This window comes from Lathamus discolor, chromosome 6 (genome assembly GCF_037157495.1).
Source record: "Lathamus discolor isolate bLatDis1 chromosome 6, bLatDis1.hap1, whole genome shotgun sequence".
Taxonomy (NCBI): Eukaryota; Metazoa; Chordata; class Aves; order Psittaciformes; family Psittacidae; genus Lathamus; species Lathamus discolor.
Genome location: NC_088889.1, coordinates 86,239,862 through 86,456,636, shown reverse-complemented (window position 1 = coordinate 86,456,636; position 216,775 = coordinate 86,239,862). Strand labels below are relative to the sequence as shown.

Sequence of the window (216,775 nt, the reverse complement as noted above, 5' to 3'; positions counted from 1 at the left end):
TTAAACAGCACCGGGCTGCATTGTACGCGCTCGGAGCGCAGGCAGCGCCTGCTAGGGGCTGCCCGCAGCCCTGCAGCCCCGGAGCCCAGCTTGGAGGGGTTGGAGTCCCCCCGGGAGCCCAGTTTGGGGGGGTGTTGGAGCCCCTCCCGGGGCAGCAGAGAAAGCCTCCTGGGGGGCCCGGTCAGAGGCTCCCCCCGGCTTGAGCACCCGAGGGTCCATTTCTTACAAGATCAAAGGATGCTGGGATGTAGCCGGGAGGGGAGGGGGGCGTGCGGGATGAGGGGACACCAAGTGGGATAGAGGGGGCCTGCGTGGAAAGGGAAACAGCAGGATAGGGGGGAAGCCCTCAGAGATTGGACCCCCCCACTCATCCACTCCCGCTTCTTCGCGTAGCCTCTTCCCTCCCCGTGTCCCCCCCTCGCCCCCCCCGCTGCTTCCTCCCCTGTCCCCATCTGTCTCCCTCGGAGCTCGTGTGTTTTGGCCTTTGTGTCCCAGCCCCGCTCCCATCTCCTTCTGCCCCATTAACCCCCGGCACGAGTCCCGGCGACAAAAGGTCTGCAATCTGATCCGGGCTTTATTGAATCCCTATTGTTCTCCCAGCTAATTCCCCCTTGTCCTCCCTTCCCCGCCACGGGCAGGGGAGGCCCGGGGGGGACACCAGGACGTACGTCTCTTAATTGCTTAAAAACTAACTGCCCCACCACCCGAGCGCAGAGAAACCCGCAGCAGGTTGGGAAGGGGTTGCTGTTCCTTGGGAAATAAATGCCTTTCCAAGTTTGGCCCTGGGAAAACGCTGCCCACCCTCGTCCGAGGCATGTCAGGAGGAATCGCAGGGCTTTTAAATGGGGGATTAAAGAAAGTGGTCACTTTTGACTCAGTAGGAAAAATCCCTCCGTGACGGTAATGAAAGCCTGGATGATATAAGTATCTTCTGGTTCACAATAGCAATTAATATGGTAATATTCTACTATTAAAGATGCTAACATTAAGATGGAGCTTGTATGCGGTTAAAACGTTTAATAGAGGGGAAAATGCATTCCTTGAGCATCAGGTAACAAAGTCAAATGGAGAAGGAGGAGTGAAAGTCTCTTAAAATAACAAAGGCCTCTGTATAATTTGGGAAGTCTTTTAATACTCCCTTCCTCCTTGAGAAAAACTTGAGGTGCTTTGAGAAGTGGGTGTCAGTGACTGCTAGAGGAGGGAGCTTGTGCTGGGTGGGGAGAGCTGCTCTGATGGGAGCCCAGCCCTGTTTGGAGACCAAACACCATGGGGTGGGGACCACCTGCATCTGCAGTGATCCACTGGTGGCCCATGAAAAGCCTGTGCTGGGAAAAAGGCATTGAAGCATCACAATATCCCAGAAACAAAGGAGTTGGAAGGAGCATCTGAGGGGCTCTGGTCAAAGCTCTGATCAAGGAAAGGCCAAGTTCAGCATCATGTTCATGGCCTTGTGCAGAGGATTTGAGCATCCCTCAAGGGTGGAGGTACAAGACTTCTCTGAGCTCTGTCCCAGTGCTGCACTTCCCTCATCCTGGATTGTCTTCCCAAATGTTGTGAGTCTCTTGCACCACCTAGGTCTACCCATGAACTTCCTGGTTTGCCCTGGGGTGCCTAGTCCCATGTAAACACCCCAAATCATGGTTGTATCATAGGGCAGAGCAAAGTCTTTGGTTTCTGCTGGAGAAGAAGGCAGGGTTAAGAGCTGCTCACCTCCGCCCTGTGAATCCACTTGGTATGATCACTTTGCCAAGACACAGTTACACAGACATATTCTCAGCAGAGTTTTTAAAGTATCAAACTATTTGGGAGAAAGTGAGAAAGTCCTTATTTAAACCGCAGCCCAGACTTTCATTATTGTAAAAGCATTCGCCTTTTTTTTCCTTTGTTTTCAATTAAAACCAGTGAGGATTTAGGTTTTGCTTTTCACTAGAATAAAAGCAATTTGCAAAGATAATAGTATTGTGGGAATGGAGGAACCTTTCAGCTGATCACCAGAAGAAGCAAATATTTACCAGCTGGCTCTGATGATGGATTGGAGACTGACGTGGAGAGCATGGTCCTTCTCCTGCCTACAGCTCTGCTGACTTCATCAAATCAGACCATCTTCGTTTTATAGTTGTTTTTTTTTCTCTAAAATGTAGCATTTATGGGAAACAACAAATTGCCTTTTGAAGCTTCTGCTTTTGCATAGTTTATTTAAAGGAAATTCTGCCTGGCCGATCCCAAGGATTCATGTAGGTCTTTCAGTCTCCAGCCTGACCAGCTAGCTCAGGTTCCCTGCTCCAGGTGCCTCAGCCTTGTCTCTTCCTACACAAGGCTGCACACACAAAGCTGTTCCCTGGGTAAGCCCGCTGCTAAGTTCACAGCTGAATCAAAGCCATGCATCACAGGGAGATGTGAATTGTTCCCGTTTCACCAAAGCTGGAGAAGACAGAAAGGAAAATGGATGGAGAATAGGTCAATGAGGTGCCAATGCCAGCTGAAGCATTATTGACCACTGCCATGCCATGCAGTGCTGGAGGTTCCACCCCTGTGTGTGTGCTGCTAAGGCCACTCCATAACCTCCACCAAACGGATCAAGTCAGATTACCAAGAGCTTCATGTTAAACTTCAGCTCATTCTGATGAAGCCCATTAGGGAGCAACCAAACAAGCCAACAGTGACCCTGGGCAGCAAGGGTGAGGTTGTAGACATGCAACCTCTTCAGCTGGGTGATGTGTGATGGTAGCAGCCCCTTGACTTATGTCTTTATTGCCTTTCCCACAAACCTTGTCTCAAAACCCATTTGCTTGTGACATGCTCAGAATTGGCTCTGTTGCAAGTAATAATAATGCAGTGATAGTGTGATACAGAGCAGTGAGTCTAAATAGAAGAATACTAATGACCAAGAAAAAAGCGTAACAAACCCCACTGTTTAATTTTCCTTTTTCTTCACTGTCTGTAGTTATTTTGACAGCAGTTAGAGTTGAAGCCATCAAGCAAAATGGGCTGCAGCCAGTGTGATGGGAGCTGAGAAGTAACCTGCCCCATAACTGTTTCCAGCTCTGATGCTGGAGGTTGACGTGGGTAAAAGTGACCCTTTGGGTCATCTGCCCTTGTCACCTTGTCTAGTCCATGCACAACGTCTCCTGGTGGAGCCCATCTCACCAGGCGCAGAAGGGCTTCACTGGTAAGGGTGCTTCATCAGCGAGCGCCATGGAAGCAACTGTAATCCATGCGAAAAAGCAAGACTGGGAAAAGAAAGCTACTGAAATTGAGCAGTGGATGAGGCCGTGAGAGGAAGAAAAAGCCTCAAACTTTAAAGGCAGTGTTAAAACAGGGCATGCAGAAAGTGAAGTCAATTAGGCAAAGGAATCGTTTGCTGACGGAGGTCGCTGGGCCAAATTCCTAAAAGGATTCATGAATCGACTAAAAATACCCTTGGGATAGTTTGAGTACGGACTGAGTTACTGAAGGGCAATGCCCCACATGACCCAAGAGACCCTTTCCAATCCTACAGTATAAACAATGACGCTATTAACATTCGTACTAAGTACCTGCTCAGGCTCCTCAGCCCCCATCCAGAGCAGGAGCAGAGGCTACAAGATGTGCTTTGCTCCCTACCTTAGCCCAGAGAACATCCTTTAGGTACCCAGCAACTGCTCTGGTCTTCTTATCCCTAAAACCACCCTCGTAGACAGGGAATTATGGAAAACCCTCTTGACAATGGTAGGAGCAGCAAGAGGCCAAAAAGATCAGTGGAAAAGCCTGAAGGAAATCCTGCGGTGTTGAAAAGAACAACAGAAAGGCTGGAGAAAATCACTGGTGAGCAGAGAGACTCAGGGCACAGAGACCTTAATGGCCAAGTAATGCTGAGGAAGCACTTGCAGGGCACAGGAGGAATGGAGACAGTGTGGGGAGTTTGCAGGCATCTGTTCTAATTGTAGAAACAAAGACAACTACATCTGAGGGGACTGAAAAAAGCCAGGTGGAGTTTGGGTACCATGTTAGGAAATGAAGCAGGATCCTGGTGCCATGAAGGTGATCCTGGTGCCACGAAGGTGCTCCAGGTGACCTTTGCTGTTGGGATGTGCCATCCCACTGGGGAGCATTTATCAGCGTTCAGACCAGGGACTGTGTGTTGTATTGGCTGCAGCAGGAGAAAAGCCATTTTGTTATTAACTATTTCTCTTTCCTTTAACATCCCTGATGACTAGACCTGACTGAAATGACACCCCATGCTGTGTCACTGTCGGGTGCTGTCCTGGGAGATGGCAGAGCACTGTTGCGCCTTGTGTAGGTGTACAGGTCTGGGTTTAACATGAAGGCAAACCTGCTGCCCTAAATCCCTAACCTGTAATTCAAGAAGATAAAACCAAAGCCAAGGTTAGATAGAAACCTTCACTATCAAAACTTAATTATGCATCCACAGGCTGAGGCTCGTTATTTGTCCTTCAACCTGGAAACAAATTAGCCTAATGAAACCACGAGTTAAAATGGAGAAAGGATAGAGAGGCTGAAGAACATTTGCGTCTGTGCTCAAGTGTCAAAGTCAGCACTGAGCTCTGGATACGACATTTGCCACCACAATCAGGTGCTTCCTACATACGGTGGCATATCCAGGATGTGTATTTTGCTCAGAGCAGGTTACAGTTGCTCAGAAGCAGGAATCTGAAGCTGTTAGAGACTGGTGAGATGTAGGAGCTTAGTGCAGGCATGGGGGCCCATCAAAACCAGAGGCGGTCAGAGGCCATGGGTCTAGTGTGTCAGCTGCCACTCAGTCAACCCAACTTGAGAGACAGATTTAGCTCTGGCACAAGCTCCCCAGTGACAGTCAGCATAGCCCCACAGAGAGTTTGGCTCCAATGACCTCTAATAAATATGGAATCAAATCCCAGGGGCTGGGAAGAAAAGAAGCTGGTAACTACAGTAGGATGGCAGCTCTCCGTGGGCTTATTGCGCAAGAGTTTAAGAAGCTGAAGACTATAATTAAACTGCCTGGGAATGTATAATCACAGTAAGGAAGGCCTTTTGTCCTGCTCCTTCCCTGCAGAATGTGGGGAGAAATGAAATTACATCATAGGAAAGGGAATTGGTAGTCATTTAATCCCGTGCTCTCTGCTGCATCAGCCAGCACCCCCTTGGTTTTTGACCAGTTGCTTTGGCCACCTATGAAAGTTACCCATAAACTGGAAGTCCTGGCACAAGTGGGACAATCCTGGGTTTGGGGATAGCTAGGGACTTACCAACGGCATGCTATGGCAAATCTGGTGATATATAGCCCAGGTCTGAGCTCTACAGCAGAGTGTAAAAGGTTCAAGTGACCTAGTAAAGACCATGCCAGTACCACAGAACAAGTCCCCACAGGCCCCTGGCTGAGCCATTCTCGTCGCTTTATTCTCTCACTTCCATCCTAATGTGCTTAACTATAAATGACCCCTTTATTTTTTATATCTCCATTTCATTTTTTCCCTTTCTTCCAAGGAAGCAGTAAAACAGGGAAGCTGAGAAGCAGAGCTCTTATTGTAAAGTGAGTGCTGACACAGAGCAATTCTGGGGACCTCTCCGCTCATGTTGAACATTTGTATCATCACAAGGAGGCTCTGGGCTTTTCCTCGGAGCCCAAACCCTAATCCTGCTCCCAGGTTCCCAGAAGAAGCCTGTTGGGATTGCAGAGCAGTATCTGGTATGGGGGCCCTGACATTCACTGGGTGAGCTTGGCACTATTTTATTCCAGTTTTGCTGGGTGTTTTATTCCATGCTGTCCTGGGGTTCATCACAAGGATAGCAGACTGGGGGGGGGGAAGACAACCCGGGTGAGCAGAGCCCCCCAAACACAGCCCCTCTGCTGTGCTCTTTGTCTCTGATATGCAGAAGATGCTCAGCCGCCCTGGGCAGAAGGACAACAGCTAGCTGTTTATTAGTATAATTTTTAAAGGTGCCTCATTGTATTTATTTGCTGTGTGGTTAAACATTTATTATTTATATTTAATTTTCCCACATTCAAAGGGGCATCACTAGTGGCTGAGCGCCTGCAGATTCCGTGCGGCTCCTTCACACACTTATTTATGTAACCTTGGCCTCCCCTGAGGGGCTCCCATTTCACTATGTGCCATCGGCCCCTTAATTGGCCTCACAGATCACACCTTCGGCTCTCCCAGGTCCCCGTGACTCGTAATTTCTAGGATATTAAATGTGGTCGAAACAAAAGAGTTCAGTGAATTAAAGTCGGGAAGTTTCCTATCCCTCCTAAACCTTTGCTTTCAATTCCCTCTCCAGTGTGATGGCCAGCCTGGGGTCATTGCAGTTGGTCTGGAGGTCTCAGAGAAGGATCAGGCTTCCCTGGGCAGGAGATGGACATGCTGGCTGGTGTGTCTGGCCATTGGCTTTGCACTCAGCTGTGTCTTTTTGATAACAGTTTCTGGCACTAATTAGACTCCAAGCAGCTGATTAACCTGCAGGGATGTATGGAAGCTCTTTTATGCCACAAAAGAGGCAGGACTCTCTCCTTGGGACCCTTTTGCACAGCCCCCTTGGATGGACAGTGGGTGGTGGATGGGGGAGAGTCATCCTCTGCCTCTAAGCCACGCCAAAGCCACCTCTTCCTACTCCTTAGCACTGTAGCACTCACCCAGCTAATAGTTTGGGTACCAAGCTTGCAGGGCAGCCAGGATGGGACCCCTACCAGGGTATAGACTCTGGGGTCTAAAAATGCAGTTTTCAGGGCCAAGAAGACCAGGAACTCCTACTGACATTTCCTGAGAAGTAAAACCAAGTCAACGCAACAGCTTTGGATATTCCTTTTGTGATACATCCTCCTGACAATCCACCCCAAGCACCTTGGGGATACATCTGACCCAACGATGCTGCATTTCGCTTCCAGCCACCAGCTATGGTGCTTCGTAAGTAAATAATCCAGAGGTTTAATCCAAACACAGACCAGAAAATGCACTTACAGCTGTTAAACTTTATCTTAGACAATATAGATGCAGTAGCAAGGAGTTCCACGTGTCAGCAATAAGGCAAAGGCATCCGGACAACTCGAACATGAGAGGTTTCCACAGGGGTAACTAAATCTCCAGATGAAAGGTGTTGATATCCCTGGTATATTTTAACCCAGTTGCCGGCTGCTTGGGCTTAAAGAGAAACCTCACTGCCATAGCTAGAGCTATTCTGACATTAATGGTTTTATACCTTCTCCTTAAATATATCACAAGCTACACTTGGAGATAGAGTTTGAGAGTAAACATTGTTATGCTGGAGCTGTCATCTGTGAGTAATCACAGACCTAATTGAAGCTGGCCGGCCTATTAAATAAACATTCAGCGTAAACGAGGGAGCAAAGAAATACCCTTTAGTTTGGTAATAGTTGAAATGATGGAAGCCAGTACCTGAGTTAGGGATCAGGGTGATGAGGTTAGAGTAGCAGGAGGGCTAGGGAGAGAGAGAGAGGTTTCCCCCAAGCAACTCATAGCAGCATGCTGCAAAGCAGCAAGAACCAGAAAGCATCAGCAACCAGCTTTTGGAGGGAGAACAAAGAGGGAGCTTTGTGGGACAGGCTGCTGACCATGGCAAGCCTGGATTTTGGGGTAAAGAGGCTGTGGTCTCAAGAAGTCTGGCTTTATTGCATCCTGGAAATCATGACTTCCCAACACCTACTGTTAATAGATTGGCTAACGCCCACAAAATAGCCTAACAGAAATCATTCTCCCAGCATCAAATACTGCCTAATCACCCCACTGAAATGGGCAACAATACAGTCTTGCAGTGCTTCTTGTGTTCCTTGGGGAACCACCTAATCCTCTGTGTTGTCTGCCAGTTTTCCCTTGTCCTTGGGAATTCCATGTATAGAAAAGGCTGGAGATTTCCAGAGCCGGGCACTTGCTGCTGGAGGCTCTCTCAGCTTGCTGCAGTGCCACAGGCAGCACCGAGGCACACGGGCATCAGAGGCTCCTCTCCAGGGAACGCAATGCAGGATTGGCATATTTTCACCCCAGCAAACCTTGCAGCATCCTGCCTCTCTGCCTCCCCTCGCCAGATGTTGCACGGATGTGTGTGAGCGGCGCTGCCTCTTTGGGAGGTGATGAGAAGAGGGTGATGCACCGAAGTGACATGCTCAATTTCCCTCAAAGATGGTGCAGCCACAATAACGTTTTCCCTGCTGATGGCGTCCATGTGTCTCTCCCTTCTCACTGGAGCTCTGTTAAACACCGGGATGTGGTACGAGCGTGTGTGCACCTTCTGTTCCCTGAGCCATCCCTGCCTTTCTGGGGAGGATGAGGTGCCTGGCCTTCCGTGGTTAGTTTAAGAAAAACACTCTCCCAGTGATCAGTGCCCGTATGAAGTAGATGTATGGTTTCAATTCTGTCCTTGAGCCATGGATCATTTAATGTTGTCAACACATATACATCCTTCTCAAACATCCCACTGAGAATTTCTAGGGACTGTAGACAGCTTAAAGCTAGCGTTACAGCAGCAGCTTCATATTTGCTTCCAGATCCACGTGCATTTTTTAATACTAAAGCTTGCATAATTGCTGCTGAATTTCTAAGCAACTTCTTCAAAGGGGCAACGGCATACGAGCAGCAGGAGTACTGGTGGTGGAGCAGGAACAAGGCCTGTTGTTGGCTTACGGCTTCCCAGCAGCTGCTCAGAGGTGGTGTTTGAGGAGCCCTGAAGAAGGGCTGGGTTGGGACCTCCCAGCTCGGCGTGGGTTTGAGCACGTTTTCTTCCTGACCTGGGATGTGCTTGCCAAACAGCCACTGATGCTAGGTGCCTGCATCAAAAGCATTTTAGTGCAGCATGTATCTTGCCAAGGAAGCTTGCACTGACATCCTGCTTTGAAAAGTGGGATAGGGCACTGTCAGCCTTATTTTTTCTGGGGGGGGGGGGGGGAGGTGGAAGTCTGGAAATGCCGAGAAGCAGAGGGACATGCTACATGCAATAGCAGCTAAAGGGTCCATCACAACGCTGATTGAAGCAGGGCTATGAAAGAGGAGACAAGGTTGTTCCTCAGTATAATAGAATGATGTCCTGATCTCTCCCAGCTAGTGGAAATAGAGTTGCAGCTAGATGGGGGCTAGTACCTTCTGGTTTTGAATGCTGCAGTCGCTCTGAGGAGTGAGGTGTGCTGCTGTTTCACGGCAGTGCCGTATCAAGCTGTGGTAGGGATGCCCATCCCCACAGGGGTCAGTCTCCCCTGGGTAAAGGGCAGTGACCACCGCAGGGAGCAGGTCTCTCTCCTCTTTGTTAGCTGACAGCTGCTCTCAGATGCTGGGGAAGAGACTGATGTAAGGTGATAATGTCTGCTGGCTGCAGCCTGAGAACAGGAGGCTGTGGCTTTGCTGGACAGCCTGCCCTGGCTGGTCACTGCTGAGAGGTATGGATGGAGCTGGGTACCCAACGGCTCCATGTGCCTTTGGAAATGTAGAAGGGCTGTGGGTGATGATGGCTCCCTGGCTGCACACCCAGCTGCAGGGCTCTGCTGCAGGCATCAGAGACAGCTTCTTCCTCTTGCTGAGGAAGGGCATTTCCGGGGTGATACCAACCTGAGGTGTCCCCCTGTACCAAAGGCAATGTCCCCTCTCCATCCCCCTGGCTGCCATGGGGCCCTACACAGCAGCACATCAAAAGCACCTGGTCAGCCAAACTCCATTTACTGTGCCTATGAATTTATTCTCTTTGGAGCCCAGGGTAATTACTTTACAACTCTGAACATTAAATATCATTTGTCTTATTCCAGGAGCTCCAGATCTTTATGAATTTTATCTGATGCTCACTCCCTTCAATTATCTGCCATCAGGAGAAGTTTACCGTTGCTGCAAAAATATCAATTTGCCAGAGGTTGCAATACATTCACTCTCCACCTCTGTAATTTACAAACTTACATTCTTATGATTAGAAAGAAAAATGGCTAATAGGAGAAATAGTCATGCAAAATCGATACTGAATAAGATGCTGCCACCTTTTGGCTTAACCTAATTCTACATCCGGGGCCAAATTCATCCCTGGTGTAACTCCTTTGCTGCGAGAGGAGCTGCAGTGGCCCTGGGGCTGCCTGTGAGGGGTGGAGCAGGATGGGGAGATGGGGCATGATCTGGGGGGGCTCCCCCCATGACTGTGAATGGGGCATGTGGAGCTGATGCTGTGGGGGTTGCAGGCTATTAAGTAAGGAAATTTCCCATAGCTGTGCTTCTGCAGCGCATTTTCTTCTGGCACATTCGGAGCCAAAGTGGAGGCTCCCGGCAGGTTTTTCTTCTCCCACTCCAGCCAGCCTGGAGGCTGTTCTTGGAGCTGTGTCCTGAGCACAGGGACCAGCACTGGGCTGCAGGCTTGTGTCCTTGTTGATACGCTGGGAAAGAGGGTCTGGGATCTGAGGAGACTCAGCACATGGCTGAAGGTACTGGTTAGACAGTTCATCTAAGCTTGTAGGCAGCCTCCACCATGCTGTGCGTCTGCAGCACAGTTAGACAGGATGCAACACCGCGGGACTTGCAACACGGTCAGTCTCGGCAGCTATTGAATGTACTTATTCTTCAATTAAATGCCACTGCAATGGGCTGTGGAGCCCAAATGCTGCTGCGCTTTCAAAAGGAAACAACAAAAAAGGCATTTATTTTTTGTAGCGGAGGTATTCCAAATTGTTAAGTGCTGCAGCAGAGCAATCCCAGTGTTGCTCTGTCTCCTTGCCCAATGACACAGGGGTTTTTCAGCTGAATACCAACAGGCATGTGATTAAAGGCTCTTTGGATTCTGCTGCTGTGGGATTTCCAGCAGAACTTGCTATTTCTCTCATATCTCGCCCCTTTGTTTCCCCGAGTCCAGGGCAGAGTCTGAATTCGGTAATTGCCACCTGGATTTGCTTTGCTGTCTTCCCAAGGAACTTGTTTGAATAAATTGAATTGGCAAATGTATTGTTCAGCTGCAAAGCGTTGTGTCAGGAATAATACAGGTATTACCAGTCTCTCTATTACAGCACTGAGCACACCGCCAGGGACAGTGAACCGAGGCATGAGAGCTCCCTTTGAGCAGCTCTCTCTGCTTCCTCTTCAGAGAGAAGTCCCTGCTCTTTTGGACAGTTGCTCCATGCTCTAAATCAAGAGCAGAAGCAGCTACTTGGAGCTTCCCCAGCATGTGCAGAAACTCTCCTCTGCTGGGAAATTTTCTGCTCATAGGTTCCTATGGTTTGTATTTATGCTTCCTTCACTAGGCGAGACTTGGGTGCAGCAGTCACCTTGTTTTCCATGGTCCCGTCAGTCCCACTGACTCCAGCAGTAGGGCTGCATCAGTAGAGCTCAGGGCAGTGTGGTGGGACAGGCAGGTCTTGGGGCTGTATCCTGCCTGGGCAGAGCAGGGCATTAAGCTGCAGGGCTTTGCTGAAGGACCCAAAGGACTGGGTTAGGTTGTGGAAACTCAACAGTTAGAAGCCTAGGAACATAAACAAGGCACTAACTGGGTGCTAGGCAAGTTCTTTGGGTTGGGGACTGTCGCTCATGCATTTCTTGAGGTGCTCCCAAGATGGAGGTTATCTGAATATGACAAGGCACGAAGTTTGAAGTTCTTCAGGGATATAGGCTCACCTGCATCCTCCGTACCTTGACATGATCAAGTGGGAGAAATAAGCTCTCCTGCCTGCAGGTCCACGGAGGCTGGGGGCACAGCCAGCGCACACCAGCAAGTCAACAACTACCACCATGGTGGAGATCTCTCCTAGTACCCACAAATGACTGTGACAGCAGGGGCAGGAGCCCATGACCTTGAGGAGAGCTGTAACCGGTGGAAGATGGCAGCGCAGCTCTGCAACCCCTGTGCCCTGGGCCATAGAGTGACCAGGTTTCTGCAGGAGATGCAGAGGGCTCTCCAGGCAAGTGGTCCTCCTGGGAGGATGCTCCATGGCTCAGGGCAGTGGCATCACCTCCTCCCTCAGCAGGGGCTTACAGAAGGGAGGCCTGCCCGGCTATTAATAAAGGCTCAGTGGGGGTATTTTAACGATGGGGCTGCCTGGAAGCCCGACGCCTGCCAGGTTGAGCAGTGTCCTGCAGAAGCTGCTGGCCACTGAGGTGACCCCATGTGCAGGTTAGCAGGGACATGGTGCCACCTCGTGGCACACAGCTCCGGGTGTCACACGTCCTTGTCCCTGACATCTTTCCATGGGGAGCACCACCATGTGGGTGTTCCACTGCTTCCCAGGGCTGCCTGGTGCCTCCAAGGACGTGGCTGCACCAGGCCACCAGTAAACGGGTGGTTGGGACTGATGGGTGAGGGTTTACTCTCTGGAAAACAGCAGAAATGGCTAAAACTGTTGTCCTACCCCCTAGTCTGAGTAGTGGCTGCAAGCTGGGTCTGAACCAAGCTCAGGCTGTCCAGCTCAGCCATTGATTTTGGAGAGGATTTCTTTAGGTCTGTCTGCCCACTATAGGATCCATACATTAACAGGGTCTCCTCCCTTGCTCAGCTATTCCCCATGGATCTATCCTTTTGTTTCACAAACTCTACCAGGATTCCCCTGACCACCCTCCCCTGCTAACCCACATCCACACCCCCATCCTCATCCACACTAGAAATGGGCTTGGTTCCCTTCTGCACCTACAGCATAAACCAAACCCTGCTTATGAGAAATTAGGCTTATTTCTTAGTGCTATAAAATGAGAGAAAAAAAAAAAAAAAGATGGCTCTGTTTGTCTATGTAAATAAAGGAAAAATAAAGACAATGCTGAGGTATGGCACTGCTGTTAAATCATCAGTTGAAGTGCTTAAGGATAGAGTCTCAGTTTTCAGTGAAATGCTTTAATTCAAAACCAGCAATGCAACGAATAAGGAGGCTCTAGTGTCTAACTTCCCTTGCTGATTGATGGCATTGTGGTAGTGCCTAGGAAATCTGGGGCTTGGTGGTTGTGGATTGGATCCTATTGTGCCATTTGCAGTAGGGACTCAACAAAAAGCCAGTTGTTATCCCAGGGGAGTCTGCCACAGAGACCTTTAATCTGTTTTCTGCTACGTGTTGGCAACTGACATTGTAAGACATTAGTGTTTGATCTGTGACCACAACTCACCTGATAAGGGACTTATTTTTCCACTACTATTAGAAAGGCTGTTGCAACACTTCCCACTCTTTGAGACAGCTTTTTTGGAGTTACGGGCCCTTTCTACCTGTCCCACTGCCAGCTTGGCTGCCATCTGTGCTCTTTCCTTTTGGGCTGGGACATTCCCAAACAGCAAAGTAAATGGCTTGATTCTGCTGAATTTTTGTTCTTCCTATACAGTACAAAGTGATACTGAAGAAGGAAAAACCTTTTGTTTTTAAAATTATGCTCCTTTTAGAGCATCCTATCTGGATGCTCTAAAAGGGGGTTGGAGACATAGTGGGTATCAGAGGCAGAGGGAAATACGATGGGGTTTACATCTAAAACACTAAATCTGAGGTTTCCTGTGGAGGGCCAGGAGCTGGGCATTAGGAGCACTTGGTCTCTAATTGAAGTTCAATCTACCATGCAAACCTTTGTTTTAGTATAACCCAAGGAAATAATTTAACATCCTTGTACAGGTCTATACCATCCTTTCCAGTTTACTTCATCATTTAGGAAGGGGGGTTTAAAGAAGAAACTCTTCTGTCGAAGAAGTGAGCTCATGCTGGTATAGTGGTATCTGTGTAAATCCGGCAGTGTATCCGTGGTTGCAGCAATGAGCCTTTAGGCACTTAGCAAGGATTTGCCAAGGAGCCTAAGGGCTGATACACACTTGAAACTCAATGGGATTTAGGTGCCTAAATGCGTTAGGCTGCTTGGAAAATCCCAGCCTTTGAAGTTAAAATAGGCACTAACAAAAAATGGCTAAAAAATAATTGAAATTATAAAATTCAGGCTCAACCTTCCATGAAGGCAGTGGGTGCTCTGAGTTTCGCACCCAAAACAAGGCAGTGGGAGGTGGCCACCAAAGGCAACTGAGGGGCTCCACCAGCATGAGGGTTCAGAAGAGCTCCATCCTCCATGTCTCCTGCCCCATCAGGAATTGCAGAATAGCCCCTCTGAACTATTTCCACATCTGATGGATGTCTGCATGCATGGGAACGATCCAGGACATTTGTCTGGGGATATCCACCTTGTGAGAGTGTGTGAGGAAAAGATTAACAATGCCTTTTTTTTGTTGTGGTTGAGAAGAATCTTAGGAAATTAAAAGTTGGAGAACTCATCTTCGTTATTTCTCTTTAAAGTTACTTATGAATTGAGAATGGCTCTGCTCATATTTCTCTTTTATTTGCTATCTCCCCAGGCTAAAGTGTTGTCTATTTATCTTGCATATTAGGTTACTTTTTATGGGGTCCCTGCTATTATATTTCACCTCTAACTTTGTTAGCTTGTGTTTGATATTAAATTATGTTGAATAAAATGGGAAGCTCAAGGACATTTTTCAGCTCCATCCTGAAATGAGGTTCTTAATCCTGTTTCTGGGTCTGCCCCTGTAGCCCAGCCTGCGGGGACAGGATTGGGTGGGTAAGAAGGGCAGCAGAGGAGTGTGTGTATCAACTACGTGCTTTGCTGGGTGAAGTTGCAGGAGAATTGTGCCTGTAAATCCAGTCGGTTCATGTACAGTGATTTTGGAAGCATCTCTTTAGAAATGGGTTCTAATAATAGTGACACCATCACAAGATAAGATCCAGGACTAGTTAAACCACAGCTTCGCAACTCAGTGCTCCTTTGGGAATTAGAAGAAGTCACAGAGCTGTCACTCTAAAGCTGATCATGGGCTCGTTTAACTATGTCATCCCCTAAGACAGCCCTTTCAATTATGTCAACCTGTCTGCTCTCCCTAGACTCTAATTTTAGAGCAGCAGTAGCTAATATTCTTGGAAAACTGATCCGCCTCCACAGATCTCTCCTCTCTGTCTGCTGCTGTTAACGGAGTATCCTGTGGGGAGATCGGACTGCTTTACTTCCCCTCCTGTAATAAACCTAATAAAAATAGGTACCATTAGGTTCCTTTGTGTGTGGTCTCTTTAAGACACTTATCTGAGCTATGTAATGGAGATGTCACGTCTCATCCACAGAGGGATATGGCAGCACCACAGGGTCATTGCAATAAAAATAAAACTCACTTTTAAGAGCCTGGTATGAGATTATGAGCTGAAAAGCAGGTTGATGGGATTGGAGTTCAGAGACCTGCAAGAGGCAAATGTGAGCTGGAGTCACCCAAACGTTAATGCTGCAGTGGTGGCTCTGCAGCTGGAGCGGCAAGCAGGATGCTCCTGGCTGGTGTAGGAATATGGTGGGAGATGGGGTGGCCCTGGGGACCCCAAAGACAGGGGACATATTTGTGTCTTCTGGATGGTGCTGGGAGGAGTCTGGGGCACACAAGATAGAGACAAGATGGATGGACCCACGTGTCTTGGCCACGGGCACCTCTGTGGTGTGCTGTCCATCATAACACACCTCTATGGTAAGGGGACTGGAGAGATAGGACGGAGCCAGCCACATCCCTGCCTCCCCATCCATGCTGTGTCTATAGCTGGCAGTCATGCCCCTGCCCTCACAGGCTGGCAGCACAGGAGGAAACACAACCATGCTTGGGCTGTCCCATTTGGGGTTTCTATCATGTCAGCATTGAAAAGCAACAAGGACTTTCTCCAGCTAAGCAATTAAAGCTGCCATGAAAGAGAGGACAGGGAAAGCCTTTGAAGACTCTCTTTCTTCTGGCCAGTGTGACAGTCTGCTCAGCTGGGTCAAGTCTCCTTTGGTCATTGCTCCTCCATGCCTGGCCTCCACCAGGCTGGAGGATAGTGGTGTGTAGGTCTGAGGCTGTCAGAAACGTCTGTTTTCTGCAGACCCTTTTCCAAAATCATTACTTTTGGGGGAACTGTTTGAAGGAAAAAACATCTGTGAGGTTGAAGAAGGATGTCATCCTCTTCAGAGGTGTTTTATTCCCCCTTTAGAATGCAGTGTGTGTCCTAAAGCAAACCATGCTGGTGAGGTGGGGTGGACCGTGGTGTTTAGGCCCCTGCAGAGCCACCGAGAGGCAATCACAGGGATTGGAGGGAGAGAAAGGGAAGGAAAAAGGAAAAAGCAATAGCCCTCCTCCCCTAAAAAACCAGAAAAGGAGTAAAGGGGAGGAAGGGGAAAAGAAGAGGCAGAGAGACCCTGCAGAGACAAGGGAGGGAGATGATCCCCATCCATCCCACCCAGTGTCACCATCCTGGTGGCAAAGTCCAGGCCTTGCAGACTGGGTTATACAAAATCAATACACTACAGGCTGCTGGGGAGCGGTACCTCCCGCAGACTCCAGCAAGTTAGTTACACGTAGCTTTCCTTTCATAAATCCATGTTGGCTGCCCCTAATCAAATTCTGCTTCTCAAGCAATTTCCCTTGCTAATTCCTCCTGAATCAGTTCTAACCCACCTATCCCCCTTGTCGCTAAGCTAGCCAGCCTCTAATCACACGCTGCACTGTGTGATCCTTTCCCGAGTAATACAGGGTTTGGCACTTTCCTCCGGTTCTCAGCAGCCTAACCTGTCAGGAGCAACCTTCTAAAAATATCACTAAAGACCTCGGCTAATTTCTAATCCTCGTTTCTATTAAGATGGCTGCCTGTACTATGTGGGTTTCTAGACTTGGGATTTACAGTCTTCCTTAAGAGCATCTAATCTGTGCAGAGCCATTTCTGTTGTTATCCTTACACAAACTCCTCCCTTTCCTACCATAAAACATGATCCCTTTGGCAGCAGCTCTCCAGCGCAGGGCAGCATCAGCCAGCCAATGAAGACACCAGCCTCTTTCTGCCTCACTTTTTGGTAAGCCTTCCTGGAGAGATCACTGGGGTCCCACTCCTCTTGGACGCTGGGTAGGTGCTTTGTATGAAACGCATCAGCCTACAAGCTCAGCATGGGATTTTCTTTGCACTTCCCAAGTTCTTGAGTGTTGTGTAAATAGTGTAACAGAGCTGATGCATAGATGTGTAATGGAGCAAAGGTCTTGAAGTACCTCGTATAGCTGGCCTTCCTGTTTGGCTATTTTATGCTGTTTCCTCCTTCTTAATACTCCCCTGTCCCTAGCTCTGAAAATCATCCAGGTCAACAAGAACAAGCAAAGTGGGGGAGAGCCATATTGCCTGCCACCGCCCTGGCAGACACCAGGCAGCTGGCTCAGCTCAGTCAGGGGAAATCCCTTTAACCATAGAATCATGGAATGGTTTGGGTTGGAAGGGACCTTAAAGCCCATCCAGCTCCAACCCATGGCCATGGGCAGGGACATCTTCCACTAGACCAGGTTGCTCCAAGCCCCATTCAACCTGGCCTTGAACACTGCCAGGGATGGGACAGCCACAGCTTCTCCCAGCAACCTCTGTCAGCACCCCACCACCGGCATAGGGAAGAACTTCTTCCTTACATCTAAGCTAAATTTCCCCTCTGTCAGCTTAAAGCCATTTCTCCTTGTCCTGTCACTACCTGCCCTTGTAAAAAGTCCCTCTCCAGCTTTTTTGCAGGTCCTTTTAGGTACTGGAAGGCTGCTCTAAGGTCTCCCCAGCACCTGGCCAAAGGAACCTGGTGGAAGATGCTGCATGGCTGTATTGTCACCAGGCACATCTGTGTGCAAAAAGGAGCACTGACTGCTAAAGCTCTCCCTGGGCTTGAGACCACCAGGGCTTGTATCAAATGTGACTCGAGACGCAGGTTCTGCTTTCGGGGTCAAGGGCAGCTGCAGCCCAGGGGTGGGACCCTCAGCAGACGAACAGCATGATGTCCCATGGGAACACCTACCGCCACTGCAGAATGCTCTTCTAGGACACAGCTGAACAATGAGGGCTTCTTTTTGCTCTCATAGCTCCACTCTGCATCTGAGTCATCTGCTACAGGAGAAAGGCAGGTGTTTTCCAGGGAGAGCAGGGGCAAAACAACATACTGTAATTTCTCAATCCTGTAACAAATGTCATTACACCAATAGTCCTCACCTCCTCTGTGCGAAACTAGTGCTGTTACACACATTCAAAGATCAGCATTTCTAACCTACACCTTGATCTCAAGGTGCCTCGTTTAAGCGAGGTAAGCATTTAACACCACAGACCTACTGGGAAACTTTTTATTCAGATGATTTGTGCAAACCCACAGCTGCAGCTGGGGCTTGTCCATCCAAACCACTCCATACACGACAAAGTCCTGCAGCGGGATCCCGACCACCACCCTGCTGCGATGAGCAGACCCTCTCCCACCCAGGCGCATGGATTTGTTCGAAGTTTGACAGTGACCTGAATTAAGCGTCACAACCCACACGGATGCTGTCTGAGCCCTGATGAAAAGATGAAATCAAAATGAGAAGAGGCAAAGGGCTGAGTATTCTCTGGAGCAAACCAGCCCGACAAGGGCTCTCCGGGCACTCTCACATGTCTCCTTATTCGATACACGTGTCCCTGCTTGAGACAGGGCACCCCTGCGCTGCCTCCCCTGTCACCGCCTGCATAACGGGAGTTCACAGCCGTGGGGCTGGCCGGATCAAGCCGGGTCCGGGTCCTTGTCCCTGCCAACACCGCTGTCACCCATGACCCACATCCCTTCCCTGCGCTCCGGTCCCGGATCTGCCCCGTCACAGTCCCGGTCACGGCCCCGGCACATGACTCAGCACCCCTCCCCGCCCGCCGATTGGCCGCCCGCCTATAACGCGCAGCTGACGGCGACGGAGGGCGAGGGGCGCCATTGGCTCGGCCCGTCTTGATGTCATCCGTGGTGGCCGGGAGCATGACTCAGCACGTGGGTACGGAGCCGGGCTGAGTCAGCGGGGGGTACATAAAGGCGACGCCATGCCCCGTGCCCTGTGTCCGGTCCGGACTCCGCGGGTGCCGCTGCTATGGAGTTCCCGGGGCTGGGTGAGCACTGCTCGGAACGCACCTGCAAGCAGCTGGGTGAGGAGCGGCCTCGGGGCGCGGTTAAGGGCTCCCTGCGCTGCCCGAAGGGAGCCGTGAGGGGGGGATCCTCTGGGCAGCACTCGTGGGATGGTGCTTAAGGGGTGGGTAGCTTGTGCACTGGGGGGGTGGGGGTGTCCGGGTTTTGCACCCTGAGTCTGTGAGGCGCTCTGGTTGCTCGCAGATATCAGTACTGGTTCAGTGATTCCCTCTAAGTGAGTGGGGGGAAGGAGTAACAGCTGAGCCTCAGCGGTTTGTTCTCCTGCCTTGTTAAGGGATGCTTTCTGAAGAATAAAACTCCTTTGGAGTCTGAGCTTCGGCTTTGTACTTCAATTCCGAGGTCCTGATTGGTGCATTGCTAAAGTTTCTGTGTTTGGGGTGCTGTCAGGGTATTTATGGCTTTTGTGGGTTGAATGCTGTGGATAGAAAGAGGGAAAATGCCTCACTCTTTCTTCTTTAGTTCCAATATTTGTGTTGATGCTTCCTGTAGAGGTAACTGTACTTGTGACTAGACAAAATGATTTGCTTTTGAATTTATGTAGCCTTCTGTGAGTGCTCTTGCAGCTGCTAGCTCTGCTTCATGAGAATGTTTTCTTTTTTACTCTTCTCATAGACTTCCTTCCTCTGAAATGCGATGCATGTGGGGAGGTCTTCTGTAAAGACCACATCCGTTATGATGACCACCAGTGTAGCTCTGCCTACAAGAAAGTAAGTTCGTAGACATGAGTCAGCAATTCGCACTGCTCCATTGTCAAGTCATACACGTATACAGGCTGCTCTGAAACTTGATGTGGTTACAGTAAAGGTAGATGGGGGAACCACAAGAGTTAATGATACAGCTGAAGTTTGAGTATACAGAAATACAGTGTTTCAGAGGTCAGTACCTCTGTGTCTTTCACTTACACCACATTGTCCCAGATAGAAGTGCTTTATATTTTAAGTAATGTGTTGTGGCTTAAAGCTTCCTGCAGCCCCAGTCCTTTAAGTTGGAGGAAAGTTAACATGGAACTACAGAAGAAATAACTAGAGTAAGTGAGGCCAGACTTTGACTTAGATTTCTGGCATCTACTTGGGCTTTGCAGAGTTGAAAGGCTGCAGTTCCAGAAAGCCTAGAAACATACTTAAAGTCAACCTACCCAGTATGTTGCTATAAATTTATACTTATATTTATATATTGATACAGCAAAGTGTGCATGTCTATTTTTTGGATAATGATTTGCAGTTACTTTTGAGGAAGTTGCCTTTAAAAGCATTAGTAAATGAGTAGAACATAAAATGCTTGTGAGTAGGCTCCTATCACCCATGGGTAAGGGAGGGAAAGGATAGAAAAATAAAGTTGCACTTCTAACATTGGATGCTATTTTAAAGGTTTTTTCCAGCCTGAATGATTCCATAATTCTAATCTGTGCTGTATGTGCTTAGAATGTGCAGGTTCCAGTGTGTCCACTCTGTAATGCACCCATTCCTGTACAGAAGGGGGAGATACCGGATATTGTGGTTGGAGCCCACATGGATAAGGACTGCAAATACAACCCAGCACAGCAAAAGCAGAAGGTAATGAAACTGCTGGTAAAGTCCAGACTGCCTGCCTAATGCTTGTGAAGTTAAGTCTTCTGACAGCAAAGTGTGTAGAAGCTTGCTCTGTTTCATCTTAAGCCTAAGGCCAGCTTTGTGTCCTCTATGTAGATCTTCACAAACAAGTGCTTAAAGCCAGGCTGCAAAAGGAAAGAGATGATGAAGGTTGTTTGTGAGCAGTGCGGTGGCAACTTCTGCATAAAACATCGCCATCCTCTGGATCATGACTGCAAAGGGAGCAGCCACCCCATCTCCAAGGCAGGGTAAGCTGTATTTAGGGTACTTTGAGCTCATTCCAAAATTTCTAGTATCAGGGGCTGGTGGGGAGCTCAGACAATAGGGAATTCCATAAACTACTGGTCAGATCAATAAAGTATCCACTATTTCCTCCTTGTATCTCAAGCTTAGTTTCTGCAAGTCTGTGAGCCAGGATAAAAGCTTGTCAAATGCTTTCTTAATTCTTCCAAGCTTATCTGTGTCAGTCTCTGCTAATTGAGAGAGGTGCTGGCTAACTCAAGTACCCTTTGGGGTCTGGATCTAAATAGTAAATCCTGATGTTCTGCCCAGCACCTTGAAGTAACCAAGAACAATAAAAAATATCTTTCAGGCAGATGTACCTTCGTTGTTCTGTGCAATAGGACTTTAAGACTTGTGTGACAGATGGAGATAATTAAACTGGATGGAAGAGTGAAACTTCACTGGTGTGTACATAAGAGGTGCTGAGCCTGGTTGTATTTCTTTGTAGATATGCTGCTCTGATGAGAGCTTCTCAAGCTGCTTTCAAGTCAATAGGAGCAATTGGAGTGCCATCTGATGGGAGTCTGCAGCACAACAGGTACAAGCTGTAGAAGGGAAAAAGACAAACATTTAAAAATAGTCTTGTGTCAACATGATGTAGGAGTGCTGCTGTCCTACCTCTAGCTGTTCTAGAGTTGGTCACCTTTGCTTGGTGTTGGGAATGTAGTAGAGGTGTCTTGGCAACACAACTACATCTTTACTTGTCCATCCTGTACTGCTTAAAGTTGCTATATAGACAGAAGCATCAGGGCATCAAATTGTTTTAATGGCAGATTGGTCTTCCACTTCCTCTGTGTGAGGCTTAGTCAAGTTCTGGAAAAATGGTGTGTCAGCACAATGCTGAGGAGAGCATGGCAAGCATTGGAATTATGGTGAATGGCCCAAGTCCTTCCCTGCTGGGCTGGATCTGCTTGTGACTGAAAGTTTTAAGCTCTTACAGTAGCTCTTACAGTGTATTCTTATGTCTTTCAGATGCAGATAGTAGAGGCTTTTCACATCTGGATCAAACCTCTGTCTACTTAATCTTGTCTACAGATCTCTACATTTTTCTGTGCAATTAACTTTATTTTTGTATGAGTGTTTTGTGCATTCAATAAACTGTTGCCCTTTCTAAGGTAACTTTGTTCTTGTATTTGAAATAAGATCTTAATATTCTGGAAAGTACTCGGTGGAGGAAAATGGGCAGTGGCGGTAGGAAGGTGACTGAAATTAGTGAGAAAGATGGCCAACTTAGCTTAGGTAATGTCAAGTCTCCCATGCTAACTACAAGTCTCCCGAGATGGAAGTCTGAAATACAAGTTGCTGTCATACATCTCGATCCTTTTGGAAGTGACCTGGCACACAATGCAGCATTCTGCTTGACAAATGACATACATCAACATGAAGCAAATTTTTATATGAACTGCCTTTTGGTTTCTGATCATCACTGGAAGTACATGATTTATAAAAGCTGTACCTAGCTTTCCTAGGCCCTCCCTAAGCAATTCATTGAAGGCTAGCGCTCGCAGAGGCATGTGCAGTGCAATTCTTCATAATTTATTGCCCCTTAGAAGCCTGGAATTGTATGGGTATTTTTTACAGTTTGGAAGGGAAAAAGGAAGCCAGATAAAGCAGCATTAACTATTTGCCTCATGTAATGAGAATGAAGCCAAAAGAGTGTCGTCCAGGGAGGCTGTTCTTGCTGTCTTCCTGAAAAGCTTAAACAAATGAAGACACAACAGATATGCTCCATCTATTATCCTGATCAGCTGTCTTGGCTCTTTAAAACTGCATGAATATCCAGCTGCTTAGCTTGAGGCTTGAAATATTGTAGGTTGATGAAATGGAAATGTGCTGTTAATGAACAATGCTAATTCCCCAGCTGGGATCTAAGTAGACCTCTCATCCAGCTAATTGTGAGGAAAAATGCCAAGGCTTACTGATGGTGTCAGGAGGTCAAGACCTCAATTTCATGTGTCATTGGAGCTGTTCCTCTGCACACTGGGGCTGGTGGGCTGGAATGTTGGTTTAGGACTAACTGGAGGGTAATTGCAGTCCCTTGAATCACCTGCAGCTATGAGTGCCCACTGCTGTTCTGCTGTGGTGGGAAGATGAGCAGTTTGCATAGCAGAAAATGCTGTGTTCCTTGACGTGGGAAAAATGATCTTTGATAAATACTGTAGGGGATGTGAGCGTAAGTGCTATAATGCCTATGCTTTATACAGCCTTGAGGTTGTACTGCAGCTGTGCGAAGATTGCCATGTGCCTCTGAAGAGGCTTAATCCTTAGAGTACAAATGCTGCCTGAAATGGAAATGTGGATTTATGGTCTTTGACAGGGGTAGTGTGTAAACAACCACCCTAGTGAGTTGTAGGCCTTTCAGCTGAAGGGGCAGATTCAATGTAATTTCTGGCCAACACGGAACCAAATACCTGTGCTATCATATCCCATCGGGCCAAACATTATGATCTTACACAGTAGAAGTTTTTGAAGAAGGCTGAAGCTACATGGAAGACTGTAGTTTGCCAAACTACATATGTAGTGTAGGTGTGAGTTACTGCTGCTAATTCTGTGTAGTCTATTCTTACGCAACCGCAGTCAAATTTGTGATGTGACAGTATCTGTAATACTGTGTTTAACCACAGGATGTCACAAGAGGATATGTAATTAAAAAACCTGCTCGTTATTTTAGGAAGTCTAAACACAGAAAACATGCCTTCCCTATTCACACTGGAACAAAAGCTTAAATTAAACCTCTAATTTTAGATATCACCACCTGCTCTTTATCCTCTGTGCTCTAATGCCATAACACATCCCTAGCATCTTGCTACAGTATTGGGACTTTTATAATCTTTCTAACTAGCCATGCATTCCCAAACAATGCTGTGCACCCTACTGGTGGTGTCGGAAGGGGTTTTTAGTGGAGACCCTGTCCTAGAGGCTCTGGCTGGGACAGCAGGATTGGCACCCCACGATGAGGGGAGGAGGTGGAAAAGAGAGGAATGGCAGAAAGTGTGATGCTGCCTCGGACAGGAGTAGGAGCAGGTTTACCTCTTCCCATCAGCGCATGTACAGCACCTACTGGGATCAAACTTAATGAAGACAAAAGCCCTGTTTCCGGTTGTCGCAAAAAAAAAGAAGCTCCATGTATGCGTGTGCTTGTGGTAAATGTTTTTGCCCTCAAATTACCGAGGGGATATGGGAGTGTTTGCGCACATGGTATTTATAGAAAACGGAAACCAATTTGTTCCCTAGAGGCCTAGTCCTAGGAGCTGTTTTCTTGCCACCTCAAACCGCAGCGTTCACCTTTCCCCATCGCGTTCCCTCAGCCCCGATGGGACAGCAGGTACCGCTGCCTCAGACACACAGCCTTTAGGATTTGCTGGCTGGAACGCATCCCCGTTGTCCAGGAAGCAGCAGCCCACTGCCTCAGCCGCTGGCACGGGCTGACAGAAGCCTCCTGCGGCCGGCAGCGCTCCGGCTTGTGTGTGGGGGAACCGGGTGTCCCGCACGGACCGCGCAAGGGTGCGTGCTGCCAGATCCGCATCCCGGTAGGGGCACCGGGCCTGGCGCCCGTCACCCAGGCAACGGAAGGGCGGGGCGGCCCCGCCCCTTCACGGGGGAGGAGGCGGAGACCTCTTCCGCGGCCGATCTCGTCGCGGAAAGGTGACGTCACTCACACCCCCTAGAAGCCGGCCGAGCACTCCTCACAACGCGTGTTCCAGGTGGGCGTTTCAAGTCTGAGCGAGGCTTCCTATTGGCCGGCCCTTAGATTGGCATGGCGAGGACCAATCAGACGCCTCTGTTCTGTCCTTGTAGCCAGTGAGAAAGAGGGGGCGGGCCGCGGCGCCAAGCGTGGGGCTCAGTTAAATGCGCGAAGGAGGCGGGATCGTGAGGTGCGTGAGGGGAGCGGGCGAGGGACCCGGAGGGCGCCCGGTGTCCCGCAGTCCGCGGGGCCGCAGTGGGGCGGGGGCTGTCCCTGTCCCGCATCGGAGGGTCTCTTCTCGGCAAAGGAAACGCAGCCCCGGGGTCCTGGGGTGGGAAGGCACCGGGTCGGAGCCTCCTCAGCGCCGCCCGGGGCCTGCTCCCGCCGGGCCTTGCCGCATGTCGTGCCTGAAGTGTCCCTGTGGTGGAGGTGCCGCCGGGGGGCGAGCTCTATGAGGTGGTACAGGCTCTTGCCACCTCCTGCTGTGAGGGTTAGGCTGCATGGGTGCCTGGGTTTTGGGCCGGTGTATCTTTCAGAGTGTGCTCCAAGCTAAATACTTGTGATGGAGACAGCTGTTGTGTTTATGCTCTTACACAGACAGCGACTGTGTTGGGGCAGCTGTTGGAAGCCCCTGAAATCTGATTTTTCTCTCAGAGGAATAATATGCCATTACGACTAGACCCGATTTTACAACCAGGTTCTCTGCAGTTCCTGTTTGCCTTTGCCCTGAAGTCATTGTAAAGTGAAAGATAACTCATAAGACATAATGATTTCAGCATGTTTTCCCCCATTAATCTACATAAAACCAGGAAAACTTAAAGTTTCAAAGGGAACTTACGGTTTAAAACTATCTGTTTAATAATCAGGTAGGCTTACTTTTTGCTTGTGGGCATGTGTATGCACACATGTATTAATGAGGTGACTAACAGTCACATGTATTAATTTTGAGGAGAGGTCTGACTGGTGTTACCTGGGGTGGACAACTGACCAAACAGTTCAGTGTGATGTGCTGTAACCTGCAGCAAGCACAGCATCCGTTATGGGGGATTACTGCCACGAGGGTCAGTGAAGCGTTTCACAGAGTGGGGCCTGAGAGGACAGTATGTGTTGAGTTTCCTACAGGAGAATGACATTCTAGTTCTACAGTAGCCTAACTATGCTGTATTCCTAAAGGAAACAGGGTGGAAGTTCTCCAGAATGGATAAAAATTCAGTGCAGATGTGTGTTTTGTAGTTAAGTAGCCACAAATCATTCTCGCACCAGTGTAGTTATGATATAACTCTATATACAAGATTGATGTTTAATATAAAAAAAGCTTTTAATTCCAGTTTGGTGGTTTCTGTTACAGAATAGTTCTGGTTGAGAATGTTGAAAACAAATGTGGAAAAAAAGAAAAAGAAAGCAGAAAAAAGAAAACAGCTAAAGCAGTGTGTGGCCCAAAAGGGAGAGACGGAATCAGAAACTGAACCAAAGAAAAAGAAACAAAGCCTGCAGGTAAGTTCTCCTGTTTTTGACTGTTTAATTCAATAAAATGTAGATATATTGTTACCTGTGATGTGAGGGGTTCAGGATTCAGCACTGAGGCTGAATGTACTATTTGATTCAGTTGCAGTGGTTCCTTGGTGCAATATACCCAGTGCGAAAGCTAAAAAAGTGAAGATAAATTAAGCCAAATCTAGATATGGTTGTATCAGTTGTATCAGGTTGTACATATTTGCTTTGGATGCTTCTGTGAAAGAATGAGTGAGAGAATGTGGGTGAAAGGTGGACTAAATGACATGAAGCAACTGTCATATGGCACTACAGGCATAGCATAGGTCTTCATGTGATCCTGAGTGGCTGGAAAAACATGAAAGATATTTTCTTGGAAATCCTCTTGATTTTTGGGCAGAATGTCAAGTGGCCAGAAGGTGTCAGCAGTCTCTTTGTGTTATTGAACATTTTATGAATTAACTTTATAAGCGTGAAATTAGCAATATTGAGTTGTTATTTAAGTGGAAACTTACAGCTCTAAGTTTTTTGCGATGGAAATGGTACATAAACAGGGTAATTAAGTTCTGCTGCTCTGAGTGGTTACTCTGGAATGTGAATCAAAGAAATACAGAGTGGTTTGATAATGTCAAGAAGCAGAGAAGAGAAGGCAAAGGACTTCCAAAGGACTTTTTCTCAAGACTTCTCAAGGTGATGTTAAACCATAGTCTTAAAAACTCTCTTAGGTTTCCTGACCTAACATAAAATAGATGTGAAAAGCTGATTGTTCATTTATCAGGAGATGTATAGGTCAATGGAGATCATATAACTAAAAGGTAGTACTTCTTATTTCGTTATTAGACTAATAAAGTTCATTGGCAAGAATATTTTTTGAGAGGTTTTTCATACATAAGCATCTCTGGCTATATTTAGAGTTTGTGAAGCATAGTATGCTAAAAGCCAGCCTATTGGCAGTAGCTAGTCAGAGCTCTATAAATTCATGCAGTTATGAACTCAGCAGAAATGTTCTTAAGTAGGAAAAGATTACACCTGTGTCTATATCAGAGCAAAAATAGGAAATCTGGTATTTACAGCTTAATAAAAGGGAATGTTTCTCATTTTCTATGTAGGGTGTGTATTATAGACTTTAGGTTCACAGTACTATAATTCAATTTGCATGAGAATAATTTTCTAGCATAAACCAGTGTGAATTTGAAATGTCAAAATTAAAAATATATTGTGTCAATTTCATGTAGAAATAGAAAAAGTCCCTGTTGGGCTTCAAACCCTTTGCAAGTGGGACCTTTTTGGACCATCTGATGTCAACTGGTAAATTCTTGGAACCCCCCCGTTTTTTGTTGGCCATGCAGACTGTAGGACTGTGAAAAAAAAAAGCAAGTGTGAAATGCAAAGAAGAATCCTTAATACTGTTGGGGAACACTACTAGGCACAACAGTTCCTGGAATTATAAAAGTTGGTGTCAGTGGGTGGCTTAAACATGTATATAGTGTTAGTTTTAGGGAGTACCATATAAGGTCTATGACAAGCCATTTTTGGCATCAGCTTTATAAGCTGTAGTTGTTGATAGTAGGAAAGTGTAAGTTAGTAGGCCACTTTTTTCTTTTTTGTTTGAAATGGCTGTAGAGAATAAAAAATGTTTAGGCAGATCTTAAAACAATTTTACTTCAGAAACAATTAATGGAAGTTACCTCTTTGCCAGTTTATGATGGCTGTTCAGGATGTATGCTCCCAGCTTTGGGTGATGTACTCAGTTAAGTCACAATGGCAGTTATGCTTCAAAATGCTTTTGGTCACCAAACCTTGACAGCATGGAAAATGTAGTAGAAAACAAGGTAAAATTGTTTTGTGTGTACAGGAAGATCAGGAGGCACTCTGAGGCTGCAGTGATATGCTCAGTTAGTTGGGATGGTTCCAAAGAAGAAATTTGGAACAAAAATTAAGGCAACTGCTGAGAATGTTTATTTTGCAGCCTTACTTTAATTTTATTTCTGTTACTTTAAAATAAACTGGAACCTTGATATATTTACAGAAATTCCTGAATCATGATGACTGGACTCTGATGAGCTGTGATTGACTTTTAATGCAGCAGCTGAATTAAAGAAAACTTGTTTTTGGCATTCTTAAAGTAAGGATGGGTAGACTCCAGTTTCTCCTAAGGAGTCTCATATGTGATGGAAAGAACTCAAAGATAGATATATGACACATTGCTTTTGGTGGGAGAGAGTTTTCACTGGTTCATTGTCACTTTCCTGTGATTTACTTTTTTTTTCCTATTCTAGTACAGCACTTTTAGTCTCCAAAGTGGAAAATGTAAATCTCTAATTGATTTTGTTATAGAGCTGCAGGCAGGCAAGTTGAAATGTATTTGAAGTGACTGGATTTAGTGTACATTGGTCATTCCTTCCTGAAATTTGTTTCAAAAACTCTTACCAGCCTAAGACCAAAGCATTTTTCCTTGGAACAGCTTGACCTTTCAGAGTAATCTTGATGTTTTATCGATTTTCATCTATTCAATTTCTTCTGTTTATGTTAAATAGCAATGAGCAATTCAAGACCAATCTAAATGTTTTCATGAATGATCTTACAACCACATAGTTTTAAATGACACGTGTCTAGTGGAGCTGAGCAATGCAAGTTTTAAAACTTAATTCAGACCTGTGTTTATTCTGACAGATTTTCATAATGTTACTGTTTTATTAAGCTACTTGGCAATAAACCTTGGATTTTAAACATTGATTTTTATTGTTTGTTTTGTTTAAATGCCTGGACATCAGTTTTACTTTCTTCCTTTCATTGATTTTGTAGTTTACTAACATACTTGTATGTTAATCCTTCTGACAGTTTGCATTTATTCTTTTGACTTGTCAAGTGACACAGGCATAAAGAAGATCTAAAATGTGCTGTCTTTACTGGTGGTTTGAAGTTAAATACTGGCTTCTGAAAGAAAAACTTTCTGAAGGACCTTGTCTGAGACAAATCAATGTTTCAGTTCTCTGAAAAAAAAATCTTTATGATGTTGTTAACATGTCATCTTGAAATAACAGAAGCATTAGAAGTGCTTGTTTGCAATTCCCTTGTCTGGCTTCTGTTTATGGATTTCCTCACTTTTCGAAATTTCAGCTGCCATAGTGCCACAAAACTTACTGAAACAGCAGTACTGACACAACACTGTAGATAGGGAACAACATGTTGTGGTTGCTTTGTTTATGAAGGCTATTCGAGTTATACCCAGAATGACCTCACTGTATCAAAGGATCCTTTAACCTTATAATTTTAAGGGGAAATCTTGTTTCTCCAGTTGTTTTCAGAGCTGCAGGGTTTCCACAGAACAGTAACAAATTCTTCCAGAGCTGAACATCTATTAGCCAATATATAATCCATAGAAAGCAATATTAATTTCCTGGTTTTCCCAGTTTAGTCTGGTAAACATTGTAACTTCAAGGAAAGTTACAGTAATTAGAGGCAGTCAGTCTTTATGAATCAAATCCTGGTTGAAGGGTACTTTAGATAAGGCTCATACAGTCAGTGGGTTCCCTTGTATGTTCCTTGCTATCAGCATTGCAAATGGTTGGAGGAGGAGGAATCAACGTTTTCCCCAGATAAAGGCATAATCAGTGGGAAAGGAATTTAATTTTTGAGATTCCATAGGGATAGTACAAACAATGGCAAATAAACAAGTGGCTCATGGTCTTTCTTTACTCAGAGGGCTTGTGTGCAGGTGCCCAAACAGGAAGATCTGTTTGCTAAATGGAAAATGGCAAAATTTGTAGTGAAAAGGTTTTTCTGTTCAGCTTTTTGGAGGTTATCAGAAAGACCAAAGAGTTATTAAGCTAGTACTACAGCAGAGCAAACCACAGAAAAATGATTATTTAAAATCATTATTTGTAGTGGTGGAGAAGCCCATAAGATTATGTTTAAGCTGTGGACATGAATGTTTTGGCATGAGCTTGGTGGAATAGCTGGGGATATTACTCTGATATGATCTCTAATGCTGCTTGTCATGAGGTAACTGGGGTAGTAATTTGAATGTTTAATAAATGCAAACCAGACATTCGTGCTACAAACCCCATCAAGCAGATACTATAAAGCTGTCATCAGAAAGTGTATTTATTTATTTGACAACCCACTAATTCATATCAAAGCCTGTTGTTGAAATATTGAGCTGTGGATGATTTGTAAACAAACTCACTAATCCCTTATTGTTCCATTAATTATTTTTCTTTAGTTAATGGGAAGTTTATCTTGTAAGCATCAAAATAACTTGCTATGTATTTTCCCATCCTGAAAAATACCATAAAGTTACAACATAATGTGATGTTGCAAGATTTTCTTCTGATTACCAGACTACCAATATTAGCTGTATCTTATATGCATTAAAAATGTATTTTGGAAACTGTTCGCATTGCAATTCCACTATCAACACTTCCTGCATTTGTTTTGTTTTGCTTTACTGGCTTAATCCTCTGTTGTATGCATTAGTGTTATCACAGAATCACACAATGGTTTGGTTTGGAAAGGACCTTAAAGCTCTCTAGTTCCAACCGCCTGCCATGGGCAGGGACACCTTCCACTAGAGCAGGTTGCTTCAAGCCCTGTCCAGCCTGGCCGTGAATGCTGCCAGGGATGGGGCAGCCACAGCTTCTCAGGCACCCTGTGCCAGCACCTCAGCACCCTCACAGTAAAGAACATTATGCAGGGTTATTATTTTCGTTTAAGACATATGTAGAAAAAAAGATATTAAATATTGAAAAAAGGAAAGTAAATTCCAAAAAGTTAATTTTATTTTGCATAACCCCATAAAATAAGTATCTTGTTCTGTCTTTTTGACAATCTTTGAAGTATTTCTAACATGCAGATAGAATTTTGTCCATGTTATGACGAGAAGGTGACATAATCTTTCATATTTTTTCCCCGTCTCCGATGCCTGATGTAAGGGTGCATCAGCAGTTAGCAGTGGTCCGGTGGTAAAGGGGGGTGGGTGGGTGATAGCTATTTCTCAAAATAGCAAAGTTAAATGTCAGTATGGATATTAGTATGCTCTTGTTAGTCTGCTGGTTTTGGTCAGTCTGTAATTGAAATGTTGGGCCTATTTCTCTTTTCTTTGGGCTGTCTTTCAGTTGAATGCTTGTTCTTGGTTTATTTGTGGGGTTTTTTTCACTTGCACAGACAAATTTACTGTTTGCTGTCCCATTGGCTTCTTATTGCCCTACTATATGATGGCCTTCATGGTAGTTGAAAAACAGTCATGAAGCTATAAATCAATTTGGCGTTTCTGACTCACTGTATGACACATTACTTGGTGGTTTGTCTGCTTTCTTATCTATGCAATATTTCTCAAATTAGGAAAAAGAAAATTATAAAAGCCCACCCAAACTTTGAGGGTAGCTGCTTATGGGACTGAAACATTTGTTTCCTGTGAAGACTTTTCCATCAGAATATTGATAGAGTTGCTGTAAATAGTCTTATTAATTTAGCCATACATTTATTTATTTATTAAAAGAGGTAAATTTGATTGTGACACAGTATAGTGTTAATAGTGAATAGGAGGCCTTTTGTAAACAGACAGGCCTAAGGAGGTACAAACTAGTGTCTGAAATATGGATATGCATAGATTAGGCTGAATAATTTTACATTCCTTTGAAAATTATTTTTGTAACGGTAGGAACAGATTTCCCAGGAAAGAGTATTCACAGCTGGGAAAACAGTTGCTACTTTGAAGATGGTTTTCCCAGGCGAAAGGCTCACGTCCCCAACTGTGTTTGGTATAAACAATATGTGGTGTATTTCTTACTTTTGTTTAAAGGAATTGTGCATTCTTTATTACATATTAGCCAGTGAGAGTTTCATGCTAATTCTGGGGTTTTGCCTTAATCTGTAGACATTCAAAGTTAATTCTTCACTTTTATTAATATAACCAAGGTACTAAAGTGAGTTTGATGGTGAAACACAACCGTCCCTCCTTTGCTATTAAGAAGGGAAATTCTTCATTCTCTTCTTGGACCACATACTTGATGTTTCCTCTCAGCCCCTATTTTTTACTTAGTGGTGAGACCTTCCTTGATGGTTCTTGTTAGGTTTCCAGTATAAATCTTTGCTTTCATGACTTAGCTGCAAATACTTTCACAAAATGGAAATTCAGCATAGGATTCCCACCTGTGGGCTGAATTTGGTGAGTAGCAGTCATCAAGCAGTTGTGGGAGTAAGGAGCAGAGGGTAGGTATGCTTGACTGCGGGTCGCTCAGCTCCAGTCCAATGACAGCACTATTTTCTGCCTCTTGTCAGTTATGATTTTTTTGAGGGTTCTGTGTTAATAACTTCCAACTCATCATAGATAGAGATCATAAATGAAAATGGCTGGAAAAGACCCAAATTGCTGAATGTAGAAAATTTGGCACAAAACCTCAAAATATTTATAAGTTCAGTTAAAAAAATAAAGCCCTGTTACATGTTTGAATTCAGAAAATATATTCCATTTGGCAAGAAATTAAGTTGTAAGCTTGAAAGGATAAATGTTTGCTATACTCTGATAGAGGATAAAGAACAGAGAAATAGGCATTCAGAGGCAGGTTCTTGACAGGGCTTGAAACTTGGAAGTGTGCACAGTATAACAGATTAATGCAAGCCTGATTCTTGTGTATTTGTTACTTCCTTTTTATTGCTCTTGGTACTATATTTTTTTATGTTAATTTATAAAAAAAAGCCTCAAATAGGACAGACTTGAATATTTAAAATATGCTTAGTCTAAAAAGCAGCTGTTTTTTCCTCATCTTTGACAGAATGATACCTTTTTCTTTTTTAAACAATATGGGAGTCTGGTGTAAGGATTTTAATGAAGTACAAATCACTGTGTGTTGATGGAACAGGTTTAAAACAACCATCACATTTTGGATCAGGTAAAGGGGGGATGATGGCTGCTTCCATAGTATGAATGAGAAATTACATTTATTTCACCAGAAGTTTCCTCCTCTAAAATATCTTTTCTGTTTTGATCTAATATTGTGAACCACAGGAAAGATTAGTGTATATTTATGTATGTTAATAAATTACAGCATAGATAAAGTGGCTCTTGGGTATTAGATCAAAGCCACAGACATTAATTCATAATTGGAAAGTGCTTGTCTGCTACATCCAACAGGTAATTAGAACAGAAAATTCATCTTTAGACTTTTAGAAGCTGCCTGAAATAATGACAGTATAAGCACGAAGGTATTTGACAGGGGAATCTCTTGCTTAAAGAACCACACTCTGTCTTTTGAATGCATTTACCTGTTTCTAATTGAATCCCACAAGAGTTCTGCAGGACATTGAACAGAAGATAATTAATCAATGTTTTATTAAATTTCTCAGCATTATCTTAATAATTTGCATCTGTAAACCAGGCTTTTGCAAACAGCATGTATACCCAAGGGAAGACAAAACTCTGCTCCTACCATCATACAGTCTGAAATGTTGAAGCTGTTCAGAGAATGTACTGAAGACTTAGAGCTGCATCGCTTAAAAAGGGAGCAGGGAGGGTTATATAAAAGGGGATAGTGAATCTTAAGTATGCATGCTTAGGCTGCATCAAAAGGAGCGTGACTAGCAGGTTGAAGGAGGTGATCCTGCCCCTCTACTCTGCTCTCCTGAGACCTCACCTGGAGTATTGTGTGCAGTTCTGGTGTCCTCAACATAAAAAGGACATGGAACTGTTGGAACAAGTCCAGAGGAGGCCACGAGGATGATCAGGGGACTGGAGCACCTCCTGTATGAAGACAGGCTGAGAAAGTTGGGGCTGTTCAGCCTGGAGAAGAGAAGGCTGCGTGGAGACCTCATAGCAGCCTTCCATATCTGAAGGGGGCCTATAGGGATGCTGGGGATGGACTGTTCATTAGGGACTGTAGTGATAGGACAAGGGGTGAAGGTTTAGAACTTAAACAGGGGAAGTTTAAATTGGATATAAGGAAGAAATTCTTTCCTGTTAGGGTGGTGAGGCACTGGAATGGGCTGCCCAGGGAAGTTGTGAATGCTCCATCCCTGGCAGTGTTCAAGGCCAGGTTGGACAGTGCCTTGGGTGACATAGGTTAGTGTGAGGTGTCCCTGCCCATCGTAGGGGGGGTTGGAACTAGATAATCTTAAGGTCCTTTCCAACCCTAACTATTCTGTGGTTCTCAGAGTCTATGCTGCTAATAACTGCCATTCTAGCCTACCTTTACATACTGAATCATAAATGGGAGTTATTTACCCACCTGCAAAATAACTAGGTGGTTACAGAACTGTTACACTGAGCTGTAATATAAAACTCACTGAAATCAGTCATGGCCTTTTGGGGGACTCACTGTTGACTTTGGAGCCTTCATGTACCTCATTGGCTGGTTCTTTTTTTCTAGTTACCTTTGGAATAGGCAAGGTTTTCCTATTTTATTATGAAATGCTTATCTTCCATTGTCCAAGTCTGTAGCTCCATGACTTCCTAAAGGCATTTTTAACAAACCTGTGGGGTTTGGGGTTTTTTTTGCTTGTTTGTTTTCATAGCTCTTGTAATAAAATCTTCTGGGCAAGACCCAATAGGTCTTAAGCTGTATCAGAGAGAGTCAAGAAGAACACACATCTAGCAGGGGATCCTCTTGGACCCCTTGTTATGGACAGAGTGTGCCATGAGGTCTCTGTGATCTGATGTCAACTTTAGCAGCACATCTGCCAGCAAGTGTCTGCTTCTGATCACACGACATTCAACAGGGCCATGCAGCATCAGGCATCTTACGTTACAGTACAAAAGTAACATCGCATTTCTCACTGTTTTAAGAATTGTAAGCATTTAATATCAGAAGTGACACTTCTTGACTGTACGTATTTGAAAATCATGCGTGTTTATAAATATGTTCTCACAGGTGTCACTATCTGTATTATCTTCTTGTCTTGCTACTCGGTCATCAGATGTTTGGAATATAATCACCTTGTTTAAGTGAGCTCTTGCCTTGATTTCTTTCTCCATTTGCTGTGTGCACTTCACTCATAACTAAGTACTGGAACACAAGAGTTAGCAGGTTACTGCAGTCAGGTAAAGGCTGTTTCTCTTTTGTAGTTCTGAATGGGGAGAGAATGAAAGGAAGAAAATCTATTTGTCATTATATTATAATTTCTATTGAGAGAATGCCCAGGAAAGGAAATGTTTTTGCTGCTGAGGCAGAAAGCCAATTTATCTCCTCCACTATTAGGCAATTCTACCACCGAGCTCTTTCTGTAGAAATAGTTTTAACTTCAATTTCTAAGGATAATGTAGTACTATTCCAATAATTTTCCTGTTTCTTTAATTTGTCTTTTTTTCACGGTTTTTCTGAAGTCTTTAAAGAAAATACATTCCATGCAGTTTGAAAAGATTTTTAAACCTTTTTCAGTCATTTTGCTTGCAGGTTGAGAGAGCTGGGTCTTGTAAGCAAAGTTGCTGCTTTGGAAAGGCTTACCCTGCTGCATTAAAGGCTTATTTAGAGTAGGTATATTAAAAAAGTTAGGTTTTGCTTTTTGGTAATGCATATTTAGAACTTTAAAACTTCTGTATATATCTGTAGCAGACTGTTTGAACAATCTGAGATCATAGGCTGGAAACTTGAATGTGGTTTTGTCATCGGGGTTGAACAACTTCAAAAGCCATTCTAAATGGTCTCGCACAGGTTTTATGAGACTCAGAAAATCATCTCTGAATTTTGTAGTGGAATTCACTGGACGTAAGTAAAAGAACTGAAGTAACATGTAAGAGGCTGAGCTGAAAGTAATAAGCAGATCTGGAGTATCTGAAGTCCTGAGGAGCCATTGCTCTTTTGTTGTCATCCTGGGTGGCTGGCTCAGTGTGCAGCTGTTTATTCTTAGCTCCTGGCTGTGTCATGCTGCCATAAAATGGAATGGAACTAAAAGGAAGCCAAAAGCTGAGGCTGAAAGTTTGGTGTATCATATGTCAATGTGGAATAAATAGTTTGGACAATGCTGTTGAAGAAAGGACACCTAAATTATAAATATGAATGGAGGGTGTTCAAGTTTTCCAGTCTAGCATCTTTAAAACATAGCTGAGGGCACGCACCACAGTATACCTCCATGGCAGCAGGGCTTAAGAGTGTACAGAAAAGATGGTCTGTATGCATGTCTAAAAAATCGCTTGTTCCCTATCCTCTGTCATTGCAGACTTAATATAAGTAAGATAAAGTGCAATTCCAAGGTGGAAATGGTTTATTAGTGACATAATTATTAAGCAGAAGGTAATAATAATAATTTCTTAACATGAGCAGTCTCTGAAGGAGGACTGACTGGGTCTCACTGTGTACTGCTGGGCTGCTGGAGATGTCTGGTAATGTAAGACTAAATTTACATGTCCGATGTAAGATTACATTGCAAAGATTCAATCAATTGAATTAAGGAATTTGTCCCTATGCTCTTCTCGGATGACAGTTTTAAATATTTGTCTGATGGTCTGAATGGGTAAGATGAGATTTTTGGAGTGGAACGGAAGGATACTGTCCTTTAAATTAAAATCAAACCCCAATCTTTGTTGTTTTCAATCAAAATCAAATTAGTTCATTGGTTCACCTGCATGAATAGCTATTAAAATTTAAACCTGCCTTCTTCATACACAAACTTCTTTTTCCTGCTTAATGCAGAAACAAGTTCAAATGGAATTAAATGATAATCAGGGTTGAACTTAACATGCTTTTACTTACGGTAAACCACTTTTTAATGCATTTTTTAATGTGATGATCCTAACCATTTAAAATTGTCCAGACAACCTTTTCCCTTCTGCAATCTTAATAAACAGCTGAAAGAATACAGCAAAATCCTTACACAGGAAAAAATTCCATTAGTTTCTGACATGACTTGATGCTTGGAAGAAGGATTAGAGCCTGCACTGTACAGGCAGTGAATTCTGTTTAAAACACAGATATTTAGTCTGAAATTCTAAAAGCATTTCCTTGTTAAAACTTTGTGCTCAATGTTTTTTTTATGAGCTTGCTTCTGCAAATTTAGAATGGATTTTCTATGCCAGATAAGCCATTTTTGATTAATAATAGAAATGTCAGATTACGTTGGGGAAATAGAAGATGAATCTGTATCTTTTTCATTTACTAGGAACAGTATTGAAGAAAACAATGTTTTAAGAATTCTGGTTTTTTTTTAAACTTTGTTATTTATTTTATAGCGTATCTTGTCTTTCGGAATTGGTGGATTGGCTGTTCTGAATGCCCGTGTTCTCATTTTCTGCGGAGGAGTGACTTCTCTCACGTGTTGCCTGTATTATGTCAAAATCTTGCAGAGAATTTGGGATTGCCTGACTCATTGATTCAAATTCCGTTTCACATGCCCTCACATCATGGAGCACTTCTCACACATGGATCAAGCTTTAACTTCAGGCAGACTGTGGGGTTTTTTTTTAGATGTGGTTGTGTTGTGTCTGCACAGTCAGTACTTAGTGTGTCTCCCCAATATTGTTACAAGGATACAGAGTCACAGCATCTCTGAGACATGTTTAAATGGTCTCAGATGAGTATTTTTCTCATACATTTTGACACAGCTGAATGAAGACCATTGCTTTCAATCACATCAGGTTCAGACTGGTGCTAGTTTGTGCAGCTTGAATTTATTTTGTTTCTAGATACTCAGTAATACTTTGTGCATTCAAGACCTTTTTATGTTAAGGTGTTATTTGCAAAAGCAGTTAGTGGTTTGAGGGATTCTTTAATTTTATTTCTTCATTTTTTCTTTTTCTCTGTGTGCTTTCCTTAGTATTAGTCTTTTCTTGTCTGGAGACTTGACATAGACTATTACAGCAAAGACTGTAAGCATCTGTGAGAAACAGGTTTTTAAACTTCAGAGTTTTTATCACTGTAGCATTTTAGGGAGGCATATGGAATTCTTTCCTTAAACAATTTGTGAGAGACCAGAGAGAAAAGTGAAGAAGTTATATCGAAATTCTAACTCCAATTCCCTCTTTCCCTACACTTCGGAAAAGGTTTTCTTAAATGTTCATCACGCTTTTTAATTTTAAAGAAAACTACATAAAGCACAGGTCTTTTTGGTTCATGGGTAAGCCATAGTAATGAGTTAGTGCAAGGTGATAAGCTGCAGAAAGCATGTTCTATATACAAATACATGAAAGTTGTATGGCATTTCTGTAAATGCTACTTTGTACATAGTTGCTGTTAAGAAAACCCTAAACTTTTGGGAAGAAGTGTGCAATTTCTTTCCACTTGGGAGAGTACTTTTTATTTAAAGGAAGCAATCTGTTTAAATTTTGTTATTTCAGGCACAGTTCATAAGCCTGTACCAAAATACTGATATCGGGAAACTCATCAGGTAGCTTAGATTTGTAAATTGGTTTTAGATATGCAATAGGTCATTTCAACTTGAGTAAATACTAATTTCTTGATACTATAGTAATCTGTTCTTTACTAGATTTCACTGTGATAGCAGGACATTATTGCATATGATCATGTAGAAACAAACTATTTCATAGTATGCATGAGCAGGTATTTGATATTATTGTCTGTTTATTATCATAGGTGTCTGAGCAAAACCGCTTTCTTGGTTTATTACCTACAGTAGTGATGAAAGGGCTTCTACTGTAGCCTTTATCAAAACCCAGATTCCTTTATTGGAAGGAAGGAGGAGGGGAAAGAAGTTTACTCCTATAAAAATAAAATAAGCAACAACTACAACAGGGAAAGTGTATTTCTGTAACCCCAAGTACGTTATTTATTTGTGGCAAGTGTCAAGATGACCCAAACCTCGTACATCTGTTATCTCTGAAGATGTGTCTGACTTCACAGAATTGTATTGCCAAGAGAATTATCCATTCCTTCAGTTCTGTGTTGTCTAAAATAGCCATCTTCCAAGGTGTGATTAATGTACATTGGCAGTCACTAGGACATGAGTAACTGTGTCTAATTCTAAAGTGAACATAATGAGGAAGAAGGGCAGCGTGTGATGAAGCAAGGTGCCGTGAATTTCTTGCTAAGTGTTTGGTTATTCGTTCTGTGCAGAGAAGGCATGACATTGCTTGCACCTTTCTTGGGAGAAGATCTGTTTGGTGTTCTACAGGGAAGATGTGACTAAATGACATTTTTTCTTAGACTGTGATTAGCAGTCACTTGAAAATAATCAGGAGTTGCCACAAACTCCACCCTGCAGTTCCTGTTTCACTTGCAGGAATATCTTAGCTGTCTATTTCAAATTCAGTCATCGTCTTGTGGCCTTTCTGTTTTTAGGTCAGGTCTTTTGTGGCCGAAGCTTCCACTAGGAAGCTCTAAATATTTCGTGAGAAATATGAGTGGAATCATTGTTTTCACTGTTGTTTTTTTTTTATTATTTTTATTTTTATTGCTTAGTAACTTTAGTTATTGTTTTGTGTGTATCTTTAAAAATCCTTTAAAATCCATTAATGTGCTAATTAATTCATATATGACATTTGAAAATAGAACAGAGCATCTTATTCTGCAGAGTTCTGGTGCTTAACTCAATGAGCACAGAGGTGAAATGAGTTTGTTCGCTTCAGAGATGCAGCAGGTGATGTTTTAATGATCTTGCACACTAATCTCTAGCAACTTTATAGCTTCCTCTGAACAAGTTCAGCAGTAATTTGTGCTAAACATCAATCAGATTGAAACCCAAGTTATTTTCTAGCAGAAATTGAAACCTATCATTTTCAAGTACATGGTTCTAACCTTTGTTTTCTTAGTATAATTAATCTTCAGATGAACAAAGCAACCAACATGCATCTTAAAATCTTGAAAGGTCAGTAGTTTCTGGAGATGGGATGAAGGGTGCACAGAATCCAGATCTGATAATAACTAATCACGCTCCCAATTGCATAAATTCTCCCTTTCTAAAAACTTGGGTTTCTGTCATTTTCATAAGCATTTTTTATACTCTTTTGCAAGAACGAAACTTTAAAGCCACAGCAGTTTGTCCTGGCAATCAAAACAGGCTGCTAAATGTAAAGAGATCTTGTGAAACTTGCATTTAAATCTGAAGGCAGATATGAATGTGGGTATATGCGCACTGGTCTTTTTGGTGAAAGGCCCAATTATGTCTGTCCTGGGAAAGATTGACTTGGGCAATCTTTAAAAGGTAGAATGAAGCATTACATTTTGCTTCTGTGAAATTCTTTGAGATGAGCAATATAGTTACGGATGATTTCAGTTTTGATCAAGTGCTGATGTAAACAGTAGATTACGTTTATGAGACGAAAACTAACCACCATGCTAGATTATATTAAGATTTAGAGAAAGCTCATCATGGAAGACATGCTAGAATACCATGACAATAGTACTCCGTAGTTCTTCTAAGCAAAGTAATTTATCTTAACATACTTGGATAAAAAAATCAATGTTTTCTGCATCTCCATGTCAATAAGTTGTAATGATTTTTTTTCCCCACTGCTATGGCAGCTTCATTATTTTGGTGGAAGTACTTTATATACACCAGCAAAGTAGCATCTCTGATCAGTGGGTTACATCTGGAGTCTTTGTAGCTTGATAAAATTTTCCTCTATATTGTTGTTCATACATATGTAATATAAAATAAAGCTCCTTCAGTGCTCAGCATTTAATAATCCTGTTCATAATTAAATCTGACTAAAACATATGCTTCTACATTTAAGTCATCATAAAAACATTTTGAATATAAACCTTCAGTACTCAGTAGAGTGATACTAATATATATATATATACACACACACACACAAATGCACTTTTTTCTGTTAGTAGCAAGCCTTTTGTTCACTGTTTGCACAACTTCACAGTCATATGCTTTATACAGCTACTCCTAAATCAGACTTCTGATTGCTCATTACTGTCAGGAATGACAGACGTGAAGGCAGCCTGACAAAAGCGATGCAGTGTTGACATTTTTGTTTTCTGTTCAATGTACAGTCTCAGTTTGTCTCTGAAGGTTTCTCCTAGAAAACTGTAAATTAAAGGGTTCAAACAGCTATTAGAAAAAGCTGCTAGGTTCACAATATGTCCTGTTAAAGGATAATCATGTCTGAAGGATGGGCTGCTTGAAGACACAGGCTCGCTTTTCTTTTGAAGAAGTTGAACACTAATGAAGACGTTTTCAGGTAGCCAGCAGATAAAGAAAACCAAGACAACAACAAAAATCATTCGAAGAGCCTTCTGTCGCCGCAGACGAAGACTCCTGTGCTTGTGGGCTTTTATAAGAACTCGAACAATTAGTGAGTAACAAAGACCGATGATCACAAAGGGGATAATAAACCCCAAGGTTATTTCTAGCCATTGGATTTCTTTTACATCTGCAAAACAAAAATAGACCTCTCCGGTGTGTTGTAAATGTACAGCTGTAAATGGAACTAGTGCTGCAGAAATAGATGCCATCCATATGAGACCACAGCTTATTCTAGCGTGTTGCATAGTGCGAAATATGTTGGACCTCATTACTTTTGCCAGTGCTATGTATCTGTCAAAACTCATCCATGTCAGAAAGAAAATGCTGCTATACATGTTGATCTGAAGGAACAAAGACATAAAGGTACAAATAATAGTGATATCATAATACTTTTCATCAAGATTAAAAACCTCAATAAGAGAATCAGCAACTAAAATGAGATCAGCTACTGCAAGGTTTATGAAGTAAAGGTCTGGAATAGTCATTTTTTCACGAAAGCTTATGTTGACAACCAGTATCAGAATGTTTCCTACAAAACCAATGGGAAAAAGAAATATTGTGTAAAGACATGATAAGAAAAGACCAATAACATATTGTTGGTGTTCTGATTTATCAGCTAATCTAGAAGATAAGCTTTCATTACACAAATGTGATCCATTCAGGTTAAAAGTTGTGCCATTACATATAATGGGTGATAATGAGGCAGAGTAAGTTTCCATGGTTGAAGTATCTGCGGAAAAGATACTAGTACTCACAGTTTGGTGGTAATGCCAAAAAAATCAAGTTTTTTGTTGTTTTCAGCCAAGTTCAAGGTAAGCTTTTTGATTGGATTGAAAAAGAATGTACACTTTCATATAGGAAATTAAAATTCTTTAGAAGTCAAATTAGTTAACATTGACTGAAATATAACAGTACATATAGTACATTTCTTAAGGTTTTTTTTTTTTTTACAGGACACTATATACATTGCAAATGAGAGAATTTGCAGTTCCTGTATGCCTTAAAATCATGTAGGAATCTTTTTACCATTATGGTACTTGGGTCTCTTTAACAAAAGCTTTTCATCAACGGTGTTTCTTCATGCACGCTGGAAGGCAGACTTTTAGCTCCATTTGTTTACTTTTAATAATCGATGAACATCCTTGGACCTGCAATTAGTAAATGGAAAATGATTAATCTCGTAATCCAGCATTGTACCATGTGCCATAGGCTTCTGCTAACTTTACATCCACAGATGAGGTTGTAGAAAACATAATGTTTGAATGTATATACAAAGGTTTAGTTAAAATAATTTCATTTTGCTCTAGATTATAGTATGTCATGAGGGCAGATCTGTAAAAATTTTGTATGCTGTCAGTACTGGAAAATGTAAAAATAGAGAAAATCAGATGAGTGAATTTAGTCAACAGAGAAAAAAGCCTTATCTGTGTTTATATATGTGTGTGTATATGTATATATGATGTATATATTTATTTCACCATCATCTTGTAAGGCTGTTAAGTAGCAGTCTGTGTCTTCAGAAGGCAACAGATAAAAAGCAGTTGGTTCCTCCTGCTTTCAGTAGGAAGGAAAGTCAAGTCTTAGAAATGAAGGTAATACAAGCAGCATATTGATTTACACCAACACTATTATACTCAATTTGCTTTTCTTTGGGATTAATTGTGTTGCACTGACTTCCGGATAGGAATGGAAAATACCAGTTATCTGATTTGTTTACTTATATGCGGTGAATGGTATGGGCTTAAAGGATTGCTGGAAGTTTATTTAAAAGGAATAAAACAAACAAAAAGACACCCCAAACAAATAAAACAGCGATAAAATTGTAACTCAGGGTACTGTGTGTGAAATTTTAAATATTGTGAATTGCTTTAATCTTCATCTTCTTCCCAAACCCTTGATTTTAATTACACTAAAACATAATAAAAAAAGTTAAATTGTTTGCTAGTAAAATTCATGCATATTTCCACATTTTAATGACTCAGTTCCTGCTAATTTACAATCTGGGGGAGAAAAAGGAGCAGACCACTAATGGAGTAGGAGTGTAGAATATTTTCAGTTAGAAATACAGCTCTGAGTTTGCTTAAATATATTCATATTAACAGAAGTAGCTAGCAGACTCTTAAAGAAATAAAGGTTATCAGTTCCAAAGCTTTTATTTCTTAATGAAACAGGCATAAGTACACAGTAGCTGTTGCTGTGTTTTAAATCATCATCATAATGTCAGTCTTTACGTTAAAATATCCATATGGAATTACACTTATTTGAAGAAAGCTTGGTGTTTGTTTCAAGCAGCGATGGGAGCCAGACGTGAGCTGTTGGTTTTTATGTAACATCCTTTTATTTTTGAATAAGGCAGTAAAACTGCTTTAAATACAAGACAAGTTAACAGTCTAAGCAGTTGATTTTAAAAGGTTGGTCTGTGGTCAGATTTTAATTACACCTGAAAGGCCACCAAAAGCCAAGCAATTACAAGCATTACAGGTAACCCTGTACTGTGAAATGCTTTATTTTACCTTAATTCCATTTCTGCAGAGCTGATTTTCCTCCGGTCAACAGAAGGCTGTTTCTTGCTCGGGTACACGCTTAATGGATGTGCCAACTTCAACGGTCGTGTCGGGGAGAACTTGCATTTAGGTGTGTAAAGCTGTAGTGAATGCCACCTGTTGATGATGCAGCAGTAAAAAACATCATATAAAAGTCTGTTCTGGTTTAAAATGTCTTAAATAAAGGATAGTTTACAGCAGCAAAATGCAGATCTTGCTGCATGTCCTTGGCAATAAAACAAGCTTTATAGATTCCCAGGGTTGTTCTAATTTGTGTGCAGTTGAAGTGCTGCTGAACAGCCTTATAAGGCTAGAATTAACCCTGTTTCTGCTGGTTTCTTTTTTACTAGGGCTAGTCAAGCATCTTTTCTCTCATATTTGCCCATTTTATTGTACCTAATGTTCATTTCATCCTCCTTTCTGCCCCTAGCACTTTTAAAGGTTATGTAGTTCATTCAAACCTACAGCTCAGCTGATCAATAATGAAGAGATTTATTTGCCGATCGTAACTAAGCGTGTTTTACATAGATATAAAGCAATAATTACTGTTATATGCAGTATGATTTTAAAAGCCCCTGGACTGTCCAAAGAGGAATATTCTATTGAGAGTAATCTAGCAGCTGTGAAGGGTTGTTTGCTAAACTGACAATATAAATTCTAGTTTTCCTACCTTCAAGTTGATCCCATTTTGCCTATTTGTATTTAATTTTTCGGGTATACATCATCATCCTCATGCTTCTTAGGATTGCTCAGCTGAAAAATCACATGGATAAAACAAGCCTATTTTGCAGAGAATGTGGAGCCTCAGCCTTGCTTAAACCCACCAGCATTGCAGGTGGAGTTTTGCATTTCATCTGTAGGGGGGAAAAACTACTTGAGATTTCCAGAAACACCACCTGCTGGTGGCCAGGATTCTTAGAACAGGAAGAAAGTTAAACCTTTCTCATAAAAGAAATAATTTCTGTAAATTGCTTTTTAGGATGACACTGATCCGATTCTTGATTGTTAAGTGCCATAAATGGATATGCTGAAATGGATATGCTGTACATTGATGCATTGTTCTGCTGCTACAGGAGTTAGACAAATTGGATTTCAGCATTTAGGATTTCAAGAAGACAATGTTAACATTGCAGAAGTGTGGAGTAACCAAGTAACAGATCAGTGTAATGGATGTGTTACATCTATTACACTGGCCAAATATCTTTAGATTACAAAAGATCTCATGTATAGGAAGGTGAGGCAAAAGTTCCTTACACAAGTGGCTTGGGAGTAGAAGGCACTTAGCCTTCTAGTGCCATTGGGGCAAATACGTGATTTGCTGGCTTCTTGTGGAACACAGGATTTTTGCTGTGTTACTAAACATGTTTTTTAAGATGCTCTTACATGATGGCTGTTTACAAGTAGGTTTGGGATAAATTAATCATTTAGCCGAAAGAAACCTTGCACAAATTAGTGCTGGTAAAGTGCTGAGCAGATGACTTTCCCTGTGTATGGAATGGTTTTCTGGAGTGTCTTTCTGCAGGGTTATAAGGATGGGAGCCTCAAGTGTTTTGCTTTCAGAAGTGTACATATATGTTTGCGTTGTATACTGGAAAAATTGTGATGTTAGAAAAATCTTGTGATGCCAGCTTTGAAGATCTTGATTTTTTTTTTTTTTGCGGTCCTAAAGAACCCTAAAGGGTTATAAAAAGCTTTTGTTGTTTGCTGGTCATGTGGTTTTGCTGTACTTAATTCCATCCTTCAGAGCTTTTACTGATCTTGTAAGGGCCAGAAGGACTTTTTACTTTCCTTTATGCGTAGTGTTAGCTTCTGGGTGTTAGTTGTTTGTAATTTTGGCGGCCTGGATTTGATAATCAGCTGGTCTCTCTGTCTTTGGTTTTCTACCTGTGAGTATCAGCTGATTTGCTATTAAAATGTAATATTCTGAGTGCTATTTTTCTGGTTTGAATTCGTGATAACAAATATGTCACTGCCATATTTCCAGAATTGTTAGGAAATTCTCTTCTGAGAGACCCACGAAGCAGCTGCTTTTCCTGCTAGGAGAATTGTGAAGCGTAAGAGGCCAAGTCTAGTACTACTATATTATAACTAGTGTTTTTCAGTAAATGTGAGATGATCATGTGAATCCTTTGAATCCTGTTTCCTAAACCAGATGACAACATATTCAGGGTCCTGTTTATGCAGTCAAATGATTGTTACTGATGATTTTAATCTCACTGTTCATCACTTCCATATTCCATAAAATGCTTAAAAGTCATTGCAGCAGCTGCTGAACATTGAACTCTTCTTCTTTCCCTGTCAATTGCTGATATTCCATGGGACTTAATAGGGAATGCCTTAATGATCCATTCTGATTCACAGTTGTGACAGTATGAAGCATTACGGGTCTGCCTGTCATACCTTACCTTGTTTGTTGCTAAAACATGTAAAATGGACTGATGTGATAGCATTTGTATAATGTCAGGCCTCAGTAATCCAGCATTTAAGGTTTTCCTTAAATAAAGGAAATTAAGGTTTGTTTTTAAATCTGTAGTAGTCAACTTTTGTATATATCTCAACATGTGGAGTCTTTAAGGAACACTAATTGTCTGTGATGCACTTAGATGCACCAAGAGGCTAAAAGTGGGTATAGCAAAAGATGTTCTCTATAATTTAGCAGACTTCAACATATGGGCCTGCTGTTGTGTTGCAAAAAGGTGATAGCTGAGGGGAAGAAAGTGTGAGGTGTGAGTATAGAGAAAATAGAGATGCTGTTGTAATGTTCACGAAGTTTTATGAGTAGGTGGATCTCATCCTCCAAATTCTCTCTCATCTTTGTGTTACATGGATACCGACTGTGACCTTTCTCAGCCACTGATGACATCTGGTTGCGTCCATTACCCTGTTCTAGAGCAGTCTCGCACTTTATCCTGCCCGTTCTCAGTAATTTTCCCTTTCTTGCAAATAATCAAACTTGGTTTGACTTGGAATTGTGTTCTATGCCCACAGAAAACCTTGGCTGTGGATTTTGTGTTTAGGCATTTCAGTTGCCAGCAACTCCGAGAATGCATTTTTCTTACTAAAAATAAGTTTTAGAAGTTCAGGCTTTTCTTTGGCAGGGACAACGCCCTGTAAACTATTTTGGTAAAAAGTTTTTATTTTTCTTAAAGTGTATATTGCAAGTCTCTTGGGGATAATATAAGAATTTTACAAAACTGGACCACAAAATGTTATCGAGTGAAAGGTGATTCATCACAGGACCTCAGGCTCTATCCAGATAAGATGAAGAAATTCAATCTGCAAAGCATCAATGGTTTTCACTTTAATTGTGCAGTCTGGCAGCCCTTTGCAGGGCACTTGTACCCACATGGAGGTGAAATGCGTTCTTTGATTCTAGTCAGTTAGTGACAATTTGTCACACAACGTGTAGTGTAAACATTATATAGAGTACTTATTTTGGCTGAATTGCTTTAGCTTTCGCCCTACCCCAAAACTTCTGCAACTACCTCAAAATCAAGATAAATAATGCTGTAGCCCTTTCAGGGTTTGTACATTTGAAATGAGCGTGTAACTAGGGCTTAGTAATACATGAGCGTAGCAGCTCAAGTTTTGATTCAAGTGTGCAAATCCAATCTCTCTTTAGCTCAGATGTTGTTTTGCAGTGGGATAAGAGCAGATTTGAGTCAGCTGGTTTAGCAAGATGAGTCTCTACATGTTCTTTTTCCAAATGTTACCAACTCAGAAATTCATGCTTAAACTTCAGCAGCCAGCTCATTTCTTTTACTGAATGGAAAGGTTCATTCAAAAGCAGACCAAAGTCTTACAAAGAAAGGAATATTACCGGTGCAGAAGTAAAATATTCTGCTTTGAATTTTCCAGTGTATTCCTTCAGTTAATTTTGACATCATGCCTATAAAAATATATGCTCTTTTTCTTCTGGAACATACTGTTCACAATTAGGGGAAGCCTGGAAGTAGTAAGCATTCAGCAAAGCTGTTGCTGGTGTAGGGGAAAGAAATCTCTCAGAGCAGGGAAATTTTATTTTGTTCTTAAAAATACAATTAAAATTATTAGTAATTTAAAATTATTACTTTTAATCTTAGTCAAAGCTGCTCTTTTCTCCCTCCTGTCAGGTTGTTTTAGAATGCTTTTTGGGGGACTGTTTCTGTTCCTTCCTCTATTGCACATAGGGGTATTAGTGCTCATCTAGTTGGGTACAAGTAGGTTTTCGCTAGGACTGTACTTTCATTGTCCTGAATTTTAATGTAAGCTCTGTGTACCTTTATCAAGAATGATTTAGCAAAACATTTATGCACTGCTGTCAGTTAATTTATAGCTATTTGAATTATTTTAATGCGTTTTTCCACCTCTTCTCTGCTGTTTACTTTGTTTTCTCCTATTCAAAGTCTTTTCATTGCTCATAGAGATTTCCTTATGACAATATAACTGACCATCCAGAAAATACCCTTTTCCCCATGACAGTAGACATGGACAGGGAAGAGGCCAGAATACATTCACTCGCATCTCACATACTTCAGCCAGGAGCCATATCCAGGATTACACAGTCTTGGTCATTCTTGACAAGATATACTTGTTCCCAGGTACTAGATCTGACAGTAGGGCCCTACTGGTTTTATTACTTTGAGACATTTGGTTATGGTTCTGCTTCAGCTGTGTTCCTTGCTGACAGTATCATGAAGCATCATCATAGAATCATAGAATAGTTAGGGTTGGAAAGGACCTCAAGATCATCTAGTTCTAACCCCCCTGCCATGGACAGGGACACCTCACACTAAACCATCCCACACAAGGCTTCATCCAACCTGGCCTTGAACACCTTCCACCTTCCACCTGTGTTGAACCTTCAGGTTCCTTACAGATTCACTCATCATTAGACCAGTTTCCAGGTCCCAGCCAACATTAACTAAAGCCAGCATTTACTAGGTTTTCTTTTAGGCACCTTTAACAGTAACTCAGGACTCAGAAACAACACAATATTTATTCTTTCATCCTCAAATATAAAATATATAGAAGCAGTGAGTAAAGTAGAATCCTTTGAGCATAATTGCGGCACTGGAAAATAACCTACTTATCCATGGTGCAGCTGAAACTATGATGTTCACCTGAATTGTGATAAACAGCTTGCATCTTCTGACATAGTCTTTCACTCAGTCTGTCAGCTTTTTCACTGATCTACAGCTCTCGGAACTCATCTCTTCAAACTTCTTTCTGCAGGGCTGGTATTTGGTGCATGTTGTTTAATCTCCTCCTCAGGTGCAAAACAGTATCTCTGATGCCAGCTGAGAAATCCTTTCACAAGTATGAAATTGGGTCTTGTATTCAAAGAGATGATTATCTACATACTTCCTTTCTGACCAGGTTCTATAACGGTCTGTTTATATGTAGTGGCCTTTAATTAGCCATCTGTTCATGCTGGCAGCAGAACAAAATTGAACAGGAAAACAGGCTGACATAATACAGTGCAGACATCTTACCAGCTGATTTTTGCATCTCACAGAAACATTGGTTCTTACGGTCATAGCTGACTGAAGACTACGTATTGCCCTTTATTTGCATGTGATGCAGTCATGGTCCATACATTTCAGGACTTGGATGTCTAAGACTAGATCCATGTATCTAAATACTGGGTCTAGAAACTATGACTGTTGAGCAAATATAATTCTTCCATTTATGCACATAGTTGTTGTTTTACAGAAGATGTTCCTCTTGACTGATAAGTGCTTGCTTTCTCTCTGTCTCAGGCAGCTTGTGCTAATTTGCACCAACTCTACAAAAATCTGGACCCTGTCAGGAAGACCTTTCAAAGCATACAACTCCAAAACCAAATCTGTCACTTCCATTAGCATCCGGGTGTCATGCAAAGGCACATATTTAAGGATAAAAGTGACTTTTCTCAGAACCCTTCAGGTCACTTGAGCTTTCCTCATCACACCACTGTATTTTTATGACTTTGCAATGTAAGTCTTCATCTTTATAGAATTACAGAATCACAGACTGGTTTTGGTTGGAAGGGACCTTAAAGATCATCTAGTTCCAACCCCCTGCCACTGACAGGGACACCTTCCACTGCTGCCCAGAAAAGGGTTGTCCTGGAAGGCAGGGCATCCACAGCTTCTCTGGGCAATCTGTTCTATTGTCTTATCACCCTGATAGTGAAGAATTGTTTCCTAATGTCTAATGTTAATCTCCCCTCTGTCAGTTTAAAGCCATTCCCCCTTTCCCGTCACTACATGCCCTAGTACAATTTTTGAACTTCCCTGTTGTTTCAGTTCCCTCCAGCTCCATGAGAGGAAAAGCTGAAACTAAAACTGAATGTCTAAGACGCTCCTGATCAAATTCAGTTACAGTAACAATGTGCTCAAAGCAAGCGTTTAAAACTTTGCACTGTTTAAAACTTTGCACCTACACCTCGGTATGCATTGGCTGCTGGTTCTGCAGGGCTACAACTGAACTCCTATACCACAGCTGTTTTATTTGCTGATTCAGATTTTCTTCCCCATTTCGCACCATTTACCCAGGAATTCTAAACTAAATGTGTTATGCTCCTGGCTTGTCTCTAGCAGAGCCCTCATTTCAGTTTGAAACTTGGGTTCTGCCCAGCTTCAAACATGCCTCACTTCTACTGTTCTGGGCTGGCTTTTCTCCTGTTCTTTTAGTTAGTATATTATTGTGTGACTCTTCCAAGGCATCTTCATACTTCTGAATGAACTCATCAAGAATGGCTTAAATCAATAATTGCTCTAAGTCTTAATGCAGAGTTGAAGCTTAGAGTACATTAACAAAAAGCTTTCATTCTTGTGCAGATTTTTAATTAGCCATCCTGTTGATCTTTCCAGTTCAGTGCCTCACAAAGGAGCTGAAGCTTTCCTTTATGGACCAGCCTTTCCATTAATTTGAAATTTATTTCTTTTTTTGGCACACGAATTCAGACAAAACCCTTAAGGGCTCCAATAAAAGTATAAGAGGAAAATGGAAGAAGGGAAGAAATGCTTAGTTTGTGTGTGTGTATATAAGCAAGTGCTACAGCAGACATATAGTATTACATACTCTTTCAGGGTTATAATGGATTCTTAAGTCATACTTCACTGCTGCTGCTACTTGAATTTACCAGTGTTATAAAAATAAGTAGTTTGTAGGCTAAGAAATCAGAAGCAGCAGCACACCTGAGAAAATGCTTTGGCTGAAGATTTTTACCTTTGTTCAAAGTTGCTTTCCGCTATGTTTTTGCTTGCAACTTTGCCAGGGCAGTGGTGATATTACAAAAGCACACTTCTATAGCAGCAGTACTTTTCTTACTACTTGGCTTTGAACTAACACTGTAGGCGATTTAAATAGATATATCTATATGCAAAAAAACTTCAGACCTTACATGTTTTCTCATAGATCACTGCTAATACTAGCACTAAGAATCTTTTTTTTTAGTTCAGAACTGCTAGCTGTAAGACAGTCCAAGTTTGGTTTCTAAAGAAGGAACAATTACCCTTTTTTGAAGAAGTGAAAAAATGAACCAAAACCCACAAACAAACTCAAAAGTAAAATGGATTGACAGTTCCTCAGAACAACAGGGTATTACTGAGACCCACTTTCATGGATTGTAGCTGTTACTGGTATTTCCAGGTGATTGTTGGCAGTGTTTTTCCTTCGGCAGTTCTGGATGACTTTAAGTATTTCATCCTTGCATGGTTTGTGAAAACAAAGTATAAGTACCAAACTAGCACAGCTCTCACAGAACAAAACTATTTCTGCAATATTCATCACAAGCTCATTCTTTGGAGTTCCAATGCTCTTCTGTAATTTGAATGTTGTCCTGAAGAGAAGCATAAGGTTGTAAAAGAGACGGCATATAAATATCGTTATGCTTATAATATACGCAGCAGGGTAAGTACGAATGTGCTGTTGTAAAGCTGGAGCTTCAGCAGGTGCTTCTTTTGCAAAAAGAACAGTAAAACAGAGTATCTGAAGAAATGATGGGATTGCAAATCCAAAAGTGAATTTAATGATCTCATATTCAGGCCATGCAAATAATGGATCTAACTGGCAGTCTGTTTCCAAGCGGTAGTTATCTGTGCCAACCAGTACTGCCTCAGTCAGTGACAAGCAGAAGGCGTATGTAAGTACAAATCCAACACACAATATGGGTCTTTGAGTTGCTTTGCTGAGGGCAGTCCTTGGTGGAAATCTCTTCAGTAACAGTATGAGAAGTGTCAGCGAGAAAACATACTGAGAATTGAAATAACTGAAGTTGAAAAAAAATGACAGTACGTTACACGCGAGGTGAGTTGCTTTTAAATAGTCAGGTCTCGTGATAACAGAAAATGATAAAAGAATCATTATAATATTGCTGATGGTGAAGTCTACAAGAAGCAAATCTGAGTTTTCTATGACTTTCTGCTGCACATAATTCTTTATGAAAATGATCAAAATACATATGCCGGCTATTAATCCTGTTGGTACAAAAAAAGCGATGTAGCAGTGCATAAGTCTTGATATGATGTTTTGAGAAGCTATGAAGGCTTCGATTTCCTCTGGGGAGTTGAAAGCCAAGTTCTTGCTTGGGTAGCTGATCCATGTCATGTTGTGAGAAGCCATCCTTCCCTCCACACCGTGCTTATTTCCCGTTCAGTGGAGTTTGAATCTGAAATGGAAAAGGAAGGTGAAACGGGTTTTAAAGTACAGTTTGTAATTTCTGTATTAAATATTATGTGCAGTCAGGAGTATGAACCATTTGTTCAGAATAGCTGTAGTATCTTTTTGGTGGGTTTTAAGTTCCTATGTTAATTTTAGGCCAACTTGCATAATATTTTTAGCCAGAGAAATCTGCCCTTTTATTTTTCTATCTGGTTCCTGCTCTCACCACTGCTCCCTTTTCCTCCCCTCATGCAAACTGGACTTCACTGTGGCTCAGCCCTGTAGACAGCAGCCAGGATTCAACGCACTCATGTTGCCTGTAGAATAGATGGGGGAGTTGGCTGTTTGGTGGCTTGGAAGCAGTTGGCTCTGGGATTAGGTGGAGCCACTTTTCCTCACTCTCCTGCCAAAAAAGGGTAAGGACAGCTCCAGTGTGTGGGTTGCAGCTACAGCCACAAAATAACTTCTCTGTGCTGTTGAGCGGGTGGGATTTTTGTCTGAACCCAGCTCACAGTCTCAGGGCTCACACTGAACACTGAGGAAAGTGCAAAGATAATCACAATATGAGGCAAGAGCCACATTCCTTCTTTGTTTTTAGTTTTGCTTCCTTTTTGGTATGAAAAAAAGCCTTTTGTAACAGCAGTCTGTACTGAGCAGCTCATATAGAATCAATGTGAATGCTTAAAAACTGTTATGAACAAACTGCTTTCATGCTAAAGCATCTTTATACATTAATAACACTGTCATTTTTAGATATAACTGTTGCATAAAACTGTGAAAAATAATGGGTTTCTGCATGCTTAAATTTTTGAAAATTATTACCAGTGCATTATAAACCTATTGATAAAGTTTTAGCAAGGAATATTTTTTACAGCTGAGTTATAAATTCCTGAAAATAGGGACTTTTAAGAGTAATATGCATAGGCTGTTAGTTGTAATGACTCTATGATATGTTGATACAATAATTCTGCTACCATATAAATGTTTGGAGGATCCTTTTTTAAGCCAAAAACCTTTGTAAGAGACTATAATATGTACTAAAGAAGATCAAGATAATGGACTCGCTATTCCTAATGAGTTTTGAATTTCTGATTAAGTATAGTCCTTAATACTGGAAAAAGTTAAACATACAGGCAGTTTTACAACAGTGTAGAATGTTGTTTTCTGAGAAAAAAGAACCTTTTTTACTCACAAGGCTTTCAATTTTGTGTTAGGTTAGAGTTTGGTGGTTTGACTTTGTTCCGTTGTATGCAAAGCTAGTCTGTACAAGCAGTGTATGGTAGACGGCACATCAGGCAAAGACAGGACAGCAGAGTTCTCCCGTACAGAAGTTTCTGTACAGTCATACTGGTAACAAGAGTGATATATTTAGTTGTACATAATGCATTTCCCATAAAAGGATTGTAGTGATGTTAACTCTTAAAGTGAACGTAACTTTAAATTGGTAAAAGTTCATAAAGTTGCATTAATGTTTTTAAGCAGTGTTCATTATAGATAAGTCAGTGTCTTAATACTGTTTGACAATTCATTTATGGTTGTTACCTCTGACACTACTTCATATTTCTGATATTTCTAATCTCTCCTCAAAATTGGAATTCTAATACTGGTTTTAATTAGAAAAGTTGACTTATCAAAGTGGCTTTGATTAAGTGTGTATATAATCTTATGTAATTATAATTTCATTTATATAAACCCGTGGAGTTATGTTTTGATTCAGTGGTGTTCTTTGTCCCCTTTTAAAGACAGAGCTTCTTGCTTCCTAGAAAAGGTTATTTTTTGAGAGATTTCACTACAGGAAGGCCTCATGCACCCAGGGAAGTTGTTTTTTGTTACAGGTACGCTTGGAAGGAGGGGAAAAGTTGGCTGGTCAGAACTCTGGCTGTGTTCTAACCTCTGAGCTGAAGTTTACCATATAGGAAAGCATTGATGGGCAGAACTGGTGGAAGCCTCTGAAGCAAGTGAAGAATCAATATAATTTTGAAGCCTAAAAATAGATTGTTAAATGTGAACAATCTTAAGGAAAATGGTGTGAAAAATCTCAGAAATGATAGTTGTTGGGAGGAAATATTGTTGTCTTCTTAATTGTGGAAATGTATGCTAAATGCTTGCAGTAGAGTGTTTGTTTCTGTTCACCTGATTTTTAGTATGAACCGCTAAGAAGGACTGAAGTTTGTATGAAGGTGCTCAAACTAAAGGGTGAGAATAATTAAAAAGAAAAAGCGCAAACTTAAACCACGCATGCAAAACCTCACAACTGTAGTTAACTGGTTGGCCTTTTGTATTTCTTCATACCAGTGATTTCCCCATCTCTTTCCAAATATAGCTGATCTGATTTCTAAATTATATTCCATGTGTAATACTCAAGCACTGGGGGGAGGAATCTAGAAAATTTCTCAGTAATCAAGTAGCAGCAGTGCTCTCCACTTTGCTTTGGTTCTATGCCTGAAAGTGATGTACTGTGCTATTCTGTTCAGACAGCTGCAGCCATGGAGCTTGACAGACTTGCTTCTTCTGACTTCCTTCTGCTGCTTTAATTTCTCTGTATTATTTCCTGGAAATCTGAAGACCATGAAATTCTAACTTCAACAGTTTATCTCTTCTTAAATACTTGGGAGAAATTTCAAGAATAAAGGAAAGTGAAAGTCAAATTTTGACGTTGTATTACAAGAGAGATTTGAAGCTTAATCTGCTGCAGGATAGGTACTTTGTGACTGTTAGAGAAAGTGGAACCACTTGAGCATCTGCAGAAAGCCCACTCCGTAGTTCCAGGAGGTTAAGAAATAATTACATTTTGAGCTCTTCCACCAGAATGTCCAGTGTTACCTTCTAGTCCCATCAGGCCTTTTGCAGAGCTGAATATTTGAATTTAGTTCTGGCACTCTAAAGGTCTTAATTATCTTCTCAATAACTTTTACACCATGAGCCAACTAACCGTGCTTACTGTCCTTGCAGAGACTCTCAGAATAATTTAGCAACATTCAGCTTTTATGGTAGCATAATTGCAAAGGAAACAAAGGACGTAGTTTTGGGTTTCACAAGAAATCAATCTGCAGGAAAAACTGCGAGGCCAAAACTCGAATGAAGTTGCTCAGGATCTGGCCTTGGTACTGACATGGCTTCATTTTTGACCACAGGAAAGCATTTTCATTTTAGTTAGCTAATCTTTGGGCATTTAAGACAAAGTAAGGAACGTTAGACTTCATGCGGCATATTCCAGTAGTTGCGACTTCCTGTGTAAAAGTGCATCATCTTGTTTTCTCTTTCTGTACCTATCAGTTTGCATGTTGTGATATTATTATGACAGACCATCACCACATTACATAGAGGCTATTGATGTGTTTAGGTTTCATTTGTCATAGGTATCAAAATGAGTGCCTGAAATAGTTTCGAGTTGTAATGCTCATAACCACAGACCATTGTTTAACATTACTGTCAAATCGTAACAGTGATGTCAATACTAAGCTGATTTTCCACCTAAACATTGTTATTCTAATATAAGTGTGTGTCTTTTAAATTTCCTCATCTGGTAAGGGATTTAAACTAAAGAAAAGCCATGTATTCAACCTAGAATTAACATACTCAGTTGGGAAATAACACTGCAACTGTATGTGTATAATTATAATTGGGGTATTAAAATTGTGACTTAAGGAAAGATTTCCAGGTGTGTTGTTTTAAAGGGAACTTCCATAAAATTACCTTAGGACTCCCAGGCAAACAAAATTTTACCAAAACAACAAGCTGTTTGCAGATTTGCTGTGCTTAGTCCATATGAGCACAATGCTTGCTTCAATTCAGTAGTGTGTTCATCACAGTAGAAGAAATATCTGCTAGCAGTTATTAGCTTATTCTGACATATTTTTGTTTTGGCAAATAAGGTTAAAGTTAATGCAGATATTATTTCTACTCCCCCTTAAATTATTCCTAGAATGTTTTATTCTGCTTTAAAAATAATAAATCACAATGATAATGGCAGACTACTGTCTTATTTGGCTCTGGTGCCTCACTAATTATTTCAAAGAGAGGAAGTGCAATTTTGAGTTCAGATTGTGGTAGGAAAGGCTCGTGTGCAGGTGTCTGCAATCAAATACGCCTAACACTTCATACAAGATAAATAGGTTCTTCTCTCTAACGTGCTCACACTTAGATACGTATTTCTAATTTATGACATTATCCTACAGTCTACTTCTTTTCAGTATTTGTCTCTTCATAATTATTTCAGTGAAGCTTAAGGATATATATATATATATATATATATATATCACTTTACAAGATGTATTGCTTATCACCTCATGAAGTTGCTGCATTAGGGTTTTCCAGGTGAGATTATAAATTGGACCTTATCAGAAAAATCTGACTCCTTTGCACCCTCTGCAGCTGATGGCTTGAGTATAGTCACAGATGGCATAACCTCTCTCTATATTTGCTTACACTGGAATGGATGGCTTTAGAGACTTTTATGACTGTAAGGTGCACATCTGCCATGGAAAGCCATTCTTACAATTTATAAGCATATACAGTTTTAAAACATTCCCAAAGTGTCAGTTTCTTGTGCTGAAGTAAATGTATGCTTAGAATAATAATGGGATGGAGGAGCTTGCAACTTCTGCTGTAGTAAGATGAACATATTTGCAAATGTTAATACTTTTTTGGGTAATACTTGTTTCATTTAAAATAAAAGGATAAGTTCCATGGGAGCAGGAGAGCACCAGAAGGGTGTTTTATTTCTCACATCTTTTATTTCAAAATCCCCATGCAGCTGACCACGTTTTTCATTCAAATGCTTTCAGTTTCCATCATAAAAAAGAAAGGAATTTGTCATTTTTCATCTACTGTGAGAAAATCTGGTATCCCCTCAGTTCTTGTCTGGGTCTTAGATTTACTGCAGGAGCATACGTTTTATTTCAGAATGCATGTAATGTTTATGCTCTGCTTGGTGGGGGGCCGTGAGTCTTTTACTCTTTTAGAGGCATCTGTCAGCTTTGAGTGCAAACACCTTGAGACCTGAATGTGGGTTTTTTGTTTCCTCAGAACATACTATGCGGTAAACTGGCTGTTATTTCTGTTTACTCACTGGTAACTGAGGGTAAGATGTAGCATGTCAAAGCTCACATATATAGAAGCTATGGCAGAAGCCAGGCCCATTCCTGTTGCTCCTAAGATTGATTAATAAGGGTAATTTGCAATCTGCCACTTGCATTATCTGTCCCTGTATTGTCATGCTCCAATATTTTGTCTTTTCTTTAACTCTGTTTCCTCTCACTTTAATTGACCATCATTAGTATACTGTGAATTCTTACTTAACTTCACATGCCCTCGCTTTTTTCTTGTTCGCCCCCTTCCCTTTTTCTGGCCCTGTTTCCCCACTATCATATGCATTGCCTCTTGTGTCAGCAGTTAAAGCAAAAATGTTTGATTCTTACTCTCTGGAGCATGGTGCATACGTTATTCCTCACTTCCAACAGATGGAGCTGAGCAAATGAGCACAGTGTTCAGAAGACAGCTTAAAAATAACAAGCTCTGAAAAGCCTACTTTCAGTATTGAGGGAACCTAATTTCTAAGATTTCATTGTTTTTGGTCCCTCATCCCCACTTTGATGGTTAACTTGTGCAAATGAAGAGCTTGGTTTCAAGGAAACTTTTGTTTATTTGAAGTCTAGAAAGAAGAGCTCCTAAAATGGGGAGTTTCTCCCTGGCAGCTAGAACTCTATAAAAAATCTGGCAGGGCAGTCTTTCTGCATTCTGTCACCAGCCTTTTGAAGGAAAATATTCTTTCATCTAGTTATAAAAAATACACGTGATATTCCTTATGAAACTCAGCTTTTGGGGGGCATGTCCTATATTAACCGCTGAAACCATTGTACATACTTCGGGGGTGAATTTGTCCTTTCTGTTTGTATTACATCTGCCAAGTTAAAAGAAGGGGGCAGCTCACAGCATATGAAAGACTGAAATATAAAATACTATATTCATCTTGCTTGTAATGTCAGAATTCCTGCAGAGGTGGTAAAGGTTTACAAAATCCTACCCATAACTTCTGAGAAATTAACCGTTTCCTGAGAATCCAAAAGCTTCCATTTTTACTTTTCCAGAATATGAATGAATCAGCAGTAACTGAACATAATCTCCAAGCAGCATTGCTGACGTGTTTCCTGTCCTATACAATTCCCGCTCTGTAGTCCGGATTATCCAACAATGTCTATCCTTTAAAATACTGCTTTTAGGCAATGGTTGGAGTCTTTTCTCCAGACCGTGGAAGAGTGTTTCATCATCCGGCTATCATCAGTTCAAAAGGAGTTAGGTACTTACCGGGAAACAGTCTCTTTTACTCTATTTAGTGCTCAGCTTTATTGTAAATTTCAGCTTTAAGTTTCAGCTTTCTGAGGATATTTTCCAGATACAGTATTTTACTTTGTGTAGCTCAAATGTTGTCAAAGAAGGGAAAACTAAACCCTTTAAATTATAACTTCACAATCTGAGCCTCTTGTGATGAATAAAACATTGCATATTCAAAGTAATATAAAGCACTTACCTTCTCAAGAAAATGCTCCACAGATACAAACAGGCTGAGACTTTCACTACGAATAGTCAGATGAAATATAATTATTGTTTGGAGCATATAGCCCTTTTTATTTATGCCGAAAGCAGAGTGTATATATTACAGTAACTTCTTTAGCTGCTGTACATCACGATGAAAAATCCAGACGCTCGCTGACTACAAAAACATACAGTTCTGTAAAGGAAACAGGAACTTGGTTTAAGTCATTCAAACCATACACGTTGCCTGTTCAGCAAACCTATGATTTCATCATGTGACTTTAAAGTTCAAATTATCCTCTGCAGAGAGATATTTTAGAACAGAAAAGTAGTGTTTGTCCCTGCCATTTCTAAGTATGTGAGGCCATTCAGTGGATTTTTTTTCCTCTGTTCATGAAGTCATCCAACATGCATTGGCCAGCCTTTGCATTTACATTTTTTTCTAGTGTGCTGTTTTAAGTCCTACAGGTCTAGAAAAGGAAAAGCCTGTTGAATAAATACCAAGCAAGGCCTGTTGCTTAACAAGGCAAAAACTCAGCGCAAGTAGTGCATGTGAAAAATACTAAGATCCCTTCTTAAAGATAGAGTGTATTTCTATTTTTCTGTGTGTTCTGACCCCTGGAACATTCCCAGTATTGTATACGTGCAATAAATTATTTTTCCAGATGCTCTGCAATGACCATGAGGTGTTAAAAGATAGGATTTTGAGTCTGTGGTATGTTTCGGGTCTGGCTCAACATCAGTCTTCTTAGTGTCTGTGTTGAATACTGTTCTTAAAACCTCAGAAAAGGTTGGCACAAGATTTATATTTTCTGTGGTGCATGCAGCCTTTCTGTCTGGATGCATCAGTGGCATCGTGTTTTCTTAGTCCAGCACACGAGGAAGAACATTTTTATTGTAATCTTTTAATAATCTGCAGTGGCTTTCGTAAGATTGAGAAGATGATTTGTGACCAGTGTTTGAACAGTGCTCTCTCTCTTTTCACAGCGTCTTACTTGTTGCACTTTTATTGAAAACATGTGGAAAGGGCTAAAAAACTTCAAGAAAATGAAAAGAGACAAATATGAATGAGTCTAGATTTCAAAACTGGAGTTGTGGGTTACCTGGAGAAAATATTTCAGCACTGGGTCTACATCTTCACCTGAAGGTTAGCACCACTGCCCCAAATGCTTCTTTGAAACTAAAGATGCATATAGAGGGTCTTGGGTTGCAGCAGTGGCCCAGATTTCAGGTTGAAGGTTTATGTTCTTTGTGAAGTAGGTGTACTCCAAAACAGCTCTTCAGTAGTTAAGTGCCTCTGTGAAATGTGGTTTCCTATGAGCTTACGCATGTTATTCAGAATGCTGTAATTCCTATATTTGGTTTGGGTCATCTTAGCATAGTAGTTAGTTGGACTGGGTAGGAATATTCAAACTACTCTTTACAGGTTTAAATTATTTAAATTTATTTAAATTAATTTACAGGTTTAAATTATTCCCAGTTAATTAGCAGTCAGTGAGTAAGGAGTAACTCAAGTGAAGATAAGCGTTAACACAGCAGTGTTAGAGCCACATTCCTGTTACTCAGTAACTGTTTTTCTGACAGTGCAAGGTGTAATACAGCAGAGCTCTAAGGGAACTTACCCTCTGCTGAGGAAAAATTGTATAAATAGGACCAGAAAAGCAGAAAGTGAAAAGCTATTTCTTATGTCTCTCATCTTTAAGAAGAAAAATAGCTTAAGAGAAAGCTCTCATCTTCAAAATCACGTTCACATTTACAAACATTATTTCATACTTCAGCTGAAACCTGTATTAAGCCTCGTTACTCAGTGGCATTTAGAGGGGAAGAGAACTTATCTTACTTTGAATCAGTGTCGAGTACCATCTTACAATTTCAGAGCATGTAGAGAGATTCAGAAGACCACATCGGACAGTACCCCCTTTTTACAGGTGGAGCTGAGAAATGTATTCTCCCAAGTTGATGGAATAAATTAAAAGTGAGAGGAGAAAAAGAGGTTAGAAAATCAAGGTTATCCTACCCCGTATTCTTTATTCTCTTAAGATGGTACTCGTTCCCATCTTGGTAGCTGCAGTTCTGTCTCATCTAAGGAAGCAGACAAAACTGAGTCTGAAGTCTTGTAAGAGATGCATCGTGTGGTTCAGGCAGCAGCTAACCATGCTGTTACTGTCACAGTTAATGTGTTACTAAAAGAAAACCAAGATATTGCTGTTGTGTGGCCAGCTGTGTCTTTCCTTAAACAATTAAATAGTTTATTAATTTGCTTAAATGATCACAGCGTACAAAGTCATATGAGAACAGCGGCAAACAGACTGTTTTGTTGTTTCATAAAACAGCAAAAAATGGTGGTTAAGTGGCTGTTTGGGATGATCCATAATTTCACTGTTATTTTTATTAGTAATTTGTGGATTTATGAATCCTTGGCAGTTAGTATCTCAGTGGAAAAGGCTGACGTATGATAATGATGTTCCAGATAGGGCAGAGGCAGGAAAGGTAGAAGTTGCAGAAGGTAAAGTCTCATGAGATGCTGTGACTTTATTTAAGGACAGGCTGGTAGCACAAACAGTTCCAGGAGCCACCTACAGTGTGCTGTGGTGGGCAAACCTTGGGGTTTTTTTTTAACACATCTTATTATTCCTATGGCAAAGTAAATACACCCAGTACTGAGTGACAGCTGTTATTATAAAGAAGGCACATGAGAGCCCCTTTTATTTTGACCAAAACCAGTAATTTCTCTTAATTGACCCTGGTGGTATTACTGATGTGTTTATCAGAGTACAGACCCCTGACAGTAGGTTTAATTTGAAGTGAAGTCTCTTTCTCTCATATACATGTAAGCCAGATGAGAGAAACTTCTCTGTCTTCTCTACCAAACACCATTAAATGCTTCTGGCTTGCTGAAACCATGGAGATTTCAGTCTTTTTATTCTCTGGCTTAAAGCAGATCGATCCAGTAGAGTATTATGGAGGTGGTGATTCTGTCTGGCTTACCTACCTTCTGTATCATCATGGTCAGTTGTTCAGCAGTCATCACAGCCAGAGACCAAAGGCTGCAGTGACCTTGCAGTTACTCAAAGGATTGGACTGGATTGCTTGAGGGTAATGATTATTGTCTGGGAGCTAATCCTGCATGAGAAGCCTGAAGTGTCTTTTTAGAATATGTTGTTGTCGTCTTCTGTTCTCAACTAACATATCTATTTTATTTTTTGCCTTTTTAATATAGTGTTATTAAGTGTCCCTGTGTAGAACGATCAGATTGTTTTGGGATATTAACAGGCTTGTTAATGCCCATTCCCCAGTGTATTGTGATGAAAAGCGATTGCCGTGCTACTGGAGTTTTGAATTGTGAAATATTCGACACTTTTTTCAGATATTTTTCATCAATTACCATGTATTTATGTCTTATTTTTTCCTCTAGCGTTGTTATGTAACAAAAACAACCACAAAACTCGAGTGCGGGATGTTAGCCACCCTTAGTCATAGATTGCTTTGACTCTATTCAAGGCCTGAGCTGACATACGGGAAGCTTCTCTTTGTGGGGTTTTAAGGATACTTGTGACCTTAAGGACACTTGTATTAATGCAGTACCTTAGGATTCCTGGAAAAAGAATTATTTCTTGAGAAGAGCATCTATTCAAAGGCTTTTGTTACATTGACACACATTCACCAGTCACTCTGTGAAATAGTTCTTGTGAAAGGCCTTGACATAAAAAAAGGGGAAAAACCCCCTAAGAAACCAAAATCCCCATAAACCAGGAAGGAAGTTGTGTGGAGAACCAAGAATTGCTAGCTTGAATAAAGTTGAAGGAATTTTGGTTATGGATAAATTTTAGAGTACAAAGATATGCAAGATTTTTTTATTATATTCCCTGCATGTTTGGTTTGGGGAGGGCTTTTTGAGTGTGGGCTTCTTAAAATGTAATTCAGTCACGCTGATTTCTTAGGTACATGGAGCTGTGTGTATTTGTAAAATCTGACAGTCTTAACTGCCACTGCTTGGAACTCTGTGCTTGGAAAGGGTTAAAAAGGCACAAGTTGGAGATGTGTATACATAAGCACTGGTATTAATAATTACCCATGCCTCAGAGGCTGGTTGTGAGTAACATTTCTTCCTTTTATTCTAGAACAGCCATGCTCTGTGCTGTTCAATTGCTGCCTTTAAATCTCAGGATTGCTTGCCCATTATTCATTATTAGTGATTTTATATTGGCTTATTTGGCCATTGTTTGTAATGTAAGTTGTTTTATAAAGAGTACTTTATTATTATTACTATTCAGTAATGTTTCTATCAATCACAAAATAAATCCCTCAGTGCGGGTAGATCATCTACATAACTCAGCTATGAGAGCTCAGAATTGCCTGTATTTCTAAGTAATACTTTTACTTCTGTTAAAGCATGGAACAAAGCTTTTTCTAATGGCAGGTTTTATAAGAGAGCTGGTCTCTGCATAGCACTGCAGGTGCTAGAATGATTACAGAATTGCACATAGGCTGACCTGAAAAATTTTGGTAACTTCGGTATTAATTATGTATGAAATCAATTTCATTGTGAACCAGTGAGACCATAACTTAATTAGAAAGAATTACAATGCTCTGCAGCTGAATGGGAATGGAACTTTCTTTGATCTTTGAGCATCCTGTAAACCGCAATGACTAGTACCAGATGTTTCATGAAACAATACAAGAAACATGTGCTTTTTTAATAAATATTTCTTTCTTGTGAATAATCAGGCCTAATGGCCGGCTTAAATGTCCTTCTGCTGGGTTCAAAACCAAATTAACTGTTGTAGAGATTTGTTTCTTGCAACAGAATATTCTGTTACATGCCTCATCCTCCCAGCCAGTCTGTTGCAGCAGTCATGGTTAATTTTATTCCTTCTTAGAAATACTTGCAGCAATGCCCTCAGGGCCTGCAGGCAGGACCATCCAGTACAAATCTGTGTCTCGCCAGAGACTGGGACTGATTTCTTTTTCCTAATGACTAACTTAAATCCTTTAATTCGTTTTACTGATCTTATTGCTTTGGGGAACTGCAAGAGTATTCTGCTAGTGACCACCAGATGGAGTTTCTAAAACATCTTTGACAACAACTTTGAGAATTAAGTTCAAAATGACCCTTTAAAGGTTTTAGAGATGAGCTGAGAAACAGTTGTGGAAATTCTAACTGTTTCAAGTTAAAATTTAGCTTCGATTTGCAAATGTTGCTAAAAATGAAGCTTTTCAATTAATTTTGTAATTGGTGACTGTATTGGGCTTGAACAGCAAGGGTTTGGTAGCAGGTCACAGGGGTGGCTTCTGTGAGAAGCTGCCAGAAGCTTCCCCATGTCCAATGCCAGCCAGCTACAAGATAGACCTGCCAAAGCTGAGCCCATCAGTGGCAGTTCTCTGTCCATGCCTCCAAGTTGGAAGTATTTATGCTGCTGCTTATCTGTCTTTTCATATAATGCATTGTCAAGTACTTTTGAGCTATGACAAAATGGGTTCTCTTTCTGGTTATAAATTTTGTTTGCTTTAAAGAGCTTTTGGTACTGTTTTGTTTTTGTTTGCTTCTTTTCTTTGTTTTTTATATCTATATATATGTATATTTAATTCATAAATACTTTGATAAAAATTTGGTGCTTAAAAAAACATTTTACTGTCTTGATTTGTAACATTGCAGTAATTCTGCCTGCTGTAGACTGAATGGTTTTGACCATGCTTGTGAATGTAATTGAAAGTCCTAATTCTGTAGAAGGAAGGAATATAAGGAAATCACATAGACTTCCAAGGTAAGGAAAGGACTCAGTGGGAAGAAAGTGGAGTGACAAAGAAGGTAATAAATCTTCTCTCCTGATGGGAAAAGAATGTATTCAGCATATGTCGAAGTGTTTTGATATATAATGGAAAACTAAAGGAAATACAACAGAGGAAACATTTCACACTTCAGACCTGTTGTCATGGCAGTCCCTGCAGCTGGTTTGGTTCCGTTAGATTGCCTTCACTTGGAAAACGTGTTGCATGAGATATTTAAGAAATAGATACAGTTTTGCTTACCAAGAAACTGCAACAATTAATCTTGGAGCATATTGTTCAGATTCATCAGTGCACTGAGCACTTTACAGCTGCAGAAACTTAGGTGATAGACAGTGCTTCTCCAAGTGCTCAGCTAACAGCAGAACCGAGAGCAGCACTTGCCCGAACTCCGTGTTTGTTTTCTCTTGCCAGTCCTGCCCTGCTGCAGTTAAGCTCATGAGAAGGTCTCCAGCCTGAGCCCTGTACTGCTTTCATTTTTACTGAGCGATGATAAATGGGGTTTTGGCTTTGTATGTATCAGGAGCACAAAATCAATTTAATTGAATCTTAGGGTGTTTTTTAAAAAGTGTATCTACCCTTGAGTTTTCTGGTAGCGGTGTCGTAATTTCTTCGCAGCTTTGGGGCCTATTTTGGGGCCTCTTCCTATTCTAGGACAGTTAAATGCCTGTTTTCTGTGACTGCTCCGAAATGTGGTTGTGTTCAGCGAAATCTCTTATTGACAGGAAAGGGCGGGTTCTGATGATGTGCTGGCCTGGTTTGTACTAGTGTAAACCTATTGACCTGGTTGTGCCTCAACAACTCTTTTTACTTGCGTTTATGGAGAAGTTCCCCCTTTGCAAACCTGTAGGTTTGTTGACTTGCTGCTTAATTAACTAACTGCTCTCATTTAATATTCTTCAAGCCTATGCTGTATAAAAGGGGGTTTACTAACCCAGATGAGAAATAGCCTTTTTATGTATGACAGTTATACCTTAAAGCTCTTAGGAATGAAGCAAAAGAAAAATCACCACTCTGTTTCTTGAGAGATGCTGGTTTCTTAATTAGAGTAACTACTATAATACTCTAAATACTCTTTAAGTACTCGCTAAACCCTTGTATGGAAGTAAGGGCACCTTGTCAGATACTAGGGTTTGACTAAATGATATAATATTGCAAATTCCATTTTCACAGTTGGTTTTTAAATAGAGTTTGATTTCAGTTACTGTCTTCCTACACTTTACGGAAACATTTAAAGGGAACAAATTAATAATTTTGGAAGCATAGCCAGAAAATATTTTTATATATGTGGGGTAAACAAACTGATCCATGATGAGTGATCTTTTTGGTTATCCACAGTGGGTACTGCAATAAATGTGTCATGAGCTACATTATATTCTTAAAGCTGAATTTTCTTTGGGATGCCAAAGGTATGCCGTATTATATTGTGTTGTTCTGGGAACCAAGATAATTCCTGCAGGGAGCTGATTTCCGAGATCTCTTTTGTGGCAGTACAAAGGAGAGGAAGTGACAAGGACATGGCCAACGTGTGCATTAATCACCAGCCTTGTATTCCTGTGGTACAATGTTACTCTGTCTTATTAGTTGCAGGACTCCATGCTGAAAAAAGGTATGTTGTGTGCCCTTTAACTTTCATTCCCAGGTAAATTCCTGCTGATGGACAATGAGATCTTAATGATGTCAAAATTACATCCTGGAAAATCTGTTAACGTGTGTGATTTGACATTCAAGTCATGCAATTTGTTATGTTTTACTTCAGTGAAGCAACACAGGTTTAACCTTATCTACAATAGGTTTTTATCAAGAAGGCCGAAAAAACAAATGACACATCTTACTGACTGGATACACTTGAACACTTTTTATTGAGAATGTATTAGAGTCAATAGCTCCTTTGTGAAGCTTTGCAGAAAGTCCATTTGTAGAGTATTTTGACATCATTTTGGAGGCCACATCTCTTCATTTTAATAGAAACAGAAATTTTCTAGTGACTGATCACTTTCTTCCATTAACTGAAATTATGTCTTCAGAGACCAGCTCAGTTGGATTCTCCAATGGAAGCTTTCAAAAGTAGGGCCTCTACTCACATAGCCAACAAGGACCTGTCTTGAGCCTGCTACATTAATAATTCAAGCAGAAGCAGAGCACAACATTTTTGTTAGTTCATTGAATTGACTTGATTGGCAGCTCGACAAGAGGGCTGTAAGCCACAGATCAATTCAAATATCAAGTTTAATTTTGTGAGAAAATAACACTGTTAATAATGGCACTTAACTAGTGCTTAATTTCTAGTATACAGTATATACATAAAGAAACATACAGTACACCTTCCTGCTCAGAGGTTTACATTCCAATAATGTGCTTTAAGAAATAATTTAATAAAGTCTTTGCAAATTCCTTATACATCAGTAGGCTGATTTTTTTTTCTTGCATATATACAGTATTTTATTCATATTTGAATGCAGACTAGATAAGCCCCTATTTACAGTCATCAGAAACCTTCAGGCATTTGAAATGGAAAGGCCCCGTTCTGGAGAACTTTGTGTCTTAAAGATTTTCCATAAATGTTCTTTCATATGTATGATACAGGTGTTTCCTGAAGTATTTTACTGCACTTGCTCTTCTGCTGTTCTTATATAGATACTGCAAAGTTCTCACTTTTTGGGATACTGCTTTTTCAAGAAATACCATGTGAGGGTGCTGCAATTAAGTTCAAAATCTCCTTATGAGAATAGCAGCCAGGCAGCTCCATGGCACAGTTTCTTTGAGGCAAGTAATATATCAAACTAACTCTTAGAAAAGTTGAGTGGATATCAGAGTTGCTTATTAAACTGTGAAAGTTGTTTGTCTCTATGATTGCCATCACATTTAGTATATGTGTATCTATACATATATATGTATATACTTAACTGCTGCGATAAAAAAAATTAGGAAAAGAATTCAAACTGAGTTTTCAAGGGTAAATAATATAAAACTTGTTCTTTCTCCATCTCTCAAATAGCAGCTTCCATTTTACTACATAAATCCATTTGTAATGTCAAATCATTGAATAAGATTTGGGTCATCGTAGAAGAGTCAGTCTAACGAAGTAAATGTGAGTGGTGAGCAGTACCAAGTGTACAAGGCCAAGCATGGGTGGAAACAGAGGAGCAAAGTGAAAATAAAACAGACAGTGCAGAGAAGTGCAAAAGATGAGAGAAAAAGAGAAATGATAAAAGATCCACGATGTGAAACTGTGAATTTAACACGGAGAGAAAGGAACAGAAATAAACGCGACAGGCCCGTGAAAGACAGGAAGATGTCTTAATAGAAGGGTGAAATAGAAGTAAGGGAGCAAGTGCAAGTTAAAATTGCACTTAATGCTGCCTGTTCAGCCACACAGTTCTGGCAGTGTCCCAGTTCTGGAAGCCTCTATTCACACCAGATAAGCCAGTTCCTCCCTGCTGGAATTTTCCTGCATAATGGGATAAAATTTCTTTAACAGATTTTTACATGAGAGTTTTAATGTCGTGCATTAGGAAACCTAATTTTCTTCAGATGGGAAGAAGAGGAACCTAACTGCTTGACAGTTGTAAGGAAAGATTTCTTTCTTAAGCATTTCTGTGCGGAAGTGAGTTTGAATGTTCAAGATGTGTAGAAATGCACAGAAAACCTCTCAAGGGAAAAAAAAACCCAACCAGAGCAGCCAGGATCATGTCAGCATAGAGGCACAATAAATTAATATGTGAATGGGATACAATGATAAAGGCTTCACTCCTTAACATGGTTTTCATCAATGGGCTAAAACTATGAAGTAAATTGTTGTAGTTGTGCTGGACAGTTTTTGTGTGGAGAAAACACCACAGAAGTAGATGATGAATAGTATAGGCTTTAAGGGTTAAAAAACCCCAAATTAGTAAGTGAAAAGCTACTTTAAAAGTAAAGAATAAATGGAAAATCTTTTCCGCTAGGATGCTGACAACTTAGATATGTTTGTATATGACGCAGACAAGCAAAGATGGCTATGAGAAGAAATTACTTGAGTAACATTGATGGAAAGGGAAAAGATCTGACAAGGCTGTTCCTCACCTGCTTTCCACTTAGAATTTAAGAGGACCCTTTACCAGATGAGATTGTGCTATAAGCAAGGGAAAAGGTTAAACTCGGGATTTGCTCCATGTTTTTTCTATACCAGAGGCTTGAAAAGGCATGATTTTTTGAATAAAGTCACGTGGAATTTGAGTTGTATTGCGACAGATTAAGCAATGAAATGATTCTGCTGGGTTGCAGAGTGAGTGACAAAGATGTCTTGCTGCCCCCAAACCAGTGGGAGAGTATAAGTTCAACTTCTGTCCCCCTCTGTATAGCATTATTAATGATATAGCAGCTTAGGAGCACGGAGTTCTTGGGTCAGTGTTTCATTGTTTGGTGTTGCAGGTAACTTAATTTGTTTCCTGCAGCATGTTGGTGTTTCTTACATATTTCATGCACTCAGTAAAATTTGGCAATCTCGACTGGATTTCTTCATCCCCCTGTGAAATACAGAAACTATACCTTCACTGTGCATTCAAGAATCACACTGGGAGGCACTCTGTTTCTGAGAGGTCAGCAAAAAGCTGGTGCCGACTGGGATTCCTAGATACTATTCCCATTTTTAAACCTTGTATGTGTTCAGGGATTTGGTATGGTTTCCAAACCCCCAGTGATACCCTAGATTAAAGAGATGTTAATTTATTTGTTGCAAACATATCCCTTGAAAATACAAAATGTTAATCATAAACATATTTATTATTAAGATAATTGTTACATGAACATATGTGGACCATAACACTTAGCCAGACAGTCTTTACTAGTTAAACTTTGATTTAACTTTGTAAACCACTGTGTCCTTCATTTTAATATGTGGAGCAAGCATCTCTCAGTTCCCTTAGAATTAGTCAATAAATATTTCTGAATTCTTGAAATGTTTAGGATGCAAACAAAGCACTGGAAAACTAAAACACATTTCTGTTGTACCTAAAAAAAAAAAAATCAATTTACCATAAATGTTAAAACCTAGGTTAGTTTGTGTGAGAAAATAATTTCTGAACATGGTAACTCAGGTTTCTTTCAGAGGGGATTCAGTGATAGAGAAAGAAATTAAATAATTTAACTTATAATTCACATTTACTATTTTGACATGTATAATTGGATAACATGATCTTTAGTAAAGATCACCTATATCGTCTTCATTGAAAAACGCTATTTACTTCATCAAGGATAGCACTATTACTTCTTTGTACAGAAAGTAAGGTAATACCTTTTCCTATACAAGATACAAGGTGCTGTGTCTTCAGTCAATAAACTGCTTGGTGATTTCTTCAGACAGGAATATTAGAGCGATGAAGACAGAGTTTTTGCTTTGTAACCTATTCAGTGCACTGAAAGTATTAGATGTCACAGGTATTACAGCACATAGGCCAGAGTCTCTCAAGATTTCAGCAAACAGTTAACTATTTGAAAATTAAGACTGTTTCATTGAACTGTAATGGAAAGCTCCTTCTAGCCCATTGCTTGGGACTCTCACATTAATGGCTCCGAGTACCAACAAGCGAAATCACAGTCCCAGTACTGGTACAGCAAGTACTGCAGTAACAGAGCAGCAGAGGGTTTTTCCATACCTACGTCATGACCTGCTGTACTACTGTGTGCTCATGAGAACACCCTTGATTCCCACAGTGTATCTTCTTAAGCAGACGTCGTAATTTGTTGGGAAAGTTTTTGTTAATGTATCTGTAGAGCAGAGGCATTACAAAGCTGCTTGAGAAAGCCAAGAATTTTGACAAAATCTTGGTAAAATGTAGTATTCGATTGTAATTCTCATCTGCAATTCTTCCTTGTGCATTTGTAAATGTGCTTACCAAGAGAATAACATAATAGGGCGTCCATAAGGTAAACTGTGTACAGACTGTGGCAATCAAAAGCCTGTGCACTGATGGATCTAATCGTCCAGTGTCTTGATCCAGTGGTGTCGCCTCTTTGCGTATTCGCAAGATTAATACAAGTGCATACAGTACAGCGATAGCTGGTACAACATACCCGATAAAGACCATAATGGCATCTGCTGCTTCTTTGTTCTGCATCTTGGAACATTCAATTATTTTAGTGGATACATGATTGCAGACATAGAACAGGAGAGATGAAAAACTTGTAAGCATGGCACCACCCCATATGAATCCACAGACGTGTTTGGTGTTGTACACGCTTGACATGTAAGTTCTAGGTAGAGCACGCTCAATGTAGTAGTCCAGACTGAGTAATGTAGTTGAGTACATGGTAACTAAAGATGAGACGTTGAATAAAATAAGTAAGGTAATATAAACTTCATTGTTAGAATTCCAGATGGCCCATTTTGTATTGGCAAGACCTAGAAGATACATTGGTGCCAGGGCGTTTATGATGAGGCCAGCAATGGCAATGTTGACAAAGTAAACATCTGGCATAGTCATAGTAGCTTTGTTGTAGAGGTTAACTAGGACCAGCAAGCCATTGTAACAAAGGCCAACTGGGAAACATATAATGAGGTAGAGTAGGGAAAAGATGGAAAGCACAAGGTGGAAGTCATGGCAGAGATGCTGGTGCTCGCTGCTCTCGGTGCTGTTGATCAGGGCTTCACAGCTCCACATAGTGATTTTAGCTTTTGTATCTTCTCTGCTGGTTACCAGCTTTTCTGTAGAGAGAGAAATAGTAAAAGTATTGTTGAAATATTATATTGTAAGTGAAATGCAATGTAGTATGAAGAAAACATTCTAAAGATAGACATTATACGCTTCATGTAACTGTTCAGTTTAAGGTCAGTGACTGAAATGCCTTTTGATCATGTCAGACTGGAAGAAAGTCACCTGTGATTCAGAATTTCATGAGACTAGTACATGTTCTGAAGTTCTACTTTAAATGAAATTAATGGCAAATGAGTTGATACAGGACACTCAACAGAAGTAAATAAACTATACCTTTAAAGTAAGTACAGATATACCTGAAGTACAATGTTTTTAAAAAATATTAAAAAGTACCTTTAATATAGTGAATAATATAGAAGAGTGCCTGCTGAAGAACTGAAGGCTATAAGCTGAAGAACAAATCTTAGCAATAAGATCAAGAATAGAGTTCTCTAAGGTGTTAAATAAGCTTTATGTTGAAAGGATACTTTCTTAGGAGGCATTTGCAAGGCAGTACAGTGGATGCATACAGTATCACTGATAAAACTGACAAAGACTAGAGGGAACTGGGAAATGAGGTGAAGGGGTTTTTTATAGGTCAGTTTGTAGTCAGACTTCCGACCTATAACCATTTACGTGGAAAAAAAACAATGGACCTCTGTAGTCTAGGGAACCTAATATCAGGGCAGCCTGACTTTCCGAAAAGGCAAGAATCAGCTATCATTTCCTCTCAAAATAGCTTGAATTCTTTGAAAAGTATGCTAGTATCAGTAGTTGTTGTCCACCTATCTTTGCTTTTGTAAAGAGATAACATTTTAACTGAAAGCAGTGAACTTCAAAGCAGTCATCAGCAGTCTCTTTCCAAAATGCAGAAATAAGAAATAATCTTTCAAATACAATTCAAAACATCCACAGCCTTAAAACCGTGGTTCTTATTCCCATATCTGGGACAGCATTGAATTTATGCAGCAGGTGATTGCCCATGTCACGTGTACTCTGATACTGTCAGATAAGATACTCAGCACTGCGTTGTGTGTCTCTCTTTCAGCACGTAAAGTACAAATACACGTACCTGCATTCTTTCCAGAGAGAGAACAAGATTTAATCAAATCCACAATAAACATTGTGCAATTAAAATGAATGTTACTAGACAACATGCTATACTCCATGAACCACATGGCTAAATTATATGGTACAGGTTTTGTAAGCATACGGATACGTGGTTGCATCTCTCTAGTGCTAATCCTTTGACACTTCAACCATAGTACAGAATGTATTCCAGACTCATGTCAACTTCCATTTTTTATTTTCCACTGCAGTTGTTTTGTGTGCATTTTTCTTCTAAATACCACAGCCCGTGCCAGAAATCAGGCTAAAAATACAGTAAGTTTAACTGGGCAAAGGAATTTTTATTCCACTGTCATATATTGGATTTCCTTACAGAAGTGGCAGCAGCACAAGATGCAGTTCTATTGTTTTTAAAGCTTGCTTTCTCACCTTAGAGGAAACACTTTGTTTTCTCAAATCAATTCTTTAGCTATAGTATTGACATGAGTAGAAAGTACAGTATCTTTATGTTGTCTTTCAGTCGTCACACTGCTTGAGCACTGAAAACCACCCAGTTTATTTTCAGGAAGCATCTGTTGTTTTAAGTTTTTAAGAAAGAAAAGCTGTTCTGCACAGTTGAAGGCAACCAGAGTTACATCCCATTGAACTGTTATGACCTGATCCAACCAAAGCAGCAGACTGGAACTCGATATTGCAAATATATGCACTATGGTGAGTGCAAGGGTGACTAAGCAAAGGCATGGATACAATCACGTAATTCCATTATGTAGGTTATCCTTAAGCATGTAGCTTTGATTAGTCCAGAGTGAATTACATCAGCCACAGAATACCTGCCTGTATATTGTCGCAGAAGATCAACAGTCTTTGCTACCATGCTCTATATTTTATAGAGCAGGAGAATGTCTGGTTTCACAAGTGTTTTAGTAATTACCATATTTTTCTTTACGTCCTTTAACTGCAGTTAAACAAGACAATTCTATATTAATGGTAGAAATGGTTGGCAATTCATTGTGTTAAATAGTAACCATACCAAATTGCACAACTTAACTGTGAAATTACAAAACTTACCTCCAGAATGCCTAGGAATAAATTCCAAAGTCAAAATATTTTCAGAGGAAATTTTGTTGATGACTTCTAAATTACCAGATGAGGTATTCTGGCCACTAATGCAGCAATCACCCATTTTAAACTGTCACTTACCTCTGAAGGCACTGAACCTGTTTGCTCTGCTGCCTGGGCCCAACTCAGCATTTCTTACCCAGCTGTGTCTCTTGTCATTTTAAAGGCAGTTGTGTCTCCATAGACCACGGCTGGGTAAGTCCTTGCGATGCTTCAGGCACAGTTGTTTTACCCGGTCAATCACTACTAAACCCTTTCTCCAGTCAGAAGTACATTTGCAGTCCCAGGTTGATTCTGTTGCATAAGTGACTGCTGCAGTCCTCTTGTTTACTGTGGCCTGACTCAGCCTTCCCTAATGCTTCCCCAGGTCTTGTTTGATTTTATACTTCTGTCACGCTGAAAATTAAAGTCAGAACTCCAAGCGTGGAAGGCAAGAGCGCCCTGGCAGCCGCCGCTCGCTCGCAGCCTGCCTTTCCCACGGCCCCAGCCTCGGCAGCGCTGCTGTAAAGCCTCTTACCTTTAATTCACGTTTCACATTCCTCCGCGTTACCGGATCCGCACGCCTTTGATAAGCAGCGTTTCCGAGGAAGGAAGCTGGCTGCACAGCCCTGTCGTGTTTCGCTCAGAGAACATGGTGATCGCCTCCCACCAGCGCCTGGGCAGCGTGCGGCTCTGCGTGCCTGCCTGCGCTGCACTTGTTTTTCCTCTATAACTTACTCACAAGTTTCTGCTTGGCTTGGCAGGCGGCAGGCCCCTCCCTTTCCCTGTTTACAGCCAGTTTGAAGAAGTGAGAGGCTGTGCTGCGAGGGGAGGGAGCTGCTGAATCCAGCTCAGTTTGCTCTCTGTGTTTCCGATCTACTAGTTAAAATATACGGGCTAGCCGGAGCCCACAGGCTTGTTATGGTATTGTCATCTGCGCTGGGGTTCTCCGGGGACATTGGAGGGGCTGCTCCATTCCCTTCAAGTGCAATCAACAGCTCTCAGTCAAGAAGAGTGTGGGGTTTATTTAACCTGGGATGAGAATATATAGCTTTGAGGTTTCAATTTTATAGGCCATACATTCTAAACAATCAGTATTTGAGAATCAGTGTACAGGTGCTGCTTGCAAAGGTGAGCTTGCTTGTAACAGAAGCTAGTAGAAAAGGTTTCTGAGCATTATTTTGAATTTGGAGGTTCTGGCATTCTGAAAAGGCTTTACAGTGTGAGCCTCATTTTGTGATGGGGTTACGGATTCCATTCTGCCTCCTTTTTGAAAAGTTGAAAAGACGATTGTTCTCAACAGCATTTGCATGTCACTCGCAATTAATGGGTGCATTTATTCTGTGTATATTCTCTACATGTTTAAAATGAATCATTTCTTGAAAGAGTTTTTGAACTGTCGGTTGGTAATTCATCTAATTCATCCCATGCTGAATTCTGTTCTGTGGTTGTTGATTTATTTGTATGGAACCTTCTCAGATTAATGAACTAAAGTTACTATCTTCAAAGTATGTTTTTAACTGACATTGTCAACTAAAGCTGAGAGCTGCCTTTTTCAAAGTAATTAGTCCTATATTTAAAGATTCTGAGGCTTTATTCCGTAGCAAATAGACACCCATGAAAACTCCCTTAATTAAAAAGCAGGTGTTTATGGGATAAATGCCAGAGAAACACTAAATGTGGTTATTCAGTTTGTGTTAAGTTACTGTATCTGATTGCATTTGGGTTGTGTTTTTGTTTTTAGGCAAGGTCTGTACTTCTTGGTTTGTATTTAATAATTCATTATGAATATTGTAAAACCAATGCAACTCCCACATGGCAGGAAGTTCCTACACTCCTGTTTGATAAATAGTCCACAGACAGAATTGTGTATGTACTATGGATAACTCCCTTACAAACTGGCATCAAGCCTTTGCTGCCTCGAAACTTTAGGAGGACTTGAATCATCCCAAATTCACTGGGGAAACAATAAGGTAGGAAAGGTATTAGTGTAGAAGTACTTCTAGAGTTCTGATACTTGGCCAAGCGCCCATTTCTTTACATGCCATAGAAGTTGAAGGTGGTTTTATACAGATACAAATTTGCACAAGGTACTTCAGAAAAATTCTTAGAATACTGCACAAAAAGTTAAAAGCACTTGGTTGCAGAGATTGTTTTAGAAAAAAAATACATAAAATGAACTTTTAATTAGAAAAATTAATGAAGTGCTGCTTCCTTATGTTACAGAGTTCCTAGCTACAGCCTATTTTTTCAGACATTTTCATTCATACTGCAGCGCCGAGTTGCAGAGCAGGTTGGTTAACAGTTTCAAGCATGACCATTCCACGCTCTGATTATTTTATTTGACTTAAAAAGCCCCAAACCTTTATCCAGCTGTAGCAGTATGTCTTGCTTTGCAGATTTTTTTTATTTAGACAATGAACGATTTGTCTGCTTGTTCTGTTACCGTCTGCATGCGATATAGCTCTTATCTAGATTATCTAACCTCTAAATATGTGTTTTCACAAGCTGTAATACCTTTATAAGCCATACATATCTGTTGCCAGTGAGGTAAGTCTCTAGATGGGCCTAAGACTCCTACTTTCATCAGGTCTTCTGGAGTTCTCACAGGATCTGTTAGTTCCTACAGAGACTGAAATACCATAGGGGAAGGCTGAGCACGGTGCGGAGCATTGCTGCATGGCACGGGTTTGCTTCAGATCAAGACTGAGGAAACTGAAAAGCTTGGCCAGTAGTGTTGTATATAAGCATAAACCATTGTTAGCTACTCATGAGCATTTGAAAACTGCTTATTGAAAGCGTTACGCTAAATATTACTTACGGATTATTTATTAATATTTTAAATAAGGGGTGATTGGTATTTCTGGAAAACGGCATACCTGCAATTAGGTGTACCTCAAGGGGAACACACTGAACTCTCAAGCGTGAGAGAATGAAGTGTCACACTGTTGTTACCTCTCAGTCTGGGTACATGACATATTTTTAGGCTTACTAGCTTATATACATACCATAGGGATTAACAGAAGACTTGTTGGCTGGATATACAGAAAAGTGAAACTAGATTGCCCAGGTTAGATGTGAGGGGAAAAACAATGCAGCAGTGCAGGCAAGTAGGTTCCAGCATATACTTTGCTTATGCAGTTGATGAGTTGCTGCTGTTGACGATACAATGATACAGCTCAGATAAAATGATTTTAACATTAGAGGGGAAGAAACTCCTGCTTGATTCTGGGTGCTGGGCTGAAAACCAGGCCCCTTCAAACCCTATCGTTTATGTCTTTGTGGTGCAGTCATTGACCAGTTTGGCAGGTGCAGTGTTTATAATCAGTAACTGTTCTGTTTTACAATGTAGTTAATCCAGTGCAGTATAATGTGAAAGAAGTCATGACTAAAAAACAAGAATGCCTCATATAAAGTAGCATTGCGAATAACTCAGATTTCCCTTTGCAGCAGGAACTTGCTTTAGTAACAGCATAACAATAACTAAAATTTCTTTAAGAAGTCCTTTGCCTATTGCCTATTCGTGCTAAATTCTGCACAATTTGAGTGCTGGGAGCCCATTTCCAGCTTTATAGCTTAGTGTCTTCCCCTGATCCAGTATAATTCCTTAAGTGTTCATTCTGTCCAGACACAAATGGTTATGCGCATTTCCCCCTGTTTTGCTATTTTTTAAAATCCCTTGTTTTTCACATTTGGCTTGCCCTTGTTTTTATCTCTCCCTGATGACTCGGTTACAGTTAATGCTGCACCTCCCATCATTTGCTCATATGACACATATACGGTATCATAGCAGACTTATCACAGGATTTCTAAGTATGATGCTGTTTCACCTCTTAATTCTTCGTTACCTTTCCATTGGGGTGTCAAGTCAACAATAAAAATTGAATTCCCAAGAACTGTAAGCGTGTATTTCTGTCACATGTTGAATGAGTACAGAGATACTCATGCTTCTGGTCATTGCATTTTGCTTTGGTCATCCTTTGAGGATGCTCACTCTGCTTTCCCAGAAATTCTGACTATGTCTTTCATATATTTCATCTATGTCTCCTTCCTGTGGCCCTCCCTCTCACTTGCCAGGTGACTTTTTTATTGTTACACAGATATTGGCAACCACTGGCACTTGTTTGTTCCTTTCATTCTGTAAGCACCGTCTTTGTAGTAAATCACCTGCATAGCAGCTATCTGACCATCCAGATCTCACTTGTGCCATGATAAACTGCTTACTGCCCTGGCCTTCTTTCTTCTGTGTTAACCTTTCGTTTACATTATTATTATTTATCATTATTATTAAACTCCATATAATATAAAACTATTAACAATGTCAGTTGCACATTTTGTTTCGATTTACATTGTTCATCTCTTTGGGAATCTGTATAAGGCCATGGTCAGAAGCAAGTCTCTGTAAATTGTTGGCTGGTAAGCATCAAGTGAGTTCAGATGCTCCTTTGGTTTGGAAGAAAGAGAAGACTTGATTTTAGGATACGGCCACTGTTTCCCAAGATGCACATCTTCTACATATTAGGTTAGAACTGAACAATTTGTGTCTTCAGAGTTCATAGACAATTGCTCACAACAACATGTGTAGCCATCAGCAATGGGTAACTGTATTTGCTTTCTTTTCTCTTTCCTCACTCCCCCTCAATTTTTAAGCAGCTTAAAGCTTATGAGAACAGATAATACCCACCAATAAAGAAAGACAAAAAAGATCAACTACTCTGGAAACCATAATAAAAACTGCCCAAGGGTGTTTTTAAGAGCCTGTTATATGTTGGAGAATGGCATTGTGGTAGTGTTGTTTAAGGTTGTAATAACAAAGTGCTACAGGGTAGAAGAGGCAAATGAAATTCCTGCAGAATGGGCAGACTTTTAAGTTCTGTGGAGAGGAGATAGTCCAGCATTAAGGCCTCTAAAGAGTTGCATGGGAGGAGTCCTGTGTTCAGACACAGATGCTATCTGCCAGGCACATCTGCCACTCCAGATAAATCCTCCTGTTACTCCTTTGTAATGGAGCCTCTGCAGGAGTTAGGCTGTCGGTGGCTGTGCCCTCCTCGCAGCTGCTCAGTGCACTTTGTGCACTGGGGTTCTGCATGGGTTAAGTTGATAAACCCCATCATGTTTTGCTAACATCTCGCAGTATCCCAGTATCAGATGAGTGTGAATGGTCTCCTGCTCCACCTCTTCCTGACTTAGCTTTATCACTGAATTCCGAATGAGCCTTCTATATGGAAAACCTGACAAACCTTTTATAACACTTATGTGCTGCGAGAAAGGATTCACCATAGAGTGAACAGTGTGGCTTTTCATACATCACAGATGTGTTGTGGGTTAAGATTTCATTACTGCAAAAAGTGACATGCCTTATGTTTGTGCAGTTCTAAAGATAAGGTATTCCTTTAGGCAGCATGAATTTATGCAGCAGTTACCTGTATTCATCTACAAGCCTTAGCTGCCTTGGTTTCGGAAATGAGATACATTTCTGAGATGCCCGGCTATCACTAGGTAATGCTTTCCTTAAAAACTGAGTCATATGAAAACCGAACCCCCTGCAGTTTTCCTGGTGTTCATACTGGCTTCCAGTAACTTACAGTGTGTTAAATAACAGGAATAATTAAAATGAATGTAATATTAGAAAATAGGCATCATTAGATGCTCTGAGTTCTGGATTTTATAAAGGTGACTACTTGGAATTCTTTCCTGTTAGGGTGGTGAGACACTGGAATCGGTTGCCCAGGGAGGTTGTGAGTGCTCCATCCCTGGCGGTGTTCAAGACCAGGTTGGATGAGGCCTTGTGTGGGATGGTTTAGTGTGAGGTGTCCCTGCCCATGGCAGGGGGGTTGGAACTGGATGATCTTAAGGTCCTTTCCAACCATAACTATTCTATGATTCTGTGATTCTAAGTGGCAGCTTTTAAGCATCGGCAGAGTAGATGGTGCCTTTCAGTGATGGAATGCAAACAGCCAGTTAGCACCACTGTAGTGCCTGGTCCATGTTTTCAGGGTGCTTGGAAGCTGATTTTCATGCAACTGTCCTACTTTCAAACTAAGTGGCAACAAACCTGAATAAAATTCAGTATCAAGATAATTGGAAGTTGCTACAAAAATTTAACCTGTGGCAGAATTTGCACTATGCTTGTAACTGGTGAGCAGCAGAAACCAAAGGACATAATTAAAACATACAGTTTTGTTTTCTTGGAGAGCACACAGGCCCATTAACTGTAGCAAATAATTTCAGTTTAAAACTGAAGGTAAGTGGAGGTTTCTTGCCATATGAAATACTTCAGCTCAGTGGATCTTCAGCTCAGTGGATCTATCAAAGATTACATGCACCTTCAGAAAGCATCTTGCTGTCATGGGGGTGATGTTCAGAGTAGCTGGGACTTAGTAGATTTACACTGTTTTTAATGAAGGTATTTAGTTCGTTTTTCATGACTTAAGGAATTCAGTACACAAGGTGGATGATTTCATCAAAGGATCTTTCTTATATGGTAATCATCAATATTTAACTGTAAGGTTTACCCCTTTGCCAGTAGCTACAGACACTTAAACTGTGGAACAGCAAGTCAGTTAAGGCTGGCTTTGGGGAAAAAGTGTTTATGAAACTGATCATGTTCCTTTCTTTTATGTAAAGTTCATCAGATCATAGAGATTAAACGAGAATTTTCTGCTAAAGCTTTTTTAATGTTTGAGAAAATATAAAATGATAGGATAGTTTTATGGTACATTTTTTTTGTTTAGCAAATTTCTCTGTTTAGATTTCTTATGAGATAGCAAGTGGCTAGATCCGTGCATGCATTTCTAGCCTTTTGGAGTTGCTGAGGTTCCAGGTAAGGAAACTTTATGAACTGAAGTTTCTGCCTCTGGTCCCTGCAAATCAGCGTCACTCTAGTAAAGCAGACAGATTCTTGCCAATCAAAATTAATGCAAATTATCCCTGTTCTAGATAGCGCAGACTGAATTTATCCAGGGACTGAACGTCAAAGGCGCACCGACGTTGCGAATTACTCAGTAAATGAGTTGGCAGGGTGGAAACAGCAGCTCTTATCTTAACCCGCTGTTCGTTAGCTTCAGCCGCACTTAGGGCTTCTGACAGGGAACACTGCTGAAATTTGGCAGCAAGAAAACATTCCCCACAGATACTTTGCTGCCAGTTGCAAAGACTGACAGGAGGCACAGATGGTAGTTTTCCTGGAAACTATAATATAATGCCATTTCCTATTAGAAACACCAGTGAAAGCTGACCCTGTGACTTATCAACAAGGCATCACGTTGCCCATGTAGGAAACTCTTGCGAAACAAACGTGGACTGCAGGGACCAGGTTTCCAGTAAATGCAAAAATATTGACATAGTTCTTTCTCAGATAACATTTATGAGTATGAAACTGCTTGGAGTTTAGAGTTCGAAGGGAAAATCGGCGCTCAGCAGAGCTGCTGAAATGACTTCAAAATGTGTCACATCCATTGGAGATAAACAGAAATCTTTCTGATAGTTGTCAGGAAGTCTAAAACCTCTCGTTCTTGCAACTCCTGTGGCTTTTAATTTCCCTTGCTTGGTGAAGGGCGTATTTTCTAGCTGCCTCTTGGATGAATATTTGCTGATTGCGTCTTATTCCATTTATAATGTCTGAGTAAAATATTTTGCATTCTAGGTGAGCTACTGTAATACTGTTCCTGATATAAGGGTGGCTAGTATTAGACTGCAAGATTTGGAGTAGGGATTTTAGTTTACCAGGGGCTTGAAATTAGTTAAGAAGCGTCTTACTGACATGAATGGGGTCTGACTTTTCCATCTACTGCATGTCATGTGCCAATCCCCGATCCCCTTTGTCAGTAACAGCGTTTTTTACCCCTTATTCATCAGTATTTTCTGCCAATAATCTTGATTTCTTACAAGGCTCCCCATTGCTTCTCTATGTATGGAATGACCCTTCCATGAAACTTGAAAAAGTCAGTGATAACCTTTAGCACTTTCTGTTCTAGGATGCTGGCAAAGGCTTTGACCGGTTTAAGTATCTGATGATTTCGCTTTAGTCCTTGGCCTTACTTTTCACAGGTGTATGAGCGGGGATGCTTCCCTAAATATTCTTTATGGGTGTTGTTCTTCCAGCCTAATATGAGGCTGGGCAAATGCTTTTCAAGGGGGAAAAAAACCTCCAGAAGTAATTTTGGGGGGAAGAAATGTTCAAAGGGACCTCTGCAAACCAGGGCTCTCTAAACCGAAACCAGGACTCTTTAAACCTAAGGTCTGTCATTACAAAAAAGATCTGTGAAGTTACACCTTGAGTATACTACTTCTGTAGCAGATTGTGTTACTTCAGGAGCTGTACAGAGCCTTGATATGTAAAATTGCATTGGGTTTGCATGGCAAGGTTTTGGTAGCAGGGGCTACAGGGGGTGGCTTCAGTGGGAAGCTGCCAGATGCTTCCCCCATGTCTGACAGAGGCAATGCCAGCCAGCTCTAAGACACACTGACAGGGCTGAGCCCATCAGCCGCAGTTGGTAGCGCCTCTGGGGTAATGCATTTAAGAAGGGGGAAAAGTTGCTGCACAATGGCAACTGCAACTGGAGAGAGGAGTTGAGAGCATGTGAGAGGAGCATCACGTTGGAAAAGTGTGTGGAGAACTGTCTCTAAAGGGAGGAAAGAGTGTGAGGGGAGTCCTTGCCTGAAGAGGAAGGAGCAGCAGAAAAAGCGTGTGATGAACTGACCACAACCCCCGTTCCTGCCCCTCTGACCACTGGGAGGGGAGGAGGCGGAGAAATTAGGAGTGAAGTTGAGCTTGGGAAGAAGGGAGGAGTGAGGGGAAGGTATTCTGAGATTTAGTTTTATTCCTTATCCTACTCTGATTTGATTAGCAATAAATTAAGCTAGTTTCCCCAAGTCGAATCTGCTTTGCCTGTGGCTGTAACTGGTGAGTGATCTCTCTCTGTGCTTCTTTTGGCCCATGCCTCTTCTATTACATTTTCTCTCCCCTGTCCAGTTGAGGAGGGCAGTGATAGAGCAGCTTTGGTGGGCACCTGGTATCCAGCCTGGGTCAGTTCGCCAGAGAATTAAATTTATAATCTGCTTCCTCCTGTGCTAATGGGTGTAGGTTTGAGGAGTAATTAGTTTGTCACAGAGCCAGTTTCTTAGTAATGATTGATAAATGGTTGTTTTTACATAGCTCACACAGGCACAGGGTGCGTATGAACAGTAAACCGCGGTTTGTAGGGAGCTCACTGGAGCCTACTCACCTCTCTTCACTTAAATAAGCCCTACGTGTTTTAGCTGTTGTGGAAAATATGCAGAGTATTCTGATAACCTCCTATCTGATGTTCAGGCCCTGCATGCAGAGGTTGACATGGATCATTCCGATGTGCAGATCACAACCATAGACATTCACCTAAATCACTTTGTGCAGACATTTGATTAACTGTCTTTCATCCTTTCAGAATCAGTCCACGTTCTGTTGGAATCCATGGGACACTGATGGGGCCAATCAGATACGTGAAGGACGTGATTCTGGCATGAGAAAAAGGTTGCTGCCTTTTTGTGCTGCTTTAGCTTTTCTATAAGAAGGACATAAAGTTCAGCTGACAAAGCCCTAAGGGAAAGTAGGTCTTCTGCTAAGTACAGTAGAAAACAGATTTGCAAATATCATGGTGATTAGCATAGTTAAAAATGCTTATGGAGGCTAAAAAGGACAGCAGTCATTCTGCTTATTCAAAGCTTCTCCTGAAAGCAGTTAGGAAATTTTTTGCTGCTTCCAAGTTTGCCTTTGGCTTACCGTCTTTTAGAATATAAATGAAAATGAAGCTTAATTGTGATTAATTAGTTAATTACTTACTGCTGTGTCTCTTAGCGGCTCTGCAGTAATATTTCACAGTATGGTTTGCTGTGTGTTTTATTATGCTATGAATAGAAGATTCATAAGTATCTCACTTCGAGAACTTTTTTGCTTTACTAAAGACTAATCAGATTAACTTTTGATCAATTCCCTTGCTCTACTTGTGCTATAGTGTTTTACTCCTAGATTTAATATACAGAAAGATTGAAATCTCATATTCAGAGCAATTAATAATAAACTTAAAAGCACATGCCCAGTACATAAAGAAGCAGTAAATGAGAAATCCAGCTAATGTGCAAGAACGTGAAAGTTGATACAAATAAGAAAAAGCCTAATGCAGCTTTCTTTCAGACGACTAGATAAAAGTAGGAGCATGACAAACTTAAACAAGGACATTGTCCCTAAAGAACTGTTATCTAAAACCTGAGCATTGGTTTCTAACAATGGCGCTATTCATTTTCACTGATCCAAGGTTTATATGCATTAATGCAAATTGATTTTAGGCTCTTAAAAACAGAAAGCAATCCAAAAGGTGAACTTAAAATCTCACCTGGGAGGCAGTGCCTTCTTGTTTGTTGGTGGCTGGCAGAAACATTTTGCCCATCAAGTGAGACCCTTTTCAAAGTGAGCTCAGCAGAAACTCCAATATCTCATGTCTCTTGTAGGGGTAAACAACGAGAGAGCTTAGGAAAAGACCGCTGACGCCGCTGCACTGCTCGGGGTAGTGGCACCGGGCTCTGTGTATACATGTGACTTCCCCTGCACATACATACACATAATCCTTTAAGCTTCAGCTGCATGCTCGTATTGGCGCAAAGGGCCGTTGCAAAAGCAGGGGGCCTGATCCTGCCATAAGGACTATCCTGCATACCGTGTTCATAATGGTGAAAGGGGCTTTCAGGGGTGTTTTTTTGGAAAGGACAAACTGAAAGGGCATTACTGTGGTCTGAGAGCAGTTCAGCCTTCGGTGTAGGTACATAATGGGAGACAAATAGCGGCTGCATTGAACTGGGGGAGCTGCTTGGTACAAGAAAATTTTACCATAGGAGCAGCTATTTTGCAAAGCTGTGCATGTTAATAGTAATAAATCCAGAGCAAGATAAGCCAAACTGGCAAAAATAATATGTTAGTAACATTTTATTTTCTTTAGAGGGACTCATCACAGCTGTGTTTGTCGGGAGTCATACCCCTTCCCAGCTTCGAAAAACAATGCTATTTAGCAAAAGCCTGTAACATCCACTTGGCCTCTGGAGAGTTTAGACAGTAACCAGCATTAGACCTGAATAAGAGCCAGTGTACGCTTTAGAAAATACTTCACTATAAACCTCAGAATTGTTATAAGCATTCAAAAAGAACATTTTAATTAAAAGAAAGGAAACCCAAACATGTAAGGAAAATGCTGCTGTATCATCTGGCTTTAATGAGATGGTAGGGAAATGTAAATTCTTTCCATTTGAATAAAAAGCGTGTAATATCATGATTCTGCCTACTTAGCTTGAATACAAATAGTCCTTAAATAATTTGCCTTTTAAAACTGTAATGAAGAATTAATTTATATGTTTTCTTTCCTTCCCAAAGCAGTAAAGTGTAATATCTCCTTTTACTTATCAACCAGAAAGGAGTTGATCCCTAAAATTAACAAAGAATTTGTCATTCATGTTGGGCATGTATGTGGCATTGTATTTACTGTATGCAATATATGCATATTTTCTTACCTTTTAGGTATTCCTACAGTGTCTTATTAGCTAAAACATCAGAATAGGGCTCTAAGAGAGGCTCTAAGGTTAACACCTGAGAACTTTGATTGTCAGTCTCTATGATCTAAGTATTTGCCTGCATCAGTTGTTTTTTTGTTCCTTTTGACTAAGCTTTTATTGTTTATACTAAAGTAAAATAACCCCAAGTCTCTATTTACAATCCGTATAAGATAGCGGCTCTGTTTGTAGGTCCCACGTTAATACTTTCCATTGAATGCTCTATTGTTGGAGATTGGTCAAATTGTTAAATAAACAAGCCCTTCTGTAATCTCAGAAGTAATGTTTCCATGAGGAGACAATGTGGGGCAGGCCAGGATTATGCTTTTTCCTCTTTTAATGGTTTGTTATATTTCATGCTTATCACTCATTTGAGTAAGCCGTTATATGTGGTTTGTGTTTTGAAATGCAGAGCAAAGCCCTCAAACGCTGATGATTTACATTTGATAAAATACCAGTGACAGTTGAGCGTAGAGTTTAAGGTGAAGTCTGCTTTTCTTTTGAAATTCAGGCCTCATAAACTTCAGCGTTTAGGCTTTTTGCAGGAGAAAAATACAGAGACTGGGAGACGGAATTGTACTCCTTTGGTCTCCAGGGAGAGTGGAAGGTAATAACGTGGCTCCTTCAAGTCTGCTGCTCTCTTGGTTTTATAGAGGCGACTGCTCGCTCCTATAGGCCCCGCCAATCCATCATGTGTTCAGTTTGCAGTGCCCACAGCCTGGGACTTTTTATATTATCCTGGTTGGGGTTCTCTCACATGCTTTCCCTGAGGCTTGTTTGTGATGATACATAATTCCCTACACAGTTACGCTTGTCCCTGATCATGCTTGGGGTAGTTGTGGGGCAGAGGAGACTGTCATGCTTTGACCAAAAGGTCCAAATCTTAACAACATCTGCACTTGTAGAACTTGCCCAGGTGTTTCTTGTGGCAGAAGACCCACAGGAGTTTTTGCTGACACTCAAGTCCTGGACGCACAGCTGCAAGGGGACAGAGCGAAATGGTGAGCAGGGATGTCTGAGGTTTACTTTAGTGACTTAATTTTTAACTTTGCCTTACTGCAAAGTAAGCAAGTGCCAGCCTCAGTGATGGTGGAGCCTTTTCTGTGACCTGCCAGGGAAAATTAGCCCATGCTTAAACCGCCTTTAAACACAAGCCAGATAATTTTTGTGTGCACCTGGTACAAGTTCAGCTGGACAGGAGTCCAGTATGAGTGTGAAACACACACATAACCTCATGCACTGCCACTAAGCAGCAGGGATCACAGAGCCTTGTGGTCTCCTTTTCAGGTGCAGTACACTGTTGCTATTGGCTTGATACACTAAATTAAATACGCCAGTTGCCTGTCCATCCTCCTCCAAATACAGTTCTCATTGCTGATGGTTCTATGAATTCAGCGCACAGTCCTAAAGTTCATAATTACAAGTAACTCTGTTGATATGAAAGTTGTATTTGAGCAGTGCGGGTTTGTGTTTAAAGAATAATTTGTAGCGGTTCAGGTGATGAAGTTACCATGGATTTGAGGTGCTGATGTTTCTGACACGCTGCCATGTTTGATTGATAGACAGTTCAAACCAGCAGAATTGATAGACAATTGATAGACAATTCTGATAGGATTTTTTAGTTACATAAGCTAGATAAGAGAAAACCTAAAAAGTTCTGTTCAATTTTCTTTGGCAATATAGTAACTTTCAGAAGTTCATCTTTTAGCTATGCTCTCTGCAGTAACTTAGGTAGAGTTAGTGATTCAGATGGATTAAACAAATCACAAGTTTAAAGTGAAAGTAGTTATTTGGGACTGTGGTTGCCAGAGTATTATTTTTATGAGCTAAAGTGGTTTTGTTGAAGCATCCCTATGGCATTAGTGAATTAGTGGGTGTACTTTTGGGCCCTTCATGCCCGTGTGTAAATTGTTTATAAAGAATAGTTATTTGTGTAAAAGAGTTGTTTATCTAAAAGGATTATCCCAAATATTCCTCAGTATGCTTTTAGCTGAAGCTGCATTAATGGTACCTGCAAAGAAATGCGAAGAGTTGGTGGTACCTGATAAAGGGACTGTGGTGTGGTCAGGCATCTCCTCATTGCATGGGATGTGGTCAGCCCTCACTGAGAGTGCTTATTTTTCAGTACTGTAGATGTACACTAGCATAGATATAAGATGAATGGGGTCACTTGTAGTACTGTGTGCAGTTCTGGTGTCCTCAACATAAAAAGGACATGGAACTGTTGGAACAAGTCCAGAGGAGGCCACGAGGATGATCAGGGACTGGAGCACCTCCTGTATGAAGATAGGCTGGGAAACTTAGGGCTGTTCAGCCTGGAGAAGAGAAGGCTGCGTGGAGACCTCATAGCAGCCTTCCAGTATCTAAAGGGGGGCTGTAGTGGTGCTGAAGGGGTACTCTTCATTAGGGACTGTAGTGACAGGACAAGGGGTGAAGGTTTAGAACTTAAACAGGGGAAGTTTAGATTGGATATAAGGAAGAAGTTCTTTACTGTTAGGGTGGTGAGGCGCTGAAATGAGTTCCCCAGGGAGGTTGTGAATGCTCCATCCCTGGCAGTGTTCAAGGCCAGGTTGGACAGAGCCTTGGGTAACATGGGTTAGTGTGAGGTGCCCATGGCAGGGGGGGTTGGAACTAGATGATCTTAAGGTCCTTTCTAACCCTAGCTGTTCTATGATTCTGTGACTGTTTATCTGTGGTTTATCTTAGTGGGAGTATTCAGCAAGTTCGTATTTGGTCATAACGTGTCTGAAAATGTTTTAGTAATTACTTAAAGTTTAACGTGAATGTGCAAATCAGCTGAAATAAGCATGACTTACTTGCAAATTTTAGCTTCGTTGCCTTAGAACTGCCTTTTATATGAGCACAACTTTTATACCCTTTCATTTTTTTTAATCTGCTACAATATTTCAGGTTCTAAGAACTTTGATGGAAAACTTTATAAAGGCGACCATAATTGTGCCAGTGCTGCAACCCCATTAATCATGCATTCGTTCTTCAGAACCAGCGTCTCTGCTTTGAGAAATTCAACCAGCTTTTCCCTAAGGGCTGCTCGTAATCGAGCTCTGGTGAAACTTGCTGCAGTAGCTGGATTCTCCGGGGCCCTGATAGGATGGCACAGCCTCCCTTCTGGTGAGGGTGAGGGTACGGGATGTGTGTGTCTGCACTTTCCTGGCTTGGTTTCCAAAATGGACTGTGAAGGTGCAACCTTTGAAGGGGTATCATGGGGGCGTGGATGTTATTTTCCTGTGTCAGCTCTATCGTTACAGGAGCCTCCAGCAAAGAGAGGGTCAGTGGCAAAGAGGTTGGAAGAGCAGCAATAGCACCAGGGCCCATTGCAGGTACTTCCTCTGCTGGCTTGACTCAGGATCCTTATGTGGTTTTAGCGAAAATCCCTCGGAGCTGCTAACCCAGCTAATTCAGAGAAGCTTTCCAAAAGGTTTTAGGGCTTGTGATTAATTTCCGTAGCATTTATTTTGAAAAGACAACGATTCTGTTTTAAAAACATGAATTACACTAAAAACATAGCAAAAAACCTAATAGCTGCATACAAATGGGAGTGATAATGGGCAAGGCAGGAATATTTGCATCTTTTCTAGTCAGTAGGCTTTTAAACTTGGTCTTCTTTATGTTTGGCCTCTAATTTGGATGGTCAAACTGCTGAAATTCACTGTTAGATCATTGTTTGTGTGGATGTATTAGAGACATATTCCGGTGCATCTGTGTGCATCTTTTGTCTCTGCATACTTTGGATAATTGTGTTAGCTATTGTTTGAAAATGTCATTAGACATTAAATCAGTTTATTTAGCTATTGTGGGCTAATCCAAACATACAGGATATAACACACTGCTCCTGACCTTTTCCTGTTACCAGGCTTTCAGCAGCTCTTCCCTGAGCAATCTTGGACCTCTGGTGGTGGGCATGGAGGAAGAGCTTTAACCCTCTGGGTGTGTTTTGTGAAGGCTGCAGGACAGACTAAAGGCGCTACAGCTCACTTTGCAACAGAGGAGAAACAGGAGAGGAGATGTATAAGAAGGGAGTAAGTCCAGGGCTTTACTATCTTCCTTAATAAATGCTTGTGTGCATTCTCTCCACCCTTTAAAGAAGATGTAAAACATCAAGTTTGCGTGCTCAGTACTGGCAAGCTAGCAGGATTTCATAGCCAGGTGACCATGACGAACTCCTAGCTTCTAAAATCCACTTCATTGAACTTTGCTTGTTGAAGAATCCAGATTTTGGTGAAAATTCTTGCAGAAAAAGCTTTTAAGATGAGGTTGCATCGTTGAAGAACTATTTCTTTTAAAGCATATGGAGATGGAGTCAAAACATCATTTCCTCTAGCTGTCCATTTAACTATTGCTACTTTTGGTCTATGTTCATTTAAAATGAAATCTCTACCCTAACAGATATTTTGATAACATGAATCTGTTGTATTTGTTAGTAATAGCTAATTTTAAAGGGAAGGAAAAAAAATCCAGAGGAGGAATGCAAGAAAAATGTTGACCTCAGTGAATAAAAATCGCACTCTTTGTACTATGAGAAAATGAGATAATTATGGCTATAAAATCCTGTGCTCAAAGAATGAAAATAAACAGTGCACACGCTATGTGGAAATGGGAGAGAGCCATTCCATTAGGACAGATCCACTGAAATCTTTTCTCCATAGTAATTCTTAATAGTGTGGGGATTTTTCTAGTTAGGGACTAAAACTGTCCTGGAGAGTGTTCCTGGAGTTTGGCAGCAGTGCAAGAGGATGGTTTACAAACATTCAACACCAGGAAAATATTTGGGAGCCAGTAATGGGATGTTTGGCTGCTGCTATTATGAGCAGCATTAGATGCACTTTTTGTTGCATTACAGGCATTTGGCAGGTCAGTGGCCCATTTGTCTGTTAACAAATGTCGTAGAATCATAGAGTAGTTATTAGGGTCCATTAACCAGCCCACTTTGCAGTCATTCCATATTTAGGCTTACTCATATTTTTTGGAGGGTGGGGAAAAAGTGTTTTAAAAAACCCTGTCAGAACAAAGGGTTAAACCCTCAGTTAAATAAAGCACAATAATACTGCAATGGAGTTAGAGTCATTGTGGCATTTGACTGTTTGTAGATTTTAGAATGAGTTTTCCCTTTAAGACATAGCTAAATGGTTTTCTTAGGTTGTTCAGGTGTTAAACCATATCAGATCAGTTTGTAACATTCAGCATTTTCTCCAGAGTGTCTGAAATCCTACTACAAAGAGTACCTGCATCTTAGAGTCTGACACCAAGTAGAAATAAAAGGCTAAGTAACACCAGCACTAACTTGCTGTAATTAATTGTATGTTTCTGTACTTAAGCTTGAAGGGTGGAAAGTATTGCTCTAAAGACTACCTACAAACCCAGTGAATGAGCAGCCGCTTAGGGTGCCACTTCAAAGAGAAACACCCAGAGGAGCAACAGAAGGGAGGCTGCTTTTGAATTCCCTCAGTTCCTTCTGGCAGCCCAGGGCTTGCAAAGCGAAACAACCTAGAAATGGTGATTTTCTTTTGTGTTAGTTACATAACCAGCTCCCAGCAAATAAAACTGGAGGTGGAGCAGTCATACAAAGATCTACTTAATAACCTGTGCCTCCCATTGCTGCTAACAGAATCTTACTTGACTTTATTAGTTTTTCCTTCCTGGCTAAGGGAGATTCCTCTCACTGTCTCCAGACAAGAGCCTGGTGAAATTCAGGAGCTGGTTGTAGCTCTCAGTTGCACTAGTGCATATTTTGAGATGTAAGCCTTTGCAGTTACTCCAGATTTATATCTTACAGCTGAAGCAGTCAAACATAAATGGTTTCTACCATTTATAACTTTACAGATTTCTCTGTGTGAAGTACTGCTGTATTTGATACTAAAAATTAGAAACAAGTATCTGAAAATGGAAACTGTTTTTTTACAAGTGCTCTGTCTTTCCTTTAGGATCAGTTGAAGCTCCAAGAATTGTGCTTTCATGCTGATCAAGCTATGCTAGTTTTCAGCTTTGTCTTTGCAGTCGTGCTGTAGCATCCATTAACCAGCATCCAAGATGCAGGTGGTACTTTGTTGCAGGAGGTGACAACTCCAGCTATTCAGTATCCTTTGTTTTGGCAGTTGCGCTCTTTGCCTCCTTGTCCGTGTTAGCCATCCTCCCAGTTACACACCATACATTGACATAGTCAGATGGATGGTTGGTGTTGCTGTCTCTCTCTCCCTCATTATTTTCTTCCCAAAGCTCTACTAATGGCCTTGTCTTGGCTTTGGGACTTCAGTTGTGATTTACTAGTTTGAAATTCTGGAATTACATGTGCGCTCTTTCATTGTCTTCAAGTGTCAGGTCTCACACCACTGCAGAGATGTTATAGTGTCATCATCTAGAGGATGATTAGGAGACCAGTTTGAGAGTAGCTATTACTAATGATACAATAGGTAAAAGGGATCAAGAGAATTTATGCATTTGGCAGTTCTTTCTAACCAGTTTTACACTTACTTTCTGTAAAATTAGACCTGGAAAGAGGGGACTTGTAATAAATATGAAATTCTGAGACGTCACCTCTTCCCAGCTTCTGCAAACTTTATTATCATTACCTCTGTAAGAATTAAAAGTCAGTTCATGTAGTCCAGAGCAGCAAATATTGTCAGACAATGTGTAATGGAAATTCATAAAAGCCAGTATTTAACATCTTGAAATGAGAGGCATCCACGATAATTTTTTAAATCGCTTCACTTGAATCTGGTGTATGTTACAACAAAATATGAAGGTAAATATTAAGGTATTTTCATCAGGCGGCTTTGAATTAATCTTTGGATTTACTTTGAAAGAAAATGAAGAACCTTTGAGTAATGGAGCAGCAGGGTGCTCTTCATCTTGCTGTAACTCTATGACACTGGGAGAAAAAACACTTAGAAATAATTGCATTTCCATGTTTAAAGCTCTCATTATTTGAGTCCAAAATGCTTTAAAATTATCTGGTTTAGGCCTTGATACTGGAAATTAACTTTGGATAGTAAGAGGCATATACAGCGGCAGAACAAAACCCCACTGAAGTTAATAGGTTTGAGTGGCCTGGGGTTCTGTCTTGTAGGGCTGTTTGTAGTGTTTTTGTTTAACTGAAGTGTTTTAGAATGCTTTTTCCAGCTGAATATATGATGTTACATTTATGACAGATGAGTAGTACCAAACTTCAAACCATCCGACAAAGTAGCCTTCCTTCACTTTGTTTAGGAAGATCTCTTTGATTCTGTTTGTATTTAAAGTGCGTTGCTGGATAATCATGGAACATGTGTCTGTTTAAACCAAATTCAAAGAGTATCATGAACTGACACCTGCTTAAGTCTTTAATTAAAAGTGGCTTAATCTCTAACAATCTCTACATACATAAGCACAAAGTATCTGTGTTTAATGGGTACTTTGAACTGCCATTAATTTAGAAATCAAAGATTTGTAAATGAAACACAGTATGCTAGACATGATGATGTTTGACTGGAATCCCTTCTTGTTGGCATAGCCTAGTTTTCCTGCTGCTGTCAGCTGCTGGAAATACACCCTTATTAAAAATCATGTGGAGAGGGAAAATATAAAAAGAAGGCTATCTTAAAAAATGTGTGTGCATCTACTGTATACAAACCATATTTAAAAGAGGCAAATATATACAGTGGGACATATAATGGAGAATTGCTCCTCCTTGTAAAGATCAGTGGAGGGAATACTGTATTTTTCCCAACTGTGTGAATTTTGCTGAGATAATGTCTTAAAGACTGATCTTAGTTCAATTAATGTTCATGAATGTTAGTTAATATTCTCTTTTTCAAATCTCTCAGCTTTCCTCCTCCGAAAGACCACACTAATGTCGAAACAAAGGTATAGAGGAGAAAACGGTGGAGGAGAGATGAATAATGAAAGGGGCCCCGGCATGGCTGTGGATAGGAAGGTGGCACACATACCAAGCCAGCAGTGTGGAATGGAAGGATTCAGGGGAATCCTTAGTACATGTAGTGAGCATGGCTTGCACAAGCTGAGGAGCATGTAACCTGTTTGACATGCTCATCTTGCCTATCTTGAATTATGGCAGTGTCTGTGCTATGTATGTGTTGAGTTAAATTACTAGCAAAGATGTGTGGAAATGCATCTGGAAAGTCAAACATTCCTGAAAAACATTTCAGAGCTGATGTTTGAGAGTGCAGCATTAAAGGCATTTATTTTTGACCTCCTGCAGAGCTCAACAGAAGTAGGTCTGGGTAAGACAAGACTTCACAAAGAACTTTGGCTTGATTTAAATGTGGGTAGTTGTGCTTTTAGGATGGAGACCTGAGTTCTGAAAAGTCAGGTGTTTGGGTTTTGGGGTTTTTTTGGGTTCTTTTAAGAAACTTTATTTCCCCTTATACTATAGTTTGTTTATAATGCTGGATTTAACGTATTTTGGGGTATTGTTTGGGTCACTGTTACCTACTGTTCATAAGTGCATTCATATTTGTACACCATGATACGAAGAATCCAGTGTGACAACTGATGGATCATGGCACTTCACCCTTAGACTGAGTGTCTCTACAAGCTGCATTCAGGGAGAGACAGAGGAGGCAATTAAAGAAGTCTTCTAATTGTGGCACAGTTATTTGACTGTGAGGTTTACTGATGGCTGTTGTCATTGCATGTCCAAACCCCAGTAAGGTAAATCTTTATTTCCCTCTTTTCTCCTATCTAAACTTTGCTTCAAAAAGCTTTGGAAGATTTCTATGATTTCAATTAAGAAATTGGGAGTCTGAGGTTAAACAATATCCACTGCTGGGTTTCTAGGATTATTTAAAAAAATTACTGGACCACAGCGTTAGCAAACCAATATGCCTGGAATTATAACAAGGAGCAAGAAAAGCCGTCAGTCTAAATTCCAGATACATTCTGGTATTTAAAATCTCAACTATTTTTTGCTGGACTGAATCAATCATGGAATAGTTCCGGTTGGAAGGGACCTTAGGAGGTCTTCTCTACAAATTCCTGCCCAAAGCAGGTCAGCTATGAGATCAGACCAGCCCCCAAAAATCTCTGAGAATGGAGACTGTGCAGCCTCTGGACAACCTGTGTCAAAGCTTGGTTGTCAGAATGGTAAAAAAAAGGATATTTCTTTATATATTGGAATCCATCTGTTTTTCAACTTAAGCCATTGTCTTTTTTCATCCCACCATACATTGTTGTAAAGAGCCTGTTAACTAAGCCTCTTTTAGGTGCAACGTGGTGTTTGTTAGGTCCACCCAAAACCTTCTCTTCTCCAGCTTGAACAACCCCAGTTTCCTCAGCTTCTCATCACAGGGCAACCATTCCTGTCCCCAGTTATCTTGGTGGCCTTCCATTCAACTTGCTCTAATTTCCTGGGAGCTTTCTTGAATCGAAGGGCCCAGAACTATTATCAGATTGGTCTTTATGCAATAAAAGGACCTTTTTGTAATTGCTATGTGGAGGCTTACTGAGGTTGTTGTACATTTTGTATCTGGCCAATGGGATCAAAGTTTTTTAGTTGAGTGTGTACCTTAGGGGAGCCTTTTCTAGGCCAACTCTAGGGTTTGGGATAATGGAATAGCCCCTAAAGGGATGGCTGCCCATGGAGCTTCATACATGTAATGGGTTTATGATTGGTCTTCAGTGAAGGATTTAAACAAGAACCTTATAGCTGATATCTTACTCCTTTCTGGTTTTATACATAGATTTTAAGATTAGTGTGGTGGAGTATACTGAAAGTAATAAAAAACAGACCCAGAAAAACTGTTGCATGTTTAAAAAAAAAAAAATCATAAAATGAAAGAGGAAGTGCATCATTTATTATAACACCATGTAGACTAATGAAAAACATACTGCAGGCTGGAAATTTGTTAAGAGCTGAACTCAGAAAGTTTCCGTTCCCAAAAATGCCTTGGGGCCTCTGGCTGTAAGCCTGGGGCTGAAGAGGCCCTATGGTAAATTGACATAAAAAATAACTACTTCATAAACATCCAGCTCCTGTTTCATAATAGTTGGAAATGAGTTTTTAAAAAGTGTTACCTATTGATATTGACTGCACTTTATCAAAGTAAAAGGGAGGCAGTGCATTTATGACTAGAATGTTAAATTGGGAATTAAACACTGGGGAGATGAGCACTGGGCACACAAACGTTATGTTTGTTGTACATAGGAGAGCACGAAAAAGATGAAGTGACTTGCTGAGAGGAACAGAACAGCGCTTGGTTTTCCAGAGGGACCTTGACACGCTTGTGAGGTGGGCTGATGCCAACCTGATGAAGTTCAACCATGACAAGTGCAAGGTCCTACACCTGGGTCGGAGCAATCCCAGGCACAGCTACAGACTGGGCAGAGAAGAGATTCAGAGCAGCCCTGTGGAGAAGTACTTGGGGGTGTTGGTCGATGAGAAAATGAACATGAGCCGGCTTCAGTGTGCGCTCGCAGCCCAGAAAGCCAACCGTATCCTGAGCTGCATCAAAAGGAGCGTGACCAGCAGGGCGAAGGAGGTGATCCTGCCCCTCTACTCTGCTCTTGTGAGACCTCACCTGGAGCATTGTGTGCAGTTCTGGTGTCCTCAACATAAAAAGGACATGGAACTGCTGGAACAAGTCCAGAGGAGGCCACGAGGATGATCAGGAGCTGGAGCACCTCCCGTATGAAGACAGGATGAGAAAGTTGGGGCTGTTCAGCCTGGAGAAGAGAAGGCTGCGTGGGGACCTCAGAGCAGCCTTCCAGTACCTGAAGGGGGCCTATAGGGATGCTGGGGAGGGGACTCTTTGTCAGGGAGTGTAGTGACAGGACAAGGGGTAACGGGTTAAAACTTAAACAGGGGAAGTTTAAATTGGATATAAGGAGGAAATTCTTTCCTGTTAGGGTGGTGAGACACTGGAATGGGTTGCCCAGGGAGGTTGTGAGTGCTCCATCCCTGGCGGTGTTCAAGGCCAGGTTGGACAAAGCCTTGTGTGGGATGGTTTAGTGTGAGGTGTCCCTGCCCATGGCAGGGGGGTTGGAACTAGATGATCTTGAGGTCCTTTCCAACCCTAACTATTCTATGATTCTATGGTCTGGCAAAGCTGATACTAACATGAAGTTATTCCTGGCTTCTACGCCTTTGCTCAGTAACTAGACTGGGGTGAGCAAGTCACCTCCTCCCCACCACTGCGAGACTGTGAGCAGGTGCCAGCCTTTGCCCTGGAGCACATTCTTCAGGCTGCATTCGAATACACCCTCAGAGTTTGAGTATTGATGGTGTTTGCACCGTCAGTACTCACATGGGTGCTATCGGCTGTTTGCAGAAGACCAAGTTTTGTGTGTCTTTCCCTTTAATCTATTTGGCTTTCTTAAAGGTGTGTCTTCCCTGTGGAGTTACCACAAGGTGGTTGACTGCGTGTTGGCTTTGTGTTTCTCCTTCTCCCTGATGGGCTCTTGTCAGTGTATAAAAATCATTAATGTGGGCTGTGGGCTTTCAGGCAGCTTTAGCTGTCACGATGGCCCAGCGATAGAGGACGTGGGGAGAGCATTACAGCCTCGACTCCTTCACATGGACTGACAAGCAGTTTGGAGAAATAATGCCAGTTAGAACCTTCTGAGGGCTGATGTTCCTCCAGTCTGTTTCTGCAGTTCTCGGTGGCGGAGGTTCTCCTGCCTGGCAAGAAGCCCTGGAGTGCCTCAAAATCATGGATCATGGACTTCGATGAAGTCCAGATTTCACAAACGTATAAAGATGTAGTAAATTGGATGTATCTTTGTATGAGGCTACTTAGGTCACTGGTTTGTGATCTCTGAGAAGGACAATCTGGAAGTACATAATGCTTGTCTTGGCCAGCTCTTCAGTGAGGACTTCGTAATCCAGTACATTTTCACAGAAGTAAATAGCATGTCCAGAAGTCCCAATGTGGGTAAATATTTTCACTGTTTAAATTGGTTAAATCAACATATACATTGATGGTCACAGTGTATGTCTATAGCTGTACTTACATGAGGTGCAGCCCAGGAGAGTGTCAGCCTGAGATTCAGCCACTGGGAGGAAAAAAACAAAGAAAAAGGAAGGGTGAAACAGTTGTTGGTAAGGGGTTGAAAGAAATTAAAATGTCATCAATTCTGATAAATGCAGATCACTTTCATTTTTTCTTATGTCTCACTATACCATGTTCTCCGTAGCATTTACAATACACAGTGTTTTCATCCAGCGATTAGAAAATCTACAGCATGATTGTTCATGTTTGGTGTTGAATTGCTGCTTGTTCTGACTTGACTGCAGCTGAGAAGTTGATAGAATTAATGTAGCCCAGTGGTGATGTTTTTATTGACATTTGTGAGGTGAGTCGAGGATCTTGAATAAAGCTGTAGATTAGTCTAAAAATAGAACTGTAACTTCCTCCTCCTCATTGAAAATGTCAGTCTTGGTGGGTTAAAACTGACACCTAACAGTCCTGTTACGGAATACTTGTCATGTAGTATGATACTATGATAAATGTCAGCTTGGTTTGTTGTGGTAGAAAGCTGTGGGTTTGGCATACTGTGTTACACTTATTCACTTGGGTTGCTGAGTATAGCTTTGCTCCTTTGCATGCTCTGGGGGAAAAAATGTTGGAGAACAAGCAAATTTTATTAAATTATAAAAAGTGTAATATATCTGACCACTCAGAATTTCTAACGAGTATTTCAATATGCAGATGTAGCTTATCAAAAAGAGAAGAAAAAGTCAGTAAAGCACTAATTTCCCTACTTACAATAAATATATATATATGCACAGGTATATAGGCATTATAGAGGTTTAAGGGTTTTAGCTGAGATAAATAATTGAACAGTAATACTTGGACAGCAAGAGAACTTTTAAGAATAGACGAGTTTTCCCCTAAAAAGAGAGATTAGCTAGTTCAAGGGTGCTGACTTACGACTGAATTTTGAGGTAAGCAGAATACTTTATTTGGGGAAAAAATTCTTCTTGTAGTTAAGTTTTACTGAGAGGTACAGTAATGGTCTGTAAAGATCTGATCTCTTTTTGATGCACATTTTCCCCTCTCCTTTTCTCTACTCCTAGCAGTGGTTCTGGTTTTTACTGCCTCGTGTAACAGTTGGAGCTCCCCTGCTCTGCCTGGCCTCTCTTTGCCCTCGGTTTCACATATTGCGGCTGGCATGTAAGGACCCAAGAAAAATAAACAGTGCAGCCAGTATTTTGCTTGCAATTTTAGTTTCATAATTTGATGAAGAATAGTAAATAGAAGCACAAACTATTGTTATTATGTGGTCATGATCTTAAGAGAAAGGGGTTTTCATGGCTAACATGTATTTGTGATGTGCCACACAGGTGGAAATTGCCTAACACCAACTGTAGCAGTCTTAAAACCATGCTGCAGTGGCTGGCTGTTTGATCGTGGTCTTGGGCTGGCCTCCCTTCTCAAGATCAAAGATGAATGTGCCACAAATTCATGCAAAGAAACAGCAGATCTGTTTGTATTTTCATGCAGATTTAAGTTGTGTTCAAGGACCCGGTAAGGCAGCTACTGCATGCGTTAGAGCAGAGAAATGGATGTAGAGAGCTCCTTTCCTCTATGTTTATTAGATGGAAAGGAGAATGTAAGTAGTTAAACTGGTGGGTGTGAAGAGCCCTGACTGATACCTCTTGCTGCCCCAAGTCCCACGTGTGGAACAGCTGTAATGGGTTCTGGAGCTCTCGGAGCTCCAGCCATGTAGGAACGAGGCATAGGGGATGGCCTTTCCTGACTAATCCAGTCCTTCACCGCCATAGTTGTGGCTCACATACATATATGTATTGATAAGACTAGAATTAGAGATGCGGGTTGTCACTGAATTCAGCTGGCTAAGTTGCACAAGTTGTTAATGTGCATGGAAAGATGCAGTACTGAGAAGGGTTCTGTCTGCAGTGGTCACCCAGCAGTCAGCAAAGAGAAGCTCTGCTACTGTTGACCTCCAGATACACAGGAATAGCGTGGATCTGGCTGCCTTGCTCCTTAGCGACTCAGTAGCTCTTCTGGATTGATTTGATTTTCTTGCTTTTTGATACTCATTGTTGAAGTACAATTTCTTTTATGTAGTAAACAATGTTTCAGGAATGATTAAATCACAATGTGAATCATATCTGAAATGCTGAGTTGTACATGCTCTTCACATCTCTAAGCCTGTGGACATGAATAACAAGTTCTGTAGTGACAGCTTTAAAGTGCGTTTGCAGTTTTGCTGGGAGCTGAACCCAGTGTTTTTAGTCTCCTAATGTAAGCAACTTGAGTGGAATAAAAAGCCAGTTAATCAGTTAGCAATGAACTTTTAACATGGACAGAATGAGCATAGTATTTCTAGATAGCTTAAAGAATGGACTATGTTTTCAAATGTCAGATGTAATGTAGAATTTTATTTATAAGGTCTGTGTTCTATATTCCAACAAATAGAAGTAACATATCATATTAATCATACATAATTCTGAATCACAACATAAAATTTTGCAGTGCTGTAATTAAAAAAAATGAAAGCGATAAGGAGTAGCAGCTGTATGGCTAATGAAGGTATTAATTTCAACATGTGTTTTAGACCATTAAGTACTGTAAAGCAAAAAGCATTGCGTTGCCAGCACAAACCAAAGGAAGGCAGTGACTACCCCTCCCTTCCTTGGAGCAGCATCGCGGGGGGTGCGCTACAGCTCAGGCTTCACTAAAACTGATTCATTGGCTCAAGCAGTAGAAATATGGAAGAAGATATAAATCACTGCTGCAGATTGTCTTTCCAATGAAAGTCTTTTGTATTCTGCATGTGAATATGATCTTTATGAGACTGGTTTTATACTTTCAGGTTGGAATACCTTTTATGCATTTATTTAATAGTTTGAGAACTAAGAATTCAGGCCAATTTTCTGGCTGTCAGGACTCTTAAGAGGCTGCAGGCCATCCAATGCATCATTGTTCACATTGCACTTTTTTTTTAACAAGTCTGAAGCATTTTCCTTCTGTGGTTTTGCAACCCCTTCTCCCCCCCCCCCCCCCCCAAACAGCATGAGTCCCATCACTAGATCAAATTTAGAAGTCACAGTTTCCAGCAATCGTCTGATGGATCCACATGTTTACACAGCATGACACTGGCATCTAGATAGTGTCCTGGAAGTCTCCAATCAGTGCTACTGTTTCATGCTTCCTCCTGGCTTTAAAAGAAAAAGCTACAGATGCAGTTGTTCTGGTATTCGGCGAAGCAGTGAATGGCCCCTCTGTTTCAGCCACTGGTATTGTCTCACAAAATTTAGAACACAAACTGTTTTCATTTGCTTAAAATGGAAATGTCAGTTCTTGGGTATTTAATTGAAGCTTATTGTATCAATAAATAGATTTTAAAATGCTACTGAACGGGAGACTAGAAAGTAAATAGACCAAGTCCTTTTTTGTCTCCCGAGAGTCCCAGACTGAATGAAAACCTTCAGCTGTGTGTGTGCCCCTACTGTCAGCCTGCAGACCGCTGCCTTGCTGAAGTCCATCTAGTCCAACCCCCCTTGGCAGGGACTCTAGTTGATCTCCAGAGATCCTTTCCAACCCTAATGATTCTGTGATTCGGTAAAGCTCACAGCTACTTCTTCCTGCCACTGTTCTGCGTTATTAGCATTTGTGTAGCCTTATCACAGAATCAGATCACCAAATTGTTCTTTCTGAAAACTAACCCTCCAAATGGCAAGCACAGTCACTTGGCTTTTGCAGCATGGGAAGACCTTTTGAAATTAACTTGCCCAAGTATTTTACAAAGTGTTTAATTCCTGTTCTCTGTGATTGGGTGTAAACAGATCAGTAGCAATTCCTTGGCAGCAAACTTCCCCAGTCCTTTGCTCTGAAGAAACAGTCCCTGGTAGCATTAAGTAAAGGAAGGGGGTTTGGTCAGGACACCAGAACCTTTCTTTTTTTTTAATGCTCTCTTGGGATCTTTCACTTCCACACAAGCAACTGCCTGAACTGGCCAAGTGGTCTTGATTTAATGTTGCTTTATGAACACTACTTGTCCCAGCTGCAGGATGTCATAACCTCTATTTCCTTAGCTTAGATTTGAAATCTGCAGTTGTATGATTCAGATGAACCGCAACTGCCCTCACTTTAACTTGATGTATTTGTTCTGAAAATACTGTTGTTCGCTCCAAGTTTTAGCTGCTGAACAAATTAAGCTGATCTGCACTGATAAATGGGGAATGCTTAGCAGCTTGCTTAAAAAAAAGAACACCCTAAAACCTGCAAAGAAAGCTCAGTAATTTTTAACTCATCAGCGCCAAGGGTAATACTTCGTTAGTGTAAGCTTAACAAATGCAATGCTTTTTAAAATAAAAGCTTGCAGATTGTCCCAAAGATAAGTGTGGCTCTGAAAAAGTGAAAGAAAACATAAATCTTAGAAAAATAATTGCATGTCGTAGTGTCTTTCAGTGAAGGACAGTGAGCACAGAAAAAGCTGTTGCTTCTGACAGGATTCAGAATAGAGGATGATGAGCAGAACTGGGTTGCCTTTGCATTCCAAATTTGATTTTACGTGGGCTCCTGTTCTTGCGCAGCTTAGAAACAAGCTTTTGGATTTGAAGTAAAGCCAAGTGGATTTGTAAAGATGCTTATCTTATCCTCTGGCTCTGTTCAAATCACCAGAAAATATTAAGGCTGACGTGCCTAACTTGATATGCTTTGCAATTAATATTTTTATGCTGGATTAGAGTACACACAGACCTGCACAGATGCTAGGTTTGTAGGCAATCAGCTGGTATTTCTAAGCGGCAGATGCTGCCTTTGCCATTGTGTTGTAGCCCTGTAAGCCTACTCTCCACAAATAAAGTCACTGCACATTTTAGTGTCAGTTTAGTGCCTTTGCACGTAACTTGTTGTGTTACAGAAATCTTTTACCTTCTCTGGTAGGCAACTTTAGTATGGCACTGAACTTTCCTGTTTCTGGGTTCACATGTACAGTGTGCGTCAGCTCTTCTCAGATCCCTGTCCTTTCTGGCATTTGGTCTCTCCTTGAAATATATGGGCTTCTCAGTTGAGCAGGGCATTATTTGTTGGGTTTAATCCTTTTTTTAAGACTGACTTAATCCAGAGTAAGCAGCAGAATGAATGCTGTGCCACATCCTTTCTGAAGGTATTTGATGGCATGCTTTAAAAATGTAAATGTAAAAGAAAGGAAGGAAAACCAGCCCTTGCCATGGCCGTAGCCTGTTAAAAATAAGCAAAAACCAAACCAAAACCAACCAACAAAAAAAACAAACAATCCCCAAAACCCACCAACAACAAAAATGCACCACAAAATTGCAAAAAATGACCTTTTATTAACAAAAAATTGAGACCTAGCAGAAAACATGGAAAATCCCTGAAGCGGGTTTGCATGTGTCCCCAATCACTGAAGGTCAGCCTGAATTGCCAGTATTTCCCCCAAGGCTTTTGTCATCACTCTTTATATAAATGACAATGTATTTACACACTCTGTTTTGTCGAAATCTTTTATAATTGAGCTTATAAACTTAATAATCTGCTTCTATTCTTTTATAGTTGCCAGTTTTTAATGGTATTTTGTGAGTTTTCTTATTATTCATAAGCTCTCAGAGAGGCTGAACAGGAAGCTTGAAAGCTGGAATGCTTACCCAAATAGAGTTTAGAGCTGTTTGTCTATCAGTGAACTGCTTCTGAAATCTAAGTAGCTCCAGCAGCACCTGCCAGGACAACATGTACAGGATGCTAAGTTGGGCACATCAAGATTTTTGTTCCGATAACATGCAGACGCATCAGTCTTAGGGTGTCTGCAGGGTTGCTTTTAATTGTCTATCAGGTGTTTTCTTACAGATTGGCAAAGTATTGAGGAAATTGCATTTGAATACTGAAAATGACCTTACAGTTGAGATGCAGTTTCACTTGATGGATTTAGGCAATTCTACTTTGCTGCCAAACTGTGTGGACTGAGTGGGTTTTTTCTTCCTCATCCTATTTCCTCATTCTCATAGGGTAATGCAATATAGTGGTTCTGAGTTTGGTGTGAGACAAACTCAGAACAGTGTAGGAAGGCTATGAAGCTATTCTGGATTTAAAAGCTGGTTTTGGTGTTTGAAGGCAGTGCTATGGCCAGCTGGAACGGTTTCATAGAATCGTAGGTTGGAAGGGACCTTAAGACTCATCTAGTTCCAACCCCCTGCCATGGGCAGGGACACCTTCCACTAGACCAGGTTGCTCCAAGCCCCTGTGTCCATCCTGGCCTTGAACACTGCCAGGGATGGGGCAGCCACAGCTTCTCTGGGCACCCTGTGCCAGCGCCTCAGCACCCTCACAGGGAAGAACTTCTTCCTTGCATCTAAGCTCAATCTCCCCTCTCTCAGTTAGAAGCCATTTCACCTCATCCTATCCCTACATGGCCTTGTAAACAAGCATAGAAAAAGAGAGCTGGCTTTGTGCCTTATATTAGTAATGAGCAGGGGTAAGGCTTGTAGAAGAGAGGCGGAAGAAAGGGCAGTGAGCACTGTAAGTGCTCCTGGATGGAGAAGCTGGAGGTGGGTTGAATGTGTTGTTGAGACACAGAAGAATGGGATTTTGCAACGAGGAAGGAGTGGTGTGATTGATATTGCTACATCACAGTTCTTGGTGGCCCACCCATTTGTTTTGACACAAATACCTACTAGGAGTTATGTGGAGGCATGAAGACTAGACGCATACCTTCAGACTTGTGGTCTTCAGGGTTTGTTATTACTCTTTGAAGCTTGAGCTTGATGTTTTAATGTTTTGTTTGGAGCCTAAGCATTTAGATTTATAATTCTGCCCTTCTAGCCATTTCCCTGATTTACCTTGCAGAGTAAACATGCTTTTGTTCCGCTTTCCAGACTTCCTTTTCCTTTTCTTTGCTGTTGGCTTAATTCTGAGATATGATATTCAAGTCAGAGGTAAGTGGCTCTTTGGGAGCAAAAGAAAAAACAGCTAAGGATTTGAGTGAGCTAACTATTTTCCCTGTTTAGAAGCAACAGCTTAGTTTTCAGTCTTCTGCAAGTCTTCAAATACAGGTCCTGCCAAAGGCACCGACTTTAACAGCAGCAGTACTTAGGAGAACATGCTCAGGTTTTTTGGCAGCGCTTACAAGGCACTTAGAAAAAACAGGCATATTGCTTGAAGTGAGTTCCCCGCAGCTTGGAAAGCACTGCTTGAGACAAATTTGTGAAGAATTCCTTTTTGTGGTTATAGTTCCCCATCTCCATTTCATCTAGAGTGGGCCCAGTTTCCTCAGTGTTTGATATCTAGGATCTTAACATCAAATCTGTAATTAATACAGCTCCATTTAGAGACCAAGACATTTGCAGTGTTTATAGCAATAGTTCACCCTGTTGCACAGTGTGCGACTCTGCATGTTTTAAGCATTCTGCACTTGTGCATATACAGACTTTTATAGTTGAATTAAGAATTTATAACATGCTGGGTCTCATATTCCAGGTCTGTTTGTTTCTAAAGCTATACACAGAACGTGGTCATAAATTTCTGTAGCTGGAGTGAAGGCTGAATTTTAATATTAAGGAAGGAAATGGCTTTGGGTAGTGCACTACAGAGCAGAACAGTCCTTCTGTTAATACACAAGAGTATTACTGTTTTCTTGAACTTTGCCTTCCAACCCAATTACTGCTTGTGCCTAGAAATCATAACTGATGCCTCCCATTTGATAATGTTGAATGTTATCCTTGTCCAAGTTTATATCATTTCCAGTAGTAAAAATTATCTTGATTATAAAACCACTGGATAATATACTTCTAAACTTGACTTATGGGCAGTAGTACATAGTAATTATTGATAAACAGATCAGAGTCATGATAGTATATCAAATTGACCCAGTTCTGTCTCTTTTAAAATTAAATGAAATCAAGGGTTTTTTTCTTGTGACATGCTTTTCCTGTGATAACATATTACGTATTGTACTCTTTGTGATATGAAGACAAAGCTTTCAGAGTAAATGATTTTTTTCAAGCAAAATAACAGGAATCTGTTTGTCGGCTTTCATATTAAGCACTTCTGTGATAGCGTCATGCTCACAGTATGCAGTGAGCTCATACGAGGAGTAGTTCCAGCCACCTCCTTTATCAGCGTCAGCTATCGTAACTCAGTACGTGTCCTCCTGTGTCCTCCTTCCCTGCCTTCACTGGTAACTGGATTGGACTAGATGCTGCATAATTCTCTGGATCTGTATTGCCAGTCCTTCACTGCACACATCGTTGCTGCAAATTTACAGCAGAATGTTATTACTGAAGTGTGGAAACACATTCTGGTTTTATAATAATTCTGGTATTATTACATGAGAACTGATACTGATTCCTGGGTATTTCAGAGTATATTATCAGCATAGTACAACTAATCATTTTCTTAGAAGGAGAATGATGGTTGTAGCCTTGTTGAGGTGCTGCATGTGTATTTATAGGATCGTGGCTAAGCTTGGCTGCTTCTCCTGCTGGTTTCTGTGGTTTCATTTTGTTGTCCAGAAAAAGTGGCATTCTCAACTCTGTAGCATCCATTGCCAGGGTTCGTGTGACATCCGCTTTTGGCAGGAAAAGAAAGATGTATACTTGTTTATTTGGTCCTTTAAATGGCGTAGCAGACTTCATAGGTTATTATCTATCTTTAAGAAGTTTGTTTATAGTTCTCACACCATTAAAACATCACATTAGTGGCAGTCTGAAACATATTTATGCCACTCAAAAGACTCAATGGTTTATGCAGAGCCTGATATGCAAGTAGCTTTAATTTAGGTTTCGTCCCTTTTTTCTTTGATCACTTGTGTAACATGTTTGAAATGTATGTCTGATGTTGATTCTTTGTTGTGTTCCATTGGGTGCATTTGATTTTGCAGCTAAAAGGGTTGAATACTAAGTGTTCTTTTTGCATGTGTACATAAGAGCCTTTTAGTTTTCTTCTTTCAGGCAGAGCAAGGGCATTCCTAGGATTTAAGGCCTGATAAGGTAATAAAAATATGTAGTGAAGCCAAAACCACTAAAATAGGGGAGTGTATTTTTATAATCTGGGGGATTTTATATGGTAAATCAGAGCAAAAGGAAACAACTATCAGAGATAATATTGAAAATTTAAAGATTCAAATTATTACATTGTCATCCCCACTGTAAGAACAATGTGGGTAAACTCTGACTTCCTTGGTGCATTTTTTCCCCCTATATTAACCCACCAGTGTTTCAGTAAGCAGGAATATATGGGTTTATCATGACTTGGTATAATGAATCTGGTGCTGAGAGAGTTGTAGTCAAAGATTTTTGTTTTCCTCTTTTGTTCTTAAAGTAGAAAAATGCTAATGTTTCCTTTCTAAACTACCACAGTGGATATTTGATAAGCTGGCTCCCAGGGTAAAAGCGCTCTTCACAGATCCTCTTTGTAGAGCAGATGAATCCTTTTTCATTCGTTGCAGTTTTTAGGCACAGCACAGCACGTTTAGTTTAGGTTTGGTATCTGCATTAGACATGGCATTTCAATAACATTCCTGTTAAAGGGTTCTGTAGTGATTCAGTGCTGAACGTGCAGTGATTCTACAGCTCTGGGGAGACTCATTTCTTTCTGGTCCCATATGTTATCTTTAAGCAGGAAACCATTTGAGCTGAGATGCCTTCAGATACGATGAGAGCCAAATACACAAGTTCAGACCTTACTAGGCAGTTCTACAAACTGCAAGGGAGGATCCAGCCGTGGTTTTGCCACAAACAGTTTTCATCTGTTGAGTTACAGTTTTTAATTACTCACAACTGTGAGTGATTTTATGTCAGCCGTGTGAGCTGTATAGAAGCGTTCAAGACTGAATTATCATTACAGGTTTTCCAGGCATTTTTACTTCCCCCTCATCAATGTACTCAAAAGGTGAAAAGAAGGGAGCACTGGTCTTGAGCAGCTGGAGACAGATCTCTTCCTTCAGTAGGCAAGAACGGAAAGCCTAAGCCAGTGATCCTGCTGACATCTCATACCAAACGCTTCTCAAGTGATCCAGGCATCATACAAAACACTAGCATCAAACCAGTAGTACTGCTCTTAGTAAAAGACACCAAGAAGCCCTGTGCTACATCACGTACCAGAAGCAGTGTTCCTAGCACTAACCCAGGAGATCTTTCCCACCCTTGGTGGTACCTACCCTGCTGAACATGGACATGAAACAAACAACCGGGCTTGTCTGTGTAGACCAGAGTCCCCACACGAGTACTGAAAGAGTATTTTCAGCTTTGTCAGAGGTGTCTCCACCTAAGCATTTACAGAGGAATGCGTGGGAGTGCAGCTTACACCTTCACCCATCATAGAATCACAGAATGGTTAGGGTTGGAAAGGACCTTAAGATCATCTAGTTCCAACCCCCTGCCATAGGCAGGCACCCTAGTCCTTGTCACTCAAGGCTCTGTCCATTTCTTCCTGAGGGATGATGCTCTGTCCAGTGTTTGTTCTGGCAAAGCCTTTGTAATCTTACTGTAATAGTTTCTAATTACTGATTTCTGCAAGATCACCGCCTGAGAGTCACCACAAGCCAAATACTCTGTGAGCAATTATCCCAAGATGTTGTTAATTACTGTGGAGCCACTGCAGGTCTTTAAAATGCATTGCTTGTACTGATACCATAAATCCACTCTCTGCTTATTCTGGAGCCCTGTGTAGTCTGGATTCTGTGTTAATGCATGTACTGAAGTGCTCATGTGGCTTATTCCTCATGTACAGATGAGCATGTGAGATGGAGGCACAGCTACAAAAGGCCCTGTTAACCAAGCAAATTAGGTATTTTCTGGTCTAGGGTTTCTTTTATTGTGAGTGTAAGTCTAGAGAAAGAGCCACAGAAATGCTACAAACTTTTCCATCTTTGTAGTGGATTTTGTGGCTTCCTATTTGCAGCATTTGTTGCCTGTACATTATTGCACTTTGGCCAAAACAAGACTTTTTATGACTTTACTTCCAAATGTGTTGAAAGCGTATGTTCCTGCCTTATTTACTGTACAGCACTTAAATAACTTTATATGCTGAGCATATGCTGAAGTTGAATTCACAAATCTCATCTCCCTTAGTGGAACTTTTGGAGGATTTTGGAGACCCTATAGTTGGTGTCCTGCTGTAACCATGTAACTCTGTAAAGAAGACATGATTTAGACCTTTACAGACAGAATAATGAGGCTTAATAATATTTGAAATAGTTACAGTAGCAGGACCAATAACCCTGATTTGATTGATATCCAAGTACAAACCTTGTTCTAAAAAGCTAAAAAGTAAGTCATGAAACTTTTAAGGCTTTTATTATGGGTAGGATTTCAGAAGCCTTATGAGGTCTGTGTGCTCTTTTTATATGGGTTATGTTTCTGACACCCCTCAATGTAGGATTTAAAGCAGTTTTTCTGCTCAAAAGGAAAGATACACAAACAGTTTGGCAGTACATCTACTCTTTGAATAAATAAAAATGCTTAAAACCCCTTGCCAATTGCTTGCAAGAGGAACTGTATCAGAAAGTTATTTTTCTGCTTTTGCTTCCAGTAAATTTATATGCTGAACAGTTTAGGAGGCATTCTGGGTTAATTATTCATTTCCAAGTAACAACCCTTTTCCAAGTCTTTTGATCATACTTCCAGTTTTAAACTGAAGACAAACCTTGAGATGATTATGCTTTTCGCTTCTTTAGATTCTGTCTTTTGCAGCCTGTCAGAAATTCTGCATTGATTTTAAGAGGAATGTTTCTACTGTCAAATGTTGATTCCTTTCACCTAAGTGAAACAGTGATGTATTCCACTGCAGTGAGGATAGGTGCTCTATGGTTCAAGCTTTAGCAAGCAGTAGCATGCACCTGCACTTGAACAAAGCTTCAGGAGTACCTGAGCTGCATGTTATTAATGGCATCTTTTTTGTGTGTGTGAAAACGTTATAGATTTGTGCTTAAAATATTTACTTGTTGAGTACTGTGTTGTTCAAAAGGATGTTTATTTAAATATTATGGAAAAATAATAGTATATTAATCACTGATGTATATTTTCCTTCCCTACTTGCACCAAATTCTCTCCTGATGGGGAGGTTACTGAGAAGCTCCTTGCTGAGGTATAAGTGGGAGAATGTGAGACAGGACAAAGTGGAATGGCTATAAGCTGACAGTGGACATTTAGATTAGATATAAGGAAGAATTTCTGTACTGTGAGGGTGCTGAGGCGCTGGCACAGGGTGCCCGGAGAAGCTGTGGCTGCCCCATGCCTGGCAGTGTTCAAGGCCAGGTTGGACACAGGGGCTTGGAGCAACCTGGTCTAGTGGAAGGTGTCCCTGCCTGTGACAGGGGATTAGAACTGGAGGAGCTTTAAGGTCCCTTCCAACCCAAACCATTCTGTGATTCTGTGATCTGTTCTTTCCTGTTAAAGCACTCCTATTCCTAAATAATTTCCCATTTACCACTAGTGTTCTTACAGCAATAATCTGTTCAGAGGGTCTAATCTGAGACAGTTAAAAAAATCTTAAAATCTTGTGAGCTCAACCTAACTTTCATTCTGTAGTCACTGAGGGGGGAAAAGTCCTTTTATATAAATTTGCCCTTTTTCTAACTAGATCACTAGCTAAATGCATATCAAATATTTGCTCAACTGATCAAATATTGGTTTAAGTTTAGAAAACAAATTAGCAGTGTTTGAAGAATTAGACATTTTTTACCTGAACACTTCCATGTGTCATTACTTCTGTACCAGTGACCCAAGTACTTTGGTCAAAATAAAAGACCTTTCTGATGAAGATTAGTCAAACAAAGGTTTTTGCAACTTACATAATTCGTACTGTTGTGTGTATTCATGTTAAAATAACACTGTTGTGTGTTTAAATTCTAGTAATTTAACTAGGGAAAGAACAGTCTAATTGTAGTGCTATCTAATACCTCATAGCAGCCTCCCAGTATTTGAAGGGGGCCTGTAAGGATGCTGGGGAGGGACTCTTCATTAGAGACTGTAGTGACAGGAAAGGGTTAAAACTGAAACAGGGGAAGTTTAGATTGGATATAAGGAGGAAATTCTTTCCTGTTAGGGTGGTGAGGCACTGGAATCGGTTGCCCAGGGAGGTTGTGAGTGCTCCATCCCTGGCAGTGTTCAAGGCCAGGTTGGACAGAGCCTTGGGTGGGATGGTTTATTGTGAGGTGTCCCTGCCCATGGCAGGGGGGTTGGAACTGGATGATCTTGAGGTCCTTTTCAATCCTAACTATTGTATGATTCTATGATTCTAATACTAGAAATGTGACATTTTCTTTTACCTTTTTGCTTATGGGAAAGGCACACCGGTGTGTCAGATTTATTTCTGTTGATCTGTTGAGTTACTTTTGTATTAGTTATGTATTTTTTGGTGAAAACGTAACTTGGTAATTGAACATCAATTTGATTTTGAGTTAAACACATTTCTAAATGAGTGAGTTTGGAAGGCAGAGAGCTGTCTTCTGTCCTGACACTAAAACACAGTTCCCAAGTGGAAATTCTCCATTATTTTTTGAGCATGGTGTTTGATTTAGATATCTGATTGCCTTCTGTCTCAATGGCTGTGCCTTAAGATCCTAGTAATAATTTAAATCATTAGTATCAAGGAGTAAATATAAGGAAGAAGTTCTTTACTGTGTGGGTAGTGAGACACTGGAGCAAGTTGCCCAAAGAAGTGGTAAATGCTCCATCCCTGGCAGTGTTCAAGACCAGGCTGGACAGAGCCTTGGGCAACAGGGTCTAGTGTGAGGCATCCCTGTTCATGGCAGGATGATCTTAAGGTCCTTTCCAACCCCAACTATTATATGATTCTATTAGATATCATGCTTCCCATCACTTAAGAGCTTTAATAGGCCATATTAAAGTTTTTGCAATCAGATTTCAGATTCTCAATTGATTCTTATGATTGCTCTGCTCTGTGAGGTTACAGCCTCCAGTGATTATTGTGTGTTGTGTTTAAATAATTATGGGGCTTTTTAAACAATTGCTAGGGTTTAATTTTTAACAGAGTACTGCTGCTTGCCTAGAGTAATTGCTGAACTGAATGATGCCTTCAGACATGATGCAACTCCAAGAGGAAATACAAAGGGAAGGACAAGAGGATGGCAACACGTATTGTTCTTCCCTGTCTTTAACTGCCTTGACCACACCTTGTCATCTATTTGTATTTGTATAGTCTCTGAAGAGAATTCATTTTCTTTATTAGATTAGATCTTAATAAAGTTACAGGTATGGGTTATTGTTAGATGGTAGCATTTGTTTATTTAATTAGCTAGGTGATTAAATTTCATTTTGCACTCAGTCATCCGTTAAACAACTAGAGCAGTTTAATAATTGACTTATTCCATTATCCATCCCAGAATAAGCAAGCAAAGCCGCACATTTTTGCAACAAAAACCAAAAATTGCTTCTGATGTGTTTGTTGAACACTGGTGGGTAGGTAGTGAGTGAAGGGGATTTTCTTGCTCATTATAAAACACAGCTTCTCCCTTCAGTTATAACTTGAAGAGGCTTGAAAACCTGACAGCTCCAGTTGGAGTCTGTTTCCCTGGCTGTTTCCAAGCTATGCTTCAGAGTTTTTGATGGGCAGGAAGTCAGTGTATATGCTGAGCAGTTAAACACTGTGACTCAACAAATAACAGCTCCAGCAGCCAGAGAGTATCATCTAAAGGGAGAAAATAATTGAACAAGTAGCTCATTGAAGGACAGAGAGGGACTTCTCTTTTATGTTAATACTTTCAGTATTGTGAAAATGTGAGTTCAGTACACTATAAGCATTTATAAATTACTATACTAGTTTATTATTGATGTTTTTGAATTTACTTGCTTGGGTCTGCAAGAAAAATATCTTCATCAGAATTATCAAATACCTAGTGAAGTATTTGGTCCATGTTGTCATGGTCCTACAATTGCTTACCCTCTGTGTAGAAGGAAAATGGTTCTCTTGCGTTCCCAATAGACTGATTGCTGCCTGACACATTTTGAATCATAAAAATGTGAGGCATACATTCTGGTAGTTTTGGGTTACATAAGAAAACAGGAACCATATATTTAAAAATGCCACCTCATTGTTTGCTTTCCGGTTTGCTTAACTTGGAGAAACAGTAGCTGCCTTTGGGGTGATGTTCTTGGATTCTCTAGTCAGTATTAAGCATCCTTATCTGAGCAACGAGCAGAGAGAGCTACATGTTCTCCATTTGGAGGTGTTTCTGTTTACCTGCTGTGTCCTGTGCTTTGTCTGGGGAGATGCGATCTCTCTCAATGTAGAAGAACAGCTATTCCAGTCATACTACTCAAGCGTTTTGTGTTCTGCTTTTCTCATGTGTTTACTTTTGCCTTTGTTTCCCTTTCTTCCATTGCATTTTCCCTTTGTGGTATTCCATGTAGTTTAGCGCATCCATCAGCCTTTTTTTTTTTACCTCTCCTTGTATTACCCCACCTGTTCCAGAGAGGGAAATAACTGAAAGTCCAAAGCTGTACAGTGCATGGCACTCCTAAAAAGCACCAAATACCAAAAGTTCTATGATAATTTGAGGGTTGTCAAGCTGAGAGCATCATCCCTATATGCGAAAGGTAGACAGACATGACAACATTATGCGTTTCACACTTATTTTTATTACATTACGTATTTTACACATATTTATTTTAAGGAATGCTGTTTGAGCCAGAGGCTGCAAAGAAATGTGATCCTGCAGGCTGCACAGCCACTTGGTTCTACCTTTCTATCGCCTCCTCCTTTGCTGGCAGAAATATTCACAGTGAATCGATTAGGAACTGATTTGGTTTTCAAGTAACCTTTTGCAGGGGATAGAGAGGTGATTTTAACCCAGGTGACTTTACAAGACTTCAAATGCTTGTGCCAACCCAAGGAAGAGGTGGGAGAAGATGGAGAGTGTGTCTTTTGGCAGCAGTACTGACTTATGTGGGTTTAAAATTGTTCCTGAAACTATTACCTGAGATTCTTCTATTCATAAGCAAAGCTTTCTTTAGAGCCTAAACAGAAGTATTTGGATGTGTAATCTTGAACTGTAAGCAAAATATACTACATCTAATTTATAAGCATATTGTTTGTACTGCTGCAGTCACTGTGTGACAATATTTCTTCCTGTAAGATAATAATTTCTATTATATATAATGTGGATATTCCAGTGGAAGGTGAGAAAGGAAGAAATCAGAGCTCTCTGTAATGACATTAAGCTTTTAGGCATATAGACAACTTAAATGGACTCACAGCTGCTTAACATATGCCCTCTGCTTGAACTCGTTTTATCACTTGGTATCTGACTTCTCTCAACATATAAAAAGTTGATGTGATTGATGGTTGGTTATACGGTATTTGTCAGAGTGAACTGAATCATTATGTGTATAGATTCAAGAATATAGAAAAATAAAGCTGAAGGAACAGCAACAAAAAATCTGACATTTTTTCCATTCATTAAGCTTACTTAAAGCAGCTCTTTTTGTTTGCTGGAGTCAGTGCTTGCTGGGTTTTCTAAGCAGCAATTGCTGAGTGATTTAAAGTACATCTCTGCTCTTTTGTTTGGATTTCATTTGTGAAACCATTTAGAGTTATAAAACTGTCAACTTAAGAACGTTCTATGTATTTTGCCAGTGGGGGCCTCATGTATGCAGAGTTTATGTTCTTCTCTCCATTTTGTGTGCCGTTCTCATTCTCCAGTATATATCACCATTCTTCGGGTTGGACATTAGAATCAGCTCCGTGGCTTGCTTTAGAGCAGCAGGAGTTTTCAAAGTAATTATGAAGTGGCATCTTAGGTTAGTCGTTAGATAAACGAATGTAGAATGTAGAAGATGTTAATGACCTTATCTCGCCCTTGGCCAAGCCTAGCCTAGCAGAGTAGTAACAGAAGGCTCTGCTGATGCTTAAAAACATATGAAATTTAGAAGGCCTGACTGCAACTAGAACTGAGTCATGCATCTAAACATTAGAAAGCATAGACCAGAACAGTTATGTTAATTACAGTAGTTACAACACTGTATGGCAGCTTTCTGAACTCTGATTCCCTAAAATAACTACCAGCGGAGAGTTGAAAAATGTTATGCAAACTGTATTACTTTTGCTTGCTATGTTTCTCTCCTGCAGAATTCCTCAGCCTTACATTGTGTGGAAGCTGTAGGGCCCAGGTCTATCATTCTACACAGCAATCCATCTCTTGTGGACTTCCTAGTGCCTTACTTCCAAAATAAGCAAACACCACCAACACCTTGTGCTGTGCTGCTTTTACAGGGATATCTTTCAGTGTGGTCTGATGAAATACAAGCAAGTTTTATAGGGTATTTTTACTAAACAGTCAACAGGTTTTAATTTAGGGTCTTAAATCGTAATTGGTTTTCAATTTTCTGCTCTGCCTCCCAAAAGCGTAATGAGGGCACACCTGATGCTATAAAATCCAGATGTCATTTCAGTATTCCAGGACTGTGTGATAAGTTTGGAGAGCCTAAGAGTTAGTATCATAGATGTATAGTTAATCAAGGTTGCTCACAAGAACAGAAAGAATGTAAAGCATTGCTAAATAAACAGGGTTTGGCCATGGGTTGCACTTTAATTTCAGAGACTTTCAAAATGCTGAAATATGGATGGAATTCCTACTGGTTGTGTTTAATGAGACAGAACTAATGGTACTTGGTCATTGTGATTGGAAGAGCAGCAAGCAGACCTGAAAGAAAGCTACATCGTGTAACTTGTGCCAGCTCTTAGAAGTGTTATTCCTTTACCTTTCTTCTTCAGACATCCTAAGCCAGAATGTTCAATGGGAACTGAACTGTACATGAGATACAAGTGGAGCTTTGTAGTACTTGCTTCTTTAAACAAGTTCAGATTCTGCATACAGGTGTTCAAAGGTCTATTCATGGAAATTATATACATTTACAAGATTAATAATTTCACAGAAATTAATTGTCACAATCTGAATCACCCATCTCTGGTTATCACTGGGCACAAAGTCAAATGCAAAAATCTGTAATGTCCGTCATATCCATTCCTTATTTTTTGTTAAGACTTCTCTCTTTTCATACCCAAACTTCAGGTCCAATTCTCTGTCTCCCAAACCATTTATCCTACTGTAAAGCAAATCAAGTGGCAAGACAAGAGTTGAGGTTGTTGATAGACTGGTGCTCAGCTGTTATGGTATGAATGTACAGGACAGTTGAGGGGCTGCTTGTGTTCTGGGTGTTGCTGTAGGTGTCTATTTTAGGGTTGTTGAATCATGAATGGAAACATTCTGCTAACGAAATGAATCCTGCCCACTCCATCTTCCTGAGTGTCTCCTTCTGGGTCTCATTCATGACAAACTGGAGATTGCCTGTTCCTGCATACGTGTGTGTGTAGTTGAGGTATATGCAAGTGTGTACAAAATAGTTCTGGAATATTTAGCTGGGTTTTCCTAAAGATGTTAGTTTAGCAAACTACAAGTGATGCTGGTTTTATTGAATAAGAAATTAATGAATAGAACGTTTGTTGAGGTCTAGGAGAATACAGAAGGTTTGAAAGTAGAGTGTATATACACGAGGACATTAATTCCCTCTAGGTATAGATCCTGTTGTACTCTAGAGCTCAAGCGAATGATAACTTGTTGGTAAAGAGGTATGAAATTTTTTGCATGTTTTGATGGCTTTTTTGTTTTTAACAACATTTGAGTTAAACGTAAGGTTTCCTGTTTGAATTGTAAGGAAAGCCACCTTTCCTAGGGATTGATATCCATGGATTTTTCATTTAATAACTAGTGTTCTGCTTCGCCAGCTTTTCCCATGGGTGGGGGAAAATTGTACCTTCTCCAGCTGTATGTTTAATTATGTTCCGCTTTTGAGTCAGAATGGGCATGCAGCAGAGAAGCTGTCAATTTGAGACTGAGCAAACTAAATACACGCAGCTGAGTGAACCCAGTACTGTGACATGAACCACTGGTGTAGATAGGAAAGGAGATACCTTGAAGCTTTACAGTATCCAAGAAGTGTCAGATCATATTTGTTTGAAAGGGGTGGCAGCACTCTTTTTCCACCAGCACAGACACCGGTATTGTGTTTCACCCAACATGGGCTACCCAAGTGGTTAGCAGACCCTGATGTTTGCACTTTTATCATTGAATTTCAGCATTTTTGGATAAGCATTCTGCTTTCTCTGTAGAATTCCAGCTCTTTCCCCTCATGAAGATTTTGATAGGTGAGATTAAAAGAATGTTTATTCTTCCACCTTTAAACTCATTTAATCTGCTTTGCTGACTGTTGCAAAACCTTATATACTGCTTTCAAAAAGCTCTTTTACCAATAAAAGTGGCTGTAAGGACAAGTAGCATGAGCTGTTAGGAGCTTTTAACTGTGGTGCAGATGTGATTTGGTTTTGAGGATGAAGTACTGTTGATCTGGACTTGATAGACTAGTAGAAATAGGAGAAGTAGATTCCCATTGGTTCTATTTTGTTGTATCCAACTCAACATGGGATTCTTCAAGATCTCCATACTCTAAAGGAAGAGTCTGAAGGACTGGGTCACTGTTTAGGGAATCTCCTTTAATAACATTGTGTGACTGAAAAACGTTGACAGGTCTTGCTTTGAGTTGTGACTGCCAGAATATCTGGTTTTGGTCAAAACTTCTGAACGAGAAAACACTTCTATGTTGTGTGTTTGAAAAGAACACATTCCATTATCAGGAGATGCTGTGGAAACTCAGACCCCCAAGCTTCTGAAAAATGCATTACTGAACAAAGATACCCTGCACTCTGCTTTAAAGATAATATTTACATTTCCTGCTGAGGGAGTAATGGGGAGGAATATCATTTGAGCTTGAGAATTTGGGTACGAGTGATCTGCATTGTCTGAGTCTCACCTAAGCTTTCCTTGTTTGAAATTTCAAGTAAAGACTTCAGTGAGTTCCTCTGCATAAGGATAAATTTAGCTCCAAGAGCAGTGCAAAACAGACTTGTTGGTTGGTGTGGGAGTGATTGCTGTGATTCCTGAGCTATGAAGGTGCTGTCATTTCTGCAAAGCATCTGTGCAGGGGCAGGCAAGACATGGAACAGCTTTCGTAAAGGTGGATCATGGGTCTGTGGATATGCCCAAAAACTCATATGGGGCTGTATTTTGTTAGGAATCACAACTTTGCTTTTTTGTTGTAAATTATTGGTTTTTAATGACACCTTCAGGTATAATTTTGTGGTTGTTTTGTGTGAAGAGTTCAAAACTGGACTGATAAAATCAGCGTAAAAACTTCTTACTATTTAAATCCAGCCTCAGCTATTTTTGTAGCTTGATCAGAACACTTCATGCTTTAAAAATGCTTAAACATCTGCAAAAAAGAACAGTCCCTTATGGAGGTGTTCTTCAGGTCACTGTTCAAGTGTGTGGGTCATTTCCATTTCCATGTGGTTTGAAAATCATAAAATCACCCTTAACAGGCTGTTTTTTCTAAAGGAAGAGCAACATTGCACCTGCAGAAATACATATGCACTTGCTGCACTGAGTTCTTGCGTTCTCTCTGCTGGAACTGAAATGGAGGAGATGCTGGGAAGCCTCATCTTTAGCATCAGAGTCATCCAAAATGTGTACCCTGCGGGTTTGGGATAATGAGGTGCCGAAACATTGAGTGGAAGTGGAGGCATCCCGTCCCTCCTCAGCTCTCTGTGGCAGTGAGCATGTCTGTTGCTGTCAGCACCTAATGGTGACCAGCATGGAGGGGGCAAGCATGGTTGCTCTTGCTCCACAGGCATCTATTTATTATCTGTTCCAGTGAATTCCTGCCACTGCTGGAAAAGAGATGTAGCTCTCATCATTTCTGCTTGCCTTGCAGAAAGGCAGGCTTTGATTTCACCCTTCATGTCTCACTGAAATCTAGATAAACAGTCTGAAGTTGACTAAAAACTTGAGCAGAATGTTGTGATCTACAGCTGTGATTGTGTCTTTGCCATTCTGATAGGGGTATCTGTATAAGAGCTGCATGCACAGGGTCATGTCAGAATATCACATGCTGGGTAATACCATGTCAGTCATTCCTGAACAGTGTGCCAGAAATCCCCCTCGGCTGTTTTAACAAGTAGCTTTTTGACAAAACAATCAGACAAGCCCTTGTGCATGCACGTTGCTCTAATTCATGGTACAGTTCAGCCCATGGAGCTCGGTGCAAGTATGTACTGTATGTGGCTGCTATGGTGATTAAAATACATAAATAAAATAGATAAATATGGACCATATTAGAAATTCATTACTGGCACTCTCTCAGATCGCAGTCAGCTCCAGCGTGTGGTGTCAGTCGTGTTCCCTTGCTCTGAGCGAGCCCTCCTGGCCCCGGAGCAGGAGCTCCTGGAGGGGCTAGACTTGTTCTACCTTGTCAGCTAGCAAATTCAAGGCAAAAACGGTAAACAAAGGGCTTTTGTGCCTGTTTTATAGCTCAGTGAGGATTAGTGGCAGGACATGTTTTCAGATGGGACAAGCTTAGTGTTAATGTGCCTGAGGTTAACGAGAGAGGACATGGGGCAATCTGTAGAGGCGGAAGCAGAAAGGTCTCCCTCAGTGTTGGACGTGGTACAGAGTGCGACAGAAGTGGTTCTGCTTACCTGGGTCAGTGCGTCGGTCACGTGTTCCCAACGTTCCGGCTGCTTTAGGATGTGGATTGTGCCGACCTCAGGAGCTTGCTTGTAGCCCTTCCCACAGATTCAGAGGTGCCCTCCGCCGTGGTGGACATCCTAGCCTGCACGTGGGCTCTGGCTGAATCAGATTCTTGCTTTTCTTCCCCCTCTCACCTTTTAGCATTCTCCAACCGTAAAATCCGTCTCTTTCCTGAAATGCAGCACGATGCACTTGTCCGGTGAAGTTTGTCCAGGCAGGATTCAAATTCCAAAAAAGCCTTAAATTTCCTTCGTGCCGGGGGGAGAGCAAAGATAGGGAGGCGAAGGAAAGCGCTCGCTTCCTTTAAATCCCCACCAGCGTCTTCCCAGTGCTGGAAGCAAAGTAGCTTGTCATGGTGATCTTCAGAGTCTAACTTTAGGGGGGAGGGAGAAAGTGGAAAGCAAACTGAATGCTGTAGTGGAGATTTCTCTCTTCCCCCACTGGGCCCCTTGCCGACTGTTTTTATTGATTTCAATCACTGGAGGCTAGCTGGCTCTCAGAAGAAACACTGTGTAATGTGTTCTTTCCTGGCTTTCATTAAAGAAACTCAATGCAGTGCGGTCACGCTGCCGAGCTCGCCTGGCAACCTGCCTACACCCTGTGGTACCTCTTTCATTGGAGGAGCTCGAGCTCGTGGTTTGGGGAGGTTTTATTTTTTATTTATTTATTTTTTTATGTAATTCTCCAGCAAGGATTTCAAAACCGGCCTCCGCTCGGCTCCTGCCTCCTCTCGCAGCCCAAAGCCTGTTTCACCTTCAGAAGAAATCAGCAGCACCCCTAAAGCAGACGACTTTGGTGGCGATGAAAACACCGAGCGCTGCGACAGCCTCGTGCTCCTTCTATTAAAATTCCTCCGTGTGTGTTTCTGGGGACGGGTTAAAAGGGCTGTGTGTGAGCCGCAGGGATGTGGATACCAATGATTTCCAAGGGGTTTCCTTTTTGTAATTCCATCTTCTCCCGATTGGTGAATATGGGTTAATTAATGGGAAGAGGGAAAGCAAAAATCCTCCAAAAGATACGTGAGAATTCCTGGCAGGCTGTAGTTGCAAATGAAGCAAAACTGCATTCCCCAAGCCTGCAGTCGCGGTGATGTCTTAAATACTTCTGTTGTGTTCAGGACTGTGATACTGGTGGGGGAAAATGAGAAACAAAACGTGATACTAATTTATGCTGTAGATCTTAATCTACTACAGTATGTATTTTATAGGAGCAGGCAAGCTAAAAAGTGGAATTCAACAGAATAGATTTACAGAAATCCTGTTGTTCTGTGTGCTTATACAGGCTTTCATTTAACTTAGTAAATTGTTCAATTTCTTCTTACACAGCAGTTTCTAATGATAACACTTTATGTGCACTTCAGAATTGGCTATAGATCTGTGAAACATGTAAAGATCACATAGATGTGAATTAAGCCACGTTTCAAGCTAATGAAGGTGCATCTATTCTCAATTACAGCTGCAGATTTCACATGCTACCTGATTACTTGTGCTTGTGAGGTGCCATGGCTGTGTGCACAAGGATGCTTAAAACCCCCCAACATTTACACAGCTACTAAAAGAATCCTTTCCTGGATCAGAAAGATAAAAAGCCTGTTCTTATTTAAATCTGGCTTCCTGCAGAACTTGTTTGAGGCTTTTCTGCCCAGGTTGCACCTACAGAAACCTTTCCAAATCAGGGTAAGGTAAATAATTCCTGGTCTTTATGTTGTGAGGAGTCGAGATTCTAAAACCACCTCACTTCTATGGAAAAACCTTATGTTTTTCGTTGAGCAATGCATAATTTTTCCAAAATCTTCTTCTGTGAGTGCTACAGGCATGATGCAAGGAGGAACTTCTGCAAATGTTACTTTTCATTCAAAACATGCTTTTGGCATGCTAATGAAATTTCATCTGCCCTCTCTGGTCATACTTCTTTTCAGAAGGTGCTAAATGATAGAAAATAGTTCTTTAAATTTAATATGGCCGTGAACTATTTGATGCAAATTCTATAGCTGTTGTCATAGCACAGTTCTTTTGGAAGCCTCAGATAGTAAATCATTTATCTAAAGGTTTGCCAGCCTTTCTTCTTTGTAGGTTTTGAACGCTGTTTATAGATCCCGCTTTTTGTTTTCAAGCTGGCAGATGGCCAGTTATTTATCTGGGATCAAATGTACTGTGTAAGACAGAAACAGGACGTTTTGCATGCTTCTATCATGCTCAGGGCATTTTTGGGGCAAAAGGCTGCTTGTCAGCGAAGCCATTACATGACTGGTCGGTAGCTCCACGTCAGCTCTTGGTCAGTGAACAAAGCCCCTTTTGACATTTCTCTGTATTAAAAGTTACGAAATAACATGAACATAATGACCAAACAAGGTGGTACAGTGCTCCTACTAGGAATTAAGCCATGTCATCCATTTCCACCTCTTTCTCCTTGGAGTTCAGAAATTTGATGCCCTTTTTATACATTTGTCAGTCACGTTATAATTTACTCCTCTGAATTTCTGATATTGCCTGCTTTGCTGTTGTACAGACTTGTGTGGCTGCGCTGGTAGGAAAGTCTGTTGGCTTTTGGAGGAGCTGGATTCACTGGTACTAATAAGTAGTAAATTTGGTGTTGTGGCTTGGTCTGTGGTTACTGCTGTAGGTTTGGCAGAGGAGCTGAACCCCTGAGCAGGCGGAAAGCTCAGACGGACCTACATAGACGAATCCCAAAGGCAGATTTGTAATAAATGAGTATTCAGTTCATTGTGGGATTTCTTCAGAGTTTCTGACTCTGTCAAGCTTATTCTTTGCTGGCAGCAGAAAACTGGGGATGCAAATTTAGGAGGTTTTGGAAGTGATGAGCCAGAAGGAGGAACAGAAATCTTTAGAAGATGTCTTCAATTTTACTCAAGTATAGAGCCAAGAACCTTTGGGTAACTATGAATCTGGAAACAGATTTAAAAATGCACTTATTGCTCTGCTGAAACATAATACAATTAGTGTGCTGTTAATACCATCTTGGTACTGGTTACCCAGCTATTATAGTTCATAGTTCATTCTGGCACTAAAAGCTTTTATGCAGATGCAGTCTCTGAAAAGCTTCATCTGTTTGGTTTTGACACTCTTTCTTTTGCAGAAAAAGGGGTCAGGTAACTGCAAGAAATCCTGTTTGGGGTACATCTTTCTGCCAGGTTCTCTTGCAGTTATTTTTCTCTGTTCTGAATCGCTTAGCAAGCACTGCTTTACACTGTGAAATGCTTTACTTCAGTTTGAGGTGGCTCCCCCTTTGGTACGGGTAAGCTCATTGCTGAAGATCACCTACAAAATGTTTTAAATGTGTGCAGTATTTCCACATTATAAAGAATAATGGCAACCTTTAACTGGTATCTAAAAGTGCCACAGCTGAAGCCTCCAGATATTTTTAGTTGATGTCTTAGGCTATTTGCAGGATATTACTGTGTTTACATACAATTCAGAAATTTAGAGGCTGGCGCTGATGAAGGGCACTGTGTTGGCAGTCACAGCTCTTTGTATGCAGATGGATGTGGTATAGTATGAACTTTGGTGTGTCTGAGCTGACATCTCCATACCCTTGCAAAGGTGACATGGGTTTTTATAAGCGTGAGCGTTAAAGATTTGGGGGTCTGTCTTTTACTCACAATATGGCATCCAGTGGCAATACCCCTTTTAGCACCTTTTCAGGGCTTCTGGAAAGTTTCCAAGTGGAAGACTCCCACCTCCTTAATCACCAGAGAACACTGGCCCTCCTCTGAATGTCATTCATTCAAGTGTGCTGACCTAGCCTGACCCTGTTTAGATTGAGATCTAATGAGCCCACGATCCAAGGTGGTGTGGTAGCTCTCAGCAGGTTTTGCAAATAAGCAAGTGCAGTGTTTTTCTGGATGCATGTGGTTTAAATTTATCGCATCAATAAACAAGTGTCTCACGCTCAAATATGGACTTTACAGTGTTGTAGTTAAGACTAAATGGTAGCTCTACAAATTGTGATGTCACTTTATAAATATAGAAGGAGACAACGTGGAATATTTATGACCTCAGAACAATGAAGTGCTGTTGGTTGGGGTTTTTTTAATTTAAATAATGATATAATACTTAAATTCTTAATCCAAGTGGATTACAAACTTTGGACATACTAATGGTTCCGCTAAAGCAAAACTGAAAAATAAGGCCATTGATTTAAATAAGAGAGATGCATCAGTAGAGTATCATAACAGAGATCATCCAAGCTAAAGTAAATACAACTAGGCTTTAAATCCCAGTGAAATGTTTGGTTTTGTTTTCTTCCGAGTCCCAGGTTTTGGGGAAGGCTGGTTTTGGTTGTGTTATTCTTTTATGAATTGTTATAAAACTACCCTCAGCTTCAGTGGAGAATGTGCCACCAAATGTAGGTGGTTTATGAAGCACATAAAAATTGAGGCTTTCAAATAAAAAACCAGTCGAGGACAGATTGTGGTACGTACCGCTGGATTAATCAAGTTGGCATGGATGGATAAAAGTGCAGTTGCAACTAGAAAAGCTGTCTGAGCTGTAGGGTTGCAAGCGCTTTCACAGTCTGTGTGCTGGGAGTCCCAAATAGAAGCCTGATGAATCCGATTTTCCTTGGATGATGCTGAGGGCTAACAGAAGGGACTGTAAATCCTAACTCTTTCATGCCCAGGACAGCACCAGCCCCACAGGGAGAACAGTTCTCTTGTTTCAGACAGCCCACAGTTGCATCCACTGCGATGCTGGAAACAAATGTTGTTAGGGCTCGGTATTTATGTTGGGACCTACAGGGAGGGAGCAACTTGTTTTGTTTTTAATGGAGCGGTCGGCGAGAGGGATAAAAAGCTTTTTGCTAATGCCAGGAATGCGGGGGGGAAGGGAAGGTACAGAGATACGCATTTACTGTAAGTATGAAGCAGCAGAGGCCTCTTTATCAGGCCAGCTCTAATGATGTGCCACAGTCACTTTATTTGAAAGCTTCATGGCGCACAGAAAAGTAAACAAATTCATTACATGATTTTTAAAAGAAGATTAACCGTAGTGTGTCGTCTGTTGGACAGCTGCTGCAGTCGTCTTCTACAAACACTTTATAGATGACCACCCTCAGTGTTTCCCTGGGCTTTGCGCGGCTGCGTTGTTGTTTTAGTAAGGACCAGGGTGGCTTTTCAACTGAAAACGTTGCTTCCTGTATAACAATTACATACCTGCCTTCACCCTAAATGTTATTTTATTCTCGGCATGAGTTAGAAAATGTCTTCTATGTAAATGCAACATGTTGGGTTTTTGCATGTTTTTGCACAGGAATACTGGCTTTTCCATAAAAGTAGCTTGCAAGTATTTTAAACAAAAAAAAAAACCCCAACCTTCTAAATTCTCTTTACCATCCCATGCACAGTTGTTCTAAACTGCTTTATTGGCCTTTTTTGGTCTTTGAAAACAGAAAGTTGAAAAGATGGGGCAATCTAAAGCTAGACAATACTTGAATTGACACTGAACAAATATTAGTCTTCAGCAGGTGTCTTTGTGTTCAGGTATTGCCTTGTGTAACTACCCTTTGCTTGAACGTCAGCAAGATTACTGTTAAGAGCAACATGTCAGGTTTTTCATTTGGAAGCCCTCAACTAACACAAATTGATATAACACTGAAGATTTTTGAGTTTATACAGTGGCTTCAACCACTTTTTCCATACAGCAGTTGATCTTGTGCATTCAGGTTTCAGTTATGGTTTCCTAGTACAGGTGAGGAGGGAGCAGGAAGAGGAGGAAGAATGTTTCTCTCCCACTCAGCTTTGCCTCTATGGGTTTCCAATGCTCTAGCAGAGGTCCTCACCTGGCAAGTACAATGCAAGTAAAGCTGCTGTATCTGAACTAAGTCCACTCTGTGAACAAAATTATTGTTCTTGGAGGTGGTGGTTAAATGCCTTTATCTTCCCCAGTCTTGGGATGTGAGATGCCAACACAGCTGCTGTAGGCCTGGGTGGTTTCTTCAGATTGCCTCGCTTGTCTCTATATGTATACTCCATCAGTTTGTAGCTGAAGTGTCTGAGGGACATGCAGATTTGGCGGAAACACCACAAAATGTACTGTATTTATTTTGAGCAGAAGAATTACAGATTTAAATAACAAACACTCATGTGCAATCTCCCATTATTCTGTCCCTGTCATATGGTAGTCTGCTTGAAAGCCCATTTGTGTACAGATAAGGTAGACATATCCTGGGCCACCTTACATCCATGCCGTTTCCACTGCTGTCAGTGGGTACTTTTTCCCTACCCAGAGATCCCATTTTCTTACAAATATAGCCTGGCCTTGCAAGAAGCTGTCCCTTGCTCAGGTTGTCTTATTGACCCTGGTACAACTGTTGCTGAACAAGTGGATTAATTAATGGAGTTATTCATAAATCATTACTGTCCTTGTGCATACCTTTAGCCTGCATTTTATGGCAGGGTCTGACCACGGAGGTGGCTGAGAAGCACCTTTGATACCTTTGATGAAGGTATCAAAGTTTTCTTTGGGACTCTCTGAGATCTGTAACTATCATATAAACTAAGAATTATCACCACCCATCTTGGACTTAGAAATATCTAAAAGCAAGACCAGTACAGTTAAAGAGTTGTTTGAAGAATTCCATACTTCTTTGGTTGCTTGGTTGCTACTGGGAGGTAACGCAGAAGAGATGGCTTCATAGTGTCCAGATCCCTCCTGCTTCCCGAGGTACATAGGGCTGTGCACAACCAATATTAGGTGTGTTTAATATATAGCTAGAAGGTGCTCTGGTTACTGTACTGCTGAAAACAGTAGAGTCATCTGGAGAGGGCAGTTCTAAGACTCCTTCAAGTACAATATTTACAGTCCTGTGAATTGAGCAGAGTAAAGAGGTGATGGAAGTATAATGAACAGTAAAATTGTGAACCTTGAAGCTTCTGGTTTTAAGTATTACCTGTGTCCTTTCATTGCATATGCAAAGTAGGCATAATTGCTTTTATGCATATTTTTTTCACTTTCCTACAGAATTATTAATGCTTGATTTAAATGTTTTTTTTTCAGGCAACAGAAGAAGAGGAAGAACTTACTGCAGAGGAGAGGAGGAAACTGGAAAGAAAATTAAAAAAAGAGCGCAAGAAGAAGGAAAAGCAGCTGATGAGGGAAGCTGGGATCCCTATTAAAAAGGTGGAGCCCAAAAAGCAGACGGGATCTGAGCTGGCTCTGGCCTATTTAAGCAGGTAGGACTAGTAAAACCACTGCAGGTGCTCCCCACAGGGGTAAGATGTAAACTGTGCCAGAAATCCAGAACAAGCTGGACCAAGTAATAACACATTAAAAGGAAATTGCTGCAGTTAAGTATTAAGTTAATGTTTCATCTGAGTTGACACCCAAGCATACAGTTGATCACCCTTTTGTATTTATATCACAGGAAAACCTGAGAGATGTTAAGTATGGTGCAAACATTTTATAGAGAAAGACAGCTCCTGTCTTTCTGATCATGTAGTTGATACATAAATACCACTGGGTTAGCTGCACTTACAAAGATGAAAGGCACGTTGCAGAAAAGATTGCACTGAGGAAATCAGTTCTGTTTCTGGAATGCACTGTTCTAAGCAAAGGAGTTCTAGTTGTTCTCTTTATATAAGCAAATTGCATGAAGTGGTTGAGCATTACGGAGTCTGAATGTAACCGCCTGCATGATGTTTAGATATTTGCAAATTAAAATGGGATTATGCTGCTATTTTAAAGTTAACAAAGGACAATGCCTTATTTTTGCGTACCAAAGTATACATCAAATATAGTGGCTGATTTCAGAATGCAAGCAATTACTTCATTTAAGTTATTTAGAATACTCAGTATTCCACCATAAAGCAAAGCCTATGGTTAAACTGAAGAACTACAGCAAAGCATTCACAGTACCCTACAGACAGTAAGAGGTCATGTATAAACAGGACAAAAGTGCTTATTTTTTTCCAAACTGCAAAATATGCCCGCTCTGTCAGACTTCCAGCAGGCTGGTGTGTTACAAATAGCGTTTTACCCTATGGAGTAATTCCAGGGTCGCATCTCTGGCCATGCTCAAAACTGTAGCATCCAGACAGTCTGAATTGTTACTTACCACTCTCAGTGGGGAGGGAGGAAATTAATTGCATTCCAGGCAGAGGGACACGTGCATTTTTGTTGCATAACCCACAGCATGCAGTGATAGCAAAATGACAATAATATTTTTGATCTGGAAAACAGCTGGAGGAGTTCACCACTGGTTTGAACTGCAAATGGATTGACAGTCGGCTTTGAACCGTCTGCTCAGACTGTACTCTGGTATATGTGCTAGTTAGTGGTGGGTCTCTAGATTACGGATTTCTGGTCTGGGAAGCAAAGGAACAAGCTGTAGGGTTTTGCTTGATATTCCACTGTTATTTGGAAGGAAGAAATTCTTTACTGTAAGAGTGGTGAGGCACTGGAATGGGTTGCCCAGGGAAGTTGTGAATGCTCCATCCCTGGAGGTGTTCAAGGCCAGGCTGGACAGAACCTTGGGTGACATGGGTTAGTGTGAGGTGTCCCTGCCCATGGCTGGGGGGTTGGAACTGGGTGATCTTAAGGTCCTTTCCAACCCTAACTATTCTATGATTCTATGCTATTACTTGTATGGACTTTTCACCTTGTTAGGTGAGAATATATGAAACTGTAATTGAACTAATATTTGAACCAGTTTAACTCCAGAGTTTAACTTAACCTGTACCAAATGACCTTGAAATAGCAAACCTACTATATCATTTGAACTTGTAATATACAGTTCAAGGGCTATATGTACAGCAGTAGGTTGTGAGGCATTGTTTCAGCAACAGACAGTTTGAATTTTGTGGACTTAACAGGGACAGTCATAAGATGCTGAACTGCCAAGCAAACATAACCATAGACTCTGTTCTAGCCCGAAACATGCTGAGGCCATCTTCCACCATTGTAAATTACAGAAAAATAGCTTAATCCTTTCATACCGCAGATGTTTTTTCAGCCCAGCAAGACTGAAAACAGAAACAACTGTATTTAAAGCAACCAGAGAAGTAATGTATTAGCTGGGGAAGGGAAACTAAAATCCAAGCTCTAGAAGTCCATTGCAAAAGCCCCAGCAACTTTAGTGGGTCAGGGATTTCAGTCTACGTGTTTTTGTAGGGCTACGGGCATGAATAATATGTGGGAGGATAGATTAAGTGTATAGATGAAGAGATGAATATAATTGGAAGTAAACAAAAAGGTGCTGTGGGTTTATATTTTGCCCCACCTACAGTAAAAATCCTTACATGCCATAAGGGTTGCTAAGTGAAGTGGCATCTTCATTCCCTGATGACATGTGAATCTCCTGTAGGACAGGTGGAACTTGAAGTACCATATGATGACTGAAAATATCCTTTTTATTTATTAAGAGACTATTTGCTGTATGAGACTACAGCCATATAAGGTGGTAGCCTATGACAGGAAAATATTGGGTTTATTTTAGTGAAATTTGCTTTGATAACTTTAAAAGAAAAATGTTAGAAAGCATTCAGTGAAAGATTTTTTTGTTACACGGACTTTTGACCTTTGCAAGGGAAAATGAAACTTACATTGTAGGCCATACATATATTTAGAAGTAGTGGTTCCCTCAGAATGCAGAATCATCTTTTCTGGTATGTGGAATTCTTCAAGATAAATTTCTGTTTCAAGCAGTAACATCAGGGAGAATTAGCAAGATTTTAATTGGAGGGAATAAAACGTAACTAATAAAAGGAGGGGTCCTGTGCTTATAGAAGGCCCTGCTTCTGCAATAGCTTTGTATGTGCCATTTAAAAAATGAAGTGGGAGTAGCAGGCAGCCCACAGGCAGCACTTCTCGCTTCGCTGAGACACAAAGTGACTGTCAGAAAGATGTGCCTCATCTTTTTAGTTGAGAGGAGTTAATGAAGAGAGCATTAATGGGAGGGAGGAAGGCATGCAGTGTAGGGGGGGCAGGACTGCTAATTGCATACTGCCCTTCCTGACAGCTTTAGGACCAGCACTGCAGCAACAGGGCTGGATTCAGAGTGATGCTTAGCATGAAGAGCAGTGCTAGACCAAAGCACGTGGCTGTCTTTGGTAGCACAGCTGATGTGAGCCCCTGTTGGGGGTCTTTGTAAACCTCCCTGCTGCTGGGCACAGTGTGCTACAAGCTGACCAGTTCTTCCAGTTTTCCAGGTTTGTTATTTGAGTCTAAAACCAAATAATCCTTGATTCCTTGCCAGCCTCCAGAGAGGTCAAGTTATCATTTTGTTGGAGGGCCATCCCAGAAATTGAGAGAGGCTTTTTTCCCCCATTTGTATGGGATGGCCACATGCAGCAGCAGCTGATGCCAGCTGTCAAACTGCAGCCTCCAGCCATATCTGAGCGTGCTGAAGGGTCTCCCTGTTGAGCTGGGTGACATTTAATAGACCAGGCTTTTCAGCTGCTTTCTCATTTGAATGAGACCAGAATGAGCAGGAACCAGGTTTTGTACTCCTGATAAAGGAGAAGCAGCCGAATGGCTCCTGTTGTTTTCCTCTCTTGCTTTCTGTTGACATGTGGGAAAAGGAAAAAGGGAGGAAAAAAATGTCTTTGCTTCACCAATTTTTATCTCACCTTTTCCCTTGATGAGATAAGCTCAGGCAGTTTCCCAATGCAGTTCCGTCTAACGCAGCAATTGTGGCATGCCTGTGGAAATAGAAGAAAGCCTACGACAGTCAGATTCTCCAGCTGGCTGGGGAGCAAAGAGAAAGATCTGAAGATATATAGATGATTAAAAATAGGGAGCTAAAGTGAAGCAGAAAGGTTATATAACTGCAAGAAGGAAAAAAGAAAATGTGGAATAATGAAAAAAATCCAGAGTGGTACTGAATAGAAGAGGGAAAACCTGTAAAATTACTGCAGAGGAATAGGGGAAAGCAGCACTGAGAAAGTGCTAGTGGTTAAATGAAGTGCACAAGTCTCTTCCTTTTAATGATGACATGCCTTTTTTCTTTATGATGATAAGTGATGATTCAGGTTTAAAGCCAAGATTAGAATGTTCATTACTGTGATTCTTAGAAAACAGAAAATAGAAAATCATCTTTTTCTGAGCACTAAGTGCCTTCAAGTGAAAAGATGTTGCAATTCATGAAAATGGTAATTAGACTTAATTATAACCTAACTGACCTTCTGTGGTGTTAAAATGTTGGCGGAACTTGTTTGTCTTGGCAAGCCTCTCTCTCTCTCCTGGAATGCTTCTGTTCTTGTGTTTGGCTTAGAAAGTTCGTTGCTATATGGATCTGCACATATGGTTTTCTCCATCACCCATCAAAGGCTTAGACAGAGATCTGAAAAGATGTCACTGGCAGTATGTGGAATTACAAGATTAATATCAACGAAGGTAGAAGTAATAGATAATATTATCTGGATATTGCTGTGGATTAACTAAGCCTAGAGTTTTATTTATCATGTGTTTAAACTTTAAAAATAAGCTGCTGAAGTATGTTTCTTTTCTTTCTGTAATGGTTTATATTATGCTAGTAATACATGTCAGCAGAATGTTTCCCATGCATTGTTGCTTTGGTTTTCTTTGTAGATCTTACTTTCCCCATCCCTAATTTAAATTTGGGTGAGATTCAGAGAATGTCAGAGATCTTTTTAAAGATGCTCATAAGAATAATACAAAGCAAGGGCACGTTACAGAAGCACAAAAATGAGAGACAGTCAGAATTTCCCATCGAGAGAGGAAACAGTCTGACTCTGCAGAACACAAGGTGGGTTTTGCTGAGTGCAGTGGCAGTGCTGCTGAAAGCAGTGTACAGCCCAGGGCGGTTGTTTATCTGCTGTGTTTGCAGAATAGAAACAGATCCCAGTCCTCCATCAAACTTTATAACAAACAGTGCCAAGCATGGGAGATTTTAAAGCTGGAACATTGTTCTTCCTTTCAAAGAATACAGAAATCTGAGGGGTGGTTGCTATAAGCGTTTATTTTGATACTTTGATATTTGTAATACTATTTCTCTTCTCTAGGTATATATATTATAAATAAAAATAGCATGCTTAAAGTATATCAGATTTTCACTTCTCTTGGACCAGAAGCCATGTGGAGAAGGGCATTAATAAATGGTGGCTTAGTGTTCACTCAGTGTTTGCATCCAAGAAGTTTCTGATTTTTGAAGGAACCAGGAGAGGGTTGTGCTGGGTAGGAAAGAGGGCAGCAACATTTGAGATTTGTGGCTAAACAGCTGAGATGACTGTGGCCCTTTAGGAAATCACAAGACGATTCATCCTACCACATTTGAGGCCAAGTGACTCTACTGGGAGAGCTTCTGAGCAAATACAACCACACTTATTAATGCTGAAAAACAGTTTCTAAATTTAAAGTACATTGAGTGGGCTTGTGTCAGATTTAGTTTGCTTCGTTGATCCACAATATTTTGAAGCTGTTTTTCCTCTCAAAGGGTAAGTATTTTTTAGCTGTGGTCACTTGATGTTTGGTTCTGAACTTATTTAAGTAATTCTTATGCTGCTGGCCTTAATCTTTATTAATTTCAAACTTGCTGATGTTTCACTGTCAATGTCTGAAGTTTTCAGATATCAAAAGTGATTGATGCACTAGAGATGTAAACACACACAGATCTTTTTTCCTCCCTCCAGAGACAGGCTCCTTGGGTTTGATAACAACTAACATTAGCATTTAGTGTCATTTCTCCTTCCCCCACCCTCTGGGATGGAGAATGAGTTTTCTTCCTGATAGGGAGGTGCAGCATACATAAAAGCTCATCAGTTATCTTGAGCTTCATAAAATATTGGAGAACTGCTCAAGTGATGAATCTCAATTAGCCTGTAGCGAAAAATAGTATGTGAACTTAAAGAGAAACCGTTGTAATGAGACACAGCAATGTTACTGAATTCCCTTCAACAGCTGGGCCTTTAAGGTGTCTTGAAAGAACTGCTTTTCCTCAAAGATTAGGGGAATCTTGGTGGAGGCAAGTTTTGCTTTAATAATCATAGGGCTACTTTCTAAAGGTTCTGGGGCAAGCATTAAGTATGGATGTAATTAATCTATTCATACAAGCTTTTAGTCATTTTGTCACATTCATTAGTTCCATAAGAAGCCTCATGAATCCAGAGAGTCAGATACAGGATAAATTTGCATTTGGCGTTGTTCTGCGGCTGTTTTATATGACCTTGGGCAGGCGCTTGCTACTATCTGATTTCAAAGGCTTGCACTTTTCCTAGTACTGTGGAGATCACTGAATTTGTTTTAGCACTTCTCCAACTTTCTGTATCGCTTGACTTTTAATTTCTGCCAGGGCCTGACCTGCCTCTAAGTGGGATTCCTCTCCTTGACCTAAATCAGCATGTCTGTAAAACTGAATGTTTTCCAATTGATGTTAATATTTGGACAGACCTTCCGTATTTTGAAGGAAGCCACTATCTCTGTTTGCAGCAAAGTAGTCTCATGTTATTAAGAGTGACTTACCTTATCATTATCCTGCACTCCCTTGTGTAACTTCAGTACCCCGTGGCATCTGATGAAGCCGCCTCAGTTTGTTTGCAGTTCCCTAGCAGCCCTGGCATTACTCACAAACCCTACAAAGCTCTCTGTTGCAATGCCCACACCTTTCCTATTTTTAGGGTGCTGGTATGCCAGCAGTTATTCTTGTGGGGGTAGGCGGAGATGGCATATTTGCTTCACAGATTTGATGCTGCTTAGGGCTATTCTGTGAGCGCACTCAAGCATACTACCTTCTGCAGAAGGCAAAACTTGCTGTTAGGTATAGGAAGCAGAAAAATTACTCTGCTGCGTTGGACCTGGGACTGAGCAAGGCTTCCTAAATCACTGTATTGCCCCACATTTTGTAAGTAAGTTCTCCCCATCCTGGTGTTTGCATCCCTTACATGGCTTTATCAGTTTTCTCAATCTTGCTGCCCCTTTGGTGAAGCAGTACATCCGTAATCCTTCATCTGTTGCTAGTTCTTCCATACACTGATGTGTTCTGTTGTTCTTCTTTGAACTCCTGTGTCTGTGAAAGTTCTGGAAATGCAAGGCCTGGAAGCAAACATGCTGTTTTGCTGGAGCCACCTTCCAGCTTCACACAGGAGGGACTGAGAGTCTGTGATTTCTTCCTGCTCTCTGTCACTCTGGCTTTGGTCTGTGGCTTACAACTTTGGATTCTTCTTTGAGCCATAGCACATTGAGATTTCACATTTAGTTTGCTGCATACTAAAAACCTTTGGGTTTCTTTTCCCCCCTCAAACTATTACTCAGCTTTGTGTTAATGATAGTGTTGGCATAAACATGCCAGCTATAGCCATAATAATTTTTTCACTGGCTGTAAAAGGGACAGTGCTTCTCATCATACTTCAGCCCGGCTACAGCAAGTCAGATACCCTCCTGTTTCAGAGCTGGCTTTACAATATACATTTCCAGATGTTATTGTTCTCATTATCGTCTTATTATTCAAACCATGCATTTAGGATTCTGTGAATGTCACGTTACACTCTCGGTAATAGCACCATACAGCTTTTGCCTGTTTAATCAAGATGTCTGACGGCAGCCAGACTTGATGATTTTCAGTCCCTATGATACACTCACTGGCTTCTGGATTCACTTTCCTGTATCTTGATAGCAAATGATGCACAGAACTGTGTTGGAGCCATGCCAGTGATTTTCTAACCCCTTCATGACATCCCCAGGATGTCATCTTGTTCAAGGACTGCTTTTAAACTGTTATTAACTTCTTGGTGGGTTAGCTGCTTTTTGTGGTTCTAATACAACAATTTCACTGCTTTGCAAGAAGGAAGTTAACATCTTAATTTAGTAAGTGCATGCAGATTACTGTTCCTTATGTATATTGCATCTCTTTTCCACCTATAAATACAGCTATCCAGACTGAGTGATCCAGGTTCTGCCTGATGAAGGCTCACCTAAAAAAGAAATGCAACATTTTCAGTCTGCAGCTCTTCCATTCAAGTCCGACTTTGCAGTGCAGGTGGTTAAAGAGATGCTGACACTGAACAGAGGAAAGAGCCTGCATAGCACAGTGCTGTGCAGAAATACCAGCTCGGGTCTGGAAGCTGAGTAACCAGATTAAAACCCAGATGAGCCTGAATTAAGAAGTCATGGCTCGTTGCAAATGAGCTCAGGCACAGCATGGTGGTGGCTTGTAAGTTGTACCACTTCCAGTGCCAGAGCGGGCACCAAGGCTTCTTCAGCTGTTACTGAAGATAAACTTGTCAGTTAAAGCCAATGCTGACAAATAACAGTGTTGTTTACTATGTAATTCTAAAACCAGCAACTAAAAGTAAGAACAAAAAACAACTTTAAGTAGTTTAGAGCCAATCTTAGCTATTTTTACCAAGAACTTCTGGGAAGAAAGTGAACCGTAGGAATATATTCTGGGTATCAGTAGTACTTTTAATTGGAAATGCTCCAGATGGACAGAATTACTCATTTCAGTCACTTCAGGCAAGTCCTCTCCATACTGGTGTATCTGGATGTATTTTGCCATTTCTAGCTTGCTGGGTAAGCAGCTCTGGTTTCTAGAGACAAAACATTCTGAAATACCAAGGTCTAAGACTTTTCAATTTAGTTGCATGTGGAAGTTCTCAGGTGCTGCAGGTATCTCTGTGGTATTTTCAACTCATTGAGAAGTAGGAAGTTTTAGAAACATCAACGATTGCATGATTTTCCAGCCAAATCAGTAAACGCTAATGATGCAACTCATTCAGCTGAGCTTTGGAAGAGCAGCTGGACTAGCCCTACTTTCCCTGAACCAAATCTCTTATGGCTTAGATACTCATATTCTGGATAAACTCTTTTCTGTAGGGAATGGTTTTGGAGTAACTTGCTTAGCCCTAACATATGACTTAAGAGGAGAAAGCAAAGGAAGCTCATGTCCGTACTAAATTTTTCTCTATCAGAGTCAGGAGCTGTTCTGTCTCCCTAAATCTGCTCATTGTCCTACTTACCTTACGGCAGGGGAAAGAGATTTCTTCTTGTAATTTCCATAACCATAAGTGGTCACTGAATTTAACAAAAAGGGAGAAATAGATTAGGAAACACTAATCCTGCTTTGTGGCTCCAAATCAAATAATTTGTCTTTCTAAATCTTTGCATAATTTTATGGCAGGTCACAAGGACACAGCTCAAAGCATATTTCAGGAGAAGCTGCGGAGTGATTTACTTTGAAACCTTCTGTCTCTTTGTGTTTCTACCATTTTTTTCAGTGTGAAACTAAGCTGTCACAATATTTACTTGGGCATTTTGTTCAGACATTCTCAAGGGGAAATAATGTGGTTAATAGCATCATTAACATGAAGTCACAAATGTTTTTGTCTGACATCTGTCATTTACAGGATCAGCTGAAAAATATATTCGTGAATAACCAGCCCCATCTTTAAAGGGATTTTTTCTTTTGCTTTTAAAAGTTTTTTTCTCTCTCTTCTCCCCGTCATGGTAATGGTAATTTGCTTTTCCATAGTACCTTTCCTGATAGCATATCACGACTGTGTTCTGTTAAAATAAATGAAAAATATTTTGACACTAATGTATTCACTCTTGTTATGACAGCTTTTGAGAAATTGTTATATTACCCCATTTTTCAGATAGGTAAAATTAAACAGTGATGAAGTCTGTGACTCATCAAGGTCCTTGTACTGTCTGAGGGTCTCCTTTCAAACAAGTGACACAAGGGAAACTAGGCATAAAACTTTCATCTCATCTGAACACAGGCCCTGTTTTCTTTGGCTCTACAACTCTAGCCCCAACAGACCTGTAGGATTTTCTCAATTCCTTATGCTGAAAGAGGAGTTTGCATGGGTTTTTTTCTGTAGTGGCACCTCAAGCCATTCCTAAAGGCCATTAGCAACTATACTAATCTCTGGGTGGACACACAATGTGTGGATTAATATTCCAAACCCTTCTGTGATTGGGGTCTCCTTGCAGTTGTGATCATTTGTAGTATTGCTGCAAATGACCAATGCAGCTTTATTCCACTTTATTGCTGCTGATAAAACTAGGAACAACATTTCCTGAGTTAGCCAGCTGGAGGTTGCAGACAGCACTTTTATTCCTCATCACATACGTAAGAATTTTCTCCGGCGTATAATGATGTATCAGATGAGACTGGTGGTTCTTAAGCTGACTTGTTCTCATGGGCCCAAGGAGCCTTCCCATGCATTCCTGGTGAACGGATTTTTTCCAAAGGTTAGAGTGCCTTTATCTATTTATAATATTTGCAGTAGGATGTTTGAGTTTCCTCATTTTCACATATATGTTGCCGCAGCTATAAATCGCATTAGCGGTAATTAACTGTCGTGCTGTAAAGTGCTTCCTCAGTTAGGAAAAACTAGATTATGTGTGTGAAGTCCATAAATATTGCGGTAAAAATAGTTAAAGTTTCTTTGCCCGATTCTCTTTCCTGTAAAATAACGTCTTTGTTTCCAAACCTAGTTAGGAAAATTTAATGCATCCTCTCTTAATGACTCTCATTTCCAGTAAAATAAAATTCAGTATAAATGAATTTTCTTAACAGTTTATTAAATGTAGCCATTAGATATTTCTCACTGAGATCCAGCTTTCATCTTTCCATAGTATTATACAAAAGAGATTGCATCTAATTGAATGATTATGCAGCTGTAATAAATTATTTCATCTGAAATGACTTTTAGAAACCTTGTGAGATGTATTAGGGAAATTCAGAAGCAGAAGTCTTTAATAACAGGCCAGTCTCCTTCAGCTGTATCCTGACAGTAACTAGACATCTTCGTTGCTCAGTGAAGCTCTGAGTGCTCAACACTTCACACAATCACTGACCTTTTCCGTTTGTCTTGAGGAAATCTCATGCACTATTCAGGTCAGCTAAAACCAGAGTAATTAAAATTGCCCATGTCACATTTAAATGTTACAACAAAGTAGCTCTTGATATTTTTTAACTAAAAGCAGACTGCAGGGATTATTTACTTTATTTTAGTGAAATTCTGTTTGCAGCTGGGGCTTTATTGAAGGTGTACGAGGCATAGCTTCTTCCTCCCAGCCTCTGAAGTCTGCTTTTTCCTGGCTCTCTAAACTCCTTGCCTAGCGCCTGGCTCTGAGCCCAGGCATCCCACCCTTAACCCATCTTCTGGGTTTGAGAAAAGGTGTTCTGTACTCACCAATCTTCTTCCATTCAAGCTGTGTTCTTGACATGGCAGAAACGCAAAAAAGGTTTTATGTTTTCCCTGTGTCATAAAATTTACATCTAGGAGAACTAACACTGCTGCTCACTTCCTCAAACACATTCAAGCTATTCATCCAGTGCCCAAATGCTCACAATAGTGGCGAGTAGTTTCGTAGCTCTGGGGAATCATTTAGTCTAGTCAGCCAAAGCCAAAATTAAAGTTTAAAATGCAGTTGGCAATGATTATTAATCAATTAGCTCCAGGGAGCTGTCAGGGCTTCCAAGCCAGAGTTAGAATAACCAGCAATAGTTTTGAAATAATAAAAGTGGATCCTTAATAAAACTCGTCTCCTGCTTCACACGTTTATTAATATGATGATGCCCGAAAAGGTATCAGTAATTACTTTTATATGAATAAAATTGAATTGGAATGAGAGCCATCTGCAGGAAGCAGTAATTGGCAGATCAGCCTCTTTAAGCATAGATTACTTAAATTCATAGTAGTGCAATGCACATCACAGGATATTAGAAGAGGAGAATCTGATACTGTCCTGAATACTGTAGTGCAGCAGCAGATTTTATTATGCAGTGAGAGATACCTGAACATAGCAGCTAAATCAAGAAAATGTGAGTGGGCTGTCAGCTGCTTTACACTTTTAGGGTGATCTTGATATTTTCATTGGCTTGTCCCTTTTTAGAACTCTTCTGCAGAAAGAAGAATAAATCATTCTGTAAGGTTACAATTTAGGGGATTCCAATGACTCAGGGTCTGCAACACTCCTGCCTCTGCCATGCTTCCTAATGATGCAGGCATGGGGTGTCCAAATTGGGATGTAAAAAATGACAAGGGTGGTTGATGGGTCATTTTTTCATTTGAAAGTTTCTATACGTGTCCTTGTTGTTGGTCCAGAATAGCCCCAAATGTGGTATCCTCTCAGATGCACTGTAAAAGCCGTCTGTGTGATGGGTTATTTGAAGAGGGCTTTGTGGAGCTTACTGTAACAATGATGAGCCATGTCTAATTAGGCAGTGCATTTAGGGCTGGCATCCAAATTAATAAATACTTGTTCTTCAATACTGTCCTAAGAGAACTCAGTTAAGTAAAGGGCCTAGGTAAGAATTTGACAATCCAGGATGTCTTCTGTATGCCTATAGAACATCATCACGAGAGTAAACCAGTGCTGTGCAAGAGGTTCAAGGCCAGTCCTGCAGCAAGCCCTGTTGGGAAGCCTGCAGGAACAAGATTTGAATCTTGTGGGGAGGGGAGGAGGCCAGTTGGGCTCTCTGCAACGGGACCAGATATCCTGGATGCCGAGAGTCAGAAAGGAGTGTGCATGGTGCTAGGACTTAGCGCAGGTAGGTATTTGGTACACAGGGAACTTGTTACTGTAATGAGAGAGCATTGCTTCTTCATATTATAGTCAAATGGTACTCTGGAGTTTGGAGCTGCAGAAGACCAAGCTGTGTGGTCCGGTTGATACGCTGGAGGGAAGGGATGCCATCCAGAGGGACCTTGACACACTTGTGAGGTGGGCTGATGCCAACCTTATGAAGTTCAACCATGACAAGTGCAAGGTCCTACACTTGGGTCGGAGCAAACCCAGGCACAGCTACAGGTTGGGCAGAGAAGAGATTCAGAGCGGCCCTGCAGAGAAGGACTTGGGGGTGTTGGTCGATGAGAAAATGAACATGAGCCGGCTTCAGTGTGCGCTCGCAGCCCAGAAAGCCAACCGTATCCTGGGCTGCATCAAAAGGAGCGTGAGAGCGTGACCAGCAGGTTGAAGGAGGTGATCCTGCCCCTCTACTCTGCTCTTGTGAGACCTCACCTGGAGTACTGTGTGCAGTTCTGGTGTCCTCAACATAAAAAGGACATGGAACTGCTGGAACAAGTCCAGAGGAGGCCACGAGGATGATCAGGAGCTGGAGCACCTCCCATATGAAGACAGGATGAGAAAGTTGGGGCTGTTCAGCCTGGAGAAGAGAATGCTGCGTGGGGACCTCAGAGCAGCCTTCCAGTACCTGAAGGGGGCCTATAGGGATGCTGGGGAGGGACTCTTCGTCAGGGGCTGTAGTGACAGGACAAGGGGTAATGGGTTAAAACTTAAACAGGGGAAGTTTAGCTTGGATATAAGGAGGAAATTCTTTCCTGTTAGGGTGGTGAGGCACTGGAATGGGTTGCCCAGGGAGGTTGTGAGTGCTCCATCCCTGGCGGTGTTCAAGGCCAGGTTGGACAGAGCCTTAGGTGACATGGTTTAGTGTGAGGTGTCCCTGCCCATGGCAGGGGGGTTGGAACTAGATGATCTTGACGTCCTTTCCAACCCTAACTATTCTATGATTCTATAAGAACACTTCTGATCCTGTTGGCTGTGGAAGCCCGTTAGGTCTTTCCAAAGGTAAAAACAGCACAGAAACAGCCAACCTGGAGTTAACAACACCTGGTTATAAAAAGCAATGCATTTTCAGCAGTGTTGCTAACCAGAGGCCCAGCTGGATTAGACACCTTCACAGGGTGCTAGTCTCATTATGTAGCTTCAGGGCTTCTTAACATAGCCCATGCATAATAATTGAGTAATACAAACTTTCAACACAGTATACTGAGCAATAAGTCAGCACTTTGGCATCCTGGCTGGTTCAAAGCAAAATTGATCAAGCCAACATCTTCAGTATTCAGTCCTTCTCCAAGGAGTCATTTCTTCATCCTTCCTCAAAAACTTTCACTGGTAAATAAAGGTGGTTTGTCATCCAGCATTTTCTTCAGCACTACTCTATGGAAAACCATGATATTTTCATAGATTTTTTTTGTGTTTTCTTATTAAAAGCAAAAAGCTAGTTTTGTTTGGTTTGTCAATGTTTTTTAATCATTGCTAGCTTTGAGATAGGCCTTAAAATTATTCTGACTTTTTAATCATGTTAGTAAATATTTGACTTCTGATAGCAGCTTTTTGTAGCTTGTCTAATTCTTCTTTCGTTATCACTGTAATATTCTAAGTGTAGCTGGTATAGGTATGAGCCAGCACTGCTGAAACATCAGAATTTTTTGTATAGACACCCAGAACAAAATTAGGGTATATTAATGCCTCACTAGCTGTATACACATGACTAGGTATTACTGTAGTAGTTTTGTGGCGCTGAGCAATAGAATTGAATCTTCTAGATCTGGCTCGAAAGGGCTTGCATTGCTTATCCCAGTGAGTTTCTCCAGCTGAGAACCACCCCAGAACCTAGTCTTATCCCAACAAGATGGAATCATAGAGTCACAAGCAGTGATTTCAGCTTGATTTCAATATATCTGCCCTTCAGATCTTTCCTTTGAAATGCAGAAATGTCCTTAATTGATTTATCTGTTCTTTTCTTCTTTGAGATGCTGGGGAGGGGGAGGGGGCAGAACCTCCCCTTTTTTTAGTTTTTTAAACCTTTGTTAGTTTTTAAAGTAGATTTAAAATAAAAAGCAATGAAAGTGAGCTACTGGTTGCAGCTCAGCCTGAAACCATGCCTTGGCAGGAGTATTCTGTACGACAGTTGGACGTTAATGTGGTAAGGCAGAAGAGAAGTGACCGTATTTGTTTTTTCTGGGTCTGGTAGCATATCCCTCATCTGATCATCAGAAAGCAGTTACATAAATGGATTGTTGCCAACTTTTAACTTGCAGCTGGCTTCTGACATGATTTTCATACAGACTATGGGACCCTCTTTATTTCCTCGTACCACCCAGGATGTTCTTCATGGGAGGGAGGCACAACAGTTGTTTTCATATTCCCTTTTCCTTATTTCTGGTCTGGGCATCAGTGTGACCAGAATTAAGTGCAAGAAAGGATGGACATCTGGAGAGGAGATGGGACTTCAGCACAAGGTAGCATTTAGTTGTATATTCCTTTCAGGAACAGAGCACATTGGCTGGGAAGAGCTCAAACTCTATTTTCTGTTATTCTTCTGTGATAATTCAACTCTGGCCTTGTCTTCTTTTTATGAATGTATGTAAAATAAAAAGCACATTTAGCTTAATAATGCAGTCATATTAGCGGTGGGCTTTCACGCCTACTGCTGACCTTTTTGTTATTACTGAAAACAACAGAAAGTTCTTAGCGTATTATTACTGCTATAAATATGTTCTCAGCTCAAAATGTAATTTTGCTGCGGGCAGGGTAATGCAGATACCAGCAACTAAATGACTGTATTAGAAAAAGAATTAAAATAATAAATTAAAGGTTTTTTTCCCAGTGGAACACTCTTGGCATATGCAGGTAGGTTGGTGTCTATGACAAGGTGAATCACAGTAAAACACCTTTCATGTGTTGTACCATATAAAAGATATGAGCTGTACTGATGACCTGCTGTATGATTTTGAGGCATCGTTGCAGTTTTCTGGGTCATCTTGCCATTCCACTTATCATCTGTCTCATCTGTTTATACTCGAAGCTCTTCAAGGGGATGTCTCATGTTGCGTTTGAACAGTGCCTGCAGTGGGGGAGGAAGGGGATTTCTAGCTTGGCTGAAGCTTCAGGATGCAAGCATAATATAAAACGTTACAAATAATGGCAAGTGATAAAAGTACGTATAATAAAAGATACACTGTGATAAACATTTTATGTAGATTTAATCAAAGCTTTGCTTTAAGGCACAAAGGCCCTTTCCTTTTGCCTTATAAATACTTTCGAAGAACATTCTGTGTAGTTTGCCGTACGGATACAGTCTGTCCTTATATTGGACATCAGGACAAAAATGGGACACTAAAAAGCAAGTTTATTTTTCCCTGCATGTGCAATTCCTAAATTTAAATAAAAGAGGAAAAAAAAGCTTCTTCCCTTTGCCTTTTCACAAGTCTTTAGTCATTGAGCTGTGTTTAAACCAGATGGAAGAATATATTAAAAATTGTTTTTAAACCACAGATTGAGAAATAGTGCCAGGATTTTCAACCAAAAATGTGGCACTGATTCTAAAATCTGTTGACAATTTTAGAAAGTTTTTTTTTTTCTGGCAAAAGAGCTCCATTAGTGTCTCCTCTTCCAGGAAAATAAGGAAAACCTCTATCTGAGTCATAATTTAATTAGCTTCTAAGCTGGATCTGAGAATATCAGTGTAAATATATTAACTTTCTCCAGGAATTGAAATTGGCAGATAAACAGATTCATCCATAACACAAAAAAAGCACAGTTAAAAATAAAGGCTATGAGCCTCTTTAATCTATATGTTGAGTTCTGCCACAGATTACTGTGTCTAAGATTTTAACTACAGCCATTCAGGTCAAGTCATTGAAAATCTACTTAAAGTTTACATTTTGGATGTTTTTTCCAAATGAAGAACGTGAGCATCACATGCACATGGAATTCGATTTCCTCTTACGCTGCATTGAGCACTGAAACACACTGCAAGGCAGCTTGCTGGGCATGCAGGTGTTGGCAAAGACAGACATTCAAAAACTATCCTTATAAAAGTAAATTCATTTTAAATGCGAGAAAAAGAAGAAATTCTGAATACCCCCAAGAAAAATAAACACTTTTTACATTTCCCTTTAAATAATTGCATGTGTTATAACTGGACAAAAAATTATTATTCCTACTTCACTATATGCGCTGTAGGGCATATATAAAACTTCCATCCACATCCATATTTTTTTAATATATATCCATCTAAAACCCCATCCAGAAAATGGCTCTTCTCCCGCAAGAATGAGCTTGCGCCAAATTTCTGCTCCCTCTGTGCTGCTTCCAGCAGTTCCAGGCAGGCTCTTTGAGGTGCTGGGTTCCTCTGCTCACCTGTAAGCCATATGTGATGTTACACTCAGGGCTGAACTGACTTGATAACAGCGTTCAGAGCTTCCAGATTTGGGCTTTATAAGGGCAGTGAGCTTGCCTAAATCACAGACCTCATAGCAGCCTTCTAGCATCTGAAGGGGGCCTATAGGGATGCAGGGGAGGGACTCTTCATCAGGGACTGTAGTGACAGGACAAGGGGTAACGTAACGGGTTAAAACTTAAACAGGGGAAGTTCAGATTGGATATAAGGAGGAAGTTCTGTACTGTGAGGGTGCTGAGGCACTGGAATGGGTTGCTCAGGGAGGTTGTGAGTGCTCCATCCCTGGCGGTGTTCAAGGCCAGGTTGGACAGAGCCTTGGGTGCCATGGTTTAGTGTGAGGTGTCCCTGTCCATGGCAGGGGGTTGGAACTGGATGATCTTAAGGTCCTTTCCAACCCAAACCATTCTGTGATTCTATAAATTCACCTCAAACATAAATGCAGTATTTTAAAGCTGTTGCTATCGTATGTATTGCATTGTGAAATACTACAGCAAACCACTTCAGCGCCAAGTGTTTAAGCAAGGTTTTAAATCTCTAAGGGAATTTTTTAGTGCATGGTTGTTCTTTATTGAGGAAACACCTGCTATCCACATTTTATGGATAGGGAGTGAGTGCAGCAATGCACCTTTTGCACTGTTCGCAGAGAGCTTCAGGAGTGTTGACCTTGATGCCTTGATGATGTACCAAAAGTTCTGTTCAGACTTTCTTGTGGGGTATGTGGGGTCACAGCATAGGTGATCCTTAAAGATGGGTTTCGTGGTGATGAAAAACTGAGTGTGTCAAAACAGGAGAGTACCCAGATAAATGAGGTGGGAAGAGGGGCGGCCATGAGGGGTGAGGGGAGATCGTGGGGTGTGAGCAGGGTGGCAGTGAGGGAAGATCGGGGTGGGAGAGGTGAGGCAGTCAGGAAGGGAAATCAGGGGTGGTGGTGAGAGGTGAGGGGACGGGAGAGGCAGCCGTGAGGAATGAGGGGAGATTGTGAGGGGAGAGCAGGGGCAGCCATCAGGGGTGAGGAGGTAGGAGAAGCAGCCATGAGGGGTGAGGGGAGATTGTGAGGGGAGAGCAGGGGCAGCCATCAGGGCTGAGGAGGCAGGAGAAGCAGCCATGAGGGATGAGGGGAGATTGTGAGAGGACAGGAAGGGTGGCCATGAGAGGTGAGATTTGACTGTGAGGGGAGAGCCAGGGCAGCCATGAGGGAAGATCGTGAGGGGACAGGAGGGATGGCCGTAAGGGAAAATCATGAGGTGAGATTAGGGGCAGCCATGGGCCATAAGGGGTGGCCATGAGGGGAGATGATGAGGGGAGATGAGGGGTGGCCATGAGGGTTAGGGGTGGCAGCTATATAGTGTGGGGCTACCGTGAGTGGGCAGATGAGGGGTGGCTGTGACAGGAGATCATGAGGGGCAGCCATGGGGAGAGTTCAGTTTGCCCGTTGTGGCATGGTTTAGTGGTGGGCTTGACGGTCCTGGGCTTGATGATCTTAAAGGTCTTTCTCAAGTTGATTCTCTGTTTCTGTGATTCTAATGCGACGATTTTTGAATAGTGGTGCAGTGTGCTGCTTTTAATGTTTTCGATAGATCTTTTCAGTGTAGCCTTGAGTGTGGTATAATGGGCCAGATCCATTGCTCTGTCCCTCCTCTGAGGCTCAGTGAAGCTTGAGAGAAGCTACACCTGGGTCGGCGCAATCCCAGGCACAGCTACAGGTTGGGCAGAGAACAGATTCAGAGCGGCCCTGAGGAGAAGGACTTGGGGGTGCTGGTCGATGAGAAAATGAACATGAGCCAGCTTCAGTGTGCGCTCGCAGCCCAGAAAGCCAACCGTATCCTGGGCTGCATCAAAAGGAGCGTGACCAGCAGGTCGAAGGAGGTGATCCTGCCCCTCTACTCTGCTCTCATGGGGTCTCACTTGTAGTGCTGTGTGCAGTTCTGGTGTCCTCAACATAAAAAGGACATGGAACTGCTGGAACAAGTCCAGAGGAGGCCACGAGGATGATCAGGAGCTGGAGCACCTCCCATATGAAGACAGGCTGAGGAAGTTGGGGCTGTTCAGCCTGGAGAAGAGAAGGCTGCATGGAGACCTCATAGCAGCCTTCCAGTATCTGAAGGGGGCCTATAGGGATGCTGGGGAGGGACTCTTTGTCAGGGGCTGTAGTGACAGGACAAGGGGTAATGGGTTAAAATTTAAACAGGGGAAGTTTAGGTTGGATATAAGGAGGAAATTCTTTCCTGTTAGGGTGGTGAGGCACTGGAATGGGCTGCCCAGGGAGGTTGTGAGTGCTCCATCCCTGGCAGTGTTCAAGGCCAGCTTGGACAGAGCCTTGTGTGGGATGGTTTATTGTGAGGTGTCCCTGCCCATGGCAGGGGGGTTGGAACTGGATGATCTTGAGGTCCTTTCCAACCCTAACTATTCTATGATTCTAATAAGTCACAAGGGTCCTTATGGGTAAATCCCAGGAAACAAGAGGAGGCAGCACCATGACCTGGTTCTCACAGCTGGAGAAACCTTTCAGGTTAATTCCCTGATGCTGAGTGTGGGCTGTATGCTGGAGAGATCTAAATCTGGGGGCCGTCTGCTTTACCTTGGATAGATACCCATGCTGGACCGCCAGTGGCACCAAATTGGAGCAGCGGATGTAGATGACTCTAGGTGTCCTTGCATTTGGCATGCAGCAGTGCTCTTGTGTCTTCTGGAAGGCTTTCAGCAGTCACATATTTGTCTCTCTGGTCTCTCAAGACTTGTCTCCTACCCAATGATCTTTTCAGGTTGAAAGAGCAAAATGGTTGGTTCTCAGCACAGTGTTTTTATACACACAGATTATTGAATAACTGACAGCTTTGCAGGGTTTTGTGCTGGCCAGTAGTCTGAGTAGATGCTTTGTGTTGTCTTCCTGAATGCAATTTGTAACAATAATGTTTGTCTCTTACAGTGTTTCTGGAACCTATTTGCCTACTTTCCCTTTCCTTTCTCTTTCTATTAGGACATCCAGAGTGCGCTCTGCCCTGCACACCACCAGTTGTCTTCTGTTTGCCTACTTATGCTGCCTCATTCCCATGTTTTGGGAACTGATTTGTGTGAGGTTACTTTAATGTAGAGACTAAAAGTCACTTATGAGCTAAACCAGTGAGAATCTTGGGCAGCTTTTCCGCGTGAGTCTCTCATGCTAAAATCAAATGTAAAATTCCCTAAGCCGCTTGATTCATTTGATTCATTTCCTCTGTATCTTCAATTTCAAAGCCATTTAGGAAGATCATTTGCAGAAACATAAAAGTTCTCTTTAACTAAAGTCAACCAATGTGTTTTTTCAATGAGCTGGAGCTCGTAAGAAAGATTCAAACATTAACTGTGTAAAGAAGGCAATTAGTGTTTGAATAATATATTGAAAATTAGCCCAAGGCGTACTGGACAAATGCATGGTTTACACATGTATATTTTTTATCCAATTCCATAGTTTATATTAGATCTGGACATAGACGCTTCTAAAAGCTACCAAATTAATTCAAACTGTGGAAAAAGTTGTGATTGTCCATAAAAAGGTTTTCTTAAACTGTAATGTAGTTGGTATATTTAGTCACTCAAAGGAAAAGCCTTTTCTACTGCTGTAGTATGTCAAGGAAGCTTATCTGCGTATAAACAGCAAAATGAGTCCTCTCTCGTGTTATAGAGCTTCAACTTTTGTCGTTTAAAAGTTGAACATTTCTAAAAATGTATGTTATTCTGATAAACAAGATGCCCTCGCACCCTGTCATGGAGTGATACTTTCCATAGGTTTTAAAGCTGTCATAAGAATAGGAATAAAGCTGTCATAGTCATAGGAGTCAGTGGAAAACTTTTATTTTAATAACTGCTGGGGGCGGGGGCAATTACAGGGAGCAACCTCAGGTTATCTGTCTTAAAGATTGTGCGTCCAGTATCATGAGTGTTTTGCCCACAGTTTGATAGGAATGATGGTCAAGAGAAGGACCATTTTCCTGAAGGGGGAGAAACAGGAATTGGTGCAACCATGGATAAAGTACCAGTAAAAACATGCTTTCTGCAGTTGTTTAAGAGTTTCTTATTTGTATCAGTTATTATGGTGTGTATAGAGCAAAACCCTTCAGGAAGACTAGCTGAAACTTTTGTCTGATCCTACAAGAGAATTCACTAGAGTGAAAGTCAATGTGAGGTCTTAGATGCAGAAGTATAACAGCTTGCCTTAACATTTAGAAGAGAGCATATGGTTTCGGTAATAGGCTAATAAGAGCAATTAACCTTACAGTGCACTCGTTTGTTGGTCTCAGTTGTTTATAAAACTAGGTAATAAAGATATTTTAACATCCTATAGCTTTATAGGAGATTAGTCAAATCAGGCTGTATTTTTCAAGTTGATGTCTAATGTCCTCAGGTGATACTGTCAGTGACAGAAACATAAAACTAGAAGAGAATAAAATGTTCAGAGTACTATGTGGTATGTCTAACCGACGAATATAATCACAAATACATAAATACATAGTATGGTTTAAAGAAATAAAAGCGTGGTAAAGGTTTTCATTAGGAGGATTGTTTTCACAGGATGCAGTCATAGATCTGTCATTCAACTTGTTCTTGTCACCTTGCAGAGATTAAAATGTAAACTGTTTCCAGGTTTATTTAACTTAAAAACTGGTTTTAAACTTACCTTCTTCTTCGTGTGTGCAAATAGCATTTCTCATAACATCTTCCGTGTAGTTGTTCAGAAGGATGAACTTCATAAACGAATGGGTTTCTTTCAATAACAAGCACCGTCATTGTCTTTTGGAGGACTTAATACTCTTGCTGCATTACTTCCTGCAGAAGTTCCAGTTTCTCGGTTAGGAGCTACTGTGTTTGCTTGCCCCAGAAACTGCACCCACAAGAAGAGCCCTTTTTACTTCATTCTCTGTCAGCTCCTTGCATTACAGGTGGTGTATTTTGACAGTTGTTCAGTTGGGCATCTTGCTGCAAAGCCGAGTGACACCAAGGGCTGAATGATCTTTCTTTCGCCGTACCTTGGTTTCTAGGTTGGTGGTGATGGGAGAATGACGTTTTCCCCGTATTAATATTTTTTTATTTGGTTCTGTAACTTTTGGCAGTTCAGCTTTTGGGCTCCTGCTTTTGTGCCATATTTGTTTTGCAAACTTTTGCCCATTTACTGCAGTGTCCCAAAAGAGACTTCTAAATCAGTTCATTTGTGGATTTAATTTGACTATGATATATTGTGTTTATTAGTGTTTTGTTTATCCTTCCTGTTATTTGTCTGAGTTTTACCTTATATACTGGTTACAGACTTTTTTATTGAATTTAGCTGGTCATAACCCTAATGACTTGTTGTTGCTTTTTCTTTATCCTGAATTTGAAAGTCAAGACAATAATTTTTTTCTTTGGGTTTTCTGCAGAGACTTCCATGAAACCCTTCTGCACAAATTTGTGGTCTGGTTTTCCCTCTTTCATTGAATTGACTGAAAATGCATTTGCTGGTGCAGCATTCACCAAATATGAGGACGTTTGCTTTATTACACTTGGCAATATTTAAACAATACTAATTCTTATACCCAGCTGGCTTTTCAGTTGATTTCTGTGCTCTCTGTTGCTGTGTAAAACAAGCTGGAACATTAAAGGCATCATGCATGCTACCCTCTGGAGACTTGTTTTTTAGAGAAAAATCAAATAAGTGTAAAATCTTCTGGTTTTTCTCCTCATAGGTTTTCTTCTGGATCTCTAAATGATATTTCATTGTACTGACAGATTTTGCACATACTAAGATGCTAATTTTCAAGCACGTTCTTTTAAAAAAGCAGTCTTTGTGGTGAGATTTGCTAGCTTGCTCTTTGTTTATAGAAATAAAGGTCTCTTTCATTACCTAAAACAGATTATACCAGCTTTAAATCATATTCAAGATGGACGTAAATGTGACATTTTAACCCAGCTAAAACTGCATATTTCAAATGTGTTCGCTGCATAGTCCAAGAATGTCTGCAGATGTTAATCGTTTGGTTTATCCGCTCAATTTAACAGTATTGAAGCAGCCTGAAGTTTTGAGCTGCTTATTAGAATTCCTGGGGAGAGTGAGACCCAAAAAGCATTTTCCTGTCCTGTAAACACCAATATTGAAGTCACACTTCTGGACAAATCCCAGCCTTAAAACATATGCTCCTGAAGACTTAATTTTCTCTGCTCTAGAGCAGTCATCTGTGATGGGCTTCAGCCTTTGTTGAAGTGACTGTGTAGCATGAGCTTCTCTTTCCAGTCCTTCAGAGACTGCTTAATTTTATGTCAGTTTATTGTGAAATACCAGCTTACTGGAACCCAAACTTGATTCCTCGTCCCCTCCATGTCCCTGCGTACTCAGGTAGCCCTGCAGCTGGGCTAAGGATTTGGTTGCTGTGGATCAAATGAGGGCAGTGACCTCTCATAAAGGACTGGCCAAAGCTGAGGAGTGGGAATTGATTTTTAACTTCAAGAAATCAGTGCTTTCTGATGAAAATTTATAACATTTTTGGCCCTGATGTCTTCCTACCATCTTTTCATTTCTTGCACGGAAGCCAGGTAGCCATCTGTTGTGTTCTTTTTGCCACTCACACAACATGCATGCTAGTATCCATTTCACAGAGTGTCATAAACTCTGTGTCGCACTTATAAAGTTACATGGAGTCATTGTAGGAAATATTTTATTAATAATTAATGTTTCAATCATGGTATTTAATGTATTTTTTTTTTACTACAGCTGGTCTGAAAACCCAGAAGAATGGAAGTTTCAAAAGACGAGACAAACCTGGCTTCTCTTGCACATGTATGATAAAGAGAAGGTTTGTATTAACGCTGCTTCTTCTCAGAGCAAAGATGATTTAAACACTGGTTGTAGCTATTTTTTATTCACCAAAAGTTGCTAGTAATAGCCATGTGCTTTGCTAATAGTTTTTCCAATAATTTATAAATCAATTACTTTGTGTTTTAACTAAAATGTGGAATCATTTAGTTTAAAAAAACTAAAATGTGGAATCATTTTAATTGCTTGTAATTAATCTTTTTCTTTTGTTGGTGATCAGTCTCCTGTGTACACTAGATTTTTATACTTGATAATATGTCATTTTTTATACTTGATCTATGTCAAGCATGAATAGAGCAGGTTAATGTTTTATGTAAATCTGGAGCTTACTGAGAATTTGAGTCATCCTTCATTTCTAAATGTGGAATCCAGTATTATAAATCGTGATTCTCATATTGCTTTAGGTATCTCTGGCTCCATATAAGATGTACAGCCATCTTGCCAAGATGTTAAAATAGCTTTCTCATTAAAATATAAGCGAAACCTGATGTTGATTGTAAAAAACATAAAGTATAACCAGAAGCGAGGCTTGCATCATTACTGAAATCCATTCATTTCATAACTTAAAAACCAGCATAGATTGAATTTCCAATAAGCATCTGGCCATTGTGGTATTGAGTGGGGGTTTCCAGTCATTCATTGTGGTGTTTGGTAGAGCAAATATCTAGCTATTTGCACAGGGCCTTTCTTGTTGATTCATTCAGTTGACATTGTTAGGTTTTGCTGACTTTTTTGCGTGCGCTTCAACATTTGAGCATTACCAACTTCCTCACCCAAATTACTCAGCGTCTCTTAAGAGAATCACCTGACATGGGGTGTTACCTTTATGATAAAAATACATTTAGAGAACCAGATAATTAAAAGCAGAGTTTCATAACAGCAAAAGTGTTCACAGAATATACTTTAAAAAGATTAGTTGCAGAATGCATATTTGATTGTAAGTATCTGGGTTGTTTGCATTCCTGGTTTTAAGTTTTTCCTGTGAAAGTCATTTATCAATCTTTCAGAATCAGTGTATGCTCTTTAAAACTACCTAGAAATTGGTTTACAGGCAGAATGATGTTTTACCTTTTTACCTGTTTACTTTGAGTTTTGTGTTGAAATACACTGGGAAATAATTAACTTCAAGTAGCGTTTGTTTTATGTATCAAAACACAGCTTAACTCCCTATTTCTCAACACCGAAGTGAAACTTCATCTTTTTTTTAATCTGCTGAAAGTGCAACGATTCATTTAAATTCACATATTTTGTAGTTTAATAATCAGAGATACATTGACTATGAACTTTATGTAATGATTAACATCTGCATTCAGATGCAGTATTTAGTAGAACTGCTCAAGTGCTTATAATTAAGCAGATGATGAAGTCTCTTTCTTCATGAGGACTGTAGGAAGGGCAGACCATATTCTTTTGAATATTTTTTATATGCAATTGAACTTCCTATCCATGACAGAATAAAATCTGTTGGATATCCATCCAAGCATGACTAAAGTACAAAAAGAGACACGAGTTTCTTTCCTTCCTCATCAGCTTCTTTGATCTCATGGTGTCACTTGGGTGCCTACTGAAAAGCCATGCAAAGGAGTGAATTGAGTTTCCTGGACTGATAGGCCTCTTTCTGTGAGAAGTAAGTTGAGATTTTAAAGTCCTTTGTGACAAGAGGGTTTTTTTTCAGTCCCTTTAAAATCCATCTGGTGGTTGGCTGACAGCTTCCAGCCCAAGCCTATATACCTACAGTGTATATAATGGTTCAGGATCCCATCTAAAATAAACACTACATCATGTGTTGATCTTTGTCATCCGGTGCAGCATTTTTAGAAAGGAACTACATCAGCTGTCTTCAGCTTCGGGGCTGCAGGGCCCTGGAGGGGTTTCTGAAGCTTCCTCAGAAGGTGACAAAAAAGCAAGCTTGGCTGCAGTAAGCTGAAGTTCTCTATGCAGATACCTGTGTTTGTTTTGCAAAACCTGTGGGCATCTGCAAGTCTAAAAATCCTGAAACCTCCAGCGTTACATAGTATAATTTAAAAGGGATAACTGTTCTTTTCCTGCTACTGTTCTGTAGTGTTTTCCCTCCCTTTTCCCCGATGACAGTAATTATTTGGGGATATTTCCATGTTAGCTCCAGTGCATATTAGCTGGTTAGAACAGATGCAGGGTTAGTGTGTGAGAGAAAAAAAAGAAACTAGAAAAATGTCAAAGCAGTTTAACAAAAGAGTAATAAAATCCCATAAGCATCACTTCCACTTGCCAGAGCCGTGGTGGGAGATCTGGATATCCAATTTCAAGCCAGCCCAAAAGCTGATCTTAGAAGATGGACTGTGTTTTTTCTATAAAACCACAACAAGAGTCCCTGAAATTTCAGGTCCTGTGCTGCTATAGTTGATAATTAAAATTGAATATCATTAATTTTGCTGCCACTTTTGGTGTTCCAGCTCTGTTGTACATGCAAGTTAGGAGGAAATACGATACTATCTTGCCTCCTTGGTACTGTATTGTGTTACTCAGCTTTTGCTGAGATAAACCTAATACCTGCATTAAAGAAAAGAATCAGACTTCTGAACACTTGAGCAGTTATCCTTAGGGCAAAATACTAAATGTTTGCTAGGCTTCAGGCAGCCACATGTCTGTCTGCACACTTAGTATTTCTAAGTTTTGAGTAGGCTTTTAATTGCCCCTTCAAGCACTTTGCTTAAATGGTACAATAATAACTGTAATTCCACAGAGTGAGGCATGACTGTACCACAAGGTCTGAGAATAAAAGGTGTCACTTACGTGGATAACTTGGATAAGGTTTGAAATGTAGAAATGTTGCTGAGATTTAAAAACCCTGTACCGAACATCTGCATAAAAGGAGCACTATCCTGCTGGAATTGTTTGTATCTGATTTTTTTGGTCTGTTATTTGTACCAGCTTACTGTGAGTAAAAAGGCTGCAAAAATATAGGCATTTTTTGTTATGTTTAAATGTGTTTAATTTATATATTATAGCAACACTTCATGTATCATCCGTTTCAGTGTTAGTCACTGTAAAATTAATTTTTTTTGTATCTATATTGTTTCTTTAATGCAAGAGCGTTTGTGTGAAGAATTCGAAGGTTTTCCATAGTGTAGAAGCGATGAGGCTGAATGCAGACTTTAGTTTTGATTTATTACTTTGAAGTATCTCTGATTGATGAAGGCACTGTTGGAATATTCTTTCTTCCTCTTCTTTTGGAGTGATAGAAGTTTCAGTGATCAAAGTTACGCTGCCAAATGTTGATGGAGAAATAAGTTGTAAATTAAGTATCTGTTGAAGCTCTGTCTTCTCTGAAATGTTGATACTTTGCAGAATTGAAACAGCCCTCGAATAATGAGTCTCCAATCCTTTAAATACTTACGTATGTGTTTAACTTGACTCATGTCAAGTTATATGTGTAAAGTTAAACATGGAGGAAAATATTTGCAGCATTAGGTCATTTTAACATCTCCTGATTCACAGCAAAAATATTCTCTTATTGGCTGAAACCTGTTCCACAGATACACAAAGTTAAGATATGCTTCAGTGTAGATCTGTTCACCTAATGCTTTTGAAAATAAATTGGTTTGAAATACAGAATAAATAATTCAGAAGTCTCTGCTAAGCTATGGCCAAGATTATTTAATGTAATGTTCATTTAAATTGTATGTTGTACCCAAGAAGCTAAAATTTAACCTGTGACTAGTTAATGGCAGTGAAATGGGGGTAATGCAACTGGAGATGACTAAACTGCTTTTAATATTAGGCCAGTTAGTAGAAACTATCAGTTTTAGTCAGTGTGATTTAAAAATGATTTCCATATGTCTGAATTTCAATTTGTTTTTCAAATCAAATTCTTTTCCTTTGTATGAGCATTCTGTCAAAGTGTTTGATGGTGGGTGGTATCTTATCTCAGCAAACAAATAACTTTGGGTAGGGGTGAGGGTAATTCCCGCAAAATTCCTTCCTCAGACATGTGCATGCAATTCTCACTGAATTTGGTAAGGTTTGTGTGCATGTTTCTAAAAGTAGGATTTGGCTAGTAGTTGGGTTTTTTTCTACCAACAACTCTCAGGCTTGAGCTCATTGTCAGGGGGTGTTTGCGTTTGCTGATCAGCATTTCCACATCTGCTTAGAATTTCCTCTCAGATGCTTTGCCCATCTGAGCACATGACAGTCCTCTTGCCACGGTCCATCCCTTCCAGCAGCTTGAGCCTTGGCAAGGAAAACTGCCACTCAGAGATGGGCATTGGCAAACACAAAAGCCCATGCAGTTTTTTTAATTATCTTTCAGGTGGTGTTTTGACATGATTATGAATGAGTATTGAGAGAGAAGAAAGTTAAGCAGGGTTTTTTTTTCTAATTCCTTGATTTTTCTTTAAAGGTTCCAGACAAGTATTTCACCATTTTACTGGATTATCTGCAAGGGCTTCAAGGCAATGCACGAGACTTAACTGTGCAGAAAGCTGAAGCTTTTATGAAGGAATTTGATGATTCCAATGCAGAAGACCCAAACCTCTTGGACAAGTGCGAGCGCATACGACAAGTTCTGCAGCTGCTGTCCTGAGAGTATTCTTGTGTCTTAACAGTTGTCTGGCAGAGAGAAGGATAGGTTGTCATGTATAGAGACTATAAATTAGTTGTAAAGACCTATTTTCTAATAAGAAGCCTAATATTATATGCATTCTAATACTGGGTATTCAGCTTTTGTATGCATAAGTTTTTCCAATTGCACAGATTTATCCTGTTTTGATGTGATAAAATAAAAATAACATATTTGGTCCATAGACATGTTATTAAAGTAATCTTAGGTGCATATCTTTAGAAAAATAAACCTCTCTTGTTAGTTTTTCTCCACCTCCCCCTGTAATTGCTGTTAAATAAGAGGAGCTTTGCAGTTCTTAATAAGAAGAGCAAAGGAACCAACAAAAAGCCTGGAGGGTCTTTTACAATGGCAGCTTTTAAAATGAGCATACAGTACAGTGTTTGCTCAGCCAGCTGTAATCTATCACTTTCAGCTTTAGAAGTATGTCATTTGGATTTGGGAAAGATCATTTTCAGTCTGTTGAACATGGGTTGTATAACACAGTTGCTTATTAGTACTTCACACGGTGATCTGGAGATACCATCAGCTTTGTTAGTTTTCCTTTTATATTTTGAAGTTTTCAAATGCATTATGGCAATTGTTTAGATTCAGATAATGCACAGATGGGAACAGACCAAATCCTTTGACTGTATGTAGTGGAGTCATCTGATTGTACCAAAACTTACCCTATGATGAGAAGTGCTGTGCTGCAACATTTTGTAGCTAGCCTGCCAACATCGCATTTTCATCTTTTAACTGGTGTCCAAAAGAGTGTTCATTCACTTTGACGTGAGACATTTGTCTCCTATGAACATGCTGAAAATATGAGGCTTTCAAGTAGAAAACAAGGACATTAATTACTCAAAAGTTGGAGGATTGGCTTATTTAATAACACTTGTATTCCGTCAGTGTTCTTGACCTGATTCTTTAATGTTTCTGCAAACACTGTTCATACTTTATTAATAACAACTATATGAAATGTGTAGTATTTAAGAAGAGTGGCTGTCTTTGGGAATTACAGCTTTAATTTGGGTATGTGGAGGAGGGGAGGATCTATGGATATGCAGGCCTAATTTTTCAATAAGAAGCATTTGAGTGGATTTGACAGCCTTCACAGTCATGGATTAGTTGCAAATCTTCAGAAATATGAAATATATCACTAGTAACAAATAACTTATGCTTTCTGACTTCTTGAAGGTGATGTTTTCAGCAAAAAAAGACTAGGGACCAGCATGCCCTGCTCTAGCACAATAACCATCATGGACTGAGCAGAACTCAGCAGCAGCGACCAGCCTCTCCGCTGAGCTGCTGATCCCTCAGCAGCAGCTCAGGTACTGTTCACTTACCACGGGACAATGATTGGTTGGGGACTGCTGAGGATGCAGCAAAGGCCTAGAGCTTTTAGAGGCCCAGAGCTGTATAAAACTGACTTTGCAGTTTAAAAGTTGGTGAAAAGGGCCTGTAATAAAGAGAAGTGATACTGACATTTAGCGAACTTGTGAATGATTGTTGGGCTTGTATTTTATGTCTGAGAATATGCATCTGGGAAAAACTACTGTCACTCCAAACACAAGCTGATACATTTACTTTCCATCATGAAAAATAGGAATTTCTCACAGATTAAGTTTTCAAAGTTTCTTTTTTTCAGCTTAAGTGATGTCAGAGAAGAATTTGTGTTCTCCTTAGATTTGAAAATCGACACTTCTGGTTTTTGAAGTCACACAAAAATATGGGACCTCATAGTGCACTTAATATACCTCGTAGCTGAAAAGCCCAAGAACGTTACAGCTGTATTTTGCTCTGTATTTTGGAGGAGACTTGTAAAAAAGATTGTAAAGGTAAGCTCCAGGCAAAAAGATGTGAATCTTTTATGATTTTGGCAGGTTTGCAAGATTCGCCTTTCTTGAACCTTGGTTTCGATTGTGTGCAAGCATTGGCAAATGTAAGAAGAGAGGCTTTGTAGATTAAGAACATCATATTACTTTTTATAGCAATCAATATTAAAAACATATAAGGCCTGCCAATCTGGAGTCCATGTGAACAATAACATTTGGAAAAGAACAGTTAGAGCCTCTCACCAGTGCGGTAATAGACCTCTGTGAGTGCGGTCCTGCTTTACTCTCCTCTTCTTCAGCTGCAGTTCCAACTTTCCTTTTGGTGCTACAGATTCCTGGGTGAAGGACATGGTCTTTGGCCTCTGCTTCTTGCAGCTATGGAAAATTCAGAAGTTAAAAACTAAGGTAATGGTCGTTATGTTTGTTTTCGGTAGAGAAAGCAAAGTACGATGTTCTTTGCCACATGTCTCTTGGTGTATGGTGTGGTTCAATGGTCAGTGGTGTCTGGAAATCGGGTGAAAGGCTTGTAGAACCTCTGCTTTGCATTGTTACTGTCCATGTCTTGGGTTTCAAAGCTCAATATGAAATATTTTCAGTGTTGTCTTATACTTGATGTTGTAGTGCAAATAAGAAATAACACTTAATTGCATTTCATTTTTTTACTTTGCCCCATTTCTTAAAGAATCTACAACTGATTGGCAAACAAGTCATCATCAAAACACTCATGAAATGCAAAAAAACATTTTTGGAATAACTTTTAGGCGCATTTTAAAGACAAGATTGTGAGCACCCAGACAGATTACCCAACACGGCATGCAAATGCAGTAACATCTCTGGCAATCAAATTCTGTTTTTTCCATATGCTCACCACCAGGCCAGCTTCTGCATCTCAGATCTCAGCATCACTTGTAGCTTAGGCAATCGTATGGATAAAGACAGGACAAAACCATGTCTCTGCCTCCATTTAAATCAGTCTACTGTGTTAATAAAAATTTCAGCCAAGGCTAGAAGTAACAGTGTGTACAGACTGACAAATTGCATCTTCATCTGCCCACTCTAATTGTCTTCTAGTTGAGTTAATCTGTATTGTGTAGCTCTGGCTAGAAGAATTCATATCCTAAGAGAATGCTGAAGTCAGGACTTCTAGACAAAATAAAAGAACATTAATTACTTACAATTGCTTAAAGCTGGAACTGTGCCTCTAATGGAAGTACTAATTACTCAAAAATTGACAATGTAGAAAGTTCCCTTTGATTTGGCTGATCCTTGCTATGGATTGTGCATCTTCCTGGTTCTCCACTGTCTGCCCCCAGTTTTAATTTGTTATCATGGTTGTAAAATTACTGGGTAAATGAATTCTCTGTTCTTATTTGGAAAGGGTGTGTCGTAGCTGTTGAATGTGTCGTTTATTTCCCTATTTCCTCTCACTGGAGAATAGCTCTGGTGTGCTTCTGTTGATTTTAAAGCAAGGTGGCTCCTGACTGATTCCCCATAATTTCCAGTAGCTTAGAAATGCACTTCGGTTTGAGGTTAGGGTTTATTTGTTCGGGTTTTCTTCACTTTTGCCACTGAGTAGGGCAAAGTAATGAACATTAAAATCTATTCACGTATCTGCAATGCAGTATCAGAAAAAAGCAACCATGAAAGAGATTTAAGTTGCAAAGTCAAGCACTCAGAAAATTGGAAAACATAAGAATGGAAATTGTCTGTGTAATTTCAATTTTACTCCTTCACGCCTGTATGGTATGAAGCAACCTCTAATTATGTCATTTTCCATCATGTGTGACTGATAAGTCATTTATTCAGTGTTTTTCTTGCAGTTCTGCTGCAATTCTCAATTTCAAAATTTAGGTCTACAAAGTAATAGTAAAGCTTAGAGAAACAGCTTTGCTGTGTGGGTTTGATCCTGCACAGGAGAAACAAGAAGGAACTTTCCTGTTTATTTGGTATAGGATGATGTTTCATCACAAATGTGCCTTTTAAAACCTGTCTTAATATTCTGGTTCATTTACAGTCAAAATACTGCATTGATGTTACTTAATTTAAATCCTGTTTTGTTGACATAAGACTTTCCAGTGGCTTATTCTGGTTTAGCCTTTGGTTTCCTTTTATGTCTTCCTTTCTGTACAGCTGAATGAGCTAGTTATTTCTGTCCCTGCAAATAGGAATATTAGTTGTTTACAGTGATTCCAGTCATACAAGGACACAATTAAATGTCCTTGCCTTTGCAGGACAAGCTCATTTTAGCAGTGATTTATAATTGCATTCTATTTTAAATTCTTCATAAGAACATACATAGTCAACAACTTAATATGGTCAAAAATAATGATTTTATTCAAAATATGTTTGTTTTCCCCTCCAAGGAGCAGGGAATACCAAACTAAATAAAACCACTGAGTAAATGGTGGGGGAAGGGCAAAGCAAAACAGTGGTGTATCTTTCTTTGTCAAAACAAAGCTGAATAAGAAGCTTGTGCTACTAAGAAAGTTTGACTGGTGCTATAGACACAGAGGGAGGGCCCTTCAGTTAGAAACAGAACAACAGTCACACAGTTGCTCTTACTGATATTTTTTTTCCTCTACATGCAGAAAATTTTTGGCATTCCCCAACAAAACCCACGAAAACACCTACGTCCAAAAGTTAAATAGGTTTCAAAATCAAATACTTAAAAGGCCAAGAAATGCCACATGTATATAAATGGCCAGAAGAATTCAACTTCTACCTCTCTGTGCCTCCAGCCTGGAGACTGAATCAAGGGGGATTTTGTTAGAAGTAAACAAGCAAGAGCCCCTAAATTATGTGAGCCCATAGTTGAAGATTCCAAGTAAGTCTTTTATTCATAGGAAGGTGGAATTATATTTCCTATTAGCTTTAGTTATTCAGATATTTTGAAGAAGGTTTGCTTCTAATTGAAATATCATGCAGACTTTTGCAGTGACAATTTGCATCTATTCTCCTCATGGTCCCACGTGCATTTTATAGAATTGCAAGCCATGGGACACAGGATCTGTCACTCTCATTTGTCTTATAAATAGCTCAGTCTAGCTACAGCACTGTGAAAATCACCCTTTGCTGTTGAATTCCTTTGGACCCAAAGGAGCATGTTGACACAGTTTCCGTGTACTGGTCTAGAGGTACAACAGGCTTTGGCAGCATCCTTTGTATCAACCAGGCTTTCTTAAGCTCCATGAAATTGCCAGAATCCAGTACAGTGATGCTGCTTATGGAATTTGCAAGTGAGCAGCAGTGTTTGCGGAGCACTTTGAGACATGAGGCCTCAGGATCTCGGCTGTTCAGAATGCTCAGCCCACAGCTTTTGCCTTCTGTGGCCTTGCCGCCAGTTTTCAGTCTTGAGCTGCTGAGAGGTGCACTCGTTTTATTTGTCCACTTTCTGTGGGCTTAATTTGACTAAACGAACTATTTAAAAGCTATTTTGGTGTATTGAAAACTTAAGCTGCAGTGATAGTGTTTCTCTGGTAGCATAGATACATGTAAATAGGTATTACGGTTTTCACAGAGTACCCTTTATTAGAAGCAGAAGCTCTTGCAGTATCCTGGAAATAACTGTCCAGCACCCTGATTTACGTTGTTAAATGAGACTGGTATATCCGTGATCTGTCACAAATACAGGCTAACAGATAGGCACAGTGATGGAGAGCCAAGAAACCATGTATGGGCATCAAACATACCAGAGGGCAAGGATGACAACAGGGAATGTAACCTCGTGAAGTTGACTGGTTAAGGCAAGATGCCACCTGGCCCAAATCCTGCCTGCCATAAGGTTAAAAATAACAAATACTATCCCTATTACATAAGGAAATCTTTCGCCCTTGTTTAATGGGGCACTGAGATACGCTGGAAAGAATAAATACAGAGAGTCGCTGAACTCTTACTTGTGGTGTTAGTGCTTAGGGACAGAAGAGCTGAAAATACCAGGGTTGACTGTAAGCGGGGCTCTGTGTATAAACTGTTGGCATTAAACAGGTGAAATCTGGGTGAAATTCCAGCATCTAAGCATGCTCAGCAGCAGCATCAAACCAGTTCACTTCACTGGTGACATCTCAGCCCAAGGAAGGCCTTCTAGTCCATCACTCTTTGTGATGATCAGGTTACTATAACATAAATACAGAGTATCTGTGTGTTCACAGCAGCCTGTAAACCCTGTGGATGGCTGCAATCCATTGCCCATGTTCTGCTGCTTATTGCAGTAAAATAGAAGATGGAGAAGCTGTTGAAGTCATTGTGGATGAACTTGATACTCACCCCAGAAGTGTGATCTGTTTTCGTCCCATCCCACTTCCAGTCCCATGAAGGAGACACCTGGCTACAGCAGTTTGAAGGGTAAATTCAGTGAAGGTACAGTGAGATGCTGCTCATGTCCTTGTAGTGGGCACACACCTCAAAATGAATTCAGTCAGTGACAGATGTTTTTATTATCAAAAAGAAAACCCTTTAGATAATTTTTATTTCCAATGCTTTTAGTATGCTGTTTAATCTCAGAGATGGAAAATCTGCACTGAGTAGATGGTTGCATTATGAATATTGCACCAACATCCTTCTTTCCTTCCTGTACAAGTTCCTGAGCAGATTATAACTCACTTTAACTGAGTATGATGTATGGAAAAGTTCATCTGACTGAATGAGCAAAGAAGATGAGGAGAAAAGCAGTTCATCAGAGTTAGGAAATGCAGAAGTTAACTTATATTTTGAAATAGGCCACATATAGATATCTGGAATCTGAGTCTGTGACATTTAAACAAAACTCATTCAAAAATCATCACCTGTGCAGCAATATAGCATGAACTAGCTCTCTGCACTTCTTGGTGTCACTTTTCTTCTGAAGAGCCAAGACTGCCGACTGTAGAGCACAGTTTGTGGAAGGAAAACTGCAGTCAACTGGACAGTTATTTCCAGAGATTGGTCCAATCCTAAAAAATACTCATTAGATCTCTAAAAAAATCCAGGGATTCCCTCTTTGTGTTCTAAATTACTATTTTTTTATTATTTCAGCTGTCTTTGGACAAAGGGAGAGGGAAAAAGTGACCGTAGAGAGATCAAGAGTATCTTTGACATTGTTTAATGAGAAAATACTGACTGTTGTTGAATTACTCCATTAACGCGGAGCAGACAGAGTGTCTCTGTTCATTTTTGTTTGGGTTGTGTTTTGAGGGGGGTCCCAGCAGAAGATCAAAGCATGACAGGTGAGGCTTAGTTTATGCTGTTCCCTACCCCAGTATTACAAATGGTTGCTACTCCAAAAGAAGAACGAAGGGAATGTGAGAAATGCTGTCCTTCTGCAAACAGCACGTCTTGCACGCTTTCCTGCCCTGCTTGTCCCATTCCTTGTTAACAGAACAGCATTTGAGCCAGTAGAATGTATCAATCAACCTTTATTTGCATTGTTGCTGTGGGTCTTGTATACCTCATAAAATTGCTTTAATGGTCAAATTAAACTTTTGACCTGCTGTACAGCTTGCAAGCCACTGGTGTTTTGAACTGACTGCAGGAACAATCTGGAGGATGCTCAGTTCACTGCAGCATCGATGCTGGCAAAATGCAACTGAATGCAGGTAATGGAGAGCATAACCTTAGAGAGGAAAACAAATTCACTGTAATGTTGAACTGTGTGAATGATGGTTGAAAATGACAACTACAGCATGCATGCCTTGATATCAGGTGCCATAGAACTTGCTGACACTTGCATTCTTTTTCTTGAGGTATTCCTTTTCTTGAAAAGTGTTTCTAGTTCAGCGAGTTACAGGAAGATAATATCAATCCCACAAAACTTACTGCAGAGATTTGAAAATGACAAAATACTGCATCCTGCTACTGCAACCCCTTGGATGAAAACGTGCTGCAGCCTTTCAGAGTGACCTTTTAATACTTAGAAGTGATAAAATAATTGTCTTGGAGGAAGGCAGACAGATGTCTCATCAGGTTTATCTAGAAAATCCTACCATTTCTCAGACATGACCTTTGCCTAGGTCATCTTATCTTTCTTGCAACTCAACTAGATCACTATGATGGGCACCAGTTGACATACCCTTGAAGTGGATTCAAAAATCTGGCCCAAGCTGTGTTGTGGATAGAAGAAAGTAAAATGCTCATAGTCCTGTTCTGATTGTCAGGATGCTAAGGCTATAATTCAAGTCATTAGGCTTAGTATATAAAGCCCTTCGTAATCCAAGTCTTAAGAATCTGAAAGGTCACTTGTGGTCCAATAATCCTGAATAGTAAATGTGATGAGCTAGAAGTGACTGTCTGATCCTAAAGCACCTCTTAAAATAAATTCTGGTCTCTGCCCCAAAAACATATGCATGTTATTTCTACATGATCCAAGAGGCTGTGCAAAGAACAAGCAGCTTGACTGTTGCACAGCATCATGACACAATGATTTTTGGAATTATTTTAATAACAGGACATGAGGAATAGACAGGAGGATGCTCAAATTTAAAGACACACACCCTCCTGTGGCTGCAGTGGTCCAGTGAAGGGGTCTCTGCTGCAGAACTGCTCATCACCAAGATCCCCCAAATCCTCCCAAAGTCTGGCAGTGCAGCTGCTCATTTAAATAGAATGAGCAAAGGTGGCTTAGGTGATAGGAAGAGCAGGTCTCATCCCTTGGTCCTGACAGCAGTGTTGGAGATCATTCATACAACAGGGCGTTCACACAGGTGACTGGGACAGTGGATGTGAGGAGAAGCCAGAGGTGCAGCAGTTGGCATTAAGCTGGCAGGTGCTGAGAAGATCTATCAGATCCCAGGTAACTATAGCCCAGCTGTGACCAGCTTGCAGGGATCCAAAAGGCTGTGGCTTTGCAGAGCAGCCCAGGAAGGGGATTCGGTACCTGGTGGTACAAGATGGCTGCATGGAACGGGCCCCAGGGGAGTTTTGTGGGAGAAAAGGACAAGTAGCAGTGTGTCAGACTAGGAGGATGCAGGCATGGGGTGACGTGATATTTTACAGGGTTGATTCCATATGAGATTGAGCACATGGTTTGCTATGTTGAAATTTGAGAGCTCCGCCTTTTACTCACCTCCTTGACATCTCAGGAAGATGCCAGAGGGGTAAGGAAATGGAGGACTGGAAATGCTCAGCCATTTATGGGACTACTTCTAGTGTCCCCTCTTGCTACCTGACCCTCCTTTTCATCCATGTTTTTGTGCTGAGGGCAATTAGATACCAGCCTGGAGGAGAGCTGGATGACTTCGGTTTCCCCCTTTAATATCTTTTTGCCTTTCAATTTGTTCAATATTTGGAGTGATTTGATCTTTACATTGTATTTATTTAGTGGTGCTCTGGGTATGGTTATTTGTGTGCCCTGAAGAGCCTACTTTTTCCATACTATGTCAATGTGCAACTTCTATTAAACATCAAGGCATGGTACATGTGTAAAGGTGCACTGAATAGCTAAACTGTTCTTAAATACCTGTGACCTCTTGGCTTTTCTATGTAGAATGATTATAAATTTTTTGTCCTTGCCGTGTTTCATCAGAGGGTGCTGCCACACCAGGCAAAGCTGGGGAGGTCTGATCATCCCTTTATTACAGAAGGGAAAAATAGAGGGAAAGAGATTAAAAGATTTGCCAGCACCACAGAGCAATCAGTGGCTGTGCTGAAAATAGAAATCAGGCTCCTGGTTTCCATTCCCCAAATCTGGCCTCTAGGCAACATGACTATATTAAAAATGTAAATGCAAATACAGAAAATATTTCCTTTTTCAAACATTCCCTGCTAACATTTTGTGTTCTTTTGATTCCATGCTTCACAGAATAAGCTGGTAGCACTTGGATCAAAAACTCAGGAACCAGATGGGCTGTTCTCACTGAACATAGCAAAGGAAACGGGACTGAACCACCAAAACCTCAGAGTGCCCAAAAAGCTCATGGCAGAAGGTGGGAGGAGGCTTGTGTCTATTTTGAAACAGAAAAGTATTCAGTAGCTGTAGGCTACTGTTCAAAATACTTTGATTACTGTATTTAAGGAAGCCAAAAGTGATACCGTAGTGACAGTCCATCAGCCTTTGTATTCTAGAAAATATTCGCTCTTGTAATGCATAGCAGATATGAAGCTGGCAGCTTAGGGACATGCAGGCATTTTAACTGTTTGGCATTAAGTTTGCAGATGATGGGTAAATCGAACCCAACTGAGGTCTGAAATACATAACCAGAAGAGAGAAGCAAATTGCATCTCACTGAGGTACTGCACAGCTGCAGGGCCTCTTGCTCTTCAAGCCAGAGATGCTGGCAATACCGTTACTGGTCTCATTCCTTTGGGTTTGTCCCAGCTTTATTTCTGTTCCCATATTGTTTCTCTATGCTGTAAACAGGCTTGATGATCAAAAAAATAAAAATAGCATGTGGATGCAACCCAACCAAACATCCAGGGTAAACTTCATGGGAGAAACTGGATTTAGAAATGCAGCCCTGAGTCATGCCAAAGAGAGTCCGATGTTAAAGGCTTTTTTAAGAAGCAATTGGAAAGCAGTCTCCTTTTAAAGACACTTTCCAGTGCTCATTACAGGGCCATAACACTGCAAATTGGGGCTAAATTCCACCAGTCTCACTCTTGTGCATGTATTTGTCTGAGTAGGGTTATTAGATGTGGCTGCACTTGTTCAGAAATCCCCCATGGGGTTGGTGACAGCAGCATGCGGCTCACCATCTTGTCCAGCAAAACTTTGAACGCTGCATAGAGGGGTCATGCACACATTGTCACTGGAGCATTTGAAGTAGAAAGTGAGTGTTATTGGACTCTAGGTAGAGAAATAAGCCCCCCATAGGGTGCCTCAAATTCCTGCTGTTGTTAATGGCATGCTTCAATAAAAATAATGGTGTCAGAAAGAGAAGAGTTGGCCGTGGTGAAGCTGATGCATCTTCCCTAAGACATCTCATCCCAGAGCTCAGCTCCTTCTGAATCCCTTTCCATTTGGCAGAGGCCCAAAATAAGAGATGAGATGAAATTTAAACCATGTTTGAAACTAGATGATCTTGAAGATCCCTTCCAACCAAAACCATTCTGTGATTGTGTGTGTGATTCTGTGGCAAACTAAGGACATCCCCTGTTCTCTGGAGTTATGAAGCTCCTTGACCTACTGAGTTCTGGGACCATGTGGTGCTTCCTGCAGGTCATTCACCTGCCTGGACAGTGGGGACACGGTGGTGATGTGGGAGTGACACCTCGTGGTTCACAGGTCTGGGGTTATAGCCTGGCTACTCTGCAGAGACGTGCTCAGCTTTGGTTGTGAGTTAGTCAAGAGGTGAGATAAACACCTAGGAATTTCTTCTTGCGGTTGCTTTTTAGCGACTACAGTAGGCTCTTCTTTAGAAAAGGGAGAATATTTGCAAGTAGTTCACAGTGACTTAGAACCAGCTTTATTCCAACAACTAGATTTATGTTATCATAACCATAAAATTGCAATGCATAGGGTGTACTGACTGCTTCTGGTTTTGTATCCCATCATCCCCTGTTTCATTAAGGCTTTGGAACTCTAAGACTGTTTTAATGGCTGGGTTCAGAAAAGGTCTTTTATGTCATCTTCATGCTCATCGTTGATACGATAGCAAGAAAAAAGCAGTTTTCATTAGCAAAACTGCCCCCTTTTGCCTTTTTTGCTGGCTTAGGAGAGCAAACGTGTCACTGAAGACTGAACATGACTCAGTTCTCAGTGCTCAGCCAGCAGCTTCTGAAATACATCCACATTTTGTGAGGTTAATAACATTGTAGCCACCGATGTTGAATTTTTTACTGGTTCAGGACCATATGTCTATGACCTGATCAGATTTTTATTGGCTAGTGGTTTATGGAGCAAACCTCTGAGGGTTTTTTTTGCCCTGTTCATGAAGAATCCCCAGCAAGAGGGAAATGAAGCTCACTAGCACTGTAATCCTTCTTTAAAATGGGCAAGCACCTCATTCACTTACAGGTTGGTAACTGTTCATGCTGTTAACCTGTCAGATAATACTGCTACATTTTAACTTAAAATTACTGATTGGATTAAATATTAATCTGTAACCTTAAAAGGAGCAAGAAGCATGATTCCCCTTTGGCTGATGATGCAGTGCGATGACAAGTTACCATTGCCAAACCCCACAATTTGCAATCCCCTAAAATGCTTCCAGGGGAGGTCCGGGTTCATTTAAAACTGCTCTTGAATGGAGATGAGCTCCTTTCTCAGTGTCTGCTGAGACTACAGGTTTAAAACCACAGGCTGGATTCTGTCACTGTAAGTCATGTTTCAAGTGCTCCATGGGTGATAAAATATCCAAATTGTGATAGATTGAGTTACTTTATTATCTGCTGGGGGCACATTTACGGTGTTGCCCTTTTTGGTACGCCTGTTAGTGATGACTGCGATTCTGCTCATGTTTCTATCACTGTCTCATATGGTCTTTGAACTAATCTTTTCTCATTTTCATCTGGATTTTTCTTCTATAAACCAGGGATAATGGCATTTCTTTAGCTGGAGTGCACTTCACATTCAAGTGAAGGGTAAAGTGCTGTTGCTGGAGAAGCGCTACCATCCCTGAAATGAGTGACAGACCCCATCACTCATTTGGGAAATACGATGAGGCTTTAGAAAAGATAATCTGCACAGCACTGCAGAAGCTTGTGTCTCACTTAAGACCATTTAAGCACTTTAACCTTCTTCTGACAAATGGGCAAATGCCTGGCCTTCAGCTCTGAACAGAAAACACCAAAACTCTCAAAATCTAGTAAGAGCCAGTGCCCCCAAGTTCTGTTACATGACACAAGCTCGCAATAGGCAACTCCAACCTGGAAGACAAAGGTTGTGTGTGAATTAATGACTTAAAGGCGCTTCCTGGTTTCAGGGTCAACAGCATTTTGGCTGTGCAAGGCACAGAGGGGTTGGAGCCGTGGGGTTTGGGCCAGAGCTCGCTTGGGACTGCCCCGGCTTCGCTGTGCCAGGCTGTCACGGCTGTCGGCACATATTAATGAGCTGAAGAGAAAGGTCTGAGGCAGCTCGTGCTGCTTCAAAGAGCCGTTCAGGGTAACATTTAAAACACAGCTCTCAAGAAAAATAAATGGAGAAGGGCTTAGTTTTTTCCTGTGGCCGCCTACAAGCTGCAGCCATGGAGCTGAGAAAGTGCTGCTGAGGCCACCCATGCCAGAGGGCTGCTGGCTCCTTCCAGGAGGACTTGCCCTCCACACGGGTCATGCTGCATCCTGCTGCTCCCATTGGCTTCCCAGGGCATGGCTCCCGGCACTCTCGTGTTTGCTTGAGGGCGCCTGCTTGGAGATGGGGATGGGGAGAAAAAGCTCACTCATGGAGATGGGAAATGGTGTTTTCAAGGTTGCAACCTGAAGAACCCAACCTGGGCACCTGACCTTTTTACTTTGGCAAGGTTGGCTTTTATTTGGTGTGTAGCAGTGCAGGACTATAGAGGTGGGAGGCTTTGCCTGCACGTGATTTCATGTTTGCTTTGGAAGAAGTGCAGGTCTCAGGCTCTGTTGATGTTAGGAAGGCAGCAGTCGCATGAGGATGCGTCCCACCTGATATGGGGTGATGTAGGCAGCAGAAGTGGATGTTCCCACAGTGCTGGGGATGGCAGTGTGGCTTTGCCACCCAGACACAGGCATGCATGTGTGGAGCTTTCTGTGCAGGTAAATGCCATACAGGCAGGGCAGGGCTGCCCATGGGTATGAGCAGGGAGCAGGTCACGGTGGGAAGCAAGGGTTTTTTTCAGAGAGAAAAGGGAGGCAGGAAGTTGAAATCTTCATGCAGAAAGAGAGGAGTGGAATAGTATTTATCTTAAATATGTCATGTTTGTGCATAATTAAGCACCAGCTAAAAGGTGGGATTGAAGCTTCTAGGATCAGAGACTGGGCAGATGGGATGAGAATGCCAGGGCAGGAGAATTTTAAAAGCACAGCAAATCCTGCTTTGAGATGTGCTGCAGCTGGGTTTGCCAGCGGTGCTGGGGAAGGAGAAGCCCAGTGTGATGATGAAGAGCAAGCCCTGAAGCCTCAGAGAAATGTAAAAGGCCTGAGAGCAGAGTTTCGGCCAGGCTGGCCCCTGGGGAGGCTGAATGTCTAAATGCAGTGCTCATCAGGTAAAGCAGCTTCAGACTGGAGCTGCCATGTGCGCTAGGGGAGGGGATGGAGCATTCACTTCTGCCGTGAGGTTATTTTACCCTGAAAAATACTCTAGAATCAAAGAAATGGGCAATGTGGCTTGGAACTGAGGCCTTTTTCTCTAAAGCAGAAATTGAATATTTCTTACCATCAGATGCCCAGAAGGGACATGAATTCACTGTCCACGTACAGGAGAGGTTGGGATGCAGCTGAGTGATGGGGACTTTGCTGCAGGGCTGGAAAGCGCATCCCAGTCCAGTCTGTGTGCCACTGCTGTACCTGCTGGTAAATAACATGGTGCTTCTCAAAACTGTGAGATGATCTTTGGGGGACAGTTTATCCACCAGCTCAATGTAGTCCCCCACACTACAGAGCAAGATTCTGAAGGCTCTCTCTGCTGATTCCTGCAGGAGCAGGGCCCAAGCGATGTGCTGCTCGCAATACCCCTTGCTGTGCAAAGTTACAGTAGGATACATCCAGAAACGGTGATTATCACAATGTGAATTTTAATCCCTCTTGCCCATTACTGGCTCCAAGGATGGAAGGAGACCTTGCTTTCTGTTCTCCAGTCCTCTTTGTCCAAGAGTGGCTGATTTGGAAGGGCTCAACCTCCAAATAATTATACACAGCCCAAAGGAATTACTTTCTTTCCCCACTACAAATCCATGGGTGGATCGATCCTGGGGCACTCCATATAAGGGCTTTTCTTTCTGTAATTTCTCCTGTGACTTCTGACATGACCCTGCCCTGACTGGGGACATTGATTATTTTTTTTTTTCAGAGAGATCATTTACTCCTAGATAAAGATTAATTTTAATTTTTAATTATAACTGAAATCTCTTAAGTGCAAATGTTTTTATAGGCCAGCTAAGATGCTGTTATCTTTGCCCAGCTTTGCCTCTGTCACGGGCTGCTTCACTGAGCAGGTAATAAGTAACCTTTCCTCCCGCTGGGTGGGTTGAGGGCAGAGGGCTGGCAGAAGTAGGCTGATGTCCTCCTTGCTCCCTTCTCTTTGGGAATCGTAAACATTTTTAGTGTCAGTGACCTCTCTCTGCCCTGTGCTTTGGGTAATCCTTGCGGTGCAAGAAGATGCCATTCCTACCCCTACCGTTCCCTGCTTCCCTCTGCGTGGAGCCTAAAAGACCTCCCAGAAATGACTATGGTGAAAGGGCAGCAGCTGAGTCAGGCCCAGGGGAGCGGGTCTTCAGGCACAACGGCTGCATTCACAGCCCAGCCCTGACACACGCTCCAGGGCTGTCCAGGGCACAGCCCTGCACCACACTTCTCAGAGCCACATAGACAGGTCATTGTCCAAGCAAGGATGCAGACGTACATATCCAGACTCCCAGTCTCCTGCTTTTACCAGAGATGGTTTGTAACACAAGTGGGTTTGGGATAGATAGACCGTTCCCAGGTGATGCATGGCTTAAGAGAGGACTGGGTATGACCTAGGATTACATCTCATGCCTGAGATGGATGGGAGAGTGCAGGTTTGAATGGGTGTTGTGTCCAGTCTAAGTGTGAACCTTGCTGAACCTTGGAACAGTCCCAAAGCATCCTCAAGGCTGGTACCATTTCATAGCATGGGATGGAGCAGCACAAAATCTTTGTGATCTAAAAGAGCTGGAAAAAAAAGGTGTTGAATGTTCTTTTCCTACCTAAGGGACCATTGCATCATTTGTCTGATCAGGGTAATTTTACAGAAGTGATGTGTTTCCACTGATGTCTCTGACAGGTCTCACACCATTAGACACTGCCAGAAACTAGTGGAAACAGCAGGTCTTTTACAAAACCTTCCATGTTCACATTGATTCTGTAATCCAGCTCTCCAAGACATGTTTTTTATATTCCTTTTGTTGTGCATAGAGTGCAAGTGGTACCAGTTAACACTGGATGGGGAGCAGAAAGCAATGCCCCTTGCTAAAAGAGCCACTCATGAAAGAGTTTTGTTTCCCTTCACTGGGAGAAAATGCTTCACTGCAAGGGGACAAGAAGGTGAAGAGGAGGGAAGATGGTGTCCACCAGTGGCCCACCCAGCTTCACACATGGTCTGGAGTGAGCCTCTTCCCCTGCAGGACCTGCTTCTCCTACACTGTACCATGTACCGTAGTGAGCAATGCTTGTCTACCCTGAAGGACTGTTCTGGGATAAGTGTTTGTAAAGAGCTGTTGGTGTTCAGAGAAGTAGGTTAGATGAAGAGGATGGAACAGAGAGATGAAATCTTAAGAGAAATTGCATGATCGATGCCTAATAAAGCAGATACGGAACTCCTAGGTGCTGGGAAATCATTGCAGGCAGAAGAATCCAAGCTAGGCTTTGAAATGAAACGAACCTGCCCTACTGCACTTGGTGGGGAGCCTGCAAGTCTTCACCTCCACAAACTGTGCTTCGACTTCACGTTTTGCAGACATAGATTCCAGATTTTATGGAGAGCTGGGGGTGCAGGGGAAGATAGTGCAAAGTGCAGCAAAACCCTGACATCATTTACTCTGGATAAATATAAAGCAATAATATGAGCATTCTAAGGAAGGTGTCTCAGTGGCTTTCCAGAAAGGCAAGCTCCACCAAAATATGGCAGCCTTCGTGCCCTTCTTCATCTGTGGAGTGTGTGCACTGCTTTTTGCAGCTGCGCTCTGTGTTTTAAAAGTTTTTAAGCAATCATCAGCTTTAAATTTGCCTTCTGGTCCATTTCCTCTTCCCATCATTGGTAACCTGCATTTGCTGGACATCAGAAGGCAAGACAAGTCACTAATGAAGGTAAGAACAAGTGTCCTTTGTTTCTAGGCTGTTGAATGTCAGCAAGTGCCCATTAAAAATTCTCTCTGGTGAGAGTACTGAGATGATTTTTGGTGCCAAATTGATATTTTTTTTTTACAGTGTGATGTTTCAATGGTTTCAGAAAGACTAAGTGTCATTTCAGAAGGACCAAACTGTTGGGGATTGCTAAAACTATTCAACAGAGTCCTAACTCTGCAGAGGGTGATGATAAATATGAACAGTGTTTCACTGAGAACTACTCTACACATTGAAAACTATGAGTATCTGCATCAGATCAGACCAATGGACCTAAATTTTGGCATCTTCTGTGTGTTGTGAAATACTTCAAAATATTTGTGTGTCCACGTAGTGAAATTGAAAGACTGATGCTTAACCGTGATTGCCAAAATAGCTTGTATTTCTTATGTTGCCAGTTTTTCATGAGAATAGGAATTGTAGCACAGCTCAAAGAAGAGATGTCGAATTCATTTGAAACAGTGGATGACTTGGACTTATGAAGACAAAGTTCTCTATAGGAGTCACAGTTTCCTTGCATCTCTCTTCTAGAAAAAAGGGGAAATTTCAATGTATTCAGCCTCTCAGAGCCAAAATGCAGCTCAGCTGCATTTTCAGTCAGGACATGGGGTGTGAATATCCTGCACCTTAAGCTAAGCCTTTTAACATCAGGTTGCCAGCAGCCCTCAGACCTGCTTAGCAAAATGTAGGGAAGAGGAGCTGGCTTTCCATGTCTCATTCCCATCACTGTGCTACGTGAGGAGCCTCCAAGATGCCTGTGGAGATGAGTCTTCATCTTACACCAAGCAGCTCACAGTGGGCTCAATGCCCAGAACTTAGGAGCTGGGAAGTACTTTGAACTGTGGTTCCTGTTTCTGACAAGACCAGAAATCCTTCTGCAGAGGAAGGTAGGGGAGAAGGAGTTTTGGCATTGTGCATGGACATAGTGGGAAGACTAAGCAAAGCAGAGGCTGGAAAGGAGGTGACTTGAAGACCCAGGAGCAGGTGATAGCATCTTACTGAAGCACAGGTATAGTGCACATTGGCCATGCTGATGCCTTCGTTTCCTCAGGAAACTAAAACATCAAAACGCCAGCTGGGAAAGGGGTCTACTGCTGAAACCAGCCAGGGAAGGGGTCTGTGGCTGCAGCCAAGAGGAGCCTCTCACCATCCTCTGCCCTTCGCAGTCAGGACAGAGCAGACACAGTCTGTAGCTGCAGCACCTGGGCTGCATCTATGGGTGAGGTGAGATTTTACACTGGGGCTTGCGAAACTGCAGTAGTGATCTGAAAGCTGACTTAAAAGCCATAATTTTAAGGTATTACTTAGTGAATAAATGATCTGGAGTAGAAAATCCTCCCTGAAAGGAGAATCCCTAAAGGATTCCCCCCTGAAAGTTTCACGTTAGATGAATCAGCAACCAGCCATTCTTTTGAACAAATGTTCGAAATCAGTGTCCTGTGAGCTACTGTTTTTGCAGAAATTCAACAAGTCTGGCTATATTGCTGAAACACTGTTTAGACTCTGCTTGGGGCTACCTGGTTGCTTTGGTAGAGCAGGAGTTGTTGCAAAGCTGTGGAACGTTCTCTAGTCACCTTTGCCAGAACTGGTCTCTTTTATGGGACATAAGGCTTCTTCTCACAATAGCTTTATGAAGTTTCAACTGCATTGCTCTCAATCAAGTCTTAATTCCTTGTAGGGCCTGGCAGGACCATGTTTGTGAGCCTCCAGAGAACTCCTGCTACCCAGTATCTCAGATTTTGTTATCAAGTCCTGGTGTACATTGGCTTGAAATCTATGGTGCAGCAGAAATAAAAAGCAGAATGTGGTATTGTGGTTATTTTCTAAGGCAAGTTGAAAGAGCAGTGGTTTCTTATGCCTTCATATGTCCATCCTTGGTGAATCATACATACCTCTTTGCATTAATTGCTGCAAAGCTTTTATTTCACTTTTATAAGAAATATGGACACCTCTGCTTTTTCATTCTCTTATGGTGGACAGTAGCTTTACAGCCTCCTCAGTCAGCAGTTGCTCTGTATCTGTCTGCCAAATCTTGATGATGGTTTTACACTGCTGGTGGTGATCAAAATGGCTTTTTATCTTCTACGTCTTTTAACCTCCTGCACCAAATTGAGCCCAACCAGCTCAGAAAAACGGTGGTTTTGTGGAAGCTTTTGAGTTAAGCAGACCACCATTTATTTGCTTTGATTCCTTTTTTGTTTAAGTGTCTTGGGGCTTTATCTCTGGAATCCTTCTGGTCCTTCTGGCCGTAGAAGGAGGAGGGAAGGCAACTCTTCATCTATCCAGGCAGGATGCACTACTACCACTGATGACTCTATGCTCTGATTCTCCTCTCCTAGATTTCAGAGAAATATGGCCCTGTTTCCACCATCCACTTGGGGTTTCAGAAGGTGGTGGTGCTGACTGGCTACAAGACAGTAAAAGATACTCTTCTGAACACAAGGGATGTGTTTGCAGACAGACCACCTGTACCCATATTCTATCACATCCAACATGGAAACGGTACTGGCAGGTTGAAAAGATAAGGATGTGCTTGCTTTGCTGTTTCTCAAATGTGTTGTTTCACTGCAGCAGTATTAAAGAGTCTTGAGCTGCATCCTTATCATTGAGGGCTATGTTTCGTGGAGCTTGGGAGCAGTTGTTTATTAAAGAAAATACTTCCAGGGATCTTCTTATTTGCCTTATCAGGTTTTTGCTTTTAAAGGCACTTGGGTCACATTTCCAGAAGGTTGTGTTTTTTCTTTTGTAGTGCAGAGGGAAGGAAATTATTTTGCACAATGTGAAGGCTGAGGTCCTTATGCAATCTCTTTTCTACAGTTACTGGGAGTTCAGACAAAGCGTGGATCATGCATGACTCATGATAAAGACTGCAAGAACTGGCAAGAGCGTAATAGCACGGGCTGTTTGTACCTCAAACAATTACTTCTGTAAACAGATTTTTGGCATGTTTCTGAATTGCATGTAAAAAAGTAGTACATTGCCCAAGACCAGACATTGAAAAACAATGAAGGGAATAATCCCGGTCTGAAAGGAAAAGATGTGATGACCTAATATGTATATAATGCATACAGCGTGTGGGGCTTTTTTTCATCTTGTCTTTAAGAGTGAGGCCCAGTGTGAGGAAGGGAACACTGCACTGCTTTCCCAACCACAGGGTGAAGATGTAGAATATATTCAGTCCTGGAAGCCCTCCTGGGAAGGGAGGACTTCAAATTGTAGCCAAACACCTCCATGCCCTCTTGGCTGAGCACTTTGTTTGGCCAATGGGTTAGCCAGCTTGAGGGTATTCCATCCCTGTCATCCCTCCTCGTCCCCCTGCACCGTACGTAGTTTATCTTCTAAACTGCAAGTGCTGTTCATGACAAGGATGGAGTGATGTCATCTGCTCTTAGCCTTGCTCCTGAAACAGCTGGATCCTTTTTCTAAGGCAAAACAAATCAGTCTGAGACAAATACCATGCACGGAGCTTTTTACTGTGTATGGCTGCAAAGAGACAAAGCTATAAACAAGGCGAACCCAGGGCTTTGGTGTGAACAGCACCCAACTTCCGAGTATTGCTTCCTACCCTCCTGAACCCACCTGGGGTAGTGGTTGCCCAAGCCAGCCCTCTAGCACCCCACAGTCATCTCCCAAGCAGGCTCCTCCAGGTTGCAAAATACCTGTGCTCCCCAGCTGTGCTTTTGTTGTTTTGGAGCAAATCCTGAACCACCTCAGCAAACAGGGCATGCACCCCTGCCATAGGTGTGTTCTTTTCTTCTCAAGAGCTCTGGAAGAAAACACCGTAACCGCCATGCAGGATCTTGGCAAAGGGAAGCATCTTGGTGAAGAAAGGGTGCTTGAGGAGCTTTGCTTTCTCATTGAGTTGATCAAATCCTTTGAAGGTGAGCTGGGATATCAGGCGTTTCATGCTACTTTACAAAGCCACTGTGAAGACCTCTGGGATGCTCCAGAAATGACCAGTGCAGTTACGTTGTTCATTTCTAGGTAGACCTTTCCAGTTGTGGGTTTTTAATATGGCTCCCAGCAATATCACCTTTGCTATTCTCTTTGGGAGAAGGTTTGATTATGGTGACCCGACATTTCTCACCCTGTTAAGACTCAAAGATGAAGTTATGCACCTTGACTCTCCATCCCTGCATGTAAGTTACCCTCTATGCTGAGATTCTCCAGTATCTCACCTGATTCAGTAGGTCAACTCAATTTACTTCTGCTGGATGCATTTGGGGTATCTTTAGGTTACTGAAATATAAGATTCATAGAAGCATAGGGTGGTTTGGGCTGGAAGGGACCTTGAAAGATCATCTAATCCAACCTCCCTGCCATGGGTAGGGACAAGATTCTTTCATTGGGGGTTTCCTCCTCCATGAAATCCTCCTGTGAAGGAGGTCCAACATCATGTGGGGGCACTGGGCTGAGATGCTTATGTGACTGTGCCAGCAGAAGGAATGTGTTTGATTCTTCTACAGCCAGAAAGTGCAATAACTGAGGTTTCCAGCATGGTGGGACTCGGCACGGGCAGTGTCCAGGAGCATCAGTAGAAATCCTCAGAAGTGCTATAGACACCTCCCTTTATGTTATTTTTAGTCACTTTATTTAGCAAACTTCATGGTTTATGGCAAATTGTAGCCTCCCATGAGGAAATAGACCCTAATGTAGGTCTGGGATGTGGGTAACTTATCTTCAGTGTTTCACAGTAACTGCAGGAAAACGTTCCTGGAGTGTGTCTCAAAGATGTTTCTAGTGCTTTTGGCAGAGTTCACAAAGATTCTGCTTTCCTGGGGTTTTGATGTTTTCTTGGTTTTGTTAGTATTTTTCCAGCAGTACCCAGAATGAAACAATGCAGCATATTCTATTCCCTAGTGTTTTCAGGCCAAACAAGGCTCTGGTGGAAGAGACAGGAGGGAATCAGGTCCCTTGTGGAAGGCATGGCCAGAGTTTGTTTCTTTAAAAACACACCAGTGATAAAACTATTGAAATACTGACTTTATTTGTGGATGCACAAATTAAATTAGCGAGGCTTATTGCAGTTATTTTCTGCTGGATGCTGCGGGCATGTTCATACACAAGTAACCTCTTCTCTTAGGACAATTACACGTATATTTGGGGGTTACTTGGTTTTGGTCACTTGCTACAGTTTAAGAAACTAGTGAACTTATAGAGCTGTAGTACAAAGTACAGAGCCGCAGACATTTATATACGGACCTCTCGTACCTCCTATTGTGGCATTAAATCAATACCTGCTCAATGGAGCCACATAAAAGGAATATTTCAACTAAGAGGCTTCCATCTGAGCCAAGAGCTCTTGTTAAATGTAATCCTTCATCACAAGGCGTAGAGTATTAATTACTTAAGGTAATAGTAAAACACTCATCCACAAAGCTGTTAACAAAAAGATGTTGATGAATTCCTTACCTGAATGAGAACTACTTACAATAGCTACAGTTTACAATAGTACAACATCCCTTTTCTTTTAATCTTTACAGCAGGTTTGGTTTGTGCAGAAATTAGAACCTGTTAGAAAGTGCAGCAGATTCGTGAATCTCATTCTGCAGCCAGTTTATTTGTAACATTGAGAAATGGTGTAAGTAACCGCCCTGCACGTAAAATGCAACTGTTTATTGTGCTGTGAAATTTAACGATGCTGAGAACTAAGTGTAATTGATATATAATTCATGTGAAAGTTAAAAATCGTGATCTAACAACTTTAAAACAGAAGTATTTTGGCTTGCTAAACATTGAGAGTTTTCTTCATGTAATGCAAGTGCTTTATCTTTTTGGTTTATTACCTCTTTAAAAATGTAATTCAATTGTTTCATGAGTTCACTATCACTTCCCCTTAATTGTATTTTTTTCTAGTTCGTGTTTATAGGCTCTGTCTAGATAAGCCTGATGGGCTCCATTCATTTCTGTAGAGAATTTTTAATAAGAGGAGGCATTTTGATACATTTCAATTTTTTAGTAACCAGAAAAGAGAGACCGCAGCCGCATCACATAAATGATTTCTCCATTATTGTACTTGAGTTTTACAAGGTGATTTTTTGCCTTTGTAGTTATTTAATTTCTACCCATTCCTTGGATTTCTCCTCAAACCCCACAAGATGATACTGAAAAAAGTAGAAGTGTGTGTGATCTTAAAGAAGTGCATCAAGGAAAGCACAGAAAGTGTTAATGAGAACAACCTGAAGAGCTACATTGATGCATCGGTACTCAAACAAGAGGTATTTTAACAATATGACAATTCCTAGTGCTGTATCTTATACAGAGAAGCTCTTTGTTTCTTGTCTAATGAACATGCTCTCCAATTGTCTACATGAAAATTTTGGGTAGCCATCCTTCTATTTTAATATGTTAAATTCTGCATACTGAATGAAAAACAAGAAATAATTAACTATTCCTTATCACATGAGTGTCTAAAACTTGTCCTCAGGTGTCAGCTACAGTCCCTTCCTTGCTAGAGAGAGAGGGAATGTCATTTTTCCAACACACTCCAGGTAGACACACATCACTCCCTAGAGGTATGGGAAGAGGCAACAGATTCCCACTTGCGGAGATGCAGAAGTTCTTATTGCATTTGTACAAATACACCAGCTCCCACATAGTGGATTTGCCGACAGGAATGCTAGTGTGGGAGCATGGCAAGGAAGGGTCAATCTGTATTTGCCCTTTTTCTCCCAGTGCTTGTATCTGTGTACTTAAGACGAGTGGTGGGCAGGATGGGTGCTTGGGCCTGATGCCGTGTGCAAGTGCCTCAGCTGTTGCACACAAGAACTGGCAAAGTGTTTTCCATCAGCAGTACAAAGCAGGAACAGCAGAGTTGACGTGACAGAGTTGTCCTGGGCCTTCATGGCTTTCCTGTCACTCCTAGGAGGGAGCCACACACCTAGACAAATTCCAGCTCACTGCATGGTCCTGCTTTCATCAATTTCTGCCTTCTCAGGAACCACAAGCAGGGGCTAGAAATCCTCAGTCAATAAGATAACCACTGCCCAGAGCAGATAAATGTCAAGTGATCTTCAAAAATCAGTGAATTTGTCCAGATAGTTCATTTTGGGGAGGCAAAATCTCAAGGGTGCGAATATTTCTGCTGAAAACTGGAGCATTTCTGTACTGAAATGTCAATGTGGTGCATCATGGCACATGCATCCCACTGTAATGTCTCTGAAGACTAGGTTACCCCTCCTAGTTCTCTGTTCCCATGCTAACACGAGTTGGTTTCTAATTTGTACTTCCCTAAAGGAGCTGAATAAAAGCGATAATGCTTTTTCATTATGATGATTGTTGGCCACTGCACATGACCTGCTCATGGCTGGCACCGAAATGACATCCACTGCACTGCAATGGGCCATCCTGCTGCTGTTGATGTACCCCGAGATTCAAAGTAAGATATCTTTATGGTTTTGTTTTTCTTACATAGTGTACTGAAGTCCTCTGCAGTGACTTCGTAAGTGATGCTCACCTGTAAAAGCTTTGTAGCTTCTCATGACATGGTTTAGTGTGAAGTGTCCATGCCCATGGCAGGGGGGTTGGAACTGGATGATCTTAAGGTCCTTTCCAACCCTAACTATTCTAGGATTCTATGATTCTATGTGTGCCAGAGCATGCAAAATCTGAGCATCTGGAACCTGTCCAGTTCCATCCAAACCCTGTATGCTACCATTGAGGACCAAAGGATCTGAGGGGTTGTTCTTCATCTGCTCCCGGGGGCAGCAAACCTCCTGCCCTGAGGTAGCCCAACCAACAGTCAGCATGAACAAGATTTGCAGGTGCTTTACCACTGAGGGAAACACACTTTATGCCTTTTCTTTGCCTTACAGAAAAGGTGCACGCAGAGATTGAGCAAGTTCTTGGCCCTAGCTGCTTGCCTACCTTTGAGGACTGGAAAAAAATGCCATTTACCAATGCAGTGATCCACGGGGTGCAGAGATTTGCCACCCTCCTGCCACATGTTACACAGTGCACCTTGGTTGACACCCACTTTAAAGGTTATTTCATTCCCAAGGTACTTGCTGCTCTTCAGTTGAAGAGGGGGTGCAGCACACCAGTGACCCACAGGGAAATTGTCACGAGGAGTAGGGGAGCTTGAAGCACAAGGCTTTTGGTGGGGAAGAACCAGTTTTAGTAGGGAAGAACCAGTTCCCTAACCCCTGTCTCCTCTGAGTCCAGACTAATGGCAGTGTGACTTCAGGGTTACGTACACAACTTCCCATTTCACGTAACTCAGTCTTCATAACCTGGAGTCTGTTCCTTATTCTCTTCACTTTCCATTGCCACTTGTGCCCTGTAGAGCAGTGCTGCCTCTGGAGTACCATGGCATCATCTCATCGCCTTGCTCCAAGCAAGCAGAAATCAGCTGGGCAGCAGGGAAGCCTGGCCTGTGTCTTCTGTTTCGTAACACAGCCAACAACTATTGTTGTTTAATCACATATTAGTCAGTAATTCCAGTGAACACTAACTAAGGGTCAGATGGTCATGTACAACCCAGAAATTAGTTCTTCAGAGGTAGAAGTTTGCTTTCAGACAGAGCCCAAAGGGAGGAATGGTTACATGGCTGAATGGGCAAGCCAGACTCTTGCTGCAACCCCACATGCTAAAGCAGAGCATGGCTGTGCTGCAGGGAACAACAGTGATTCCTCTGCTCACCTCTGTGCTGCTGGATAAAACGCAATGGGAGACGCCTTGATGAATTCAGCCCCAACCACTTTCTTGATGTGGATGGGAACTTCATAAAGAAGAAAGCATTCCTGCCTTTCTCCACAGGTAATGAAAGTGTGTGATCCTGCACAGGGCCCCACGTTCCCAATGCCCCTCAGAAGAGAATAGCCAAGTGGCAGGATCTGAGCATCTGCTGGGAACAGCATGGGCATTGGTGGTGGGGATGGTTTAGAAATACCTGCCCTAGGTTTTGATGACTTCCAAACAACCCCTCAGCCCACGCTGGAAGGCATGCTGGGGCCTACAAAAAATTCAACACCTACAAACGAGTTCAACCTTCCCTCTGCCTTGGGAAGGCTGGTTTCTAGGGTGTCCCACTCTTGTGTCCTTCTGGGCACAGAGTGAAACAACCCTTTTCAAATGCCTGTAGGAGACCAACAGTGATGGCTGCTGAATATCATGCCCTAATATTTTGCATTTCTGAGGCCTATGCTGTCCTTCATGCTATCAAGTAGCACGGAAGGGATGTTGGGTTGAGCCACCACTTACCCAATCACTCCACCAACAGCCACGCTTTGACATTGCAGGGCAGAGAAACTGCATTGGAGAAAGTCTTGCCACGATGGAGCTCTTCATCTTCTTCACAGGCTTGATACAGAAGTTAATTTTTAAGCCTCTACCTGGGGTCAAAGAATCTGAGCTGGACACAACCGCAGAGACTGGGTTCACTGTGAGACCCCATCCACAGTGTGTCTGTGCTGTGCTATGCCAATAAAGCCAAGGCTCTGAACTGCGAAAGATCCATGTAACAGTTTTCTGCAGAGCCTAGCAGATGCACTAAAGAGAAATCAGATCCCTGTGCAGTAGCTACAAGTGGAGTCTTCTTAGCCCAAGCCTTGCAAGTAATGGCTACATGCCATTGAACAAATATTTGGTCAGGACCCAGGACACCTTACCTACCAGGATGGTTAGTGGGTAAGGTGACCTGGAAAATCCCAGCCAGACATGACTGGAAATAGCAGGACAGTCAATACACATCAAAAGTACAGTGTAAGAAAGTTATCCTTGTTCTGAGCCTCTAGGAGAGGATGTTTCTCAAGAGTGGGTAATTTCTTCACTTGGAGAGCAGTAGTAGATAAAATGTTACGTCATCATCTAATCCCTGCTCTTTTCCCATTCTCTGCTGCACATGGGATAAATTAATCCCAGATACCTACACTTTCTATGTGTGATGGATGTTCTTCCAACACTTCACAAATTTCTCATTTTGAATCCCAGATATCAGACCCTGGATTCTTTAGGTTCCCGTTGCTCTGAGGGACCACAAAAAGGTTCCTTGGGAGTCTTTGGCTCTTTCTGGGTACAGGCTCTGCTATGCCTGCACTGATATAGGGCTTAGCAGCTCTCCCCAGACGAGTGAAGACACTCCCCAGCATTTTTGCAGAGGCAGCTCAGATACACAGGCACAGCCTCTTTTCAGAGCACGATGTGTGAACAAGAAAGCATGCAAACACTATAGAGATGTGTTTCTGTATGTCTAAGATGCTCTTCCTTAAGCAGCACAGAAGCTGGGCAGATCCAGGCAAAGCAACAGAAAACCTGCCCATCTCCCCTTTCCTTACGTCTCCCAGCTTTCTGTGAGACTTCTCTGGACCCTCCCTTTTCCTGACGTTCCCTATCTTCTTCTCGTCTGAAATGACTACAGATGGAGCCTCATCACATCCCCTCATCAGGGAAGGCAACAGGACTCTCTTAAGGCAGCTGGCTTCTTCCTTGGTCTGAAATGCTGAGTGGAGGCCAGAAGGATCTGATAGGCCTGCAATGGGAGGTGAGTTAAGCCGTTGTCCCACAAGGTGCCTGAGATGTTTAGTCCCTCAGAGGGATCTGTGTCTGCTGTAGGATGAGAATAAGACGTTATGGTGGGCTCCAATCTGCAATACAGGACAATACTGTGTCCTGTATACCACTCGATTCTTCCAGGTTAATGGTAAATAAATGCCTTTGCTCCCAGACTTGCTCACAGGTGAATGCAGTTGGACTGGGTTCCATAAAACCTCAAGGATCCACCCTCCCTACCCAGCCTGAATGTGGGGCTGGCAGGGTGTTTTACCCCAGTAAGAACTGCAGGGCTGGGCTGTCTGTGACTCAGAGGGATCATGTTGCCATCTCGTGGCAAAAATAAAATAGAAATTACATTCTTCGCAGTACTTATATCTCTGGCTCAGCGGGGCTGCAGATGCAAAGCAGCCCTCATTTTACAGATCTAGACAGTTCCTGCAGTCCTTGCATCTGACCATTGCCCCTCTGAGAACAGGAGCTCTAGTTCCCAGCGTCACACAGAGCTTGGGATGGCAGGCTGGGCTATGGGATGCGCTGCCCAGCTGGCTGCTTCTGGCAGGAGCCACAGACATGGTGTCAGCTGGGTTTGTGCATGTCTTACTTTAAGAACTAAACCACCTGTCCTGCTCCAAGATGTCTGCCTCAATTCAAGTCAATGTGTTGCAAGGCACAAACATGTTTTGCAGCTAAAGGGAAGACCTCAAGGCCACTGAGGAATGTGGAAATGGTATTTCCACCCTTGAGAGCTGATGTTTTCTGCTAAATAAATATGTAGCTGAGTTATAATCAGTGTTCTGCCATCATTTGGTTGAACAAAGACATGGGAAGCAGGCACTTTCTTTAATGGAGGTGTATTCAGCTGTCTAACTCAGTATGCTGGGGAGGGAGCACTTCCAAACACAGGCACAAGTAGGATGCACTTTTCAAAGGAATCAAACCTGTTTCCTTTGGATGTTTGCACCTGGTAGCTCGTGGCTCTGGGGCATGGGTATTGCGCAGTCGGCTGAATCTGTGCATGCAGGCAGTGCTGCTGCAGGCTCTGCTGTGCCTGCTGCAGAGTGCCAGTGCAGAAGGTGATGTCCAAAACCAGCAGGCTCAGAAGGCTGCTATGCCATGTACAAAGGGATCCATCTCTCTGCTTCAAAGCCAAGAACCTGTAAGCCCATGGCAGGGTGTCAGGTCTGAGGTTCCACTGGTGAATTCTTGCAGATTGGAGCCCACCATAACGTTGTCCCCTAGAGCACTAGATCGTTGCCATAGCTGTGTTTTGAGTTCATATTACTTTTGGAGGGGGCTAGAGCAGAAGTCCTGGCCTCTCTGAAGCAAAAGGCAAAAGTCTCTTATTTCAGCAAAACCAAGACTTCCTTCACTCAGTTGTTATGCGTCTTGCTCCCCAGTTGCTTTACCTGCCTCTCCCTGCCTTCCCTGAAGAAGACCTCATCCTGCTACCACTCCTCAAGAGTGATATTGCCAGCAGGTAATATTTCAGGAGCGCAAGAGGTGGGAGGCTCAGGGTCCAAAGCACTAAGCAGAGGAGCACAGCATCACATCAGCATCAGTGGAGCTGTGATGACGACCTTTCATTGAGCCTCTGCAAGCAAGAACTGAAGACATAAAAGCGAAAAACCAAGGCTATCCCCAGGACTGACTTGTGGCCCATAGCCAAGTACAAAGGGAGAGCTGTGCCCTGGAGAAACCACTCTGCAGGAGGGTCTCCCATTGAGCTGTTTTTTCTCAGGATGGGGGTATGCATAACCTTTCACCCAGGAGATACAAGCAACATCACAACATTTATTGTCACTCTGCACTCAGGATCAGCCTTTCATGGCATGTGTATTTCTGTGTAATGCAGAGTTGGGAGGGAGGCATATGAGATATAATGAAGATGTGGGATTCAGATTTTACTGGGTTCCCATGAAGGGGGAAACAAACAACGTGATGAAGCATGTGATAAGAAAATGCGTATGGAGAAGTGGCGATTCACAGGCAGATAAATGGATGAAAAATTGTCTGAGCTATGCATCAGCTGGAATAAGATTGCAGAATATGATGGCAGATAAGAGTGCTACAGACCGGGGCAACAGCCAGGCAAAGCTAGAGAGGAAAGGAAAACCACCAAAATTGGGTCTCACCTAATCCCTGATCCCAATTCTCCTTGCATGAGTGCATGCAATAGAAAACTATCAAATTAGGCACCGTTCGCATGGCTGGTTCCAATGGCCAGACCATCCCAAACACCAAATCGACAGCTGATGTTGGCTCTTAACATTAACCAGGAGGTCTGAAGTGAGGAACAGCGTTTGCTCCTATGTAACAAGGTTAAGAAAGACAGGGATACATGCAATTAGAAATGGGTCTAGTTTATTTTTCTGTATCATTAGCCTTTTGTGATCGGTTGCTGGTGCAAATCTCATGTGGCCTTATGATTTAGACTTCAAACTTGGAAATGTAGATCTTGTTTCATTCAGACTCTGAAGCAGTGTTGAACTTGGTGGGAGCAGTACTTGCTTATCTAAGCAGGTTTGCAGACTCTGGGGCATCTTTCAGAACACTGTTCCAAGGCAGAAATAACTTTGTCCTCAATTCGTGTGAATTGATCTGTTTTTTTCACTCCCAGTGTTTGACTTTGTGGCCAAGCCTGGCAGGGTTTTGCTAGAAGCTATGGATAATTAGGAAATTTGGGAAAGTTCAGGACGTACCCATGGGTGGTTCACGTGTGTGACACACTGTGGCTTTCAGCAAAGGACAGTTTGTCTTTCCCCAGGATTTTGGGCAGATTCCTGTGCCAGTATGATCTGCACTTCTTCCCTATGGGAGCCTGGGTGTCACACATACTACTCATGGGCTGCATCCCCTTCACCAGACCACTTCCTTGGTTCCTTCTTTGGCTCCATGCGCAATCTCTCTTGCGAAGAAGTGTGTATTTGTCAACCACCATCATGGTTTTTAATCAGTCATATGCACCTCTTCACAGTGTGGGAGCAAAGAGGGGGTCAGCAACCTATGGCGGAGAACATTGGAGTGGAAGTGGATAGAGACAGCGGGAAGGGGATGTGAAAGAGGGTGGTGTGGCAGCATGGGGGATGGCAAGTCCTAGCATAGCTAAGTTGGGTGTAAGCAGCTTCCCCACTTGTTGGGTTGCTCTTCAGCAAGGCTGTGGTTATTCACGCAGGATAGCACAGGTTGCCTGAGGCTGAGGCCTTAATGTGAAAGTCGTCTGGGGGACAGTAAGGTCCAAGTCAGACTCTGAAACTCCTGGCTGGGGTTGAAAAGTAAATGTCTGAAGCAACCCTACAAAGAAGACGAACAGCTCCATCTTGGCGAGGCTTTCTCCAATGCAGTTCCTTCGTCCTGCAGATGAAAGCAGCATGTTTACTTGCTGGAAAGAGCAAACTACAATGTTTGCCACGCACATATTAGCATCTGGAATGTTGTCATGGAAGAAGTAGTGACACCTTTAAATGTACCAGAAATATTTTGGAGTAGAGGAACCCAAGTTGCTGAAGGTTGCTGTCCCAGTCACGCTGGCACAGTGGGCCTGCCTGGTCTCTTTTGTCACCCAGCCACCTGCAGCAGCAAGTCACAGCAATATTACAGGGTTATTATTCATTTATGGTGTACCTTCTCCTCTTCTTAGCTCTTCCAACTCCCTCAGCATCTTTAATCCATTCTCTTTGAAAAGCAGCCTCACAGAAAAATGCCACCTCCTCCCAAAGTGGAATGGCTTGAAACTCACTTTTCCTGTGGAATTTACCCTAACATCCCACTTATAGAAAAGACCATGTTTCTTCTTTCCTACCCTCTCTCTGTGCTGGATTCCCAGCCCTTGTGTGATGGTCCCTGTACTGTTGCAGCTCCTGTTGGACAAGCAAGGACTGGCTTCTTAATGTCCAAAGTCACTACTGAGGGTCTGGGGTTGGAGCATGTTCTGGAATTCCTTCAAGCCATCCTTTCAGAGGAACAGCTGGAAAGTTTGAAGCTACATGGGAGGATTTGTAGGATTCTGCAGGAAACCTCCCTTTATAGCACTTAGGGCCTCCTGCAGTGTTGGGGTTTGTTAAACTCCCAGCAAGACTCCTCCATCCAGCTGTGCCCTTTCATAATGCACACTGCTGCAGCTATGGAGGGCACTGGCTGGGGGCAGGCATGTCTGGAAATGAGCAACCTTTGGAAGCGTTTATGGCTGTTAGGAAGGCATGGAGAAAGAGATGTTTCTTCTTCTAGGATGGCTCAAGGGAGGATTTCTGATACCTAACAACTGTTACTACCATTAGCTCAGTTTAAGTCCCAGGGAAGCTGGGTTTATGAGCCTCCAGAAAGAAAATGTTAATGAAGGTGAAATTAAGATTAAAAAAAACCCAAAACAATAAAAGAAAAAGTTTGTGACTTGACCAGAATGACAGTGGGGGTAGTGTCAGGGTCACCTCCCCTAACCACAGGGCTGCGCTTCTTCCTCTAAAAGAACAGGTCTTGCTGGGAATTTTTGGCAGCTCTCAAAAGTGCCACTGGAAGAATCACAGACCAAGGTGACTTCTGGGAACAATCCAGGGCCTTAGAGTTAAGATTTCATAGTGAGAGTTATAAGGGTTGGTGTATTCTGTCCTGTATGGGATCTCTGCTGGCTGTAATACCAAGCCCAGGTGCAAGGCTTATTGGGACTCCCTTCCTTGGCTATGGTGGGCAGTGGATAAGACCTTGTCCATCAGACCCACTCACACATGGGACTTGACTTAAGATAGGATTTAAGGGTCCCTGGACTGTACCCTCACTCCCAGGAGAGCTCATGGAACCCCATGCATAGCTGTGCTGGCAGCCCCACCAGTCCTGTCTGATTATCCACCTCCTCCTGACAGCTTTGAGGCAGTGTTCCACCTTCTTTTGGACGCAGTTTATCTCTTTCTTCTCTCCAGTTGAACCCTTGGGAGCCAGTGCCTTCAGTGGTGAGAGAGGTGTGCTCTGAGAGCAGCCGTTTGCCTGGATGCAGAATAGTTGCCTCTGTTCAGTTGCCTGGTTGCTTACTGACCAAGTTAAAGGCAGTACTTAGCCATGAAGGCCCCATTAGTGTACATAGTAATAAAATGATCCTGCTATAGCCTCAGCTCTGTACAGATCAGCCTGTTAGTTACCTGTGGAGAAGGGCAGGAAAGCTCCTTTCTTGACAAAATTCCCTTCAGCATCGAGGAAGTGGTTAGGGTTGAACTGATGTGGTGTCTCCCATTGTGTCTTATCCAGCAGCACTGAAGTAAGTGATGGGATTACAATTATACCCTGGAAGAGAAGTACGTGAAAGCACCAAAGTTAGCAGAAATGCTTTGGTTTGGTTCATTTTGCAGCAGAGACTTCAGTGTTCCAGGATATTTGCTCCACCAGGGGTAGGTGGAGAGCTCTTGAGGGGTTTATCCCATCAGTCAGAAAAGAGAGAAGTCAGTGAGCTTTTCCCAGCAGTGTCAAGGACTGCAGCCAAATGCCACATGGTGCTGTGAAAACCTCAAGGAAAGGGTCAGATCCTGTAAATGACTTCCCTTGCAAGTACTTCACTGTGCAGATGGCATCAAGGAGGTAAACCAGGGTCACTTGTAGAGTGAGGAAGTGAGAGTGCCAGAATCGAGTCCTACGATACCAGTCTCTCTAGATTCCATGTAGTTGAACGGACTGAACTATGAAGCAATAGTTCTACAATACCAGTGTCATAGAGTCAGTATAGAAACTCTTCTGGGGATGATTCTGGACACCTGTTTTGGGCTTCTGTCCTGTAATTTCCTCTAAAGATATTGGTCTGTAGTGGCAGTGGCAAAAATGAGGTGGGTGATGTGTTCCCGGGATGGAGCAGTTACCTACCTTGGGAAGGAAGTAGCCCCTAAAGTGGGTGTCAACAGCAGTACAGCGAGGAACGTGGGGCAGGAGGGTGATAAACCTCTGCACTTCATGTAGCACTGCATTTGTAAACGGCATGCTCTTCCGATCCTCATACGTGGCCCAGCTTCCAGCTTTGACGGTTCTCCCAATCTCCTCCTGCACCTTTTCTGGAAGGAACAAACAAAGTGGATGTGCCCCTGCAGGGAAATGAACTCCCTCCTTGGATCTGGTTTGGGGAAAAACGTATTTTTCCAGGGTCTGGAGGGAGAGGGTTCCTTAAAATATCAGCTTGGGTTTACCCCCTCTATTTCTAGTTCAGGCACATGGATGGGCTGGTTCCTCAGCATCATACTTTACTCTCCATCCATCCTCTTTCTTAGCAAGGCAAAGGGACTATTTTGTTGTGACTTTGATCAACATCTAATTACATCAGGAATTCATAACAATTAAAGAGATGGGATTCAGCTCTTAAGGTGAAAGAGCTTTTGTGGATCTGAATCCTCACCCCTCCTCATCTCAGCCATGCCACAGATAAAGTGTAGGTGAAAGGAGCTCACTTTGAATCTCTGGGTATTTCATCATCAGCAGGATGGCCCACTGGAGCGTTGTGGCTATGGTCTCTGTTCCTGCCATGACCAGGTCGAGTATGGATGCCATTAAGTTGTCATCATGGAAGAGGCTGTCTTTCTTGTTTTTCTCCTTGAAAAACACAAGTGGTAAGAATGGTCTTAAAGCCATCTTCACTCTTAGCTTGGGAAATTCTGCATAGCCTATGACAGTGTTAACTATGATCTTGTGTTTGTGAACCAGGTGATAAAATGGACCTGATCTTGAATGCAAATCATTCATCAAAGATGGAAGCTTTGGAGTGGAGTTTTGGTTCAGCATCCGTCTCCACCCAGAAGCAGGCTGGAGCCCAGGACCAGATGCTGTTCATGGACTCAGCCTCATGGGTTTGGAAAGAGCCCTGTCTATCCCCTTTGCAGAAGGAGATTCAGCTAATCCTAACTCTTAAGGACTCCTCCTGCCCAAAGGCAGGTTTGAATCCCTAACAATGTTTAAAATGACCTTCAGGCTATTTAGGACTATACTGACCCTTCCTCCACATAGCTGGGTGGAACACTCAGTGCAAACACTAAGTTTGGCCTAGAGCCATTTTGAAAGAAGGAAAAACTCAGAGCCCAAATTTTTTGTGTTGAATGAAATCAACTGATGTGTGAAACTGCCGAGTCTCTACTAAGGTTAGATGCAGGGCAGGACTAAGACTGTACTGATGATTTATCATTCAAATACTTAGTCTGTAATTTGTCTTGGAGCAACAGTATCAATGATTAATTGATTTGTTGTCTTAAAAAGAAAGGCAGAGCCAGCTTTCACATGAATTCATGCATTTTCTACTAGGAAAAAGGAGTTGATCTCATATTATTAGTGCTGCTATTTCAAGAGTGGACTGAGACAGTGGCTTTCATATGGTAATTTTGGTAGAAAAATCCCAACAGTAAATTACACCAACTGTAAGAGACTGATGCTTGATTTCAGTGCCGCTAGAATAACGGCATGGATTTCAAGAAGTTTACATGACATGGCTGAAATCAAGACTCAGCAACTGTTTTAACCAGGAAATCCAAAGGAGACATTACAGTCAACAGAGTTAAGCAAATACCTCTTGTTGCTTGAATATCAGTGCATCAATGTAGCTCCTCACGCTGTTCTCATTGATATCCTCCCTGCTCGCCTTCATGTATTGCCTTAAAATGGCACGTACATCTTCTATTTTCCCAAGCATGATCTTGTGGGTTTTGAAAAGAAACCCCAGGAATGGGTAGAAATTGAAATACTAATGAGGAATTAAGAAAGAGAAGCATTAAGTCTGTAGAAATATCAGCATGCTGAAACAGTTTCTCCCTAAGGCATGACGTATCAGTTGAGTTTTGTCATGTAGTAGTATCTTAGCATCCCAGGGACTTCCCAGGCAGATTTTCATAGGGGAAGGCTTTGCTTATTGACCTTTGAGCCTTTATTTAGTACTACTTAATTTTAAGCTTTTATGCTGTTGCTGGTACCAGGTTAACCTGTAAGAGGACAGCCTCTCAACAGAGTTGGGACTTCAGTGTTTGTGGCCACCAGCCAGTTTAGATCACTATGAGACTAGTTAGTTTTTTCCAGCATCAGTTATGAAGGACTGGGTATGATAGTTTGAAGATAAGCAAAGTTTTTCCTGGCACTCTCCAAGGAAGCATATTCATGCGGTCTGTGAAATGTCATTCACGTAGACATCCACACTGAATGTGTCTTTATAGAAAAGACACACAGAAAACACAGCAAAGGCAAAGCCTAGGTGATGCAATTACGTTGAAAAGGCAAAACCAGCTAAACTAGTCATAGTTCAGTTCTCATTTTAGCTCTGCACAGATGGTTCAAAAGCAGAGTAGAAAGGGTAATCTGGCAACACATTTGTGGTGACCAGGGTGGTATCTGGAGGACTGTCACATTTTAGGTGTAATGGTTCTGAACACTTGAAAACTGCTGAACTAAAGCCTATGGTTTGTGTTGCTCACAAATGTAATGTGTCTGTGTAAAAGAATGTTACTCTGTGGGACAGGTTGCTTACGTTCAAATATGGAGATCCCAGAAGAATCATAACTTCATCTATGAGTCTTAGGAGAGTGATAAATGTCGGGTCCTTATATTCAAACCTCTCACCAAACAGCATGACAAAGGTGACGTTGATTGGAGCACAGTTGAAGGAGGTCAAGCTAAAAGGTTCCCCTACAATGGGAGGAGAATGCAAATATTAGTGAGATGTTGCAGCAGCAGTGACGTGTATGAGGCTGTACAGCACTGGGATGGTCTGCAGCTCACCTTTGAAGGATTTGATCATCTCAATAAGGAAGTGAAGCTCCTCAAAAATTCTCCCTTCTATCGTTTTCTTCCCCATGCCGAGGTTGCGCATGCTGGATACCGTGAATCTCCGCGTTGTTCTCCACAGCTCCCCAATAGAGAAGAACAAACCTGGGGGGCCATGAGACATTGCACTGGGCTCACACACAGAGGAGCCCCACCAAACGAAACAAAGCAGGGGACCGGATGAGGAGGGATCTCCACAAGTGTTTCTGCTGCCCAGTTTCCCATGGATTTAGGGACTAAGGGTCTCCCATTTCTGTGTGCCGCATCCCTGTATCCTCTCACCTCCATTCTCCCAGTCTCACTGAGCCTGTAGTTTGGGAAAAACAAGCTCCCACCCAAACCAGTTTGCCCCAGCCCTCTCCTTGTGTGCAAGATAAGCAGGTATGGCTTTCAAACCAGTACGGTTTGGCTGTAGAGCTGGGGAGAGATGTAGGTCTCAGTCAGTCCTGCAACATTTCTGACCCCGTTTGGCTGCAAGTCTCAGGCCTCAAGCAACAACCTTGTATCTTTGAAGCTTATCCTTTGTCCTGTTCCAGTCATAAAGGTATTTTATCAATGTGGAATGGGATAATTCAATCTCCACAGCCCTCAGTGCTGAACTCTTCTATTGAGATTCCCAGTAGCACAGTGTTTTCAGCAATGACAATATTACTATCATTTTGTGGAGGTTTCTGAGTTCATGCCTTGATGATCTCTAACACCACAAAGCAGGGATGGGTATTTCATCCCATCAGGGTGCTGGAAATGGTATAAGAAAAACTTAGGTTAATATAATCTAAGCACTATCTCAGATTGTGCCAATCAAAAAGCTGGATTCCAGCACTTCACACCTTCATCTTGGCTGCAAGGTTTTTAAACGTGTTTGCTTTCTGTAGAATAAACACTGTTTTCGAGCAGTGTAGTTTCCATTTGGAAAGCAAAACTTCTTGCTCTAAAAATGGCAAAGCGAATTTGGTTCTAAATTCTTCTGTAATTGATGCCATTTCATCTGGATCATCCCTTTTCTGCAGCCTCAGAGTCAACAAATGGGCATTTTCTGAAGAAAAGATGCTTCCTGGGAATATTTGTGACCATCGTTACTTCACCTCTGTGAATTTCCACCTCTAAGCAGCTCAGACCTGGACTGAGAAGGTAAGTGTGAAATGATTTATAGTGCAATACTGCCAGTCTACCCCAAGGATATTTTACGTGTAAATCAGCTCTGAAAAATGCTTTTCTCCCCATCAATTCCTTTATGTAGCGATAAATTAATCTATTGACATTATGGCTGGGTAATTTAATTTCTAATTGTAATCCCAACTTCAGCCCGTAACCAGCATATAAAGCTGCCATGTAGATGCTCAAAGTTAGAGCCACAGCTGAAGCAGAGGATGGAAAATCAAGGCAGAAAGTCCTCTGAAATACTCAGGGATGGGGAGTTGCCTTGGAAAAACTATGGGGTTGTTTGTGGGGGTGAATTTCCAGCCTCAGCCAGTTGCTTCTGCCTGAGCCTGTTTAATGTTGATCCACAAGAGCCTTTGTGAAGAGGCAAGATGCAGGGGCCTGATGATGTCCCAAATTGTGGCATCTGGCATTGGGAGAAAGGGAAAAGCGCTACAGCTCCAAACAGCCAAACCAGTTACTCTGAAGTCCCCTGAAACCACAGGGAAGGTTTGTAAATTCCGCTCTCATTGATATCTGATGGAAATTAACCCCAAAATTACCAGTGCCTTTAAAAATCCCACTCCTCACCCTCAAATGGTTAGGACATGGATTAGCAACAATGATGAAAAGCAAGGAGGCATTGCATGGAAGTGAGGAAAGCCAAATTTTTTCATTCTGCTTGGCTTCAGAAGGGTCCAAGGGGGATGTTTGAAAGCCGGGCTTCTGGGATGCAGAGTTACGCTGGCACTAAGCAACACCTCCCACCCACCCTCACTCATTGCTCTAGTACCTTTTCCGTTCTGAATTTGGTCAAATATTGGGATGGATGGTCTGTCTACAAACTCCTCTGTGTAGTTCACAAGCGCCTCCCGCACAACTTCATACCCGGTCAGGACCACGACTTTCTGGAACCCAAAGTGGAGGGTGTAGATGGGGCCATATTTTTCTGCAAGCTGAAAAAGAGGTGAGCTGTGATGGTCAGGAAGGGAAGGAGCATGCATGGGGCAAGCAACTGTTCCTTTCTGATATTACATCAGAATTGCATCTGCATTCTGATATTGCATCAGTTGCTGCTTTTCTGACATTACATCTTGGCGTCCTGCAAGGAATGGCTGTGGAGCCACCACCTGCAGAATGGTGCCTGTGAGCTAAAGCTCATCACAGTCAAACCCAATGCATTTTGTGTGCATACCTGGCCAGCATCCGTGTAGATTTTAAGATTCTTGCCATCAAAGAACCCCCACCCCCATCAGTGCATGATTAATCTGGTTTTGCTCTTAAAGACAAAATAATGAAAACAAACAAAAAAAAGAACAACCCAAGCAAAACACCTACAGTTAAAACTGGACCTCAAATGGCAACACAAGTTGGCAAACCAGAGAAGACATTTCAGTGCAGATAATGATGATGTCGCACAGGAAAGCTCTGGTATAATGCTCCTTTTGTACCAAAGCACTCCTGCATCCCTGCTATTAGACCAGAGGAACCGTTTGCCGCATGCTGGGTGTTTAGTTTGCCCTGGATACCTGGCTTTGATACCTACAGCTCAGCTGAGCATAGCAGGGAAACCCACAGCAGGAGCACCTAGCAGGTGATGAAAGCAAGCAGGAGGCTGCCCGAACTGCTGGCTTTCCCCGTGCCTGTACACAAAGTGATGCTCGTTTCGCACTGAAAAGGCTCTGGGTGTATCTTTGCCATATCACAGAAAGATTCTTTCACTGTGCCTTGCTGGCTGGTTTTCAAAGGCAACACAATGCCTCAGGGAGCTGAAAACCCCTCCAGGAGCACGCAGTCCCACTGACATGTCCTACATGTGTCCCCGGAGCCGCTTGCTGTGCCCTGGTTCCCACTCCTCTTAGCCCAGGAAAGGGGTCCGCAGCAGAGCGAGACAGGCTGATGGGGGAATCCATGCTCCACAGGGACTGATGTGTGTGCCTGTGTCTTGGCAGCTTGAAAACAGCATTCAGGGACAGCTGAGAAGAGGCTGGGCTGGGCTGGAGCAAGGTGATAGGAAGCCACAGTCTGGATCTGCTGTCTAAGCAAACACACAGTGTATACGTGCAGCCTCAGCCTGTGCCGGTTCTTCTGGCAGCTTCCTCAGGGATGAGGGGAGCACCCCATCAGGATGCAGGCACCAACAAACCCTGGTGCTTGCTGCTTTATACCATCACCATTTTTTGCTCTCTGTGGGGTGAGATGGAGGGATAACCCGTTTGGAGTAATCCCAAAGTAAATGCAAACGTAGGCAATACCCAATAGAGCCTAGCAGGTGATGAAAGCATGCAGAGGTAATTCCAAACCGCCGTTCAGAGGCTGCGGCAACGTCTGCCAAGCCCCGCTGGGTAAACTGACCCCAGCCCTGACATTGCCCATAACAGCACCAGGTGTTGGGAGCCTCACCCTGCAGCAGAACTCTCCCACCACCCGGCTGCTCCTATAGACACACCAGTGTTTGCTGAGCACCAGCATTACGGGAGCCGTGTCGACGCCTCGTCGTGAACTGCTGCTGTCTGTTTGCTCACTCTCTCCCTGACCCCGGTGCAGGTCGATCCCTGCTGGTGCTGTCTGCTGAATCAAGGGGAGAGCCCTTAAGAACCTGACACAAGCACCCCGGGCTGTGCCAGCCTCATCTTGCACAGGAGAACAGCTTACCACCATAAGCTGGGTGAGTTGTCTTAATTACAGGTTAGTAGAAGAGCTTACAGGCTATTCATTCTGGTTCCTCAGCACAGCTTTTCCATCCCTCTTCTCATACTGACATCCAGATTTTAACGCGTATCCAATTCACCAAGAAGGAAGTGGATTTTGCATGAGGCATCTGCATTTGGCCCTCTCCGAAGCAGTTTTGGGTTCACTGCATTGTAGAATTTCACTTGCCAGTTCTCCAGGGCGGAGGAGAGGGAAGCGATTTCATTTCATGTTAGTTATATCCTAATGCTTTAAAAGATTTTCGAGTGTCCGAGCTGTCAAATTAATAGTTGAACTCCCGCAAGCATTATATACTTCGTGTACATCATCACAATTACATGAAGAAATCCCATATTACCCAAAGGTCTTTTTTTAATGGGTGATCGCTCATAAATGACATCGCATCAACACAGACACTGGCTAGAAGAAGCCTAGAAAAATGTTATAAAGCAGTTTTCACACCTTTACAGTTTAGTTTGGATTTAAAAAGACAAAAACTTCTCACTGATACGTCCCAGGCAGCTTTAAAAATCTATAAGGGTCTGGGTTTGGGGGTTATTGTCCTACCTTCATTAGTGATTTATCTTGCCTTCTAATGTCCACCAAGTGCAGGTTACCAATGATCGGAAGAGGAGTTGGACCAGGAGGAAATTTGAAAGCAGAATTTTTATAGCCAGTTGAAAAATAGACTACAGCTAATAATACTGCTGCACACAGCAGAGAAATTAATGTAGGATCAGAGATAAATGAAATGAAAAAAGACATAATTATTTTAGCAATAATCTGTTTTGGGGGAGCTAGAAGCAATAAAAATGCAGTGGCACTGTTCAGTTTCTGCCAGCTGGCTCTCTGTTTGCTCTCTGCGATCGCTACAAGCACTCGATTCTTATTAAGGTTTGTAGAGTACCTAAATAAATACTGCATACTCCACCCTCTTTAAACACCTCAGAGAATGTGGTCTAAGCAGTTTGTAAAGCCTGTCCAGAAGTAAAGAGAGTTTCAAATTACAAACCCATGCATGTGTGTGCAGGAACATACATGGGAAAAGGTGCTTGGCGTTCTTCTATAACCTCCTCCTCCCCTGAGACCTCTGGGTCCTTCATTAGCAGCACATTAGTGATCCTCCAAACACGCCACTGACACTGAGAAATAAAAAGGTTTCCTTGAATCCTATTAGAAATTTCCAGGTTTAGACTTGGGGAGGATTTGAGATCTCCATGTTACTAAAGACAAAATTAGTATTGTTATGGGAGACTTCAGCTTTCTTGATGTCAAATGGAGAACAAAGGTTGTTAATGATGGTAAAGCCCATGTATCCCTGGAGGTTCTTCATAAAGTCAGCTCTGAACTACCCAGAAGGGATGGGTTTTCAGACTTTGTGTCTGAAAGAGAGGACGTGTAATAGCTAGCCATGGAAAATTAGCTTGGATCAAGTGATCATGAGTGGATTCAGGAGTGGAATGGAAAGACAAAATTAGATTTGAAACTTTGGGGAAGATTTTTCCTTTTGCAAGAGCAGCTCCTAAGAAACAGAGGGAAGAAGTTGATGAAGTTAATGAAACCAGATGACCTGTTAGGCTTCAGAAGGAGAACAAGAGAGAAGAAGGGAATGATTTTAAATTAAAGATGCTAAACACCTGGAGCTTGCATCCCTCATAAAGGTTTAAATCCTATATGGAAAGAATTGAGATCTGCCTGGTTGAATAGTGGTTTTCAGGAAGACATTGAGAAAAAACAGTCGATGGAATAAGATTGTTCAGGGAAGAAAGAGCTGTCTTACATGATCAGGAAGTGCAAGGTTAAAGGTGCATTTGTCCAAAGGTTAGATCATATAAAGGCCATTATTCAGCGAAAATGGGTCCTAAGCAAATGCAAAATTAGGGAGGGAAGTGGACCTAATGTAAAGTGAGACATAGCAATGGTTAGCACAGTCCCAGAGCAAACGGCTGCTGGGTTGCACACTGGAGTTGCCTGAGCAGTGTGGAGATGTAACAGCACAAGAGACACCCAGAAGCAGAAGAAGCTCGTGTGTCGCAACATTTCTGGGATATTTTTTTTATTAGTTTCCAAGAAATGGGCTGGAGGCAACGGTTTCCCCCAGAGCATGCCAAGGATGACTCAACCTGCCTGCTCTAGTGCACAGAGAGGCAGAGGGGCTGTAAAGACAGGCAAGAAGGATCAGGGCTGGCACAGGATGCAGAACGTGGGCACCGCGATGAGAACTTGCGATGGAATATTATGCTTTGTGCCCTGTGCAAAATGTTTGTTCCTGCAGGGTTTTGTTTCACTGGCAGCGCCCTGCAGTGCAAAAGTTACGTGCTGCTCTCCTGCTATTTCATCCTTGCCCTGGAAGCTGCTGTAATCATAAAAGGGCCTTTCAGAAAGAGACTTAAATTATCTCTGAAAAGCCAGGGGGGAGCGTATTGGGTTTTTTTTTAAACCAGGCTCTGAGTGCAATGCATTAAAATGACAAAGGTAAGTAAAGCTCTTGCAGTGACAAGAAATTCCTGTCTCAATAATGTGTCTGGTACGTGTTTCACTCCGGAGCTGCGCTGCTACGTGCTCCCCTGCCTGAGCACACAGAGCTGAGCACAAAGCACCTGCCAGGAGCTGACACTGCTCTGGGTGCATTCCTGGGGCAGCCAGGACCCTGAGGGTGCTTGCAGCCAAGTTGTCCGGCTTGTCTTCCATCCCTTGTGCCCACATGGCAATCTCCTGCCACAACATGTGAAGCCAGTGGTGGTGAGGACATAGAGCATGGGCATCATCCAGCAACCTGTGCTGCCAGTTAGCCAGCCTGGGGAGAGCCAACCAGTAAAGCACCAGCCCTGCATCCTTTAAATTAACTTAAATCACCCCAAATCTCTGCGCCTTCCCTGTCAGTCCCATTCTTGACCAGCAGTGCATCTGCAACCTCAGCCTCAGATAACTCCTGCTGGCTGTTACCGTGATGAGTTCCTTCTAAGCAAGGGCAGGAGCCATAAGAATTGCTGTAAGAGGCCACAGCGAAGACCCATCCAGAGCCACATCCTGTCTCAGACAGCAGTTGTGATTTTCTGGGACTGGACATCCAATTATTTCCTTTGAGCTCTTTGTAGCTGTGAGTATTGCTTACTCTTTGCATTGCTAAATGTGTCCTGGCTGCATGTTGCCAGGGATCCCTGTCTAGAATGGGTGTATTAAAGGTAGTGCAGCCCAGCTTTATCAGTTTGACCCCAAATCAAGTTCATCCTGCAACAACAGATAGATCAACAGCAACAGAGCAAAATATTCATTTATTAAGTAGGAGATAAGATCAAGCTTGCAGTAGTTACGCTGCAAATAGAGCAACAGCAAAACAAACATAAGCAAGAGTTACAGACTCCTTGAGATGTGACCAGAAGCTGGGGCTAGCACTGTGGTAGGTACAATGCATGTACAAGTGCAATACCACTGCAATACCAGTACCAGTACAAGGTACAGTGCAACTATTAGAGTGCTGCCTTTAATTACATGAACTAAAGCTAGTGTGAAGAGTCTGTGTCTTAGCCAAAGACTGCCACATTTTGCCATCCCTTCATATTCTCTTTCTCCTTTCTTTCCTTCCATTTGCAGCATAGATCAGCCTTAGGTGACAGCAGCTTTAGTTTTATGTTATATATTAACCATACCTGCCCCCTCAGTCTCTGTTTCTCCCTTTTTTTCTTTTCATCCCAGCCTGTCTTTCTTGCTTCAACCAGCACAAAAGCATCTTCAGTGACTCACTGCTCCCTAACCCACCTGTGGTTTCCTCCTTGTTTCACAGCACACAAAGCAGCCTCTGCTCTTGTACCTGCACCACTATTCAGATCTCACACGTGTATCATGATTCCCTCAACTGGTGTAGCCTTTTGGGTACAGGTAGGTGTTCCTACTCCTGATAGCTGTTACATGAAATAAATCATGAATTGTGGTAATCAAACAGTTGCTTTAGGACAGCCACAGTCGCTGGGGTGTCGCCAGCTTTCTGCAGAGACCCCACAGGACAAGTTAATGGTACAGGTGAATGACTTGGTAACAAAGCCTATCCTGCTTCTTTTTCCAGTCTCTATTACCAGTTTTACAACTGTTTTCACAGCGACTACATTCAAAATCCTATTATCTGTGACAGTGATGCAGGATCTCTGCTGGCAGAATGTGAATATTACCAGCTCAGAATTTGTAACTTCAGTTCCTATGAAAGTGGCCAAAGCACATTCTTCAAGCCCCAAAATCTCACTTGCAGTTCTTACTGCAACAGGCCTGCTCCTGCTGTGTGCTGAGCACATGTAATTTCCTTGGGAGCCCATGGCAGTGACATGCTCAGTGGTGCAGGCTGATCTGTTACTCTGCCTGGAGACCTTGCTGCCTATCCCTGACACAAGGAATGTCTAAAGAGGAAGACAGCTTGAAGTTGCTGGCTGTCTGTAGCTCTACACCAGATGCACAGCCTCTGTGTACCTGGTCTAGAGCTGAAGACAGCAGCATTTTCTAAAGATTTGAAGCTGTATTTTCAGTTAAGTGGAAAATACTGTCCTTATTCATCCTAACACACCTGATACATGAGACTGAAGTTTGAATTGGGAGCCTGTAAATGATGGTTCACCCTGCAGTCAGTAGAGAGAGTGAGCAATTGAGACCTTATGGTAGGTGAATCACCCATTGAAGGATCCTCTCTCTCTCTCTGTGGAGGGTAGAGAGGGTCTAGAGAGCAGCTACAGCTTCTAAGGTGCAAATGGAGAAGAAGGCTGAGACTCCCGCAGCTCTCTGACAGGAGTGTGGCAAGTCCTGCTGCCCAGCCCCAGGCTGCATCACCTTCACACTGCCTTGGCCTTGTGTCCAGCTTTAGCCATGTTGATTCAGAAACTCTTCGCTTTGTTTGGCCAGTCATTTTCTGCCAGTTTAGGGGTCTAAGATGGCCCAGTAAGGGGTCAGACAAGTGCCAGAGCCAGCATGAAGCCAGGAGAGGTGAGGGAGTTGTAGAAATGCCTTTCTCAGCGGATGCAGAAAGCTGCTAGATTGGCCCCATCATAAATAGGCTCTTCAGCATAAAGTGCCTAGTGTGAGTTGGAATGAACCCACTTCCCAAACCACTTAGATGTTTTCTGATAACTGTCCCATGCCTGGCTCTTGGCATCAGCCCATGTTACACCCTTGTGTCTGGGACTCTGTAATAAAGATAAGGCAGGCTGTATCGCACAATGGAAACTCAGTCTGAAGCTCAGCTGAACAACTGTACTAGGGAGATTTCTAGATCCATTTAGTGTCTGTTGTCTCCAGCAGGGTCATCAAAAACCAGCTCTGCTGATTTTCTCAGCCTGAAGCTTGGACTTCAGGCTGAGAAATTCCCCATGGAGGTTCTTAGGGGAGAGCCTCTGATGGGTTACATAGAGGAGCCTTGAAGCCATTTCATTCTTTCAGACAGCCCTGAAAACTGCATCGCTGATGCTCTCTTCTCGGAATGAATCACAGTTTCTGAGAGCAGTACTCAGGGGTGTCTGAAGGATCTGCATTAGACAGACACCACAAAAGCTGTTGGAAAGAATGGCATGAATGAGAGAAAAAGAGCAGTGCCCGGTGTCTTCCTTTCCCTAAAGCTCAGGTACAAACAGCTTTTTCCCCTTAACTACATTTGCTTTCAAGCTTGAAGTGCTCACTACTCGAACTCCATGTTGTTTGGTCATTCATAGGGCACAGCACAAACCAGGTGAGGCATGGGGTTCAAGGTAAAGCCAACATCAGCAGTGAGATCCAGGTCTGACTTATCCACCCCTGGAGGGGGCTGGAAAACAAATTTGCGGAGCAAGCCAGCAAAGAAGAGGAATAGCTCCATTTTGGCCAGTCCTTCTCCAACGCAAGCCCTTCGTCCTAAAAACAAGCAGGAGAGAAGTAAATGGTGAGTGCTGTGACTGTTACTGTTGATGTTTGAGACCTTTTAAACGGGATGTACAGTCTGTAAGAGCAGGCTGCTGAGGTAGGAAATTCCTTCCTTCTCCCTGTATATTGGAAGTGCTACTGACTTAGTCGCAAACTTCGCTGAAGCCTATAGATAATGTGAAATTATTCAGTGAGTGTGGGTAGATCAATGTCTCCTGGATCTCCCAAAGAGGTGGTTACCTGCAGCGATAGCGAACAGGAAAAATGGCCAGAAATCCCTTATCCTATGTTCTGTGTCCCTGACTTTCATATTTGCCTGGAATCAGGGGGAACTGTGCCATTGCCTAGCCCCAGGTGGTACACGCACACCCCTCTCACCTATAGAGAATGGAATAAACGCTTCTCTCCTAATGAAGTTCCCATTGGCATCCAGGAAGTGGGAAGGGTTGAACTGATCTGGGGTTTTCCAGTGTAACTCATCATTCAGAGCAGAGGTCAGCAGTGGAATAATCTCTGTACCCTGAAAGGGACCAAAGAAACTCTCAGTAGCTGTTTGGACCAGATCACTTTCCTAGTCAAGGCTAGCTGCTTGGTTTTTTCTAATGTGAAGAGACAAATAAGACTGAGCCATGGCAAATAGAAGTGGGGAATGCTTCTCTGCTATCAGTAGCTGCTGCTGTCTTTTTGGACCACAAAACAGTCCCTTCTTAGAGCCAGATCTTTAAAGAAAGGGAATGAATGAATGCTGAAGTAGAGGTTCCACATTTGGTATAAGAAATTCAAACCAGCGTGATTCAGTTAAAGTCTCTGGTTATTCAGGATTCAAAGGCTGTAACAGACGACAGTCCAGTGCCTGTTTGTAACAACTGCTCTAGATCCAAGACAAGGGATTGCATCATAGGTTGTAGCACCCATCGTGGCATCTTTGGATTTTTATATTTTGATTCTTAACTGCTTTAAACAAAACTGTAAGGAATTTGTGCAGCATAAGCTGCTAGCCTCAAAGCTCACCTTAGGAATCACATAGCCTTGGAAATTCACATCGGTAGCAGTTGATCGTGATACACCCATTGGGACAATATTGGCAAACCTTTGTATTTCATGTATCACTGCATCTGTGTAAGGCATTTTTTTCCGGTCCTCCAACTTAGGCATCTCTCCTGGTTCAATGACGTGGTTCATTTCTTCCTGAATCTTTCCTTGGAGGGAGGAAAGGTTTAAGAAGCTGATAACCCTCTTATCTTGCAACTGAAATTGCCTCCAGTTTGGCCAAGGTGAAGTAATGGAAAATTTTGAGGGGTATTTGGGAAGAGCAGAAGTGTGTAATCAGGGCATGGTGTGGTTCTTTCAGGTTTGTTGTTGAGCCAAGGGAGCTTGGAGTCACTACAGTACATCCCATGCCTGATTCTGATTACACACCTTTGTTACCCCGTAACCTTCAACAGAAACCAGATCAGAATCAGCTCTTGAGGAGACCTTTGGTGACGTAAGCCCATAGCCTGCAGGTGAATAACTATGGGGGATCTTTACTGTTAACTGTAGACTGGTCCTCAGCCTCTCCCACTTGGCTGGGCTGCTTTATTGCAATCCAGCTGAATAAAATTCCTTTGTAAAGTCAACGGTTGTTATCTCTCTCAGAATACTCAGAATAATTACTCTGGACAACAACGGATGAGTTCCACTCCCTTCCACAACCAAAGCCTTAAGCATGTGTTAGTATATTGTACAAGAGGACTCCTCAGCCTTACTCTGAATTTCTGGGTACTTCATCATCAGAAGAAGACCCCAGCGCACAGTTGTAGAAGTAGTCTCAGTCCCAGCAGCAAAGAGGTCCAGGGTTGAAAACATCAGGTTTCCATTGCTGAACATAGTTTGGCCTTTCTTTGACTCCTTCAAAACATACAGGTAATGGCCGTAAGTTCTACAGCAAGTGATACCAATATATGACTGTGTTGCCACCATTTTGTCTGCAATTTAGCTTTTGGTGACTTTATATGCTCTGGGAAACTATATATCTAGTGGTGGAAATGCCTTCCTCAGCAGAAGGGCCTGTGCTGTGTGGAATTTGTCTGGTCCCAAGTGTATGTGCAATCCGCAGGTTAGGGGAGGTTAGTTGGAATTTAGCTACTGCAATGAAGTTAATCACTTATTATTCTTACAGGAAGTTTTAGGATGATCTCCTCCTTATGTGTGCTGAGTGGTAACTTATTTCACGTACATGGGACATCTAGACAACTAGATCCCTGTAACCAGCAGTTTCAGTGGAGCTATGGAGCGAGCACGGCACAGCTCAATGTGAGTATGAGCTTTGATATGTTCTGCTTATTGCACTTCGCTTTCCACTCACTCTCAGTCCCAAACAAAGGGTCAGTCCTAACAATAAGACAGAGCTAAGAGAACAGAAAGGCTCAGACTTAGCTTTAATGTACCTGTTGTTGCTTCATCAGAAAGGCATCAACAAAGCCTGTTAAGTTATTTTCATTAAACTCTTCCTCATGTGCCTGGAATTGCTTCTGGAGGAAAGCATTCAGTTCACTGATATTTTGCAGCACAGTCCTGGAAGCTCCAGAGAGAAATCCAAGGGATGGGTAGAAATTATATAACTGTGGAGCAAGAGAAGTCTTACTGTTAATTGGCATTTTGAACATACACTGCTGTCTCAAATCACACTGCTCGTCCCTTGTCCCATGCCCCAACATTTCAGGCCATAATTCCCCCGCATTCTCTTGTACAGTCCAAGCAGATATCAACTTCTGCAGAAATAGTGTGTTCTCTCTGTTATATCTCTGCATGAGTCCTCAACATGACTTTTAGGAGAATCATCAGCTTAATCTTTGAGGGCTTCCAGCTGTTTAGGTGTTGAGATACAGGGTTTCAGATGTGAAGGATGAGAATGTGAGCATTGTACTTATTTCAGGAAAAGATCTCATCCTGTGGCAGCAGAAAGGACTTGAACTGACCGCCTCCACAAACAATATTGCTGTGTCAACATGGCGTTTTCTAAGCCAATTAATTTAGGCAGGGCACCAAGCTAACCCAACTATGCTGTTCCTAGGAGCATGGGCATACGTGCTGCCAGGAGGGGTCTCACCCTGTCAACCCATGAGAGGTGTGCACATATTCAAGAAGACCACTAGCTGCCCTGCCAGACAACTGAACAAACACCAGCTGTTAGCTGTTACCTGGTGCCTCATTCTGGGATGGTCTCTGTACACAAGTGTGTAACTCTGACCTGTGTTTGCATGGTCGTTTTGGGGCTTTGCTAGTCTGGTGTTACAGCCAGCCACAGACCTCACTGTGGCTAACAAAGACAACTCCACCGGTGTTCAAAGCTGAAGCTTTGTGTCAGGAGAGAACAGGCTTATATCATCTGATAGTTTGCTAAGATTGAGTTTCAGTGGCCAAAATAAAAGAAGTTTGTCAAACCTGGTTCTAGGTGAGGTAGAGACAGTTACCAAAGGTGTGTGTAATACAAGGAGACAGGTTTGAGATGGCATGTCAGGATCCATTTAATATGAGAGACTTACTGTGCTTCTGCTCTTCAAAGAGGTTAAAATTGTTCCTTTGTGAAGACTTTAGTCTTTTACTAATAAGATTCACACAGGGGCCTGGGAATCTGTGTATTGTGGAGACAGAACCACAGATGTGTTCTGTACAGGCTGGCTGTCTGGCTGATAATGTTCTTGTTCTGAAGAAGCAAGCTGTGGGAGGCCAGAAGGACAAACACCCCCAAAAACTAAAGGCTGAAACATAAAATCAAGCTCTTACCAGCACCATAGGGGAGCCCAACAGCTTAGTATTTTCATTCATCAGCTTCAGCAAAGTTAGAAATACAGGATCATCATATTCAAACCTCTCTCCAAACAATATAGAGCAGATGACATTGGACACAGCACTGTTGAGTATCATTTTTGTATCAAATGGTTTCCCTGAATTTGAAGCAATGAAAACAAATGACAATATGATTATGCTTATTTTAGTCTGGTTTCCTATGGAAATGTAGTCCAAAAAATACCCTCATTCACCACCCAGAATGCATAGCAGAGAACTCAGTTTCAAGGTTTTAAGGCTTCAGTTTAATAACCTACTTCAGCATATGCTGAACTTTAACCATGAGATAGCATTTACTTAGAGTTAAACTTTCATTAATTTTTATTGTTCTGCTAGACATTCTTTCTGTCTCTGGATGTAAGTCTTGACACTCACCATGACAGGATTCAAAATATTTGATAAGGGAATTTACTTCCTCCAGGATTCGTATCTCAATGGTTCTCTTTCCCATTCCGAAATCTCGCAGTGTGGACAAGGTGAATCTTCTCATAGTTTTCCATAGCTCTCCATGGCTGAATGCTATGCCTAAAATAAAGGTGTAACATCCTTATGTTACCTGTGGTTAATAAATGTTGTTAAGGCCTTCTTACACACTGGTACCAAAGCTGCTTGACACACTATTACATAGACAAAAAGCAATCTGTAAGAGCTTGATAATCCCTGCCTGTGAGAATATAATGAACATAGACCCAACCAACCAAAAGGTCACTTACCATTTCCTTGTGTCATTTTCCTAAATATGGGTATTTCTGCCCTCTCTCCAAATTCTTCAGCATGATTTAAAAGGGCATCCTTGATGGTTTCATAGCCAGCCAGTACCACAGCTTTCCTGGGTCCAAAATGCACAGTGAAGACATTGCCGTGTATCTTGGAGAGCTGTCAAGGTGAATAAATACGTTCATTTTAAACCAGATCTGGACCCAAAAGCTAGCAATAGCCACCCTAGGTGCTTTCTAGCCCCAAAGGAGCCTCCTGGCCCTGCCTGAAGTCTCCAGGTGCTCCTACAATGCAACTAATGAGCAACAGCTATCAATTGCCAGCATCTTTGCTTGCACCTTGTTTGCACAACAAGGTGTCTGCTATCACTGCTTCTATCGAAGTCAATAAAATGCCACTGCATTCCTGTGGTGTTCTGCAGTAACAGGCCAGCATAGTGATACTACCATTTGGAGGCTGGTTGGAAACTGCTGTAGCAGGCAGCTGAGGCAGGCCTGTTTACTTTAATGCTGGTGACCTGAGGCAAGCGGGTGTGCATACATCTTTGAGGCCGAAGCCGCAAACACTACAAAAACAAAGCTAGACAATAAGTCTTTCTTTCAGGACAGCACTTGTCTCTAATTATGTCAAGGTGGGTAGTGTTGCAGTCATCGCAGAATTATTTGCTGGCCACCAGAAACTTGAATCCAACTAGGAAGCAGATTCTTATAGATAATATCAGAGGAGCTCTAGGCTTTTACAGCAAATTAAATCTGAATCATCTGTTACACAGAAGGGTGGCTTTGACAATCTAATCATTCACTCTGTATTTTAGACTTGGTTTAAACACACTGCAAGCCATCCGCTCCAAATGTCTTCTTGTTTCCGATGCGCCTGGGTTAGCATTTGCTATGTATTAGATACATTCTGGAAATTGAATTTCAGATTAGAAGGAGCTCCTGTTATTACACCCGGCAAATTGAATTTGTTTTCATCAAATGGTGGTTTGACGGCTTGGGAGATAACATTAACACTGGTTCTTTCATCCCCGGCAGCTCACAGAGTGTGTGGCAGAGCCAGTGGCAGAGAATTGCAGCCGACTCCTAGCCTTCCTGTGGTCGTTTCATTGCATTAGTACTGTACTCTTGGCATCAACCTTGTTTATTTTTAGCAACACCAAGTATTGGATGTGACAGGTCTGAAAGCCTATAAAAGCTGCTTGGCAGATTATAGGAAATAAGTCTGGTGCCTTCGCATGACATTTGTATTATTAAATACCCTGGTACCACCACAAAACAGTTGTTCTTCCATACCAGCACCCTCAAATATACCCATGATCAGGTGGGAGCTCAGGACCACAAGCCCATCATTGGGCTCTTCACAATCCTCTGCACTGTAGATCGAGGCAGGTGAACACTGCATGACTGCTACAGGAATTCTGTACTTTTGCACCCTAGGATACCCTTTCTTCTATGACAGCCTGGAAGATTTCAGTGTCTGCACTCCCCCCTCATTATGGCTCTTCAGGTGGCTGAGAGAATTTACTGGAGAGCAGGTTTCCCCCATCATAGTGTCTGGTAAGCACACATGTAGGGTTATGTGACAGGTCACTCATGGCATCTCAACTGTTTCTACAGCAACCGGAAGAAATCTGAATTCACCTTGACTTGTCCCCACCACCCTAACGAAGCACAGCAGACACATTCTGAAATAAATATTGCACCTGGATTTTTAATACTTAAGTCTTTTTTTTCCTCTTTTAGAAATAAAAGTATCCACGGAGCTGCATAAGAAAAAGTTATTTGTTACCGAGACATATAAAAGCCCTGCATCAAGTCTTAACTAATGCTGGGCAGTGTGTGTGTGCAGAGGAAGGGTTGGGGAGGTGGAGCTGAGCTTTGCCTTGAAGGGATATAATTAGCTTTGGAAATAAATGTGCATATGATCCTATTTCCCTGGAAGTGTTCAAGGCCAGATTAGATGGGCCCTTGAGCAATCTGTTTGACTGAAAAGTGTCCCTGCCCATGGCAGTGTGTTGGAACTAGATGATCTTTAAGGTTCCTTCCAACCCAAACCATTCTGTGATTCTATGATTTCCTCTGCTGTGGGGATGGTACCCTTCCTTCCTTTCTCCTTTTCTTCCTTCCTACCTGCCTTCAGTGGGAAAGGTTTATCTGCAGCAAGACATCTCTTCAGGCCAAACAGCCTGTATCTGTCAGCAGACTGGTCCAGCCTGAGCCTTCTACCTGCAGGCTCTGCGGGGCTCAAAATATCAACAATGTGGATCTGACTGCAAGGGTTGGGGTCTACACTCACATGTGTATAAAGGAAAGAATATGTGTACTATATTTATATAAATAAATACATGTATGTGCATATATACCTCTAAAGGTAGTCACTCTGCCAGCCTGGCTACACACCAAATATATGATTTCTGCCCTCCACACAATGCAAACACAATCACATCTCCATTTCCACAGTTGTATTTCGCATTCCAGGAACTGCACGTTTTCCTTCTGCCTGCTCACTCAGACCCTACCTCTGTCAGCGACTGGAACGGCTTTTTCAGGTCCACCACATTCAAGTTTCCAATCAGAGGAAGAGGACGTGGCCCAGGAGGCAAACTGCAAACAGACTTCTTCAAGCTGGTAACAAAGTAAAGGAGAGCAACCAGACCTGCTGCCAGGAAGAGCAACAAGCTGGAGCCCATGTACTGCAGCAAACTCTGTATGGCCATTTCTAAATCAAAGTGTGGGTATGAGCATCTTGGGGTCCCTTTATAGCATCATCTGAACACACCTTCTGGGGAAGTGGCTTTACATGGAGAAAAGGAGCCTAAGGTCTTGATTACTTCTATTTAGACCAGATGTATTTTATTTTTCTGCCAAAGAAAGCACCCTATTTTATTCTGAAACATGGATTATCTTAATCTGGAGCTCTTATTTCATTTCAACACTGGGACAAGGTGTTTGTTTTCCAGCGAAAATCTGTGTTGTGGACATGTGGTAGATGTGATTTCAGGCACAGAATTAAGGGACCATGCTGGATTGCTGTCAGGGTGCCAGGTCACAGGACTCAGCTGGACCACTGGTGATGTAAGCTTCCTTGGTGATTCCTTCCCAAGAATGCCTTGTCCTTTCCAAAGTGCTGGGTGCCAAACCTCCGTGCATTATGCAGGAGGACATGCTCAGGATTTCTTTGGATGTGTCTCAGGCTTTTTGTCATCTTCCTTTGCATCCTTTTTCTGCTACTGCGTTGTCTGTATCTGATGGACTGATGTATCTGGTGGACAATTGGTTTACTATTTTGGAAAAGCTTATTTACGACTGTACTTGCTGTTGCTGTATGCTGTACCTTGTGATACTGAATTCTATGTTGACTCTAGTTTATATATGGATCCTGTTATACCATCTTTGTTTAGTATCTACTTCCTTCCTTGGGAAGGAAGCAGGACACGGGAGGGAAGGCCCCCAATAATGCATGGCCCAAGGGACAGCTGGCAAGGGCAACCTCAGAGAAGACAAGGCTGGCCAAGGAGGAGTTGGAATGATGGTGACATGAATATGTGCTAGTTCAGATTGCAGATGGGAGTAGGTCTACTTATGGGTGACAGCTCTGATTCTCTTTGTTTTCCTGCCACCCCAGTAAAATCATCTCTTTGAGCAACACAGTGTTTTCACTGCTGATGCTGTATTGATCTTTGTCCCCAAAATCCTCTACCAACAATCCCCAAATGACCCTGAAAACACTTCAGCCTCTATTTCGCAGTTTACTGTCCAGAGGACTGTGTGCCTGGATGTCCATCATTGTCTCAAATTCTGGTGATGACTCTTTCCTATCTGCCCTGCCTGTTTACAAGCAGAGGCATGCAATCCTGTAGGAGAAGCCCTGTCCTGTCCAGGCAATCTTTCTGCCTAGATTGGGAAAGAGATCCTGGATCTTTGTAACCTGGGAGGAGCCAGGGTCAGGCTCTGCAGGTGCCCAGGCAGAGGATGGAGGACAGTGACTGCCTGGGCAGCAATTGCAGAGCTATTGCCAGGAGGAGCACACAGCAACAGCCCTGGCACTGCAGGTGAACTGAGTCATGCACCATGCCCGAGCATGGTCCTGCAAGAGCCCGCAAGCCCGGGCAACAGCTCCCCAAGAGCCTTTTGCATCCTTGGGGTATGACAGCATAGCAGAAATGATCATGAACAGGAGGCCACAGTTTTAAATGGTGGCGCTGGGGGGAAGAAGCCAATGTGATGCTCTATCACATGTTCTCAAGTGGGGATATTTTGCCCCCCAGTTGCAGATCCTGCCAGATTATTGGGCCGTGCTGCTGTTCTATCCTTTAGAAATCTTTAGTTTTAATAAATACTTTTCCTAGAATCCTGCAAGGCTCCCGGGCGCAGGCTCCACTGATGGAAAAATGATGATCATTTATTAATAAAAGTACATTAGCCGAAGGCAAGGGGAATTAATAATCTCTAACTAGATTGACATGAAAAGGGTGCCTGCACATCTGCCTGTTCTCCAAGGCTTGTTATCAGGAGTGGAGCAGAAAAGAACTAGGCAGGGTGGACAGAGAAAGGAGGGCAATGGATGGTCATGTCCATATCATCATTTGCTGCACAACTATGGAGTCCTGGTCTGCACCTCTGCACCCTCTTGTCCCAGACATTTCTAAGAATATCCTGTTGTGCCAGACTCTCGTCTGAGCAAATGGTGTGTCCACTGAGACTCTTGAGACTTTATAAGATACAGAAAGAGTGATGAAATACCCTTCACAGGCCCAGCTGAATACTAATGGAGAAAATGTTGCTCCCCACTCCCAAAGACAAAAGTCTTTGTCTTTCTACCAGCCCAAACCAGAACTGATATCATCTTCAGGTAAGTGACTTTGTGGGCATAGCTCAGGGAAATAATTCAGTTCCTCCTAGAAAACGAGCCTGTATATTAAACAGCCACAGAGTCGTCTAACTTCTGTGTGCTCATCTGGAGAAGGATATATAATCTTCTACTGGGACACAGGTTAATAATGCTACAGTAACAGTAGGATAATGCTGAGAAAGAGCTGTTATAAGGCCATAATTCAGTCAATGAGTTCTAACACAATAAACCAGGAGAGTGAACACCGAGTGCTTGTGTGCCTTGCAAGGCTCTGCTACTGATTTACAACCTCAGGAGATGCCTATCAGCCCATGCATCGTTATCAGGGATATATAAAGCATGAGCACACCCTATTAAACATTAACATTTTTAAAGACTCAGATGCGTTAAAACTCAAGCTGCTCCTTGCTAATGGATTTTGCTCACCTTGAAAAATGCCAATGCAAAAAGGAATCAAAAGCTTTCTGACTTCGACCTCTTTCACTTTTTCATAATTATGGCGTTGTTTTATTGGTTTACACCTGCTTCTTCCCATCCTGGAGACTGGTATTTCTACAGGATCACTACAGTGATCAGTATCTCAAGTGTTTGCTATGCTCATTTTGATACAAATAACTTGCACTGGGTTGCCTTTCAGTTATCTGTCAAATCAGTGTGCGGTGCACATCTACTGTGAGAAGAAAGACTCTGAAACTATACTTTAAAAAAATCATTATTTCACTGCAAAATTCCAATGAAAGATTCTTCGGGGGCTTTTTCCATATTCTGAGCTGAAAGATTGTATGTGATGGGCCTGGTCACTGCGGGAAGAAAATATAATATCTGTGCACAGGACTAGTGTATTGTCTCTGTGCAGAGCCTAGGGTGACAGTATTTCCCTCTCCTGTTAAGCATTTGCTCCTTTTAGCCACAAACCATTCTCAAGAACTTTGTTGCTTTTAAAAGCCTTGTTCTTGACTGAATAGATGCCATTCCTTCATGAGTCTCACTCGGTGATATATGGAGATCCTGGGATTCGGTGCTTTTAATGTACTTTATAATAGGTGCATCTATAAAAATACTCTTCCAGGCCCCATGCTTCAGCCAACAAGCCAAGGCAGCCTGACCTGGGAAGTTAGCACTGAGGAGGTAAGGTTATAAAGAATTTATTTTCAAACTATGGCTGAACAAATCAAATGCTTTGACATAGCTCCAAGGATTTTCTTGGGTCTCTAGCTTCAGTCTGTCTCAACACAGTATTGCAGAAATCGTATTAATTCAAGGGCAATTTGGGACATGCCATGAAGGATGGTTAGTTGGTTTGTATCAGTAGAGCCAGGGTCCCCACGTCTTACTTTTGGACTCCCTGTCTTGATGCAGATAGATAGAGATGTGGATTTAGATATACCAGAATGGCAACCCACAACGTAAGAAAGAAGTTTGCTTTGGCTTTCAGCGCAGTGTTACTATTTCTACCACATTCTCCTCTAACCTGATGAGGTTTTGGCTCAGTCAGAAAATGAGCTATCATTCTGTACATCTTTGTAGAGCACATAATGTATTAAGGCCCTGACCTTACTGGCATGAAACTATGATTTCCCTATAAGTGCAAACATTAATTTTTCATTAATCATCCACAACAGAAATCCCCATTCCCCAGACTATTCTGGCAATATTCTGCATTTTTGCTTGTCTAGGAACCTGAACTAAAAGGGAGAAAAATGGTTTACAACAGCCTGTGGCAGTGATGTAGCAAGAGGCCTTATGTAAGAGCTGGCGGCATGCTTGCTGTGCGAGGGTGAGGCGTAGGAATGAGTGATCCTGGAAGGATGTTTCTCTGAGGTGTGTTCTGTGCCTGGGCTGGGAACAGCAGTCTCAAGGGCACAAATTCCAGTGTCTGAATATGCTTGGTCTTGTTCAACTGATTAATTTCTTACGGCTATCCCAAGTCAAGCTACAAAATCCCCATGTACTTTACTCAAAGCCTTTCATGGCTTGTCTATAAATTATTTTCAAATTAACCACCTGATAATTTGAATCTGTAGGCTCTTAAGAGATGCACCATGAGAGAGAGAAAATAATGGAAGTCCTGGAGTTTACCCTGCCTATATAAAAGAATAAAGGTTCTGCCCTGATGTATTATTCACTTTGGCACTTCCAAAAGTAATGCAAAGTGTGTAAAGACTCCTTCTGAAGGTACATTTGTTTAACTGATGGATAAGCACGGTAAGTTTTCAGTGTGATCTGACAACATTGCAAAAGGGCAAACATCTTTTGAATGTTACTGTAATCCATAATTAATGACTCCTTACTCCATAATTAATGACTAACAGTTCTGACTCCAGCAAAGGATTTTTGTTCTTTATTTTAACTATCCAGCTGTGTAACTTGAAAGGGGAAGATCCCAGGTTTTCCCTAGTTTGGGGAGCCTTCTAATGTTTGGAAAGGGCTCAGGACTCCAGACTGAATACTGTAAAACACTGCATGCTTTACAGATTATCTGATCTCTCTTGTACAATGGGCACCTTTTTACTGAAGCAGCTATTTCAGATTTCTCTGGTGCTGTGAAAGTCTCTCACTTCTTTGAAAGATAATACATGAAGAGCATTTAATTCTCTGTTTGTGGCACTGCTCTTTGTGGCTGTTTTTACTGAATTCTTTTGGAACTGGCTGGCTTAAGCCGCAAATGAGGTTTTTTTCTTCGCACTGATTATCTAACAGGGGTTCATTTGATCTCCTTGGGAAAAATCCATACTAAACTGCTAAAGCACATGTATTAGAGTCTAAGACAAACTGTACCTTTACAGGAAACTCTAGAAGATACAACTGACATTTGCAGTAAAAACATTAAGTAAGCATAACCAAATACCTGCTACTATACCTGAGCTGAATTTGGGTAACTACAAAGTTTAAGACTCCAAAGAAAGACATGGAGTTTATGATAAGTAATCCAACCATTTGAATATAGTATAATACAGAAAGTTGATACAGCCTTTGCATAGAATCATAGAGTCCTTTAGGATGGAAAAAATACTTAAGATCGAGTCCAACCATTAACCCAGCCCTGCCAGGTCCGCCACTAAACCATGTCCATAAGTGCCACCTGTACACATCTTTTAAATCCCTCCAGAGATGGTGACTCCACCACTTCCCTGGGCAGCCTGTTCCAGTGCTTGACAAACCTTCTGGTGAAATTCTTCCCAATATCCAACCTAAACTCCTGCTTGCGCAACTTGAAGCCATTTCCTCTTGTTCTATACTTTCACATAGTTGTAGAAAGTGATAAAGTCTCCCCTCAGCCTCCTTTCCTCCAGGCTAAACAGCCCCAGTTCCCTCAGCCATTCCTCATCAGACTTGTGCTCCAGGCCCTTTGCCAGCTTCCCTGTCCTTCTCTGGACATGCTCTAGTATTTCAGTTTCTGTCTTGTAATGAGGGGCCCAAAACTGAACACGAGTTGAGGTGCAGCCTCCCCAGTGCCCAGTACGGAAGGACAATCACTGCCCTGGTCCTGCTGGCCACACTATTTCTGATACATGCCAGGATGTCAGTGGTCTTCTTGTCCACCTGGGCACTTGTCCACCAGCACACTGCTGGCTTATGTTCAGCTGCTGTTGACCAACATCCCCGGGACCTTTTCCACTGAGCAGCTTTCAGTCATGCTTGTCCAAGCCTGTAGTGTTACATGGGGTTGTTGTGACCCAAGTGCAGGACCCAGTACTGAGCCTTGGTGAACCTCATACAGTTGGCCTTGGCCCATATCCAGCCTGTCCAGATCCCTCTGCAGAGCCTTCCTAGCCTCCAGCAGATCAACACTTCTGCCCAGCTTGGTGTCATCTGTGAGCTCACTGAGGGTGCACTTGATCCCCTTGCCCAGATCATTGATTAAGATATCAAACAGAAGTGGAAAGGATTGTTGTAGTCTGTTTGGGAATAATTCCACTGTGGGATCCCTGAATATCTTTTCCCTTTGATTTCTTCCTTCATCACACAGGGAATCGGCAGGTCAACCACTATGCCAGGAACTAAGGAGCATAGTTTGGTCAGTTTGCCAAAATCAAGTGCCTTAACACTTCAGTTAAACTTGTCCAGATAAAACAAAGCTGCTTCTCTGCTGCCTGGTCTTCTAAGATCTGGGAGGCAGTTTGCTGCATGTGTTTCTGAAAGAGGAGTATCTCCCTTTTACTGTTAAGTGTTATAATGAAGTCAAGTGGAAAAGTGCTATTTACCGTATAATAAAAAACATCTATTGTTCACAGCCCTGAAAACATAATAATAAATAAAACCTTATATTTCAGGCTGTGTAAACCAGTTGCTTGTGTAACAGAACCTGGTGTAATTTTCAATTTACGATTTCAATACTGTAATAAGAAAGCAATCAAAGCATAAACAAAATACACTTTAAATGGGCCTGCAGGTAATATTTCCATAATGGCTGTCCTTAACAATTGCAGAGCTGTTTATCCCTTCCCCCCCCCCCCCCAGCCTCGAATTCTATTTATCTCAATAATTTAATTACAAGAAAATCAACTTAAAACTCCAATTGCAGCCATGGGCAAAGAACTGAAAAGACTTTAGCAGCGTCATCCACAGTTAGCACTCGGGTGGGTTAAATTGATGCTATTTCTCATCCTCCTTTCAGGATGAGATCTGAGGCTCTGCAGAGAGCGTGCTGCAAACCTGCAGGCAAAAGGGGTGCTTTTCTTGGTACTCTCTCCTGAGGTTTGGAAGTTCACTGTTTCCGCAGCATCTCCCAGTGACCTCTTGTCTTGCTGCACGATGGGAAGCCGTCTGCTCGCCCATCGCTTGGGGGAGGCGTAAAATAACTCTGTGCTGTCCATCAGGTTTGTGCAAAGATGTTAGCCCGTGCGGGTGGATGAGGGATGAGCAATGACGTCTGCTGGAGCCCAGGTCAGTGCAGCGGGATGGGGATGGCTCTTCCAAAATCCTGCTGGAGCTCAAAGGAAAGTTGCTGCTGCGTCCCGGGGGTGCCTCAGCCATGTGCTGCTCCCCGGGGCTCTCAGATCACGCCACCAGCCACAGCCGGGTCCTCAAACGTGGGTTTTAAGTCTAGACCCGGCGCTCAGCGGCTGTGGGTGACGGGCTTGCGGTGGAGGGGCCTTGAGCACACGCTTCTGGGTGGAACCAGGAGCCCCTTTGCCAGGGCTGGATCCTGTATAAACTGCGCTGCCGACGCCGGGCTCGCTTTCCCCCAGATGAACAAACGCAGGAGGACAAGCCGTGTTCCCTGCCCGTCGGCAGGCTGGCTTCCCACAGCCATGGCTCTCACCCCTCGCATTCAGAGCCCTGAGGTGCGTGAGGACCGCAACAAGGTTTTTATGAGGAGGAACCGGTTTGTTTATTACCAGCAGCAGCCGACCGAGCCGCCGCACCGCACCGGGAACGCCACCGACCCGACCCCAGCGGCCGAGCCCACCCTGACGGGCGGCCGCAGCAGTGACATCACTACTATCGCGTTGCCATGGCGGCCCCCCTCTCCCCAGAGCGAGGCTCTCCGGTTGCCATAGCAATGCGCACGCCGTTTCCGTGGCGGCGCGGCCGTGGTCACGTGCTCCGCTCGATGCGCTCGGCGCTCTGGCGCCGCTCGGTGTCCGGTTGGCCCCGGTGGCGAGCGAGTGACGGGAGGGCTCTGCTCCCGGTCCCGGTCCTGGTCCTTTCCCCCCCCTCGCCGGCGACATGTCCACCGCCATGAACTTCAGCAGCAAAAGCTTCAAGCCGCGGCCGCCGGACAAGGGCGCCTTCCCGTTGGATCATTTCGGTGCGGTAACGGGGGCCTGGCCTCCCTGCGGCCTAGCGCCCGGCCTCTTCCCTGCGCCGCTTCCCCTCAGCGCCGCGGGTTGGGGTGGGGGGGGGCTGTGGTGCCGGTTCCGCCGCCCGAGCCCGGCGGTAGCGCGGCCCTCGCCGTGTCTTGCAGGGGAGTGCAGCGCCTTCAAGGAGCGGTTCATGGAGTGCCTCCGCGACAGCGGCTACGAGAGCGGTGCCTGCCGGCAGCGCGCCATGGCCTACCTGCAGTGCCGTATGGAGAGGTACCGGCGGGGGGGGAGGCGGAAACCCGTTCGTGCGACAGGAGCTTTGTGGCCTTGTAAGAAACGGGTGCCCTTGGTGGCGTCAGCGGTTTGCTTGGCTTGGTTTTGATGTGTTGGAGCTGCCCGGTGGGTTAATGCAACAACTGCAAGACAGCTGCACAGCCAGCTTTCTCAATGCGAAGCTTTTTTGTTATTACTACTTTCCTAGCTGTGTTTGTAAGTGAAAAGTTTAACTTGTTCCTCAGTTGAAGTGAAAAAAGTATCGCTTTTCAAGGGGTGTTTCTGGCCTTGCATCGCTTTGCGGAGCTTCCTGCACAGTGCTGAGTCAGGGAGCTCACTGGGACATGCACAGAGGGCGTTATTAAACGCACTTAAATACAAGGACTTGCATACACTGCATGGGTTGGTGATGAGGAGGGCTGCAAATCAAAACCTATCTGAAAATCACGACAGCAAAGTAGAGCGATATCACGAATGCTGTTCTGAGCCACATCCACTTTAGAACCTAGTAAATGCCACGAATTCAGGTAGAGTTTTAGGGACGTCTTCGTTAAGTCTCTAATTATCTTTAAGTCTCTTAATTAGGGATAACCAAGAGCCAGGTCAGTTTATGAGGAAACTCGTATTCAGTATCGAAAATCAGGAAACAACACATTTAATTGGAAAGCTGCTGTTAAGGAAAAAAGAAGTATCCCTGAATGTTGCTAACCCCCAAACTGAAGTTTCTAAGGCTTTGCCAAGCAGCAGTCGCTCTGGATCTGTGTCTTGGATTACTTTAGAGTAAATAATACTAAATGAAATAGAAAATTAATAATACTGAATTAAATAGAAAATTATGGTCTTCTCTGGGTTATAGACTCTGTTATGCGAAATGTTGTTTTCTTGTTTTTTACCATAGGCAACTTATGGCTAATGAACCACTGGAAAAACTGGGATTTAAAGACCTGATAGATGAGAAATCGGAAGAAAAACGTGAAAAGTCCTGATGAAGATGGACAGCTTTACTCCTCGTGTATGGAAGGCATAACTCTTAATGTAGTACATATTGTACATTCTGTTCATATTGCAATGGGAAGTGTTTCCTGAAGGAACCTTTTTCAAGGTCTGATTTTCCTGAAGATCATTTTTTAAACTTATGAGCAAAAGTACTGCCTTTGTCTGCTTTCTCCAGGTATTTTTTCTCTCTTTTAATTTCTTTAGCCTACTTTTAAAGAGCCATAAGAACCCGGAGAAAACAGTTATTGTCTGCAGTGTTCTCCATATATCTAAGAACGGTGAACTCTTACTTTAAAAAGATGAAACAAACCCCTTTATTGTATAGATGTCGAACTACAGATTAACCTTACGTGGACATTACTAATGTGCTTACAGCAGTTACTTTTCAGGTGGAAATAAAACTGTTGTCCTTGCGAATTGCTTTTTATTATATACTGCTATTTATCCCCATCTTCGGGGTAATTTCCATCTCACCCTCTATAGTGTTCTTGGGTACTGGGGTGAGGGGTTTTCTTTCAGTCTTTTAACCTTCACTGTTGTTGGGAGACGATTTCTAGTTCCAGACACCAGTCAGGAAGTGATTCTGGTTTCATTTGCCAAGCCAACAGTAACTAACTTCACCTAACTTCATTTAGCTGAAATCTTTCATGATGAATATATTTGTTTCTTTGAGTACAGCTGCCATATGTGGGGGGGGGTTAATGTCTTTATGGTGACATCAGTGTGGAGAGAGGAATTGTATTTATTTATCTCAGTAACTGGTATTTATTTGTGTCTCTCTCCCATGTAAATGGGATTGGATAATTTTCTTCTTTTAAAAGTAAATGTTTTATGTCAAAACCCAGGGTAGATCAAGACTTAGCTATCTAAG

The 216,775-nt window shown here is 41.9% G+C and overlaps 8 protein-coding genes, 1 long non-coding RNA gene and 1 pseudogene across 31 annotated transcripts; 5 read left to right on the top strand and 5 right to left on the bottom strand.

Annotated features, from left to right (window-relative positions):
• Window positions 1-18,692: 18,692 nt before the first annotated feature.
• Window positions 18,693-21,853, top strand: ZFAND2A (zinc finger AN1-type containing 2A). 3 transcript variants are annotated; one of them, XM_065684468.1, is made up of 6 exons: window positions 18,693-18,862; window positions 19,476-19,570; window positions 20,285-20,416; window positions 20,549-20,700; window positions 21,183-21,272; window positions 21,707-21,853. In XM_065684468.1, the coding sequence occupies exons 1-6, from the start codon at window positions 18,808-18,810 to the stop codon at window positions 21,714-21,716; spliced, it is 534 nt and encodes a 177-aa protein (XP_065540540.1). In that variant the 5' UTR covers window positions 18,693-18,807; the 3' UTR covers window positions 21,717-21,853. The 3 variants fall into 3 exon arrangements, with proteins under 3 accessions (XP_065540540.1, XP_065540541.1, XP_065540542.1); XM_065684469.1 differs by lacking the exons at window positions 21,183-21,272; window positions 21,707-21,853 and adding an exon at window positions 21,045-21,170; XM_065684470.1 differs by lacking the exons at window positions 21,183-21,272; window positions 21,707-21,853 and having other exon boundaries at window positions 20,549-20,704.
• Window positions 21,196-155,287, top strand: C6H7orf50 (chromosome 6 C7orf50 homolog). Of its 12 annotated transcripts, XM_065684461.1 has the most exons (6): window positions 82,147-82,291; window positions 82,812-82,897; window positions 85,866-85,961; window positions 125,511-125,686; window positions 149,123-149,204; window positions 153,603-154,791. In XM_065684461.1, exons 3-6 carry the CDS (start codon window positions 85,959-85,961, stop codon window positions 153,783-153,785), a joined length of 444 nt encoding a protein of 147 aa, XP_065540533.1. In that variant the 5' UTR covers window positions 82,147-82,291; window positions 82,812-82,897; window positions 85,866-85,958; the 3' UTR covers window positions 153,786-154,791. The 12 variants fall into 12 exon arrangements, with proteins under 12 accessions (XP_065540529.1, XP_065540531.1, XP_065540528.1 ...); XM_065684457.1 differs by lacking the exons at window positions 82,147-82,291; window positions 82,812-82,897; window positions 85,866-85,961 and adding exons at window positions 21,196-21,272; window positions 25,768-25,913; XM_065684459.1 differs by lacking the exons at window positions 82,147-82,291; window positions 82,812-82,897; window positions 85,866-85,961 and adding exons at window positions 24,523-24,609; window positions 25,768-25,913 and having other exon boundaries at window positions 153,603-155,287.
• GPER1 (G protein-coupled estrogen receptor 1) lies at window positions 38,271-44,367 on the bottom strand. 2 transcript variants are annotated; one of them, XR_010613696.1, is made up of 4 exons: window positions 44,268-44,367; window positions 43,568-43,714; window positions 42,081-42,202; window positions 41,312-41,395 (listed from the first exon to the last, which is right to left on the bottom strand). XR_010613696.1 is itself a non-coding variant. In XM_065684448.1 (3 exons), the coding sequence occupies exon 3, from the start codon at window positions 41,771-41,773 to the stop codon at window positions 40,700-40,702; it is 1,074 nt and encodes a 357-aa protein (XP_065540520.1). In that variant the 5' UTR covers window positions 41,774-42,202; window positions 43,568-43,714; window positions 44,268-44,367; the 3' UTR covers window positions 38,271-40,699. The 2 variants fall into 2 exon arrangements, 1 of the variants encoding a protein (XP_065540520.1); XM_065684448.1 differs by having other exon boundaries at window positions 38,271-42,202.
• On the bottom strand, window positions 48,557-59,013 carry LOC136016793 (uncharacterized). Of its 2 annotated transcripts, XM_065684451.1 has the most exons (3): window positions 58,755-59,013; window positions 53,418-53,572; window positions 48,557-52,232 (listed from the first exon to the last, which is right to left on the bottom strand). In XM_065684451.1, exon 3 carries the CDS (start codon window positions 52,184-52,186, stop codon window positions 51,167-51,169), a length of 1,020 nt encoding a protein of 339 aa, XP_065540523.1. In that variant the 5' UTR covers window positions 52,187-52,232; window positions 53,418-53,572; window positions 58,755-59,013; the 3' UTR covers window positions 48,557-51,166. The 2 variants fall into 2 exon arrangements, with proteins under 2 accessions (XP_065540523.1, XP_065540522.1); XM_065684450.1 differs by lacking the exon at window positions 53,418-53,572 and having other exon boundaries at window positions 58,755-59,012.
• On the bottom strand, window positions 66,390-118,978 carry GPR146 (G protein-coupled receptor 146). Of its 4 annotated transcripts, XM_065684454.1 has the most exons (3): window positions 118,446-118,978; window positions 96,922-96,963; window positions 66,390-71,231 (listed from the first exon to the last, which is right to left on the bottom strand). In XM_065684454.1, the coding sequence occupies exon 3, from the start codon at window positions 71,185-71,187 to the stop codon at window positions 70,183-70,185; it is 1,005 nt and encodes a 334-aa protein (XP_065540526.1). In that variant the 5' UTR covers window positions 71,188-71,231; window positions 96,922-96,963; window positions 118,446-118,978; the 3' UTR covers window positions 66,390-70,182. The 4 variants fall into 4 exon arrangements, with proteins under 4 accessions (XP_065540526.1, XP_065540527.1, XP_065540524.1 ...); XM_065684455.1 differs by lacking the exons at window positions 96,922-96,963; window positions 118,446-118,978 and adding an exon at window positions 83,757-83,882; XM_065684452.1 differs by lacking the exons at window positions 96,922-96,963; window positions 118,446-118,978 and adding an exon at window positions 73,925-74,220.
• A 15,018-nt stretch (window positions 155,288-170,305) lies between the features above and the next one.
• Window positions 170,306-179,954, top strand: LOC136016791 (cytochrome P450 2W1-like; annotated as a pseudogene).
• A 3,408-nt stretch (window positions 179,955-183,362) lies between these two features.
• LOC136016790 (cytochrome P450 2W1-like) lies at window positions 183,363-194,480 on the bottom strand. The gene is made up of 9 exons (XM_065684447.1): window positions 194,180-194,480; window positions 191,715-191,877; window positions 189,737-189,886; window positions 189,486-189,643; window positions 188,538-188,711; window positions 187,432-187,573; window positions 186,857-187,041; window positions 186,145-186,286; window positions 183,363-184,369 (listed from the first exon to the last, which is right to left on the bottom strand). The coding sequence occupies exons 1-9, from the start codon at window positions 194,375-194,377 to the stop codon at window positions 184,179-184,181; spliced, it is 1,503 nt and encodes a 500-aa protein (XP_065540519.1). The 5' UTR covers window positions 194,378-194,480; the 3' UTR covers window positions 183,363-184,178.
• On the top strand, window positions 187,093-207,681 carry LOC136016800 (uncharacterized). 5 transcript variants are annotated; one of them, XR_010613702.1, is made up of 8 exons: window positions 187,093-187,590; window positions 187,685-190,162; window positions 190,792-190,912; window positions 193,469-193,589; window positions 197,397-199,211; window positions 199,300-199,505; window positions 201,648-201,781; window positions 205,471-207,681. It is a non-coding gene; the product is annotated as an uncharacterized LOC136016800 (long non-coding RNA). The 5 variants fall into 5 exon arrangements; XR_010613701.1 differs by having other exon boundaries at window positions 187,685-190,325; XR_010613704.1 differs by having other exon boundaries at window positions 187,100-187,590; window positions 187,685-187,912.
• Window positions 196,869-206,750, bottom strand: LOC136016798 (cytochrome P450 2K1-like). Its single transcript, XM_065684471.1, has 9 exons — window positions 206,553-206,750; window positions 204,031-204,193; window positions 203,693-203,842; window positions 203,255-203,415; window positions 201,916-202,089; window positions 201,235-201,376; window positions 200,498-200,685; window positions 199,865-200,006; window positions 196,869-199,477 (listed from the first exon to the last, which is right to left on the bottom strand). Exons 1-9 carry the CDS (start codon window positions 206,748-206,750, stop codon window positions 199,290-199,292), a joined length of 1,506 nt encoding a protein of 501 aa, XP_065540543.1. The 3' UTR covers window positions 196,869-199,289.
• A 6,647-nt stretch (window positions 207,682-214,328) lies between the features above and the next one.
• LOC136016785 (cytochrome c oxidase assembly protein COX19) lies at window positions 214,329-216,321 on the top strand. Its single transcript, XM_065684444.1, is given in 4 exon segments — window positions 214,329-214,547; window positions 214,550-214,640; window positions 214,797-214,908; window positions 215,807-216,321. Coding segments are annotated over 4 exon segments (495 nt in total). The 5' UTR covers window positions 214,329-214,343; the 3' UTR covers window positions 215,895-216,321.
• The last annotated feature ends 454 nt before the right edge of the window (window positions 216,322-216,775 follow it).

Excerpts from the sequence above, each read along its gene's own strand:
- ZFAND2A (XM_065684468.1), top strand. The coding sequence starts at position 18,808 with ATGGAGTTCCCGGGGCTGGGTGAGCACTGCTCGGAACGCACCTGCAAG. Across the intron at positions 18,863-19,475 it reads ACGCACCTGCAAGCAGCTGG|ACTTCCTTCCTCTGAAATGC; the intron begins GTGAGGAGCGGC and ends CTCTTCTCATAG. Across the intron at positions 19,571-20,284 it reads GTAGCTCTGCCTACAAGAAA|AATGTGCAGGTTCCAGTGTG; the intron begins GTAAGTTCGTAG and ends GTATGTGCTTAG.
- C6H7orf50 (XM_065684459.1), top strand. The coding sequence starts at position 25,785 with ATGTTGAAAACAAATGTGGAAAAAAAGAAAAAGAAAGCAGAAAAAAGA. Across the intron at positions 125,687-149,122 it reads GCTCTGGCCTATTTAAGCAG|CTGGTCTGAAAACCCAGAAG; the intron begins GTAGGACTAGTA and ends TTTTTACTACAG. Across the intron at positions 149,205-153,602 it reads ACATGTATGATAAAGAGAAG|GTTCCAGACAAGTATTTCAC; the intron begins GTTTGTATTAAC and ends TTTTCTTTAAAG.
- GPER1 (XM_065684448.1), bottom strand. The coding sequence starts at position 41,773 with ATGGAAACTTACTCTGCCTCATTATCACCCATTATATGTAATGGCACA.
- LOC136016793 (XM_065684451.1), bottom strand. The coding sequence starts at position 52,186 with ATGGCTTCTCACAACATGACATGGATCAGCTACCCAAGCAAGAACTTG.
- GPR146 (XM_065684454.1), bottom strand. The coding sequence starts at position 71,187 with ATGTGGAGCTGTGAAGCCCTGATCAACAGCACCGAGAGCAGCGAGCAC.
- LOC136016790 (XM_065684447.1), bottom strand. The coding sequence starts at position 194,377 with ATGTCTTTTTTCATTTCATTTATCTCTGATCCTACATTAATTTCTCTG. Across the intron at positions 188,712-189,485 it reads TGGGATCTCCATATTTGAAC|TATTTCAATTTCTACCCATT; the intron begins GTAAGCAACCTG and ends ATTCCTCATTAG. Across the intron at positions 186,287-186,856 it reads GGGGCTACTTCCTTCCCAAG|GGTATAATTGTAATCCCATC; the intron begins GTAGGTAACTGC and ends CTTCTCTTCCAG.
- LOC136016798 (XM_065684471.1), bottom strand. The coding sequence starts at position 206,750 with ATGGCCATACAGAGTTTGCTGCAGTACATGGGCTCCAGCTTGTTGCTC. Across the intron at positions 204,194-206,552 it reads CGTTCCAGTCGCTGACAGAG|CTCTCCAAGATACACGGCAA; the intron begins GTAGGGTCTGAG and ends TCACCTTGACAG. Across the intron at positions 199,478-199,864 it reads GTTTATTCCATTCTCTATAG|GACGAAGGGCTTGCGTTGGA; the intron begins GTGAGAGGGGTG and ends GCTTGTTTTTAG.